The sequence below is a fragment of the Gopherus evgoodei genome, chromosome 1, assembly GCF_007399415.2.
Source record: "Gopherus evgoodei ecotype Sinaloan lineage chromosome 1, rGopEvg1_v1.p, whole genome shotgun sequence".
Lineage (NCBI taxonomy): Eukaryota > Metazoa > Chordata > Testudines > Testudinidae > Gopherus > Gopherus evgoodei.
This window is the reverse complement of record NC_044322.1, coordinates 248,966,359-249,210,151: the sequence shown is the minus strand read 5'-3', so window position 1 is coordinate 249,210,151 and position 243,793 is coordinate 248,966,359. Positions and strand designations below refer to the sequence as shown.

The following is a 243,793-nucleotide window of genomic DNA, read 5'->3' as shown; positions in this document are numbered from 1 at the left end:
AGCCTTCTTTTCACTGATTACCTGAACTGTCAGTCCTGAGTATTTTACTTCCTTCTCTCACAGTTACATCACCAGAGGTGTATAAAATCTGACCAGGTGGTGAGTAGAATAAAGCAGTGTTTGAAGTACTGAGAAAGGTTAGTGGCTTGGTCATTGAAGAAGGGGGATTTGTTGGTGAGGTTTTTTTAGTTTTTTTTTTTTTTTTATTGTTTATACAATTCCTTGGTCAGGGCTTTGTACTTCTGTGACTAAGAAATGTTTGGATGTGTAAATCTTTGTATTAAGACCCTGTGGGTAGGACAGGGGATGGCGAGTTGGGTCTGGGGAGCTTAATACTTCCTGGCTTTAAGCCTTTTAGCTGGTGAGACAAGATCCCATTCTTACTCCTCCTCCTCCTCCTCTCCCTTGTAGTTAGAGCTATTAAATGGCCTTTAGTAGTAGTGATACCTACTGCCTTTAATAGAATCTCATGGCACAGAGTGGTTGAAAAATCTTCCATTCCTTTTGAGAAGGAATCCTTCTGCTTGCTTTCTCCTTAGCTGTAGCAGAACTAAAATATTTCTTCCTTTTAAAAAAGCAGTGATAATGTATTTAGCTTTCTATTACTCTAAATATTCCTTGTTAATCTGATGAGGGCCCTGCCATTCCTTTTAGTCCCTCTTTGGAGTAGAACATTACTCTTGTCTTTAGGGTGCTGTAACTTTTCCTTAAGAAATATAACGTGTAACTTCATACCTACCTTCTTGCCCTTTTCAGGTATATCTGATTATACCATGGCTTCTAATGGAAAAGACACAACTATGGCATCCCTAGAGCATGGGGAGGAAGAGCAACAGGTAGGTGCTCCCTCTTGAGCATTGCTGTTTCAACATGTGTATATGAAAGATGGCTGGCTGCTATCTGGTAGCAGGCTTCACATATGCACATCCTGGTGTCTAGAGATTTGTGCAGTTGCTCTTCCAGATGCTGCAAAATAGCCTGGTTTATAATGATATTTAAAAATTCTTCTTGCCTTAGTTAACCTTGTGATCCAGTTTCAGTACTAACTTCAAAAGCAGCTGTTGGGCCTCTTCAGATTTTTGACCATTCAAGAATCCTTTGATTGGGGCTAACACATCAAGGGTACAACCACTTGAAAAAGAAAAGGTTCAGCCCCAGTGTGGAACATTGCCTCCCTGACTCTCTGTTCTGTCCCTTGCCTCACTAGAATGTCTTGAGGAGGGTGGCCAGTCTACCTTTAGTCAACTCTGCCTGTGATCTGGCTGCCACTGCCTATGCTTCCACCAAGGAGAGCCATCCCTATGTGAGGTCCATCTGTGACATGGCAGAGAAGGGAGTGACCTCCATAACCAGTGCTGCAGTTAGCAGTGCACAGCCAGTTGTAACTAAACTTGAACCTGAGGGTGAGTAAAGCATATATGCAGACCTTTCTGTTTGTATGGTGCAACTTCTCCAAGTAGGCTCTTCACACCCTGTTGGGAAGCTTCCATCTCTAGAACTCAGGTACTGGAGGAGAAGCTGGCAGTGGGGTTGGTGTGACTATAGAGGAATAATACATGCATGGGCTACTGTAAGCTAACATCTGCTAGAGGCTAACACAGGGCTTTGCTTACACTAATTACTATTGCTGAACCTGCCCTCACTGTAGCCAGGAGGCAGGATGAGTGCTAAGCTCTTTCCCTTTAAGGAGTAGCACCCTTTGAAAGGTACCTAACTGCAAAATGACATCTCCTCATTCTGCAACCAGAGAGGCTCAGAATCTAGGCTGGTCCAACAAAATATTACCTCACTCACCTTGTCTGATATCTCTGGATCAACATGGCTACAACAACACTGTAGACAGACTAAAACAACTAAACTTTTTTCTTAACTAGCTGCTTATCAGGCAATAGCTCAACAGCAATGGCTGCTCCCTGACTTGCTTCCTTCATGAGAACAGTTAGTTGGACTTATTGCAGCCAAGGCATTGCAAAAAGCTTCTTGGTGCCTTCCAGAGGGATGTTTAATCAAAAAGCTTCAGAGCTGTAAGACTATGGGGTGAGATCATTGCACTTTATTTAGAACATAAAAACCTTTCAAATTGGAAAGCAAGCCTGGAAAGTGATGCCTAGACTGCTTGGTAACAGACAATTCTGCAGTAAGTATAGATGGGAGGAGAGAGTGTTCAGATGCTAGTCATACCTATCTTAATTCAATTGCCCAATTAGGATGCATGGGAGGAAACATGGTTCTATGAACTATTGAAGGGGACACTATTTTTCTTGGAAAATATTTTCCAAAAGCGTTCATAACTTGGAGAGGGAGGGAACCACTTTAGATGAGGAAGGAAGTGGAGACATGTGCAGCACCTACAACCCAGAACAACTGCTGCCTGAACATATTGGAGAACTGAAGCTCTCAGTACAAATGTAAACCAGCTTCTGTAAATATTACAATAGTGCTATTGACCAATTAAGAAACTGAACTCTGGTTTTTCTATAGGGACAACAGAGGAGGAGTGTGTTTCTGAAGTACTTGACCAAGTGGAGGAGAATCTACCAGTCCTTCAACAGCCTGCTGATGAGGTAACTTTCACCACCCTCTCACTAGATAAAACATCATGCCTTTATGAAAGGGATGCCAATAATGGGATGCTTCCTCCAGCAGAGGAACACTCCATACTAAAAGTGGTCAAGAGGCAGGAGCTAGTGTCTAAATAGAACTCTGGTCTGATGCTTAACAGCAAGATGCAGTTCTTCCCCTGAAGATTTGACCTATGGGGCAGAGCAGGTGGTAATCCCCTCCCCCAACCACCATTTCTAGGTAAATGTGGTGGTATCACCCTGAATTACTGTACAAGATCTTGCTTGATCACTCTTCTCTTCTCTAGGCTACATCTGAGACACAGGAGTTGGCCTCTGTCAGTCTGGAAGAGGTCAAGGAGACGATCAGAGTGGTAGATATGACCGAAGAGGCTGTGCAGGACAGTATGAAGACCACCAAATCAGTGGTAACTGACAGCATGAGCACAGTTGTGGAATCAAGAATGGGCCAATTGGCCATAAGTGGAATGGAAGCAGTGCTGGAGAAATCTGAAGAGCTCTTGGATCACTATCTTCCCATGACAGATGATGAACTAGGTCAGAACACACACATGAGTGACAGGACTATTATCTTAAAGTTTAGGGTAATCCTCCCTTTGGGCCAAATGTCTCTCTAGGCTTCTCAATCTTCTCTGGCACCAAATGCAGGCTCATTCTACAGTCTGTTCTTAGCTGAGAGTGAAGGTTAAGACTCTAGTTGTTGCTCAAATCACTTTACATGATTACATGCCCACCAGGTGGGGACAGGGTGGTACTAAAGGAATGATGGGCATGACTATTCATTAGTCATTCACAAAGGATGTGAAATCTTAGTAATGCTATGTGGCATGTGGGTTTTCATTTTAAGTCTGAGGCTACCTCTGTGGTACTTGATAGGTGCTAAGACACATACTTGTTACAAGGGAGCTTAAGATTTAGCAGATCAACATGGCTTGTACTCCTTTCACCATCTCTTAACCTGAGGAGGGTGAACAACCTGAACTCTCTTCCCTCTAGCTGAACTTGCTGAATCTGTGGAAGGGGCTGAAGTGTCTTCAGCACAACCACAAGAGCATCGGAGTTACTTCGTGCGTTTAGGTTCCCTGTCAACCAAACTTCGCCAACGTGCCTACCGCTATTCCCTAAACAAGATGAGACACACCAGTCAAAGCATCAGAGAGGCTCTTTCCCAGCTTCATGAAACCATGGGACTGGTAGGAACTCCACTATCTCTTACAACTGATGCCCTCCAGGGCACAGAACACTCTGACCACACATGTATAGAATGTGGTACAATGAGGTTTAAGCCTCATTCATAGCTGTGCTATGTAACTAGACCCTTCTACTCTCGATGTATTGAGCATACCACACTGGGGTGAAGGCACGTCAAACAGTAGAACTAGAATAACTGATGTGCAAATGTCTCATCTCTGGATATGCTTAATCCACTTCTAGATTGAATACCTTAAGCGAGGTGTTTCTCTCCAAGAAGTCCAGGAGAAGTTCCATCACATATGGCTGAGCTGGAATAGAGAGCAGCCAAAAAGCAGTGAAATCAAGGATTTGGCAAAACCAGAGGTATGTACGCTTGGGTGTGTGAATGGGGGGGGCAGTGGTCAGCTCTGGTCTGAGAAGTTAGCCACCCTGCAAGGCCCAGAATATCTGCATCTCTGGATAAGTAGCTCAAACTCAGGTGATTTTAGGTTCATTACAAAGTTGTTCCCTTTTGAGCATGAGTGGCTTCCTTCCTTAGACATCTCTAAGGTGATGTCACACCAGCAAGGTCTGTGCCCAAGAAGCATAGTCTCTTTAGATCCATGCTTACTACTTTTTTAAACCTCTGCACAGCCTGAAAACTGACTGTAGATCATGGGTTTGCAACCAGTGAAACTCCTGTTAACTTGGCTTAGCTCTCTTCTGACCTACCTTACATGGCTTATTGCCTCTGTTAGCCTCCCTTGTCACAAGTGGCTTCTCTTAAGGAAGGCACAACTTGGCCTCTTATGTATCCTGAAAGAGCATGGCACACCCATTGCAGACCTCCTTGACTGCCAGTAGTACCTTACAGCACAACTTGCTGCCTTACAACATCACCCGTGGCAGTGGCAAGTTTGATCCTTATTGTGTTCCAAACACTAGAATTAAACTTCTATTTCTCCAACAGATGGAGTCTGAGACCCTGGCTATGTCCCGCAGCATTATCCAGCAGCTGCAGGACACCTGCCAGATGCTAGTATCCAGCATTCAAGGTCTCCCCACCAACTTTCAGGATAAGGTGAAACAGATGTATCGCAACATGGAAGAGCTTCATGCATCCTTCTCCACTGCCCATTCCTTCCAGGATCTCTCCAGCAGCCTCCTAACCCAGAGCCAGGAGATGGTGACCAAGGCCCAGGAATATGTGGATGAGCTGATGGCATACATGATGGAGACTACTCCTCTGTCTTGGGTTGTGGGACCCTTCATCCCATCGGCTAAGGTGTCTGCAGACACCATTGAACCACACAACCAAAAAAATGAGGCTGAGGAAGCCTCCAAGTCTAAGGAGGCCCTGTGACCTAGAAACCTGAAACTTCTACTTCTAAGGAAGAAGGCAAATTCGTTCAGTCTTCCTTCTGACTTCACATGTACTAGCAATGTCAAGAGAGACACCAGTGGCTATTACTCATATGCACTGTACCTAAATCTCTCTACTAATTTCTGGAGGTGATGTTGTTGTGTGACTGCTATAATGTAGATCACTTCTCAGCTCAGATACTACTTGTTTGTGTTACCACTGTCTTCAAAATAAAATGTCACTTCATTTGAATGAAGGTCTAATCTGCTCTTTCTAAGAAGTCTGTCCAGTTCTGTAGTCAACATCTGTGCCTGCAGTTAGTCATGCTACATGTAGCCTTGTTTGCTAGTAGCAGCAACCACTGGCATTAGTGTGCAGACACTTAAAAGCCTGGGAAGCTTACCCCATCTACCACAAAACCAAATCTAGAGCCTTAATTTCTAAGTAGTTCTAGATCACTACTCATACCTGTAAACATGCTCTAGTTTCTGGTGAAACTGAGAACAGAAATAAGTGTTGCTCTCATGGCTGTGGTAGAATTGCACTTTGCTTTTCAGAAGTTGCTAACAGTACAGTTGGTTAAAATTCCTACCAGTGTCTAGCCCAGGTTGGCTAGACACTACATGGGTTGCTCAGTCCTGGCTTCTGCCTCAGGCCAAGAAATCCCAGGCCTGTTCTCTCCTATCTCAAAATAGGGCCCCTAGAGAGACAGCCCTAGGGCATAAATGTCACACCCCATAAAATACCCACCTGAGTAACCAGTATGTATAATTTTAACCACCTATAAAATCCCTGAGTCTATATCAAGGCTGCATATTTCCACACTTCACAGCTGGAACTGTGAAAGGCTGTAGATGCAATCTTCCCCCTTAGGAAAGCAGACCTTTTAAAATTCACATCATAGGGTGACAGGTATCAAGGATAGCAGTGTTTGGTTTTCTGTGGGTACAGACTGTCTGGTAGTACCTTAAAGGCAACACTTATTTGGGCATGACCTTTTGTGGGTAAAGGACCATTTCAGATGCAGCCTCAACCCTTTTTGTCATCAAAGGGTGAGTAATTCAGCCTTTCTCAGAGCTGCCTCTCAAATAAGAGGCATTAATCACTTATGGACAATACAAAGCAAATCATGCACCCTAAAATAAGAGCTCTTGAATTTCAAAAGAATATGATAGTGTCCGTAATATAGAGGATATGGGTTCTGTTTAGGGCACTACATACCCTAGCAAAGCAAAAATATTAGCACCCTTGTGCTTAAAGGTGCTTAGGCATTGCTCCACTCAACATAGCAGGACCTCCCTGAGACAACTTTTATTTACAAGTGCTGATATCACAAGTCTCATTGTCAATGAGCGACATTGCTGTCACATGGGTCTTGCAGAGCAGTGTTTAATAACTTTTAAAAATAAAACTGGGCTGCTCTTAACTAAAGTGCTTTAATCTAAAACACAGGCCAAGCTTGAGTGTTATGATAGCTTATTACTACCTATGTCCTAGGTTATTCCCAGCCCTGCTATTCCCTTAGGTCATTTCTATGCTTTGTGCATCTCTAAGAGGGCTGCTTGTAGAATGAGGATAGATTCTCTGTAATCATGCAGTATTTTGAAATGTTTATTTTCAGTAACTAGCAAAAGAGGGCCCAGTTGAGGCCTCTATGTGCTACCCTGCTGCAACTACAACTATTACAGCTGTGAACATCCTAATGTACACAAATGCTAAAATTTGCTCAATGTAGCTGTACCCAAAGTCAATGGGGGAGAATTTTTTCTAAGCCACTCTTTCTACAGAGGGAAAATTGATCTAGTGGTTCTGGAATACCTACATTCTATAAAAGCCACTGTGAATGCCTTGCTTACACTAGAAAGGGAATCATTTGACTTCAGCAAATGAAATAAGTAAGGTTGTCAATTGCAGTTAACTCACACAATTAACTCAACTCAATCACAACAGTGCAATTAAGCACATTTTTTAAACACCAATTAAATATTTTTGAATGTCCTACATTTTCAAATAGATTTCTTACACTACAATCTGTACAGTGCTCACTTTATATATAATTTTTCTTACCAATAGTGAACTGTAAAAAGAAAGTATCTTTCAATTCACCTACAAGTACTGTACTACAGTCTCTATCAGGAAAGTGCAACTTACAGATGTAGACTTTTTGAGGGGGGGGGGTTACATAACTGTTCTCAAAAACAAACTTTAGAACCTACACATACACTGAGTCCTACTTATTCTGCCAATTGATAAGACAGACAAGTTTGTTTACATTTATAGGAGATGCTGCTGCCTGCTGCTTATTTACAATGTCACCTGAAAGTGAGACCAGGTGTTCACATAGCACTTTTGTAGCTGGTGTTGCAAGGTATTTATGTTCCAGATATACTAAACATTCATATGCCCCTTCATGCTTTGGCCACCATTCCACATTTCATGCTGATAATGCTGGTTAAAAAATAATGCATTAGTTAAATTTGTGACTGAACTCCTTGGAGGAGGATTGTATATCTTCAGCTCTGTTTTACCCACATTCTGCCATATATTTCATGATGTTAGCAGTCTTAGATGATGACCCAGCTTTTTTTATTAAGAACACTTTCACTGCAGATTTGACAAAATACAGAGAGTACTAATGTGATATTTCTAAAAATAGCTACAGGACCTAACCCAAGGTTTAAGAATCAGAAATGCCTTCCAAAATCTGAGAGGGACGAGGTGGGGTGCATGCTTTCAGAAATCTTAAAAGAGCAACACTCAGATGCGGAAACTACAGAACCCAAACCACCAAAAAGGAAAATCAACCTTCTGTTGGTGGCATCTGACTCGGATGATGAAAATGAACATACATCCGTCCACTCTGCTTTGGATAGTTATTGAGCAGAGCCCGTCATCAGCATGGATGCATGTCCTATGGAAGATGAAGGGACATATGAATTTTTAGTGCATCTGGGACATAAATAGCTTGCAATGTCAGCTACAATAGTGCTATGCAAATGCCCACTCTCACTTTTAGGTGACAAACAAGAAGCAGCCAGCATTATCTCCCGCAAATTGTATCCAAGTTTGTTTGTCTGAGCGATTGGCTGAAGTAGGACTGAGCGGACTTGTAGGACAAAGTTTTACATTGTTTTATTTTCAATGCGGTTATTTTTTGTACATAATTCTACATCTGTCAATTCAACTGTCATGATAGAGAGATTGCACTATAGTACTTGTATGAGGTGAATTGAAAAATACTATTTTTGTTCTTCACAGTGCAAATATTTGTAATAAAACTATAAAGTGAGTACTATACACTTTGTATTCTCTGTTGTAATTGAAATCAATATATTTGAAAATGTAGAAAACATCCAAAAATATTTAAGTAAATTGTATTCCATTATTGTTTAACACAATTGCAATAATTTTTTTTAATCACACAATTAATTGTGATTCATTTTTTTAATCACTTGACAGCCCTAGAAGTAAGCTATATTTGCATAGGGCTTTCTTCCCCAGTATATCTGCATCTGTAGGAATGGCAATATACAATATACAAAAACCTGTAGGAGAACATTTCAACCTCCCTGGCCACACTATAGCAGACCTTAAGGTGGCCATCCTGCAGCAAAAAAACTTCAGGACCAGACTTCAAAGAGAAACTGCTGAGCTTCAGCTCATCTGCGAATTTGACACCATCAGCTCAGGACTAAACAAAGACTGTGAATGGCTTGCCAACTACAAAACCAGTTTCTCCTCCTTTGGTTTTCACACCTCAACTGCTAGAACAGGGCCTCATCCTCCCTGATTGAACTAACCTCATTATCTCTAGCTTGCCTGCATATATATACCTGCCCCTGGAAATTTCCACTACATGCATCTGACGAGGTGGGTATTCATCCACGAAAGCTCATGCTCCAAAACATCTGTTAGTCTATAATGTGCCACAGGATTCTTTGCTGCTTTTACAGATCCAGACTAACACGGCTACCCCCTGATACTTAAAACTTGTGAGAGACTTTAAATGATCTATACCAAATCAGCTGGGAAACCACACACCAGTCCTCTGTAAATCACAGACTGTTGCATAAAAAGGTCATTCAACAGACAGCGTAGCAGAGGCTCTGCTTTGTTATTACCCAGAAAAGTTAGTAAGTGGAAATAAATACAGGCACATCTCCAAAGAATAAGGCAATCACATATGATGTATACAGTGTAGTTACAAATAAACTGATTGTCATTGGATCTGAAATGAAGGCTAAATTTTGGCCCTTTTTACATTTCTAGTTGGATATTTTGATTTTGTAACTGGTGATTCCTCTCACTCTTACTTCAATAATGCTGTGTTTGTGCACAATGTGTTTATTGATGCCATTGATTATAATCCTGGCTTTTAAAAATACAGATTTAAATCTATCTGTCATAAAGATTAAGGCTGAATTACTTATCAGCATCATCTAGGGAATGTCAGACAACCAAATCACTTTCAAGTGCAGGATATCTCCACTGTACGATAGATGTTACATTTTTGTAATATCATGTGGAATTTTTTTTTTAAAAAACCACATTGTTTTTGGAAAAAAAAAATTACATTTAAAAGTAACAAAAGGATGTTGATGCCTTGTGGTTGAAACCTCTGCTCTGTGTTTGTCCTTTGCTAGGGATCGGGAAGTCTCAGGGGAACAAGATTTCCAAGATTTCCTAGTTTCAGCAGGGCCAGAAATACCATAAGATCTGCCTTTTATAATAATGTATATTGGTACTAAAGATCGACCTCAGATCTGGGGGTTTGGTTGTGACCCATCTCCCACTGATATTTTTGCTTCTAGTCAAAGGGTACGTCTACACTAAAGAGACTATAGTAGCATAGCTACTTCACCACAGCTATAATGACACAAACCTATAGTGTAGATGCAACCTACAGCAACAGAAGGGGGTTTTCCATCAGATTAGGGACACCACCTCCCCAAACGACGGCAGGTAGGTCGACAGAAGCAGTCTTTCATTGACAGAGCTGTGTCTACACTGGAGATTAGGTTGACATAGCTACATCAATCAGTGATGTGGATTTTTCACATCCCAGGACCGACGTAGCAATATGGAACTAACTTTTAAGTGTAGATCAGTCCAAAATGATGACGTGCAGGGGTAAAACCTCCCCATAGTTTCGGGTTCAGCTGCAGTTTCACACAAAAATTTATTTCTGTCTTTACCTTATCTGAACCTGTTCACCCAGACCTAGTTTCAGGGTCAAGATGGATTAAGTGAATCTATGGCTTTATACAGAGTAAAAAATTAGGGTCCACTCTCTTAATAGGCGCAACCCATACTGGCCTCATCCATTATGGCCCTGCCTTCATCCACTCCTTGTACAGGGCTGGGAGGCAAAGCAGCCCCACATGGCCATTTGCTCTAGAAGATATGGGTCTCAGCAGCTCCAGAGGATATAGGGGACACAGCAGCTTGCCAGGACCCTTGTCCCCAAGATAAGCAGATATACTTTTGTATGTGAGGTATTAGATGTACAGGGCTCAATTTAGCCCTCCTGGAACCAGGTGCAAAACCCACTGAACTTAATGGGAGTTATGTCCACTTTATTATGTATTACTGTTAACTAGAAGTGCCAAGCTCACAATACAGCAGATGGCTATGCCACCCAGATAGGGGAGCACAAGGAAATGCGATCCTGGGACACTGCAAAACCCACAGAGGGAGCTTGATTTTCATCACAGAAGAGTTTTAGAACTCCCTTCCAGTGTCTCCCACTTAGTCTCCCACTGTCTTCGTTAGGATCAGGATGTCACTCTGGTCTCCTCACTACTATTAACCTGATGTCCTTTAGAGTTTCTGCCACATTCCCCAGCTGCCTGTTAGTAGGGTGACCATATTTCCCAAAGAGAAAATAGGACACCCCCAGCCGCTCACCTGATATGTACTCCCCACCCTCCATGAGGCTGTTGTCTGTGGCTGGAGTCCTGCCAGGGGCCTCTCAGGAGGCTGTTGGTGGGTTTCTGAAATCTTGCCACCCCCCATACTGGAATGCTGCCAGTGCCTCCCTTCCCCAGATCTGTGTCTCCTGTTGCAGGGGGCTGGCATCTCTGCTCACGCTTCCCTCCTCCCACATTGCTTCACACCCACCTTTTTGACAAAAGTGGGGATTTGTCCCTTTTGCTCTTGCTAACTGATCAAGCCGCCCAGAGCAAATGAGACAAATGCCTCCTTTTGAAAAAAAAACCAGTTGGGATGGCAGGGACAGGGCTTAAAAAAGGGACTGTCCCGGCCAAAATGGGACATATGATCACCCTACTTAGGCCTGAAGTTTCTCACCCAAAACCTTTTCCTGCTCTGAGGAAGAAGTCTTTCTCCAGCTCCTCCCAGCAAGTTAGGCAGGCTCAATGGAAACTGTGCAAGAACACTTTTTAGCCATAGTAGATTACCCAGCAAGACTGGGCAGCTGACTTCATCCTGGAGATGTTGCTGGGGATGACAACAGCCATGGTGTCTGTCAGGGGAACAGAGTGGAAAAATTATCTCTCATTCACTCAGCAATGGGCCTTTCCCCTACTGAAACTTGCTAGAATGAGATGAGCACAAATGCTCTGAGCCCTGGGTCTCTTATGGATTTCTTCTGCTTCCTCCAAAATCACTCATTCGACTCTTCCCCAGTGTACCAGCTTCCCCAGTGTGATTCACCAGGGGCCACTGCTATGGGTACCTAGTCTTACCCAAAATGGTCACCACCAGGAGCAGCCCTCAATTAGGGGTACCATGTCATCTCAGTACTGTCACTGCTGTATGTTATGGCTGATGTACCGTGGGATGCAATCCCACCTGTTGCTCATTGTTTTTTAAAAACAGGTCTAAAGGAGCGGGGCAGGGGTCCTCTGAGACTGATGGCAGTGGGTATTAGGTAGGGAGAGAAAGAAGTCTGAGCCTGGAGGGATGGGTAATGGTTACTCTGCATCTGGGAGTGTTGAGTGGGAGAGATTTCAGAGTTGAAGGGGTGTTTTTGAGCTGTGGAGTGGTTAAGTTGAAGGAGAGGATAGATGGGGGGTGGGCTGTGAGGTATTCTCAAGTAGCTGGGGATTGAGTTGTGGGGAGCTGAGGGACCTGGGGATTTTCTGAGTTTGGAGGACTGTTTGGACAAGGTTGAGTGCAGGAAGGAATGGAGTCAATTGGCAAGTGAGGGCATATGAGCCCTTAAACTATGTCTGAAAGAGGCGGGTCCCGTGAGTTTTGTTATGTATCATTGAACTGTGCTGCTTTTCTTTGAGGTGCAAGGAGGAGCTGGTAAACAGGCTTTTAGTTAGCTTTCCTACGCAATGAAATTACACACTAGCTTCCAGCCTGCAGTTTAATGTTTGGCAGCTGGGCTTTTAAAAGTTTTCAGAGCTGCTAGAATAGAGTATCAGGGCTTATTTGCAACGTACATTGGAGGATTTGTAAGGTACTGGTTTAAATTATGAGTGTAGGGCCAGCTTTTGAGGCCTCGCTTGGCCTCTTTCCTTAGAGTCTGGAGTTGTGAGCTGTTGTTCTAGGATCCTGTAATTCATAGCAAATGTTTGCAGAGTGCTCAATGTTGTTGCTAAGGTGCTCCTTCAGGCTGAGCTGTGTGGGGAATGGCACGAAGCTAATTTAGACCCATTTTTAAAATGTTTTCCTAAGCTACAAATATGGGTTGTTTGTATCCAGTGCAGTACACTCTGATTTCTTGAATTGACAGGAGGGATAAATACATTCCATCCGTATTATTCAACATGAGCAGGAGCTATGCTCCTACCCTTTGAAAGTGTTTTTCAGTCAATAAACCAAAAGATAGGAGACAGGATTCCATGCTAGCACTTTCAATGGCATGTTAAGTGACTTACATGATTTAGGGGGAGGGATAGCTCAGTGGTGTGAACATTAGCCTGCTAAACCCATGGTTGTAAGTTCAATCTTTGAGGGGGCCATATGGGAATTAGTCCTGCTTTAAGCAGGGGGTTGGACTAGATGATTTCCTGAGGTCCCTTCCAACCCTAATGATCTATGATTCTATTACCAACAGCCTCAGATGCCTTAGTTTACTTCCTATTAAAATGGGAATAGCAGCTATATATGTATTTCTTTTGACTTGATTATCAAAAGGTTCCTGATTTGACAGGTAACTATGGATTAAGGATCACTACAGAACAAGGTAAATGAATATAGCATTATATTCATGGGTACTTTCATAAGATATATGAAGCTATAACAGAGATTGCCAGATACTTCTGAAACTATACAATCATGGAGTTCCCCCAAAAACTGCAATAAAATTAAAGGCTGAGAAAAAACTATTCACTTCTGAGCCAATGGGGAAGCAGGGATTTGCATATAACAGCTGATTGGCGGAAAGGTGAGAGCCACCACCGAACTCAGCTGTAGACAATCATAATGTAGTCATTTGCATACATGATTTGATTGGGTAACATTGTTTCTTATGCCAGTATTTACATCTGTGAAGGTAAACAATAGAAATGCCATGTTTTGTCACATGACTTTCTTTAGCCAATGATGAGGTGGAATTTTCTTGTCTATTACAAGGTGTAATTATCTTGTAGGGTTTTGAGGGTCAGTTTTTGAAATAGTCAGGTAACAGGTTCTTGACTGGAGTTAAAGTATCCCTTGAATGGTGTTAAAGTATCCTTTGAATGAGAATGGTGTAAAATGAACAAAATGTTATCTTACGTGAGTTCAGAGGGTGAAGAATAAGACTAATGGAATAATTTGTACACCTGTAGACCATCCAGCCAATGATGAAAACAAACACGGTATCACCGACTGGCAGGTAATCAGAGCTGCTGCTGCTTCAGTGAAGCTGGGAAGCGGTTGTTATTGGAGGAAGCATTGAGTTATGCTTGGGGCACTGGAATGGGACTCAGGAGACAGGCATTCATTTTCTACCACAGTTCTACCACAGATATCTGAGATCACGCTGGGCAAGCCACTTTATCTTTTTGTGCCTCATTTGCTAGTTTTCTGCTTGAATGTTCTGTCCTTTTCTCCATCTCTCTCTGTCTGATCTAATTAGAATGTTAGGGAGTGTCTCTCACTAGGTGTTTGTGGAACACCTGGCACAATGAGGCCATGCTGTTGATTGGGGGCTGCTGGGGTACAAAGGATGGTGTAGTGCATAGGGCACTATACTGGGACTCAAGAGACTCTGGCTTAATTTCAAGCTCAGCTACCGGCTTTCTGTGAGACTATGGGCAGGTCATATATGCTACCTTGTGCCTCAGTTTCCCATCTGTAAAATGGGGGTAGTATTTCCTTATCTCATCGGGGTATTATTAAGTTAAAATCCATGAAAGATTATGAGGTGATCAGCATATCTGCATTTCTAGATAGATAAGGGTTGTAATACAAATAATCATAAAAATGAGGAGTATTTTAACTTCTTTGAATAGTTTTGAATAACAGACGTTTTGGAGCATGAGCTTTCGTGGGTGCATACCCACTTCCTCAGATCACATGCATCTGAGGAAGTGGGTATTCAGTTAGTCTATAAGGTGCCACAGGATTCTTTGCTGCTTTTACAGATCCAGACTAACACGGCTACCCCTCTGATACTTGAATAGTTTTGTATCCCACATGGACTGATTATTGAATTAAACTTGCTGAGTGAGAAGACTAGAGACCACTACAAGGGGGTGGCCTTCTGTATCCAGTGTGACTCCCAAGCTGTCAATCACCTGGTTGTGGCATGAACCATCGCATCAGTTGGCTTCAAGTTGAAAAATTGCCCTGCGTGATGATCATTCACTTAATTAGGAGTTAGTTAGGTGAATGGTCCTTGGCTAGTGGGGGTCATAATTTTTCATCCACTTAGGCCTTGGATGATGTGCACCAGGACATGCAAGGCTGCTGTGCTCCATGTTGAATAGGAGCAGAGAGTACAGGAGGGTCTAAGTCTGAAATTCCTGCTACCTTCCTCTTGATTGCAGGGAGAAAAAGGGATAAGAAATAGGGTGTGAGAGAAGAAACAGGCTTACCAGAGACTACTCACATGTAAATGAAACATTATATACTCTCCTCTTTGAATTACTCCTACTTAGGAAGAGGAGAATGTCAGTGGCTATGCAGCAGTGCTTTCATTAAGGCAGGATCAGATTCCCTTGCATTCCCTGTCCTTCTCATCATCTTTTAGCTTGTGCTCACATGCATAACATTCCTCCACATATGCTAGTCAGGATCAAGCACTTAATAGGTTATTACAGTGCGTTAAGGGATTGGACCAAGAACTATCACGGAATTTTCTGCTCACTCAGTTAAATTGCATCCTCAGAAAACCAAGCAAAAGTAAAAGTCTGTGTGCAACACAATTTCACTAGGCAAGAAAGAGAGCATGGGTGCCATGCTGGAGGCTGTTCCATGCTTACAAACTGGGCTTCTATTTCAAATTGTTTTACAAACAACCTGAAGTGTTGAACCTAACTATAGAAAACCCCAGTTGCACAGATCCCTCAGACTGATTCTTGGTACCAAGGCCCTCCCCTTGCCCTCCTCAGTGGAATTACATCAGACTTAAATTAGGATGTGAAATGGGAGGATGTCACACATTCCATCAGAGCAACTTACAGAGTAAAACTCTCTTTCATGTGTATGAGAGACAAAGACACACACACACAGAGAACATGGGGCATTAACTTTAATGGAGTTACTCCAGATTCTCAGTGTGGATTTGGCCCCATACATAGGTTTTTAGGCTTTGATCAGTCTGTGAGATTCTCTATCCTTGTGTGTTATCTGACGTTTCCATTAAAACCCTAACTTAACACTGTCATGTCTTTCCGTTGACTTTCAGTTATAACTGACTGCACCATGTCCTCTAAGACGACCAAACTAGATGTCGTTTCCTCAGAGAACTGGGAACAGAAGAAGCAGGTGGGTACATCCTGTAGGAATATGAGGTTCAGCAGGTAGGATACTGGTTTGCATTATTAAGCACCAACAACGGGTAATTCAGGCCACCCTACACAGAATTGTCAAGAAATGTGCCTAGTAACTGTTGAAATGAGTCCAGAACTAAATGAATGTGAATAATAAATTCTCCATTCTGTGCCAAGAAAGACAGTGGACCAGGTCCTAAGCTAGTGTAAATTGGCTTGTCTATCATTGGAGGAGTGCTGATTTATACCAGTTGAGGGTCTCATATTAGGTTTATAAGTAGCATCAGGACTGGTACTTTTCAGCCCTTCTCATCCATGTTGGTGTCATATGGCAAGGCCAAGACTGACACAGCAAAATTATCTGTATCTAACAATTGTTCAGCAATTCAAAGGTGATTTCTGGAAGTCCAGGTGACATAAGTCTATTCTAAATAGCCATTCCACTGTTCAGTGATTTCTTCTGTTCCATTTTTCCATACACAAAGACCAAAGCAATGTTTGTTTTTAGTCTGTCTGACTTTGATTTTTGATTAAGGAAAACAACAAGGAACATGTATAAAAGGCCTGATTCTCCACACTTGTACACAAGTTTTATGTTACTGGTGTGAAGTAATATTGGCATAAAACTGCATCCTAACTGAAAAACAAAATAGCAGCTGTCTCATAAGGGCCCCCAAAGTGAGCAAGAAGGGGTGGATTTTGAAGGTGCAGTGCACAGCAAATAGAATGACATCTCCTGTTAGTTACTAAATTAGTCACGCTAGATTAGATTAGAAATGGTCTAGACTAAGACTAGAAACAGTGATAACTAAAAACAACGAGGAGTCCTTGTGGCACTTTAGAGACTAACACATTTATTTAGGCATAAGCTTTCATGGGCCAAAACCCACTTTATCGGATGCATGCAGTGGAAAATACAGGAGCAGGTATAAATACATGAAAGGATGGGAGTTGCCTTTCCAAGTCTTGTTAGACTGACCTTACACTTGGGAAGGCAACTCCCATTCTTCCATGTATTTATATCTGCTCCTGTATTTTCCACTCCATGCAGCTGAGGAAGTGGGTTCTAGCCCACAAAAGCTTATGCCCAAATAAATTTGTTAGTCTCTAAGGTGTCACAAGGATGCCTTGTTGTTTTTGCTGCTACAGACTAACACAGCTGCTACTCTGAAACCTGTCATAACTAAGTATTCCACCTCCTCCTTAAAGGGCAAGGGGTAAAATAATCTTTTGATTTTGGTTCATCCTAATTTTCTGTTTAAAGAGTTCAAAGACAGAACTAGTAGAAGTTGTACCTGGACTCAAATTGCTGTAAACCTTTCTCCTCCATCTCCAAACCCCAATGACTTCTCAGTGTCTGCACTTACACGACTTACTGCTCAGAAATGTGAAATAGGACTAGATGTTTGATTTTATTAGACTTTTCAAATTATCTAGTTTAAAAAGACGTATTGATGCAGACCATGAATTCTGATTTTCTTTGAGGAGATGATAGGATTTCATTTCTTCTACAACTCCAGATCCACAACCACTATACATGGTGTAGCTCCATTGACTTCAGTGAAGTTCTGCCATTTAAACTAGCTCTGGAGCTGGTCCTAAACCTTTGGAAAGCCAGATAGATCAATCAGGGTTTTGAGTTTGCTTCTTAACCTGCCAGTGAATCTTTGCTGATTTGACTTTTCCTGTTTTGCCTCAGTGTAATGTCTTGAAGAAACCGAGTGGCCTACCCTTCGTTAGCACTTTCTGTGACTTGGTTTCCACTAAATATACTTCCATCAAAAAGAGACATTTGTACAACAAATCTTTGTGTACTGGAGAAGAGAAAGGAGTGAAGACCATTAATGAAGTTGCGGTCAGCAGTGTACAGCCAGTTCTGAATACCCTGGAACCTCAACGTAAGTAAGCCAGGATAGAGAAGCTTTTCTCAATAGGAAGGGAAAATGTAACTCAAAATAAAATTCTGTGGGAAATTCCTCAGTCCTGACTGTCATACATAGGTGGTGTGCAATTTCACAGCAACTTCTGTGCCTAAAACCAGCTGGAAAATTGGCCTCCTGTCTCCACTTCTGATATGGCTGATCTGAGAACTATGACATGTAAACAAAAGCCAGTCTATTCTGACTCACACTGAAAGAGAGTTAAGAAACTAATTCATTTTACCTCTCTATAGCTGCAACAGTAAACTGCAAGGGTCTAGAGTCAGTGGAGGAGAAGCTGCCGATACTTTGTCAGACCACTGATCAGGTAATTATCTTTTATTCAACTAGAGACTCCTTAAAGGTGAAGGCTATGATCTGATCTATTAGCAAGAGTGACTAGAGCTGTGGTGGCAGCTGAATGCCTTGCTGGAGAGGTGTGGATAGGAGTAGCCTATTTTGCAAGAATGTATCTGATCAAAAATGGGTAATTGTGGATTTCACTAGACAATAACAGGCAGTCTGTGCAGTTTCAATTCAAACACTGGAGGGAATTTTGGGGCAGTGAACAAACACACATTTTCTGATGACTGCAAACTAGGAAAGGGGAGATAAAATTGGAAGACACAAACCCCATTTCATAGGTGTTCCAGGACAACATTATGTTGAAATGTCTCCTTTATGGAAGTTTAAGCTCACAAAAGCGAAAGGTGATAATTACCCTATTTTGAGATGAGATCTTAGGTCAAAGCATTAAAAACTGGAGCTGCTGTTGTTCAGCAGCTTTGAAAATTACTCCCACCTTATTAGATACCCTCATTATGAATTTAGCAGCCTGTCTTTCGGCACCCGAGTCTGAAAACTTTGTCCAATATCTTTTTTTTTTTTTAGTATAAAACCAACTTTCCTCTATTTTATCTTCAGCTTGTTTCAGATGTAAAGGACTTCATGAGGTTTCCCAAAGTGAAGGGGGAAAATGATGCAGTGACCAACACAAACATAGGAGTGGTCGGCCTGACCAAAGAAGCCATCCAGACCAGTATGGAGACCCCCAAATCAGCAGTGATTAATGGTATGAGTACAGTCATGGGATGAAAAGTATGTGGGGTGGCTGGGAAACAAGAATTCTGATTTACAACAGAATTGGAGGATTTGAAATTAGTTTTTGTTCCACAGTGGAATGAAAATGAGACCTTTCAAAAATTTTCATTAAAAAACATGAGTAAGTCCCATCCTAAAATAGCCTGGTAATTAGGGTACTAGTTGGGCATATGGGAGACCTAAGTTCAAGTCCCTGCTCTGCCTGATTTGGAGCAGGGAGCTACTGGCTGTTCTTGGTGGGGTTCTGTCAATTCCATCCTGGAGCTGAGAAACCTTCATGATGAAAGTTTCATCCAAATCACTACACTTCTGTGAATAGTTTTGGTTTTGATGAATCTGTGTTTTCCCATATAAAAACATTCTGCTGAAAAATTCTTGACCAGCTTCAGTCATATGGCCAAGAATGAAGTTTAAGCTGTGCTGGAGACAGCTGAAGAGCTAGCACATCCCTACCTCCCCATGGCTGGTAAGTGGGTAAGAACTTATGTGGGTCACACCCAGGTTGGGAATTTCAAAGGAGCCTAAGGGAGTTCAGTGTTCAGTTTCTACTGATTTCCAGTAAAAGTTGAGTACCTACATCTCATAGGTTCTTTTGAAAATTCCAGTCCTGATGTCAATATTTTTGCCATAGCTCCAAAATAAAATGAGGGCATCCTGATGTTCCACTCTTCTTGTTACCTTGGACTTTCCTTCTGTTTGGAGTTGGCTGATATAATAACAAGACAGTAAATGGATAAAGGGCCCCTTGCATTGATAAGACCAAATAATTAACAGGACTCCCACTTGAACTAGCTTTAAGCCATGAGCAACGCCTTCATTCTAGTCCTTGCTTTCATCCATTTACACACTGTAAAGGTGTAAAAGGAAGACAAATATCAGACTGACAGAGGAGAGTGAGTTTAACATATGTCCCCAGGCATCCTGTGAAGTGAGACTTGGCCACAGCTGCGATGATATATGTTAAGCTGTTATGTAACATTTGTTTTAGTGAAGATTGCTCAGTAAAATGCACACATCTGGGAGAGCAAGATCCCAAGCCATAAAACTATGACTGGTGCTGAGTGTGTTTACATCCTGGAGCACATGCTGTCCCTTGCGGGGTGTTAATGCTTCATGGATAGGGGAAATGTAAGTGTGTGGCCAATGGTTATGTTCCTTACCAAAGCGTAAATGCTATTAAATAGGGAGGAGATACTTAAGGAACCACTGACCTTTCTAGAAAAGCTCCGGCTAATTTCAGAGGAAAAGCGGTTACACACGCTGGATCTGGGTTTAATTCCCAGCTCTCCCACAAATTCCTGTAGGACCTCAGACTAGTCATATCAGTTCTTTGTGTTTCCGTTCTCCATTTGTAAAATAGGGATAATCTTTTCTTCCACCCATTGTCTGTTTAGCTTATAAATTCTTAGGGAAAGAGACCGTCTTCTGCTTCTGCCTAGCACAACAAGACCTGAGTCAGTTGGGGACTTCAGGCACTGCCATAATACAAATAACAGCAATAGTAGTTTACCCAATTTCTCCTTAAAACAATTCCATCACTAGATTGGTAGCAAACAATGGTAATAGTAGTGCTGTTGCCAAAGGGCCAGCCTTTTAAAGGTATTGAGGCGCCTAAAGATGCAGATAGGGATCTAGTGAGATGTTCAAAATGCAAGGTGCCTATCTCTATCAATGGGAATTATGTGCCTAGGAACTTTTTGAAAATCCCACCAGGTGCCTATTTACCTTTCTGTGTTCCTAAATACTTTTGAAAATCTGACCCTTAGTATCTAAGGTGCAGGTAGAACATGTTCTGCGAAGGTTTTCTAAAAGCTCTGCTCTAGGAATTATTGTGGGGACAGGGCCGGCTCTGCCATTTTTACCATTTTTGCTGCCTCAAGCAAAAAAAAAAAAGCTGCTTGGATTGCCGCTCAAGAATGGATGGAATGCCGCTGCCCATAAACATTTGCCGCCCCAGGAATGTGCTTACTCTGCTGGTGCCTGGAGCCAGCCCTGTATGGGGAAGTTATATAAACTATGTTATACAGGAGGTCAGACTAGATGACCACAGTGGCCTTTCTGGGTTTATAATCTATGAATCTTTGAGTCAGGCTTTCAAATGAAGATTTGGGGAAGCTGTGGTCCATTCTGACATTTTCACCTTTCATTTGGCAGAATAACCTTATTCTCTTGTTTCTGTCAGTTAAACCTACAGTTTTTGCAGAAAGGCATGGCATGGCTCAGCAGCAGCAAGATTATGACAGTTACTGGGAGTGTTTGGGCTCCATGATGACCAAATTCCAGCAATGTGCTTACCAGCATTTCCAGAGCAAGGTCAGGGATGCCGGCCAAAGCATCTGGGAGGCTCTTCAAACTAGTTCCCTGGTAGGAACAAAGTTCTTCTTTCCCCTTCATCCTCATCCCAGAGATGTTCTGGGCAGGACCACAATATAACTAATCTTCTTCTTTGAGTGGCCTCTGCATATTCCCACTCTTGAGATATACCCAGTGCTTAATTTGTAATGAAAGTGGTGCTGGGGCTCAAGCAATTAAGTGCTGGTGATCAAGTATTTTTTACTTTCATAACTGATACGCAAGCCCAGAAGTGCCAGGGTTATGAATGGCCAAGCCTAAAGGTGCCGGGGCTCAGTCCTGGCAAGCCCTGACACAAATTAAGCACTGAATGTACCTGTGGCACAGCCAGGATCAATGGAAGCTTTTAATGCCATTGGAACACTACCTTACACCCTTCTCTTGTGATTCCAAATGTTTGCATAGCAGAGCAATAAAAGTGGTGTGGAGCACCAACTGTCACAGTTCCTTTCAGCCATGGTGGCAGATGGAACGGGAATCTCATCTGGTCCATGGACCCAGTTTTGTCAGAATGTATCATCCAATGCCTTCTTCATTAGGATTAGTGTTAGTTAGCTTCTTCAGTTAGACAGTTTTTACTTATCTTTTTCAGTTTTGGCAGCTTCATTGCTGTTCTTTGTCCCTGTAACTTTTTTTTCCCTTTAGCAATCCAGTCTTTACAGACTTAAAGATTACAAGATTTCTTATTTATCTAGGCCCATTCCAGACCGTCTATAGCAGTGATACTCAGACTGGGGCTCACAAGCCGCAAGTGTCTCTTTAATGTGTCTCTTGTGGCTCTTTGCAGCACGGGATATTAAAACACTGTGATTTAATTATTAAACAATCTAAGTTATATACCATTCAGGATGCTTTTCCTATGTTATTAACCAATTAAGTTATCAACTTGCACTAAGTTATTAACTGATTTACTGTGTGAGTAAAATATATATATATATATATATAAAACTAAATGTAATATAGTACTATAGTAAATGAAACAATGAATTCACACTACTGGGTAATGTCGATCTCTAATATGGCTCCTGGACCACTGAATGCTGAGTATCACTGGTATATAGCTTCAACAGAAGCTTCACAGTGATCAGGGGGAACCATACCAAACAGGGCTGGATTGGCATGGAAAATATCAAAGGGAGCAGGAACAATGGCTCTGTATTGGGGAACAGTTTTATAATCAAACAATAGTGTAGTTGTAAACGTCTCCCATTTCAAGAGAGATTTCTAAAAATTGTACCTTCACACTATTAATTTGCTTCTTGCAGTTGCAGAAATATTGTATCATTGCCTTGATTCGTATAATCACCCAACCCCTGAAGACCATCTACCAGATCCTACTGGTTATTATTGAACACTTTCCCATCAACTTTCAGGATATGACGCAACAAGTTTCCCATACCACAGAAGTACTCCATGCTTCAGTCTCCACTCTTGATTCCTTCCAAGATCTGTCTAGACAAATCCTCTCCCAAATATGGGAGAAAGTGACCAAGGAGGAGGAAGATATGAATGAGCTGCTGGAGTATGTGGTGCACAGTACACCTCTCTGTTGGTTTGTGGGACCCTTCAATGCTTTAAGAGGTAGAACATAAGCAGACTCCACAGAAACTGTAGAATATGGATAAGAAGGCACACATAACAAGTGACACTGCAGAAGTTTGGAAACTGTTACAGGACAGGACTTCTCGGTGGAGCTAATTTATTTGTAGAATTGTCAGGTTTGTCGAACGAAAGTTTTGATCTTTGTGAACTCAGCTCTGAGATTAGAGTTGAGTCTCAGAATAGCCTGGAAGTAAGTAAATAAATCGGGTTCTTTGAAAGTCCCTTTGGAATCATTTAAATACAGGTTGCGGGAGGGGAAAGGGAACTATAAAAAGTCTGACCTTGAACAAGATTTTTTGGTTACATGTGTGGCAAACAGAATCAGTTTAAAACAGGGAGGTTAACAGAAGATTAGGAATTTTAGCAGATAGCAAAAAGAACGTGCCATTGCATAGTCCTTTACATAAGAACATAGGAACGGCCATACTGGGTCAGACCAAAGCTCCATCTAGCCCAGTATCCTGTCTACCAACAGTGACCAATGCTAGGAGCTCCAAAGGGAACGAACACAACAGGTAATCACCAAGTGATCCATTCCTTGTTGCCCATTCCCAACTTCTGGCAAACACAGGCTAGGGACACTGTCCCTGTCCATCCTGGCTAATAGTCATTGATGGACCTATCCTCCATGAATTTATCTAGTTCTTTTTTGAACCCTGTTGTAGTTTCAATTCTGTTAGAGTTCCAGTTGTCTTCACTTGTGACTAGAAAGCTCTGTAAGGGCAACATTGAGATTTGCCCTACATAGCCTGGTAGTACTGGCTGAGTAGGGAATCACTGTTCTGTGGCTGATGGGATATCAGGCTCTGTGGGGTTGCTACTGCCTTCCCTAGTGCAGGTGCGAAGAGAGTGGGAAGACCAGACAGAAGAATTAATATATTGGCCTTCACTATAAGTCCTGGGACACTTGCACAATACAGGCCTGCTTCTCCACTGCTTTGCACCTTGTGTAGTCATTTGCCCCGTGCAAAGTGGGTGTGAAATGCTGCCACATCAGAATGGTCGTCTAACCCAGCCTAACACAGTGGGGTGTTTTGTCCCCCACTCCACCCCAGTAGCCAGGCCACCTAGAGATGTGTATGAGTTTGCTAAGGAACCTGGATTCTTCAGCACAGGTAAGAGAGGCTCAATTTGACACAGGATGAAGAATCCTCACTAGAGCTGGGTAAAATATTTTTTAATCATAAATTTGCCAAAAAATGCCTTTTTCAGAACACAGAAGTTATTTGCAAATTCAAGTAAAAAATGGGGGAAAGAAATTGAAAAAGTCAAAAGTTTGTTTGGGTCATTTCAAAATGAAATGTTTTGACTTTTCATTTCAAATAGTTTCATTTTGAACATTTGGAAATGAAACCCTTTATTTTTTTTTCATTTTGAAATGTTGTTTCTTTTCAAAATGTAGCTAGATTTAAAAATAAAGGAGGGGGTAAAAAGCACCCAAAACCTACATGAAATGAAAAACTGAAAAAAACTCATTTAGGGTCAAGTGAACTGTTTTGTTTGGCTTGAAACACATTTGCTCATTTATTCCATTTCGATGAGGAAAAACTGAAAAATAAAATGAGTTTTGATTTGAACTGATTGTTTTAAATTTTATTTTTTGTTCAGCCCCTGAAATGAAAAATTCATTATTTGCTCAGTCCTGGTCCGCACGCAAATATTTGAATGTTGCATGACAATGTTCAGTGGAAAAGATGACAGCATCTCAGAATCTCAATCTTGTTGCCCATTTGGGATAAACATTTAGAAGGGAAGGGGATAGTGTAATGCTGACAAACCCCAGTCGGCAGGATTGAACTGGGGATCTCTGGAGCTTAGTGTATAAGCCTCTACTGCATGAGCTAAAAGCCAACTGGCTATTAGCTGAAAGAGTAGAGCAGACCCCTTAATTGCTCTCTCTGGAAGTGGTCTCAGTGCCACTCACTGAAACAGACTGGGATCCAGGCATGTGGCTATTGTGCCTCCATCTTAATCTGGTCAAATCCAGTGGTGTAGTTGAACCTTACAGAGAGCCCAAAGGGGAACCCAGCAGAGCATGTGTGCTCATGGTTTTTACACCTGCACAATCTGCTACAAGTACCATCTCATATAGGCAGAGCTTGGATTGTGGGCAGGACTTGGCACAGTACCACCACCTTTTTCCAGTTCAATCCAATTCCAATTCAAACTCTGAGGGAGAACAACGAAGGGATGACAAAAGGATAAACACTCTTTTCTCTCACCCTTCCCTGAAACAGAAAGTGCACATGTTCCCTTTTTTCTGAAAGGGGGATGAAGATGGAGAAGGGCAAGTTCTTCCAGTTACCCTACCTAATTCTTGTTCCCCTACAAAATACTTCACTATCTATCTAAGGTATTTATATAGGCCTGATTGCCAGAGTATCTGAGCACCTCAAAGAACTTCTATGGAGCATCGAAGCCATATTATCTCCACTATACAGAGGGGAAACTGAGCCAATGAGCAGCTAAGTGACTTGCACAAGGTCAGGAAGTCTGTGGCAGAGCATGAAATGGAACCCAGCTCAAAGCCTAGGCTTGTATCCTAACCACTGGAAAAAACTACCTGTCTCCAATATGCCACTCCTTGTTCCAGTGTGCCAGTATTTACTTTGAAACTATGGCCAACATGCAGGTGAAGCAGGCACATTGCTATCTGCAACCTTACCACCAGAGATGGTCTATATTTGGCTGATTTTTTATTTGTTCAGGTTTTTTATGTTTTTTTTTTAAAATTTTTCATAAAATGAAAAGTTCCATTTCAATTTTTTACCCTTTCCTCTACCCTTTTAAAAAAACTTTTCTCTCCCTTTTTCCATTGGAAAGGGCAATGAAAGTCAATGACTTTTAAAGTCACACAGGTGTTTTTGAAAATGTTACCCATCCTAACTAGCAACTCTTTCTAGGCAGGCTGTGGACTCAAAGTGAGTTCAACTGGATGACAGCAAAGACCCAGTGCAATTAATTGGAATCACCTTTGGGGAATAACTCACTCCCAATCTTTGCAGCCTCAAAGGATTTCCACTTTCCTATTGATTAGCAAAGCCTTCTTTTCACTGATTACCTGAACTGTCAGTCCTGAGTATTTCACTCCCTTCCCTCACAGTTACATCACCAGAGGTGTATAAAATCTGACCAGGTGGTGAGTAGAGTAAAGCAGTGTCTGAAGTACTAAGAAAGGGTAGTGGGTTGGCCCTTGAAGGAGGGGCACTTGTTGGTGAGACTTCAGTTTCTTTTTTATTGTTTATATAGTTTTGTGGTCAGGGCTTTGTACTTCTGTGATTAATAAATGTTTGGATGTGTAAATGTTTGTATTAAGAAGCTGTGGGTAGGAAGTTGGGTCTGAGGAACATAATACTACTTGGCCTTAAGCCTTTTAGCTGATGCCTTTAATAGAATCTCATTGCACAGAGTAGTTGATAAATCTTCCATTATTTGAGATGGAATCCTCCTGCTTGCTTTCTCCTTAGCTGTAGCAGAACTGAAATATTTCTTGCTCTTCAAAAAAAGTAGTGACAATGTATCTAGCTCACTATTCCTCTAAATATTCATTGTTAATCTGATGAGGGTCCTGCTATTCCTTCTACTCCTACTTTGGAGTAGAACATCACTCTTGTCTTTAGGGTGCTGTAACTTTTCCTTAACTTGTAACTTCAGGCCTTTCCTCTTGCCCTTTCCAGGTATATCTGATCATACCATGGCTTCTAATGGAAAAGACACAACTATGGCATCCCCAGAGCAGGGGGAGGAAGAGCAACAGGTAGGTGCTCCTGTTTAACCATTACTGGTTCAACATGTGAATATGAAAGATGGCTGGCTGTTATCTGGTAGCAGGCTTCACATATGCACAGCCTGGTGTCTAGAGACTTGTGCAGTTGCTCTTCTACATACTGCAAAATAGCCTGGTTTATAATGATATTTAAAAATTCTTCTTGCCTTAGTTAACCTAGTGATCCAGTTTCAGTACTAACTTCAAAAGCAGCTGTTGGGCCTCTTCAGATTTTTGACCATTCAAGAATCCTTTGATTGGGTATAACCACTTGAAAAAGAAAAGGTTCAGCCCCAATGTGGAACATTGCTTCCCTGACTCACTGTTCTGTTCCTTGCCTCACTAGAATGTCTTGAGGAGGGTTGCCAGTCTACCTTTAGTCAACTCTGCCTGTGATCTGGCTGCAACTGCCTATGCTTCCACCAAGGAGAGCCATCCCTATGTGAGGTCCATCTGTGACATGGCAGAGAAGGGAGTGACCTCCATTACCAAAGCTGCAGTTAGCAGTGCACAGCCAGTTGTAACTAGACTTGAACCTGAGGGTGAGTAAAGCATATATACAGACCTTTCTGTTTGTGTGGTGCAATTTCTCAACAGTAGGATCTTTACACCCTGTTCGGAAGCTTGCATCTCTAAAACTCAGGTACTGGAGGAGAAGCTGGCAGTGGGGATGGTGTGACTATAGAGGAATAATACAGCAGCCTATGCATGTAAGGTAACATCTGCTAGAGGCTAACAAAGGGCTTTGCTTACACTAATTTACTATTGCTGAACCTGCCCTCACCTTCACTGTAGCTAGGAGGTAAGATTAGCACTAAAGCTCTTTGCTTTTAAGGCGCAACACCCTTTGAAAGGTACCTAGTTGCAAAATGAGATCTCCTCATTCTGCCTCCAGCGAGGCTCAGAATCTAGGCTGATCCAACAAAATATTACCTTACTCACCCTGTCTAATATCTCTGGATCAACATGGCTACAACAACACTGTAGACAGACTAAAACAACTAAACTTTTTTTTCTTAACTAGCTGCTTATCAGGCAATAGCACAACAGCAATGGCTGCTCCCTGACTTGCTTCCTTCATGAGAACAGTTAGTTGGACTTATTGCAGCCAAGGCATTGCAAAAAGCTTCTTGGTGCCTTCCAGAGGGATGTTTGATGAAAAAGCTTCAGAGCTGTTAGATGATGGGGTGACATCATTGCACTTTATTCAGAACATAAAAACCTTTCACTTGGAGAGGGAGCCTGGAAAGTGATGCCTGGAATACTTGGGTAAGAGACAATTCTGCAGTAAGTATAGATGGGAGGAGAGAGTGTTCAGATGCTAGTCATACCTATCTTAATTCAGTTGCCCAATTAGGATGCATGGGAGGAAATATGGAACTATGAACTATTGAACGGGACACTATTTTTCATAGACAATGTTTACAAAAGTTGATAACTTGGAGAGGGAGGGAACCACTTTAGATGGGGAAGGAAGGGGGGACATGTGCAGCACCGACAACCCGAACAATTGCTGCCTGAACATATTGGAGAACTGAAGCTCTCAGTACAAATGTAAACCAGGTTCTGTAAATATTACAACAGCGCTATTGACCAATTAAGAAACTGAACTCTGGTTTTGCTATAGGGACAACAGCAGAGGAGTGTGTTTCTGAAGTACCTGACAAAGTGGAGGAGAATCTACCAGTCCTTCAACAGCCTGCTAATGAGGTAACTTTCACCACCCTCTCACTAGACAAAACATCATGCCTTTATGAAAGGCATGCCAATAATGGGATGCTTCCTCCAGCAGAGGAACACTCCATACTAAAAGTGGTCAAGAGGCAGGAGCTAGTGTCTAAATAGAACTCTGGTCTGATGCTTAACAGCAAGATGCAGTTCTTCCCCTGAAGATTTGACCTATGGGGCAGAGCAGGTGGTAATCCTCTTCCCCCAACCTCAATCTCTGGGTAAATATGGTGGTATCACCCTGAATTACTATACAAATCTTGCTTGATCACTCTTTTCTTCTCTAGGCTATATCTGAAGCACAGGAGCTGGCCTCTTCCAGACTGACAGATGTCAAGGAGACCATGATCAGAGCGGTAGATATGACCAAAGAGGCTGTTCAGGACAGTATGAAGACCACCAAATCAGTGGTAACTGACAGCATGAGCACAGTTGTGGAATCAAGAATGGGCCAATTGGCCATAAGTGGAATGGAAGCAGTGCTGGAGAAATCTGAAGAGCTCTTGGATCACTATCTTCCCATGACAGATGATGAACTAGGTCAGAACACACACATGAGTGACAGGTCTATTATCTTAAAGTTTAGGGTAATCCTCCCTTTGGGCCAAATATCTCTCTACGCAATCCTATCTGGCACCAAATCCTGGCTCATTCTACAGCCTTTTCCTAGCTGAGACTGAAGGTTAAGACTCTAGTTGTTGCTCAAATCATTTTACATGATTACATGCCCACTAAGTGGGGACAGGGTGGTACTAGAAGGAATGATGGGCATGACTAATCATTAGTCATTCGCAAAGGATGTGAAATCTTAGTAATGATGTGTGGAATATGGGTTTTTGTTTTAAGGCTGAAGCTACCTACCTCTGTGGTACTTGATAGGTGCTAAGACACGTACTTGTTATAAGGGAGCTTAAGATTTAGCAGATCAATATGGCTTGTCCTCCTTTCACCATCTCTTAACCTGAGAGGGTGAACAACCTGAACTCTCTTCCCTCTAGCTGAACTTGCAGAATCTGTGGAAGGGGCTGAAGTGTCTTCAGCACAACCACAAGAGCATCGGAGTTACTTCGTGCGTTTAGGTTCCCTGTCAACCAAACTCCGCCAACGTGCCTACCGCTACTCCCTAAACAAGATGAGACACACCAGTCAAAGCATCAGAGAGGCTCTTTCCCAGCTTCATGAAACCATGGGACTGGTAGGAACTCCACTATCTCTTACAACTGATGCCCTCCAGGGCCGGGAACACACTAACGACACGTGTATAGAATGTGGTACAATGAGGCTTAGGCCTCATTCATAGCTGTGCTATGTAACTAGACCCTTCTACTCTTGATGCATTGAGCATACCACACTGTGGGGTGAAGGCATGTCAAACAGTGGAACTAGAATAACTGATGTGCAAATGTCTCATCTCTGGATATGCTTAATCCACTTCTAGATTGAATACCTTAAGCGAGGTGTTTCTCTCCAAGAAGTCCAGGAGAAGTTCCATCACCTGTGGCTGAGCTGGAATAGAGAGCAGCCAGAAAGCAGTGAAACCAAGGATTTGGCAAAACCAGAGGTATGTACATTTGGGTGTGTGAATGTGGGGGGGTGGTCAGCTCTGGTCTGAGAAGTTAGTCACCCTGGAAGGCCCAGAATAATTGCCTCTCTGGATAAGTAGCTCAAACTCAGGTGACTTTAGGTTCATTACAAAGTTGCTCCCTTTTGAGCGAGTGGTTTCCTTCCTTAGACATCCCTAAGATGTCACACCAGCAAGGTCTGTGCCCAAGAAGCATAGTCTCTTCAGATCCATGCTTACTACTTTTTTAAACCTCTGCACAGCCTGAAAACTGACTGTAGATCATGGGCTTGCAACCAGTGAAACCCCTGTTAACTTGGCTTATCTCTCTTCTGACCTACCTTACATGGCTTATTGCCTCTGTTAGCCTCCATTGTCACAAGTGGCTTCTCTTAGGGAGGCACAACTTGGCCTCTTTATGTATCCTGAAAGAGCATGGCACACCCATTGCAGACCTCCTTGACTGCCAGTAGTACCTTGCAGCATAATTTGCTGCCTTACAACATCACCTGAGGCAGTGGCAAGTGTGATCCTAATTGTGATTTGAACACTAGAATTAAACTTCTATTTCTCCAGCAGATGGAGTCTGAGACCCTGGCTATGTCCTGCAGCATTATCCAGCAGCTGCAGGATGCCTGCCAGATGCTAGTATCCAGCATTCAAGGTCTCCCTACCAACTTTGAGGACAAGGTGAAACAGATGTATCACAACATGGAAGAGCTTCATGCATCCTTCTCCACTGCCCATTCCTTCCAGGATCTCTCCAGCAGCCTCCTAACCCAGAGTCGGGAGATGGTGACCAAGGCCCAGGAATACGTGGATGAGCTGATGGCATACGTGATGGAGACTACTCCTCTGTCTTGGGTTGTGGGACCCTTCATCCCATTGGCTAAGGTGTCTGCAGATGCCATTGAACCACAGAACCAAGAAAATGGGGCTGAGGAAGCCTCCAAGTCTAAGGAAGTCCTGTGACCTAGAAACCTGAAACTTCTACTTCTAAGGAAGAAGGCAAATTCGTTCAGTCTTCCTTCTGACTTCATGTGTACTAGCATATGTCAAGGAAGACACAGTGCATACAAGTACTAGCCACTGGTGCCTTAGTCTCTCTCCTAATTTCTGGAGGTGTTGTGTGACTGCTGTAATGTAGATCACTTCTCAGCTCAGATACTACTTGTTTGTGTTACCACTGTCTTCAAAATAAAATGTCACTTCATTTGAATGAAGGTCTAATCTGCTCTCTCTAAGAAGTCTGTCCAGTTCTATAGTAGACATCTGTGCCTGCCATTATTTATGCTATATGTAGCCTTGTTTGCCAGTAGCAGCGACCACTGGCATTAGTGTGCAGACACTTAAAAGCCTGGGAAGCTTACCCCATGTACCATAGAACCAAATCTAGAACTATTTAGAAATTAAGGCTCTAGATCACTACTCACACCTGTAAACATGCTCTAGTTCCTGGTGAAACTGAGAACAGAAATAAGTGTTGCTCTCATGGCTGTGGTAGAATTGCACTTTTCTTGTCAGAAGTTGCTAACAGTGCAGTTGGTTAAAATTCCTACCAGTGTCTAGTCCAGGTTGGCTAGACACTGCCTGGGTTGCTCAGTCCTGGCTTCTGCCCCAGGAGAGAACAGGCCTGGGATTTCTTGGCCTATCTTAAAATAGGGCCCCTCTAGGGACAGCTCTAGGGCATAAATGTCACACCCCATAAAATACTGGTTACTCAGGTAGGTATGTATAATTTTAACCACCTATAAAATCCCTGAGTCTGTATCAAGGCTGCACAGCTGGAACTGTGAAAGGCTGTATATGCCATTTTCCCCCTTAAGAAAGCAGGCCCTTCAAATCCACATCATAGGGTGACAAGTATCAAGGGTAGCAGTGTTTGGTTTTCTGTGGGTACAGACTGCCTGGTGGTACCTTTAAATAAATGTTGCCTTTGGACATGACCTTTTGTGGGTAAAGGACCATTTCAGGTGCCTCCTCAACCCTTTTTGTCATGAAAGGGTGAGTAATTCAGCTTTCTTACAGCCTCAGACCTACCTGTCAAATGAGAGGCATCAATCCATTGTATGGAAAATACAAAGCAAATAGCACACATTAAAATAAGAGCTTTTGAATTTCAAAAGCTGGTACAGTACCCATAAGAAAGAGGCTATGGGTTCTGTTTAGGGCACCACATACCTTGGAAAGCAAAAACATTAGGCCCCTTGTGCTTAACGGTATTTAGGCATTGCTCCACTCAACATTGCAGGACCTCACTGAGACAAGTTTCATTTACAAATGATAGCAACACTACAGTGCGGATATCACAAGTCTCATTGTCATTGAGTGACATTGCTGTCACATGGGTCTTGCTGAGCAGTGTTTAAAAACTTTTAAAATACAACTGGGCTGTTCTGAACTAAAGTGCTTTAATCTAAAACCCAGGCCAAGCTTGTGTGTGTTACGATAGCATATTACCACCTATGTCCTAGTTTCTTCCAGCCCTGCTATTCCCTTAAGTCATTTCTATGCTTTGTGCCTCTCTAAAAGGGCCACTTGTAGAATAGGGATAGGTTCTCTGTAATCATGCAGTATTTTGAAATGTTTATATGCAGTAACTAGCACAGGGGGGCCCAGTTGCAGCAGGGTAGCACACAGAGGCCTCAGCTGCAACTATTACAGCTGTGAACATTCTAAGGTGCACAAGTGCTAAAGTTGGCACCATGTAGCTGTATCCAAAGTGAATCGGAGAGAAGCTGTTCCAGATGCATTTTTCTAAGCTACTCTTTCTACAGAGGGAAAACTGATCTAGTGGTTCTGGAATACCTACATTATATAAAAGCCATGCTACCTTGCCTACACTAGAAAGAGATGCACCTTATTCCAGCAAAAGTTTGTTGCCAGTATCATTTGACTTCAGCAAATGAAATAAGTACACTGCAATTGACAGCTTAACTCACACAATTAACTCAACTAAATCATCATTAATAATGTAATTAAGCACTTTTTAAACAATAGAATACAATCAAATATTTTTGGATGTCCTACATTTTCAAATAGATTTCAATTACAATACAATCTGTACAGTGTTCACTTATTTTTTTCTTCCAAATAGTGGACTGTAAAAAGATAAGAAATAGTATTTTTCAATTCAGCTACAAGTACTGTACTAAAATCTCTATCAGGAAAGTGCAACTTACAAATGTAAACTTTTTTTGGGGGGGTTACATAACTTCTCAAAAACAAAATGTAAAACTTCAGAGCTTACATGTCCACTCAGTCCTACTTCTTATTCTCCCAATTGATAAGACAGACAAGTTTGTTTACATTTACAGGAGATGCTGCTGCTTATTTACAATGTCACCTGAAAGTGAGAACAGGTGTTCATATGGCACTTTTGTAGCTGGTGTTGCAAGGTATTTATGTTTCAGATATACTAAACATTCATATGCCCCTTGATGCTTCGGCCACCATTCCACAGGATATGCTTTCATGCTGATGATGGTGGTTAAAAAATAATGCATTAGTTAAATTTGTGACTGAACTCCTTGGGGGAGGACTGTATATCTTCAGCTCTGTTTTACCCACATTCTGCCATATATTTCATGATGTTAGCAGTCTTAGATGATGACCTAGCATGTTTGTTTTAAGAACACTTTCATTGCAGATTTGACAAAATGCAAAGAGGGTACCAATGTGAGATTTCTAAAAATAGCTACAGGACTTAACCCAAGGTTTAAGAATCAGAAATGCCTTCCAAAATCTGAGAAGGACAAGGTGGGGTGCGTGCTTTCAGAAATCTTAAAAGAACAACACTCAGATGCGGAAACTACAGAACCCAAACCACCAAAAAGGAAAATCAACCTTCTGCTTGTGGTATCTGACTCGGATGATGAAAATGAACATGCATCCGTCCGCTCTGCTTTGGATAGTTATTGAGCAGAACCCATCATCAGCATGGATGCATTATAGAAGATGAAGGGACATATGAATTTTTAATGCATCTGGGACATATATAGCTTGCAATGTTAGCTACAATAGTGCTATGCAAATGCCCACTCTCACTTTTAGGTGACAAACAAGAAGCAGCCAGCATTATCTCATGCAAATTGTATCCAAGTTTCTTTGTCTGTGCAATGGGCTGAAGTAGGACTGAGCGGACTTGTAGGACAAAGTTTTACATTGTTTTATTTTCAATGTGGTTATTTTTTGTACATAATTCTACATTTGTAAATTCAACTGTCATGATAAAGAGATTGCACTATAGTACTTGTATGAAGTGAATTGAAAAATACTGTTTTTGTTCTTTACAGTGCAAATATTTGTAATAAAACTATAAAGTGAGTACTATACACTTTGTATTCTCTGTTGTACTTGAAATCAATATATTTGAAAATGTAGAAAACATCCAAAAATATTTAAGTAAATTGTATTCCATTATTGTTTAACACAATTGCAATACATTTTTTAAATCACACGATTAATCGTGATTCATTTTTTTAATCGCTTGACAGCCTTAGAAGTAAGCTATCTTTGCAAAGGGGTTTCCTCCTCAGTATATCTGCATCTATACAGGGTGCTTTTGAGGGCATAGCATTCCTAATTGACAGTTATGCCAGCAAAAGGCAGACTAGACAAGATATTTATTAACCTTGCAGAATTCCTTATGTATGCATAAATGACCTTTAATAACTCCTTAACTATTATCCCAAGATACCTACCTCTCTCTTTCCTGAAAAGTTACCAGTTCTTCCCCCAACCTTCTGTGGGAGAAGAGAGGAGAAAAAAATAACTAGAAAAAGTTTGAGTTTAGGTTGGACCCACGTAATCTAATGCGTATTAGTTAAGTGATTTAAACTCAGCTATTTTCCTAGTGCAGACCCGGGACAACATCTTTAACATATTAGCTGGTCAATTTCTAGCCTAGGCTCCTGTATCTATATTAAGAAAAAAAGGTTGACTTTAGCTACCATGGTGTAGCTGAATCTGAAGTAAATTCAAAACTTTCCCTAGTTAAGGCAAACCCTACAGAGTGTTTCACAGTTTCAGCCAAGATGTTTGGGAGTTATGATAAACCAGATCAAAAAGATAAATTTTCAAGAAGTGAAAACATCAATTGTTATATGCAGAGCTCCCAAATGCCATCTCCAGTTTGCCTCAAACTTTTGAGACAAATTCAGCCCTGGCAGAAGGAAAAATGTCATAGAGCTTGTTTTATTTCTGGTAAATTTAGGGTTAAGATTTTATGCAACAGAGAACAAATATTCGCAGGACATGGGTATAAGGCAGAAAGGTGCAAAACAGGCTGATTATGGAAGGCCAGCATCTCTAGCTATTAAACTGCATTAACACTCTACTACAAATAATTAGTATAATTACAATATAGTATTCTAAAACTTGTGAGAGACTTTAAATGATCCGTAGCAAATCAGCTGGGAAACCACACACCACTCCTCCTTTAGTGTCTAGTCTGTGTTAGCATGGAAAAAACAGCTTCTCCTAATCAGCAATAGTTGCTAGTCAGGGTGTGGTATCCTAGAAGAGTCCAGTTGAATGAAAGAATAGTGCCAGTCAAAGAAATAGATAGGCTACTTCATACATTATTTTAATTATCTATCTTTCTCTTTCAGGTCTCCAAGATTTTGGAGTAACTTTTTGTGGTGAGATTGTCTTTGGGGGTTGGTAAGTATGTTTCTCTTTTCCCTTTCTCTCCCCACACTCGCCCCATCCCTGTGTTAGCTTTCTTTAGAGATAGTATTTTATATCAAATATTTTGATCTCCTCCTAATCTAAGTACAGTACTCACTGTTTCTTTTAGGCAATACAGTTTCAGATTTCTCATATTTCTATATTCCATAATTAAAGGGGTTCTGATGTTTGAGTTTTCATAACAAGCAATTGTTGCATTTCTTCCATTTTAGTGTATATCTGTGTTCTGAGGTGCTCCTTATATTATTGTACTTGGAGGGATCGGTTGTAAGTTAACTTTCTCTCTGAATGTTGTATGAAATCTTTGTCTTGCTACAGGTCTGAAGTGAAATGGAAAGATCTAAAACTAGCTCAGATTACAGCTATTGCTACTATCAAAAGATACAGGAGAAAAATGGTTATTGCCATGTGTTGCTTTGCTATTTTTATGTCTACTGTAATTGTATTTGGACTGCCTGGGTGTGGCCTCTAACTACGTGGCTTGAAGAGGGAGTTGAAATGAAGGTGAATTTTATTGGTTTGTCCGTCTGTCCACTAAGCCCAATCCTGGACTCTGTCAAGCCTGCCTTACAAGCTTTAAGAACTGGTTGTTGTTGTTTCTTGTGTATTTAAAAAACACAGTTGGATATGATGCATCTCCCCTTTTTATTCTTTTGTCTGTTTTAAATCCTAGTTGTAGTAGCTTCTTGTAAGAAGGGTACAGTTGGGACTTACTTTCTATCACTGCGTTTCATAGAAAGTATGTAATGTTCTTGTGCTGCAGTGTTTTGTTTGTATGGTGCTGGGTTATGGCTTACTCTGCCATTTGGACCTACAATAATTTTTCTTGCTTTTCAGTTTCATCTGACTAGAACACATCTTCAAAAGCCAAATAAGAACTCAAAGCAGGTAGGTGCCTTCAGTAGATATTTAGGCTTCTGCAAGTAAATTACTGATCTTAACTCTTGGGTGTTAGCCACCCGTTGATTGTTCTACTCAGTATCATCACTCTCTAGAAACCAGTCACATTATACAGTCCTTGTTATTGCTGTAGTGGCTTCAGAAAAATCTAGAGCAGGTCAGAGAATGACAGTTCAGTCTCACGAAAACTTTTGAGGTTTCAGTATTTGTTTTTGTCCTACATTAGAATGAAAACAAAACTTTGGAATGCATTTGCAAAATAGACTTGTGTTAAAAATGTGTCTTACAATCAGAAAGCTCAGGTTTTTTATCTCTCTCTCTCTCTCTCTCTCTGGTCAGAAGTGACCAGGGAGCCCTGGATATGAGGCCTTCCCATCAGAAACTTTGTTGACACCGCTAAGTTTCTGTGGAATGTTCTGGCTTTGACTAAATAGCATACTGAGGTGAAATTACATTTAGTTGAAAATGTTCCCATCAGCTCTAGAAAAAACATGAAAGGCTGTGTGACAGATCCAAACCAGGGCGGTACAGGAGTCTGGTAGAGGGCAAATATACTGGTCACTGGATGAGTAGTTTTCTGTTCCCTGAGTGAGCAGAGGAGGGGCTGCCCTAGAGTAATCAGGAACCTGCTAGAACCAATTAAGGCAGACAGGCTGATTAGAACACCTGCAGCCAATCAAGGCAGGCTAATCAGGGCACCTGGGTTTAAAAAGGAGATCACTCCAGTCAGGTGAGGGGGAGCCAGAGGAGAGGAAGTGCATGTGAGGAGCTGGGAGCAGGAGTTGCAAGGAGGTGAAAGTGAGAGGGTGTGCTGCTGGAGGACTAAGGAGTACAAGCATTATCAAACACCAGGAGGAAGGTCCTGTAGTGAGGATAAAGAAAGTGTTAGGAAGAGGCCATGGGGAAGTAGCCCAGGGAGGTGTAGCTGTCATGCAGCTGCTACAGGAGGCACTATAGACAGCTGCAATCCACAGGGCCCTGGGCTGGAACTTGGAGTAGAGGGCAGGCCCGAGTTCCTCTCAAACCTCCCAGCTCCTGATCAGACACAGGAGAAGTTGACTCAGACTGTGGGGAAGATCACTGAGGTGAGCAAATCTGCCAATAAGTGCAGGACCCACCAAGGTAGAGGAGGAACTTTGTCACAACTGGTGTCAGGGGTGGGATTTGGCATGCACAGCGCAGCAGAAGAAGGAGGGTGATTAAAAATAAAAAGGTAGAGGTTTTTGGTTTTTTTTTTACACCACAATGGATGACTTAGTACGGGCATTGATACAAGCTACAGCAGCCCGGCAGGAGGCTACCTGTGTCCAGGCAGCTGCCCAACAGGAGGCAGTGCGGCTGCAGCAAGAGACTAATTGCCTGCTGATGGACCAGGCTTCTCAAAACCGAGCTATGTTGTGGGGACTGGTAAACCAGGTAAAGACCCTTACAGAGCTGCACCGCAGCCATGATGGGATGCAGATCATACGGGCCAGCCATTGGCTGCAGAAAATGACACGGGAGGCTAATGTAGAGGCATACCTCCTGGCTTTTGAGAGGACAGCCCTATGGGATGTCTGGACTCAAGATCAGTGGTCTGGCTTCCTTGCCCCATTCCTGTGTGGAGAGGCCCAGAAGGCTTACTATGATCTGCCTGAAGAGGCTACAACAGACTACCCCCAGCTGAAAGCAGAGATTCTGGCCAGTTCTGGGGTAATGACGGCAGTGCAGTCCCAGTGCGGACCCAGCGGTATCACGAGTGAAGGTACCAGGAATACAAAACCCTGCTGTTCCAACTGTATGACCTCATCCATCTCACACGAAAGTGGTTGCGAATGGAGTCCCGGAGTCTGGAAGAGATACTAGAGGTTCTGGTCATCGACAGATACATGAGGGGACTTCCGCCAGACCTTTGTGCCTGGGTAAGCCAGAACGAACCCTCCACCTATGATGAAGTTGTTGCACTGGTAGGCAAAGGACAGCGAGGGAGCTGACCCCCACCCTAATGTTTCTGAACCAGTACAGGCAACAGAGACTGGGCCCCTAGCTTTTGGGCAGATTAGCCCCAGGAGAGGAAATTTTGGACAAGACCAGGCTGAAGACCCAAGGTATGACAACATTAGGAAGGAGGTGACTGAAATAGATGGGGTCCCCGTGGAAGGGAAAACCCAGGGACCAGTATCCTACTTCATAATGAAGAAGAATCTCTTATACTGAGTTGCACCAGTACAGGGGCAGAAGGTACAGCAGATCATAGTACCTCAAAAACACCAGGGCGCTGTATTAAGTCTTGCTCATAGTCATCTTTTTGGGGGCATTTGGGGGTAGAGAAGACCCTGGCACGAATCCTACAATGTTTCTTCTGGCCCAGAGTACATGAAGTGCGGAGATACTGCACGTCCTGCCCAGAGTGTCAGCTGCACAGTCTCCGTCCCCACCTGAGGGCACCTTTAGTACCCCTTCCCATCACAGAAGTCCCCTTTGAGCAAATAGCCATGGACCTAGTGGGACCTCTGGAGAAGACGTCTTGGGGCCACCAATAGATACTTGTTGTTTTGGACTATGCTACTTGCTACACAGAAGCCGTCCCCCTGAGGAATGCAGCCTCTAAAACTATAGCCAAAGAGCTGGTGGGGATCTTTGCCCGAGTGGGGCTACCAAAGGAGATATTAACAGACCAAGGAACCCCATTTATGTCAAAATTAATGAAGGACCTCTGTACACTGCTTCATATACATACCCTGAGAACATCAGTCTACCATCCGCAGACGGATGGGTTGGTAGAAAGGTTTAACCAAACCCTCAAGGCAAGGATATGGAAGGTGGTAAGTCGAGACGGGAAGGATTGGGACACCCTACTACCCTATCTTATGTTCGCTATCCGGGAGGTACCTCAGGCCTCAACTGGGTTTTCCCCCTTTGAGTTATTATACAGGCATCAACCCTGTTGCATACTAGATATCACCAAAGAGATCTGAGAAGAGGAACCCAATGAGGGGAGAAATATAATAGAACATGTAATACAGATGCGAGACCGGATAGCCTGTATCATCCCTATTGTACAGGATCATTTGGAAAAGGCACAAGAGGCCCAGAGAACCCATTACAATCGCCAGGCAAAAGTCCGACAGTTCCAACCGGGGGATCGGATGATGGTGTTTGTACCCACGGCAGAAAGCAAGCTTCTGGCCCAATGGAAGGGGCCCTATGAGGTGGATGAAACCGTGGGGGAAGTAACCTACAAGGTACGGCAGCCAGGACGCTGAAAACAAGAACAGACTTATCACATCAACCTTCTGAAACCCTGGCATGCACAAGAGGCATGCATAACTGTCCGAAAAGACCTAACCCAGGAAAACAAGCCTTCCAGACAGGTGAGAGTGTCTCCCGATTTAACACCAGACCAGAAGAATGAGGTGTCTGAGATGATCTTCCGGAACCAAGATGTGTTCTCGACAAAACCGGGTCGAACAACCAAGGCATATCACCACATCATCGTGAACCCTGGGGCCAGAATAACAACGAGGCCCTATCAGGTACCAGTGGCCAAAGGGGAGGAAATAAAAGCAGAAGTAAAAAAAAAAATGCTGGAGATGATCATGATCATCGAAGAATCCCACAGTCAGTGGTCCAGCCCAATTGTGCTAGTGCCCAAACCTGATGGCACCACAAGGTTTTGCAACAACTTCCGGCGACTAAACGAAGTATCCCAATTCGACGCATACCCCATACCTTGCATAGATTAGCTAGTGGACAGTCTGGGTCATTCATACCCCAGACTGGGAAACCCACCTAGAGAAGGTGGAGGCAGTCCTTGATAGCTTCAGGCGAGCTGGCCTTATAGCAAACCCTGCCAAGTGTGCTGTGGGGTTTACGGAGGCCAAATATCTTGGCTACATTGTGGGAAAAGGTCTGGTAAAACCCCAAGTGAACAAATTGGAAGCCATCCGAAATTGGCCCCAACTACATTGCAAGAAACAAGTCCGGGAATTCCTAGGTGTAGTGGGGTATTACCGATGATTTATCCCCCACTTTGCCACAAGGGCAAGCCCCCTGACAGACCTGGTAAAAGCCTGTGGACCTAATCTGGTAAGATGGTCTGACACAGCAGAGAAAGCATTCACAGACCTAAGGACTGCCCTCTGCAGTAACCCTGTACTGATAGTCCCTGATTTCACCAAGGAATTTATCCTGTAGACAGATGCATCGAAAGTAGGGTTGGGAGCCGTTCTATCACAGATGATCGGGGAGGAGGAACACCTGATTCTCTACCTCAGTAGGAAACTCCTTCCGAGGGAACAAAAATATGCAGTGGTGGAGAGAGAGTGCCTCGCTGTAAAATGGGCCCTGGAAGCATTGTGCTACTACTTGCTCGGGTGCAGATTTGTCCTCGTGAGCGACCATGCCCCTCTTCAATGGATGCAGCAAAACAAGGAGAAGAACACAAGGGTGACCAGGTGGTTCTTATCCCTCCAACCTTTCCAGTTCCGTGTGCAACAAAGAGCAGGGAGCCGTCATGGCAATGCTGATGGCTTGTCACGTGTGCACTGTCTGGCATCCCAAGCTGCTCAACCCTTTGGCGTTGAGCAGGGGGGAGGGATATGTGACAGATCCAAACCAATGGGGTACAGGAGTCTGGTAGAGGGCAAATATACTGGTCACTGGATGCATGGTTTTCTGTTCCCTGAGTGACCAAAGCAGGGGCTGCACTAGAGTAATCAGGAACCTGCTAGAACCATTAAGGCAGACAGGCTTAATTAATCAGACACAGGAGAGGTTGACCCAGACTGTGGGGAAGATCACTGAGGTGAGCAAATCTGCCAATAAGCGCAGGACCCACCAAGGTAGAGGAGGAACTTTGTCACAGCTGATAATTGTAGATGATGTTGAACCACAATGCTACTCCCAGATGTTATTACAACTCAATCAACCACATTTTATTAATAATAGTCATTTCTGATGACGGGCAGTTAATGGAAGAGCTACGTGTCCAATCTGAGCTGAATGACCCTCTAGCTTTCAAAGTGGAAGACCCTAACTATTAAGGGAACCTGGAAAGAGAACTGGGGAGAGGGAATGATCTTATGCCCCTGTCTTTTTTTCTGTTTTATAATACATGGAAACAACATGAAAGGTTTTTATTTTTTTGACCTCTCCAAAAGCATAATCTTGGTTGGCGATCTTTTGACATTTTAACCCTTCTCTTATTGAGATTCTAATTTTCACACAGAGACAGTAAACTGGACAGCTGAGGGAAAGAGATGTTTAGTCATACTGTTAACTTGTTTCTTAACACCTTTCTGAGTCTGACACATCATACAACTTGTGGGAAAAGATAGTTATTTTAAAAGATTTAATTCTCCCAATTCAAGGAAGATGTGGAAGTGCACAAGGCCCATTTTCTAAGCACCCTTCTCCTCCTAGGTACTCCAGAAAACCTAGGGAAAGTTAGTGTAATATTTCTAAGATTAAAAATATGCAGAAGTACTCTTCTGCCTCCTCCCCTGCAGTGATACTGTGGAGATACTGGCAAGAAGAATAACAAAGCTGTTTAAGCCTTCTTTGGAAACGTGATAAGGAAGCAAAAAGGCACACCCAATTTTTAATAAATGCCTCTTGCAAGTTGCATGAAATTAGCAAGATAAGGACTCTTACCTTGGCTACTAGACCTCATAGTTAAATAGATCCCTGCAGTGGATACCTAGACTCCTGAAGTAGCTTGATTTAATTTGAGTCTTCAGCCTATAGAGACTTCTATTGTCAATATGCACAACAGCTCCAGAGGGACTGATTTCCTGGAAACATAGGCGATTCAGTCTCCACAGTGACCGTCCTTCCTCCAAGTCAATGACATGATGCTTCTTTTTGAAGGATGTATTCAGCAAGGTCCTCAGTCAGCTCTTAGTCCATGCTGACCATGGCCTGGGTTCCATGCTTCTACCTCTGAAACGGAACACCACGGAAGCATCACATTTGCCCGTGATCCTGCCATCAGTGATATACCCCCAGTTATGACTACACTTGAACCTCAAGGTGAGTAAATCATGGGATGAAGTTGGATTTCTGTACTTACCTCAGAGGTGACATGCAGCTAGGATGTACTGCTTTCTATGTGGAAAACTGACTATTGTGTGACCTTAGGCAAATTACTTCACATCTCTGCCTTGCTTCCCTCCCCACCCTCCCATAAAATGGAGGCAATGCTATGTGAATTCCTTTGTAAAGTAGTTGGAGATATACAGATGAATAGCACTGTGAGCTTACCTTTACCTTCCCTCACACTCTAGTCAGAACAGAGCTTTAAAGTCGCAGTTCTAACTCTGAGATCACAGCAGGATTTGCAAGTGTGGGATGGAAGAGAAAGTGGATTGAGCATTATCTAGAGTTTCATGAACTGGATATTGTAATATTTGGCGCAGATGGGAAGGGGGCTGGAAGTACATTTTAGAAGAAGGATAAACGTGTTGCTTGCAACACGACTTCATGGAAATGTCTGCAGAGCAAAAGTGTCAACATGTTGCTCTTCCTCACTTTGTCTGCTGCAATTGTAATATGGCCTTGAGAAGAGCCTACCAGAAATTATGGTAAGGCTGATATTGTAGGGTCCTGTGACTCAAACATCTCAATAATTTGTTTATGGTGGGTTTTTGTGTCTGTGTTTGGTTTCAAGTCCAACTGAAACACAGTTTAAGGAACTCAAATTCACAGGAATAGTGGGTTTTTTTCCTGAAAGATTAAAAATGAGGCAGTAATAAATTCACAATGCAGAAAAGAGACACACAGAGAGAGAAAGTGTAGGTGGAAAACTGTAACCAGCTGATTATTTGTGAATCTTTGACCACCATCCCTCCTTTCTGCTCAATATTTCACCTAGTCTTCTGGGACTTATTTGAACATTGCAAACTTAGGGGTAGTTGATGGGTTTTCAAACAAGAAAAGGAAAAAAGAAAAATTGCTTGCCTCTAAGACATTTCCTCTTTCTCTAACTTCCAAAAATGTGGAGCTTCTGTCTCCCAAAATTACTCTGTCTGAGGCCATATTCACCTTGCTATGTTCATCCTTAAAGTCAGCTTTCTCAGCCCTCTAGAATGAGAATTTTAGAGAATTTAAAAGAGGTGATTCCCAACTGTTATTAGGGAAGGCACTTTGCTTCTAGCCCTGGAAAGTTTTGATGACAGAAGTGCCTCTCCAGATCCTCTACACCTTCAATGTAGAGAGTTATTTGAAGTCACTTTTTGGACTTGTGGAGACAGAGACATTGTGTGTGGCAAGCCAGGTGTAAATCTCGAACACGCTAAGTGGCTGTGTGGATCCTGCTTCGGCGTAGTAAATTTTACCTAGTATGCAATGACATACTACTCTTTGAAAGAGGAGCAGATCATTGTGCACTGGGAAACATTTAGTACACGGCACCAAGGTCCATATGGCCATTTAGTGTGCAGCACTCTAATGTGCTGTAGATTTATATCCTGGTTTGCCATGCATTCCTTCTCTCTCTTTCAAGGCAAATCCTTTTATAGTTCCTTCAAGGCCCTGGATCATAAAACTGTATTCCCAGCCCATCCTCACACTTCCCCTTGATTACAGCTGGAGCTGTGGGTGCCCAGCATTCATGAAAAATCAGGCACATGGTAATGAAGGCACCTACCGTTAGAGAGAGAGAGTGGCCACTGTAATTCTTTTTAAAACATTTACATTCCCTCACACACTTTCTGTAACTCAGGGTAATGTTCCCACCTCCTGGGGAGACCCTTCACACCACATGATGTAGTATGTGTAGGGTCTGACTCCTTTTTTTTTATATAGTGATTTTTTATTACATCTTAATTTTCAAAAAGACCATATACCAACTGTCACGGTTCCTGAGGTAATTGCACCTCTGATCCCTTCATGATCTCCTTGAAGGCACCCTCTATAGGTTTCAGACCTCCAGCCATTGTCTTTCTTGAGGAGGAGTCCCATGACACTTTTTCTCTCCAGACTGGGGATTTAAGCTGCAATTCTTTCTGCCCTTTGGTTTGGTTTTATGTCCAATTGAAATACAGTTTAAAGAAATTGAACTCATGGGAATAGCAAGCCTCACTTCAGTTCAGTTGTTTGCCAGGCTTCTTCAACCAGGTTATACCATCCAACTAAGTAGTTTCCCCCAAGAAGGGTGAGGCTTACCGGCTTGGTCATTTTGTATTAATTATCTCTTAATTCCTGCAGGAAAGTCCAGTAACTATTCCCTAGCTAAGACTGATACAAATATGACTTTTTAAATTCATACGGTGCTCTCGGAATATTCCATGATTCTATTGCTCATTTCATAGGTTGACAGCTCCTGATAGTTCATTCACATTTATGTGGTGACTTCCCCCGGCACTGCATTGCTTGTCCTGTTCAAGAAAGAAATTAACTCCTTTGCAACCAGAGAGTAACAGAACAAATTGAGAAGGGACCGAGTAGGGACCGAGTCATATTTTTAATGACAAAACCAAGTATCCCACTTCCGTACACCCATCTCATGCTCTTAGTATATTGTATACATTAAAGATACATATCTGTTAGACTTTCTCTTTACACTTTCAGCTAGTACCTGTACTTCCACTAGACCCGGGTGAAATGGAATGTCTTAATATGGCTTCTGAAGGGATATTGCTGTGGTGTATTCTTGGTTCAGAGCGAGAAGCATGGTTAGGTCTTGGCATCGGCCAGCATCTTGGAATGCTGTTTTAGAAGAATAATCATTCATGTGTGTTAGGTCAGAGCCCTGAAAGTGACAGGGAGAAGGCTGGACCATCACAGACTAGCACCAATGCACATGCTAGTAAACCTGGGCTTTTGGTGGCAGCTCATGATTTGTCCAGCCATCCTGAGAGTGGGAGCAACAAAGTGAATATTAAACATGGCAGCCAGGATGATGAAATCTCAAACCTGGATTTCTCTGGCCTTAAAGGGGAGCATGAAGGAAGTGTAATTCCTGTATTTGGCCTGGAGGACAGAGAGAAATCAGAAGATACTGCTTGTAACAGGTTTGCTGCAGGACCAAGTCATTGTGATATACTTACTGGGAAGAGCAACCTCAAAGAAGGAGATGACCCCCCAGCAGCAGCACCAGGGGGGCAGACTTCTCCAAGCCATCAAGCTCAGGAGGAGACAACAAAACTTCAGTTTACAGAAAGTGAGAGAGTCATGTCTGCAACAAGTAAGAGAGTACTGGAGTTCTTAGAAACCAGCAATCGGGAAGACTCTGAGGCCATACAGAGCATGGAAACCCAACTGAGGGGCATGGGGATAGCGTCAGTTATCATCCATAAACAGCTGGAAGCAATAGTTAATCTCCTCAGCCAGCCTCCAAGGGCTGTCCCTGCCCAGCCAGATAGCTCCTTCTCTGCCACACCCTGTGTAGAAAAGGTAGATGCTTCTACATACACTGGTGACAACTTTATGTGATCCAGAGAGTGATTTGCTCTTTGGAATCATAAGAGATGGCTCCTGCCTGGTGTAGCTCTCACTTGCAGAGAGTGGCAATGGAACAAGCCTTGTTATCAGTCAGCATGGCTAGGGAGGGAGGAAGAGAGCATGTGGGGCTTAATCTACATATGGTATCTTATATCTCTTATAATGCTCTAAATGTTTTATTGGTCAAGATTTTAAAGAATAACAATCCTATGGGGTAGTACTAAATAACACATGAGGGAAAGCAGCAGATGAGGCATTGTTTGACTAGGATTTTTGAATCTCCACCTGTTGTTGTCTCTCTTTTTGATACAAAATGTGTGTGTGTGTGGTATTCTTTTTTTTTCCTGGAGATTTTTGAAAATGTCTCCTAAGAATTAAACTTTGCTATTGATATGAGGGTGTGCATGTGGCTGGTTCAGTTATCCTTAAGTTCTCTTTGGATAAGTCTGTGCCAGGTTGATTTGTCATCTTGGTCTGAGGACTATAGATCACTTTTCCTCTTGGGTGTATGGTTTCACTGTGATTTGTCAGCAAGAGAGGATGATCCACCATTTGCAGTAACTGTACACGATATGTCAATGGTACCTTTCTCCTGATTGCCTTTTAGGTGCCTGAATCTCCATTTTCATACAGGGAAATGCACTTTCTGAATCTTGCTTGACCACAGAAGGTACTCTGCCACTGTTAGCGGAAACCATTAGCCCTTCCTTTCTCAAAAGGAGTTGCGGTGTGTGTGTGTGTGTGTGTGTGTGTGTGTGTGTGTGTGTAAACAATATATTCAGACCCTACTATTTGAGGCCATCAGGTGGTCTGTAGAGGAAGACTTTGGGGAGGGATCTAGGAAGAGGAAGTGTTGAGTGGGAAAGGATTGTGTGTGAGGATAGAGGACTACATGTCTTGGGCGGAGGGGGTCCTCCGTAGGTTTCAAGAACCTTCATGAGCATCCTTCCTTTGTCACTGCATTTATGGTGCAGCTAATTTACAGCAAGCTTGGCTGTGTTTAGGCAGTGGCTTACATACTGATTGACCTGCTAGCATTCTGGAAAAAGCCTTCAATATTTGGCATTCACTGCCCTAAGTGGCATTGTGTATGCCTTGGTATGTGGCTGCACCTGAAATAAAACTTGCCAGCCAAAGAGAAACCAACTTCCTGCATTCAGCATTATATTGTTACACAGCTCCATTTCAGAAGAAATACTTCAAATATTTTTTTAAATCCAGGAACCAACTGACATACCCATGGGAGCCAAAGGATTTGAAAACCAACAGCTTTCTGTAAAGCTATATTACAATTTTACCATATTAGCCCAGTAGGTTATTAAAGAAAAATCTTTAACTGAGCCAATATGATCTTTCCTCATAATTACCAGTCTCTAAAATTTAAGGGCCTAATTGAGTTTTGACTGAAGTCAGGCTTCTGCCCTTGACTTCAGTAAGAGAAAGGGAAGATATGAGATTAAATAGTATGGCAACCAAATCTGATCAAAATTTAGAATTTCCAGTTTGTCAGGAAATTGAAACTACAAATCTTGTTCCCCTGATTCATAATGAAAACACTTTGAAAAACTCCCACAATGAAAATTTAAAAAGAGAACTTAAAAAAAATACACCAAAATTTTCTAGATTTTTTTTCCAGTTTAAAGTAAAATTTTTGAAACAATGACTTTGAATTTTTAAAATCTTTCTCAAGATTCTCTTTTTTCTGAATACTCTCTAGTTCTTCAACATCCTTCCTGAATTGTGGACAGGAGAACTGAACAAGGAATTCTAGTGCCATTTCTGCCAATGCTAAACAGAGGTAATAACCTCTCTTCTACTTAAGATTCACCTGTTGATACATCTAAGGATTGCATTAGCCCTTTTCGCTACAGTGGCTCACTGGTTTATAATGTTCATCTGATTATCCATTATGCTTTTCTGGTCATTTTCACAACTGGTGCTTACCAGAATAGTCCCCTATCTTGGAAGTATGATGTACATTCTTTGTTCTTAAATGATAACTATTTCCCTATAACAATTGATCATGTCAAAATGGTAAGTTAGGGGCAAGCAAATAGTATCCAAGCAATCAAGATCACTCCGCATCAGTAACCCTCTTCATTATTTATGCTCCTCCAGTCTTTAGAATCTGCAAACTCTTGCAGGAATGACTTGGGGCTTCATTCAAAGGAATTTAGGGCATTGGAATGCTGAGCATTTGCAATGTTCAACTTTTAGGGGCCTACACAATCACAGGAACGCCACTGCAATCCACTAAGAGGGGTGCCAGGAGGACGTGGCCCCTCACTTTTTACCAATCGTAGGGGCAAGCAGTGGGTGAGGGGTCAGAGAGGAGTGAGTGAGTGGGTGGATGGGGTCTTGGGGGGAAGGGATGGAATGTGGAAGGTGGCTCAGGGGGAAGGGGCGGCATGGGGGGTGGGACTACAGTTCAGGTGCCAAGAGCCCCCCCACACTTTTAGGCTTTGTGGACAGGAGTAGCAGAAGCTTCCCAAGTTAAGCATCTAGGCTCCCTATGCAATAAAGGGGGAGAGCTAAGCACCTTAGAATTCAGTTCATAGGAGCTAGTGTATTAGGTGGGAAGCCACCTAAGTTAGTCAAATAGGAGATGCTGATAACAGCGGTATGTGTTGTAAGTCACATCCCTCTAATAGAGAGAAATTCCTATCTCTGCTAGCGGTCCATGACTGAGTGCTCCTGTCCTGGAATCAGATGGCTTAGATAGCTGAGTTGTGTCTAGTGATTGGAGCTGGGAGACTGGACCCTGAATGCTTTACCCCCAGCTCTGCCAGCTGGATGCCCTACTTGCCAGGCTCCAGAGTCGTTCTCTCTCTCCTCTCTCTACCCGACAGCTTCAGATAGTCACACCTGATACATCAATGGCACGGCCAAGGACTAATTATTTGTCCTAATTTGCTGAAATTTCCCAGCCTCTCCTTATTTTTTTCCCTTCCCACTGTATAGTCAGTAAAATACCTACTGCTCATTCTCCCACAGGTACTCTACACGCGATATGACAGGAGTGCCTGTCTGACTCATGTCTGTAGAGAAACATTAATAAAGACTTCATAGGGCTGTGTCTCATAAAACAAGTGTTTCCAAGTCCACCATTGGAGGAGCTCTCTCCTACAGATGATCATGTAACATGTGAAATGTTACAATATAGGAGTATGTATTATCAAAAAATGTGTAACTACTTATGCTAAACAATATGTTCCACCTTGTATTTAGCTGTGACACTGAGTACGTTTCCCAGAGCTGAAGCAGAGCTTCCTGTAGCTTGAAACTTTGTTTCTCCCACCACCAAAAGCTGGTCCAATAAAAGAGAGTACCTCACCCACCTTGTCTCACAGTGGCATTTAGCCCCACAGTTCCACACTATAGTACTCTTGAACACCTTGTAAATCACTGGGATGCTCTAGCCAGGTTGCATGCTTCAGCACTTTAGCACAGGAAATGCCAAAATAGAGGCTGCCCGTTCAATTCTAACCCTTGTGCCTAGCAGGCATTTGAAAACTATCACTTTGTATTGCATATTAAGTAACATAGCTCTTCCACAACCTCTGGTCTAGCTGTCAACATTCTTCCTATCCCTCATGTGTACGAAACATACACAGTAACCATTATTGTGTAACATTACACCAAAGAAATGTAACAGAACTCTTTGACTTGCAAATGCAGTTAGCATATAGCTCTTTTCATAGTTTGCTTCCTTATACTCCTCAATTGTACTGCAGAAGCAGCCATCAGATTTATAAATGGAAGCAGGGCTGCCCGGAGGCGGGGGTGCCAAGTGGGGCAATTTGTCCTGGGCTCCACAGGGAGCCCCATGAGAATATAGTATTCTATAGTATTGCAACTTTTTTTAATGGAAGGGGCCCCCAAAATTGCTTTGCCCCAGGCCCCCTGAATCCTCTGGGTGACCCTAAGTGGAAGAAATAGGTTGTATGATATATGGGTAATGATTAAAGACACAGGTAAGAAATCTAAAGATAAACTGGACATTTCTGTGAAAATAGTTAAACATAAATATACGTGACCAGAAAAAGTTGTAACTCTGTCAAGTTTAGAGAGAGGAGCGATAAATGCTATGTGATCATGTGTGTAAGGCTGTACCATACTACAACCATGTAAAGAAGATGCAGTTAAATCTGAAATGTGAGCTTAATTTTGTCATGGCCTGATTCTCAAGTGAACTTTTCACATTCTTATTGTGACTTTGCAAATATAGCCTATATTCTGTGCATTAATACACTGCCAACTCTAAGAAACCAAGCCTTCCAAAGAAAGCTGCACTTCAAGCTGAAAGCCAAGACAAAACTCAGAGGGACACCTGGAAGAGTTGAACAGGGTGAAGGAGTGTCATCCCAGGGATAAGATAGGACACTGCACTATAATTCAGAGATCTGAATTGCTATTCTTAGGCCTGGCCCTAACTCATTGTGTGACTCAGGGCAAGTTATTTCAATGCTCTATGCCTCCATTTCCCATCTGTATAACGGGAATGATGACACTTATGAAGTAATTTGAGAGCTCTAGCTGTGCTTATACTCAGTAACTAACACAATGGGGCTCAGTCTCAGGTGGGCCTCTAGGTGCTACCGGGCTGCAATTGTGAACTTCCCAGCAGGGGCACAATCACTACAGGAGTTTGTGCAATGTAACTCTGCTCCATAAAAATCCCATGTGCCGAAAGCTGTGGCAGATGCAGCTCGTATACTTGGAGGAAATGATCTAGCTGTTCTTAAATTCCTAGTTTCTGTAATAATCCACATGAAAATGTAGGAACCCCAGAGAATTTCTCATGTATGCATAAATTGCCTTAAACTCCTCTGGCCATAAGAAAAAATAATCAGAGTTACCAGTGATCGCCTCCACAACACATAGACCACCTTACAAAAGAAGAGAGGAGAATAAATGTCATGACTAGGTAAAGAGATTGAGTTGAGGGTTGGACCTACTTGACCTGAAACATACTGACCTAATCTTAATTTCAGCTGGATGAATTCTAGCAAGGCTGCATCTATACTAAGAATAAAGATTGCCTTGTATTAGGCAAGCCTAAACTAAATATATCTGCTTTCCCTAGCCAAGGCAAATCCCATGGAGTGTTTCGGCCAAGATGTTTTGGAATTGGAGCCATGTCAAAAAGATACATTTTTAAGAAGTAAAACCATCTCCTCTTGGTATATGCGGAGCTCCCTAATACCTTCCCCAATTTGTCTCAAATGTCTGAAAGAAACTCAACCCTGTCATAAGAGAAATGTCACACAACTTGGTTTATTTCTGGTAAATTTAGTTCAAAGACTTGTGCACATGCTTAACTATTCAAAAGAGAGGACTTTAATGAAGGACTAGTATTTGCAGGACAGGGCCTTAGGCAATGGGGTTCAAAACAGACTGATTGTGGAAGGCTAGCTTTAACCTTAACTAGGGTGAGACTAAGGTCTCTTGCTAATGAATTGTATTAACACTCTCCTACAAATAATTAATATGAGTGTGTTTACATCCTGGAGTACATGCTGTCCCTTGGGGGGTGGTAATGCTTCATGGATAGGGGAAATGTAAATGTGTGGCCAATGGTTATGTTCCTTAACAAAGGTAAATGCTATTAAATGAGGAGGAGATACTTTACGAACCACCGACCTTTCTAGAAAAGCACTGGCTAATTTCAGAGGAAAAGAGATTACACACACTGGATCTGGATTTAATTCCCAGCTCTGCCACAAATTCCTGTAGGACCTCAGACTAGTCATTTCAGTTCTTTGTGCTTCCGTTCTCCATTTGTACAATAGGGATAATCTTTTCTTCCACCCATTGTCTGCTTAGATTATAAATTCTTAGGGAAAGAGACCGTCTTCTGCTTCTGCCTAGCACAACAAGACCTGAGTCAGTTGGGGACTTCAGGCACTGCCATAATACAAATAACAGCAATAGTAGTTTACCCAATTTCTCCTTAAAACAATTCCACCACTAGATTGGTGGCAAACAATGGTAATAGTAGTGCTGTTGCCAAAGGGCCAGCCTTTTAAAGGTATTGAGGCACCTAAAGATGCAGATAGGGATCTAGTGAGATGTTCAAAATGCAAGGTGCTGATCTCTATCAATGGGAATTATGTGCCTAGGAATTTTTTGAAAATCCCACCAGGTGCCTATTTACCTGTCTGTGTTCCTAAATACTTTTGAAAAGCTGACCCTTGGTATCTAAGATGCAGGTAGAACATGTTCTCCGAAGGTTTTCTAAAAGCTCTGTTCTAGGAATTATTGTGGGGACAGGGCCAGGTCTACCATTTTTACCATTTTTGCTGCCCCAAGCAAAAAAAAAAAAGCCGCTTGGATTGCAGCCCCAAGAATGGACAGAATGCCAATGCCCATAAACATTTGCTGCCTGAGGAGCGTACTTCCTCTGTTGGTGCCTGTGTGGGGAAGTTCTATAGCCTGTGTTATACAGGAGGTCAGACTAGAGGACCACAGTGGCCCTTTCTCCATGATGACCAAATTCCAGCAATGTGCTTATCAGCATTCCAGAACAAGGTGAGGGATGCCAGCCAAAGCATCTGGGAGGCTCTTCAAACTAGTTCCCTGGTAGGAACAAAGTTCTTCTTTCCTCTTCATCCTTATCCCAGAGATTTTCTGGGCAAAACACCAATATAACTAATCTTCTTTGAGTGGCCTCTGCATATTCCCACTCTTGAGATGTACCCAGTGCTTACTTTGTAATGAAAGTGGTGCTGGAACTCAAGCAATTAAGTGCTGGTAATCAAGAATTTTTTTACTTTCATAACTGATACGGCAAGCCCAGAAGTGCCGGGGTTATGAATGGCCAAGCCTAAAGGTGTCGGGGCTCAGTCCTGGCAAGCCCTGACACAAATTAAGCACTGAATGTACCTGTGGCACAGCCAGGATCAATGGAACTTTTTATTGCCATTGGAACACTACCTTACACCCTTCGCTTGTGATTCCAGATGTTTGCGGGGGCCGAGCAGTAAAAGTGGTGTGGAGCACCAACTGTCACAGTTCCTTCCAGCCATGGTGGCAGACAGAACGGGATCCTCACCTGGTCCATGGACTCAGTATTGTCAGAATGTATCATCCAGTGCCGCCTTCATCAGGATTAGTGTTACTTAGCTTCTTCAGTTAGACAGTTTTTACTCATCTTTTTCAGGTTTGGCAGCTTCATTGCTGTTCTTTGTCCCAGTAGCTTTTTTTTTCTTTAGCAATCCAGTCTTTACGAGAGTCAAAGATTACAAAACTTCTTATTTATCTAAGCCATTCCAGACTGTCTGTAGCAGTGATACTCAGACTAGGGCGCGCAAGTCGCAAGTGTCTTTTTAATGTGTCTCTTGTGGCTCTTTGCAGCATGGGATATTAAAAAACTGATTTAATTATTAACCACTCAAAGTTATTTACCAATCAGGATGCTTTTCCTATGTTATTAACCAATTAGGTTATCATATAACTAAATATAATATAGTACTGTAGTAAATGAAACAATGAATCCACACGACTGGGTAATGTTGATCTCTAATATGGCTCCTGGACCACTGAACGCTGAGTATCACTGGTATATAGCTTCAATAGAAGCTCGTCATTGATCAGAGGGAACCATACCAAACAGGGCTGGATTGGCATGGAAAACATCAAAGCGAGTGGGAATCAAACAATACTGTAGTTGTAAATGTCTCCCATTTCAAGAGAGATTTCTAAAAATTGTACCTTCACACTATTAATTTGCTTCTTGCAGTTCCTGAAATATTACATCATTGTCTTGATTCGTATAATCACCCAACCCCTGAAGACCATGTACCAGATCCTACTGGTTATTATTGAACACTTTCTCGTCAACTTTCAGGACAAGATGCAACAAGTTTCCCATACCACAGAAGTACTCCATGCTTCAGTCTCCACTCTTGATTCCTTCCAAGATCTGTCTAGACAAATCCTTTCCCAAATATGGGAGAAAGTGACCAAGGAGGAGGAACATATGAATGAGCTGCTGGAGTATGTGATGTACAGTAAACCTCTCTGTTGGTTTGTGGGACCCTTCAATGCTTTAAGAGGTAGAACATAAGCAGACTCCACAGAAGCTGCAGAATATGGATAAGAAGGCGCACATAACAAGTGACACTGCAAAAGTTTGGAAACTGTTACAGGACAGGACTTCTCAGTGGAGCTAATTTATTTGTAGAATTGTCAAGTTTGTCAAATGAAAGCTTTGATCTTTGTGAACTCAGCTCTGAGATTAGAGTTGAGTCTCAGAATAGCCTGGAAGTAAGTAAGTAAATCGGGTTCTTTGAAAGTCCCTTTGGAACCATTTAAATACAGGTTGTGGGAGGGGAAAGGGAACTATAAAAAGTTTGACCTTGAGCAAGATTTTTTGGTTACATGTTTGGTAAACAGAATCAGCTTAAAACAGGGAGGTTAACAGAAGATTAGGAATTTTAGCAGATAGCAAACAGAATCTGCCATTGCATAGTCCTTTACATAAGAACATAGGAACGGCCATACTGGGTCAGACCAAAGGTCCATCTAGCCCAGTGTCCTGTCTTCCGACAGTGGCCAATGTCCGGTGCCCCAGAGGGAACAAACAAAACAGGTAATCATCAAGTGATCCATCCCCTGTTGCCCATTCCCAGCTTCTGGCAAACAGAGGCTAGGGGCACCATCCCTGTCCTTCTTGGTTAATAGTCAATGATGGACCTATCCTCCATGAACTTATCTTGTTCTTTTTTGAACCCTGTTGTAGTTTCAATTCTGGTTGAGTTCCAGTTGTCTTCTCTTGTGACTAGAAAGCTCTGTAAGGGCAACATTGAAATTTGCCCTACATAGCCTGGTAGTACTGGGTGAGTAGGGTATCACTGTTCTGTGGCTGATGGGGTATCAGGCTCCGTGGGGCTGCTACTGCCTTCCCCAGTGCAGGTGCAAAGAGAGTGGGCAGACCAGACAGAAGAATAAATATATCGGCCTTCACTGTATGTCCTGGGACACTTCCACAATACAGGCCTGCTTCTCCACTGCTTTGCACCTTGTGTAGTCATTTGTCCTGTGCACAGTGGGTGTGAAATGCTTCCACATCAGAATGGTCGTGTAATCCAGCCTAACACAGTGGGGTGTTTTGTCCCCCACCCCACCCCAGTAGCCAGGCCACCTAAAGAGGTGTATGAGTTTGCTAAGGAACCTGGATTTTTCAGCACAAGTAAGAGAGGCTCAATTTGACGCAGGATGAAGAATCCTCACTAGAGCTGGGTAAAATATTTTTTAATCATAAATTTGCCAAAAAATGCATTTTTCAGAACACGGAAGTTATTTGCAAATTCAAGTAAAAAATGGGGGAGAGAAATTGAAAAAGTCAAAAGTATGTTTTGGTCATTTCACAATGAAATGTTTTGACTTTTCTTTTAAATTGTTTCATTTTGAACATTTGGAAATGAAACGCTTTATTTTTTTTTCATTTTGAAATTGTGTTTCTTTTCCAAATGTAGCTAGATTTAAAAAAAGGGAGGGAGTAAAAAGCACCCAAAACCTACATGAAATGAAAAACTGAAAAAAACTCATTTAGGTTCAAGTGAATTGTTTTGTTTGGCTTGAAACACATTTGTTCATTTATTCCATTTCAATGAGGAAAAACTGAAAAATAAAATGAGTTTTGATTTGAACTGTTTTTAATTTTATTTTTTGTTCTTCCCCTGAAATGAAAAATTCATTATTTGCTCAGTCCTGGTCCGCACGCAAATATTTGAATGTTGCATGACAATGTTCAGTGGAAAAGATGACAGCATCTCAGAATCTCAATCTAGTTGCCCATTTGGAATAAACATTTAGAAGGGAAGTGGATAGTGTAACGCTGACAAACCCCAGTCGGCAGGATTGAACTGGGGATCTCTGGAGCTTAGTGTATAAGCCTCTACTGCATGAGCTAAATAACAGCTGGCTAGTAGCTGAGGCTGTAGAGCAGACTCCTTAATTACTCTCTCTGGAAGTGGTTGTGGTGCCACTCGCTGAGCCAGAACACCACATCCAGAAGATATGTGGGTTACAATAGTATTAACATAAAAAGACTACAAGGGTGGGAATTAAGATGGATTCAGCACTGGTTAGGGTATCAAAATTAAACTAAAGAATCTCAGTTGCTTCTGGTTTATCCATGACTCTTTGCTGCCCTAACTAACTGCACCAGAACGTCACACCTCTCCAAAAATATCACAAGTCATGCCATAAAGTGGTTTGTCCCACAAGGCTGTACTGTACAGTGAGCAAGAAGGAATCCAATGGGAAATTGTATTTTTATGCAATCATGCTCATTTTACAAATGTTTACAATTTCCTTGATATTTATCTGTATTGAAGGCATAGAAACTGTCAATGGAGAGGAGAGGCCTTTTCCTTAAGCATTACAAAATGCAGCCAGAAAGAACATTTGAGAAATGCAGCTTCATATGTTTAGAATGAGCAGTAAAATACTTCCAAATTCAGTTACTTGGAGAACTTTTTGCCTCGCGAGTAATATGATAAAGTGGCCTCATTCTGGGAGAACCCCAAAACAGTCAGGGTACATCAGAGGTCCTGTCGAGACTTATATTTCTGTGTCTCTTGCATTATCTGGAGCGGCTGGTCTTCAAGTGCTAATGGAGCTAAGCTCTATCAATATAATGTGACAACAGATTATGGAAAAAACCTTGAAAACATGAAAATACAAAAACGGATGCACAGGCAACTGCCTACCACTGCACAGAGCCTGACACAGGATCTCAGAGAGGTGTGAACTGCCCCATTGATCAGAGTGGGGTAACTCCGATGCCAAGTGATGGTGATATACATGTCTAGATTTTCAACTATTTCACTGCTGATCAAAGAAAGCAAGAAAAAAGAGGGAAGATTAGAGATCTGCCCAGGGTGGCATCTCATTTTCATGGTGAGAGTGGATGTCATTAAGGAACTATTCACACTCCCATGGCCAATATCTGACTCTTGGGGCCAAAAGACCAGATGCCACCAATCCCAAAGAGCCCAGCTAGGCATTTATCTTTTGAAATCCTGGAAATGTGGGTGGGCGCACACCAAGAACAGGAAAGGCGAAGTGGGGGTAAAGAGTTACCTCCCTTGGTATGCATGCTGCTTCTCCCTCTGCTGGGGGAAGACATAGGCAGATATCACTGTCTCAGTTCTATTCAGTTGATAATCTCAGGCTTTTCTTTGCAGCCATGTGGGATAGAAACATTTATTTTTAAATGATAGCTGAGATTGAGATAATCACATGATTGGATCCAGGCATGTGGCTATTGTGCCTCCATCTTAATCTGGTCATATGCAGTAGTGTAGCTGAACCTTACAGAGAGCCCAAAGAGGAACCCAGCAGAGCATGTGTGCTCATGTTTTTTACACCTGCACAATCTGCTGTAAGTAGCATTTCATATAGGCAGAGCTTGGCTTATGGGCAGGACTTGGGGCAGTACTGCCACCTTTTTTCCAGTTCAATCTAATTACAATTCAAACTCTGAGGGAGAACAATGAAGGGGTGACAAAAGGATAAACACTCTTTTCTCTCACCCGTCCCTGAAACAGAAAGTGGCACACGTTCCTTTTTTTTTTCTGAAACGGAGATGAAGGTGGAGAAGGGCAAGTTCTTCCAGTTACCCTACCTAACTCTTGTTCCCCAACAAAATGCTTCACTTTCTATCTAAGGTATTTATATAGCCCTGATTGCCAGAGTATCTGAGCACCTCACAAAACTTCTATGAAGCATCGAAGCCATATTATCCCCACTATACAGAGGGAAAACTGAGGCATCAAGAGACAAAGTGACTTGCACAAGGTCACACAGGAAGTCTGAGGTACAGCATAAAATTGAACCCAGCTCAAATCTTAGGCTAATATTCTAACCACTGGAAAAATCTACCTGTCTATAATATGCCACTCTTTGTTCCTGTATGCCAGTTGTTTACTTTGAAACTATGGCCAATATGCAGGTGAAGCAGACACACTGCTATCTACAACCTTACCACCAGGGGTGGTCTATATTTGGCTGATTTTTTATTTGTTTGGGGCTTTTTCTGTTTTGTTTTTTTTAGATTTTTCATAAAATGAAAACTTCCATTTCCATTTTTTACCCTTTTCTCTACCTTTTTAAAAAAAAACCAACACTTTTTTCTCCCTTTTCCAATTGGAAAGGGCAATGAAAATCAATGACTTTTTAAGTCACACAGGTGTTTTTGAAAATGTTACCCATCCTAACTAGCAACTCTTTCTAGCCAGGGTGTGGACTCAAAGTGAGGTCAGCTGGATGACAGCAAAGACCCAGTGCAGTTAATTGGAATCATATTTGGGGAATAACTCACTCCCAGTCTTTGCAGTCCCCAAAGGATTTGCATTCTCCTATTGGTTAGGAAAGCCTTCTTTTCACTGATTACCTGAACTGTCAGTCCTGAGTATTTCACTCCCTTCCCTCACAGTTACATCACCAGGGGTGTATAAAATCTGACCAGGTTGTGAGTGGAGTAAAGCACTGTCTGGAGAACTGAGAAAGGTCAGTGGGCTAATCCTTGAAGGAGTGGGATTTGGTGGTGAGGTTTTTTTCCATTTGTTTATACAGTTCCTTGGTCAGGGCTTTGCACTTATGTGACTAAGAAATGTCTATATGTGTAAATCTTTGTATTAAGAAGCTGTGGGTAGGACAGGGGTTGGGAAGCTGGGTCTGGGAAACTTCATGCTCCGTGGCCTTAAGCTTTTTAGCTGATGAGATGGGATCCTATTCTCTCTTCCTTCCCCTGGCTCCCCCCCCACCCCGTAGTTAGAGTTATTAAGTGGGTTTTAGTAGTAGTGACACCTACTGCCTTTAACAGACTCTCCAGAAAAACAGAAACCACTCTGCCATGAGAAGGAATTCTCCTGCTTGCTTTCTCCTTAGCTGTAGCAGAACTGAAATATTTCCTGCTTTTAAAAAAGCCGTGACAATGTATTCAGTTCACTATTCCTCTAAATATTCATTGTTAATCTGATGAGGGCCCTGCCATTCCTTCTAGTCATCCTTTGGAGTAGAACATCACTCTTGCCGTAAGGAAATGTTACAGTACCCTAAACTTGTAACTTCAGACCTTTCTTCTTGCTCTTTTCAGGTATATCTGATTATACCATGGCTTCTAATGGAAAAGACACAACTATGGCATCCCCAGAGCATGGGGAGGAAGAGCAACAGGTAGGTGCTCCCTCATAAGCATTGCTGGTTCAACATGTGAATATGAAAGATGGCTGGCTGTTATCTGGCAGTGGGCTTCACATATGCATATTTTGGTGTCTAGAGATTGGTGCAGTTGCTCTTCCAGAGGCTGCAAAATAGCCTGGTTTATAATGATATTTAAAAATTCCTCTTGCCTTAGTTAACCTAGTGATCCAGTTTCAGTACTAACTTTTTATAAGCAGCTGTTGGGCCTCTTCAGATTTTTGACCATTCAAGAATCCTTTGATTGGGGCTAACACATCAAGGGTATAACCACTTGAAAAAGTAAAGGTTCAGCCCCAGTATAGAACATTGCCTCCCTTACTCATTGTTCTGTCCCTTGCCTCACTAGAATGTCTTGAGGAGGGTGGCCAGTCAACCTTTAGTCAACTCTGCCTGTGATCTGGCTGCCACTGCCTATGTTTCCACCAGGGAGAGCCATCCCTATGTGACGTCCATCTGTGACATGGCAGAGAAGGGAGTGACCTCCATAACCAGTGCTGCAGTTAGCAGTGCACAGCCAGTTGTAACTAAACTTGAACCTGAGGGTGAGTAAAGCATATATGCAGACCTTTCTGTTTGTGTGTTACAATTTCTCAACAGTAGGCTCTACACACCTTGTCAGGAAGCTTCCATCTCTAAAACTCAGGTGCATGAAGATCAGTACTGGAGGAGAAGCTGGCAGTGGGATTAGTGTGACTATAGAGGAATAATAGTGTAGCCCATGCATGTAAGCTAACATCTGCCAGAGGCTAACAAAGGGCTTTGCTTACACTAATTACTATTGTTGAACCTTAATTGTAGCCAGGAGGTAAGATTAGTGCTAATCTCTTGGCTTTTAAGGAGCAACACTCTCTCTTTGACAGGTACCTAATTGCAAAATGAGATCTCCTCATTCTGCAACCAGAGAGGTTCAATCTAGGCTGTCACCAACAGAAGTTGGTCCAACAAAATATTACCTCACTCACCTTGTCTAATATCTGTGGACCAACATGGCTACAAGAACACTGCACATAGATTACAACTGCTAAACTTTTTTTTCTTAGCTAGATGCTTATCAGGCAATAGCTCAACAGCAATGGCTGCTCCCTGACTTGTTTCCTTCATGAGAACAGTTAGTTGGACTTTTTGCAGCCAAGGCACTGCAAAAACTTCTTGGTGCCTTCCAGAGGGACGTTTGATCAAAAAGTTTCAGAGCTGTAAGACTATGGCGTGAGATCATTGCATTTTATTCAGAACATAAAAACCTTTCACTTGGAGAGGGAGCCTGGAACGTGATGCCTAGGATAAGAGACAATTCTGCAGTAAGTATAGATGGGAGGAGAGAGTGTTCAGCTGCTAGTCAAAACCATCTTAATTCAGTTGCCCAATTAGGATGCATGGGAGGAAATATGGAACTATTAACTATTGAAGGGGACACCATTTTTCATAAAAAGTTTTACAAAAGAGTTCATAACTTGGAGAGGGAGGAAACCACCTTAGATGGGGAAGGAAGGGGGAAATGTGGAGCACCTACAACCCAGAACAATTGCTGCCTGAACATATTGGAGAACTGAAGGTCTCATTACAGATGTGAGCCAGGTTCTGTAAATATTAGAATAGCAAAATGGACCCATTAAGAAACTGAACTGTTTTTTTTCTATAGGGACAACAGAGGAGGAGTGTGTTTCTGAAGTACCTGACAAAGTGGAGGGGAATCTACCAGTCCTTCAACAGACTGCTGATGAGGTAACTTTCACCACCCTCTCACTAGACAAAACATCATGCCTTTATGAAAGGCATGCCAATAATGGGATGCTTCCTCCAGCAGAGAAACACTCCATACTAAAAGTGGTCAAGAGACAGGAGCTAGTGTCTCAATAGAACTCTGGTCTGATGCTTAACAGCAAGATGCAGTTCTTCCCCTGAAGATTTGACCTATGGGGCAGAGCAGGTGGTAATCCCCTCCCCCAACCGCCATTTCTGGGTAAATGTGGTGGTATCACCCTGAATTACTGTACAAGATCTTGCTTGATCACTGTGTTCTCTTCTCTAGGCTACATCTGAGACACAGGAGTTGGCCTCTTCCAGACTGACAGATGTCAAGGAGGCCATGATCAGAGTGGTAGATATGACCAAAGAGGCTGTGCAGGACAGTATGAAGACCACCAAATCAGTGGTAACTGACAGCATGAGCACAGTTGTGGAATCAAGAATGGGCCAATTGGCCATAAGTGGAATGGAAGCAGTGCTGGAGAAATCTGAAGAGCTCTTGGATCACTATCTTCCCATGACAGATGATGAACTAGGTCAGAACACACACATGAGTGACAGGTCTATTATCTAAAAGTTTAGGGTAATCCTCCCTTTGGGCCAAATGTCTCTCTAGGCTTCTCAATCTTCTCTGGCACCAAATGCAGGCTCATTCTACAGCCTTTCCATAGCTGAGACTGAGGGTTAAGACTTTAGTTGGTGGGCATGTAATCATGTAAAATGACTTGAGCAACAAGTGGGGCAGGGTGGTACTAGAAGGAATGATGGGCATGACTTGATTAGAAGTCAGTCATTAGCAAAGTATGCAAAATCTTAGTAGTGGTATATGGGTTTTTGTTCTATGGCTGCAGCTACCTTTGTGGTACTTGATAGGTGCTAAGACCAATGCTTGTTACAAGGGAGCTTAAGATTTAGCAGATCAGTATGGCTTCTACTCCTTTCACTATCTCTTAACCTGAGGAGGGTGAACAACTTGAACTCTCTTCCCTCTAGCTGAACTTGCTGAATCTGTGGAAGGGGCTGAAATCTCTTCAGCACAACCGCAAGAGCATCGGAGTTACTTCGTGCGTTTAGGTTCCCTGTCAACCAAACTTCGCCAACGTGCTTACCGCTACTCCCTAAACAAGATGAGACACACCAGTCAATGCATCAGAGAGGCTCTTTCCCAGCTTCATTTAACCATGGGACTGGTAGGAACTCCACTATCTCTTACAACTGATGCCCTCCAGGGCAGGGAACACTCTAACCACATGTGTCTAGAATGTGGTACAATGAGGCTTAAGCCTCATTCATAGTTGTGCTGTGTAACGAGACCCTTCTACTCTTGATGCTTTGAGCATACCACACTGTGGGGTGAAGGCATGTCAAACAGTGGAACTAGAATAACTGATGTGCAAATGTCTCATCTCTGGATATGCTTCATCCACTTCTAGATTGAATACCTTAAGCGAGGTGTTTCTCTCCAAGAAGTCCAGGAGAAGTTCCATCGCATATGGCTGAGCTGGAATAGAGAGCAGCCAGAAAGCAGTGAAATCAAGGATTTGGGAAAACCAGAGGTATGTACGCTTGGGTGTGTGCATTTTGGGGGGCAGTCAGTCAGCTCTGGGCTGAGAAGGTAGCAATTATTCTGGGCCTTGCAGGGTGTTGTTAAGTAGCTCAAACTCAGGTGATCTTAGGTTCATTACAAAAAGTTGTTCCCTTTTTTTGAGCCTGAGTGGTTTCCTTGCTTAGACATCCCTAAAGTGATGTCACACCAGCAAGGTCTCTGCCCAAGAAGCACAGGTGCTTTAGATCCATGCTTACTATTTTTAAACCTCTGCACAGCCTGAAAACTGACTGTAGATCATGGGCTTGCAACCAGTGAAACCCCTGTTAACTTGGCTTAGCTCTCTTCTGATCGACCTTACACGGCTTATTGCCTGTTAGCCTCCATTGCCACAAGTCCCTTCTCTTAGGGAAGGTGCACCTTGGCCTCTTCATGTATCCTGAAAGAGCACTGCACGTCCATTGCATTCCTTGTTGGTGCCAATGGTCTTTCCATCAGACCTCCTTGACTGCCAGTAGTACCTTGCAGCATAACTTGCTGCCTTACAACATCACCTGAGGCAATGGCAGTGGCAAGTTTGATCCTTATTGTGTTCTAAACATAGAAGTTTCTCCAACAGATGGAGTCTGAGACCCTGGCTATGTCCCGCAGCATTATCCAGCAGCTGCAGGATGCCTGCCAGATGCTAGTATCCAGCATTCAAGGTCTCCCCACCAACTTTCAGGATAAGGTGAAACAGATGTATCACAACATGGAAGAGCTTCATGCATCCTTCTCCACTGCCCATTCCTTCCAGGATCTCTCCAGCAGCCTCCTAACCCAGAGCCAGGAGATGGTGACCAAGGCCCAGGAATATGTAGATGAGCTGATGGCATACGTGATGGAGACTACTCCTCTGTCTTGGGTTGTGGGACCCTTCATCCCATTAGGTAAGGGGTCTGCAGACGCCATTGAACCACACAACCAAGAAAATGAGGCTGAGGAAGCCTCCAAGTCTAAGGAGGCCCCGTGACCTAGAAACCTGAAACTTCTAAGGACAAAGGCAAACTCATTCAGTCTTCCTTCTGACTTCATGTGTACTGGCATATGTGAAAGAAGACACCAGTGGCTAGTACTCATATGCACTGTGCCTAATTCTCTCATAATTTCTGGAGGTGGTGTTGTGTGACTGCTGTAATGTAGATAGCTTCTCAGCTCAGATACTACTTGTTTGTGTTGTCACTGTCTTCAAAATAAAATGTCACTTCATTTGAATGAAGGTCTAATCTGCTCTTTCTAAGAAGTGATTTCCTGGCCTCCAGTAGACATCTGTGCCTGCCATTAGTCATGCTATCTGTAGCCTTATTTGCCAGTAGCAGCAACCACTGGCATTAGTGTGTAGATGACACTTAAAAGCCTGGGAAGCTTACCCCATATACCATAGAACCAAATCCAGAGCCTTAATTTCTAAGTAGTTCTAGATCACTACTCAGACCTGTAAACATGCTCTAGTTTCTGGTGAAACTGGGAACAGAAATAAGTGTTGCTCTCATGGCTGTGGTAGAATTGCACTTAGGATTTCAGGTTGCTTTTCAGACGTTGCTAACAGTGCAGTTGGTGAAAATTCCTAGCACTATCTAGCCAACCTGGGCTAGATACTACCTGGGTTGCTCTGTCCTGGCTCCTGCCCCAGGAGAGAACAGGCCTGGGATTCCTTTGCCTTATCTCAAAAAAGGGCTGTCCCTAGAGGGGCTCTAGGGCATAAATGTCATGCCTATTAAAATATTGGTTAATCTGGTGGGCGATTTGCTAGTATGTAATCTCAAGCACCTATAAAATCACTTGGAATCTGTATCAAGGCTGCATATCTACAAACTTCACAGCTGGATTTGTGAAAGGTTGCATGTGTATAGCCTTTCCCTGAGGAAAGCAGGCCCTTTAAATCCACATCATGGGTGACAAGTATCAGAGGTAGCAGTGTTTTGTTTTTTTGTGGGCACAAATGGAGTCTGGTGGTACCTTAAAGGTACCAACAGATTTATTTGGGCATAAGCTTTTGTGAGTAAAAGACCATTTCAGATATCCTTTACCCACAAAAGCTTATGCCCAAATCCATTGCCTCTAAGGTACCACCAGACTTCTCAACCCTTGTGATCAAAAGGGTGAGTACTTCAGCTTTTCCCACAGCCTCAGGCCAACTGTCAAATACGAAAGGCCTCAATCACTGCTAAGAAATACAAAGGAAACTATACAGATTAAAATAAGAGCTTTTGAATATCAAATGAAGGTGATACAGTGCCCATAATACAGAGGATATGGGTTCTGTTTAGTGCACCACATACCCTAGAAAGCAAAAACATTGATTGCCCTTGTGCTTAAAGGTAATTAGGCATTGCTCCACTCAGCATTGCAGGACCTGCTGAGACAACTTTCACTTACAAGTGACTTCACCACTTAGTGCTTATATCACTCTTTGAAAATGAGACTGACAGTGCTGTCACAGGGGTCTTGCAGAGCAGTGTTCTAAAACCTCTATAGATCAGAGCAGCCCACTTTAAAAATAAAAGTGCTTTAACCTAAAACCCAGGCCAAACTTGAGGGTGCTATGATAGCTTGGTTACCACCTAGATCCTAGGCTCTTTCCAGCCCTGCTACTCCCTTGAGACATTTCTATGCTTTGTGCCTCTCTAAAGGGCCTCATGATACCACTTTGTTATCCCCATTTTACCTTTCTGTAATCATACTGAATACTAGTAGATTTCAGTATACTGCAACTAGCATAAGGGGGTCCAGCTGCAGCAGGGTAGCACACACAAGCCTCAACTGCAACTATTACAGCTGTGAATTTACTAATGTGCACAAGAGCTGAAGTTTGCTTAATGTAGTTGTACCCTGCAGTTTTGGCAAAATGCCAGAAAGGTACTAATGTGAGATTTCTAAATATAGCTACAGCACTTGACCCAAGGTTTAAGAATCAGAAGTGCCTTCCAAAATCTGAGAGGGACTAGGTAGGGTGCATGCTTTCAGACATCTTAAAAGAGCAACACTCAGATGCGAAAACACAGAACCCAAACCACCAAAAAGGAAGATCAACCTTCTACTGGTGATGTATGACTCAGATGATGAAAATGAACATGCATCCGTCCACTCTGCTTTGGATAGTTATTGAGCAGAACCCATCAGCAGGATGGATGCATGTCCTATAGAAGATGAAGGGACATAAGAATTTTTAGTGCATCTGAGACATAAATAGGTTGCAATGTCAGCTACAATAGTGCCATGCAAATGCCCACTCTCACTATTAGGTGACAAACAAGAAGCAACCAGCATTATCTCCCGCAAATTGTATCCAAGTTTGTTTGTCTGAGAGATTGGCTGAAGTAGGACTGAGGGGACTTGTAGGACAAAGTTTTACATTGATTTATTTTCAGTGCGGTTATTTTTTTGTACATAATTCTACATCTGTAAATTGAACTGTCATGATAAAGAGATTGCACTACAGTACTTGTATGAGGTGAATTGAAAAATACTGTTTTTGTTCTTTACAGTGCAAATATTTGTAATAAAACTATAAAGTGAGTACTATACACTTTGTATTCTCTGTTGTAATTGAAATCAATATAATTGAAAATGTAGAAAACATCCAAAAATATTTAAATAAATTGTATTCCATTATTGTTTAACACAATTGCAATAAATTTTTTTAATCACACGATTTATCGTGATTCATTTTTTTAATTGCTTGACAGCCCTAGAAATAAGCTATATTTGCAAATATATATCTGCATCTATACAGGGTGCTTTTGAGGGCATAGCATTCCTAATTGACAGTTATGCCAGCAAAAGGCAGACACGACAAGATATTTATTAACATTACAAAATTCCTTATGTATGGATAAATGACCTTTAATAACTCCTTAACTATTATCCCAAGATACCTACCTCTCTCTTTCCTGAAATTTACCAGTTCTCCCCCCAACCTTCTGTGAGAAAAGAAAGGAGAAAAAAATAACTAGAAAAAGTTTGAGTTTAGGTTGGACCCATGTAACCTAATGCATGTTAGTTAAGTGATGTAAACTCAGCTATTTTCCCTAGTGCAGACCTGGGACAACATCTTTAACATATTAGCTGGTCAATTTCTAACCTAGGCTCCTGTATCTATATTAATAAAAAAAAGATTGGCTTTAGCTACCATGGTGTAGCTGAATCTGAAGTAAATTCAAAACTTTCCCTAGTTAAGGCAAACCCTAGAGTGTTTCACAGTTTCAGTCAAGATGTTTGGGAATTATGATAAACCAAATCAAAAAGGTAAATTTTCAAGAAGTGAAAAGATCTCTTGTTATATGCAGAGCTCCCAAATACCATCTCCAGTTTGCCTCAAACTTTTGAGACAAATTCAGCCCTGGCAGATGAAAAATGTCATAGAGCTTGCTTTATTTCTGGTAAATTTAGGGTTAAGACTTTGTGCAACAGAGAACAAATATTTGCAGGACGTGGGCAAAAAGGTGCAAAACAGGCTGATTATGGAAGGTCAGCATCTCTAGCTATTAAACTGCATTAACACTCTACTACAAATAATTAGTATAATTACAATATAGTATTCTTAGAACTTGTGAGAGACTTTAAATGATCCATACCAAATCAGCTGGGAAACCACACACCACTCCTCCTTTAGTGTCTAGTCTGTGTTAGCAAGGAAAAAACAGCTTCTCCTAATTAGCAACAGTTGCTAGTCAGGATGTGGCATCCTAGAAGAGTCCAGCTGAATGAAAGAATAGGGCCAGTCAAAGAAATAGATAGGCTACCTCTTACATTATTTTAATTAACTATCTTTCTCTTTCAGGTCTCCAAGTGGCAGCTCATGCTTTGTCCAGCCATCCTGAGAGTGGGAGCAACAAAGTGAATATTAAACATGGCAGCCAGGATGATGAAATCTCAAACCTGGATTTCTTTGACCTTACAGGGGAGCATGAAGGAAGTATAATTCCTGTATTTGGCCTGGAGGACAGAGAGAAATCAGAAGATGCTGCTTGTAACAGGTTTGCTGCAGGACCAAGTCATTGTGATGTACCTACTGGGAAGAGCAACCTCAAAGAAGGAGATGACCCCCCCCCCAGCAGTGGCACCGGGGGGGGGGGGAGCAGGCTTCTCCAAGCCATCAAGCTCAGGAGGAGACGACAAAATTTCAGTTTACAGAAAGTGAGAGGGTCACGTCTGCAACAAGTAAGAGAGTACTGGAGTTCTTAGAAACCAGCCATCGGGAAGACTCTGAGGCCATACAGAGCATGGAAACCCAACTGAGGGGCATGGGGGTAGCCTCAGTTATCATCCATAAACAGCTGGAAGCAATAGTTAATCTCCTCAGCCAGCCTCCAAGGCCTGTCCCTGTACAGCCAGATAGCTCCTTCTCTGCCACACCCTGTGTAGAAAAGGTAGATGTGATCCAGAGAGTGATTTGCTCTTTGGAGTCATAAGAGATGGCTCCTGCCTGGTGTAGCTCTCGCTTGCACAGAGTGGCAATGGAACAAGCCTTGTTATCAGTCATCATGGCTACGGAGGGAAGAAGAGAGCATGTGGGGCTTAATCTAAATATGGTATCTTGTATCTCTTATAATGCTCTAAATGTTTTATTGGTCAAGATTTTAAAGAATAACAATCCTATGGGGTAGTACTAAATAACACATGAGGTAAAGCAGCAGATGAGGCATTGTTTGACTAGGATTTTTGAATCTCCACCTGTTGTTGTCTCTCTATTTGATACAAAATGTCTGTGTGTGGTTTTCTTTTTCTGGAGATATTTGAAAATTTCTCCTAACAATTAAACTTTGCTATTGATATGAGGGTGTGCATGTGGCTGGTTCAGTTATCCTTAAGTTCACTTTGGATAAGTCTGTGCCAGGTTGATTTTGTCATCTTGGTCTGATGACTATAGGTCACTTTTCCTCTTGGGTGTATGTTTTCACTGTGATTTGTCAGCAAGAGAGGATGATCCACCATTTGCAGTAACTGTACACGATATGTCAATGGTACCTTTCTCCTGATTGCCTTTTAGGTGCCTGAATCTCCATTTTGATAGAGGGAAATGCGCTTTCTGAATCTTGTTTGACCACAGAAGGTACTCTGCCACTGTTAACGGAAACCATTAGCCCTTCCTTTCTCGAAAGGAGTTGCGGGGTGTGTGTGTATAATCAATATATTCATACCCTACTATTTGAGGCCATCAGGTGGTCTGTAGAGGAAGACTTTGGGGAGGGATCGAGGAAGAGGAAGTGTTGACTGAGTGGGAAAGGATTGTGTGAGGACAGAGGACTACATGTCTTGGGCGGAGGGGGTCCTCTGTAGGTTTCAAGAACCTTCATGAGCATCCTTCCTTTATCACTGCATTTATGGTGCAGCTAATTTACAGAATGCTTGGCTGTGTTTAGGCAGTGGCTTGCATACTGATTGACCTGCCAGCATTCTGGAAAAAGCCATCAATATTTGGCATTCACTGCCCTAAGTGGCATTGTGTATGCCATGGTATGTGGCTGCAGCTGAAATAAAACTTGCCGGCCAAAAAGAAGCCAACTTCCTGCATTCAGCATTGTATTGTTACACAGCTCCATTGCAGAAGAAATACTTCAAATACTTTTTTTAAATCCAGGAACCAATTGACATAGGAGGCAAAGGATTTGAAAACCAATAGCTTTCTGTAAAGCTATTTTACAATTTCACCATATTAGCCCAGTAGGTTATTAAAGAAAAATCTTTAACTAAGCCAATTTAATCTTTCCTCCAACTACCGGTCTCTAAAATTTAAGGGCCTAATTGAGTTTTGACTGAAGTCAGGCTTCTGTCATTGACTTCAGTAAGAGAAAGGGAAGATATGAGAATTAAATAGTATGGCAACCAAATCTGATCAGAATTTAGAATTTCCAGTTTGTCGGAAAATTGACACTGCAAATCTTGTTCCCCTCATTCGTAATGAAAACACTTTGAAAAACTCCCACAATGAAAATTTAGAAAGAGAATTTAAAAAAAACAAGTACACCACAATTTTCTAGATTTTTTTTCGAGTTTAAAGTAAAATTTTTGAAATGATTATTTGGAATTTTTAAAATCTTTCTTAAGATTCTCTTTTTTCTAAATACTCTCCAATTTTTCATCTTCCTTCTGAACTGTGGACAGGAGACCTGAACAAGGAATTTTAGTGCCAGTTCTGCCAATGCTAAACAGAGGTAATAACCTCTCTTCTACTTAAGATTCACCTGCTTATACATCCAAGGATTGCATTAGCCCTTTTGGCCACAGTGGCTCACTGGGTTATAATGTTCATCTGATTATCCATTATGCTCTTCTGGTCATTTTCACAACTGGTGCTTACCAGAATAGTCCCCTATCTTGGAAATATGATGTACATTCTTTGTTCTTAAATGATAACTATTTCCCTATAACAATTGATCATGTCAAAATGGTAAGCTGGGTGCAAGCAAATAGTATCCAAGCAATCAAGATCACTCCGCATCAGTAACCCTCTTCATTATTTATGCTCCTCCAGTCCTTAGAATCTGCAAACTCTTGCAGGAATGACTTGGGGCTTCATTCAAAGGGATTTAAGGCATTGGAATGCTTAGCAAGTAGGGCATCCAGCTGGCAGAGTTGGGGGTAAAGCATTCAGGGTCCAGTATCCGAGCTCCAATCTCTAGAAACAACTCAGCTATCTAATCCATCTGATTCCAGGACAGGAGCACTCAGTCGTGGACCACTAGCAGAGAGAGGAATTTCTCTCTATTAGAGGGATGTGGCTTACAACACATACCCCTGTTACCAGCATCTCCTATTTGACTAGCTTAGGAGCTAGTGTATTAGGTGGGAAGCCACCTATGAACTGAATTCTAAGGTGCTTAGCTCTCCCCCTTCATTGCATAGGGAGCCTAGATGCTTAATTTAGGAAGCTTCTGCTACTCCTGTCCACAAAGCCTAAAAGTGTGGGGGGCTTTTGGCACTTGAACTGTAGTCCCGCCCCCCATGTTGCCCCTGAGCCCCCACCCTCATTCCATGACTTCCCCCCAAGACTCCATCCACCCACTGACTCCTTTCTGATCCCTCACCCATTGCCTGCCCCCACGGCTGGGAAAAAATGATGGGGCCACATCCTCCTGGGACCCCTCTTTGTGGATTGCAGTGGCGTTCCTGTGATTGTGTAACATTACAGCAAAGATATATAACAGAACTCTTTGACTTGCAAATGCAGTTGGCATATAGCTCTTTTCATAGTTTGCTTCCTTATACTCCTCAATTGTACTGCAGAAGCAGCCGTGAGAGTTTAAAGTGGAAGCAGGGCTGCCTGGAGGCGGGGCTGCCAAGTGGGACAATTTGCCCTGGGCCTCGCAGGGAGCCCCACGAGAATATAGTATTCTACAGTATTGCAACTTATTTTAATGGAAGGGGCCCCTAAAATTGCTTTGCCCCAGGCCCCCTGAATCCTCTGGGTGACCCTGAGTGGAAGAAATAGGTTGTATGATATATGGGTAATGATTAAATACACAGGTAAGAAATCTAGAGATAAACTGGACATTTCTGTGAAAATTGTTAAACATAAATATACATGACCAGAAAAAGTTGCAACTCTGTCATGTTTAGAAAGTGGAGCGATAAATGCAATGTGATCATGTGTGTAAGGCTGTACCATACTACATCCATGTAAAGAAGATGCAGTTAAATCTGAAATGTGAGCTTAATTTTGTCATGGCCTGATTCTCAAGTGAACTCTTCACATTCTTATTGTGACTTTGCAAATATAGCCTATATTCTGTGCATTAATACACTGCCAACTCCAAGAAACCAAGCCTTCCAAAGAAAGCTGCACTTCAAGCTGAAAGCCAGGACAAAACTCAGAGGGACACCTGGAAGAGTTGAGCAGGGTGAAGGAGTGTCATCCCAGGGATAAGATAGGACACTGCACTATAATTCAGAGATCTGAATTGCTATTCCTAGGCCTGTCACTAACTCATTATGTGACTCAGGGCAAGTTATTTCAATGCTCTGTGCCTCCATTTCCCATCTGTATAACGGGAATGATGACACTTATGAAGTACTTTGAGAGCTCTCGCTGTGCTTATACTCAGTAATTAACACAATGGGGCTCAGTCTCAGGTGGGCCTCTAGGTGCTACTGGGCTGCAATTGTGAACTTCCCAGCAGGGGCACAATCACTACAGGAGTTTGTGCAAAGTAACTGTGCTCCATAATAATCCCACGTGCTGAAAGCTGTGCCAGATGCAACTCCAATACTTGGAGGAAATGATCTAGCTGTTCTTAAATTCCTAGTTTCTGTAATAATCCACAAGAATATGTAGGAACCCCACAGAATTTCTCATGTATGCCTAAATTGCCTCTAACTCCCCTGGCCATGAGAAAAAATAATCAGTTACCAATGATCCCCTCCACAACACATACACCACTTTGCAAAAGAAGAGAGGAGAAAAAACGTCCTGACTAGGTAATGAGATTGAGTTTAGAGTTGGACCTACCTGACCTGACACATACAGACCTAATCTTAATTTCAGATGGATGAGTTCTAGCCTAGTCTCCTGGAAGGCTGCATCTATACTAAGAATAAAGATTGCCTTGTATTAGGCAAGCCTAAACTAAATACAACCGCTTTCCCTAGCTAAGGCAAATCCCATAATGTGTTTCGGCCAAGATGTTTTGGAATTTGAGCCATGTCAAAAAATACATTTTTAAGAAGTAAAATCATCTCCTCTTGGTATATGCGGAGCTCCCAAATACCTTCCCTAATTTGTCTCAAATATCTGAAAGAAACTCTACCCTGTCATAAGAGAAATGTCATACAACTTGGTTTATTTCTGGTAAATTTAGTTCAAAGACTTGTGCACATGCTTAGCTATTCACAAGGGAGGACCTTAATGAAGGACTAGTATTTGCAGGACCAGGGCCTTAGGCAATGGGGTTCAAAACAGACTGATTGTGGAAGGCTAGCTTTAACCTTAACTAGGGTGAGACTAGGGTCTTTTGCTAATGAATTTGCATTAACACTCTCCTACAAATAATTAGTATGCGTGTGTTTACATCCTGGAGCATGTGCTGTTCCTTGGGGGTGGTAATGCTTCATGGATAGGGGAAATGTAAATGTGTGGCCAATGGTTATGTTCCTTACCAAAGGTAAATGCTATTAAATGAGGAGGAGATACTTTACGAACCACTGACCTTTCCGGAAAATTAGCACTGGCTAATTTCAGAGGAAAAGTGGTTACACACACTGGATCTGGATTTAATTCCCAGCTCTGCCACAACTTCCTGTAGGACCTCAGACTAGTCATTTCAGTTCTTTGTGCTTCCGTTATCCATTTGTAAAATAGGGATAATCTTTTCTTCCACCCATTGTCTGCTTAGATTATAAATTCTTAGGGAAAGAGACTGTCTTCTGCTTCTGCCTAGCACAACAAGACCTGAGTCAGCTGGGGACTTCAGGCACTGCCATAATACAAATAACAGCAATAGTAGTTTACCCAATTTCTCCTTAAAACAATTCCATCACTAGATTGGTGGCAAACAATGGTAATAAATAGTAGTGTTGTTGCCAAAGGGCCAGCCTTTTAAAGGGATTGAGGCACCTAAAGATGCAGATAGGGATCTAGTGAGATGTTCAAGAATTTTTTTACTTTCATAACTGATATGGCAAGCCCAGAAGTGCCGGGGTTATGAATGGCCAAGCCTAAAGGTGCCGTGGCTCAGTCCTGGCAAGCCCTGACACAAATTAAGCACTGTACCTGTGGCACAGCCAAGATCAATGGAACTTTTTATTGCCATTGGAACACTACCTTACACCCTTCTCTTGTGATTCCAAATGTTTGCGGGGGCCGAGCAGTAAAAGTGGTGTGGAGCACCAACTGTCACAGTTCCTTCCAGCCATGGTGGCAGACAGAACGGGATCCTCACCTGGTCCATGGACCCAGTATTATCAGAATGTATCATCTAGTGCCTTCTTCATCAGGATTAGTGTTAGTTAGCTGCTTCAGTTAGACAGTTTTTACTTATCTTTTTCAGGTTTGGCAGCTTCATTGCTGTTCTTTGTCCCAGCAGCTTTTTATTTTCTTTAGCAATCAAGTCTTTACGAGAGTCCAAGATTACAAGACTTCTTATTTATCTAGGCCCATTCCAGACCATCTATAGCAGTGATACTCAGACCGAGGCTCACATGTCGCAAGTGTCTCTTTAATGTGTCTCTTGTGGCTCTTTGCAGAATGAGATATTAAAACACTGATTTAATTATTAACTAGTCTAAGCTATTTACCAACGAGGATGCTTTTCCTATGTTATTAACCAATTAAGTTATCAACTTGCACTAAGTTATTAACTGATTTACTTTGTGAGTAATATATATATATACATCACTAAATTAGGTATAGTACTATAGTAAATGAAACAATGAATCCACACGACTGGGTAATGTTGATCTCTAATATGGCTCCTGGACCACTGAACGCTGAGTATCACTGGTATATAGCTTCAACAGAAGCTCCATAATGATCAGGGGGAACCATACCAAACAGGGCTGGATTGGCATGGAAAACATCAAAGGGGGTAGGAACAATGGTTCTGTATTGGGGAACAGTTTTAGGATCAAACAATAGTGTAGTTGTAGATGTCTCCCATTTCAAGAGAGATTTCTAAAAATTGTACCTTCACACTATTAATTTCCTTCTTGCAGTTGCTGAAATATTGCATCATTGCCTTGATTCGTATAATCACCCAACCCCTGAAGACCATCTACCAGATCCTACTGGTTATTATTGAACACTTTCCCATCAACTTTCAGGATATGATGCAACAAGTTTCCCATACCACAGAAGTACTCCATGCTTCAGTCTCCACTCTTGATTCCTTCCAAGATCTGTCTAGACAAATCCTCTCCCAAATATGGGAGAAAGTGACCAAGGAGGAGGAACATATGAATGAGCTGCTGGAGTATGTGGTGTACAGTACACCTCTCTGTTGGTTTGTGGGACCCTTCAATGCTTTAAGAGGTAGAACATAAGCAGACTCCACAGAAACTGTAGAATATGGATAAGAAGGCGCACATAACAAGTGACACTGCAGAAGTTTGGAAACTGTTACAGGACAGGAACTTCTCCGTGGAGCTAATTTATTTGTAGAATTGTCAAGTTTGTCAAACGAAAGCTTTGATCTTTGTGAACTCAGCTCTGAGATTAGAGTTGAGTCTCAGAATAGCCTTGAAGTAAGTAAGTAAATCAGGTTCTTTGAAAGTCCCTTTGGAATCATTTCAATACAGATTGTGGGAGGGGAAAAGGGAACTATAAAAAGTTTGACCTTGAGCAAGATTTTTTGGTTACATGTGTGGCAAACATAATCAATTTAAAACAGGGAGGTTAATAGAAGATTAGGAATTTTAGCAGATAGCAAACAGAACGTGCCATTGCATAGTCCTTATAAGACATAGGAACGGCCATACCGGGTCAGAACAAAGGTCTATCTGTCCCAGTATCCTGTCTACCAACAGTGACCAATCTAGGAGCTCCGAAGAGAATGAACAGAATAGATAATCACCAACTGATCCAATCCCTGTTGCCCATTCCCAGCTTCTGGCAAACAGAGGCTAGGGACAGCATCCCTGCCCATTGATGGACCTATCCTTCATGAATTTATCTAGTTCTTTTTGAACCCTGTTGTAGTTTCAATTCTGTTAGAGTTCCAGTTGTCTTCTCTTGTGACTAGAAAGCTCTATAAAGGCAACATTGAGATTTGCCCTACATAGCCTGGTAGTACTGGCTGAGTAGGTAATCACTGTTCTGTGGCTGATGGGGTATCAGGCTCCGTGGGGCTGCTACTGCCTTCCCCAGTGCAGGTGCAAAGAAAGTGGGCAGACCAGACAGAAGAATAAATATATTGGCCTTCACTATATGTCCTGGGACACTTGCACAATACAGGCCTGCTTCTCCACTGCTTTGCACCTTGTGTAGTCTTTTGCCCCTGTGCACAGTGGGTGTGTAATGCTGCCACATCAGAATGGTCATGTAACCCAGCCTAACACAGTGGGGTGTATTGTTCCCCACCCCACCCCATCCCAGTAGCCAGGCCACCTAAAGAGGTGTATGAATTTGCTAAGGAACCTGGATTCTTCAGCACAGGTAACAGAGGCTCAATTTGATGCAGGATGAAGAATCCTCACTAGAGCTGGGTAAAATATTTTTAAATCATAAATTTGCCCAAAAATGCATTTTTCAGAACACAGAAGTTATTTGCAAATTCAAGTAAAAAATGGGGGAGAGAAATTGAAAAAGTCAAAAGTTTGTTTTGGTCATTTCAAATGAAATGTTTTGACTTTTCATTTCAAATACTTTCATTTTGAACATTTGGAAATGAAACCCTTTTTTTTTTTCATTTTGAAATGGTGTTTCTTTTCCAAATGTAGCTAGATTTAAAAAAAGGGAGGGAGTAAAAAGCACCCAAAACCTACATGAAATGAAAAACTGAAAAAAACTCATTTAGGGTCAAGTGAATTGTTTTGTTTGGCTTGAAACACATTTGTTCATTTATTCCATTTCAATGAGGAAAAACTGAAAATAAAATGAGTTTTGATTTGAACTGATTGTTTTAATTTTATTTCTTGTTCATCCCCTGAAATGAAAAATTCATTATTTGCTCAGACCTGGTCCGCACGCAAAAATTTGAATGTTGCATGACAATGTTCAGTGGAAAAGATGACAGCATCTCAGAATCTCAATCTAGTTGCCCATTTGGAATAAATATTTAGAAGGGAAGGGGATAGTGTAACACTGACAAAACCCCAGTCGGCAGGATTGAACTGGAGATCTCTGGAGCTTAGTGTATAATCCTCTACTGCATGAGCTAAAAGCCAACTGGCTATTAGCTGAGACAGTAGAGCAGATTCCTTAATTTCTCCCTCTGGAAGTGGTCTGGGTGCCACTTGCTGAGCCAGAACACCACACCCTGAAAATGTGTGGGTTACAATAGCATTAACCTAAAAAGACTACAAGGGTGGGAATTAAGATGGATTCAGCACTGGTTAGGGTATCAAAATTAAACTAAAGAGTCTCAGTTGCTTCTGGTTTTTCCATGACTCTTTTGCTGCCCCAACTAACTGCACCGAACTTCGCACCTCTCCAAAAATATCACAAGTAATGCCATGAAGTGGTTTGTGCCACAAGGCTGTACTGTACAGTGAGCAAGAAGGAATCCAATGGGAAATTGTATTTTTATGCAATCATGCTCATTTTACAAATGTTTACAATTTCCTTGATATTTATCTGTATTGAAGGCATAGAAACTGTCAATGGAGAGGAGAGGACTTTTCCTTAAGCATTACAAAATGCAGCTAGAAAGAACATTTGAGAAATGCAGCTTCATATGTTTAGAATGAGCAGTAAAATACTTCCAAATTCAGTTACTTGGAAAACTTTGTGCCTTGCGAGTTCTATGATAAAGTGGCAAAAGCGCAAAACAGTCAGGGTGCATCAGAGGTCCCGCAGAGACTTACATTTCTGTGTCTCTTGCATTATCTGGAGTGGCTGGTCTTCAAGTGCTAATGGAGCTAAGCTCTATCAATATAATGTGACAACAGAATATGGAAAAAACCTTGAAACCATGATAAGAACAAAAATGGATGCACAGGCATCTGCCTGCCTCTGCAGAGAGCCTGACACAGGAGCTCAGAGAGGTGTGAACTGCCCCGTTCATCAAAGTGGGGTAACTCTGATGCCAAGTGATGGTGATATACATGTCTAGCTTTTCAACTATTTCACTGTTGATCAAAGTAAGCAAGAAAAGAGAGAGAGGATTGCAGATCTGCATAATCTACCCCGGGGTGTCATCTCAATTTCATGGTGAGAGTGGATGTCATTAAGGAACTATTCACACTCCCATGGCCAGTATCTGACCCTTGGGGCTAAAAGACCAGATGCCACCAATCCCACAGAGCCCAGCTAGGCATTTACCTGTTGAAATCCTGGGAAGGTTGGTGGGCGCACACCAAGAACAGGTAGGGCGAAGTGGGGGTAAAGAGTTACCTCCCTTGGTATGCATGCTGCTTCTCCCTCTGCTGGGGGCAGACACAGGCAGATATCACTGTCTCAGGTCTATTCAGTGGATAATCTCAAGCTTTTCTTTGCAGCCATGAGGGATAGAAACATTTATTTTTAAATGACAGCTGAAATTGACATAATCACGACTGGGATCCAGGCATGTGGCTACTGTGCCTCCATCTTAATCTGGTCATATGCAGTGGTGTAGCTGAACCTTACAGAGAGCCCAAGGGGAACCCAGCAGAGCATGTGTGCTCATGTTTTTTACACCTGCACAATCTGCTATAAGTAGCATCTCATATAGGCAGAGCTTGGATTGTGGGCAGGATTTGGGGCAGTACCACCACCTTTTTTCCAGTTCAATCCAATTCCAATTCAAACTCTGAGGGAGAACAATGAAGGGGTGACAAAAGGATAAACACTCTTTTCTCTCACACTTCCCTGAAACAGAAAGTGGCACATGTTCCCTTTTTTCTGAAAGGGAGATGAAGGTGGAGAGGGCAAGTTCTTCCAGTTACCCTACCCAACTCTTGTTCCCCAACAAAATGCTTCACTTTCTATCTAAGGTATTTATATAGCCCTGATTGCCAGAGTATCTGAGTACCTCACAAAACTTCTGTGGAGCATGGAAGCCATATTATCCCCACTATACAGAGGGGAAACTGAGCCAATGAGCAGCTAAGTGACTTGCACAAGGTCACATAGGAAGTCTGTGGCAGAGCATAAAATTGAACCCAGCTCAAATCCTAGACTAGTATTCTAATCGGTGGAAAAAACTACCTGTCTCCGATATGCCTCTCCTTGTTCCTGTGTGCCAGTTTTTACTTTGAAACTATGGCCAACATGCAGGTGAATCAGGCACATTACTATCTGCAACCTTACCACCAGAGATGGTCTATATTGTTCAGGATTTTTATGTTTTTTTTTAGATTTCTCATAAAATGAAAAGTTCCATTTCAATTTTTTATCCTTTTCTCTACCCTTTAAAAAAAAATCTTTTCTCTCCCTTTTCCCATTGGAAAGGACAATGAAAGTCAATGACTTTTAAAGTCACACAGGTGTTTTTGAAAATGTTACCCATCCTAACTAGCAATTCTTTCTAGGCAGGCTGTGGACTCAAAGTGAGTTCAGCTGGATGACAGCAAAGACCCAGTGCAATTAATTGGAATCACCTTTGGGGAATAACTCACTCCCAATCTTTGCAGCCTCAAAGGATTTCCACTCTCCTACTGGTTAGCAAAGCCTTCTTTTCACTGATTATCTTAACTGTCAGTCCTGAGTATTTCACTCCCTTCCCTCACAATTACATCACCAGAGGTGTATAAAATCTGACCAGGAGGTGAGTAGAGTAAGGCAGTGTCTGAAGTACTAAGAAAGGTTAGTAGGTTGGCCCTTAAAGGAGGGGAACTTGTTGGTGAGGCTTTTGAGTTTTCCTTTTTGTTTATACAATTCCTTGGTCAGGGCTTTGTACTTCTGTGACTAATAGATGTTTGGATGTGTAAATGTATATATTAAGAAGCTGTGGGTAGGACAGGTGGTAGAAAGTTGGGTCTGAGGAACTTAATACTCCTTGGCCTTAAGCCCCTTAGCTGATGCCTTTAATAGAATCTCATGGCTGCAGAGTGGCTGCAAAATCTTCCATTATCTGAGAAGGAATCCTCCTGCTTGCTTTCTCCTTAGCTGTAGCAGAACTGAAATATTTCTTGCTCTTCAAAAAAGCAGTGACAATGTAATTAGCTCACTATTCCTCTAGATATTTCCTGTTAATCTGATGAGGGCCCTGCCATTCCTTCTAGTCCTACTTTAGAGTAGAACACCACTCTTGTCGTAAGGAAAAGTTACGGCACCCTAAACTTGTAACTTCAGACCTTTCTTCTTGCTCTTTTCAGGTATATCTGATTATACCATGGCTTCTAATGGAAAAGACACAACTATGGCATCCCCAGAGCATGGAGAGGAAGAGCAACAGGTAGGTGCTCCCTCTTAAGCATTGCTGGTTCAACATGTGAATATGAAAGATGGCTGGCTGTTATCTGGTAGCAGGCTTCACATATGCACATCCTGGTGTCTAGAGATTTGTGCAGTTGCTCTTCCAGATGCTGCAAAATAGCCTGGCTTATAATCATATTTAAAAATTTCTTCTTGCCTTAGTTAACCTAGTGATCCAGTTTCAGTATTAACTTCAAAAGTAGCTGTTAGGCTTCTTCAGATTTTTGACCATTCAAGAATCTTTGATTGGGGCTATTGCATCAAGGGTATAACCACTTGGAAAAGTAAAGCTTCAGCCCCAGTATAGAACATTGCCTCTCTGACTCACTGTTCTGTCCCTTGCCTCACTAGAATGTCTTGAGGAGGGTGGCCAGTCTACCTTTAGTCAACTCTGCCTGTGATCTGGCTGCCACTGCCTATGCTTCCACCAAGAAGAGCCATCCCTATGTGAGGTCCATCTGTGACATGGCAGAGAAGGGAGTGACCTCCATAACCAGTGCTGCAGTTAGCAGTGCACAGCCAGTTGTAACTAAACTTGAACCTGAGGGTGAGTAAAGCATATATGCAGACCTTTCTGTTTGTGTGGTGCAATTTCTCAACAGTAGGTGCTTCACACCCTGTTTGGAAGCTTCCATCTCTAAAATTCAGGTGCATGAAGATCAGTACTGGAGGAGAAGCTGGCAGTGGGGGTGGTGTGACCATAGAGGAATAGTACTGTAGCCCATGCATGTAAGCTAACCTCTCCCAGAGGCTAACACAGGACTTTGCTTACACTAGCTACTATTGCTGAACCTGCCCTCACTGTAGCCAGGAGGTAAGATATTAGTGCTCATCTCTTGGGTTTTAAGGAGCAACACTCTCTCTTTAACAGGTACCTAATTCCAAAATGAGATCTCCTCATTCTGCAGCCAGAGAGGCTCAGAATCTAGGCTGGTCCAAGAGAATATTACTTCACTCACCTTGTCTGATATCTCTAGACCAACATGTCTGCAGTGTTGTAATCTGGCTGCTACAACTACAAAATTTTTTTTCTTAACTAGCTGCTTAGAGGCAATAGCTCAACAGCAATGGCTGCTCCCTGACTTGAGTCCTTCATGAGAGCAGTTAGTTGGACTTATTGCAGCCAAGGCATTGCAAAAACTTCTTGGTGCCTTCCAGAGGGATGTTTGATCAAAAAGCTTCAGAGCTGTAAGACTATGGGGTGAGATCGTTGCACTTTATTCAGAACATAAAAACCTTTCACTTGGAGAGGGAGCCTGGAAAGTGATGCCTAGAATGCTTGGGTAAGAGACAATTCTGCAGTAAGTATAGATGGGAGAAGAGAGTGTTCAGATGCTAGGCAGGAGAGAGTGTTCAGATGCTAGTCAAAACCATCTTAATTTAGTTGCCCAATTAGGATGCATGAGAGGAAACATGGAACTATTGAACGGGACACCATTTTTCATAAAAATGTTTACAGAAGAGTTCATAACTTGGAGAGGGAGGCAACCACCTTGGATGGGGAAGGAAGGGGGAAATGTGGAGCACCTACAACCCAGAACAATTGCTGCCTGAACATATTGGAGAACTGAAGCTCTCATTATAGATGTGAGCCAGGTTCTGTAAATATTACAATAGCAAAATGGAGCTAATAAGAAACTGAACTCCTGGTTTTTCTATAGGGACAACAGAGGAGGAGTGTGTTTCTGAGATACCTGACAAAGTGGAGGGGAATCTACCAGTCCTTCAACAGACTGCTGATGAGGTAACTTTCACCACCCTCTCACTAGACAAAACATCATGACCTTATGAAAGGGATGCCAATAATGGGATGCTTCCTCCAGCAGAGGAACACTCTGCACTAAAAGTGGTCAAGAGGCAGGAGCTAGTGTCTCAATAGAACTGTGGTCTGATGCTTAACAGCAAGATGCAGTACTTCCCCTGAAGATTTGACCTATGGGGCAGAGCAGGTGGTAATCCCCTCCCCCAACCTCCATTTCTGGGTAAATGTGGTGTTATCACCCTGAATTACTGTACAAGATCTTGCTTGATCACTGTTCTCTAGGCTACATCTGAGACACTGGAGTTGGCCTCTGTCAGTCTGGAAGAGGTCAAGGAAACCATGATCAAAGTGGTAGATTGGACCAAAGAGGCTGTGCAGGACAGTATGAAGACCACCAAATCAGTGGTAACTGACAGCATGAGCACAGTTGTGGAATCAAGAATGGGCCAACTGGCCATAAGTGGAATGGAAGCAGTGCTGGAGAAATCTGAAGAGCTCTTGGATCACTATCTTCCCATGACAGATGCTGAACTAGGTCAGAACACACACATGAGTGACAGGTCTATTATTTTAAAGTTTAGGTAATCCTCCCTTTGGGCCAAATGTCTCTCTAGGCTTCTCAATCTTCTCTGGCACCAAATGCAGGCTCATTCTACAGCCTTTCCATAGCTGAGACTGAGGGTTAAGACTTCAGTTGGTGAGCATGTAATCATGTAAAATGACTTGAGCAACAAGTGGGGACAGGGTGGTACTAGAAGAAATGATGGGCATGACTATTCATTAGTCAGTCATTACTAGGATTTTGCGTACTTTGATAATGCTGTGTGGTATGTGGGTTTTTGCCTTAAGGCTGAAGCTACCTCTGTGGTTCTTGATAGGTGCAAGACCAATGCTTGTTACAAGGGAGCTTAAGATTTAGCAGATCAGTATGGCTTGTACTCCTTTCACCATCTCTTAACCTGAGAGGGTGAACAACCTGAACTCTCTTCCCTCTAGCTGAACTTGCTGAATCTGTGGAAGGGGCTGAAGTGTCTTCAGCACAACCACAAGAGCATCGGAGTTACTTCGTGCGTTTAGGTTCCCTGTCAACCAAACTTCGCCAACGTGCTTACCGCTACTCCCTAAACAAGATGAGACACACCAGTCAAAGCATCAGAGAGGCTCTTTCCCAGCTTCATGAAAACATAGGACTGGTAGGAACTCCACTATCTCTTACAACTGATGCCCTCCAGGGCAGGGAACACACTAACCACACATGTATAGAATGTGGTACAATGAGGCTTAGGCCTCATTCATAGTTGTGCTGTGTAACTAGATCCTTCTGCTCTTGATGCATTGAGCATACCACTCTGTGGGGTGAAGGCATGTCAAACAGTAGAACTAGAATAACTGATGTGCAAATGTCTCATCTCTGGATATGCTTCATCCACTTCTAGATTGAATACCTTAAGCAAGGTGTTTCTCCCCAAGAAGTCCAGGAGAAGTTCCATCACATATGGCTGAGCTGGAATAGAGAGCAGCCAGAAAGCAGTGAAATGAAGGATTTGGCGAAACCAGAGGTGTGTGCATGGAGGGGTTGAGGTGGGGTCAGCTCTGGTCTGAAGAAATTAGCCACCCTGTAAGGCCTAAAATAATTACATCTCTGGATAAGTAGCTCAAACTCAGGTGATTTTATGTTCTTTACCAAGTTGCTCCCTTTTTTGAGCCGAATGAGTGGCTTCCTTGCTTAGACATTCCTAAAGTGATGTCACACCAGCAAGGTCTGTGCCCAAGAAGCATAGTCTCTTTAGATTCATGCTTACTACTTTAAACCTCTGCACAGCCTGAAAACTGACTGTAGATCATGGGTTAGCAACCAGTGAAACCCCAGCTAACTTGGCTTAGCTCTCTTCTGATTGACCTTACACGGCTTATTGCCTGTTAGCCTCCATTGCCACAAGTCCCTTCTCTTAGGGAAGGTGCACCTTGGCCTCTTCATGTATCCTGAAAGAGCACTGCACATCCATTGCAGACCTTGTTGGTGCCAATGGTCTTTCCATCAGACCTCCTTGACTGCCAGTAGTACCTTGCAGCATAACTTGCTGCCTTACAACATCACCCGAGGCAGTAGCAAGTTTGATCCTTATTGTGTTCTAAACACTAGAATTAAACTCCTATTTCTCCAACAGATGGAGTCTGACACCCTGGCTATTTCCCGCAGCATTATCCAGCAGCTGCAGGATGCCTGCCAGATGCTAGTAGCCAGCATTCAAGGTCTCCCCACCAACTTTCAGGATAAGGTGAAACAGATGTATCACAACATGGAAGAGCTTCATGCATCCTTCTCCACTGCCCATTCCTTCCAGGATCTCTCCAGCAGCCTCCTAACCCAGAGCCAGGAGATGGTGACCAAGGCCCAGGAATATGTAGATGAGCTGATGGCATACGTGATGGAGACTGCTCCTCTGTCTTGGGTTGTGGGACCCTTCATCCCATTGGGTAAGGTGTCTGCAGATGCCATTGAACCACACAACCAAGAAAATGAGGCTGAGGAGGCCTCCAAGTCTAAGGAGGTCCTGTGACCTAGAAACCTGAAACTTCTACTTCTAAGGAAGAAAGCACATTCATTCAGTCTTCCTTCTGACTTGATGTGTACTAGCATATATCAAAGACACCAGTGGCTAGTACTCGTATGCACTGTGCCTAAATCTCTCCAATGTCTGGCGGTGTTGTGTGACTGCTCTAATGTAGATCACTTCTCAGCTCAGATACTACTTGTTTGTGTTACCACTGTCTTCAAAATAAAATGTCACTTCATTTGAATGAAGGTCTAATCTGCTCTTTCTAAGAAGTCTGTCCAGTTCTATAGTCAACATCTGTGCCTGCAGTTAGTCATGCTATCTGTAGCCTTGTTTGCCAGTAGCAGCAACCACTGGCATTAGTGTGTAGATGACAGTTAAAAGCCTGGGAAGCTTACCCCCTGTACCATAGAAACAAATCTAGAGCCTTAATTTCTGAGTAGTTCTAGATCACTACTCACACCTGTAAACACGTTCTCAGTTTCACCAGAAACTAGAGCAGAAATAAGTGTTGCTCTCATAGCTGTGGTAGAACTGCACTGGGGACTTCAGGTTGCTTTTCAGAAGTTGCTAACAGTGCAGTTGCTTAAAATTCCTACCAGTGGCTAGCCCAGGTTGGCTAGACACTACCTGGGTTGCTCAGTCCTGGCTTCTGCCCCAGGAGAGAACAGGCCTGGGATTTCTTTGCTTAGCTCAAAATAGAGCCCCTCTCGGGATAGCCCTAGGGCATAAATGTCACAGCCCATAAAATACTGGTTATGTGGGTGGGTGTAATGTCAACCGCCTATAAAATCCCTGAGTCTGTATCAAGGCTGCATATTTCCACACTTCACAGCTGGAACTGTGAAAGGCTGTAGATGCAATCTTCCCCCTTAGGAAAGCAGGCCCTTTAAATCCACATCATAGGGTGACAAGTATCAAGGGTAGCAGTGTTTGGTTTTCTGTGGGTACAGACTGCCTGGTAGTACCTTAAACGCAACATTTATTTGGGCATAAGCTATGGTGGGTAAAGGACCATTTCAGATGCCTCCTCAACCCTTTTTGTCATGAAAGAGTGAGTAATTCAGCTTTTTCTCACAGCCTTAGACCTACCTGTCATAAGAAAGGCATCAATCCATTGTATGGAAAATACAAAGCAAATCACTCATTAAAATAAGCACTTTAGAAGTGCCAAAGAAGATGGTACAGTGCCCATAATAGAGAGGCTATGGGTTCTGTTTAGGGCACCACATACCTTTGGAAAGCAAAAACATTAGGGCCCTTGTGCTTAAAGGTATTTAGGCATTGCTCCACTCAACATTGCAGGACCTCACTGAGACAACTTTCATTTACAAATGATATGAACACTACAGTGCTGATAAGAAAAGTCTCATTGTCAATGATTGACATTGCTGTCACATGGGTCTTGGTGAGCAGGGTCTAAAAACTTTTAAAATACAACTGGGCTGCTCTGAACTAGAGTGCTTTAATCTAAAACCCACACCAAGCTTGAGTTTATGATAGCATATTACCTCCTAGGTTCTTTCCAGCCCTTCTACTCCTTTAAGTCATTTCTATACTTTGTCCCTCTCTAAAAGGGCCACTTGTAGAATAGGGATAGATTCTCTGTAATCATGCAGTATTTTGAAATGTTTATATGCAGTAACTAGCACAAGGGGGCCCAGTTGCAGCAGGGTAGCACACAGAGGCCTCAGCTGCAACTATTACAGCTGTGAACATTCTAATGTGCACAAGTGCTAAAGTTGGCACCATGTAGCTGTATCCAAAGTGAATGGGAGAGACGCTGTTCCAGATGCATTTTTCTAAGCCACTCTTTCTACAGAGGGAAAACTGATCTAGTGGTTCTGCACTACCTACATTCTACAAAAGCCACGCTACATTGCCTACGCTAGAAAGAGAGATGCAGCTTATTCCAGCAAAAGTTGGTTGCCAGTATCATTTGACTTCAGTTTACTTATTTCATTTGCTGCAATTGACAGCCTAACTCTCACAATTAACTCAACTAAATCATGATTAACAATTTAATTAAGCACTTTGCAAAAAATAGAATACCAATTAAATATTTTTGGATGTCCTACATTTTCATATAGATTTCTATTACAACACAATACAATCTGTACAGTGTTCACTTTATATTTCTTACAAATTGTGGACTGTAAAAAAATATTTTTCAATTCTACAATACTCTACTACAATGTCTATCAGAAAACGCAACATACAAATGTAGACTTTTCGGGGAGGGGGGGCGGTTACATAACTGTTCTCAAAAACAAAATCTAAAACTGTACAGCCTACATGTCCACTCAGTTCTACTTCTTATTCTGCCAATTGATAAGACAGACAAGTTTGTTTATATTTATAGGAGATGCTGCTGCCTGCTGCTTATTTACAATGTCACCTGAAAGTGAGAACAGGTGTTCACATGGCACTTTTGTAGCTGGTGTTGCAAGGTATTTATGTTCCAGATATACTAAACATTCATATGCCCCTTCATGCTTCGGCCACCATTCCACAGGATATGCTTTCATGCTGATGGTGGTGGTTAAAAAATAATGCATTAGTTAAATTTATGACTGAACTCCTTGGGGGAGGACTGTATATCTTCAGCTCTGTTTTACCCACATTCTGCCATATATTTCATGATGTTAGCAGTCTTAGATGATGACCCAGCATGTTTGTTTTAAGAACACTTTCACTGCAGATTTGACAAAATGCAAAGAGGGTACCAATGTGAGATTTCTAAAAACAGCTACAGCACTTAACCCAAGGTTAAAGAATCAGAAGTGCCTTCCAAAATCTGAGAGGGACGAGGTGGGGTGCGTGCTTTCAGAAATCTTAAAAGAGCAACGCTCAGATGCGGAAACTACAGAACCCAAACCACCAAAAAGGAAGATCAACTTTCTACTGGTAGCATCTGGTTAGGATGATGAAAATGAACATGCATCCGTCCACTCTGCTTTGGATAGTTATTGAGCAGAACCCGTCATCAGCATGGATGCATGTCCTATGGAAGATGAAGGGACATATGAATTTTTAGTGCATCTGGGACATAAATAGCTTGCAATGTCAGCTACAATAGTGCTATGCAAATGCCCACTCTCACTATTAGGTGACAAACAAGAAGCAGCCAGCATTATCTCCTGCAAATTGTATCCAAGTCTGTTTGTCTGAGCGATTGGCTGCAGTAGGACTGAGCGGACTTGTAGGACAAAGTATTACATTGTTTTATTTTCAATGCGGTTATTTTTTGTACATAATTCTACATTTGTAAATTCAACTGTCATGATAAAGAGATTGCACTACAGTACTTGTATGAGGTGAATTGAAAAATACTATTTTTGTTCTTTACAGTGCAAATATTTGTAATAAAACTATAAAGTGAGTACTATACACTTTGTATTCTCTGTTGTACTTGAAATCAATATATTTGAAAATGTAGATAACATCCAAAAATATTTAAATAAATTGTATTCCATTATTGTTTAACACAATTACAATACATTTTTTTAATCACACGATTAATCGTGATTCATTTTTTAATCGTTTGACAGCCCTAGAAGTAAGCTATATTTGCATAGGGCTTTCTTTCCCAGTATATCTGCATCTATACAGGGTGCTTTTGAGGGCATAGCATTTCTAATTGACAGTTATGCCAGCAAAAGGCAGACTAGACAAGATATTTATTAATCTTGCAGAATTCCTTATGTATGCATAAATGACCTTTAATAACTCCTTAACTATTATCCCAAGATACCTATCTCTCTCTTTCCTGAAATGTTACCAGTTTTCCCCCCAACCTTGTGAGGGAGAAGAAGGGAGAAAAAAACAACTAGAAAAAGTTTGACTTAAGGTTGGACCCATGTAACTTAATGCATATTAGTTAAGTGATTTAAACTCAGCTATTTTCCTAGTGCAGACCCGGGACAACATCTTTAACGTATTAGCTGGTCAATTTCTAGCCTAGGCTCCTGTATCTATATAAAGAAAAAAAGGTTGACTTCAGCTACCATGGTGTAGCTGAATTTGAAGTAAATTCAAAATTTTCCCTAGTTAAGGCAAACCCTACAGAGTGTTTCACAGTTTCAGTCAAGATGTTTGGGAATTATGATAAACCAAATCAAAAAGGTAAATTTTCAAGAAGTGAAAAGATCTCTTGTTATATGCAGAGCTCCCAAATACCATCTCCAGTTTGCCTCAAACTTTTGAGACAAATTCAACCGTGGCAGAAGAAAAATGTCATTGGTTTATTTCTGGTAAATTTAGGGTTAAGACTTTGTGCAACAGAGAACAAATATTTGCAGGACATATGTATAAGGCAAAAAGGTGCAAAACAGGCTGATTATGGAAGGCCAGCATCTCTAGCTATTAAACTGCATTAACACTCTACTACAAATAATTAGCATAATTACAACATAGTATTCTAAAACTTGTGAGAGACTTTAAATGATCCATAGCAAATCAGCTGGGAAACCACACACCACTCCTCCTTTAGTGTCTTGTCTGTGTTAGCAAGGAAAAAACAGCTTCTCCTAATCAGCAATAGTTGCTAGTCAGGGTGTGGTATCCTAGAAGAGTCCAACTGAATGAAAGAATCGTGCCAGTCAAAGAAATAGATAGGCTACTTCATACATTATTTTAATTAACTATCTTTCTCTTTCAGGTCTCCAAGATTTTGGAGTAACTTTTTGTAGTGAGACTGACTTTGGGGGTTGATAAGTTTTTTTCTGTTTTCCCTTTCTCTGCCCACACCCACCCCATCCCTGTGTTAGCTTCCTTTAGAGACAGTATTTTATATCAAATATTTTGATCTCCTCCTAATCTAAAGTACAGTACTCACTGTTTCTTTTAGGCAACACAGTTTCAGATTTCTCATACTTCTATATTCCATAATTAAAGGGGTTCTGATGTTTGAATTTTCATAACAAGAAATTGTTGACTTTCTTCCATTTTAGTGTATATCTGTGTTCTGGGGTGCTACTTATCTTATTGTTCTTGGAGGGATCGGTTGTAAGTTAACTTTCTCTCTGAATGTTGTGTGAAATCTTTGTCTTGCTACAGGTCTGAAGTGAAATGGGAAGATCTAAAACTAGCTCAGATTACAGCTATTGCTACTATCAAAAGATACAGTAGAAAAATGGTTATTGCCATGTGTTGCTTTGCTATTTTTATGTCTACTGTAATTGTATTCGGACTGCCTAGATGTGGCCTCTAACTACGTGGCTTGAAGAGGGAGTTGAAATGAAGGTGGATTTCATTGGTTTGTCTGTCTGTCCACTAATCCCAATCCTGGACTCTGTCAAGCCTGCCTTACAGCCTTTAAGAGCTGGTTGTTGTTGTTTTTGTGTATTTAAAAAACACATTTGGATATGATGCATCTCCCCTTTTTATTCTTTTGTCTGCTTTAGATCCTAGTTGTAGTAGCTTCTTGTGAGAAGGGTACAGTTGGGACTTGCTTTCTATGAAATGCAGGGATAGAAAGGATGTAATGTTCTTGTGCTGCAGTGTTTTGTTTCTATGGTGCTGGGTTATGGCTTACTCTGCCATTTGGACTTACAATAATTTTTCTTGCTTTTCAGTTTCATCTGACTAGAACACGTCTTCAAAAGCCAAATAAGAACTCAAAGCAGGTAGGTGCCTTCAGTAGACATTTAGGCTCCTGCAAGTAAATTACTGATCTTAACTCTTGGGTGTTAGCCACCCTTTGAATGTTCTACTCAGTATCATTACTCTCTAGAAACCAATCACATTATACAGTCCTTGTTATTGCTGTTGTGGCTTCAGGAAAATCTAGAGCAGGTCAGAGAATGACAGTTCAGTCTCACGAACACTTTTGAGGTTTCAGTATTTGTTTTTGTCCTAGATTAGAATGAAAACACAACTTTGGAATTCGTTTGCAAAATAGACTTGTGTTAAAAATGTGTCTTACAATCAGAAAGCTCAGTTTTTTTATCTCTCTCTCTCTCTCTCTCTCTCTGGTCACAAGTGACCAGAGAGCCCTGGATATGAGGCCTTCCCATCAGAAACTTTGTTGAAACCGCTAAGTTTCTGTGGAATGTTCTGGTTTTGACTATATAGCATACTGAGGTGAAATTACATTTAGTTGAAAATGTTCCCATCAGCTCTAGAAAAAACATGAAAGGCTGTGTGACAGATCCAAACCAGTGTGGTACAGGAGTCTGGTAGAGGGCAAATATACTGGTCACTGGATGAGTAGTTTTCTGTTCCCTGAGTGACCAGAAGAGAGGCTGCACTAGAGTAATCAGGAACCTGCTAGAACCATTAAGGCAGACAGGCTTAATTGATCAGACACAGGAAAAGTTGTCCCAGACTGTGGGGAAGATCATTGAGGTGAGCAAATCTGCCAATAAGCGCAGGACCCACCAAGGTAGAGGAGGAACTTTGTCACAGCTGATAATTGTAGATGATGTTGAAGCACAATGTTACTCCCAGATGTTGTTATGACTCAATCAACCACATTTTATTAATAATAGTCATTTCTGATGATGGGCGGTTCCTGGAAGAGCTACGTGTCCAATCTGAGCTGAATGACCCTCTAGCTTTCAAAGTGGAAGACCCTAACTATTAAGGGAACCTGGAAAGAGAACTGGGGAGAGGGAATGATCTTATGCCCCTCTCTTTTTTTCTGCTTTGTAATACATGGAAACAACATGATGCTTTTGGAGAGGTCAAAAAAGTAAAATCCTTTTATCTTGGTTGGCGATCTTTTTACATTTTAACCCTTCTCTCACTGAGATTCTAATTTTCACACAGAGACAGTAAACTGGACAGCTGAGGGAAAGAGATGTTTAGTCATACTGTTAACTTGTTTCTTAGCACCCTTCTGAGTCTGACACATCATACTTGTAGGAAAAGATAGTTATTTTAAAAGATTTAATTCTCCCAATTCAAGGAAGATGTGGAAGTGCACAAGGCCCATTTTCTAAGCACCCTTCTCCTCCTAGGTACTCCAGAAAACCTAGGGAAAGTTAGTGTAATATTTCTAAGATTAAAAACATGCAGAATTACTCTTCTGCCTCCTCCCCTGCAGTGATACTGTGGAGATACTGGCAAGAAGAATAACAAAGCTGTTTAAGCCTTCTTTGGAAACGTGATAAGGAAGCAAAAAGGCACACCCAATTTTTAATAAATGCCTCTTGCAAGTTGCATGAAATTAGCAAGATAAGTACTCTTACCTTGGCTACTAGACCTCATAGTTAAATAGATCCCTGCAGTGGATACCTAGACTCCTGAAGTAGCTTGATTTAATTTGAGTCTTCAGCCCATAGAGACTTCTATTGTTAATATGCACAACAGCTCCGGAGGGACTGATTTCCTGGAAACATAGGCGATTCAATCTCCACAGTGAACGTCCTTCCTCCAAGTCAATGACATGATGCTTCTTTTTGTAGGATGTATTCAGCAAGGTCCTCAGTCAGCTCTTAGTCCATGCTGACCATGGCCTGGGTTCCATGCTTCTACCTCTGAAATGGAACACCACGGAAACATCACATTTGCCCGTGATCCTGCCATCAGTGATATACCCCCAGTTATGACTACACTTGAACCTCAAGGTGAGTAAATCATGGGATGAAGTTGGATTTCTGTACTTATCTCAGAGGTGACATGCAGCTAGAATGTACTGCTTTCTATGTGGAAAACTGACTGTTGTGTGACCTTAGGCAAATTACTTCACATCTCTGCCTTGCTTCCCTCCCCACCCTCCTATAAAATGGAGGCAATGCTATGTGAATTCCTTTGTAAATTAGTTGGAGATTTACAGATGAATAGCACTGTGAGCTTACCGTTACCTCACACTCTAGTCAGAACAGAGTTTTAAAGTCGCAGTTCTAACTCTGAGATGACAGCAGGATTTCCAAGTGTGGGATGGAAGAGAAAGTGGATTGAGTGTCCTCTAGAGTTTCATGAATTGGATATTGTAATATTTGGCGCAGATGGGAAGGGGGCTGGAGGTACATTTTAGAAGACGGGATAGAAATGTGTTGCTTGCAACATGACTTCATGGAAATGTCTGCAGAGCAAAAGTGTCAACATGTTGCTCTTGCTCACTTTGTCTGCTGCAATTGTAATATGGCCTTGAGAAGAGCCTACCAGAAATTATTGTAAGGCTGATATTGTAGAGTCCTGTGACTCAAACATCTCAATAATTTGTTTATGGTGGGTTTTTGTGTCTGTGTTTGGTTTCAAGTCCGATGGAAACACAGTTTAAGGAACTCAAATTCACAGGAATAGTGGTTTTTTTTCCCTGAAAGATGAAAAATGAGGCAGAAATAAAGGCACAATGCAGAGAAGAGACACACAGAGAGAAAGTGTAGGTGGAAAACTGTAACCAGCTAATTACTTGTGAATCTTTGACCACCATCCCTCCTCTCTGCTCACTATTTCACCTAGTCTTCTGGGATTTATTTGAACATTCCAAACTTAGGGGTAGTTGATGAGTTTTCAAACAAGAAAAGGAAAAAAGAAAAATTGCTTGCCTCTAAGACATTTCCTCTTTCTCGAACTTCCAAAAATGTGGAGCTTCTGTCTCCCAAAATTACTCTGTCTGAGGCCATATTCACCTTGCTATGTCCATCCTTAAAGTCAGCTTTCTCAGCCCTCTAGGATGAGAATTTTAGAGAATTTAAAAAAGGTGCTTCCCAACTGTTATTAGGGAAGGCACTTTGCTTCTAGCCCTGGAAAGTTTTGATGACTGAAGGTGTAGAGGATCTGGAGAGGCACTTCTGTGTAGAGAGTTATTTGAAGTCACTTTTTGGACTTGTGGAGACAGAGACTTTGTGTGTGGCAAGTCAGGTGTAAATCTCGAACACACTAACTGGCTGTGTGGACCCTGCTTCGGTGCAGTAAATTTTACCTAGTATGCAATGACATACTGCTCTTTGAAAGAGGAGCAGATCATTGTGCACTGGGAAACATTTAGTACATGGCAACAAGGTCCATATGACCAGTTAGTGTGCAGCACTGTAATGTGCTGTAGATTTACATCCTGGTTTGCCATGCGTTCCTTCTCTCTCTTTCAAGCCAAATCCTTTACAGTTCCTTCAGAGCCCTGGATCATAAAACTGTATTCCCAGCCCATCCTCACACTTCCCCTTGATTACAGCTGGAGTTGTGGGTGCCCAGCATTTATGAAAAATCAGGCACATGGTAATGAAGGCACCTACCGTTACAGAGAGAGAGTGGCCCCTGTAATTAGTTTAAAAACATTTACATTCCCTCATACACTTTCTGTAACTCAGGGTAATGTTCCCACCTCCTGGGGAGACCCTTCACACCACACCATGTAGTATGTGTAGGGACTGACTCCTTTTTTTTTATATAGTGATTTTTTATTACATCTTAATTTTCAAAAACACCATGTACCAACTGTCACGGTTCCTGAGGTAATTGCAACTCTGATCCCTTCATGATCGCCTTGAAGGCATCCTCTATAGGTTTCAGACCTCCAGCCATTGTCTTTCTTGAGGAGGAGTCCCATGACACTTTCCCTCTAGCCTGGGGATTTAAGCTGCAATTCTTCCTGCCCTTTGGTTTGGTTTTATGTCCAACTGAAATACAATTTAAAGAAATTGAACTCATGGGAATAGCAAGCCTCACTTCACTTCAATACCTGCAGCATTGTTCTCTCATGGGCCATGACAGGGTTAACCAGTGAGCATCCAGCCTTCACAAAGCAAGGTATTTGTTCAGAATAAAAGCATCACAGAGAAGACTTCTTAAACAGTGAACAGTTTACACGTCAGGCTTGGCTTATCAGGCAGCCATCCATTTTCCACATGGATCAGAACAAAGTACTTCAGATCCTTTCCATAGGGTCTATCCCTCTTGTGGTTGCCATGTGAGTTCATGGGTAAATCAGAGTGACCCACTCTTCCTAAATCAGAGTGGTTGCTTTGTACAGATTTTTGATTCCTTGTTTGCCAGGCTTCTTCAACCAGTTCATACCATAGAACTAAGCAGTTTCCCCCAAGAGGGGTGAGGTGTACCGGCTTGGTCATTTGTATTAATTATCTCTTAGTGACTTTAATTCCTGCAGGAAAGTCCAGTAACTACTCCCTAGCTCAGACCGATACAAATATGACTTTTTAAATTCATACGGTGCTCTCGGAATATTCCATGATTCTATTGCTCAGTTCATAGGTTGACAGCTCCTGATAGTTCATTCACATTTATGTGGTGACTTCCCCCGGCACTGCATTGCTTGTCCTGTTCAAGAAAGAAATTAACTCCTTTGCAACCAGAGAGTAATAGAACAAATTGAGAAGGGACCGAGTCATATTTTTAATGACAAAACCAAGTATCCCAGACCGTACACCCACCTCATGCTCTTAGTATATTGTATGCATTAAAGATACATATCTGTTAGAACTTCTCTTTACACATTCAGCTAGTACCTGTACTTCCACTAGACCCGGGTGAAATGGAATGTCTTAATATGGCTTCTGAAGGGATATTGCTGTAGTGTATTCTTGGTTCAGAGCGAGAAGCATGGTTAGGTCTTGGCACTGGCCAGAATCTTGGAATGCTGTTTTAGAAGAATAATCATTCTTGTGTGTTTAGGTCAGAGCCCTGAAAGTGACAGGGAGAAGGCTGGACCATCACAGACCAGCAGCAATGCACATGCTAGTAAACCTGGGCTTTTGGTGGCAGCTCATGCTTTGTCCAGCCATCCTGAGAGTGGGAGCAACAAAGTGAATATTAAATATGGCAGCCAGGATGATGAAATCTCAAACCTGGATTTCTCTGGCCTTAAAAGGGAGCATGAATGAAGTATAATTCCTGTATTTGGCCTGGAGGACAGAGAGAAATCCAGAAGATACTGCTTGTAACAGATTTGCTGCAGGACCAAGCCATTGTGATGTACTTACTGGGAAGAGCAACCTCAAAGAAGGAGATGACCCCCCAGCAGAGGCACCAGGGGGGCAGGCTTCTCCAAGCCATCAAGCTCAGGAGGAGACAACAAAACTTCAGTTTACAGAAAGTGAGAGGGTCACGTCTGCAACAAGTAAGAGAGTACTGGAGTTCTTAGAAACCAGCCATCGGGAAGACTCTGAGGACATACAGAGCATGGAAACCCAACTGAGGGGCATGGGGTTAGCCTCAGCTATCATCCATAAACAGCTGGAAGCAATAGTTAATCTCCTCAGCCAGCCTCCAAGGGCTGTCCCTGCACAGCCAGATAGCTCCTTCTCTGCCACACCCTGTGTAGAAAAGGTAGATGTTGTCACCAGTGTATGTAGAAGCTTTATGTGATCCAGAGAGTGAGTTGCTCTTTGCAGTCATAAGAGATGGCTACTGCCTGGTGTAGCTCTCGCTTGCAGAGTGGCAATGGAACAAGCCTTGTTATCAGTCACCATGGCTAGGGAGGGAAGAAAAGAGCACGTGAGGCTTAATCTACATATGGTATCTTGTATCTCTTATAATGCTGTAAATGTTTTATTGGTCAAGATTTTAAAGAATAACAATCCTATGGGGTAGTACTAAATAACGCATGAGGGAAAGCAGCAGATGAGGCATTGTTTGACTAGGATTTTTGAATCTCCACCTGTTGTTGTCTCTCTATTTGATACAAAATGTGTGTGTGTTTTTTGTTTTTTTTTTTTCCTGGAGATTTTTGAAAATGTCTCCTAAGAATTAAACTTTGCTATTGATATGAGGCTGTGCATGTGGCTGGTTCAGTTATCCTTAAGTTCTCTTTGGATAAGTCTGTGCCAGGTTGATTTGTCATCTTGGTCTGATAACTATAGGTCACTTTTTTCCTCTTGGGTGTATGGTTTCACTGTGATTTGTCAGCAAGAGAGGATGATCCACCATTTGCAGTAACTGTACATGATATGTCAATGGTACCTTTCTCCTGATTGCCTTTTAGGTGCCTGAATCTCCATTTTGATAGAGGGAAATGCACTTTCTGAATCTTGCTTGACCACAGAAGGTACTCTGCCACTGTTAGCGGAAACCATTAGCCCTTCCTTTCTCAAAAGGAGTAGCGGGGTGTGTGTGTGTGTGTAAACAATATATTCATACCCTACCATTTGAGGCCATCAGGTGGTCTGTAGAGGAAGACTTTGGGGAGGGATCGAGGAAGAGGAAGTGCTGAGTGAGTGGGAAAGGATTGTGTGAGGACAGAGGACTACATGTCTTGGGTGGAGGGGGTCCTCTGTAGGTTTCAAGAACCTTCATGAGCATCCTTCCTTTATCACTACATTTACGGTGCAGCTAATTTACAGCATGCTTGGCTGCGTTTAGGCAGTGGCTTGCATACTGATTGATCTACCAGCATTCTGAAAAAAGCCATCAATATTTGGCATTCACTGCCCTAAGTGGCATTGTCTATGCCTTGGTATGTGGCTGCAGCTGAAATAAAACTTGCCGGTGAAAAAGAAGCCAACTTCCTGCATTCAGCATTATATTGTTACACAGCTCCATTGCAGAAGAAATACTTCATTTATTTTTTTAAATCCAGGAACCAACTGACATACTCATGGGAGGCAAAGGATTTGAAAACCAATAGCTTTCTGTAAAGCTATTTTACAATTTCACCATATTAGCCCAGTAGGCTGTCAAAGAAAAAATCTTTAACTGAGCCAATTTGATCTTTCCTCATAACTACCAGTCTCTAAAATTTAAGGGCCTAATTGAGTTTTGACTGAAGTCAGGCTTCTGCCATTGACTTCAGTAAGAGAAAGGGAAGATATGAGAATTTAAATAGTATGGCAACCAAATCTGATCAGAATTTAGAATTTTCAGTTTGTCAGAAAATTGACACTACAACTCTTGTTCCCCTGATTCGTAATGAAAACACTTTGAAAAACTCCCACAATGAAAATTTAAAAAGAGAACTTAAAAAAAAAAGTACACCAACATTTTCTAGATTTTTTTCTAGTTTTAAACTAAAATTTTTGAAACAATGATTTTGAATTTTTAAAATCTCTCAAGATTCTCTTTTTTCTGAATACTCTCCAATTTTTCAGCATCTTTCCTGAATTGTGGACAGAAGAACTGAACAAGGAATTCTAGTGCCAGTTCTGCAAATGCTAAACAGAGGAAATAACCTCTCTTCTAATTAAGATTCACCTGTTTATACATCCAAGGATTGCATTAGCCCTTTTGGCCACAGTGGCTCACTGGGATATAATGTTCATCTGATTATCCATTATGCTCTTCTAGTCATTTTCACAACTGGTGCTTACCAGAATAGTCCCCTATCTTGGAAATATGATATACATTCTTTGTTCTTAAATGATAACTATTTCCCTAACACAATTGATCATGTCAAAATGGTAAGCTGGGTGCAAGCAAATAGTATGCAAGCAATCAAGATCACTCCGCATCAGTAACCCTCGTCATTATTTATGCTCCTCCAGTCTTTAGAATCTGCAAACTCTTGCAGTAATGACTTGGGGCTTCATTCAAAGGAATTTAGGGCATTGGAATGCTTAGCATTTGCAATGTTCAACTTTTAGAGGCCTACACAATCACAGGAACGCCACTGCAATCCACTAAGAGGAGTGCCAGGAGGACATGGCCCCTCACTTTTTACCAGTCGTAGGGGCGAGCAATGGGTGAGGGGTCAGAGAGGAGTGAGTGAGTGGGTGGATGGGGTTTTTGGGGGAAGGGATGGAATGAGGGTGGGGTTTCAGGGGGAAGGGGCGGCATGGGGGGTAGGACTACAGTTCAGGTGCCAAGTGCCCCCCCACACTTTTCGGCTTCATGGGCAGGAGTAGCAGAAGCTTCCTAAGTTAAGCATCTAGGCTCCCTATGCAATGAAGGGGGAGAGCTAAGCACCTTAGAATTCAGTTCATAGGAGCTAGAGTATTAGGTGGGAAGCCACCTAAGTTAGTCAAATAGGAGATGCTGGTAACAGGGGTATGTGTTGTAAGCCACATCCCTCTAATAGAGAGAAATTCCTATCTTTGCTAGCGGTCCATGACTGTGTGCCCCTGTCCTGGAATCAGGTGGCTTAGAGAGCTGAGTTGTTTCTAGTGATTGGATCTGGGAGACTGGACCCTGAATGCTTTACCCCCAACTGTGCCAGCTGGATGCCCTACTTGCCAGGCTCCAGAGTCATTCTCTCTATCTCTCTCCTCTCTCTGCCCCACAGCTTCAGATAGTCACACCTGATACATCAATGGCATGGCCAAGGACTAATTATTTGTCCTAATTTGCTGAAATTTCCCGTCTTCTCCTTATTTTTTTTCCTTCCCACTGTACAGTCAGTAAAATTCCTACCACTCTTTCTACCACAGTTACGCTACACACGATCTGACAGGAAGTGCCTGTCTGACTCATGGCTGTAGAGAAACATTAATAAAGACTTCATAGGGCTATGTCTCATAAAATAAATGTTTCCAAGGCCAGCATTGGAGGAGCTCCCACCTATAGATGATCATGTGAAATGTTACTCCTATATTGTATGTATTATCAAAAAATGTGTAACTACTTATGCTATACAATATGTTCCACCTTGTATTTAGCTGTGACACTGAGTACGTTTCCCAGAGCTGAAGCAGAGCTCTCTTTAGCTTGAAACTTTGTTTCTCCCACCACCAAAAGCTGGTCCAATAAAAGAGAGTACCTCACCCACCTTGTCTCATAGTGGCATTTAGCCCCACAGTTCCACACTATAGTACTCTTGAACACCTTGGAAATCACGTGGATGCTCTAGCCAGGTTGCATGCTTCAGCACTTAAGCACAGGAAATGCCAAAGTAGAGGCTGCCCGTTCAATTGTAACCCTTGTGCCTACCAGGCATTTGAAAACTATCACTTTGTACTGCATACTAACTAATATAGCTGTTCCACAACCTCTGGTCTAGCTGTCAAACACTCTTCCTATCTCTCACGTGTACGAAACATACACAGTAACCATTATTGTGTAACTTTACACCAAACATATGTAACAGAACTCTTTGACTTGCAAATGCAGTTGGCATTTAGCTCTTTTCATAGTTTTCTTCCTTATACTCCTCAATTGTACTGCAGAAGCAGCTGTCAGATTGTAAAGCGGAAGCAGGGCTGCCTGGGGGGTGGGGCAAGTGGGGCAATTTGCCCTGGGCCCTGCACGGACCCGCACAAGAATATAGTATTCTATAGTATTGCAACTTTTTTTTAATGGAAGCGGCCCCCAAAATTGCTTTGCCCCAGGCCCCCTGAATCCTCTGGGTGACCCTGAGCGGAAGAAAGAGGAGGGATAAATGCTATGTGAACATGTGTGTAAGGCTGTATCATACTGCATCCATGTAAAGAAGATGCAGTTAAATCTGTAAATGTGAGCTTAATTTTGTCATGGCCTGATTCTCAAGTGCACTCTTCACGTTCTTATTGTGACTTTGCAAATATAGCCCATATTCTGTGCATTAATACACTGCCAACTCCAAGAAACCAAGCCTTCCAAAGAAAGCTGCACTTCAAGCTGAAAGCCAAGACAAAACTCAGAGGGACACCTGGAAGAGTTGAGCAGGGTGAAGGAGTGTCATCCCAGGGATAAGATAGGACACTGCACTATAATTCAGAGATCTGAACTGCTATTCCTATGCCTGGCACTAACTCATTGTGTGACTCAGGGCAAGTTATTTCAATGCTCTGTGCCTCCATTTCCCATCTGTATAATGGGAAGATGACACTTATGAAGTACTTTGAGAGCTCTCGCTGTGCTTATACTCAGTAACTAACACAATAGGGCTCAGTCTCAAGTGGGCCTCTAGGTGCTACTGGGCTGCAATTGTGAATTTCCCAGCAGGGGCACAATCACTACAGGAGTTTGTGCAATGTAACTCTGCTCCATAAAAATCCCATGTGCCCAAAGTTGTGGCAGATGCAATTCCTATACTTGGAGGAAATGATCTAGCTGTTCTTAAATTCCTAGTTTCTGTAATAATCCACAAGAAAATGTAGGAACCCCAGAGAATTTCTCATGTATGCATAAATTGCCTTTAACTCCCCTGGCCATAAGAAAAAATAATCAGGGGTACCAGTGATCCCCTCCACAACACACACACCACCTTGCAAAAGAAGAGAGGAGAATAAATGTCATGACTAGGTAAAGAGATTGAGTTGAGGGTTGGACCTACCTGACCTGACACATACTGACCTAATCTTAATTTCAGATGGATGAGTTCTAGCCTAGTCTCTTGCAAGGCTATATCTATACTAAGAATAAAGATTGCCTTGTATTAGGCAAGCCTAAACTAAATACAACCGCTTTCCCTAGCCAAGGCAAATCCCATGGAGTGTCAAAAAGATACATTTTTAAGAAGTAAAACCATCTCCTCGTGGTATATGCGGAGCTCCCAAATACCTTCCCCAATTTGTCTCAAATGTCTGAAAGAAACTCTACCCTGTCATAAGAGAAATGTCACACAACTTGGTTTATTTCTGGTAAATTTAGTTCAAAGACTTGTGCACATGCTTAACTATTCAAAAGGGAGGACTTGAATGAAGGACTAGTATTTGCAGGACAGGGCCTTAGGCAATGGGGTTCAAAACAGACTGATTGTGGAAGGCTAGCTTTAACCTTAACTAGGGTGAGACTAAGGTCTCTTGCTAATGAATTGCATTAACACTCTCCTACAAATAATTAGTATGAGTGTGGTTACATCCTGGAGCACATGCTGTCCCTTGGAGGGTGGTAATGCTTCATGGATAGGGGAAATGTAAGTGTGTGGCCAATGGTTATGTTCCTTACCAAAGATAAATGCTATTAAATGAGGAGGAGATACTTTACAAACCACTGACCTTCCTAGAAAAGCCCCAGCTAATTTCAGAGGAAAAGTGGTTACACATGCTGGATCTGGATTTAATTCCCAGCTCTGCCACAAATTCCTGTAGGACCTCAGACTAGTCATTTCAGTTCTTTGTGCTTCCGTTCTCCATTTGTAAAATAGGGATAATCTTTTCTTCCAGCCATTGTCTGTTTAGATTATAAATTCTTAGGGAAAGAGACCGTCTTCTGCTTCTGCCTAGCACAACAAGACCTGAGTCAGTTGGGGACTTCAGGCACTGCCATAATACAAACCACAGCAATAGTAGTTTACCCAATTTCTCCTTAAAACAATTCCATCACTAAATTGGTGGCAAACAATGGTAATAAATAGTAGTGCTGTTGCCAAAGGGCCAGCCTTTTAAAGGTATTGAGGGACCTAAAGATGCAGATAGGGATCTAGTGAGATGTTCAGATTGCAAGGTGCTTATCTCTATCAATGGGAATTATGTGCCTAGGAACTTTTTGAAAATCCCACCAGGTGCCTATTTACCTTTCTGTGTTCCTAAATACTTTTGAAAAGCTGACCCTTAGTATCTAAGATGCAGGTAGAACATGTAGTGTGAAGGTTTTCTAAAAGCTCTGTTCTAGGAATTCTTGTGGGGACAGGGCCAGCTCTACCATTTTTACCATTTTTGCTGCCCCCAAGCAAAAAAAAAAAAAGCCGCTTGGATTGCATCCCCAAGAATGGACAGAATGCCATTGCCCATAAACATTTGCTGCCTGAGGAACGTACTTCCTCTGTTGGTGCCTCTGTGCGGAAGTTCTATAGCCTGCATTATACAGGAGGTCAGACTAGAGGACCACAGTGGCCCTTTCTGGCCTTATAATTTATGAATCTATGAGTCAGGCTTTTAAATGAAGATTTGGAGAAGCTGTGGTCCATTCTGACCTTATCACCTTTCATTTGGCAGAATAACCTTATTCTCTTGTTTCTTTAAGTTAAACCTACAGCTTTTGCAGAAGGGCATGGAATGGCTCGGGGAAGCAAGATTATCACAGTTACTGGGTATGTTTGGGCTCCATGATGACCAAATTCCAGCAATGTGCTTACCAGCATTCCCAGAGTAAGGTCAGGGATGCCAGCCAAAGCATCTGGGAGGCTCTTCAAACTAGTTCCCTGGTAGGAACAAAGTTCTTTCCTCTTCATCCTTATCCCAGGGATGTTCTGGGCAGGACCACAATATAACTAATCTTCTTCTTTGAGTGGCCTCTGCATATTCCCACTCTTGAGATGTACCCAGTGCTTAATTTGTAATGAAAGTGGTGCTGGAACTCAAGCAATTAAGGGCTGGTGATCAAGAATTTTTTTACTTTCATAACTGATACGGCAAGCCCAGAAGTGCTGGGGTTATGAATGGCCAAGCCTAAAGGTGCCAGGGCTCAGTCCTGGCAAGCCCTGACACAAATTAAGCACTGAATGTACCTGTGGCACAGCCAGGATCCATGGAACTTTTTATTGCCATTGGAACACTATCTTACACCCTTCTCTTGTGATTCCAAATGTTTGCGGGGCAGAGCAATAAAAGTGGTGTGGAGCACCAACTGTCACAGTTCCTTTCAACCGTGGTGGCAGACGGAATGGGATCCTCACCTGGTCCATGGACTCGGTATTGTCAGAATGTATCATCCAGTGCCACCTTCATCAGGATTAGTGTTAGTTAGCTTCTTCAGTTAGACAGTTTTTACTTATCTTTTTCAGGTTTGGCAGCTTCATTGCTGTTCTTTGTCCCACTACTGGGTAATGTTGATCTCTAATATGGCTCCTGGACCACTGAACGCTGAGTATCACTGGTATATAGCTTCAATAGAAGCTCCTCAATGATCAGAGGGAACCATACCAAACAGGGCTCAATTGGCATGGAAAACCTCAAAGGGGGCGGGAATCAAACAATAGTGTAGTTGTAGACGTCTCCCATTTCAAGAGAGATTTCTAAAAATTGTACCTTCACACTATTAATTTCCTTCTTGCAGTTGCTGAAATATTGCATCATTGCCTTGATTCAGATAATCACCCAACCCCTGAAGACCATCTACCAGATCCTACTGATTATTATTGAACACTTTCTCGTCAACTTTCAGGACAAGATGCAACAAGTTTCCCATACCACAGAAGTACTCCATGCTTCAGTCTCCACTCTTGATTCCTTCCAAGATCTGTCTAGACAAATCCTCTTCCAAATATGGGAGAAAGTGACCAAGGAGGAGGAACGTATGAATGAGCTGCTGGAGTATGTGGTGTACAGTACACCTCTCTGTTGGTTTGTGGGACCCTTCAATGCTTTAAGAGGTAGAACATAAGCAGACTCCACAGAAGCTGCAGAATATGGATAAGAAGGCGCACATAACAAGTGACACTGCAAAAGTTTGGAAACTGTTACAGGACAGGACTTCTCGGTGGAGCTAATTTATTTGTAGAATTGTCAAGTTTGTCAAACGATAGCTTTGATCTTTGTGAACTCAGCTCTGAGATTAGAGTTGAGTCTCAGAATAGCCTGGAAGTAAGTAAGTAAATCGGATTCTTTGAAAGTCCCTTTGGAATCATTTAAATACAGGTCGCGGGAGGGGAAAGGGAAGTATAAAAAGTTTGACCTTGAGCAAGATTTTTTGGTTACATGTGTGGCAAACAGAATCAGCTTAAAACAGGGAGGTTAACAGAAGATTAGGAATTTTAGCAGATAGCAAAGAGAATCTGCCATTGCATAGTCCTTTACATAAGAACATAGGAACGGCCATACTGGGTCAGACCAAAGGTCCATCTCGCCCAGTGTATTGTCTTCCGACAGTGGCCAATGTCCGGTGCCCCAGAGGGAACAAACAGAACAGGTAATCATCAAGTGATCCATCCCCTATTGCCCATTCCCAGCTTCTGGCAAACAGAGGCTAGGGACACCATCCCTGTCCTTCTTGGCTAATAGTCAATGATGGACCTATCCTCCATGAACTTCTCTTGTTCTTTTTTGAACCCTGTTGTAGTTTCAGTTCTGGTAGAGTTCCAGTTGTCTTCTCTTGTGACTAGAAAGCTCTGTAAGGGCAACATTGAAATTTGCCCTACATAGCCTGGTAGTACTGGCTGACTAGGGTATCACTGTTCTGTGGCTGATGGGATATCAGGCTCTGTGGGGCTGCTACTGCCTTCCCCAGTGCACGTACGAAGAGAGTGGGCAGACCAGACAGAAGAATAAATATATTGCCCTTCACTATATGTCCTGGGACACTTGCACAATACAGGCCTGCTTCTCCACTGCTTTGCACCTTGTGTAGTCATTTGTCCTGTGCACAGTGGGTGTGAAATGCTGCCACATCAGAATGGTCGTGTAACCCAGCCTAACACAGTGGGGTGTTTTGTCCTCCACCCCACCCCAGTAGCCAGGCCACCTAAAGAGGTGTATGTGTTTGCTAAGGAACCTGTATTTTTCAGCACAAGTAAGAGAGGCTCAATTTGACGCAGGATGTAGAATCCTCACTAGAGCTGGGTAAAATATTTTTTAATCATAAATTTGCCAAAAAATGCATTTTTCAGAACACGGAAGTTATTTGCAAATTCTAGTAAAAAATGAGGGAGAGAAATTGAAAAAGTCAAAAGTTTGTTTTGGTCATTTCAAATGAAATGTTTTGACTTTTCATTTCAAATAGTTTCATTCTGAACATTTGGAAATGAAACCCTTTATTTTTTTTTCATTTTGAAATGGTGTTTCTTTTCCAAATGTAGCTAGACTTAAAAAAAGGGAGGGGGTAAAAAGCACCCAAAACCTACATGAAATGAAAAACTGAAAAAAACTCATTTAGGGTCAAGTGAATTGTTTTGTTTGGCTTGAAACACATTTGCTCATTTATTCCATTTTGATGAGGAAAAACTGAAAAATAAAATGAGTTTTGATTTGAACTGATTGTTTTAAATTTTATTTTTTGTTCAGCCCCTGAAATGAAAAATTCATTATTTGCTCAGACCTGGTCCGCACGCAAATATTTGAATGTTGCATGACAATGTTCAGTGGAAAAGATGACAGCATCTCAGAATCTCAATCTAGTTGCCCATTTGGAATAAACATTTAGAAGGGAAGGGGATAGTGTAACGCTGACAAACCCCAGTCGGCAGGATTGAACTGGGGATCTCTGGAGCTTAGTGTATAAGCCTCTACTGCATGAGTTAAAATCCAAGTGACTATTAGCTGAGGCTGTAGAGCAGACTCCTTAATTGCTCTCTCTGGAAGTGGTCTTGGTGCCACTCGCTGAGCCAGAACAGCACACCCAGAAGATGTGTGGGTTACAATAGCATTAACATAAAAAGACTACAAGGGTGGGAATTAAGATGGATTCAGCACTGGTTAGGGTATCAAAATTACACTAAAGAATCTCAGTTGCTTCTGGTTTATCCATGACTCTTTTGCTGCCCTAACTAACTGCACCAGAATCTCACACCTTTCCAAAAATATCACAAGTAATGCCACGAAGTTGTTTGTCCCACAAGGCTGTACTGTACAGTGAGCAAGAAGGAATCCGATGGGAAATTGTATTTTTATGCAATCATGCTCATTTTACAAATGTTTACAATTTCCTTGATATTTATCTGTATTGAAGGCATAGAAACTGTCAATGGAGAGGAGAGGCCTTTTCCTTAAGCATTACAAAATGCAGCCAGAAAGAACATTTGAGAAATGCAGCTTCATATGTTTAGAATGAGCAGTAAAATACTTCCAAATTCAGTTACTTGGAAAGCTTTGTGCCTTGCGAGTTATATGATAAGGCAGCCTCATTCTGGGGGAACCAGAAAACAGTCAGGGTGCATCAGAGGTCCCGTCCAGACTTACATTTCTCTGTTTCTTGCATTATCTGGAGCGGCTGGTCTTCAAGTGCTAATGGAGCTAAACTCTATCAATATAATGTGACAACAGATTATGGAAAAAACCTTGAAAACATGAAAAGTACAAAAACGGATGCACAGGCATCTGCCTGCCTCTGCAGAGAGCCTGACACAGGAGCTCAGAGAGGTGTGAACTGCCCCATTCATCAAAGTGGGGTAACTCCAATGCCAAGTGATGGTGATATACATGTCTAGATTTTCAACTATTTCACTGCTGATCAAAGAAAGCAAGAAAAAAGAGGGAAGATTAGAGATCTGCCCAGGGTGGCATCTCATTTTCATGGTGAGAATGTATGTCATTAGGGAACTATTCACACTCCCATGGCCAATATCTGACCCTGGGGGCCAAAAGACCAGATACCACCAATCCCACAGAGCCCAGCTAGGCTTTTATCTTTTGAAATCCTGGGAAGGTGGGTGGGCGCACACCGAGAACAGGAAAGGCAAAGTGGGGGTAAAGAGTTACCTCCCTTGGTATGCATGCTGCTTCTCCCTCTGCTGGGGGAAGACACAGGCAGATATCACTGTCTCAGTTCTATTCAGTTGATAATCTCAGGCTTTTCTTTGCAGCCATGTAGGATAGAAACATTTATTTTTAAATGACAGCTGAGATTGACATAATCACATGATTGGATCCAAGCATCTGGCTATTGTGCCTCCATCTTAATCTGGTCATATCCAGTGGTGTAGCTGAACCTTACAGAGAGCCCAAAAGGGAACCCAGCAGAGCATGTGTGCTCATGTTTTTTACACCTGCACAATCTGCTATAAGTAGCATCTCATATAGGCAGAGCTTGGCTTATGGGCAGGACTTGGGGCAGTACCACCACCTTTTTTCCAGTTCAATCCAATTCCAATTCAAACTCTGTGGGAGAACAATGAAGGGGTGACAAAAGGATAAACACTCTTTTCTCTCACCCGTCCCTGAAACAGAAAGTGGCACACGTTCCTTTTTTTTTTTCTGAAAGGGAGATGAAGGTGGAGAAGGGCAAGTTCTTCCAGTTACCCTACCTAACTCTTGTTCCCCAACAAAATGCTTCACTTTCTATCTAAGGTATTTATATAGCCCTGATTGCCAGAGTATCTGAGCACCTCACAAAACTTCTATGAAGCATCGAAGCCATATTATCCCCACTAAACAGAGGGAAAACTGAGGCATCAAGAGACAAAGTGACTTGCACAAGGTCACACAGGAAGTCTGAGGTACAGCATAAAATTGAACCCAGCTCAAATCATAGGCTAATATTCTAACCACTTAAAAAAACTACCTGTCTCCAATATGCCACAATATTGTTTCTGTGTGCCAGTTGTTTACTTTGAAACAATGGCCAATATGCAGGTGAAGCAGACACATTGCTATCTGCAAGCTTACCACCAGGGGTGGTCTATATTTGGCTGATTTTTCATTTGTTTGGGGTTTTTTATGTTTTGGTTTTTTTAGATTTTTCATAAAATGAAAAGTTCCATTTCAATTTTTTACCCTTTTCTCTACCTTTTTAAAAAAAACCAACACTTTTTTCTCCCTTTTCCCACTGGAAAGGGCAATGAAAATCAATGACTTTTTAAGTCACACAGGTGTTTTTGAAAATGTTACCCATCCTAACTAGCAACTCTTTCTAGACAGGGTGTGGACTCAAAGTGAGGTCAGCTGGATGACAGCAAAGACCCAGTGCAGTTAATTGGAATCATATTTGGGGAATAACTCACTCCCAATCTTTGCAGTCCCGAAAGTATTTGCATTCTCCTATTGATTAGCAAAGCCTTCTTTTCACTGATTACCTGAACTGTCAGTCCTGAGTATTTCACTCCCTTCCCTCACAATTACATCACCAGGGGTGTATAAAATCTGACCAGGTTGTGAGTGGAGTAAGGTATTGTCTGGAGACCTGAGAAAGGTCAGTGGGCCAATTCCTGAAGAAGTAGGATTTGGTGGTGAGGTTTTTTTCAATTGTTTATACAGTTCCTTGGTCAGGACTTTGCACTTATGTGACTAAGAAATTTCTATATGTGTAAATCTTTGTATTAAGAAGCTGTGGGTAGGACAGGGGTTGGGAAGCTGGGTCTGTGAAACTTCATGCTCCCTGGCCTTAAGCTTCTTAGCTGGTGAGATGGGATCCTATTCTCTCTTCCTTCTCCTGCGCCCCTCCCCCCTGTAGTTAGAGCTATTAAATGGGTTTTAATAGTAGTGACACCTACTGCCTTTAACAGACTCTCCAGAAAAACAGAAACCACTCTGCCATGAGAAGGAATTCTCCTGCTTGCTTTCTCCTTAGCTGTAGCAGAACTGAAATATTTCCTGCTTTAAAAATGCAGTGACAATGTTTTCAGCTCACTATTCCTCTAAATAATCATTGTTAATCTGATGAGGGCCCTGCCATTCCTTCTAGTCCTACTTTGGAGTAGAACATCACTCTTGTTGTAAAGAAAAGATACAGTACCCTAAACTTGTAACTTCAGACCTTTCTTCTTGCTCTTTTCAGGTATATCTGATTATATCATGGCTTCTAATGGAAAAGACACAACTAGGGCATCCCCAGAGCATGAGGAGGAAGAGCAACAGGTAGGTGCTCCCTCGTAAGCACTGCTGGTTCAACATATGAATATGAAAGATGGCTGGCTGTTATCTGGTAGTGGGCTTCATATATGCATATTTTGGTGTCTAGAGATTGGTGCAGTTGCTCTTCCAGATGCTGCAAAATAGCCTGGTTTATAATGATATTTAAAAATTCTTCTTGCCTCAGTTAACCTAGTGATCCAGTTTCAGTACTAACTTTATAAGCAGCTGTTGGGCCTCTTCAGATTTTTGACCATTCAAGAATCCTTTGATTGGGGCTAACACATCAAGGTATAACCACTTGAAAAAGTAAAGGTTCAGCCCCAGTATAGATCATTGCCTCTCTGACTCATTGTTCTGTCCCTTGCCTCACTAGAATGTCTTGAGGAGGGTGGCCAGTCTACCTTTAGTCAACTCTGCCTGTGATCTGGCTGCCACTGCCTATGTTTCCACCAAGGAGAGCCATCCCTATGTGAGGTCCATCTGTGACATGGCAGAGAAGGGAGTGACCTCCATAACCAGTGCTGCAGTTAGCAGTGCACAGTCCATTGTAACTAAACTTGAACCTGAGGGTGAGTAAAGCATATATGCAGACCCTTCTGTTTGTGTGGTACAATTTCTCAACAGTAGGCTCTACACACCTTGTCAGGAAGCTTCCATCTCTAAAACTCAGGTGCATGAAGATCAGTACTGGAGCAGAAGCTGGCAGTGGGAGTAGTGTGACTATAGAGGAATAAGACTGTAGCCCATGCATGTAAGCTAACATCTGCCAGAGGCTAACACAGGACTTTGCTTACACTAATTACTATTGTTGACCCTTCACTGTAGCCAGGAGGTAGGGTTAGTGCTAATCTCTTGGTTTATAAGGAGCAACACTCTCTCTTTGACAGGTACCTAATTGCAAAATGAGAACTCCTCATTCTGCAACCAGAGAGGCTCAATCTAGGCTGTCACCAGCAGAAGTTGGTCCAACAAAATATTACCTCACTCACCTTGTCTAATATCTCTGGACCAACATGGCTACAACAACACTGCACACAGATCACAACTGCTAAACTTTTTTTTTCTTAGCTAGATGCTTATGAGGCAATAGCTCAACAGCAATGGCTGCTCCCTCAATTGTTTCCTTCATGAGAACAGTTAGTTGGACTTATTGCAGCCAAGGCATTGCAAAAACTTCTTGGTGCCTTCCAGAGGGATGTTTGATTAAAAAGCTTCAGAGCTGTAAGACTATGGGGTGATATCATTGCACTTTATTCAGAACATAAAAACCTTTCACTTGGAGAGGGAGCCTGGAAAGTGATGCCTAGAATGCTTGGGTAAGAGACAATTCTGCAGTAAGTATAGATGGGAGAAGAGAGTGTTCAGATGCTAGGCAGGAGAGAGTGTTCAGATGCTAGTCAAAACCATCTTAATTTAGTTGCCCAATTTAGGATGCATGAGAGGAAACATGGAACTATTGAACGGGACACCATTTTTCATAAAAATTTTTACAAAAGAGTTCATAACTTGGAGAGGGAGGCAACCACCTTGGATGGGGAAGGAAGGGGGAAATGTGGAGCACCTACAACCCAGAACAATTGCTGCCTGAACATATTGGAGAACTGAAGCTCTCATTATAGATGTGAGCCAGGTTCTGTAAATATTACAATAGCAAAATGGAGCTAATAAACTGAACTTCTGGTTTTTCTATAGGGACAACAGAGGAGGAGTGTGTTTCTGAAATACCTGACAAAGTGGAGGGGAATCTACCAGTCCTTCAACAGACTGCTGATGAGGTAACTTTCACCACCCTCTCACTAGACAAAACATCATGACCTTATGAAAGGGATGCCAATAATGGGATGCTTCATCCAGCAGAGGAACACTCCATACTAAAAGTGGTCAAGAGGCAGGAGCTAGTGTCTCAATAGAACTGTGGTCTGATGCTTAACAGCAAGATGCAGTTCTTCCCCTGAAGATTTGACCTATGGGGCAGAGCAGGTGGTAATCCCCTCCCCCAACCTCCATTTCTGGGTAAATGTGGTGTTATCACCCTGAATTACTGTACAAGATCTTGCTTGATCACTGTTCTCTAGGCTACATCTGAGACACTGGAGTTGGCCTCTGTCAGTCTGGAAGAGGTCAAGGAGACCATGATCAGAGTGGTAGATCGGACCAAAGAGGCTGTGCAGGACAGTATGAAGACCACCAAATCAGTGGTAACTGACAGCATGAGCACAGTTGTGGAATCAAGAATGGGCCAATTGGCCATAAGTGGAATGGAAGCAGTGCTGGAGAAATCTGAAGAGCTCTTGGATCACTATCTTCCCATGACAGATGCTGAACTAGGTCAGAACACACACATGAGTGACAGGTCTATTATCTTAAAGTTTAGGATAATCCTCCCTTTGGGCCAAATGTCTCTCTAGGCTTAATCTTCTCTGGCACCAAATGCTGGCTCATTTTACAGCCTTTTCATAGCTGAGACTGAGGGTTAAGACTTTAGTTGGTGGGCATGTAATCATGTAAAATGACTTGAGCAACAAGTGGGGACAGGGTGATACTAGAAGGAATGATGGGCATGACTTCATTAGAAGTCAGTCATTAGCAAAGTATGCAAAATTGTAGTAATGCTGTGTGGCATGTAGGTTTTTGTTTTAAGGCTGAAGCTACCTCTGTGATACTTGATAGGTGCTAAGACACATACTACTTTCACCATTTCTTAACCTGAGAGGGGGTGAACAACCTGAACTCTCTTCCCTCTAGCTGAACTTGCTGAATCTGTGGAAGGGGCTGAAGTGTCTTCAGCACAACCACAAGAGCATCGGAGTTACTTTGTGCGTTTAGGCTCCCTGTCAACCAAACTTCGCCAACGTGCTTACCGCTACTCCCTAAACAAGATGAGACACACCAGTCAAAGCATCAGAGAGGCTCTTTCCCAGCTTCATGAAACCATGGGACTGGTAGGAACTCCACTATATCTTACAACTGATGCCCTCCAGGGCAGGGAACACTCTAACCACATGTGTCTAGAATGTGGTACAATGAGGCTTAAGCCTCATTCATAGTTGTGCTGTGTAACGAGACCCTTCTACTCTTGATGCTTTGAGCATACCACACTGTGGGGTGAAGGCATGTCAAACAGTGGAACTAGAATAACTGATGTGCAAATGTCTCATCTCTGGATATGCTTCATCCACTTCTAGATTGAATACCTTAAGCGAGGTGTTTCTCTCCAAGAAGTCCAGGAGAAGTTCCATCACATATGGCTGAGCTGGAATAGAGAGCAGCCAGAAAGCAGTGAAATCAAGGATTTGGGAAAACCAGAGGTATGTATGCTTGGGTGTGTGCATTTTGGGGGGCAGTCAGTCAGCTCTGGGCTGAGAAGGTAGCAATTATTCTGGGCCTTGCAGGGTGTTGTCTTTGGATAAGTAGCTCAAACTCAGGTGATCTTAGGTTCATTACAAAAAGTTGTTCCCTTTTTTTTGAGCCTAATGAGTGGCTTCTTTGCTTAGACGTCCCTAAAGTGATGTCACACCAGCAAGGTCTCTGCCCAAGAAGCATAGTTGCTTTAGATCCATGTTTACTATTTTTAAACCTCTGCACAGTCTGAAAACTGACTGTAGATCATGGGCTTGCAACCAGTGAAACCCCTGTTACTTGGCTTAACTCTCTTCTGATCAACCTTACACGGCTTATTGCCTGTTATTCTCCATTGCCACAAGTCCCTTCTCTTAGGGAAGGTGCACCTTGTCCTCTTCATGTATCCTGAAAGAGCACTGCACATCCATTGCAGACCTTGTTGGTGCGAATGGCCTTTCCATCAGACCTCCTTGACTGCCAGTAGTACCTTGCAGCATAACTTGCTGCCTTACAACACCCGAGGCAATAGCCGTGGCAAGTTTGATCCTTATTGTGTTCTAAACATTAGAATTAAACTTATATTTCTCCAACAGATGGAGTCTGAGACCCTGGCTATGTCCCGCAGCACTATCCAGCAGCTGCAGGATGCCTGCCACATGCTAGTATCCAGCATTCAAGGTCTCCCCACCAACTTTCAGGATAAGGTGAAACAGATGTATCGCAACATGGAAGAGCTTCATGCATCCTTCTCCACTGCCCATTCCTTCCAGGATCTCTCCAGCAGCCTCCTAACCCAGAGCCAGGAGATGGTGACCAAGGCCCAGGAATATGTAGATGAGCTGATGGCATACGTGATGGAGACTGCTCCTCTGTCTTGGGTTGTGGGACCCTTCATCCCATTGGGTAAGGGGTCTGCAGATGCCATTGAACCACACAACCAAGAAAATGAAGCTGAGGAAGCCTCCAAGTCCAAGGAGGCCCCGTGACCTAGAAACCTGAAACTTCTAAGAACGAAGGCAAATTTGTTCAGTCTTCCTTCTGACTTCATGTGTACTGGCATATGTCAAGGAAGACACCAGTGGCTAGTACTCATATGCACTGTGCCTAATTCTCTTGTAATTTCTGGAGGTGGTGTTGTGTGACTGCTATAATGTAGATCACTTCTCAGCTCAGATACTACTTTGTTTGTGTTATCACGGTCTTCAAAATAAAATGTCACTTCATTTGAATGAAGGTCTAATCTGCTCTTTCTAAGAAGTGATTTCCCGGCCTCCAGTAGACATCTGTGCCTGCCATTAGTCATGCTATATGTAGCCTTATTTGCCAGTAGCAGCAACCACTGGCATTAGTGTGTAGATGACACTTAAAAGCCTGGGAAGCTTACCCCATATACTATAGAACCAAATCTAGAGCCTTAATTTCTAAGTAGTTCTAGATCACCACTACTCAGACCTGTAAACATGCTCCAGTTTCTGGTGAAACGGGTAACAGAAATAAGTGTTGCTCTCATGGCTGTGGTAGAATTGCACTTAAGATTTCAGGTTGCTTTTCAGAAGTTGCTAACAGTGCAGTTGGTTAAAATTCCTACCACTATCTAGCCAACCTGGGCTAGATACTACCTGGGTTGCTCTGTCCTGGCCCCTGCCCCAGGAGAGAACAGGCCTGGGATTCCTTTGCCTTATCTTAAAAAAGGGCTGTCCCTAGAGGGGCTCTAGGGCATAAATGTCATGCCTATTAAAATATTGGTTATTCAGGTGGGGGATGTGCTAGTGTGTAATCTCAAGCATCTATAAAATCACTTGGAATCTGTAGCAAGGCTGCATATTTCCAAACCTCACAGCTGGAAATGTGAAAGGTTGCATGTGTATAGCCTTTCCCTGAGGAAAGCAGGCCCTTTAAATCCACATCATAGGGTGACAGGTATCAGGAGTAGCAGTGTTTGGTTTTCTGTGGGTACAGATGGAGTCTGGTGGTACCAACAGATTTATTTGGGCATAAGCTTTTGTGAGTAAAAGACCATTTCAGATATCCTTTACCCACAAAAGCTTATGCCCAAATCCATTGCCTCTAAGGTACCACCAGACTTCTCAACCCTTGTGATCAAAAGGGTGAGTACTTCAGCTTTTCCCACAGCCTCAGGCCAACTGTCAAATATGAAAGGCCTCAATCACTGCTATGAAATACAAAGGAAACTATACAGATTAAAATAAGAGCCTTTGAATATCAAATGAAGGTGATACAGTGCCCATTAAACAGAACCCATATCCTCTGTATTGTGCACCACATACCCTAGAAAGCAAAAACATTGATTGCCCTTGTGCTTAAAGGTACTTAGGCATTGCTCCACTCAGCATTGCAGGACCTGCTGAGACAACTTTCACTTACAAGTGACTTCACCACTTAGTGCTTATATCACTCTTTGAAAATGAGACTGACAGTGCTGTCACAGGGGTCTTGCAGAGCAGTGTTCTAAAACCTCTATAGATCAGAGCAGCCCACTTTTATTTTGAAAGTGCTTTAACCTAAAACCCAGGCCAAACTTGAGGGTGCTATGATAGCTTGGTTACCACCTAGATCCTAGGCTCTTTCCAGCCCTGCTACTCCCTTGAGACATTTCTATGCTTTGTGCCTCTCTAAAGGGCCACATGTTACCACTTTGTTATCCCCATTTTACCTTTCTGTAATCATACTGAATACTAGTAGATTTCAGTATACTGCAACTAGCATAAGGGGGTCCAGCTGCAGCAGGGTAGCACACACAAGCCTCAACTGCAACTATTACAGCTGTGAATTTACTAATGTGCACAAGAGCTGAAGTTTGCTCAATGTAGCTGTACCCAAAGTCAATGGGAGAGAAGCTGTTCCAGATGCATTTTTCTAAGCCACTCTTCCTACAGAGGGGAAAATTGATCTAGTGGTTCTGGAATACTTACATTCTAAAAAGCCACTGTGAATGCCTTGCCTACACTAAAAGGAAGATGCAGCTTATTCGAGCAAAAGTTCGTTGCCAGTATCATTTATGACTTCAGCAAATGAAATAAGTAGGGCTGGCAATTAATTGCAGTTAACTCACACAATTAACTCAACTAAATCATGATTAACAGTGCAATTAAGCACATTTTTTTTAAACAGTGGAATACCAATTAAATATTTTTGGATATCCTACATTTTCAAATATATTGATTTCTAATAAGCATAATACAATCTGTACAGTGCTCACTTTATATATTTTTTATAAATGTTTAGACTAAACATTTTTTTTCAATTCACCTACAAGTACTGTAGTACAATCTCTGTATCAGGAAAGTGCAATGTACAAATGTAGACTTTTTTTTTTGGGGTGGGGGTTACATAACGGTTCTCAAAAACAAAATGTAAAACTTTAAAACCTACAAGTCCACTCAGTCCTACTTCTTATTCTGCCAATTGGTAAGGCAGAAAAGTTTGTTTACAGTTACAGGATAGCCTGCTGCTTATTTACAATGTCACCTGAGAGTGAGAACAGGTGTTCATATGGCACTTTTGTAGCCGGTGTTGCAAGGTATTTATGTTCCAGATATGCTAAACATTCATATGCCCCTTCATGCTTTGGCCACCATTCAACAGGATATGCTTTCATGCTGATGGTGGTGGTTAAAAAATAATGCATCAGTTAAATTTGTGACTGAACTCCTTGGGGGAAGACTGTATATCTTCAGCTCTGTTTTACCCACATTCTGCCATATATTTCCTGTTGTTAGCAATCTCAGATGATGACCCTGCACATTTTGTTTTAAGAACACTTTCTCTGCAGTTTTGGCAAAATGCCAGGAAGGTACTAATGTGAGATTTCTAAATATAGCTACAGCATTTGACCCAAGGTTTAAGAATCAGAAGTGCCTTCCAAAATCTGAGAGGGACTAGGTAGGGTGCATGCTTTCAGAAATCTTAAAAGAGCAACACTCAGATGCAAAAACTACAGAACCCAAACCACCGAAAAGGAAGATCAACCTTCTACTGGTGACGTATGACTTGGATGATGAAAATGAACATGCATTCTTCCACTCTGCTTTGGATAGTTATTGAGCAGAACCCATCATCAGCATGGATGCATGTCCTATGGAAGTTGAAGGGACATAAGAATTTTTAGTGCATCTGAGACATAAATAGGTTGCAATGTCAGCTACAATAGTGCTGTGCAAATGCCCACTCTCACTATTAGGTGACAAACAAGAAGCAGACAGCATTATCTCCTGCAAATTGTATCCAAGTCTGTTTGTCTGAGCGATTGGCTGCAGTAGGACTGAGCGGACTTGTAGGACAAAGTTTTACATTGTTTTATTTTCAATGTGGTTATTTTTTGTACATAATTCTACATTTGTAAATTCAACTGTCATGATAAAGAGATTGCACTATAGTACTTGTATGAGGTGAATTGAAAAATACTGTTTTTGTTCTTTACAGTGCAAATATTTGTAATAAAACTATAAAGTGAGTACTATACACTTTGTATTCTCTGTTGTAATTGAAATCAATATATGTGAAAATGTAGAAAACATCCAAAAATATTTAAACAAATTGTATTCCATTATTGTTTAACAAAATTGCAATAAATTTTTTTAATCACACGATTAATCGTGATTCATTTTTTTAATCGCTTGACAGCCCTAGAAATAAGCTATATTTGCAAAGAGGTTTCCTCCCCAGTATATCTGCATCTATACAGGGTGCTTTTGAGGGCATAGCATTCCTAATTGACAGTTATGCCAGCAAAAGGCAGACAAGACAAGATATTTATTAACCTTGCAGAATTCCTTATGTATGCATAAATGACCTTTAATAACTCCTTAACTATTATCCCAAGATACCTACCTCTCTCTTTCCTGAAATTTACCAGTTCTCCCCCCAACCTTCTGTGAGAGAAGAAAGGAGAAAAAAATAACTAGAAAAAGTTTGAGTTTAGGTTGGACTCATGTAACCTAATGCATGTTAGTTAAGTGATCTAAACTCAGCTATTTTCCAAGTGCAGACCCGGGACAACATCTTTAACATATTAGCTGGTCAATTTCTAACCTAGGCTCCTGTATCTATATTAATAAAAAAAAAGATTGGCTTTAGCTACCATGGTGTAGCTGAATCTGAAGTAAATTCAAAACTTTCCCTAGTTAAGGCAAACCCTAGAGTGTTTCACAGTTTCAGTCAAGATGTTTGGAAATTATGATAAACCAAATCAAAAAGGTAAATTTTCCAGAAGTGAAAAGATCTCTTGTTATATGCAGAGCTCCCAAATACCATCTCCAGTTTGCCTCAAACTTTTGAGACAAATTCAGCCCTGGCAGATGAAAAATGTCTTAGAACTTGCTTTATTTCTGGTAAATTTAGGGTTAAGATTTTGTGCAACAGAGAACAAATATTTGCAGGACATGGGTCTTAGGCAAAAAGGTGCAAAACAGGCTGATCATGGAAGGTCAGCATCCCTAGCTATTAAACTGCATTAACACTCTACTACAAATAATTAGTATAATTACAATATAGTATTCTTAGAACTTGTGAGAGACTTTAAATGATCCATACCAATCAGCTGGGAAACCACACACCACTCCTCCTTTAGTGTCTAGTGTGTGTTAGCAAGGAAAAAACAGCTTCTCCTAATTAGCAACAGTTGCTAGTCAGGGTGTGGCATCCTAGAAGAGTCCAGTTGAATGAAAGAATAGTGCCAGTCAAAGAAATAGATAGGCTACCTCTTACATTATTTTAATTAACTATCTTTCTCTTTCAGGTCTCCAAGATTTTGGAGTAACTTTTTGTGGTGAGACTGACTTTGAGGGTTAGTAAGTATGTTTCTCTTTTCCCTTTCTCTCCCCACACCCACCCCATCCCTGTGTTAGCTTCCTTGAGAGAGAGTATTTTATATCAAATATTTTGATCTCCTCCTGATCTAAAGTACAGTACTCACTGTTTCTTTTAGGCAACACAGTTTCAGATTTCTCATATTTCTATATTCCATAATTAAAGGGGTTCTGATGTTTGAGTTTTCATAACAAGAAATTGTTGACTTTCTTCCATTCTAGTGTATATCTGTGTTCTGGGGTGCTCCTTATATTATTGTTCTTGAAGGGGTCAGTTGTAAGTTAATTTTCTCTCTGAAGGTTCTGTGAAATCTTTGTCTTGCTACAGGTCTGAAGTGAAATGGGAAGATCTAAAACTAGCTCAGATTACAGTTATTGCTACTATCAAAAGATACAGTAGAAAAATGGTTATTGCCATGTGTTGCTTGGCTGTTCTTATGTCTACTGTACTTGTATTTGGACTGCCTGGCTGTGATGCTTAACTCTGTGTCTTGAAGAGGGAGTTGAAATGAAGGTGGATTTTATTGGTTTGTCCGTCTGTCCACTAATCCCAATCCTGGATTTTGTCAAACCTGCTTCACAACCTTTAAGAACTGGTTGTTGTTGTTTTTTGTGTACTTAAAAAACACATTTGGATATGATGCATCTCCCCTTTTTATTCTTTTGTCTGCTTTAGATGCTAGTTGTAGTAGTTTCTTGTAAGAAGGGTACAGTTGGGACTTCCTTTCTATGAAATGCAGTGATAGAAAGGATGTAATGTTCTTGTGCTGCAGTGTTCTGTTTGTATGGTGTTGGGTTACTGTTTACTCTGCCATTTGGACCTACAATAATTTTTCTTGCTTTTCAGTTTCATCTGATTAGAACACATCTTCAAAAACCAAATAAGAACTCAAAGCAGGTAGGTGCCTTCAGTAGACATTTAGGCTTTTGCAAGTAAATTACTGATCTTAACTTTTGGGTGTTAGCCACCCGTTGACTGTTCTACTCAGTATCATTACTCTCTAGAAACCAGTCACATTATACAGTCCTTGTTATTGCTGTAGTGGCTTCAGAAAAATCTAGAGCTGGTCAGAAGAATGACAGTTCAGTCTCACGAAAACATCTGAGGTTTCACTATTTGTTTTTGTCTTACATTAGAATGAAAACACAACTTTGGAATGCTTTTGCAAAATAGAATTGTGTTAAAAATGTGTCTTACAATCAGAAAGGCCAGGTTTTTTGATCTCTCTCTCTCTCTCTTCCCCCTCCCCCCCCCCTCTGGTCAGAAGTGACCAGGGAGCCCAGGATATGAGGCCTTCCCCTCAGAAACTTTGTTGAAACCGCTTAGTGTCTGTGGAATGTTCTGGCTCTGACTAAATAGCATATTGAGGTGAAATTACATTTAGTTGAAAATATGCCAATCAGTTCTAGAAAAAACATGAAAGGCTATTAATTGTAGATGATGTTGAAGCACAATGCTACTCCCCGATGTTATTACGACTCAATTAACCACATTTTATTAATGATAATAGTCATTTTTGATGAGGGGCAATTCCTGAAAGAGCTACATGTCCAATCTGACCTGAATGATCCTGTAGCTTTCAAAATGGAAGACCCTAACTATTAAGGGAACCTGAAAAGAGAACTGAGGAGAGGGAATGAGCTTATGCCCTCCTCTTTTTTCTTTTTTTCTGCTTCATAATACATGAAAGCAATATGAAAGGACTTTTTTTTTTTTTGACCTCTCCAAAAGTGTCATCTTGATTGGTGATCATTTGACATTTTAACCCTTCTCTCATTGAGATTCTAATTTTCACACAGAGACAGTAAACTGGACAGCTGAGGGAAAGAGATGTTTAGCCATACTGTTAACTTCTTTCTTAACACCTTTCTGAGTCCCACAAGTTGTATGATGTGTTAGAAAAGATAGTTATTTTAAAAGATTTAATTCTCCCAATTCAAAGAAGATGTGGAAGTGCACAAGGCCCATTTTCTAAGCACTCCTCTCCTCCTAGGTACTCCAGAAAACCTAGGGAAATTTAGTCTAATATTTCTAAGATTAAAAACATGCAGAGTTACTCTTCTGCCTCCTTCCCTGCAATGATACTGTGAAGATACTGGCAAGAAGAATAACAAAGCTGTTGAAGCCTTCTTTGGAAACATGATAAAGAAGCGAAAAGGCACACCCAATTTTTAATAAATGCCTCTTGCAAGTTGCAAGAAACTAGCAAGATAAGTACTCTTACCTTGGCTACTAGACCTCATAGTTAAATAGATCCCTGCAGTGGATACACAGACTCTTGAAGTAGCATGATTTAATTTGAGTCTTCAGCTCTTAGAGACTTCTATTGTCAATATCCACAACAGCTCCAAAGGGACTGATTTCCTGGAAACATAGGTTATGGAGGAAGGACTAAGTCAATGACATGATGCTTCTTTTTGTAGGATGTATTCAGCAAGGTCCTCAGTCAGCTCTTAGTCCATGCTGACCATGGCCTGGGTTCCATGCTTCCACCTCTGAAAAGGAGCACTACTGAAACATCACATTTCCTCGTGATCCTTCCATCAGTGATAATATCCCCAGTTATGACTACACTTGAACCTCAAGGTGAGTAAATCATGGGATGAAGTTGGATTTCTGTACTTATCTCAGAGGTGACATGCAACTAAAATGTACTGCTTTCTATGTGTGACCTTAGGCAAATTACTTCACATCTCTGCCTTGCTTCCCTCCCCACCCTCCTATAAAATGGAGGCAATGCTATGTGAATTCCTTTGTAAATTAGTTGGAGGTTTACAGATGAATAGCACTGTGAGCTTACAGTTACCTTCCCTCACACTCTAGTCAGAACAGAGCTTTAAAGTCGCAGTTCTAACTCTGAGATCACAGCAGGATTTGCAAGTGTGGGATGGACGAGAAAGTGGACTGAGTGTCCTCTAGATTTTCATGAACTGGATATTGTAATATTTGGCGCAGATGGGAAGGGGGCTGGAGGTACATTTTAGAAGACGGGATAGAAATGTGTTGCTTGCAACATGACTTCATGGAATTGTTTGCAGAGCAAAAGTGTAGCTCTTCCTCACTTTGTCTGCTGCAATTGTAATATGGTTTTGAAAAGAGCCTACCAGAAACTATGGTAAGGCTGATATTGTAGGGTCCTGTGACTCAAACATCTCAATAATTTGTTTATGGTGGGTTTTTGTGTCTGTGTTTGGTTTCAAGTCCAATTGGAAGCACAGCTGAAGGAAATCAAATTCACAGGAATAGTGTGTTGTCTTTTTTTCTGAAAAATGAGGCAGAAATAAAGGCACAATGCAGGGAAGAGACACAGAGAGAGAAAGTGTAGGTGGAAAACTATAACCAGCTAATTATTTGTGAATCTTTGACCACCATCCCTCCTCTCTGCTCACTATTTCACCTAGTCTTCTGTGACTTATTGAACATCCCAAATTTAGGAATGGTTGATGGGTTTTCAAACAAGAAAAGGAAAAAAGAAAAATGGCTTGCCACTAAAACTTTTCCTCTTTCTCCAACTTCCAAAAATGTGGAGCTACTGTCTCCCAAAATTAGTCTGAGACCATATTCACCTTGCTATGTCCGTCCTTAAAGTCAGATCTCTTAGCCCTCTAGGATGAGAATTTTAGAGAATTTAAAAGAGGTGATTCCCAGCTGTTATTAGGGAAGACACTATGCTTCTAGCCCTGGAAAGTTTTGATGACTGAAGGTGTAGAGGATCTGGAGAGGCACTCCTATGCAGAGAGTTATTTGAAGTCACTTTTTGGACTTGTGGAGACAGAGACTTTGTGTGTGGCAAGCCAGGTGTAAATCTCGAACACACTAAGTGGCTGTGTGGACCCTGCTTCAGTGCAGCAAAATTTACCTAGTATGCAATGACATACTACTCTTGGAAAGAGGAGCAGATCATTGTGCACTGGGAAACATTTAGTACACGGCAGCAAGGTCCATATGACCAGTTAGTGTGCAGCACTGTAATGTGCTGTAGATTTACATCCTGGTTTGCCATGCGTTCCTTCTCTCTCTTTCAAGGCAAATCCTTTTATAGTTCCTTCAGAGCCTTGGATCATAAAACTGTATTCCAAGCCCATCCTCACACTTCCCCTTGATTACAGCTAGAGTTGTGGGTGCCTAGCATTTATGAAAAACCAGGCACATGGTAATGAAGACACCAACCCTTACAGAGAGAGTGGCCACTGTAATTCTTTTTAAAACATTTAGATTCCCTCACACACTTTCTGTAACTCAGGGTAATGTTCCCACCTCCTGGGGAAACCCTTCACACCACACCATGTAGTATGTGTAGAGACTGACTTATTTATTTATTTTTATTTTATATATAGTGATTTTTTATTACATCTTAATTTTCAAAAACACCATGTACCAACTGTCACGGTTCCTGAGGTAATTGCACCTCTGATGCTCTCATGATCTCCTTGAAGGCACCCTCTATAGGTTTCAGACCTCCAGCCATTCTCTGTCTTGAGGAGGAGTCCCATGACACTCTCCCTCTAGACTGGGCATTTAAGCTGCAATTCTTCCTGCCCTTTGGTTTGGTTTTATGTCCAATTGAAATACAGTTTAAAGAAATTGAACTCATGGGAATAGCAAGCCTCACTTAATATGGCTTCTGAAGGGATATTGCTGTGATGTATTCTTGATTCAGAGCGAGAAGCATGGTTAGGTCTTGGCACCGGCCAGCATCTTGGAAAGCTGTTTTAGAAGAATAATCATTCTTGTGTGTTAGGTCAGAGCCATGAAATAACGGGGAGAAGGCTGGACCATCACAGACCAGCAGCAAAGCACATGCTAGTGAATACGGGTTTTTAGTGGCAGCTCATGCTTTGTCCAGCCATCCTGAGAGTGGGAGCAACAAAGTGAATATTAAACATGGCAGCCAGGATGATGAAATCTCAAACCTGGATTTCTTTGACCTTACAGGGGAGCATGAAGGAAATATAATTCCTGTATTTGGCCTGGAGGACAGAGAGAAATCAGAAGATGCTGCTTGTAACAGGTTTGCTGCAGGACCAAGTCATTGTGATGTACCTACTGGGAAGAGCAACCTCAAAGAAGGAGATGACCCCCCAGCGGCGGCACCAGGGGGGCAAGCTTCTCCAAGCCATCAAGCTCAGGAGGAGACAACAAAACTTCAGTTTACAGAAAGTGAGAGAGTCATGTCTGCAACAAGTAAGAGAGTACTGGAGTTCTTAGAAACCAGCCATCGGGAAGACTCTGAGGCCATACAGAGCATGGAAACCCAACTGAGGGGCATGGGGGTAGCCTCAGTTATCATCCATAAACAGCTGGAAGCAATAGTTAATCTCCTCAGCCAGCCTCCAAGGCTTGTCCCTGCACAGCCAGATAGCTCCTTCTCTGCCACACCCTGTGTAGAAAAGGTAGATGTGATCCAGAGAGTGAGTTGCTCTTTGGAATCATAAGAGATGGCTCCTGCCTGGTGTAGCTCTCGCTTGCAGAGAGTGGCAATGGAACAAGCCTTGTTATCAGTCATCATGGCTAGGGAGGGAAGAAGAGAGCATGTGGGGCTTAATCTAAATATGGTATCTTGTATCTCTTATAATGCTGTAAATGTTTTATTGGTCAAGATTTTAAAGAATAACAATCCTATGGGGTAGTACTAAATAACACATGAGGGAAAGCAGCAGATGAGGCATTGTTTGACTAGGATTTTTGAATCTCCACCTGTTGTTGTCTCTCTATTTGATACAAAATGTGTGTGTGTGTGGTTTTCTTTTTCTGGAGATATTTGAAAATGTCTCCTAACAATTAAACTTTGCTATTGATATGAGGCTGTGCATGTGGCTGGTTCAGTTATCCTTAAGTTCTCTTTGGATAAGTCTGTGCCAGGTTGATTTGTCATCTTGGTCTGATGACTATAGGTCACTTTTCCTCTTGGGTGTATGGTTTCACTGTGATTTGTCAGCAAGAGAGGATGATCCACCATTTGCAGTAACTGTACACGATATGTCAATGGTACCTTTCTCCTGATTGCCTTTTAGGTGCCTGAATCTCCATTTTGATAGAGGGAAATACGCTTTCTGAATCTTGCTTGACCACAGAAGGTACTCTGCCACTGTTAGCGGAAACCATTAGCCCTTCCTTTCTCAAAAGGAGTTGCGGGGTGTGTGTGTAAACAATATATTCATACCTTACTATTTGAGGCCATCAGGTGGTCTGTAGAGGAAGACTTTGGGGAGGGATCGAGGAAGAGGAAGTGTTGCGTGAGTGGGAAAGGACTGTGTGAGGACAGAGGACTACATGTCTTGGGCGGAGGGGGTCCTCTGTAGGTTTCAAGAACCTTCATGAGCATCCTTCCTTTATCACTGCATTTATGGTGCAGCTAATTTACAGCATGCTTGGCTGTGTTTAGGCAGTGGCTTGCATACTGATTGACCTGCCAGCATTCTGGAAAAAGCCATCAATATTTGGCATTCACTGCCCTAAGTGGCATTGTGTATGCCTTGGTATGTGGCTGCAGCTGAAATAAAACTTGCCTGCCAAAAAGAAGCCAACTTCCTGCATTCAGCATTGTATTGTTACACAGCTCCATTGCAGAAGAAATACTTCAAATACTTTTTTTAAATCCAGGATCCAACTGACATAGGAGGTAAAGGATTTGAAAACCAATAGCTTTCTGTAAAGCTATTTTACAATTTCACCATATTAGCCCAGTAGGTTATTAAAGAAAAATCTTTAACTGACCCAATTTAATCTTTCCTCAAACTACCGGTCTCTAAAATTTAAGGGCCTAATTGAGTTTTGACTGAAGTCAGGCTTCTGCCATTGACTTCAGTAAGAGAAAGGGAAGATATGAGAATTTAAATAGTATGGCAACCAAATCTGATCAGAATTTAGAATTTCCAGTTTGTCGGAAAATTGACACTACAAATCTTGTTCTCCTGATTCGTAATGAAAACACTTTGAAAAACTCCCACAATGAAAATTTAGAAAGAGAATTTAAAAAAAAAAAGGACATCACAATTTTCTAGATTTTTTTTCGAGTTTAAAGTAAAATTTTTGAAATGATTATTTGGAATTTTTAAAATCTTTCTTAAGATTCTCTTTTTTCTGAATACTCTCCAATTTTTCAACTTCCTTCTGAACTGTGGACAGGAGACCTGAACAAGGAATTCTAGTGCCAGTTCTGCCAATGCTAAACAGAGGTAATAACCTCTCTTCTACTTAAGATTCACCTGCTTATACATCCAAGGATTGCATTAGCCCTTTTGGCCATAGTGGTTATAATGTTCATCTGATTATCCATTATGCTCTTCTGGTCATTTTCACAACTGATGCTTACCAGAATAGTCCCCTATCTTGGAAATATGATGTACATTCTTTGTTCTTAAATGATAACTATTTCCCTATAACAATTGATCATGTCAAAATGGTAAGCTGGGTGCAAGCAAATAGTATCCAAGCAATCAAGATCACTCCGCATCAGTAACCCTCTTCATTATTTATGCTCCTCCAGTCCTTAGAATCTGCAAACTCTTGCAGTAATGACTTGGGGCTTCATTCAAAGGGATTTAAGGCATTGGAATGCTGAGCATTTGCAATGTTCAACTTTTAGGGGCCTACACAATCACAGGAACGCCACTGCAATCCACAAAGAGGGGTGCCAGGAGGACGTGGCCCCATCACTTTTTCCCAGCTGTGGGGGCAGGCAATGGGTTAGGGATCAGAAAGGAGTCAGTGGGTGGATGGAGTCTTGGGGGGAAGGCATGGAATGAGGGTGGGGGCTCAGGGGCAACATGGGGGGGCGGGACTACAGTTCAAGTGCCAAAAGCCCACCACACTTTTAGGCTTTGTGGACAGGAGTAGCAGAAGCTTCCTAAATTAAGTATCTAGGCTCCCTATGCAATGAAGGGGGAGAGCTAAGCACCTTAGAATTCAGTTCATAGGTGGCTTCCCACCTAATACACTAGCTCCTAAGTTAATCAAATAGGAGATGCTGGTAACAGGGGTATGTGTTGTAAGCCACATCCCTCTAATAGAGAGAAATTCCTCTCTCTGCTAGCAGTCCATGACTGAGTGCCCCTGTCCTGGAATCAGATGGCTTAGATAGCTGAGTTGTTTCTAGAGATTGGAGCTGGGATACTGGACCCTGAATGCTTTACCCCCAACTCTGACAGCTGGATGCCCTACTTGCCAGGCTCCAGAGTCATTCTTTCTCTCTCTTTCCTCTCTCTGCCCCATACCTTCAGATAGTCACACCTGATACATTGATGGCAAGGCCAAGGACTAATTATTTGTCCTAATTTGCTGAAATTTCCCAGCCTCTCCTTTATTTTTTTTCCTTCCCACTGTACAGTCAGTAAAATTCCTACCGCTCTTTGGACCACAGGTACGCTACACACGATGTGACAGGAGTGCCTGTGTGACTCATGTCTGTAGAGAAACATTAATAAAGACTTCATAGGGCTGTGTCTCATAAAACAAGTGTTTCCAAGTCCACCATTGGAGGAGCTCTCTCCTACAGATGATCATGTAACATGTGAAATGTTACAATATAGGAGTATGTATTATCAAAAAATGTGTAACTACTTATGCTAAACAATATGTTCCACCTTGTATTTAGCTGTGACAGTACGTTTCCCAGAGCTGAAGCAGAGCTCGCTGTAGCTTAAAACTTTGTTTCTCCCACCACCAAAACCTGGTCCAATAAAAGATAGTACCTCACCCACCTTGTGTCTCAGTGGCATTCAAAAACTATCACTTTGTATTGCATACTAAGTAATATAGCTCTTCCACAACCTCTGGTCTAGCAGTCAAAAACTCTGCCTATCTCTCACCTGTATGAAACATACACAGTAACCATTATTGTGTAACATTACACCAAAGATATATAACAGAACTCTTTGACTTGCAAATGCAGTTGGCATATAGCTCTTTTCATAGTTTGCTTCCTTATACTCCTCAATTGTACTGCAGAAGCAGCCGTCAGATTTTAAAGTGGAAGCAGGGCTGCCCGGAGGCGGGGCTGCCAAGTGGGACAATTTCCCCTGGGCCCCGCAGGGAGCCCCACGAGTATATAGTATTCTATAGTATTGCAACTTATTTTAATGGAAGGGGCGCCTAAAATTGCTTTGCCCCAGGCCCCCTGAATCCTCTGGGTGACCCTGAGTGGAAGAAATAGGTTGTATGATATATGGGTAATGATTAAATACACAGGTAAGAAATATAGAGATTAACTGGACATTTCTGTGAAAATAGTTAAACATAAATATACATGACCAGAAATAGTTGCAACTCTGTCAGGTTTAGAAAGTGGAGCGATAAATGCAATGTGATCATGTGTGTAAGGCTGTACCATACTACATCCATGTAAAGAAGATGCAGTTAAATCTGTAAATGTGAGCTTAATTTTGTCATGGCCTGATTCTCAAGTGAACTCTTCACATTCTTATTGTGACTTTGCAAATATAGCCCATATTCTGTGCATTAATACACTGCCAACTCCAAGAAACCAAGCCTTCCAAAGAAAGCTGCACTTCAAGCTGAAAGCCAAGACAAAACTCAGAGGGACACCTGGAAGAGTTGAACAGGGTGAAGGAGTGTCATCCCAGGGATAAGATAGGACACTGCACTATAATTCAGAGATCTGAATTGCTATTCTTAGGCCTGGCACTAACTCATTATGTGACTCAGGGCAAGTTATTTCAATGCTCTGTGCCTCCATTTCCCATCTGTATAACGGGAATGATGACACTTATGAAGTACTTTGAGAGCTCTCGCTGTGCTTATACTCAGTAATTAACACAATGGGGCTCAGTCTCAGGTGGGCCTCTAGGTGCTACTGGGCTGCAATTGTGAACTTCCCAGCAGGGGCACAATCACTACAGGAGTTTGTGCAATGTAACTCTGCTCCATAAAAATTCCACGTGCCGAAAGCTGTGGCAGATGCAACTCCTATACTTGGAGGAAATGATCTAGCTGTTCTTAAATTCCTAGTTTCTGTAATAATCCACAAGAAAATGTAGGAACCCCACAGAATTTCTCATGTATGCATAAATTGCCTCTAACTCCCCTGGCCATGAGAAAAAATAATCAGTTACCAATGATCCCCTCCACAACACATACACCACTTTGCAAAAGAAGAGATATATCAATATAAAGGGCTCTTTAAACCAATTTCTGTACGCCTCCCCGACGAGAGGAGTAGCGCTGAAATCGGTATTACCATGTCGGATTAGGGTTAATGTGGCCGAAAATCGACAGTATTGGCCTCCGGGCGGTATCCCACAGTGCATCACTGTGACTGCTCTGGACAGCAATCTGAACTTGGAGGCACTGGCCAGATAGGAAAAGCCCCGCAAACTTTTGAATTTCATTTCCTGTTCGGCCAGCATGGAGAGCTCACGAGCACAGGTGACTATGCACAGCTCATCAGCACAGATAACAATGCAGTCTCCTGAGACTCAAAAAAGAGCTCCAGCATGGACCGCATGGGAGGTACTGGATCTGATTGCTATATGGGGAGAGGATTCTGTGCTAACAGAACTCCGTTCCAAAAGACGAAATGAAAAAAACATTTGAAAAAATTTCCAAGGACATGATGGAGAAAGGCCACACCAGGGACTCAGTGCAGTGCAAAGTGAAAGTTAAGGAACTCAGACAAGCCTACCAGAAAACCAAAGAAGCAAACGGAAGGTCCGGGGAAGGGCCAAAAACATGCCGCTTCTACGCTGAGCTGCATGCAATTCTAGGCGGGTCCGCCACCATTACCCCATCCCTGTCCGTGGATTCCGAGATGGGGGTGGTAATCTCAGCCATGGCTGAGGATTCTGCGGATAGGGAAGATGAGGAGGAGGAGGAGGAAGAGGAGGACGAGCTTGCAGAGAGCACACAGCACTCCATTCTCCCCAACAGCCAGGAGCTTTTTCTCACCCGGACAGAATTGCCCTCCCAAGCCAGTAGCCCAGACAATGAAGCCATGGAAGTGACCTCTGGTGAGTGTACCTTTGTAAATATAAAACATGGTTTAAAAGCAAGCTTTTTTTAATGATTGATTTGCCCTGAGGACTTGGGATGCATTCGCTGCCAGTACAGTTATTGGAAAAGCTTGTTAACATGTCTGGGGATGGAGTGGAAATCCTCCAGGGACATCTCCATGAAGCGCTCCTGGAGGTACTCCAAAAGCCTTTGCAGAAGGTTTCTGGGCAAGGCAGCCTTATTCCGTCCACCATGGTAGGACACTTGACCACGCCATGCATGTAGCAAGTAATCTGGTATCATTGCATGACAAAGCCTAGCTGCTTATGGTCCCGGTGATTGCTGGCATTTAAGCAACATCCGTTCTGTATCTCGCTGTGTTATCCTCAGGAGAGTGATATCGTTCACGGTAACCTGGTTGAAATTCAGGAATTTAATTAAGGGGACAGAGATGGCCATTCCTACTGGGCTGTTTGCCTGTTGCTTAAAAGAAATCCTTCCTTGCAGGTAGCCAAGTGGGGGGAGGGGAGGCGGGGTAATGGCGTTGAGCTTTTTCGTGTTTGGCTAGCAGAGATCTTCCCTGCTACCAGCCACGCGGTGTGGGGGGAAGGGGGTGATTAGCAGTGATCTTCCATGATACCAGCCACGTTAAGGGGTAAAGCAGTCATCCCAGAGAATTGGATAGGGGGGTGGTTTCTGCTGCTGCATGTTAACAGGAAAGAAGCAGTACTGAACAGGATTTGCTTGGTATTTAGGAAAGGAGGGCACTGTGTATATGAAGGCTGCAGAAGCCGAAAGACAATGGCTTACCATGGCCGCATGCAAGCTGAATTCTGCTGCCCGGACCTGTGTCTGTGAGATCTCTAACACCAGAGCCGCAGGCACTCAATATTAAGATGCAAAATGCGACCTTGTAGTGAAATCACATGTGCTATGTAAGGTGAATAGTATTGTTCACTGTGAAAAAGTATAACCATTGTTCTGTAAAATGTATCTTTTTAAATACTTCTCTCCCTTTTTTACCCTCCTCATGCAGCTGCAAATTTTTCAAGCCTCCCTACTCCATCCCGAAGGTTATCTCAGATAAGGCGGAGGAAAAAAAAAGATGCGAGACTAAATGTTCTCGGAAATCATGGAAGTAACCCACAATGAAAGAGCTCATCTGAATGAGTGGAAGGACGTGGTATCAAATTACAGGAAAGATGCCAGTGAATGTGAGGACAGGAGGGACCAACGTGAGGAGAGGAGAGACGCTCGAGATGAGAGGTGGTGGCAGGAAGATTAGAGGTGTAGGCAGGAAGATCAGCAGTGGTGGGATGCAACGCTGGGGCTGTTAGTGATCAAACTGACATCCTCCGACGTCCGGTGGAGCTTCAGGAACAGCAGCAGGTTACAGAGTGCCGCTGCAGCCCCTGTGTAGCCACCCTCACCACTCACCATGTTCCATATCTTCCTCACCCAGATGTGCAAGAACGCGTTGGGGAAGGCTTCGTGCACCCGCCCACTCCACCCCCGTGGACAGCCCAACCAAAAGGCTGTCATTACTTTGAAATATTTTTAGTGGTCTTTTCCTTCCCTCCTATCCTCCTCCCAAACCACATCTGGTCAGTTCTGTCCCATTTTTATGATGACTTTTTAATAAAGAATACATGATTTTTAAACGATAGTGACTTTATTTCCTTAAGCAAGCTGTAATCAAAGGGGGAGGGTGGGTTGCTTACAGGGAATGAGTCAATCAAGGTGGTGGGGTTCATTGAGGGGAAACAAACACAACAGTCACACCGTACCCTGGCCTGTGATGAAACTCCTTTTCAAAGCTTCTCTGATGCGCACCGCTTCGTGGTGTGCTCTTCTATTGGCCCTGGTGTCTGGCTACGTGTAATCAGCGGCCAGGTGATTTGCCTCAGCCTCCCACACCGCCATAAAGGTCTCCCCCTTACTTTCACAGAGATTGTGGAGCACACAGCAAGCAGCAATAACAATGGGGACATTGGATTGGCTGAGGTCAGAGCGAGTCAGTAATGTGTGCCAGCATGCCTTTAAACGGCCAAATGTACATTCTACCACCATTCTGCACTTGCTCAGCCTGTAGTTGAACAGCTTCTGACTACTGTCCAGGCTGCCTGTGTATGGCTTCTCCGGGCATCAAGGGGTAGGCTGTGTCACCCAGGATAACTACAGGCACTTCAACATCCCTAACTGTTATTTTTTGGTCTGGGAAGTAATTCCCTTGCTGCAGCCGTTTAAACAGAGTAGTGTTCCTGAAGATGCGAGCGTCATGAACCCTTCCTGGCCATCCCACGTGGATGTTGGTGAAACGTCCCTTGTGATCCACCAGTGCTTGCAGCACCATTGAAAAATACCCCTTGTGGTTTACATACTGGGTGCCCTGGTGCTCTGGTGCCAAGATAGGGATATGGGTTCCATCTATCGCCCCCCCCCCCAGAGTTAGGGAATCCCATTGCAACAAAGCCATCCACTATGACCTGCACGTTTCCCAGAGTCACAACCTTTCATAGCAGCAGCTTAATGATTGCTTTGGCTACTTGCATCACAGCAGCCTCCACAGTAGATTTTCCCACTCCAAATTGATTCCCGACTGACCAATAGCTGTCTGGCGTTGCAAGCTTCCAGAGGGCTATTGCCACTCGCTTCTCCACTGTGAGGGCTGCTCTCATCTTGGTATTACGGCATTTCAAGGCAGGGGAAAGCAAGTCACAAAGTTCCATGAAAGTGCCCTTACGTATGTGAAAGTTTCGCAGCTACTGCGAATCGTCCCAAACATGCAAAACTATGTGGTTCCACCAGTCTGTGCTTGTTTCCCAGGCCCAAAATTGACGTTCAATGGCTAGAACCTGCCCCATTACCAGCAGGACCTCCAAAGTGCAGGGGCCCATGGTTTGAGAGAATTCTGTGTCCTTGTCCTCATCAATCTCCTCGCTGCTCTGCCGTAGAGGCCTCTTCCTCGCCTGGCTATGCAGGTCCTGGTTCAGCATAGACTGCACGAGAATGCGCGAGATGTTTAAAATGTCCACGATTGTGGTCTTGATCTGAGCAGAGTCCATGCTTGCTGTGCTATGGTGTTTGCACAGTTCACCCAGGAAAAAAAGCGCGAAACGGCTGTCTGTTGCTCTCATGGAGGGACGGGTGAGGCTGTACCCAGAACCACCTGTGACAATGTTTTTTGCCCCATCAGGCACTGGGATCTCAACCCAGAATTCCAAAGGGTGGAGGAGACTGCAGGAACTATGGGATAGCTATGGAATAGCTACCCACAGTGTAACGCTCTGGAAATAGACGCTAGCCTCGGTATATGGACGCATACTGCCTAACTAATGTGCTTAGTGTGGCTGCATGCACTCGACTTTATACAATCTGTTTTACAAAACCGGTTTATGTAAAATCGGAATAATCCCGTAGTGTAGACATACCCTCAGACTAGTCATTTCAGTTCTTTGTGCTCCGTTCTCCATTTGTAAAAGAGGGAAAATCTTTTCTTCCACCCATTGTCTGTTTAGATTATAAATTCTTAGGGAAAGAGAGCGTCTTCTGCTTCTGCCTAGCACAACAAGACCTGAGTCAGTTGGGGACTTCAGGCACTGCCGTAATAGAAATAATAGCAATAGTAGTTTACTCACTTTCTCATTAAAACAATTCCATCACTAGATTGGTGGCAAACAATGGTAATAGTAGTGCTGTTGCCAAAAGGCCAGCCTTTTAAAGGTATTGAGGCACCTAAAGATGCAGATAGGGATCTAGTGAGATGTTCAAAATGCAAGGTGCCTATCTCTATCAATGGGAATTATGTGCCTAGGAACTTTTTGAAAATCCCACCAGGTGCCTATTTACCTTTCTGTGTTCCTAAATACTTTTGAAAATCTGATGCTTAGTATCTAAGATGCAGGTAGAACATGTGCTGCGAAGGTTTTCTAAAAGCTCTGTTCTAGGAATTATTGTGGGGACAGGGCCAGCTCTACCATTTTTGCCATTTTTACCATTTTTGCTGCCTCAAGCAAAAAAAAAAGCTGCTTGGATTGCTGCCCCAAGAATGGACAGAATGCCGCTGCCCGTAAACATTTGCCACCCCAGGAACGTGCTTCCTCTGTTGGTGCCTGTGTGGGGAAGCTCTATAGCCTGCGTTATACAGGAGGTCAGACTAGCTGACCACAGTGGGCCTTTCTGGCCTTATAATCTATGAATCTATGAGTCAGGCTTTCAAATGAAGATTTGGGGTAGCTGTGGTCCATTCTGACATTATTGCCTTTCATTTGGCAGAATAATCTTATTCTCTTGTTTCTTTCAGTTAAACCTACAGTTTTTGCAGAAAGGCATGGCATGGCTTCTGGTCAGCGGCAGCAAGATTATGACAGTTACTGGATGTGTTTAGGCTCCATGATGACCAAATTCCAGCAGTGTGCTTACCATCATTCCCAGAGCAAGGTCAGGGATGCAGGCCAAAGCATCTGGGAGGCTCTTCAAACTAGTTCCCTGGTAGGAGCAAAGTTCTTCTTTCTCCTTCATCCTCATCCCAGAGATGTTCTGGGCAGGACCACTATATAACTAATCTTCTTCTTTGAGTGGCCTCTGCATATTCCCACTCTTGAGATGTACCCAGTGCTTAATTTGTAATGAAAGTGGTGCTGGAACTCAAGCAATTAAGTGCTGGTGATCAAGAATTTTTTTACTTTTATAACTGATACGGCAAGCCCAGAAGTGCCGGGGTTATGAATGGCCAAGCCTAAAGGTGCCGGGGCTCAGCCCTGGCAAGTCCTGACACAAATTAAGCACTGAATGTACCTGTGGAACAGCCAGGATCAATGGAACTTTTTATTGCCATTGGAACACTACCTTACACCCTTCTCTTGTGATTCCAGATGTTTGCAAGGCAGAGCAATAAAAGTGGTGTGGAGTACCAACTGTCAGAGTTCCTTTCAACCGTGGTGGCAGACGGAACGGGAACCTCACCTGGTCCATGGACCCAGTTTTGTCAGAATGTATCATCCACTACCGCCTTCATCAGGATTAGTGTTAATTAGCTTCTTCAGTTAGACAATTTTTACTTATCTTTTGCAGGTTTGGCAGCTTCATCATTGTTCTTTGTCTCAGTAGCTTTTTTTATCGTTAGCAATCCAGTCTTTACGAGAGTCAAAGATTACAAGACTTCTTATTTATCTAGGCTCATTCCAGACCGTCTATAGCAGTGATACTCAGACTGAGGCTCGCAAGCAGCAAGTGTCTCTTTAATGTGTCTCTTGTGGCTCTTTGCAGCACGGGATATTAAAACACTGTGATTTAATTATTAACCAATCTAAGTTATTTACCATTCAGAATGCTTTTCCTATGTTATTAACCAATTAAGTTATTAACTGACTTACTGTGTGAGTAATATATAAAACTAAATATAATATAGTACTATAGTAAATGAAATGAATTCACATGACTGGGTAATGTTGATCTCTAATATGGCTCCTGGACCACTGAACGCTGAGTATCACTGGTATATAGCTTCAACAGAAGCTCCACAATGATCAGGGGGAACCATACCAAACAGGGCTGGATTGGCATAGAAAACATCAAAGGGGGCAGGAATAATGGTTCTGTATTGGGGAACAGTTTTAGGATCAAACAATAGTGTAGTTGTAAACGTCTCCCATTTCAAGAGAGATTTCTAAAAATTGTACTTTCACACTATTAATTTGCTTCTTGCAGTTGCAGAAATATTGCATCATTGCCTTGATTCCTGCAGTCACCCAACCCCTGAAGACCATCTACCAGATCCTACTGGTTATTATTGAACACTTTCTTCTCAACTTTCAGGACAAGATGCAACAAGTTTCCCATACCACAGAAGTACTCCATGCTTCAGTCTCCACTCTTGATTCCTTCCAAGATCTGTCTAGACAAATCCTCTCCCAAATATGGGAGAAAGTGACCAAGGAGGAGGAACATATATGTGAATGAGCTGCTGGAGTATGTGGTGTACAGTACACCTCTCTGTTGGTTTGTGGGACCCTTCAATGCTTTAAGAGGTAGAACATAAACAGACTCCACAGAAACTGCAGAATATGGATAAGAAGGCACACATAACAAGTGACACTGCAGAAGTTTGGAAACTGTTACAGGACAGGGTGGTCTTGGTGGAACTAATTTATTTGTAGAACTGTCAAGTTTGTCAAATGAAAGCTTTGATCTTTGTGAACTCAGCTCTGAGATTGAGCTGAGTCTAAGAACAGCTTGGAAGTAAGTAAATAAATCGGGTTCTTTGAAAGTCCCTTTGGAATCATTTAAATACAGGTTGCGGGAGGGGAAAGGAAACTATAAAAAGTCTGACCTTGAGCAAGATTTTTTGGTTACATGTGTGGCAAACAGAATCAATTTAAAACAGGGAGGTTAACAGAAGATTAGGAATTTTAGCAGATAGCAAACAGAATGTGCCATAGCATAGTCCTTTACATAAGAACATAGGAACGGCCATACTGGGTCAGACCAAAGGTCCATCTAGCCCAGTGTCCTGTCTTCCGACAGTGGCCAATGTCAGGTGACCCAGAGGGAACAAACAGAACAGGTAATCATCAAGTGATCCATCCCCTGTTGCCCATTCCCAGCTTCTGGCAAACAGAGGCTAGGGACACCATCCCTGTCCTTCCTGGCTAATAGTGAATGATGGACCTATCCTCCATGAACTTATCTTGTTCTTTTTTGAACCCTGTTATAGTTTCAATTCTGTTATAGTTCCAGTTGTCTTCTCTTGTGACTAGAAAGCTCTGTAAGGGCAACGTTGAGATTTGCCCTACATAGTCTGGTAGTACTGGCTGGGTAGGGAATCACTGTTCTGTAGCTGATGGGATATCAGGCTCCGTGGGGCTGCTACTGCCTTCCCCAGTGCAAGTGCGAAGAGAGTGAGCAGACCAGACAGAAGAATTAATATATTGGCCTTCACTATATGTCCTGGGACACTTGCACAATACAGGCCTGCTTCTCCACTGCTTTGCACCTTGTGTAGTCATTTGCCCCGTGCACAGTGGGTGTGAAATGCTGCCACATCAGAATGGTCATGTAACCCAGCCTAACATAGTGGGGTGTTTTGTCCCCCACCCCACCCCACCCCACCCCACCCCACCCCGGTAGCCAGGCCACCTAAAGAGGTGTATGAGTTTGCTAAGGAACCTAGATTCTTCAGCACAGGTAAGAGGGGCTCAATTTGACGCAGGATGAAGAATCCTCACCAGAGCTGGGTAAAATATTTTTTCATCATAAATTTGCCAAAAAATGCGTTTTTCAGAACACAGAAGTTATTTTCAAATTCAAGTAAATAATGGGGGAAAGAAATAGAAAAAGTCAAAACAGTTTGTTTTGGTCATATCAAAATGAAATGTTTTGACTTTTCATTTCCAATAGTTTCATTTTTGACATCTTTAAATGAAACTCTTTATTTTTTTTTCATTTTGAAATGGTGTTTCTTTTCCAAATGTAGCTAGATTTAAAAAAAGGGAGGGGGTAAAAAGCACCCCAAAGGTACATGAAATGAAAAACTGAAAAAAACTCATTTAGGGTCAAGTGAATTGTTTTGTTTGACTTGAAACACATTTGCTCAATTATTCCATTTCGATGAGGAAAAACTGAAAAATAAAATGAGTTTTGATTTGAACTGATTGTTTTAAATTTTATTTTTTGTTCAGCCCCTGAAATGAAAAATTCATTATTTGCTCAGTCCTGGTCCGCACGCAAATATTTGAACGTTGCATGACAATGTTCAGTGGAAAAGGTGGCAGCATCTCAGAATCTCAATCTAGTTGCCCATTTGGGATAAAAACATTTAGAAGGGAAGGGGATAGTGTAACGCTGACAAACCCCAGTCGGCAGGACTGAACTGGGGATCTCTGGAGCTTAGTGTATGAGCCTCTACTGCATGAGCTAAAATCCAACTGGCTATTAGCTGAGGCTGTAGAGCAGACTCCTTAATTGCTCTCTCTGGAAGTGGTCTTGGTGCCACTCGCTGAGCCAGAACACCACACCCAGAAGATGTGTGGGTTACAATAGCACTAACATAAAAAGACTACAAGGGTGGGAATTAAGATGGATTCAGCACTGGTTAGGGTATCAAAATTACACTAAAGAATCTCAGTTGCATCTGATTTATCCATGACTCTTTGCTGCCCTAACTAACTGCACCAGAACCTCAAACCTCTCCAAAAATATCACAACTAATGCCGCAACGTGGTTTGTGCCAGAAGGCTCTACTGTACAGTGAGCAAGAAGGAATCCAATGGGAAATTGTATTTTCATGTAATCATGCTCATTTTACAAATGTTTACAATTTTCTTGATATTTATCTGTATTGAAGGCATAGAAGCTGTCAATGGAGAGGAGAGGAGAGGCCTTTTCCTTAAGCATTACAAAATGCAGCCAGAAAGAACATTTGAGAAATGCAGCTTCATACGTTTAGAATGAGCAGTAAAATACTTCCAAATTTAGTTACTTGGAAAACTTTGTGCCTTGTGAGTTATATGATAAAGTGGCAAAAGCCCAAAACAGTCATGGTGCATCAGAAGTCCCCTTGAGACTTACATTACATTATCTGGAGTGGCTGGTCTTCAAGTGCTCATGGAGCTAAGCTCTATCAATAGAATGTGACAACAAATTATGGAAGAAACCTTGAAAACATGAAAAGAAGAAAAATGGATGCACAGGCATCTGCCTGCCTTTGCAGAGAGCCTAACACAGGAGCTCAGAGAGGTGTGAACTGCCCCATTCATCAAAGTGGGGTAAGTCCGATGCCAAGTGATGGTGATATACATGTCTAGCTTTTCAACTATTTCACTGCTGATCAAAGTAAGCAAGAAAAGAGAGGGAGGATTGCAGATCTGCATAATCTACCCAAGTTGTCATCTCAATTTCATGATGAGAATGTATGTCATTAGGGAACTATTCACACTTCCATGGCCAATCTCTGACCCTTGGGGCTAAAAGACCAGATGCCACCAATCCCACAGAGCCCAGCTAGGCATTTATCTGTTGAAATCCTGGGAAGGTGGGTGGGCGCACACCAAGAACAGCAAGGGCCAAGTGGGGATAAAGAGTTACCTCCCTTGGTATGCATGCTGCTTCTCCCTCTGCTGGGGGAAAAAACAGGCAGATATCACTGTATCAGTTCTATTCAGTGGATAATCTCAAGCTTTTCTTTGCAGCCATGTGGGATAGAAACATTTATTTTTAAATAACAGCTGAGATTGACATAATCACATGGCTGGGGTCCAGGCATGTGGCTATTGTTCCTCCATCTTAATCTGGTCATATCCAGTGGTGTAGCTGAACCTTACAGAGAGCCCAAAGGGGATCCCAGCAGAGCATGTGTGCTCATGTTTTTTACAGCTGCAGAATCTGCTAAAAATAGCATCTCATATAGGCAGAGCTTGGATTTGGGCAGGACTTGGGACAGTAACACCACCTTTTTTCCAGTTCAATCCAATTCCAATTCAAACTCTGAGGGAGAACAATGAAGGGGTGACAAAAGGATAAACACTCTTTTCTCTCACCCTTCCCTGAAACTGAAAGTGGCACACGTTCCCTTTTTTCTGAAAGGGGGATGAAGGTGGAGAAAGTCAAGTTCTTCCAGTTACCGTAACTAACTCTTGTTCCCCCAAAAAATGTTTCACTATCTATCTGAGGTATTTATATAGCCCTGATGGTCAGAGTATCTGAGCACCTCCCAAAACTTCTATGAAGCATGGAAGCCATATTATCCCCACTGTACAGAGGGGAAACTGAGCCAATGAGCAGCTAAGTGACTTGCACAAGGTCACACAGGAAGTCTGTGGCAGAGCATAAAATTGAACCCAGTTCAAATCCTAGGCTAGTATCTTAACCACTGGAAAAAACTACCTGTCTCCAATATGCCACTCCTTGTTCCAGTGTGCCAGTTTTTACTTTGAACTTATGGCCAACTTGCAGGTGAAGCAAGCACATTGCTATCTGCAACCTTACCACCAGAGATGGTCTATGTTTGGCTGATTTTTTATTTGTTCAGGTTTTTCATGTATTTTTTTTTAAATTTTCTTAAAATGAAAAGTTCTATTTCAATTTTTTACCCTTTTCTCTAGCCTTTTTAAAAAAACACTTTTCTCTCCCTTTTCCCATTGGAAAGGGTAATGAAAGTCAATGACACACAGGTGTTTTTGAAAATGTTACCCATCCTAACTAGCAACTCTTTCCAGGCAGGCTGTGGACTCAAAGTGAGTTCAGCTGGATGCAATTAATTGGAATCAGCTTTGGGGAATAACTCACTCCCAATCTTTGCAGTCCCCAAAGGATTTCCACTCACCTATTCGTTAGCAAAGCCTTCTTTTCACTGATTACCTGAACTGTCAGTCTTGAGTATTTCACTCCCTTCCCTCACAATTACATCACCAGAGGTGTATAAAATCTGACCAGGTGGTGAGTGGAGTAAAGCAGTGTCTGAAGTACTGAGAAAGGTTAGTGGGTTGGTTCTTGAAGGATTAGAACTTGTTGGAGAAGCTTTTTAGTTTTTCTTATTGTTTATACAGTTCCTTGGTCAGGGCTTTGTACTTCTGTGACTAAGAAATGTTTGGATGTGTAAATCTTTGTATTAAGAAGCTGTGGGTTGGACAGGGGGTGGGAAGTTTAGGTCTTAGGAAGTTCGGCCTTAAGTGTCTTAGCTGATATCTTTAATAGGATGTCATGGTACAGAGTGGTTGTAAAATCTTTCATTTTTTGAGATGGAATCGTCCTGCTTGCTTTCTCCTTAGCTGTAGCAGAACTGAAATATTTCTTTCTCCTTAAAAAAAGCAGTGACAATGTATTCAGCTCACTATTCCTCTAAATATTCATTGTTAATCTGATGAGGGTCCTGCCATTCCTTCTAGTCCCACTTTGGAGTAGAACACCACTCTTGTCTTTAGGCTGCTGTAATTTTTCCCTAAGAAACTTAACCTGTAACTTCAGGCCTTTCTTCTTTCCCTTTTCAGGTATATCTGATTATACCATGGCTTCTAATGGAAAAGACACAACTATGGCATCTCCAGAGCATGGGGAGGAAGAGCAACAGGTAGGTGCTCTTGTTTAACTATTGCTGGTTCAACATGTGAATATGAAAGATGGCTGGCTGTTATCTGGTAGCGAGCTTCACATATGCACATCCTGGTGTCTAGAGATTTGTGCAATTGCTCTTCCAGATGCTGCAAAATAGCCTGGTTTATAATGATATTTAAAAATTCTTCTTGCCTTAGTTAACCTAGTGATCCAGTTTCATACTAACTTCAAAAGCAGCTGTTGAACCTCTTCAGATTTTCGACCATTCAAGAATCCTTTGATTGGGGCTAACACATCAAGGGTATAACCACTTGAAAAAGAAAAGGTTCAGCCCCAGTATAGAACATTGCCTCCCTGACTCACTGTTCTGTCCCTTGCCTCACTAGAATGTCTTGAGGAGGGTGGCCAGTCTACCTTTAGTCAACTCTGCCTGTGATCTGGCTGCCACTGCCTATGCTTCCACCAAGGAGAGCCATCCCTATGTGAGGTCCATCTGTGACATGGCAGAGAAAGGAGTGACCTCCATTACCAATGCTGCAGTTAGCAGTGCACAGCCAGTTGTAACTAAACTTGAACCTGAGGGTGAGTAAAGCATATATGCAGACCTTTCTGTTTGTGTGGTACAACTTCTCAATAGTAGGCGCTTCACACCCTGTCAGGAAGCTTCCATCTCTAAAACTCAGGTGCATGAAGATCAGTACTAGAGGAGAAGCTGGCAGTGAGGTGGTGTGACTATAGAGGAATAATACAGTAGCCCATGCATGTAAGCTAAAATCTGCCAGAGGCTAACACAGGGCTTTGCTTACACTAATTACTATTTGCTGAACCTGCTGTCACCTTCACTGTAGCCAGGAGGTAAGATTAGTGCTAAGCTCTTTGCTTTTAAGGAGCAAAACCCTTTGAAAGGTACCTAACTGAAAAATGAGATCTCCTCAATCTGCATCCAGAGAGCCTCAAAATCTAGGCTGTCACCAACAGAAGTTGGTCCAACAAAATATTACTTCACTCACCTTGTCAAATATCTCTGGACCAACATGGCTATAACAACACTGCAGACACATTACAACAGCTAAACTTCTCTTAACTAGCTGCTTATGAGGCAATAGCTCAAGAGCAATGGCTGCTCCCTAACTTGCTTCCTTTATGAGAACAGTTAGTGGGACTTATTGCAGCCAAAGCATTGCAAAAACTTCTTGGTGCCTTCCAGAGGGATGTTAAATGCAGGGCTGGCTCCAGGCCCAAGTGCGTGCTTGGGGCAGCATGCTGCGGGTGGCGCTCTGCCGGTTGCAAGGAGGGCAGCAGGTGGCTCTGGTGGACCTCCTTCAGGCATGACTCCGCAGGGGCCACTGGTCCCACGGCTCCCTTGGGGCTTCTCCCGCAGGCGTGCCTGCAGGTCCACCGAAGCTGTGGGACCGGCAAGCGACAGAGCGCCAACTGCGGTGTGCCACCATGTTTGGGGTGGCAAAATGGCTAGAGCCGGCCCTGGTTAAATGTCTTTGATCAAAAACCTTCAGAGCTGCAAGACTATGGGGTGAGATCATTGCACTTTATTCAGAACATAAAAACCTTCCCCTTGGAGAGGGAGCCTGGAAAGTGATGCCTAGAATGCTTGGGTAAGAGACAATTCTGCAGTAAGTATAGATGGGAGAAGAGAGTGTTCAGATGCTAGTCATACCTATCTTAATTCAGTTGCCCCATTAGGATGCATGGGAGGAAACATGGAACTATGAACTATTGAAGGGGACACTATTTTTCATGGAAAATATTTTACAAAAGAGTACACAACTTGAGGGGAGGGAGGGGGAAATGTGCAGCACCTGCAACCCAGAACAATTGCTGCCTGAACATATTGGAGAACTGAAGCTCTCATTACAGATGTGAGCCAGGTTCTGTAAATATTACAGTAGCAAAATGGACCCATTAAGAAACTGAATTCTGTTTTTTCTATAGGGACAACAGAGGAGGAGTGTGTTTCTGAAGTACCTGACAAAGTGGAGGAGAATCTACCAGTCCTTCAACAGACTGCTGATGAGGTAACTTTCACCACCCTCTCTAGACAAAACATCATGCCTTTATGAAAGGGATGCCAATAATGGGATGCTTCCTCCAGCAGAGGAACATTCCATACTAAAAGTGGTCAAGAGACAGGAGCTAGTGTCTCAATAGAACTCTGATCTGATGCTTAACAGCAAGATGCAGTTCTTCCCCTGAAGATTTGACCTATGGGGCAGAGCAGGTGGTAATCCTCTTCCCCCCCCACTTCAGTCTCTGGGTAAATGTGGTGGTATCACCTTGAATTACTGTACAAGATCTTGCTTGATCACTCTTCTCTAGGCTACATCTGAGACACAGGAGTTGACGTCTGTCAGTCTGGAAGAGGTCAAGGAGACCATGATCAGAGTGGTAGATATGACCGAAGAGGCTGTGCAGGACAGTATGAAGACCACCAAATCAGTGGTAACTGACAGCATGAGCACAGTTGTGGAATCAAGAATGGGCCAATTGGCCATAAGTGGAATGGAAGCAGTGCTGGAGAAATCTGAAGAGCTCTTGGATCACTATCTTCCCATGACAGATGATGAACTAGGTCAGAACACACACATGAGTGACAGGTCTATTATCTTAAAGTTTAGGATAATCCTCCCTTTGGGCCAAATATCTCTCTAGGCTTCTCAATATTCTCTGGCACCAAATGCAGGCTCATTCCATAGCCTTTCCATAGCTGAGACTGAGGGTTAAGACTTCAGTTGGTGAGCATGTAATCATGTAAAATGACTTGAGCAACAAGAGGGGACAGGGTGGTACTAGAAGGAATGATGGGCATGACTTCATTAGAAGTCAGTCATTAGCAAAGTATGCAAAATTGTAGTAATGCTGTGTGGCATGTGGGTTTGCTTTAAGGCTGAAGCTGCCTCTGTGGTACTTCATAGGTGCTAAGACCAATGCTTGTTACAAGGGAGGTTAAGATTTAGCAGATCAATATGGCTTGTACTCCTTTCACCATCTCTTAACCTGAGAGGGTGAACAACCTGAACTCTCTTCCCTCTAGCTGAACTTGCTGAATCTGTGGAAGGGGCTGAAGTGTCTTCAGCACAACTGCAAGAGCATCGGAGTTACTTTGTGCGTTTAGGCTCCCTGTCAAACAAACTCCGCCAACGTGCCTACCGCTACTCCCTAAACAAGATGAGACACACCAGTCAAAGCATCAGAGAGGCTCTTTCCCAGCTTCATGAAACCATGGGACTGGTAGGAACTCCACTATCTCTTACAACTGATGCCCTCCAGGGCAGGGAACACACTAACCACACATGTATAGAATGTGGTACAATGAGGCTTAGGCCTCATTCATAGCTGTGCTATGTAACTAGACCCTTCTACTCTCGATGTATTGAGCATACCACTCTGTGGGGTGAAGGCATGTCAAACAGTAGAACTAGAATAACTGATGTGCAAATGTCTCATCTCTGGATATGCTTAATCCACTTCTAGATTGAATACCTTAAGCAAGGTGTTTCTCTTCAAGAAGTCCAGGAGAAGTTCCATCACATATGGCTGAGCTGGAATAGAGAGCAGCCAAAAAGCAGTGAAATCAAGGATTTGGCAAAACCAGAGGTATGCACATTTTGGGGAGTGGTGGTCACCTCTGGTCTGAAGTTAGCCACACTGCAAGGCTCAGAATAATTGCATCTTTGGATAAGTAGCTCAAACTTGGGTGATCTTCTTCTTCTTCTTTTCATTAAAGTTGCTCCCTTTTTGAACCTAATGAGTGGCTTCCTTGCCTAGGTATTCCTAAAGTGATGTCTCACCAGCGAGGTCTGTGCCCAAGAAGCATAGTTTCTTTAGATGCATGCTTTTTAAACCTCTGCACAGCCTGAAAACTGACTGTAGATCATGGGCTTGCAACCAGTGAAACCCCTGTTAACTTGGCTTAGCTCTCTTCTGACCTACCTTACATGGCTTATTGCCTCTGTTAGCCTCCATTGTCACAAGTGGCTTCTCTTAGGGAGGCACAACTTGGCCTCTTTATGTATCCTGAAAGAGCATGGTACACCCGTTGCAGACCTCCTTGACTGTCAGTAGTACCTGGCAGCATAACTTGCTGCCTTACAACATCACCCGAGGCAGTAGCAAGTTTGATCCTTATTGTGTTTTGAACATTAGAATTAAACTTCTATTTCTCCAACAGATGGAGTCTGAGACCCTGGCTATGTCCCGCAGCGTTATCCAGCAGCTGCAGGATGCCTGCCAGATGCTAGTATCCAGCATTCAAGGTCTCCCCACCAACTTTCAGGATAAGGTGAAACAGATGTATCACAACATGGAAGAGCTTCATGCATCCTTCTCCACTGCCCATTCCTTCCAAGATCTCTCCAGCAGCCTCCTAACCCAGAGCCAGGAGATGGTGACCAAGGCCCAGGAATATGTAGATGAGCTGATGGCATACGTGATGGAGACTACTCCTCTGTCTTGGGTTGTGGGACCCTTCATCCCATCTGATAAGATGTCTGCAGATGCCATGGAACCACAAAATCAAGAAAATGAGGCTGAGGAAGCCTCCAAGTCTAAGGAGGCCCTGTGACCTAGAAACCTGAAATTTCTAAGGAAGAAGGCAAACTCATTCAGTCTTCCTTCTGACTTCATGTGTACTAGCATACTTCAGGAAAGACACCAGTGGCTAGTGCTTGTATGCACTGTGCCTAAATCTCTCTACTAATTTCTGGAGGTGTTGTGTGACTGCTATAATGTAGATCACTTCTCAGCTCAGATACTACTTGTTTGTGTTATCACTGTCTTCAAAATAAAATGTCACTTCATTTGAATAAAGGTCCAATCTGATCTTTCTAAGAGGTGATTTCCAGGTGTATAGTAGACCTCTGTGCCTGCAATTACTCATGCTATATGTAGCCTTTTTTGCCAGTAGCAGCAACCACTGGCATTAGTGTGTAGACACTTAAAAGCCTAGGAAGCTTACCCCCTATGCCATAGAACCAAATCTAGAGCCTTAATTTCTAAGTAGTTCTAGATCACTACTCAGACCTGTAAACATGCTCTAGTTTCTGTTCCCAGTTTCACCAGAAACAAGTGTTGATCTCATGCCTGTAGAAGAATTGCACTTGGGATTTCAGGTAGCAACTTCTGAAAAGCAAACAGTACAGTTGGTTAAAATTCCTACCACTATCTAGCCAACCTGGGCTAGATACTACCTGGGTTGCTCAGTCCTGGCCCCTGCCCCATGTGAAAACAGGCCTGGGATTCCTTTGCCTTATCTCAAAATAGGGCTGTCCTTAGAGGGGTTCTAGTGTGTAAATGTCACGCCTATTAAAATAATGGTTATTCAGGTGGGGGTGTGTGCATGTGATCTCAGCCACCTATAAATCACTTGAGTCTGTATTGAGGCTGCATATTTCCATACTTCATAGCTGGAAATGTGAAAGATTGCATATATAACCTTTTGTCCTTAGGAAAGCAGGCCCTTTAAATCCACATCCTAGGGTGACAAGTATCAGAAGTAGCAGTGTTTGGTTTTCTGTGGGTACAGATGGAGTCTGGTGGTACCAACAGATTTATTTGGGCATAAGCTTTTGTGAGTAAAAGACCATTTCAGATGTCCTTTACCCACAAAAGCTTATGCCCAAATCCATTGCCTCTAAGGTACCACCAGACTTCTCAACCCTTGTGATCAAAAGGGTGAGTACTTCAGCTTTTCCCACAGCCTCAGACCAACTGTCAAATAGGAAAGGCCTCAATCACTGCTATGAAATACCAAGCAAACCATACAGATTAAAATAAGAGCTTTTGGATTTCAGGTGAAAGTGGTACAGTGCCCATAATACAGAGGATATGGGTTCTGTTTAGTGCACCACATACCCTAGAAAGCAAAAACATTGATTGCCCTTGTGCTTAAAGGTATTTAGGCATTGCTCCACTCAGCATTGCAGGACCTGCTGAGACAACTTTCACTTACAAATGACTTCACCACTTAGTGCTTATCACTCTTTGAAAATGAGACTGACAGTGCTGTCACAGGGGTCTTGCAGAGCAGTGTTCTAAAACCTCTATAGATCAGAGCAGCCCACTTTTATTTTGAAAGTGCTTTAACCTAAAACCCAGGCCAAACTTGAGGGTGCTATGATAGCTTGGTTACCACCTAGGTCTTAGGCTCTTCCCAGCCCTGCTACTCCCTTGAGACATTTCTATGCTTTGTTCCTCTCTAAAAGGCCACATGGTACCACTTTGTTATCCCCATTTTACCTTTCTGTAATCATACTGAATAGTAGTAGATTTCAGTATACTGCAACTAGCACAAGGGGCTCCAGCTGCAGCAGGGTAGCATACACAAGCCTCAACTGCAACTATTACAGCTGTGAATTTACTAATGTGCCCAAGAGCTGAAGTTTGCTCAATGTAGTTGTACTTAAAGTCAATGGGAGAGAAGCTGTTCCAGATGCATTTTTCTAAGCCACTCTTCCTACAGAGGGGAAAATTGATCTAGTGGTTCTGGAATAAGTACATTCAATAAAAGCCACTGTGAATGCCTTGCCTACCCTAAAAGGAAGATGCGGCTTATTCCAGCAAAAGTTTGTTGCCAGTATCATTATGACTTCAGCAAATGAAATAAGTAGGGCAAGCAATTGCAGTTAACTCACATAATTAACTCAACTAAATCATGATTAACAGTGCAATTAAGCACAATTCTTTCTAAACAATAAAATACCAATTAAATATTTTTGGATGTCCTACATTTTCAAATATATTGATTTCTATTAAACACAATACAATCTGTACAGGGCTCACTTTATATTTTTTTATAAATTTGGACTGTAAAAAAAAAATTTTCAATTCACCTACAAGTACTGTACTACAATCTCATCAGGAACGTGCAATGTACAAATGTAGACTTTTGGGGGGGGCGCGTTACATAACTGTTTTCAAAAACAGAATCTAAACTTTAGAGCCTACATGTCCACTCAGTCCAACTTCTTATTCTGCCAGTTGGTAAGGCAGACACATTTGTTTACATTTATCGGAGATGCTGCTGCCTGCTGCTTATTTACAATGTCACCTGAAAGTGAGAATGAGTGTTCACATGGCACTTTTGTAGCTGGTGTTGCAAGGTATTTATGTTCCAGATATACTAAACATTCATATGTCCCTTCATGCTTCGGCCACCATTCCACAGGATATGCTTTCATGCTGATGGTGGTGGTAAAAAATAATGCATCAGTTAAATTTGTGACTGAACTCCTTGGGGGAAGGACTGTATATCTTCAGCTCCGTTTTATCCACATTCTGCCATATATTTCATGATGTTAGTAGTCTTAGATGATGACCCAGCACATTTGTTTTAAGAACACTTTCACTGCAGTTTTGACAAAATGCAAAGAGGGTACCAATGTGAGATTTCTAAAAATAGCCACAGCACTTAACCCAAGGTTTAAGAATCAGAAATGCCTTTCAAAATCTGAGAGGGATGAGGTGGGGTGCATGCTTTCAGAAATCTTAAAAGAGCAACACTCAGATGTGGAAACTACAGAACTTAAACCACCAAAAAGGAAAATCAACCTTTTGCTCGTGGCATCTGATTAGGATGATGAAAATGAACATGCATCCGTCCACTCTGCTTTGGATAGTTATTGAGCAGAACCCGTCATCAGCATGGATGCATGTCCTATAGAAGATGAAGGGACATATGAATTTTTAGTGCATCTGGGACATAAATAGCTTGCAATGTTAGCTACAATAGTGCTATGCAAATGCCCACTCTCACTATTAGGTGACAAACAAGAAGCAGCCAGCATTATCTCCCACAAATTGTATCCAAGTCTATTTTGTCTGAGCGATTGCCTGCAGTAGGACTGAGCGGACTTGTAGGACAAAGTTTTACATTGTTTTATTTTCAGTGCGGTTATTTTTTGTACATAATTCTACATTTGTAAATTCAACTGTCATGATAAAGAGATTGCACTACAGTACTTGTATGAGGTGAATTGAAAAATACTGTTTTTGTTCTTTACAGTGCAAATATTTGTAATAAAACTATAGTGAGTACTATACACTTTGTATTCTCTGTTGTAATTGAAATCAATATATTTGAAAATATAGAAAACACAAAAATATTTAAATAAATTGTATTCCATTATTGTTTAACACAATTGCAATACATTTTTTTAATCACACGATTAATCGTGATTCATTTTTTTAATCGCTTGACAGCGCTAGAAATAAGCTATCTTTGCAAAGAGTTTTCCTCCCCAGTATACCTGCATCTATACAGGGTTCTTTTGAGGGCATAGCATTCCTAATTGACAGTTATGCCAGCAAAAGGCAGACTAGACAAGATATTTATTAACCTTGCAGAATTCCTTATGTATGCATAAATGACCTTTAACTCCTTAACTATTATCCCAAGATACCTACCTCTCTCTTTCCTGAAAAGTTACCCAGTTCTTCCCCCAATCTTCTGTGGGAGAAGAAAGGAGAAAAAAAAAACTAGAAAAAGTCTGAGTTTAGGTTGGGCCCATGTAACCTAATGCATATTAGTTAAGTGATCTAAACTCAGCTATTTTCCTAATGCAGACCCGGGACAACATCTTTAACATATTAGCTGGTCAATTTCTAACCTAGGCTCCTGTATCTATATTAAGAAAAAAAGGTTGGCTTTAGCTACCATGGTGTAGTTAAGTCTGAAGTAAATTCAAAACTTTCCCTAGTTAAGGCAAACCCTACAGAGTGTTTCACAGATTCAGCCAAGACATTTGGGAATTATGATAAACCAAATCAACAAGGTAAATTTTCAAGAAGTGAAACCATCTCTTGTTATATGCAGAGCTCCCAAATACCATCTCCAGTTTGCCTCAAACTTTTGAGACAAATTCAGCCCTGGCAGAAGAAAAATGTCATAAAGCTTGCTTTATTTCTGGTAAATTTAGGGTTAAGACTTTGTGCAACAGAGAACAAATATTTGCAGGACATGGGTATAAGGCAAAAAGGTGCAAAACAGGCTGATTATGGAAGGCCAGCATTTCTAGCTATTAAACTGCATTAACACTCTACTACAAATAATTAGTATAATTACAATATAGTATTCTAAAACTTGTGAGAGACTTTAAATGATCCATAGCAATCAGCTGGGAAACCACACACCACTCCTCCTTTAGTGTCTAGTCTGTGTTAGCAAGGAAAAAATAGCTTCTCCTAATTAGCAATAGTTGCTAATCAGGGTGTGGCATCCTAGAAGAGTTTAGTTGAATGAAAGTTGCTAATATCAAAACATACAGGAGAAAAATGGTTATTGCCATGTGTTGCTTTGCTATTTTTATGTCTACTGTAATTGTATTTGGATTGCCTGGCCGTGACGCTTAACTCTGTGTCTTGAAGAGGGAGTTGAAATGAAGGTGGATTTTATTGGTTTGTCCGTCTGTCCACTAATCCCAATCCTGGACTCTGTCAAGCCTGCCTCACAACCTTTAACAGCTGGTTGTTGTTGTTTCTTGTGTATTTAAAAAACACAATTGGATATGATGCATCTCCCCTTTTTATTCTTTTGTCTGCTTTAGATCCTAGTTGTAGTAGCTTCTGGTAAGAAGGGTACAATTGGGACTTCTATGAAATGGTGTGACAAAAAGTTTGTAATGTTCTTGTGGTGCAGTGTTTTTGTTTGTATGGTGTTGAGTTACTGTTTACTCTGCCATTTGGACCTACAATAATTTTTCTTGCTTTTCAGTTTCATCTGACTAGAACACATCTTCAAAAGCCAAATAAGAAATCAAAGGAGGTAGGTGCCTTCAGTAGAAATTTAGGCTTCTGCAAGTAAATTACTGATCTTAACTCTTGGGTGTTAGCCACCCGTTGACTGTTCTACTCAGTATCATTACTCTCTAGAAACCAGTCACATTATACAGTCCTTGTTATTGCTGTAGTGGCTTGAGAAAAATCTAGAGCAGGTCAGAGAATGACAGTTCAGTCTCACGAAAACTTTTGAGGTTTCAGTATTTGTTTTTGTCTTACATTAGAATGAAAACACAACTTTGGAATGCATTTGCAAAATAGACTTGTGTTAAAAATGTGTCTTACAATCAGAAAGCTCAGTTTTTTTCTCTCTCTCTCTCTCTCTCTCTCTGGTCAGAAGTGACCAGGGAGCCCTGGATATGAGGTCTTCCCCTCAGAAACTTTGTTGAAACCGCTAAGTTTCTGTGGAATGTTCTGGCTTTGACTAAATAGCATATTGAGGTGAAATTACATTTAGTTGAAAATGTTCCCATCAGCTCTAGAAAAAACATGAAAGGCTGTGTGACAGACCCAGGCCAGTGGGGTACAGGAGTCTGGTCCTATTGGCATCCAGCGGATGTGGGCGGGCAAAGCCCGCCCACTTCTAAAGGACCTCCCCCCAGCCTAAGGGGAGGACCCACAGGTCTGGGACTCCAAGTAATTACGGGGAACAACTAATGAAAAAACACGATCGGGAGTGAGGTCATAGGGCTAAACGATGGGAACCTGATGAGGACACCGAGCAGAGAACCCCAGACAACGCCCACTGCTCCTCGAAGGCGTCAAGGGAGCCAGTGGACGCCGCCCAGAGGATCTCTGCCCGGATGCATGAACAGACGGAAGAACGGAAATAGGCCCTACAGTCACAGGAAATCCCGTCGGCCGACCTCCTCTGCCTGGTGTTGTAGATGGCCAGTTTGGCCAGGGCCAAGAGGAGGTTGAGAAGGAGATCCCGCGACTTTGTGGGGCCACAGATGGGGACCGTGTAGATAAAAAGGTGAGGGGAAAAGTGCAACCAAAAACGCAAGAAAATACTCAAGAGGAGCCGGAACAGGGGCTGCAACCTGGCGCACTCCAAATAAATGTGCGCCAAGATCTCCTTCTCACCACAGAAAGCGCAGGTGCTAGGGACAGGGGTGAACCGCGCCAAGTACACGCCCATGCTCACGGCCCCGTGAAGAAGCCGCCAACCGATATCCCTGGCGGGCCTCAGGACCAGGGCAGAGTACAAGCTGGCCCACCGGGGCTTCTTGCCCTTGAGAGGTGGCAGGAGGTCCCGCCATTTGGTATCGGGGTGGGACGTGAGGGTGAGGAAGTGAAGGGTGTGGAGCACGAGCGTGTACAGATGTTTCCGTGGTGCGGTCTGGAACAGAACCGGCTGCAGATCATGCAGCCGGCTGGCAGTGAAAGGTGAGGGGGCCGATTGGGTCCATGGGACAGGGGTCCTATAAAAATCTCCACGGGGCTCAGGGTGGAGGATGGGCGGGGCGTGCCCTCTCACAGGACCAGGTCGAGGTAAGCCCGAGCAGCAGGCAGTAAAACGGCCTTCACCTCCTGAAGTACGTGCCGGGGAGTACGAGGTCTGGAGAGCCTCATGCGCTGAGCGAGCGTCAGGGGATCCAGCCAGTCTCCCCAGTCGTAGTCCAGGAGGTCTCCAACCCTGGTGACTCCCGCCAAGAGCAGCCTTTGGAGCACCGTGGGGGACTCTGCCACCTGCACACGAAGCTGGGGATTGTGTAGCAGGGGCTCCGCGAGGAGGTCAGCCCCCATGGTGGCCGCCACGGACCTGGTTGTTGAAAAGAGCTTCCAGGTCCGGAGGAGGTCTTGGTAGAAGACCGGCAGTCCGGAGAGGTCTCGCGGAAGACCTCTCGGATGGAGGTAAAAGAGCTGCCGGTCGTATCGGAGCCCTCGGAAGTGGTGAAGGCGTGTGCCAATATGCTCCACACCGGACTACCCGCACCAAACAGAAGCCTCTGCAGGGCCTGGAGGCAGAAGACATGGACCAGTTGATTAAGCACCAGTGCCCTCCCCCGAAGGGAGAGGCTCCGGAGTAGTCCTGTCCATTTCCGGAGCCGCTCCGTCACCCTGCCCTGCAAATCTTGCCAGTTCTCCGGCGGAGACGGATGTGTGGCAGAAAGGTATACGCTGAGATAGAGCAGCGGACCCGCGCTCCACCGGATGGCCTGAAGCGTGGGTGGGAGGGAGCTCACCTGCCACCCGTCCCCAACCACCAGGCAAGAGCTCTTGACTCAGTTGACCCGGGCGGAGGAGGCCGCCGAGTACACAGCCTGGCAAGCCTCCACCAGCGCCAAGTCACCCGGGTCCTGGACCACGAGGAGCACATCGTCAGCGTACGATGACAGGACCAGCCGCAGCTCCAGCTCCCAAAGCACCAACCCTGGCAACCTCTTGTGGAGGAGACAGAGGAAGGGCTCGATCACCAGATCGTACAGCTGGCCCGAGAGGGGGCACCCCTGCCGCACTCCCCGCCCGAAGCTGACCAGCTCAGTCAGGGTCCAGTTGAGCCTGACCAGACACTCCGCAGAAGTGTTCAGCACCTGGAGAAAACCCACAAACAGGGGTCCGAAGCCGAACGCTCGCAGAGTGCCCAGGAGATACCCGTGATCCATCCTGTCAAACGCCTTCTCCTGATCCAGGGACAAGAGGGCGAACGACAGACCATCCCTACACCGTGAGGGGGGTGCCGTCCTCCGCCAGGAGGCAGCTGACGTGCTTCTTGGCCCCCCTCCTTTTCTCCAGGGTGTAGAAGAAGCGGGAGCCGCGATCCATCTCCCGAAGGAGCTGGATGCGGGATTGAACAAAAGCACCCCGGGCCCGATGGTCTTCGAGGGCCCGGAGCTCCTCCCGCTTCTCCCGGCACGCTCCGCAGAGGGATGGATCCTTGGGGTTGGCAGCCAGATGCCTCTCCAGCTCCAAGACCTCCCGCTCCAACTGCCCTATCGCCGCATCCCTCCGTCGGCTGGCACCCCGAGTGTAGTCACGGCAGAAGAGCCGGGCACGCACCTTCACCAGATCCCACCACCGCCACGCCGAGGAAAAGGCACCCCTCTGCCCTCTCCAGGCCAGCCAGAACTCCCAGAAGGACACCACGAAGCCCGCATCCTCCAGCAAACTATTATTAAAGTGCCAATAGGCCGGCCCCAGCCTCTCCACGCAGAGAGAGGCTGTCACGGTGGCAAGGTGGTTATCCGAAAAGGGGGCCGGCCGAACGCTGGAGGAGTGGGCCCGTGAAAGGTGGAAATGTGACAGGTAAATACGGTCCAGCCGGGAGTGGCACGACCGCTGGGCCTCCACCAGGACGAAGGTGAACTTTGAGATGTCGTCCGGGTGGTGGTCGCACCAGACATCCACCATTGAATGGCGTTCGACGATCTCTCGAAGGACGTCCACGGCGGCCAGGCACTGCTCGGTCCCCGAACGGTCCCGTTCCTCGAGGGTGGTGTTAAAGTCCCCTCCCAGGACCAGGCACTCACGAGGATCCAGGGAGCCGAGGAAGGCGGACACCTGCTGATAAAAATGCAGCCTCTCCGTGCCCGACGTCGGGGCGTAAACATTGACGAGATTAGCCACAAGCCCCTCCATGCAAACCCGGAGGTGCAGCAGGTGACCCAGCACAGCCTCGGCGACCCCCAGCACCTCGGGCCATAGGTCGGGGGAGAACAGGGTCACCACTCCAGCAGTGCAGACCGAGAAGTGGCTAAAGTAGGCCCCGTCCCCCCACTCCAGCAGCCAGCTAGCTTCAGCGGCCGGATCTTTATGGGTCTCCTGCAGGAAAACCACAGAGTACCCCCACTCCTGGAGGAAGGAGAGCACCTGGCTCCTGCGGAGATCCATCCTACAGCCTCGGGAGTTTAAGGTGGCAAGGACGATCGGCGCCATGAGGAAGGCTGGGGGGGATCCTCGCCAGCAGACACGCCCACGGCCTCCGGCAGGCCACGCAGCAATCCGTGACCTACCCCGAAGGTGAGTAAAGAGTCACGGAAGACACGGACCTGCCGGTAGGCTGCGACAGCCTGCCTCCCGGTCCTCTTACCCTCCCCCATGAGGGCCCTCGCGGCCTGAGGACCTGATGGAAATCCCCCCACCGCTGGAGCGCAAGATGGACTTTGTTCCGGGAACCACGGACTTCCTCAAGGAACTCCCGTAGCTCCTCCCTCAGCGCATGGGGGGCGGGGTCACTGATCGATGACTGTCCCCCAGTGGGGCCCTCGTCACAGCCCTGTGGCCCACCGAGGCGGGTAGGCAGGGGGCAGATCCCCAACGTGGCAGCAGATGGGCTGACGCCACGTGACCCACCCCACTACCAGATTCAAGGAGGGGTGGCAGAAGGAGAACAGCAGCCCCTGAGGGGTCAGGACAGGATAAAACTAGTGAAGCCACTCCCTGGGGGGTAGTCTCAGGGACGGCACTGGCATCACAGAAGGTGGGAGGACAAGGACAGGGCTAACGGGAGTAGGGCGAGGTCGGGGAGAGAAGTCGGGAAGGAGGTAGAGGCACGATCTGGAGCCTCCATATTTGAGCCGCCGGACGGTGGCTCCTCCTGGCCAGGCTCAGGGATCTGGAAAGTGGGAAGGGGACCCCTAACGATGCCAGGCTCAGCCACTGTGGCACGTGCAGCAGCCTTGGCATCCACAGATAGATGTTGGTCAATGGAGTCCCTGCTGAGGAAGGAGGGTGGGTCCTCCATACCCAAGAGGGACACACACTGGGAAGTGGGTCTTGGCAGTGGGGCATTGGCCGTCACCCCAAGGGGCTCGGTGGCCGTCAACAGAGTGCCACCCGCAGCCAGGTCGATGGAAGATGCCAAGGGACCCTCAGAGGTGGGAGCAGAAGCAGTGGTTAGGGGAAGGGAACTCAGGGACAGGGGGGCCGTGGTGATGTCGCCTAGATCGAGGCCCGCCGGCAGAGGGTTGTCCTCCCCCTGTGTGACCGGGGTCAAACCCAGGGCCTCGATCTCCTCGTAGATGGGAGGGAGATCACCGTCCACCACCCCAGGGCCCTCCTCGCCAGCACCCGAGGCGATACCCACCATGGTGCTCGCAGAGGCATCGAGTGGGAAGGAGGCGAGAGAGGCTCCCTCGGGGGCTTCCACGGGAAGGGACCCCGGAGGAGGGGCAGTGTCACCCTCCGGTGCTGCCACAGTGTCCCCAGCCTGCACCACAAAACGGGAGTCATCAGGGGGCAAGGCGGAAGACTCGTCATCGGTGCCCCCCTTCCTGCTCTTCCGGGGGGCCTCCGAATCCGAAGGAAGTAAGGAAACTCGAGCCTTCCGCTTGCCCCGCTTCCCCTGCACTAAGGACCAGCCCTCCATGGCATCATCCGGGGGCTGGCTAACAGGGGTCGGCTCGGGGGGCAAGGGCAATGGCTCAGGGACTCGGGGAGGCAGTGGTGGGACAGCAGAAACGAGGGAGGATTCCCCGTGGGATGAGCCCTCTCCCACGGCCGGCGGTATCTCCGCCACACCCTCCTCCACAGAGGTGGACCGAGAAGGAGGAGGAGGGGCATCTTCAGGCACCGGGCAGCCAGGGGTACCGGCGATGACAGAGCTGGTGCCTTGCTGGGGCTCGGGGGGTCCCAGACGCTCCTCCGTGCTGAGCCTAGGGGCAGTCCCTCCAGATGTGCTCCATCGCCTGGCAGAGGTAGCACCGGGCCTCCCCCGTTGAGTAATGCACCCGGTAGTGGGCTCCCTGGTAGGGGACCAGAAAGGACCCCTCAAGCGCCTCTCCACCACGCGCCACTGGCAGCAGTTGAAGCTGCACTTGCCGGCAGAACGAGAGAACATGACGGAGGGCGGGGTCCTTGCAGCCCAAGGGGAGAGGGCTGATGACGGATATGGGGCGTCCCAGGGAGAAAGGGAGGGCAGCAGGGCAGCATTGGGCAGGAAGGGAGGGACAGAGGTCAAGATTAAGCGGACCCCCAGGTCTTCCAATGGCTCCAGGGGGATGAACACACCCCCCACTGCCAGGCCTGTCTCTACCGCCTCCTGGGCGGCGGCCTCCGATGGCAGGAAGAAGACCACCTTCCCATACATTTTGGAGGCCGCCACGATGGCCGTGGGCCTCACCACCCTCGCCAATGCCCGCACGTAGGTCTCCACGTGGGGCGAGGCGGGCACCAGGAGGCAATGGATGCTGTGCTTCTTAGTCAAAGTGGGAAAGGGGCCCCAGCCACTGTAGATGTTGGCAGAAGCGGCGGTCGGAGGAGCAGCGGCAGGCGGGGGGGCTGCCGTCACCTGGGCGTACACCCTGGGGGCCGGGGGAGGGACACCTGCAGAGCTGGTGGAAGGAACAGCAGGGAGGGATGCCACGGCCGATAGCGGGGCCGTAGCAGCAGGGGCAGTCTCCGCCATGGAGGGCCTGGCCTTTTTAGCAGGGCCCTTACCCTTCTTCCCACCCCGACCCTTCCCACCATCTGTGGGTGGCTCCCCCCGAATCAGAAGGGGCGAGGAACGAGGCAGCAGCGGAGGTCTCCCCAGTACTTGCCGCCGCCAGTGCCCCAGCAGGGGCAGTGGTAGGTGGATCGGCAGCGGTGGTCGAGGTAAAGGCTTGGGCAGTGGACACGGGGGCAGGTGGAGGAGGGGCAGTGGGAGCATCGCGAGGGGTCTCCCCCGCCGCATCCCCTGCCATAACGAGAGTGGGAAGGGGGACAAACAGTGAGGGGAGGGGCAGGAAAGGAGGCAACCGCCCCTCCCCGCTAGGCTGCAGGCAGGGGAGGAGGCGCCAGAAAGGGAAGGCTAAAAGGGCATGAGGAGCAACCAAGAACCCAGGGGCAAGAGAGTTTCAGGGCACCAATGCAGAGGGGAGTTCCGGCTCCTCTAGTTGCACTAAGGGATCGGGGTGACAATGGCAGGGGGGGTTGCAGTGAACAAGGGGAAACCAATTGGGGAAGGGCACAAGCGCATGGGAGGGGGCATGGGCGCACAAGGGGAGGGACCGATCAGGGCTGGGGGAGCACAGGGTTGGGGGGGAAAGGGCGAGCCAGGAATCCGGTAGAGGGACCACGGGGACAGCTGCAGGGCTAGTGCAGGACTATCAGGGCAGCAGAGTGAAATGGGTGGGGCAGACAAATGTGGCAAAGGGGAGGGAGTCAGCCCAGGGGGCGGGGGAGGTGCGCTCACAGGCACTTGTGCCAAAAAGTCAATGCTATCCTGCTGCTGCTGCAGGCCCAAATGATGGATGTGGGCGTGGTGAGCCAGGCGAGCAGCTCAGTCCCAGAGGCAGGAGTCCACAGCAGAAGGAAAATAGCCAGCAGAGGTGGTGGAGGGGGAAACGATGGTGGTGGGGGTGAAGGGGGACACGGATGGACCGGGGGTAGGCTCCACGCCACACCCCCGGTGCCCCAGCAGACACAGTCCAAACCCCCACCACAAGAGCACAGTTCGAATCAGACTCAGTCCAGAAAAGCCCCCTCCACAGTGGTCTTCACGTGGTGTCCCAGCAGCAGGTGGTCCTCTTCTTCTCCTCCTTCACCTCGGGGCACCAAGAGCTCCCCAGCAGCAGCCATAGTAGCCCCAGCAGCTCCAGGTGGTGGTGGTCAGGTGGCCAGGCAGGAGGGACCCCGCTCAGACGATGTCCTCAGCAACAAGAGCCGGGGTCCCTCACTCCCCTCCTCTCTGGGAAGTAGGCCAGCAGCCCCCCCCCCCGGGCTGTAGGTGGAGTAACAGCAGTAACTGAGGTGAGGGGGAACCACCAGCCAGCCAGCAAACAGACAGCAGCGAAAGGGGTGGGAGGTGGTGTCTAGCCCAGCCAAGGGAGCTGCAGGAGCAAGAACAGCAGCAGAAACAGCAGCAGCAGCAGCGAGGGCCCAGTGCCCAGTGGGAACAGCAGCAGCAGCCCTCTCCCTTCTTCCTCTACAGGAGAGCAGTCGAATGGAGAGCCCCTACTGGCCCCAGGAGAAGCAGGCTTCTGCTCCCTGAGAGACCAGAGCAGGAACCTGCTAGGACCAATTAAGGCAGACAGGCTGATTAGAACACCTGCAGCCAATCAAGGCAGGCTAACCAGGGCACCTGGGTTTAAAAAAGGAGCTCACTCCAGTCAGGAGAGGGGAGCCAGAGGAGAGGAGGGGAAGTGCATGTGAGGAGCTGAAAGTGAGAGGGTGTGCTGCTGGAGGACTAAGGAGTACAAGCATTATCAGACACCAGGAGGAAGGTCCTGTGGTGAGGATAAAGAAGGTGTTTGGAAAAGGTCATGGGGAAGTAGCCCAGGAAGATGTAGCTGTCATGCAGCTGTTACAGGAGGCACTATAGACAGCTGCAATCCACAAGGCCCTGGGCTGGAACCCAGAGTAGAGGGCGGGCCTGGGTTCCCACCAAACCTCCCAACTCTTGATCAGACACAGGAGAAGTTGACCCAGACTGTGGGGAAGATCACTGAGGTGAGCAAATCTGCCAATAAGTGCAGGACCCACCAAGGCAGAGGAGGAACTTTGTCACAGCTGATAATTGTAGATGATGTTGAAGCACAGTGCTACTCCCAGATTATTATGACATCAATCACATTTTATTAATGATAATAGCCATTTTTGATGAGGGGCAGTTCCTGGAAGAGCTATGTATCCAATCTGAGCTGAATAACCCTCTAGCTTTCAAAGTGGAAGACCCTAAATATTAAGGGAACCTGGAAAGAGAACTGGGGAGAGGGAATGATCTTATGCTCTTCTCTTATTTTCTGCTTTATAATACATGGAAACAACATGTCGGTCTCATCTGTGAACCATTGGTCCCCTGAACCTATAAACCAAGCCGCATCCAGAACCTTTCTGTTTAAAGCAGAGCAGAGCGGACAGGTAACTGCAGACGAGAATTTGAGAGAGTTTGACAGAGGGAGACTTACGATGGTTAGGAGGACCCACAACACCTGTGGCAACACTGCTTCTGTCTCCTCCACCTGCGCCTGTAGCCAGACAGAGCACCAAAGCATGGATGCTTTTACCCAGATTCTGGTGTGGGTTTGCAAAGACTGTAACTTGCAATTTCCACTTACTGATATCCAGGCTGGGGGTGGCATCCAATATGAAAGGTGCCTACTGGTGGAATCTCTCAGGCAGCAGGTGGGAGAGCTACAGGAGGAGGTGGCTAGGCTGAGGAACATCCGTATCCATGAGCAATTCCTGGACAGTATCTATGTGGAGACAGCTGACGTAGCTGTCCCAGTTCACAGGACTACTGACACACCAGTGGAGGAGGAGATGGCTCAGGGTGGACACTGGCAGCTGGTTACTTCTGGTAGCAGGCAGTGCTCCACCCCTGCTGCGAACCCTCCTGCTGTGGTAATAGATAACCATTATGCTCTTCTTCATACAGGAGAGAAGGAATCACCGCCAACAGTTAAGGAGGGGAAGCCTCGTGCCCCTAAGGCTGGGAGGTCTGCTGCCACCACTGATAATAAGAAACGTAGGGTAGTGGTGGTTGGAGACTCTCTGCTGAGGGGGACGGAGACACCCATTTGTCGCCCTGACCGTTCATCCCGGGAGGTATGCTGCCTGCCAGGGGCTCATATCCGAGATGTTACAGAGGCATTGTCAAGGATTATCCAGTCTTCTGACTACTATCCCTTGCTACTCATCCATGTGGGCACAAATGATACTGTGAGGTGTGACACTGAGCAGATCAAGAGTGACTACAGGGCTCTGGGAGTACGGGTTAAGGAGTTTGGAGCGCAGGTGATATTCTCGTCGATTCTTCCTGTTGAAGGTAGGGGCCCGGGCAGAGACAGATGCATCGTGGAGGTGAATGCCTGGCTGCGAAGATGGTGTCGCCAGGAGGGCTTTGGCTTCCTCGACCACGGGATGCTATTCGAGGAAGGACTGCTAGGCAGAGATGGACTTCACCTTTCGAGGAGGGGAAAGGCCTTATTTGCGCACAGACTGGCTAACCTAGTAAGGAGGGCTTTAAACTAGGTTCGACTGGGACAGGTGAGCAAACCCCACAGGCAAGTGGGGAACAAGACCTGGGAGATGGGTCGGAAACAGGAGGGAGCATGGGCTATAATGGCAGAGAGAAAGGAGGGGCAGGGCAAAGCTGGGAGGCAAGATCAAACCAGTGTCTTAGATGCCTATATACAAATGCAAGAAGTATGGGTAATAAGCAAGAAGAACTAGAAGAGCTAATAAATAAATACAACTATGACATTGTTGGCATTACTGAAACTTGGTGGGATAATACACACGACTGGAATGTCGGTGTGGATGGGTATAGTTTGCTCAGGAAGGATAGACAGGGGAAAAAGGGAGGAGGTGTTGCCTTATATATTAAAAATGTACACACTTGGACTGAGGTGGAGATGGACATAGGAGATGGAAGTGTTGAGAGTCTCTGGGTTAGGCTAAAAGGGGTAAAAACACGGGTGATGTCGTGCTGGGAGTCTACTACAGGCCACCTAATCAGGTGGAAGAGGTGGATGAGGCTTTTTTCAAACAACTAACAAAATCATCCAAAGCCCAAGATTTGGTGGTGATGGGGGACTTCAACTATCCAGATATATGTTGGGAAAATAACACCGCGGGGCACAGACTATCCAATAAGTTCCTGGACTGCATTGCAGAGAACTTTTTATTTCAGAAAGTTGAAAAAGCTACTGGGGGAAAGCTGTTCTAGACTTGATTTTAACAAATATAGGGAGGAACTCGTTGAGAATTTGGAAGTAGAAGGAAGCTGGGGTGAAAGTGACCATGAAATCATAGAGTTTGCAATTCTAAGGAAGAGTAGAAGGGAGTAAGGCAAAATAGAGACAATGGATTTCAGGAAGGCGGATTTTGGTAAGCTCAGAGAGCTGATAGGTAAGGTCCCATGGGAATCAAGACTGAGGGGAAAAACGACTGAGGAGAGTTGGCAGTTTTTCAAAGGGACGCTATTAAGGGCCCAAAAGCAAGCTATTCCGATGGTTAGGAAAGATAGAAAATGTGGCAAAAGACCACCTTGGGTTAACCACGAGATCTTGCGTGACCTACAAAATAAAAAGGCGTCATATAAAAAATGGAAACTAGGTCAGATTACAAAGGATGAATATAGGCAAATAACACAGGAATGCAGAGGCAAGATTAGAAAGGCAAAGGCACAAAATGAGCTCAAACTAGCTATGGGAATAAAGGGAAACAAGAAGACTTTTTATCAGTACATTAGAAGCAAGAGGAAGACCAAGGACAGGGTAGGCCCACTGCTCAGTGAGGAGGGGGAAACAGTAACTGGAGACTTGGAAATGGCAGAGATACTTAATGAATTCTTTGTTTCGGTCTTCACTGAGAAGTCTGAAGGAATGTCCAATATAGTGAATGCTTACGGGAAGAGGGTAGGTTTAGAAGATAAAATAAAAAAAGAGCAAGTAAAAAAATCACTTAGAAAAGTTAGATGCCTGCAAGTCACCAGGGCCTGATGAAATGCATCCTAGAATACTCAAGGAGTTAATAGAGGAGGTATCTGAGCCTCTAGCTATTATCTTTGGGAAATCATGTGAGACAGGGGAGATTCCAGAAGACTGGAAAAGGGCAAATATAGTGCCCATCTATAAAAAGGGAAATAAAAACAACTCAGGAAACTACAGACCAGTTAGTTTAACTTCTGTGCCAGGGAAGATAATGGAGCAAGTAATTAAAGAAATCATCTGCAAACACTTGGAAGGTGGTAAGGTGATAGGGAATAGCCAGCATGGATTTGTAAAGAACAAATCGTGTCAAACTAATCTGATAGCATTCTTTGATAGGATAACGAGCCTTGTGGATAAGGGAGAAGCGATGGATGTGATATACCTAGACTTTAGTAAGGCATTTGATACGGTCTCGCATGATATTCTTATAGATAAACTAGGAAAGTACAATTTAGATGGGGCTACTATAAGGTGGGTGCATAGCTGGCTGGATAACCGTACTCAGAGAGTAGTTATTAATGGCTCCCAATCCTGCTGGAAAGGTATAACAAGTGGGGTTCCACAGGGGTCTGTTTTGGGACCGGCTCTGTTCAATATCTTCATCAACGATTTAGATGTTGGCACAGAAAGTATGCTTATTAAGCTTGCGGACGATACCAAACTGGGAGGGATTGCAACTGCTTTGGAGGACAGGGTCAAAATTCAAAATGATCTGAACAAATTGGAGAAATGGTCTGAGGTAAACAGGATGAAGTTCAATAAAGATAAATGCGAAGTGCTCCACTTAGGAAGGAACAATCAGTTTCACACATACAGAATGGGAAGTGACTGTCTAGGAAGGAGTATGGCAGAAAGAGATCTAGGGGTCACAGTGGACCACAAGCTTAATATGAGTTAACAGTGTGATACTGTTGCAAAAAAAGCAAACGTGATTCTGGAATGCATTAACAGGTGTGTTGTAAACAAGACACGAGAAGTCATTCTTCCGCTTTACTCTGCGCTGGTTAGGCCTCAACTGGAGTATTGTGTCCAGTTCTGGGCTCCGCATTTCAAGAAAGATGTGGAGAAATTGGAGAGGGTCCAGAGAAGAGAAACAAGAATGATTAAAGGTCTTGAGAACATGACCTATGAAGGAAGGCTGAAGGAATTGGGTTTGTTTAGTTTGGAAAAGAGAAGACTGAGAGGGGACATGCTAGCAGTTTTCAGGTATCTAAAAGGGTGTCATCAGGAGGAGGGAGAAAACTTGTTCACCTTAGCCTCCAATGATAGAACAAGAAGCAATGGGCTTAAACTGCAGCAAGGGAGATTTAGGTTGGACATTAGGAAAAAGTTCCTAACTGTCAGGGTAGTTAAACACTGGAATAGATTGCCTAGGGAAGTTGTGGAATCTCCATCTCTGGAGATATTTAAGAGTAGGTTAGATAAATGTCTATTAGGGATGGTCTAGACAGTATTTGGTCCTGCCATGAGGGCAGGGGACTGGACTCGATGACCTCTCGAGGTCCCTTCCAGTCCTAGAGTCTATGAAAGGACTATTTTAGAATTTCACCATATTAGCCCAGTAGGTTGTCAAAGAAAAATCTTTAGCTGAGCCAATTTGATCTTTCCTCATAACTACCAGTCTCTAAAATTTAAGAGCCTAATTGAGTTTTGACTGAAGTCAGGCTTCTGCCATTGACTTCAGTAAGAGAAAGGGAAGATATGAGAATTTAAACAGTATGGCAACCAAAACTGTTCAAAATTCAGAATTTCCAGTTTGTAGGAAAATTTGACACTACAAATCTTGTTCTCCTGATTCGTAATGAAAACACTTTGAAAAACTCTCACAATGAAAATTTAAAAAGAGAATTTGAAAAAATAAATACACCAAAATTTTCTAGATTTTTTTTTTCGGTTTAAAGTAAAATTTTTGAAACAATGATTTGGAATTTTTAAAATCTTTCTCAAGACTCTCTCTTTTTTCTGAATACTCTCCAGTTCTTGAACATCCTTCCTGAATTGTGGACAGGAGAACTGAACAAGGAATTCTAGTGCCAGTTCTGCCAATGCTAAACAGAGGTAATAACCTCTCTTCTACTTAAGATTCACCTGTTTACACATTCAAGGATTGCATTAGCCCTTTTGGCCACAGTGGCTCACTGGGATATAATGTTCATCTGATTATCCATTATGCTCTTCTGGTCATTTTCACAACTGGTGCTTACCAGAATGGTCCCCTATCTTGGAAATATGATGTACATTCTTTGTTCTTAAATGATAACTATTTCCCTATAACAATTGGTCATGTCAAAATGGTAAGCTGGGTGCAAGCAAATAGTATGCAAGCAATCAAGATCACTCCGCATCAGTATTTATGCTCCTCCAGTCCTTAGAATCTGCAAACTCTTGCAGTAATGGCTTGGGGCTTCGTTCAAAGGAATTTAGGGCATTGGAATGCTGAGCATTTGCAATGTTCAACTTTTAGGGGCCTACACAATCACAGGAACACCATTGCAATCCACAAAGAGGGGTGCCAGGAGGGCATGACCCCGTCACTTCTTCCCAGGCATAGGGGCAAGCAACGGGTGAGGGGTCAGAGAGGAGTGAATGAGTGGATGGATGGGATCTTGGGGGGAAGGGATGGAATGAGGGTGGGGGCTAAGGGGGAAGGGGCAACATGGGGGGTGGGACTACAGTTCAGGTGCCAAGAGCCCCCACCCACTTGTAGGCTTTGTGGACAGGAGTAGCAGAAGCTTCCTAAGTTAAGCATCTAGGCTCCCTATGCGATGAAGGGGGAGAGTTAAGCACCTTAGAATTCAGTTCATAGGAGCCAGCACATTAGGTGGGGAGCCACCTAAGTTAGTTAAATAGGAGATGCTGGTAACAGAGGTATGTGTTGTAAGCCACATCCCTCTAATAGAGAGAAATTCCTCTCTCTGCTAGTGGTCCATGACTGAGTGCCCCTGTCCTGGAATCAGGTGGCTTAGATAGCTGAGTTGTTTCTAGTGATTGGAGCTGGGAGACTGGACCCTGTATGCTTTACCCCCAACTCTGCCAGCTGGATGCCCTACTTGCCAGGCTCCAGAGTCATTTTCTCTCTCTCTCTCTCTGCCCCACTGACTCTAAGTATTTATCCACAGTAGAACAGCTTCAGATAGTCACACCTGATACATCAATGGCACAGCCAAGGACTATTTGACCTAATTTGCTGAAATTTCCCAGCCTCTCCTTATTTATTTCCCTTCCCACTGTACAGTCAGTAAAATTCCTACCACTCTTTCTAGCACAGGTACACTACACACAATATGACAGGAGTGCCTGTCTGACTCATGTCTGTAGAGAAACATTAATAAAGACTTCATAGGGCTGTGTTTCATAAAACAAATGTTTTCAAGGCCAGCACTGGAGGAGCTCTCTCCTACAGATGATCATGTAACATGTGAAATTTTACTCCTATATTGTATGTATTATCAAAAAATGTGTAACTACTTATGCTAAACAATATGTTCCACCTTGTATTTAGCTGTTTCCCAGAGTTGAAGCAGAGCTCTCTGTAGCTTGAAACTTTTTCTCCCACCACCAAAAGCTGGTCCAATAAAAGATAGTACCTACATGGCTGCGGATGGTCCGCTGGTCCCGCGGCTCCGGTGGACCTCCCACAGGCGTGCCTGTGGCTGCTCCACCGGAGCCGTGGGACCATTGGACCCTCCACAGGCACGCCTGCGGGAGATCCACCGGAGCCGCCTGCCACCCATATTCTGTGCATTAATACACTGTCAACTCCAAGAAACCAGACCTTCCAAAGAAAGCTGCACTTCAAGCTGAAAGCCAAGACAAAACTCAGAGGGACACCTGGAAGAGTTGAGCAGGGTGAAGGAGTGTCATCCCAGGGATAAGATAGGACACACCACTATAATTCAGAGATCTGAATTGCTATTCCTAGGCCTGGCACTAACTCATTATATGACTCAGGGCAAGTTCTTTCAATGCTCTGTGCCTCCATTTCCCATCTGTATAACGGGAATGATGACACTTATGAAGTACTTTGAGAGCTCTCGCTGTGCTTATACTCAGTAACTAACACAATGGGGCTCAGTCTCAGGTGGGCCTCTAGGTGCTACTGGGCTGCAATTGTGAACTTCCCAGCAGGGGCACAATCATTACAGGAGTTTGTGCAATGTAACTCTGCTCCATAAAAATCCCATGTGCCGAAAGCTGTGCCAGATGCAACTCCTATACTTGGAGGAAATGATCTAGCTGTTCTTAAATTCCTAGTTTCTGTAATAATCCACAAGAAAATGTAGGAACCCCACAGAATTTCTCATGCATGCATAAATGCCTCTAACTCCCCTGGCCATAAGAAAAAATAATCAAAGTTACCAATGATCCCCTCCACAACACAGACACCATCTTGTAAAAGAAGAGATATATTGATATAAAGGGCTCTTTAAACCGGTTTCTGTACTCCTCCCCGAAGAGAGAGGTAGCACTGAAATCAGTATTACCATGTCGGATTAGGGTTAGTGTGGCCGCAAATCGACGGTATTGGCCTCTGGATGGTATCCCACAGTGCAGCACTTTGACCGCTCTGGACAGCAATCTGAACTCGGATGCACTGGCCAGGTAGAAAAAGCCCCGCAAACTTTTGAATTTCATTTCCTGTTTGGCCAGCGTGGAGAGCTCACCAGCGCAGGTGACCACGCAGAGCTCATCAACACAGGTAACAATGCAGTCTCCTGAGAATCAAAAAAGAGCTCCAGCATGGACCGCACGGGAGGTACTTGATCTGATCGTTATATGGGGAGAAGATTCTGTGCTAACAGAACTCCGTTCCAAAAGACAAAATGAAAAAACATTTGAAAAAATTTCAAAGACTATGATGGAGAAAGGCCACACCAGGGACTCAGTGCAGTCCAAAGTGAAAGTTAAGGAACTCATACAAGCCTACCAGAAAACCAAAGAAGCAAACGGAGGGTCCGGGGAAGGGCCGAAAACATGCCGCTTCTATGCTGAGCTGCATGCAATTCTAGGGGTGTCCGCCACCACTACCCCACCCCTGTCCGTGGATTCCGAGGTGAACGTGAGGACAGGAGGGACCAACGTGAGGAGAGGAGAGATGATCGGTGGTGGCAGGAAGATCAGCGGTGGCGGGATGCAACACTGGGGCTGTTAGTGATCAAACTGACATCCTCCGACATCCGGTGGAGCTTCAGGAACAGCAGCAAGTTACAGAGTGCCGCTGCAGCCCCTGTGTAGCCACCCTCACCACTCACCATGTTCCATATCTTCCTCACCCAGACGTGCAAGAACACGTGGGGGAAGGCTTCGTGCACCCGCCCACTCCTCCCCCATGGACAACCCAACCAAAAGGCTGTCATTACTTTGAAATATTTTTAGTGGCCTTTTCCTTCCCTCCTATCCTCCTCCCAAACTACGCCCAGTATACCTTGTCCGTTCTCTGCCTTTTTTTATAATGACTTTCTAATAAAGAATACATGATTTTTAAATGATAGTGACTTTATTTCCTTAAGCAAGCTGTAATCAAAGAAGAAGGGCGGGTTGCTTACAAGGAATGAGTCAATCAAGGGCGGGGGGTTCATCAAGGGGAAACAAACACAGCGGTCAAACCGTACCCTGGCCTGTGATGAAACTCGTTTTCAAAGCTTCTCTGATGCGCACCGCTTCATGGTGTGCTCTTCTATTGGCCCTGGTGTCTGGCTGTGCATAATCAGCAGCCAGGTGATTTGCCTCAGCCTCCCACCCCGACATAACGGTCTCCTCCTTATTTTCACAGAGATTGTTGAGCACACAGCAAGCAGCAATAACAATGGGGACATTGGTTTGGCTGAGGTCAGAGCGAGTCAGTAATGTGCACCAGTGAGCCTGTAAACGGCCAAATGCACATTCTACCACCATTCTGCACTTGCTCAGCCTGTAGTTGAACAGCTCCTGACTACTGTCCAGGCTGCCAGTGTATGGCTTCATGAGCCATGGCATCAAGGGGTAGGCTGTGTCACCCAGGATAACTACAGGCACTTCAGCATCCCTAACTGTTATTTTTTGGTCTGGGAAGTAATTCCCTTGTTGCAGCCGTTTAAACAGAGTAGTGTTCCTGAAGACGCGAGCGTCATGAACCCTTCCTGGCCATCCCACGTGGATGTTGGTGAAACGTCCCTTGTGATCCACCAGTGCTTGCAGCACTTGGAAAAGTACCCCTTGCGGTTTACGTACTCGGTGCCTGGTGCTCCGGTGCCAAGATAGGGATATGGGTTCCATCTATTGTCCCCTCCACCGTTAGGGAATCCCATTGCAGCAAAGCCATCCACTATGACCTGCACGTTTCCCAGAGTCACAACCTTTCGTAGCAGCAGCTTAATGATTGCTTTGGCTACTTGCATCACAGCAGCCGCCACAGTAGGTTTTCCCACTCCAAATTGATTCCCAACTGACCGGTAGCTGTCTGGCTTTGCAAGCTTCCAGAGGGCTATTGCAACTCGCTTCTCAACTGTGAGGGCTGCTCTAATCTTGGTATTATGGCATTTCAGGGCAGGGGAAAGCAAGTCAAAAAGTTCCATGAAAGTGCCCTTACGCATGTGAAAGTTTTGCAGCCACTGCGAATTGTCTCAAACCTGCAAAACTATGTGGTCCCACCAGTCTGTGCTTGTTTCCCGGGCCCAAAATCGGCGTTCAATGGCTAGAACCTTCCCCATTACCAGCAGGATCTCCAAAGTGCAGGGGCCCGCTGTTTCAGAGAATTCAGTGTCCATGTCCTCATCACTCTCCTCGCCGCTCTGCCTCGCCTCTTCCTCGCCTGGCTATGCAGATCCTGGTTCAGCATAGACTGCACGAGAATGTGCCAGATGTTTACAATGTCCACGATTGCGGTCTTGATCTGAGCAGGGTCTATGCTTGCTGTGCTATGGTGTTTGCACATTACACCCAGGAAAAAAGAAGCAAAACGGTTGTCTGCTGCTTTCATAGAGGGAGGGATGAGGCTGTACCCAGAACCACCTGCGACAATGTTTTTTGCCCCATCAGGCACTGGGTTCTCAACCCAGAATTCCAAAGGGTGGAGGAGACCGCGAGAACTATGGGATAGCTACGGAATAGCTACCCACAGTGTAACGCTCCGGAAATCGACACTAGCCTCGGTACATGGACGCACACCGCCGAATTAATGTGCTTAGTGTAGCTACGTGCACTCGACTTTATACAATCTGTTTTACAAAACTGGTTTATGTAAAATCGGAATAATCCCATAGTGTAGACCTACCCTCAGACTAGTCATTTCAGTTCTTTGTGCTTCCGTTCTCCATTTGTAAAATAGAGATAATCTTTTTTTCCACCCATTGTCTGTTTAGATTATAAATTCTTAGGGAAAGAGACCATCTTCTGCTTCTGCGTAGCACAACAAGACTTGAGTTAGTTGGGGACTTCAGGCACTGCCATAATACAAATAATAGCAATAGTAGTTTACTCAATTTCTCATTAAAACAATTCCATCACTAGATTGGTGGCAAACAATGGTAATAGTAGTGCTGTTGCCAAAAGGCCAGCCTTTTAAAGGTATTGAGGCACCTAAAGATGCAGATAGGGATCTAGTGAGATGTTCAAAATGCAAGGTGCCTATCTCTATCAATGGGAATTATGTGCCTAGGAACTTTTTGAAAATCCCACCAGGTGCCTATTTACCTTTCTGTGTTCCTAAATACTTTTGAAAATCTGATGCTTAGTATCTAAGATGCAGGTAGAACATGTGCTGCGAAGGTTTTCTAAAAGCTCTATTCTAGGAATTATTATGGGGACAGGGCCGGCTCTACCATTTTTGCCATTTTTACCATTTTTGCTGCCCCAAGCAAAAAAAAAAGCTGCTTGGATTGCCGCCCAAGAATGGACAGAATGCCGCTGCCCATAACTATTTGCCGCCCAGGAACATGCTTCCTCTGTTGGTGCGTGTGTGGGGAAGTTCTATAGCCTGTGTTATACAGAAGGTCAGACTAGCTGACCACAGTGGGCCTTTCTGGCCTTATAATCTACGAATCTATGAGTCAGGCTTTCAAATGAAGATTTGGGGAAGCTGTGGTCCATTCTGACATTATCGCCTTTCATTTCGCAGAATAATCTTATTTTCTTGTTTCTTTCAGTTAAACCTACAGTTTTTGCAGAAAGGCATGGCATGGCTTCTGGTCAGCGGCAGCAAGATTATGACAGTTACTGGGTGTGTTTAGGCTCCATGATGACCAAATTACAGCAGTGTGCTTACCAGCATTCCCAGAGCAAGGTGAGGGATGCCGGCCAAAGCATCTGGGAGGCTCTTCAAACTAGTTCCCTGGTAGGAACAAAGTTCTTCTTTCCTTTTCATCCTTATCCCAGAGATGTTCTGGGCAGGACCACAGTATAACTAATCTTCTTCTTTGAATGGCCCCTGCATATTCCCACTCTTGAGATATACCCAGTGCTTAATTTGTAATGAAAGTGGTGCTGGGGCGCAAGCAATTAAGTGCTGGTGATCAAGAATTTTTTTACTTTCATAACTGATACGCAAGCCCAGAAGTGCCGGGGTTATGAATGGCCAAGCCTAAAGGTTCCGGGGCTCAGCCCTGGCAAGCCCTGACACAAATTAAGCACTGAATGTACCTGTGGCACAGCCAGGATCCATGGAACTTTTTATTGCCATTGGAACACTACCTTACACCCTTCTCTTGTGATTCCAGATGTTTGCAAGGCAGAGCAATAAAAGTGGTGTGGAGTACCAACTGTCACAGTTCCTTTCAACCGTGGTGGCAGACGGAACAGGAACCTCACCTGGTCCATGGACCCAGTTTTGTCAGAATGTATCATCCAGTACCGCCTTCATCAGGATTAGTGTTAGTTAGCTTCTTCAGTTAGACAGTTTTTACTTATCTTTTTCAGGTTTGGCAGCTTCATCGTTGTTCTTTGTCCCAGTAGCTTTTATTTTCTTTAGCAAACCAATCTTTACGTGAGTCAAAGATAACAAGATTTCTTATTTATCTAGGCTCATTCCAGACTGTCTATAGCAGTGATACTCAGACTGAGGATCGCAAGCCGCAAGTGTCTCTTTAATGTGTCTCTTATGGCTCTTTGCAGCACCGGATATTAAAACACTGTGATTTAATTATTAACCAATCTAAGTTATTTGCCATTCAGAATGCTTTTCCTATGTTATTAACCATATATATATATATATATATATATATATATATAATATAGTACTATAATAAATGAAATGAATTCACATGACTGGGTAATGTTGATCTCTAATATGGCTCCTGGACCACTGAACGCTGAGTATCACTGGTATATAGCTTCAACAGAAGCTCCACAATGATCGGAGGAACCATACCAAACAGGGCTGGATTGGCATGGAAAACATCAAAGGGGGCGGGAACAATGGTTCTGTATTGGGGAACAGTTTTAGAACCGAACAATAGTGTAGTTGTAAATGTCTCCCATTTCAAGAGAGATTTCAAAAAATTGTACCTTCACACTATTAATTTGCTTCTTGCAGTTGCAGAAATATTGCATCATTGCTTGATTCCTGCAATCACCCAACCCCTGAAGACCATCTACCAGATCCTACTGGTTATTATTGAACACTTTCCCGTCAACTTTCAGGACAAGATGCAACAAGTTTTCCATACCACAGAAGTGCGCCATGCTCTTGGGAGGGGAAAGGAAACTATAAAAAGTCTGACCTTGAGCAAGATTTCATGTTTTCATGTTTGGCAAACAGAATCAATTTAAAACAGGGAGGTTAACAGAAGATTAGGAATTTTAGCAGATAGCAAACAGAACGTGCCATTGCATAGTCCTTTACATAAGAACATAGGAACGGCCATACTGGGTCAGACCAAAGGTCCATCTAGCCCATTGTCCTGTCTTCCGACAGTGGCCAATGTCAGGTGCCCCAGAGGGAACAAACAGAACACGTAATCATCAAGTGATCCATCCTCTGTTGCCCATTCCCAGCTTCTGGCAAACAGAGGCTAGGGACACCGTCCCTGTCCTTCTTGGCTAATAGTCAATGATGGACCTATCCTCCATGAACTTATCTTGTTCTTTTTTGAATCCTGTTGTAGTTTCAATTCTCTTAGAGTTCCAGTTGTCTTCTCTTGTGACTAGAAAGCTCTGTAAGGGCAACATTGAGGTTTACCCTACATACATAGTCTGGTAGTACTGGCTGAGTAGGGAATCACTGTTCTGTGGCTGATGGGATATCAGGCTCTGTGGGGCTGCTACTGCCTTCCCCAGTGCAGGTGTGAAGAGAGTGGGCAGACCAGACAGAAGAATAAATATATAGGACTTCACTATATGTCCTGGGACACTTGCACAATACAGGCCTGCTTCTCCACTGCTTTGCACTTTGTGTAGTCTTTTGCCCCTGTGCACAGTGGGTGTGAAATGCTGCCACATCAGAATGGTCGTGTAACCCAGCCTAACACAGTGGGGTGTTTTGTCCCCCACCCCACCCCAGTAGCCAGGCCACCTAAAGAGATGTATGAGTTTGCTAAGGAACCTGGATTTTTCAGCACAGGTAAGAGAGGCTCAATTTGACACAGGATGAAGAATCCTCACTAGAGCTGGGTAAAATATTTTTTCATTATAAATTTGCCAAAAAATGCATTTTTCAGAATACAGAAGTTATTTGCAAATTCAAGTAAAAAATGGGGGAAAGAAATAGGAAAAGTCAAAACAGTTTGTTTTGGTCATTTCAAAATGAAATGTTTAGACTTTTCATTTCCAATAGTTTCATTTTTGACATTTTTAAATGAAACCCTTTATTTTTTTTTCATTTTGAAATGGTGTTTCTTTTCCAAATGTAGCTAGATTTAAAAAAAGGGAGGGAGTAAAAAGCACCCCAAACGTACATGAAATAAAAAACTGAAAAAAAACTCATTTAGGGTCAAGTGTATTGTTTTGTTTGGCTTGAAACACATTTGCTCATTTATTCCATTTCGATGAGGAAAAACTGAAAAATAAAATGAGTTTTGATTTGAACTGATTGTTTTAAATTTTATTTTTTGTTCAGCCTCTGAAATGAAAAATTCATTATTTGCTCAGTCCTGGTCCGCATGCAAATATTTGAATGTTGCATGACAATGTTTAGTGGAAAAGGTGGCAGCATCTCAGAATCTCAATCTAGCTGCGCATTTGGGATAAACATTTAGACAGGAAGGGGATAGTGTAACGCTGACAAACCCCAGTCGGCAGGATTGAACTGGGGATCTCTGGAGCTTAGTGTATAAGCCTCTACTGCATGAGTTAAAATCCAAGTGACTATTAGCTGAGGCTGTAGAGCAGACTCCTTAATTGCTCTCTCTGGAAGTGGTCTCGGTGCCACTCGCTGAGCCAGAACAGCACACCCAGAAGATGTGTGGGTTACAATAGCATTAACATAAAAAGACTACAAGGGTGGGAATTAAGATGGATTCAGCACTGGTTAGGGTATCAAAATTACACTAAAGAATCTCAGTTGCTTCTGGTTTATCCATGACTCTTTTGCTGCCCTAACTAACTGCACCAGAATCTCACAACTTTCCAAAAATATCACAAGTAATGCCATGAAGTGGTTTGTCCCACAAGGCTGTACTGTACAGTGAGCAAGAAGGAATCCGATGGGAAATTGTATTTTTATGCAATCATGCTCATTTTACAAATGTTTACAATTTCCTTGATATTTGTCTGTATTGAAGGCATAGAAACTGTCAATGGAGAGGAGAGGCCTTTTCCTTAAGCATTACAAAATGCAGCCAGAAAGAACATTTGAGAAATGCAGCTTCATATGTTTAGAATGAGCAGTAAAATACTTCCAAATTCAGTTACTTGGAAAACTTTGTGCCTTGCGAGTTCTATGATAAAGTGGCAAAAGCCCAAAACAGTCAGGGTGCATCAGAGGTCCCGTAGAGACTTACATTTCTGTGTCTCTTGCATTATCTGGAGTGGCTGGTCTTCAAGTGCTAATGGAGCTAAGCTCTATCAATATAATGTGACAACAGATTATGGAAAAAACCATGAAAACATGAAAAGAACAAAAATGGATGCACAGGCAACTGCCTGCCACTGCAGAGAGCCTGACACAGGAGCTCAGAGACGCATGAACTGCCCCATTCATCAGAGTGGGGTAACTCCGATGCCAAGTGATGGTGATATACATGTCTAGATTTTTAACTATTTCACTGCTGATCAAAGTAAGCAAGAAAAGAGAGGGAGGACTGGAGATCTGCCCGGGGTAGCATCTCATTTTCATGGTGAGAGTGGATGTTATTAGGGAACTATTCACACTCCCATGGCCAATATCTGACCCTTGGGGCCAAAAGATCAGATGCCACCAACCCCACAGAGCCCAGCTAGGCATTTATCTGTTAAAATCCTGGGAAGGTGGGTGGGCGCACACCAAGAATAGCAAGGGCCAAGTGGAGGGTAAAGAGTTACCTCCCTTGGTATGGATGCCGCTTCTCCATCTGACGGAGGCTGGGGGCAGACACAGGCAGACATCACTGTCTCAGTTCTATTTAGTGGATAATCTCAAGCTTTTCTTTGCAACCATGTGGGATAGAAACATTTATTTTTAAATGACAGCTGAGATTGACATAATCACATGATTGGATCCAGGCATGTGGCTATTGTGCCTCCATCTTAATCTGGTCATATCCAGTCATGTAGCTGAACCTTACAGAGAGCCCAAAGGGGAACCCAGCAGAGCATGTGTGCTCATGTTTTTTACACCTGCACAATCTGCTATAAATAGCATCTCATACATGCAGAGCTTGGATTGTGAGCAGGACTTGGGACAGTACCACCACCTTTTTTCCAGTTCAATCCAATTCCAATTCAAACTCTGAGGGAGAACAATGAAGGGGTGACAAATGGATAAACACTCTTTTCTCTCACCCTTCCCTGAAACAGAAAGTGGCACATGTTCCCTTTTTTCTGAAAGGGGGTTGAAGGTGGAGAAGGGCAAGTTCTTCCAGTTACCCTACCTAACTCTTGTTCACTATCTATCTAAGGTATTTATATACTCCTGATTGCCAGAGTATCTGAGCACCTCACAAAACTTCTATGAAGCGTGGAAGCCATATTATCCCCACTGTACAGAGGGGAAACAGAGGTATCAAGAGGCTAAGTGACTTGCACAAGGTCACACACAAAGTCTGTGGTAGAGCATAAAATTGAACCCAGCTCAAATCCTAGGCTAATATTCTAACCACTGGAAAAAAACTACCTGTCTCCAATATGCCACTCCTTGTTCCAGTGTGCCAGTTTTTTACTTTGAAACTATGGCCAACATGCAGATGAAGCAGACACATTGCTATCTGCAACCTTACCTGAAGAGATGGTCTATATTTGGCTGATTTCTTATTTGTTTGGGGGGTTTTATTTTTTTTTTTAATTTTTCATAAAATGAAAAGTTCCATTTCATTTTTTTACCCTTTTCTCTACCTTTTTATTAAAAAAAACACTTTTTTCTCCCTTTTTGCATTGGAAATGGCAATGAAAGTCAATGGCTTTTTAAGTCACACAGGTGTTTTTGAAAATGTTACCCATCCTAACTAGCAACTCTTTCTAGGCAGGCTGTGGACTCAAAGTGAGTTCAGCTGGATGACAGCAAAGACTCAGTGCTGTTAATTGGAATCAGCTTTGGGGAATAACTCACTCCCAATCTTTGCAGTCCCCAAAGAATTTCCACTCTCCTATTGGTTAGCAAAGCCTTCTTTTCACTGATTACCTGAACTGTCAGTCCTGAGTATTTTACTCCCTCACAACTACATCACTAGAGGTGTATAAAATCTGACCAGGAGGTGAATAGAGTAAAGCAGTGTCTGGAGTACTGAGAAAGGTTAGTTCTTGAAGGAGTAGGATTTGTTGGTTAGGGGTTTTTTTGTTTTTTGGGTTTTTTTTATTGTTTATACAGTTCCTTGGTCAGGGCTTTGCATTTATGGGACTAAGAAATGTCTGTATTAAGAAGCTGTTTATAGGATGGGTTGGGAACTAGGTCTGGGAAACATAATGCTCCCTGGCCTTATGCCTCTTAGCTGGTGAGACAGGTCCCATTCTCTCTCCCTTCTTGTCTTTTTTGCCCCCCCACCCCCCCCCCCCCCAGTTAGAGCTATTAAATGGTCTTTAGTAGTAGTGACACCTACTGCCTTTAATAGACTCTCCAAAGAAACTGAAGGCTTTCAACTACTCTGTACCATGAGAAAGCAAGCAGGATTCTTAGTTGTGGGAGAACTGAAATATTTCTTGCGTTTAAAAAAGCAGTGACTATGTATTTAGCTCACTATTCCTCTAAATAATCATTGTTAATCTGATGAGGGCCATACCATTCCTTCTAGTCCTACTTTGGAGTAGAACATCACTCTTGTCTTTAAGGTGCTGTAACTTTTCCTTAACTTGTAACTTCAAGCCTTTCTTCTTGCCCTTTTCAGGTATATCTGATTATACTATGGCTTCTAATGGAAAAGACACAACTATGGCATCCCCAGAGCATGGGGAGGAAGAGCAACAGGTAGATGCTCCCATGTAACCATTGCTGGTTCAACATGTGAATATGAAAGATGGCTGGCTGTTATCTGGTAGCAGGCTTCACATATGCACATCTTGGTGTCTAGAGGTTTGTGCAGTTGCTCTCCCAGATGCTGCAATATAGCCTGGTTTATAATATTTAAAAATTCTTCTTGCCTTAGTTAACCTAGTGATCCAGTTTCAGTACTAACTTCAAATGCAGCTGTTGAGCCTCTTCAGATTTTTGGCCATTCAAGAATCCTTTGATTGGGTATAACCACTTGAAAAAGTAAAGGTTCATCCCCAGTGTGGAACATTGCCTCCCTGACTCATTGTTCTGTCCCTTGCCTCACTAGAATGTCTTGAGGAGGGTGGCCAGTCTACCTTTAGTCAACTCTGCCTGTGATCTGGCTGCGACTGCCTATGTTTCCACCAAGGAGAGCCATCCCTATGTGAGGTCCATCTGTGACATGGCAGAGAAGGGAGTGACCTCCATTACCAATGCTGTAGTTAGCAGTGCACAGCCAGTTGTAACTAAACTTGAACCTGAAGGTAAGTAAAGCGTATATGCAGACCTTTCTGTTTGTATGGTGCAATTTCTCAACAGTAGGCTCTTCACACCCTGTCAGGAAGCTTCCATCTCTAAAACTCAGGTGCACGAAGATCAGTACTGGAGCAGAAGCTGGCAGTGGGGGTGGTGTGACCATAGAGGAATAATACAGTTGCCCATGCATATAAGCTAACATCTGCCAGAGGCTAACACAGGGCTTTGCTTTACACTAATTACTATTGCTGAACCTGCTCTCACCTTCACTGTAGCCAGGAGGTAAGATTAGTGCTAAGCTCTTTCCCTTTAAGGAGCAACGCCCTTTGAAAGGTACCTAACTGCAAAATGAGATCTCCTCATTCTGCAACCAGAGAGCCTCAAAATCTAGGCTGTCACCAACAGAAGTTGGTCCAGCAAAATATTACCTCACTCACCTTGTCTAATATCTCTGGACCAATATGGCTACAACAACACTGCACATAGATTACAACTGCTAAATTTTTCTTAACTAGCTGCTTATCAGGCCATAGCTCAATGGTAATGGCTGCTCCCTGACTTGCTTCCTTCATGAGAACAGTTAGTTGGACTTATTGCAGCCAAGGCATTGCAAAAACTTCTTGGTGCCTTCCAGAGGGATGTTAAACATTTGATTGATTGAAAAGCTTCAGAGCTGTAAGACTATAGGGTGAGATCATTGCACTTTATTCAGAACGTAAAAGCCTTTCTCTTGGAGAGGGAGCCTGGAAAGTGATGCCTAGAATGCTTCGGTAAGAAACAATTCTGCAGTAAGTATAGATGGGAGGAGAGACTGTTCAGATGCTAGTCATACCTATCTTAATTCAGTTGCCCCATTAGGATGCATGGGAGGAAACATGGAACTATGAACTATTGAAGGGGACACTATTTTTCATGGAAAATATTTTACAAAAAGTACACAACTTGAGGGGAGGGAGGGGGAAATGTGCAGCACCTACAACCCAGAACAATTGCTGCCTGAACATATTGGAGAACTGAAGCTCTCATTACAGATGTGAGCCAGGTTCTGTAAATATTACAATAGCAAAATGGACCCATTACGAAAATGAACTCTGTTTTTTCTATAGGGACAACAGCAGAGGAGTGTGTTTCTGAAGTACCTGACAAAGTGGAGGAGAATCTACCAGTCCTTCAACAGACTGCTGATGAGGTAACTTTCACCACCCTCTCACTAGACAAAACATCATGCCTTTATGAAAGGCATGCCAATAATGGGATGCTTCCTCCAGCAGAGGAACACTCTGCACTAAAAGTGGTCAAGAGGCAGGAGCTAGTGTCTCAATAGAACTGTGGTCTGATGCTTAACAGCAAGATGCAGTTCTTCCCCTGAAGATTTGACCTATGGGGCAGAGCAGGTGGTAATCCCCTCCCCCAATCTCAATCTCTGGGTAAATGGGGTGGTATCACCCTGAATTACTGTACAAGATCTTGCTTGATCACTCTTCTCTAGGCTACATCTGAGACACAGGAGTTGGCCTCTTCCAGACTGACAGATGTCAAGGAGACCATGATCAGAGTGGTAGATATGACCAAAGAGGCTGTGCAGGACAATATGAAGACCACCAAATCAGTGGTAACTGACAGCATGAGCACAGTTGTGGAATCAAGAATGGGCCAATTGGCCATAAGTGGAATGGAAGCAGTGCTGGAGAAATCTGAAGAGCTCTTGGATCACTATCTTCCCATGACAGATGATGAACTAGGTCAGAACACATGAGTGACAAGTCTATTATCTTAAAGTTTAGGGTAATCCTCCCTTTGGGCCAAATGTCTCTCTAGGCTTCTCAATCTTATCTGGCACCAAACACAAGCTCATTCTACAGCCTTTTCATAGCTGAGACTGAGGGTTAAGACTTCAGTTGTTGGGCATGTTGCTCAAGTCACTTTGCATGATTACAAGTGGGGACAGGGTGGTACTAGAAGAAATAATGTGCATGACTTCATTAGAAGTCGTCATTAGCAAAGTATGCAAAATTCTTAGCAATGCTGTGTGTGGCATGTGGGTTTTTGTTCTAAGGCTGAAGCTACCTCTGTGGTACTGGATAGGTGCTAAGACACATACTTGTTACAAGGGAGCTTAAGATTTAGCAGATCAGTATGGCTTGTACTCCTTTCACCATCTCTTAACCTGAGAGGGTGAACAACCTGAACTCTCTTCCCTCTAGCTGAACTTGCTGAATCTGTGGAAGAGGCTGAAGTGTCTTCAGCACAACCACAAGAGCATCGGAGTTACTTCGTGCGTTTAGGTTCCCTGTCAACCAAACTTCGCCAACGTGCCTACCGCTACTCTCTAAACAAGATTAGACACACCAGTCAAAGCATCAGAGAGGCTCTTTCCCAGCTTCATGAAACCATGGGACTGGTAGGAACTCCACTATCTCTTACAACTGATGCCCTCCAGGGCAGGGAACACTCTGACCACACATGTATAGAATGTGGTACAATGAGGCTTAAGCCTCATTCATAGCTGTGCTAACTAGACCCTTCTACTCTTGATGCATTGAGCATATCACTCTGGGGTGAAGGCATGTCAAACAGTAGAACTAGAATAACTGATGTGTAAATGTCTCATCTCTGGATATGCTTAATCCACTTCTAGATTGAATACCTTAAGCAAGGTGTTTCTCTTCAAGAAGTCCAGGAGAAGTTCCATCATATATGGTTGAGCTGGAGTAGAGAGCAGCCAGAAAGCAGTGAAATCAAGGATTTCGCAAAACCAGAGGCATGTACATTTGGGTGTGTGCATGTGGGGTGGGGATGGGGGTCAGCAATTATTCTGGGCCTTGCAGGGTGTCATTGTTAGATAAGTAGCTCAAACTCAGGTGATCTTAGGTTCATTACAAAAAGTTGTTCCCTTTTTTGAGCCTAATGAGTGGCTTCCTTGCTTAGACATTCCTAAAGTGATGTCACACCAGCAAGGTCTGTGCCCAAGAAGCATAGTCGCTTTAGATGCATGCTTCTTAAACCTCTGCACAGCCTGAAAACTGACTAGATCATGGGTTTGCAACCAGTGAAACCCCTGTTAACTTGGCTTAGCTCTCTTCTGACCTACCTTACATGGCTTATTGCCTCTGTGTTAGCCTCCATTGTCACAAGTGGCTTCTCTTAGGGAAGGCACAACTTGGCCTCTTTATGTATGCTGAAAAAGCATGGCACACCCATTGCAGACCTCATTGGTGCCAATGGTCTTTCCATCAGACCACCTTGACTGCCAGTAGTACCTAGCAGCATAACTTGCTGCCTTACATCACCTGTGGCAGTGGCAAGTTTGATCCTTATTGTGTTTTGAACATTAGAATTAAACTTCTATTTCTCCAACAGATGGAGTCTGAGACCCTGGCTATGTCCCGCAGCGTTATCCAGCAGCTGCAGGATGCCTGCCAGATGCTAGTATCCAGCATTCAAGGTCTCCCCACCAACTTTCAGGATAAGGTGAAACAGATGTATCACAATATGGAAGAGCTTCATTCATCCTTCTCCACTGCCCATTCCTTCCAGGATCTCTCCAGCAGCCTCCTAACCCAGAGCCAGGAGATGGTGACCAAGGCCCAGGAATATGTAGATGAGCTGATGGCATACCTGATGGAAAATACTCCTCTGCCTTGGGTTGTGGGACCCTTCATCCCATCGGGTAAGGGGTCTGCAGACACGATTGAACCACACAACCAAGAAAATGAGGCTGAGGAAGCCTCCAAGTCTAAGGAGGCCCTGTGACCTAGAAACCTTAAACTTCTAAGGAAGAAGGCAAACTCATTCAGTCTTCCTTCTGACTTGATGTGTACTAGCATATGTCAAGAAAGACACCAGTGGCTAGTAGTCATATGCACTGTGCCTAAATCTCTCCTAATTTCTGGCAGTGTTGTGACTGCTATAATGTAGATCACTTCTCAGATACTACTTGTTTGTGTTATCACTGTCTTCAAAATAAAATGTCACTTCATTTGAATGAAGGTCTAATCTGATCTTTCTAAGAGGTGATTTCCAGTTCTACAGTAGACACTGTGCCTGCCATATGTAGCCTTGTTTGCCAGTAGCAGCAACCACTGACTTTAGTGTGTGGGCATTTAAAAGCCTGGGACGCTTACCCCATATACCATAGAACCAAATCTAGACCCTTAATTTCTAAGTAGTTCTAGATCAACCGCTCACACCTGTAAACATGCTTTAGGCTCTGGTTAAACTGAACAGAAAAGTTGCTTTCATGGCTGTGGTAGAATTGCACTTCAGTCTTCAGAAGTTGCTACCTGGAAACCCAACAGTGCAGTAGGTTAAAATTCCTACTAGCCAACCTGGGCTAGACACTACCTGGGTAGCTCAGTCCTGGCCCGTGCCCCAAGAGAGAACAAGCCGGGATTCCTTTGCCTAGCTCAAAATAGGGCTGTCCCTAGCGGGGCTCTAGGGCATATGTTACAGCCTATAAAATATTGATGATTTGGGTGGGTGTGTCATTTTAACCACCTATAAAATCAGAATCTGTAGCAAGGCTGCATATTTCCACACTTCACAGCTGAAAATGTGAAAGGTTGTAGATGCAGTCTTCATCCTTAGAAAAGCAGGCCCTTTAAATCCACATCATAGGGTGACAAGTATCAAGGGTAGCAGTGTTTGGTTTTCTGGGGGTACAGACTGCCTAGTGGTACCTTAAAGGCAACATTTATTTGGGCATAAACTTTTGTGGGTAAAGAACCATTTCAGATACATCCTCAACCCTTTTTTTTTTTTTTTTGTCACCAATGGGTGAGTAATTCAGCTTTTTCCCACAGCCTCAGACCTACCTGTCAAATAACAAAGGCATCAATCACTTGTATGGAAAATACTTTAATGTGTGATTTGCTTTGTAAGAGCTTTTGGATTTCAAAGAGGATGGTACAGTGCCAGTAATACTGAGGATATGGGTTCTGGTTAGGACACTGCATATCCTAGGAAAGCAAAAACACTAGGGCCCTTGTGCTTAAAGGTATTTAGGCATTGCTCCACTCAACATTGCAGGACCTCATTGAGACAACTTTCATTTAAAAGTGATATCAGCACTGCTGATATCACAAGTCTCATTTTCAATGAGTGACATTGCTGTCACATGGGCTTTGCAGAGCAGTGTTTAAAAACTTTTAAAATAAAACTGGGCTGCTCTGAACTAAGTGGGTTAATCTAAAACCCAGGCCAAGCTTCAGAGTGTTATGATAGGTGGTAATAAGGTATGTCCTAGGTTATTCCCAGCCCTGCTACTCCCTAAGTCATTTCTATGGTTTGTGCCTCTGTAAAAGGGCCACTTAGAGAATCTATCCCCATTCTACGTAATCCATGCAGTGTTTTGCCATGTTTATATTCAGTAACTAGCAACAAGGGGGCCCAGTTGCAGCAGGGTAGCACACAGCAACTATTACAGCTGTGAACATCATAATGTGCACAAGTGCTAAAGTTTTCACAATGTAGTTGTATCCAAAGTCAATGGAAGAGAAGCTGTTCCAGATGCGGTTTTTCTAAGCCACTGTTTCTACAGAGGAAAAACGGATCTAGTGGTTCTGGAATATCTACATTCTATAAAAGCCACTGTGAATGCTTTGCCTATACAAGAAATGGAGATGTAGCTTGTTCCAACAAAAATTTGTTGCTAGTATCATTTGACTTCAGCAAATGAAATAAGTAAGGCTGTCAATTGCAGTTAACTTAACTAAATCATGATTAACAAGGCAATTAAGGACACTTTTTAAACAGAATACCAATTAAATATTTTTGGATATCCTACATTTTCAAATAGATTGATTTCTATTAAACACAATCTGCACAGTGCTCACTTTATATATTCTTACAAATATTTTGGACTGTAAAGAAATAGTACAGTACTTGTAGGTGAATTGAAAAATACTATCTCTATCAGGAAAGTGCAACTTACAAATGTAGACTTTTTTGCGGGGGTTACATAACTGTTCTCAAACTGTAAAACTTTAGAGCCTACATGTCCACTGAGTCCTACTTCTTATTCTGCCAATTGGTAAGAGACAGGTTTGTTTACATTTACAGGAGATCCTGCTGCTTATTTACAATCTCACCTGACAGTGAGAACAGGTGTTCACATGGCACTTTTGTAGCTGGTGTTGCAAGGTATTTATGTTCCAGATATGCTAAACATTCATATGCCCCTTCATGCTTCGGCCACCATTCCACAGGATATGCTTTCATGCTGATGGTGGTTGTTAAAAAATAATGCATCAGTTAAATTTGTGACTGAACTCCTTGGGAGAGGACTGCATATTTCCAGCTCTATTTTACCCACATTCTTCCATATATTTCATGATGTTAGCAGTCTTAGATGATGAGCCAGCATGTTTGTTTTAAGAACACTTTCACTGCAGATTTGACAAAATGCAAAGAGGGTACCAATGTGAGATTTCTAAAAATAGCTACAGCACTTAACCCAAGGTTAAAGAATCAGAAGTGCCTTCCAAAATCTGAGAGGGACGAGGTGGGGTGCATGCTTTCAGAAATCTTAAAAGAGCAACGCTCAGATGCGGAAACTACAGAACCCAAACCATCAAAAAGGAAAATCAACCTGCTGTTGGTGGCATCTGACTCAGATGATGATGAACATGCATCCGTCCACTCTGCTTTGGATAGTTATTGAGCGGAGCCCGTCATCAGCATGGATGCATGTCCTATAGAAGATGAAGGGACATATGAATTTTTAGTGCATCCGGGACATAAATAGCTTGCAATGTTAGCTACAATAGTGCCATGCAAATGCCCCCTCTCACTATTAGGTGACAAACAAGAAGCAGCCAGCATTATCTCCCGCAAATTGTATCCAAGTCTGTTTGTCTGAGCGATTGGCTGAAGTAGGACTGAGCGGACTTGTAGGACAAAGTTTTACATTGTTTTATTTTCAGTGTGGTTATTCTTTGTACATAATTCTACATATGTAAATTCAACTGTCATAATAAAGAGATTGCACTACAGTACTTGTATGAGATGAATTGAAAAATACTGTTTTTGTTCTTTACAGTGCAACTATTTGTAATAAAACTATAGTGAGTACTATACACTTTGTATTCTGTTGTAATTGAAATCAATATATGTGAAAATGTAGAAAACATCCAAAAATATTTAAATAAATTGTATTCCATTATTGTTTAACACAATTGCAATGATTTTTTTAATCACACAATTTATTGTTTTTCATTTTTTTAATCACTTGACAGCCCTAGAAGTAAGCTATCTTTGCAAAGGGCTTTCTTCCCCAATATATCTGCATCTATACAGGGTGCTTTTGAGGGCATGGCATTCCTAATTGATGGTTATGCCAGCAAAAGGCAGACAAGACATTTTTTAACCTTGCAGAATTCCTTATGTATGCATAAATGACCTTTAATAACTCCTTAACTATTATCCCAAGATACCTACCTCTCTCTTTCCTGAAAAGTTACCCAGTTCTTCCCCCAACCTTTTGTGAGAGAAGAAAGGAGAAAAAAATAACTAGGAAAAAGTCTGAGTTTAGGTTGGGCCCATGTAACCTTATGCATATTAGTTAAGTGATCTAAACTCAGCTATTTTCCTAGTGCAGACCCGGGACAACATCTTTAACATATTAGCTGGTCAATTTCTAACCTAGGCTCCTGTATCTATATTAAGAAAAAAAGGTTGGGTTTCGCTACCATGGTGTAGCTAAGTCTGAAGTAAATTCAAAACTTTCCCTAGTTAAGGTAAACCCTACAGAGTGTTCCACAGTTTCAGCCAAGATGTTTGGGAATTATGATAAACCAAATCAACAAGGTAAATTTTCAAGAAGTGAAAACATCTCTTCTTATATACAGAGCTCCCAAATACCATCTCCAGTTTGCCTCAAACTTTTGAGACAAATTCAGCCCTGGCAGAAGCAAAATGTCATAGAGCTTGCTTTATTTCTGGTAAATTTAGGGTTAAGACTTTGTGCAACAGAGAACAAATATTTGCAGGACATGGGTATAAGGCAAAAAGGTGCAAAACAGGCTGATTATGGAAGGCCAGCATTTCTAGCTATTAAACTGTATTAACACTCTACTACAAATAATTTGTATAATTACAATATAGTATTCTAAAACTTGTGAGAGACTTTAAATGATCCATACCAAATCAGCTGGGAAACCACACACCACTCCTCCTTTAGTGTCTAGTCTGTGTTAGCAAGGAAAAACAGCTTCTCCTAATTAGCAATAGTTGCTAGTCAGGGTGTGGCATCCTAGAAGAGTCCAGTTGAATGAAAGAATAGTGCCAGTCAAAGAAATAGATAGGCTTCAAGATTTTGGAATAACTTTTTGTAGTGAGACTGACTTTGAGGGTTGGTAAGTACGTTTCTCTTTTCCCTTTCTGTCCCCACACCCACCTCATCCCTGTGTTAGCTTCCTTGAGAGATAGTATTTTATATCAAATATTGTGATGTCCTCCTAATCTAAAGTACAGTACTCACTGTTTCTTTCAGGCAACACAGTTTCAGATTTCTCACATTTCTATATTTCATAATTAAAGGGGTTATGATGTTTGAGTTTTCATAACAAGCAATTGTTGAATTTCTTCTATTTTATCTGTGTTCTGGGGTGCTCCTTATATTATTCTTGGGAGGGGTAGGTTGTAAGTTAACTTTCTCTCTGAATGTTGTGTGAAATCTTTGTCTTGCTACAGGTCTGAAGTGAAATGGCAAGATCTAAAGCTAGCTCAGATTACAGCTATCGCTAATATCTAAAGATACAGGAGAAAAATGGTTATTGCCATGTGTTGCTTTGCTATTTTTATGTCTACTGTAATTGTATTTGGATTACCTGGGTGTGACCTCTAACTCTGTGTTGATAGGGAAACCCCCCCGACCCCACCTTACCCAAGACCCCAGGCTTTTTTCTGAGAATAAAGTAAGAGTAGGCCCTTAGCTAGAAGCAAGAGTTTTAACTCCTGCTAAACTTGTTTTTCTGTACAAAGGGCACGCTGAGGCAAAAAGATGTGGTCAGGGCCCCAAAAAAAGGAACTAGAATTGGATAAAGGGGAACCAGAAAATCTGTTAAGTTATAACAGCTTTTAGTTTATTAAGTTGCTTGTGTGGGCGTAAAATATAACTCATGATCATTTGACCAAAGGTACACCAATAGGTATTTTTGGACCCAAGTTCCTCAAAAAGGCCTGAGCTACATGCAATAGCGTAACTGCAAGTAGGAGAAAAACACCAGGTGTCAATGACCTAACACTTACAAAACTTTCTGTAGGGAAGTAAAAAGAGAGCAGACTTGCAATTAGCTCATAAATGATATATTAATAGCAATTGTTTTTAGCAGATGTTTAAAAGATGTCATTGTATTAACCAAATAAGGTATCATCGGATGTATGAGTTCATATGATAATTTGCGATTTACAGCTTTATAAGCACAGGTATCACTGCTGTAAGGCAGAGCGACTTACCCCTTGCTAGGGGACCTGTCGTCTCTCCGTGCATATGCATGTATCTCTGATTAATCAATAAAGAGGAGCCTCAGGCTGTCTGATCAACTCAACACGGTGGTGGTCATTTTCCACAACAGTGTCTTGAAGAGGGAGTTGAAATGAAGGTGGATTTTATTGGTTTGTCCGTCTGTCCACTAATCCTAATACTGGACTCTGTCAAGTTTGTCTCGCAACCTTTAAGAGCTTGTTGTTGTTGTTTGTTGTTTCTTGTGTATTTAAAAAACACATTTGGATATGATGCATCTCCCCTTTTTATTCTTTTGTCTGCTTTAGATCCTAGTTGTAGTAGCTTCTTGTGAGAAGGGTACAGTTGGGACTTGCTTTCTATGAAATGCAGTGATAGAAAGTATGTAATGTTCTTGGGCTGCAGTGTTTTATTTGTATGGTGCTGGGTTACGGCTTATCTGCCATTTGGACCTACAATAATTTTTTTTGCCTTTCAGTTTCATCTGACTAGAACACATCTTCCCAGCCAAATAAGAACTCAAAGCAGGTAGGTGCCTTCAGTAGAACTTTAGGCTTCTGCAAGTAAATTATTGATCTTAACTCTTGGGTGTTAGCCACCCGTTGATTATTGTACTCAGTATCATTACTCTCTAGAAACCAGTCACATTATACAGTCCTTGTTATTGCTGTAGTGGCTTCAGAAAAATCTAGAGCAGGTCAGAGAATGACAGTTCAGTCTCACGAAAACACCTGAGGTTTCAGTATTTGTTTTTGTCTTACATTAGAATGAAAACACAACTTTGGAATGCTTTTGCAAAATAGAATTGTGTTAAAAATGTGTCTTACAATCAGAAAGGCCAGGTTTTTGATCTCTCTCTCTCCCCCTCTCTGGTCAGAAGTGACCAGGGAGCCTAGGATATGAGGCCTTCCCCTCAGAAACTTTGTTGAAACCGCTCAGTGTCTGTGGAATGTTCTGGCTTTGACTAAATAGCAGATTGAGGTGAAATTACATTTAGTTGAAAATATTCTGATCAGCTCTAGAAAAAACATTAAAGGCTGGTAATTGTAGATGATGTTGAAGCACAATGCTACTCCCAGATGTTGTTATTACGACTCAGTCAACCACATTTTATTAATAATAATAAGTCATTTTTGATGAGGGGCAGTTCCTGAAAGAGCTACATGTCCAATCTGAGCTGAATGACCCTCTAGCTTTCAAAATGGAAGACTGTAACTATTAAGGGAACCTGGAAAGAGAACTGGGGAGAGGGAATGAGTTTATGCCCCCTGCTTTATAATACATGGAAAGAACATGAAAGGCCATTTTTTTGACTTCTCCAAAAGCGTCATCTTGGTTGGCGATCTTTTGAAATTGCAACCCTTCTCTCACTGAGATTTTAATTTTCCCACAGAGATAGTAAACTGGACAACTGAGGGAAAGAGATGTTTAGTCATACTGTTAACTTGTTTCTTAACACCTTTCTGAGTTTAACACATAATAAAACTTGTGGGAAAAGATAATTAATTATTTTAAAAGATTTAATTCTCCCAATTCAAGGAAGATGTGGAAGTGCACAAGGCCCATTTTCTAAGCACCCCTCTCCTCATAGGTACTCCAGAAAACCTAGGGAAATTTAGTGTAATAATTCTAAGATTTAAAAACATGCAGAGTTACTCTTCTGCCTCCTCCCCTGCAGTGATACTGTGAAGATATTGGCAAGAAGAATAACAAAGCTGTTGAAGCCTTCTTTGGAAACATGATAAAGAAGCAAAAAGGCACACCCAATTTTTAATAAATGCCTCTTGCAAGTCGCATGAAACTAGCAAGATAAGTACTCTTACCTTGGCTACTAGACCTCACGGTTAAATAGATTCCTGCAGTGGATACCCAGGCTCTTGAAGTAGCTTGATTTAATTTGAGTCTTCAGCTCACAGAGACTTATATTGTCAATATCCACAGCAGCTCCAGAGGGACTGATTTCCTGGAAACATAGGTGATGGAGGAAGGATTAAGTCAATGACTTGATGCTTCTTTTTGTAGGATGTATTCAGCAAGGTCCTCAGTCAGCTCTTAGTCCTTGCTGACCATGGCCTGGGTTCCATGCTTCCACCTCTGAAAAGGAGCACCACGGAAACATCACATTTGCCCGTGATCCTGCCATCAGTGATATACCCCCAGTTATGACTACACGTGAACCTCAAGGTGAGTAAATCATGGGATGAAGTTGGACTGGAGGCAATGCTATATGAATTCCTTTGTAAATTAGTTTGGGATTTACAGATGAATAGCACTGTGAGCTTACCGTTACCTTCCCTCACACTCTAGTCAGAACAGAGCTTTAAAGTCGCAGTTCTAACTCTGAGATCACAGCAGGATTTGCAAGTGTGGGATGGAAGAGAAAGTGGATTGAGTGTATCTAGAGTTTCATGAACTGGATATTGTAATATTTGGCGCAGATGGGAAGGGGGCTGGAGGTACATTTTAGAAGAAGGATAAACGTGTTGCTTGCAACATGACTTCACGGAAATGTCTGCAGAGCAAAAGTGTCAACATGTTGCTCTTCCTCACTTTGTCTGATGCAATTGTAATACGGCCTTGAGAAGAGCCTACCAGAAATTATGGTAAGGCTGATATTGTAGGGTTCTGTGACTCAAACATCTCAATAATTTGTTTATGGTGGGTTTTTGTATCTGTGTTTGGTTTCAAGTCCAACTGAAACACAGTTTAAGGAAATCAAATTCACAGGAATAGTGGTTGTTTTTTTTCCTGAAAGATTAAAAATGAGGCAGAAATAAAGGCACAATGCAGGGAAGAGGCACACAGAGAAACTGTAGGTGGAAAACTGTAACCAGCTAATTATTTGTGAATCTTTGACCACCATCCCTCCTCTCTGCTCACTATTTCATCTAGTCTTCTGGGACTTATTTGAATATCCCAAACTTAGGGGTGGTTGATGGGTTTTCAAACAAGAAAAGGAAAAAAGAAAAATTGCTTGCCACTAAAACATTTCCTCTTTCTCTAACTTCCAAAAATGTGGAGCTTCTGTCTCCCAAAATTACTCTGTCTGAGGCCATATTCACCTTGCTATGTCCATCCTTAAAGTCAGATCTCTCAGCCCTCTAGGATGAGAATTTTAGAGAATTTAAAAGAGGTGATTCCCAGCTGTTATTAGGGAAAGCACTTTGCTTCTAGCCCTGGAAAGTTTTGATGACTGAAGGTGTAGAGGATCTGGAGAGTCACTTCTATGTAGAGAGTTATTTGAAGTCACTTTTTGGACTTGTGGAGACAGAGACTTTGTGTGTGGCAAGCTAAGTGTAAATCTTGAACACACTAAGTGGCTGTGTGGACCCTGCTTCGGTGCAGTAAAATTTACCTAGTATGCAATGACGTACTACTCTTTGAAAGAGGAGCAGATCATTTTGCACTGGGAAACATTTAATACACGGCAGCAAAGTCCATATGGCCAGTAAGTGTGCAGCACTGTAATGTGCTGTAGATTTACATCCTGGTTTGCCATGCTTTCCTTCTCTCTCTTTCAAGGCAAATCCTTTATAGTTCCTTCAGAGCCCTGGATCATAAAACTGTATTCCCAGCCCATCCTCACACTTCCCCTTGATTACAGCTGAAGTTGTGGGTGCCCAGCATTTATGAAAAATCAGGCACATGGTAATGAAGGCACCTACTGTTAGAGAGAGAGTGGCCTCTGTAATTCTTTTAAAAACATTTACATTCCCTCATACACTTTCTGTAATTCAGGGTAATGTGCCCACCTTCTGGGGAGACACTTCACACCACACCATGTAGTATGTGTAGGGACTGACTCCTTTTTTTTTTTTTTTTTTTTTTTTATATAGTGATTTTTTTGTTACGTCTTAATTTTCAAAAACACCAGGTACCAACTGTCACGGTTCCTGAGGTAATTGCACCTCTGATCTCCTCATGATCTCCTTGAAGGCACCCTCTATAGGTTTCAGACCTCCAGACATTGTCTTTCTTGAGGAGGAGTCTCATGACACTTTCCCTCTATACTGGGGATTTAAGCTGCAATTCTTCCTGCCCTTTGGTTTTGGTTTTATGTCCAATTGAAAAACAGTTTAAAGAAATTGAATTCATGGGAATAGCAAGCCTCACTTCAGTTCAACACCTGCAGCCTTGTTCTCTCATGGGCCATGACAGGGTTAACCAGTGAGCATCCAGCCTTCACAAAGCAAGGTATTTGTTCAGAATAAAAGCATTACAGAGAAGACTTCTTAAACAGTGAACAGTTTACATGTCGGGCTTGGCTTATCAGGCAGCCATCCATCTTCCTCATGGATTAGAACAAAGTAATTCAGATCCTTTCCATAGGGTCTATCCCTCTTGTGGTTGCCATGTGAGTTCATGGGTAAATTGGAGTGACCCACTCTTCCTAAATCAGGGTGGTTGCTTTGTACAGATTTTTGATTCCTTGTTTGCCAGGCTTCTTCAACCAGGTTATACCATCCAACTAAGTAGTTTCCCCCAAGAGGGGTGAGGCTTACAGGCTTGGTCATTTGTATTAATTATCTCTTAGTGACTTTAATTCCTGCAGGAAAGTCCAGTAACTACTCCTTAGCTCAGACCGATACAAACATCACTTTTTAAATTGATACAGTGCTCTCAGAACATTCCATGATTCTATTGCTCAGTTCATAGGTTGACACCTCCTGATAGTTCATTCACGTTTATGTGGTGACTTCGCCCGGCACTGCATTGCTTGTCCCGTTCAAGAAAGAAATTAACTCCTTTGCAACCAGAGAGTAACAGAGCAAATTGAGAAGGGACCGAGTCACATTTTTAATGACAAAACCAAGTATCCCAGTTCTGTACACCCACCTCATGATCTTAGTATATAGTATGCATTAAAGATACATATGTTAGAACTTCTCTTTACACTTTCAGCTAGTACCTGTACTTCCACTAGACCCGGGTGAAATGGAATGTCTTAATATGGCTTCTGAAGGGATATTGCTGTGGTGTATTCTTGGTTCAGCGCACGAAGCATGGTTAGGTCTTCGCACCGGCCAGCATCTTGGAGTGCTGTTTTAGAAGAATAATCATTCTTGTGTGTTAGGTCAGAGCCATGAAACAATGAGGAGAAGGCTGGACCATCACAGACCAGCAGCAATGCACATGCTAGTAAATCTGGGCTTTTAGTGGCAGCTTATGCTTTGTCCAGCCGTCCTGAGAGTGGGAGCAACAAAGTGAATATTAAATATGGCAGCCAGAATGATGAAATTTCAAACCTGGATTTCTCTGACCTTAAAGGGGTGCCTGAAAAAAATATAATTCCTGTATTTGGCCTGGAGGACAGAGAGAAATCAGAAGATACTGCTTGTAACGGGTTTGCTGCAGGACCAAGTCATTGTGATGTACCTACTGGGAAGAGCAACCTCAAAGAAGGAGATGACCCCCCGCAGCAGCACCAGGGGGGCAGGATTCTCCAAGCCATCAAGCTCAGGAGGAGACAACAAAACTTCAGTTTACGGAAAGTGAGAGAGTCACGTCTGCAACAAGTAAGAGAGTACTGGAGTTCTTAGAAACCAGCCATCGGGAAGACTCTGAGGCCATACAGAGCATGGAAACCCAACTGAGGGGCATGGGGGGTACCATCCATAAACAGCTGGAAGCAATAGTTAATCTCCTCAGCCAGCCTCCAAGGCCTGTCCCTGCACAGCCAGATAGCTCCTTCTCTGCCACATCCTGTGTAGAAAAGGTAAATGCTTCTACATACACTAGTGACAACTGTTTGTGATTCAGAGAGTGAGTTGCTCTTTGGAGCCATAAGAGATGGCTGCTGCCTGGTGTAGCTCTCACTTGCAGAGAGTGGCAATGGAACAAGCCTTGTTATCAGTCACCATGGCTAGAGAGGGAAGAAGAGAGCATGTGGGGCTTAATCTTATAATGCTGGAAATGTGTTATTGGTCAAGATTTTAAAGAATAACAATCCTGTGGGGTAGTACTAAATAACATATGAGGGAAAGCAGCAGATGAGGCATTGTTTGACTAGGATTTTTGAATCTCCACCTGTTGTTGTCTCTCTATTTGATACAAAATGTGTTTTCGGTGTTTTTTTTGTTTTGTTTTGTTTTCCCCTGGAGATTTTTGAAAATGTATCCTAACACTTAAACTTTACTATTTATATAAGGATGTGCATGTGGCTGGTTCAGTTATCCTTAAGTTCTCTTTGGATAAGTCTGTGCCAGGTTGATTTGTCATCTTAGTCTGATGACTATAGGTCACTTTTCCTCTTGGATTTATGGTTTCACTGTGATTTGTCAGCAAGAGAGGATGATCCACTGTTTGCAGTAACTGTACACGATATGTCAATGGTACCTTTCTCCTGATTCCCTTTTAGGTGCCTGAATCTCCATTTTTCATAGAGGGAAATGCACGTTCTGAATCTTGCTTGACCACAGAAGGTACTCTGCCACTGTTAGCGGAAACCATTAGCCCTTCCTTTCTCAAAAGGAGTTGCGGGGTGTGTGTGTGTGTGTGTGTGTGTGTGTGTGTGTGAGAACAATATATTCATACCCAACTATTTGAGGCCATCAGGTGGTCTGTAGAGGAAGACTTTGGGGAGAGATTGAGGAAGTGTTGAGTGGGAAAGGATTGTGTGTGTGAGGACAGAGGACTACATGTCTTGGGCGGAGAGGGTCCTCCGTAGGTTTCAAGAACCTTCATTAGCATCCTTCCTTTATCACTGCATTTATGGTGCAGCTAATTTACAGCATGCTTGGCTGTGTTTAGGCAGTGGCTTACATACTGATTGACCTGCCAGCATTCTGGAAAAAGCCATCAATATTTGGCATTCACTGCCCTAAGTGGCATAGTGTATGCCTTGGTATGTGGCTGCACTTGAAATAAAACTTGCCAGCCAGAAAGAAACCAACTTCCTGCATTCAGCATTATATTGTTACACAGCTCCATTGCAGAAGAAATACTTCAAATACATTTTTTAAATCCAGGAACCAACTGACATACCCATGGGAGCCAAAGTATTTGAAAACCAATAGCTTTCGGTAAAGCTATATTACAATTTCACCATATTAGCCCAGTAGGTTGTCAAAGAAAAATCTTTAGCTGAGCCAATTTGATCTTTCCTCATAACTACCAGTCTCTAAAATTTAAGGGCCTAATTGAGTTTTAATTGAAGTCAGGCTTCTGCCATTGACTTCAGTAAGAGAAAGGGAAGATATGAGAGTTTAAACAGTATGACAACCAAATCTGGTCAAAATTCAGAATTTCCAGTTTGTGGGAAAATTTGACACTACAAATCTTGTTCCCCTGAAAACACTTTGAAAAACTCCCACAATGAAAATTTAAAAAGAGAACTTAAAAAAAAAAGTAAACCAAAATTTTCTTAATTTTTTTTTCAGTTTAAAGTAAAATTTTTGAAACAATGATTTGGAATTTTTAAAATCTTTCTTAAGACTCTCTTTTTTCTGAATACTCTCCAGTTCTTCAACATCCTTCCTCAGTTGTGAACAGGAGAACTGAACAAGGAATGGTAGTGCCAGTTCTGCCAATGCTAAACAGAGGTAATAACCTCTCTTCTACTTAAGATTCACCTGTTTATACATTCAAGGATTGCATTAGCCCTTTTGGCCACAGTGGCTCACTGGGATATAATGTTCATCTGATTATCCATTATGCTCTTCTAGTCATTTTCACAATTGGTGCTTACCAGAATAATCCCCTATCTTGGAAATATGATGTACATTCTTTGTTCTTAAATGATAACTATTTCCCTATAACAATTGGTCATGTCAAAATGGTAAGCCGGGGGCAAGCAAATAGTATCCAGACAATCAAGATCACTCGCCATTAGTAACCCTCTTCATTATTTATGCTCCTCCAGTCTTTAGAATCTGCAAACTCTTGCAGTAATGACTTGGGGCCTCATTCAAAGTAATTTAGGGCATTGGAATGCTGAGCATTTGCAATGTTCAACTTTTAGGGGCCTACACAATCACAGGAACACCACTGCAATCCACAAAGAGGGGTGCCAGGAGCGCATGACCCCATCATTTTTTACCAGCTGTAGTATCGAGCAATGGGTGAAGGGTCAGAGAGGAGTGAGTGGGTGGATGGGGTCTCGGGGGTGGGGGAAGGGATGGAATGAGGGTGGTGGCTCAGGAGGAAGGGACGGCATGTGGGGCGGGACTACAGTTCAGATGCCAAGAGCCCCCACACATTTTTAAGCTTTGTGGACAGGAGTAGCAGAAGCTTCCTAAGTTAAGCATCTAGGCTCCCTATGCAATGAAGGGGGAGAGCTAAGCACCTTAGAATTCAGTTCATAGGAGCCAGGGCATTAGGTGGGGAGCCACCTAAGTTAGTCAAATAGGAGATGCTGGTAACAGGGGTATGTGTTGTAAGCCACATCCCTCTAATAGAAAGAAATTCCTCTCTCTGCTAGTGGTCCACAACCGAGTGCCCCGTCCTGGAATCAGGTAGCTTAGATAGCTGAGTTGTTTCTAGTGATTGAAGCTGCGAGACTGTACCCTGTATGCTTTACCCCCAACTCTGCCACCTGGATGCCCTACTTGCCAGGCTCCAGAGTCATTTTCTCTCTCTCTCTCTCTCTGCCCCACTGACTCTAAGTATTTATCTACAGTAGAACAGTTTCAGATAGTCACACCTGATACATCAATGGCATGGCCAAGGGCTAATTATTTGACCTAATTTGCTGAAATTTCCCAGCCTCTCAATATCTTTTTCCCTTCCCACGGTACAGTCAGTAAAATTCCTACCACTCGTTCTAGCACAGGTATGCTACACACGATGTGACAGGAGTGCCTGTCTGACTCATGGCTGTAGAGAAACGTTAATGAAGACTTCATAGGGCTGTGTCTCATAAAACAAATATTTCCAAGGCCAGCATTGGAGGAGCTCTCTCCTACAGATGATCATGTAACGTGAAATGTTACTCCTATATTGTATGTATTATCAAAAAATGTGTAACTGCTTATGCTAAACAACATGTTCCACCTTGTATTTAGCTGTGACAGTGAGTACGTTTCCCAGAGCTGAAGCAGAGCTCCCTGTAGCTTGAAACTTTATTTCTCCCACCACCAAAAGCTGGTCCAATAAAAGATAGTACCTCACCCACCTTGTCTCTCAGTGGCATTTAGCCTCACAGTTCCACACTATAGTACTCTTGAACACCTTGTAAATCACTTGGATGCTCTAGCCAGGTTGCATGCTTCAGCACTCAAGCACAGGAAATGCCAAAGTAGATGCTGCCCATTCAATTCTAACCCTTGTGCCTAGCAGGCATTCAAAAACTATCACTTTGTATTGCATACTAAGTAATATAGCTCTTCCACAACCTCTGGTCTAGCTGTCAAACACTCTTTCTGTCACTCACCTGTATGAAACGTACACAGTAACCATTATTGTGTAACATTACACCAAAGAAATGTAACAGAACTCTTTGACTTGCAAATGCAGTTGGCATATAGCTCTTTTCATAGTTTGCTTCCTTATATTCCTCAATTGTACTGCAGAAGCAGCAGTCAGATTTTAAAGCAGAAGCAGGGCTGCCCCACGGGGTGGGGCATGTGGGGCAATTTGCTCTGGGCCCTGCAAGAACCCCCAAGAGAATATAGTATCCTGTAGTGTTGCAACTTTTTTTAATGGAAGGGGCACCCAAAATTGCTTTGCCCCAGGCCCCCTGAATCCTCTGGGTGACCCTGAGCAAAAGAAATAAGTTGCATGATAGATGGGTAATGATTAAATACACAGGTAAGAAATCTAAAGATAAACTGGACATTTCTGTGAAAATAGTTAAACATAAATATACATGACCGGAAAAAGTTGCAACTCTGTCAGGTTTAGAGAGAGGAGGGATAAATGCTATGTGATCATGTGCGTAAGGCTGTACCATACTGCATCCAGTAAAGAAGATGCAGTTAAATCTGTAAATGTGACCTTAATTTTGTCATGGCCTGATTCTCAAGTGAACTCTTCACATTCTTATTGTGACATTGCAAATATAGCCCATATTCTGTGCATTAATACACTACCAACTCCAAGAAACCAAGCCTTCCAAAGAAAGCTGCACTTCAAGCTGAAAGCCAAGACAAAACTCAGAGGGACACCTGGAAGAGTTGGGCAGGATGAAGGAGTGTCATCCCAGGGATAAGATAGGACACTGCACTATAATTCAGAGATCTGAATTGCTATTCCTAGGCCTGGCACTAACTCATTATGTGATTCAGGGCAAGTTCTTTCAATGCTCTGTGCCTCCATTTCCCATCTGTATAACGGGAATGATGACACTTATGAAGTAATTTGAGAGCTCTCGCTGTGCTTATACTCAGTAACTAACACAATGGGGCTCAGTCTCAGGTGGGCCTCTAGGTGCTACTGGGCTGCAACTGTGAACTTCCCAGCAGGGGCACAATCATTACAGGAGTTTGTGCAATGTAACTCTGCTCCATAAAAATCCCACGTGCCGAAAGCTTTGCCAGATGCAACTCCTATACTTGGAGGAAATGATCTAGCTGTTCTTAAATTCCTAGTTTCTGTAATAATCCACAAGAAAATGTAGGAACCCCAGAGAATTTCTCATGTATGCATAAATTGCTTTTAACTCCCCTGGCCGTAAGAAAAAATAATCAGAGTTACCAATGATCCCCTCCACAACACACACACCACCTTGCAAAAGAAGAGAGGAGAATAAACGTCATGACTAGGTAAAGAGATTGAGTTGAGGGTTGGACCTACCTGACCTGACACATACTGACCTAATCTTAATTTCAGATGGATGAGTTCTAGCCTAGTCTCCTGCAAGGCTGTATCTATACTAAGAATAAAGATTGCCTTGTATTAGGCAAGCCTAAACTAAATACATCTGCTTTCCCTAGCCAAGGCAAATCCCATGGAGTGTTTCGGCCAAGATGTTTTGGAATTTGAGCCATATCAAAAAGATACATTTTTAAGAAGTAAAATCATCTTCTCTTGGCATATGCAGAGCTCCCAAATACCTTCCCTAATTTGTCTCAAATGTCTGAAAAAACTCTACCCTGTCATAAGAGAAATGTCATACAACTTGGTTTATTTCTGGTAAATTTAGTTCAAAGACTTGTGCACGTGCTTAACTATTCACAAGGAAGGACCTTAATGAAGAACAAGTATTTGCAGGACCAGGGCCTTAGGCAATGGGGTTCAAAACAGACTGATTATGGAAGGCTAGCTTTAACCCTAACTAGGGTGAGACTAAGGTCTTTCTAATGAATTGTATTAACACCCTCCTACAAATAATTAATATGATTAAAACATATTCTCTTTAGAACTTGTGAGAGACTAATGCCCCTTTTAAATAACCCAAAGCAAATCAGCTGGGAAAGTACGCAGTGCTGCTCCTTCAATGTCTATTCCTTGTTAGCAAGAAAAACAACTTCTCCTAATTAGCCATGGTCGCTAGGCAGAGAGTGGCAGCCAGGGAGATTCGAAATGAATGGGAGGCTGCTGCTAATCCCAGAAAAAGATAGTTAATTAAATAACATGTGATGAGTTAGCCTCTTCTTTCTCAGTTTGCTAAGCTACCCATTCTCCATTCAACCTAGCAGAGTGCTGCTTTCTTTTGTTTCACTGGTAGCATGCTAGTATTATCATGTGTTTGTATGGACTGGGGGTATGTCTACACTACGAAATTAGGTCGATTTTATAGAGGTCGGTTTTTTAGAAAACAGTTTTGTACAGTTGATTGTGTGTGTCCTCACTAAGTGCATTAAGTCGGCAGTGTGTGTCCACAGTACTGAGGCTAGCATTGCCTTTCGGAGCGTTGCACTGTGGGTAGCTATCCCACAGTTCCCACAATCTCTGCCGCCCATTGGAATTCTGCGTTGAGCTCCCAATGTCTGATGGGGCAAAAACGTTGTCGTGGGTGGTTTGGGGTACATGTCACCCCTCCCCCCCGTGAAAGCGATGGCAAACAATAGTTTCTCATCTTTTTTCCTGGCTTACTTGTGCAGATGACGTACCATGGCAAGCATGGAGCCCACTCAGCTCACTGTCACCATACGTCTCCTGGGTGCTGCTGGCAGATGCGGTACTGCTGTGCTTCACGGCAGCAGATGGTGCAGTACAACTGCTAGCTGTTGTCATCGTCTCCTGGGTGCTCCTGGCTGACCTCGATGAGGTCAGGGATGCCTGGACATAATCGGTCAGGGATGCCTGGACATAAATGGGAGTGACTCCAGGTCATTCTCTTCTTTTAATTTCGTCTATTGGAGATTCAGTCCTGCCTGGAATATCATGCGAGCTGGAGGCTTCTGCCTCAGGCTGCTATCCCAGCCGGGAGTACCGTGTGGTCGCACCTACCCCTTGCTCCCATGGCTCTTGAAGCCTGGACCATAGTAAGGAGCAGTACAACTATAGGCTGAGCAAGTGCAGAATGGCAGTAGAATGTGCCTTTGGACGTTTAAAAGCTCGCTGGCACTGTTTGCAGACTAGGCTGTTTGCGATTAGAAAAGCACAGCAAAGTGCGCTGCACATCACAGAGGCTTTGAAAACCGGTTTCATGACTGGTCAGTGTGGCAGTTGTGTGTGTTTCTCCTTGATGCAAACCCACCCCCTTTGTTGATTTTAATTCACTATAAACCAACCCTGCAAGCCATGTTGCCAGTCACCCCTCCCTCCTTGAGCGCAATGGCAGTTATGAGCACTGTAAACACCACACCCATGATCCTGCAGTATATGCAGCACCAGAAACTTCAAAAGCAGGCGAAGAGGCAACAGCAGCTCGGTGACAAAAGTGATGAGGACATGGATACAGACTTCTCTCAAATCATGGGCCTTGGCAATTTGGACATCATGGTGTTAATGGGGCAGGTTCATGCTATGGAACGCCGATTCTGGGCCCAGGAAACAAGCACAATCTGGTGGGACCACATAGTGTGGCAGGTCTGGGATAATTCCCAGTGGCTGTGAAACTTTCACATGCAGAAGGGCACTTTCATGGAATTTTGTGACTTGCTTTCCCCTGCCCTGAAGCACAAGAATACCAAGATGAGAGAAGCCCTCACAGTTGAGAAGTGAGTGGCGATAGCCCTCTGGAAGCTTGCAACACCAGACAGCTACCAGTCAGGGCTGGTCTACACTACGGGGGAAAATCGATCTCAGATACACAACTTCAGCTACGTGAATAACGTAGCTGAAGTCGAAGTATCTAAGATCGAATTACTCACCATCCTCACGGCGCGGGATTGATGTCCGCAGCTCCCTGTGTCGACTCTGCAACTTCATTCAGGTTGGTGGAGTTCCGGAATCAATATAAGCGCGTTCGGGGATCAATATATCGCGTCTAGATGAGACGCAATATATCGATCCCCGAGCAATCGATTGCTACCCACCGATATGGCGGGTAGTGAAGATGTAGCCTCAGTCAAGAATCAACTTGGAGTGGCTAAATCTGCCATGTGGGCTGCTGTGATTCAAGTAGCCAACGCAATCACTGAGCTGTTGCTATCAAGGATAGTGACTCTGGGAAATGTGCAGGTCACAATGAATGGCTTTGCTGCAATGGGATTCCCTAACTGTGGTGGGGCAATAGACGGAACACATATCCCTATCTTGGGACCATAGCACCAAGGCAGCCAGTACATAAACCGCAAGGGTACTTTTCAATGTTGCTGCAAGCACTGGTGGATCACAAGGGACATTTCACCAACATCAATGTGGGATGGGCAGGAAAGGTACATGATGCTCACATCTTTAGAAACTCTGGTCTGTGTGAACGGCTGCAGCAAGGGACTTACTTTCCAGACCAGAAGATAACTGTTGGGGATGTTGAAATGCCTATAGTTATTCTTGAGGACTCAGCCTACCCCTTAATGCTGTGGCTCATGAAGCCATACACAGGCACTGTGGACAGTAGTCAGGAGCTGTTCAACTATAGGCTGAGCAAGTGCAGAATGGTGGTAGAATGTGCATTTGGATGTTTAAAAGCTCGCTAGCGCAGTTTACTGCCTCGGTTAGATCTCAGCTAAACCAATATTCCCATTGTTATTACTGCTTGCTGTGTGCTCCACAATATCTGTGAGAGTAAGGGGGAGACGTTTATAGAGGGGTGAGTGGTTGAGGCAAATCGCCTGGCCACTGATTACGCGCAGCCAGACACCAGGGCAGTTAGAAGAGCACAGCAGGGCGTACCGCGCATCAGAGAAGCTTTGAAAACCAGTTTCATGACTGGCCAGGCTACAGTGTGAAAATTCTGTTTGTTTCTCCTTGAGGAAAACCAGCCCCCTTGGTTCACTCTGATTCCCTTCCCCCTTTTGATCACAGCTTGCAGAGGCAATAAAGTTGTTGTTGTTTCAAATTCACACATTCTTTATTAATTCATCACACAAATGGGGGGGCTAACTGCCAAGGTAGCACGGGGGGGTAGGGGAGGAGGGAAGGACAAGGCCACACTGCACTTCAAAACTTATTTAATACCAGCTTTCTGTTGCTTGGTCAGTCCTCTGGTGTGGAGCGGTTGGGTGCCTGGAGGCCCCCACCACCACATTCTTGGGCATCTGGGTGAGGAGGCTATGGAACTTAGGTAGGAGAGCAATTGGTTACACAGGGACTGCAGCGGTGGTCTGTGCTCCTGCTGCCTTTCCTGCACCTCAGTCATAAGCCAGAGCATATCAGTTTGATCCTCCAGTAGCCTCAGCATTGCTTCCTGCCTCCTCTCATCATGCTGATGCCACCTATCATCTTGATCTCACCACCTCTCCTCTTGCTCCTGACACCTGTCCTCTCGCACGTCCCTCCTGTCCTTGAGTTCATTTTGTGCTTTCTTGCACTCTGACATTGTCTGCCTTCACACATTCAGCTGGGCTCTTTCAGCGTGGGAGGACTGCATGAGCTCAGAGAACATTCCATCGTGGATGCGTTTTTTTCACCTTCTAATCTTCGCTAGCCCCTGGGATGGAGATGATAGGGGGAGCTTTGAAACATTTGCAGCTGCGGGAGGAAAAAAAGGGAGAGTGGTATTTAAAAAGACACATTTTAGAGAACAATTGATAGACTCTTTCACAGTGAACCAAGCTGTTAATATTCCATAGCATGTGTGCTTTCTTTACAAGGTCGCATTTTGCCTCTTATATTGAGGGCCTGCTGGTTTGCTGTGAGAGATCACACAAGCAGGGCCGGTGAACAACAGAATTTGGCTTGCAGGCAGACATGGTAAGCCACAGTCTTTTGGCTTCTTTAACCTTCATAACATGTGGAAATGGTTTCAAACAGCAGCACCCTCATTTCCCATACCAAGCACCCATTGGGTTGGCCATTTAAAAGGCCAGTCTGCGGTTTTTGAGTAAATGTGCAGCACAACCCAATTAAACACCTCCCCCCCACACACAGACACAATTCTCTGGGAAGATTGCTTCACCCCACCCACAACCGCATGGCTAACAGCGGGGATGATTTCTGTTCAGCCACAGGCAAACAGCCCGGCAGGAATGGCCACCTCTGAATGTCCCTTTAATAAAACTCCTGTATTTCAACCAGGTGACCATGAAAGATATCACCCTCCTGAGGATAACAGAGAGAGATAAAGAACAGATGTTGCTTGAATGCCAACAAACACTGGAACCATACGCTGCCATGCTTTGTTATGCAATGATTCCAGACTACGTGTTACTGGCCTGGTGTAATAAAGTGTCCTACCATGGAGGACAGAATAAGGCTGGGCCCCCCAGAAACCTTTTGCAAAGGCTTTGGGAGAGATCTCTGGTGGATTTCCCATAGACATAAACAGACTTTTCCAGTAGCTGTACTGGCTGTGAATGCATCCCAAGTCTTCAGGGCAAATTAATCATTAAACACACTTGCTTTTAAACCATGTATTATATTTACAAAGGTACACTCACCAGAGGTCCTTTCTCCACCTTCAAGGTCCGGGAGCCCACCCTGGGTGAGTTGGGACAGTACTGGCTCCAGGCTGATAAACAGTTCCTGGCTATCATGTAAAGCTTGCTTGCTGTGCACTATCTTCAACCTCCTCCTCATCATCATCCCAAAATCCACATCCCTGTTGTGTGAGAATCCATTAACGGAGTCCACGCACAGGGTGAGGTAGTTGTAGGGGCACGCCCTAGAATGGCATGCAGCTCATCATAGAAGTGACCTGTCTGGGGCTCTGACCCGGAGCGGCTGTTTGCCACTCTGGTTCTTTGGTAGGCTTGCCTGAGCTCCTTAAGTTTCACATGGCACTGCTGTGGGTCCCTGTTATTGCCTCTGTCCTGGATATTTTTTCAAATAATTGGGCATTTCATCTTTTGGAATGGAGTTCTGATGTCATGGATTCCTCTCCCCATACAGTGATCAGATCCACTACCTCCTGTTCGGTCCATCCTGGAGCTCTTTTGCAATTCTGGGACTCCATGGTCACCTCTGCTGATGAGATCTGCATGATCACCTCTGAGCTCGCCACGCTGGCCAAACAGGAAATGAAATTCAAAAGTTCGCAAGGCTTTTCCTGTTTACTTGGCCAGTGTATCTGAGCTGAGAGTGCTGTCCAGAGCGGTCACAATGGAGCACTCTGGGCTAGCTCCCTGAGGCCAGTACCATTGAATTGCATCCACACTACCCCAAATTGAACCAGCACTAATTCCGTCCTCAGGAAAGAGTACAGAAATCGATTTTAAGAGCCCATTAAGTCGACAAAAATGGCTTTGTCGTGTGGACGGGTGCACGGTTAAATCAATCTAAGGCTGCTAAATTCGACCTAAACTCGTAGTGTAGACCAGAGCTAAGAGGGGGAGTCACTTTTATAGTACAGATTTGGTGTGCTTAAACAGGCAGCTTTGTGGTAAAAGGATTGGTGGTAGATAGATTCTCCTTTAGCATCATCCCACTCTTACCTTCCTTTTCATAAGATATTCACTTATTCTCCTAATCTTCCATTGGCTCCTAACCATCTCTTTTAGGTAACTTATTTTCAGATCTCTTGCATTGCTGCATTCTGTAATTAAAGGGGTTGTGATAGTCTAGTTGTCATAACACGCATATATTGAATAGTTTCCGTGTGTGTGCATGTGTCATATATATGAGAATCTTCTATTGTGCTTCTTATATTATGTTTTCTTTTCAGAGGAGTGAAGTGTCTGAAGTGAAATGTCTGAAGTGAAATGGGAAGATCTAAAACTAGCTCAGATCATGGCTATAGATAATGCCAAAAGCTAGAGGGGATACGTGGTTATTGGGATTACTTTGCTATTTTTATGTCTACTGTAGTTGTAGTCAAAATGCTAGCTGAACCTACATCTATTTGTCTTGTTTTTCAGTTTCATCTCATTTCAGTATGTCTTCCCAGCCAAAGGAAAAAAACAACAAAGCAGGTAGGTGCCTTCAGTAAGAGTTTAGGCTTCTGTAAGAGGCATACTGATGTCTTAGGTATCTGCTAACAGGTGTATTGTTGTACTTAGTATCATTTGTCAAATAAGAATGATTTCTAGACACTTGTTGTCATTACTGTAGTCTGAGTAAATGTTGAGGAGCTGGTAGTTGTAGATGTGAATGAAGAACAATGATTGAGTCCTAATAAAATCTAGGACTGGCAGTCACACTTATAAATAGCAATATTCAATTCTTAGGAGGGGTAGCTCCTGGAAGACCTAAAATTGCTCTTTGATCTGAATGACTCTGTGCTGGTTGTAGGACCTAACTCTTGGAGAAACCTGCAAGAAGTGAAGCATGAGTACTGCTGTCCATGTGGGAAAATTCTTGAGGTCCAATGTACAGTCTTAAAGGTCTGAGATGTGGCTATTACCGTCACTAATGGAGAGGAGAGAGTATTGTTGTTTGTGTCTTGCTGGGGTATGACATAGCTTAATTGGTTCCTGTGGGTGCAAGCGTGTCATCTAGGCTACCCAGGGAATAATACCCAGGATGAAGTAGGAAACAGAGCCTTGGAATTTACTTTCCTGTTGAGGTTTTATTAAGTAAAAGATCTCGGAACTCAAAGTAACCCGACTTTTGTCATAATGGTCCTCAGACAAGATCTGTTTCTTTTTTTGTTTGTTTTTAATGGATTTAGCTTCATGTTTATCCTTGGTGCCAGCTGAAGTTGCAGAAGCTGAGTTACTATTGATCCATCGCTGTCCATCTGGTCTCTTTATGAACCAAGTAACTTTGGAACAGCTAGTGAGTCTTATGAAACTTGCTGGAATTCTCCAGACACAGAGAGGCTGAGTTGTTGCGTAGGGTGCATCAGCCAAAAGCCCTACAAAAAGTCTTGTCAAGATGCAAAGCTGTAGAGTAAACAAGAATAATCATGGGAGAGGCTTTGGATTGGAACTTGGGAGACGGGGGTTCTATTCTTAGTCCTGAGTGCTGAAGTGATTTACCCAAGGTTACTCCCCTCTTTGCGTCTCTTCCCTCCCACTCTTTTTGTAAAATGTGATACTTGCCTGCCTCTGCAAACTGTTTTGAGATCTGCAGATGAAAAGTACTCAGAGCTCAATGTTATCTTCCTTTTATGTTTAGTCAGAACAGAGCTTTAAAATCTATTTTATAACCGTGAGGTCACAGCAGGATTGTGGATCAAAACTTTGTAAATGTGGAGGTAGCATAAGTATTTTCGCTTCATTAAAGGAATATTGCAATATTTGGCTCAGATTGGAAGAGATGAGATGGTGTTGCCTGCAGTGCTATTTCCTGGAAGTGTCTTCAGAGCGGAAGTGTCAACATGCTGTTGGTCTTAGTTTTGTCAGCTTATTCTTAATATGGCCTTGAACAGATCCTAGCAGGAATTTGTCATAAGGCTGATATTGTTGGATCTTGTGAACTAGAACATCTGCAATAGTTTCTCTTTTATGGTGGGTGGTGTGTGTGTGTGTGTGTGTGTGTGTGTGTGTGTGTGTGTTCTCTCTACACAACAGTAAGAATGAGGTAAGAACATGGGCACAGTTGGGTTCTAAATAACTCTTTACAAACTATATACAAACATACAATGCCTAACTAAATATATACAGTAACTCTTTGCTTAACGTGGACTTTAAGCAAAATGATGTTAAGCAAATCCAATTTCCCCATAAGAATTAATGTAAATGGGGGGAGAGGGGGTTAGGTTCCAGGGAAATTTTTTTCACCAGACAAAAAGCTAGATATTATATAGAGTTACACACCGTACACATTTTAAACAAACAATTTAATACTGTTCACAGCTATGATGATTGTGAAGCTTGGTTGAGTGGTGAAGTTAGAGGGTGGAAGAGGGAGGGATATTTCCCAGGGAATGCCTTGCTGCTAAAAGATGAACTAGCGTTCGGCTGAGCCTTCAACGGTTAATACGTTGTTAATGTAGCCTCTCACACAAGGCAGCACAAACACGAGGGAGGAGAGACAGCATAGCAGACAGAGACAGACACACACTTTGTGTGTGAGGGAGAGAGAGAGATGCACACTGCCGCTTTAAGTAAGCTGATCCACTCTTAAGTGCACTGTCTTTTTAAGCGGATCAGGAAGTTGAGACAGCAGCTGCTTGCCCAAGCTCTCTCTATCTCTCTCTGTCCGTGTCCCTTCCCTGCTCTATATGGAGAAGGGGTAAGCAGGGTGCAGGAGCAGGGGGGAGGGGGACACTGACATTATCCCCCCCTGCACAGCAAGTAGGAGTCTCTAGGAGCAGCTCCAAGGCAGAGGGCAGGAGCAGCACATGGCAGTCGGGGAGGGACAGCTGAACTGTCAGCAATTGCTAGCCTGCTGGGCGGCTGCCGCACAGGGAGCTTAGGGGAGCAGGGAGCTGATGGGGGGCTGCAGGTCCACCCTGGTTCCAAGCCCCCCATCAGCTAGCTCCAAGGGGCTGCTCTTCCTGCAAGCAGTGGACAAAGCAGGCGGCTGCCAAATGATGTTAGAAGGGAGCATTGCACAACTTTAAATGAGCATGTTCCCTAATTGATCAGCAATGTAACAATGAAACAACGTTAACCGGGACGACTTTAAGTGAGGAGTTACTGTACACATTTGCTGTTTGGATCTAGTAGTTCTGAAATACAAGTAGGCTTGGGAGAATTCAATTTTTTGTAAAATCTTTGATGGTTATATCTGTCTTTATGCATTTTTAAAAACTTGTTATCTGTTTAAACTCTAAGCTATGCAGACTCATGGGATTTAACCACTTTATATGATTTTACTTAAATTTTCACACTTGCGGGAAATTATGGTGGGGTCAGACAAGGGGGGGTGTCAGACAGTTATGTAATGGCAGATGTTGAGATTCAAAGGTAAAGCTTTATACCATTAAAACACAAATTGTCAGCAAGACATGTCAAAGGATACAAAGTAAATATCCTCAAAACAAGCTTCAATAAGTTTTCAAGCAGCTTTTTTCTATCTGTAAATTTTGATGATCAGTGAAAATAGTTTTGTTGGTATGTGTGTAAGTGTGTGGGTGTGTGTTGAAATTGATAGTTACTGACACTTGCTAATAAAAATCTAATCCTTCCAAGCCTGAATGAGACAGGGAGGCCCACTGCAGGCTCCCAAAGTATTTAAAGGGATACTGCCCAATTCCTGTGCATTCTACTGTGGGCTTATTATGTGTCTGCAGGCTACTGTGGTTTTAGATCTTTCATCTGATTGAAATACAGGATCTAGATTTTTTTTTTTTTTTGAAAGAGTATTTTTAAACTGGGTATTCTGCCTTCTGTATGATGAGAAGATCACTTGAAAAAGGATATTCACAGCTTCTCAATAGAGAATGCACCCTTCTTCCAGCCCTAGAAAGCCTTCAAGACTACTTATAAAACTATAGAGGCTTTTTATTTGGGTGTGTTTGTAGCAATTCTATCTTAGGTCACTTGTTTCTTGTGATGTGACCTACCCATTCAGACCTCCAAAAATGTTTTCCCAATCCACCCATCAGATTTGCTACCCCATCTCATACAGACAACCTTTTAAAAGTGATAATTGTATCTTTATATGTAGTGCATTTTTTATTACACCTAAAATGTACTAAAACACTTGGCAGCCATCTCATTTTTGTAGTATGTATTGGAATAAATGTACAGGGAAACTACATGTGTTAGAAGTTCTCTTTACACCTTCAGCTAGTATCTTACTTCCAATATACTCAGGTGTCACATTCCATGGTGCAATCCAGACCAGTGAGGGGTTGTTACCACCTGTTGTTGTTCCTACTGGGCCACTCACAGTCTATCAACATGCAGGTCACACCCTGAGTTTCTATGTATAGCTGCAGCTCTGACCCCAGCAGCCTGTCAGCCAGGGCCTGCTCCAGGCCCCAGCGCGCCAAGCACGTGCTTGGGGTGGCATGCCACAGGGGGCGCTCTGCTGGTTGCCAGGAGGGCGGCAGGCGGCTCTGGTGGACCTCCCGCAGGTATGCCTGCGGAGGGTCCGCTGGTCCCGCGGCTCTGGTGGAGCATCCTCAGGCATGCCTACGGGATGTCCACCAGAGCACCGCGGAGCACCGGAGCCTGCGGGATGTCCACCTGAGCCGTGGGACCGGCAAGCGGCGGATCCTCCCCCCCGCAGCGTGACGCTGTGCTTGGGGCGATGAAATGGCTAGAGCCGGCCCTGCTGTCAGCAACACTCCAGGCACACTCTGTCTTGGTTACTACTTGCAGGGTGGCCTCAATACATTGCTAGTCCCAATTTCCACCAAATGTGTGTTCTGCACTGCGCAGCACTCTCCTGGACATTTGCCCCTGTAATGGGTCAATATTCAACAATTTGCTACTTTAATTGGAGTTACCAAATAGTTCAGTTCAAACACAACACTGGCTTCATTTTAATTAAAAAATAAAATAACTTTATTTAGCTACAAAGAGATTTTAAGTGAGTGCAAGCATTAAAGTCAGAAATGGTTGCAAGAGAAATAAATATAAAACACTTTCTAGTATCTAAAACTTCGCAAACTAGACTTAGTTCAAGGTAAAATTCTCACTGCAGTTTGTCAGCAATGTTGACCAGATTCCCAGGTCAAGATGTCTTTTGCCCCAAAGTCAAAGGACTGGTTCCTTTGTCCTTTTAGGTGAGAGGAAGGGTCAGGCGGGGCAGAGAGTCTCAAGAACCTTGTTTACTACTTACTTGTGAATTGAGGAAAACACACATTCCTTTGTTTAGAATAGATCTATTTAATAGCTCTTGCCTAGTCAGGGCTGTGTGGGTTTGGACATGTGCTCACATCATCATTTGGGAATTCATAACTTTACATATAATGTTACTGTTAAATAAAAACTAGACTAAAGGCTTTCCTAAGGCTTAAAGTAGGAGGAGGATAGGCCCGATGATATCCTAGAGGGAACAGCAGCATTGACACAATAAACATAAGCCCTGTGGAATATGGGGAAGTGCAGCCTACCCTGCAGTCAGCCCTCTCAATCAGCCAGCATCCAGATGTGGAACTCAGTGTGTGATAAAGAGCCAAAATTGTGGGGAGGGGGGTCATGCAAAACTTATGTGGGAAATTTAAAATGATTTGGGCTTCCTTCCTTTATTCTGAACTCTTTCCATGAGCTTCAGCTTAGTGATTTGTTGTCTCTGTTGTAAATTCATTAGTGAGGATGATGCCAAGTTAGGGTGGAACACGAATAACTTGTGGAGAGATATGTGGTAGCTTAGCATCATCCAAGAGGATGACTGAAAGGGGTGTTTGTGCTCTTGGGGAAGGGGGCAGATGTGCACAGTTTTCTTAAATTCCAATTTTGAAAGTACAGAGGATTGAAAAATGAATAAGAAACAGAAAAAATAAGAAGAGGCCGAGGGTGTCGGATAATACACTACCCAGGTTGCTATTTGTGTCTTCACAACCTTGGACCTGGATGGGTTGTCTGAGTGTGCTGTACCCTTGTGTAAAGGTACAGTTAGCTGGAGAGAGAGTGCCAAGTTTCTTTGGTTTCTAGGAATTCAGTCTGTCCACGTGTTCTGTGAAGGAGATCCAGTTGTTCCTATTTAATATATTGGTTTTCCATAACTAGCAAATTCCCTCATTCTCAGTATGATACCTAGTGATACTGTCCCTCTCTCACCCTTCGCCCTGCAGTCTGTGGGTTTGTATAATAAATGAGCACTTAGCAGCAGCTGGAAAATAAATTCTTTCCTCTTCATGTTATGCTGTAAAATTAACATCTGGTAAAACTAAAGAGAGATTGTGGGATCACAGTCAGGTGATGGCTGAAACAAGGGAAGAGTCAAATCTTCTAAAATCCCCAGTTTGAGGGAATCCCCATCAAATGTGAATGAATGAGCTGGTTTCACTACATTCTCAAGCTCACTCAGAAATAGTCCCACAAATACTCCGGCCTTTTTAATGGTGTAAGGATAAATTACTACTGGCTATTCCTACAGAAGTCGACTAAAGCTGAGGAAGGAAGACAAAAGGAGAAGGGCCCGGGACATCTTCTTTTCTCCCACAGGGACATGGCCAAGAGTAAGGGCTTGTCTATACTAGCAAGTTTCTGCTCAGTAAAGCAGTTTTTTGTACTCAAATTGCAAACGTGTACACACTGCCAAGCCACTTTGTGCGCAGAAACTCCTCAGCTGCATCACTGCAAAAAACCCACCTTGATGAGAGTCGTAAGGCTATTTGTGCAGCCGTTCCAGGGCTCTATTGCCAGTGTAGACACTTGATTGCTTTCTGCACTGTAATTGGCCTCCAGAGCTGTCCCATAATGCCTCAAGTCACCACTCTGCTTATTGTTTTGAACTTGGCTGCCCTGGAGACATATACCCCTTCCCTTTCAAAGCACCATTTCTGACAGCCATTGTGTCCTGTGCTGATCTGCTCCGGGACACAAAGCAAACCATTAATGTGGAATGGTGCTGTTGAACACAGAGGTAAGTGTGTGTGTGTGAGAGAGAGAGAAAAAGAGAGGGTGATTGCTGTGCAGAGAGCCCAGGGAGGGAGGTGGGGATTGATGGGATGCTTCATGAATTTGCGTGTCATCCTTGCGCAGGGGCCATGCTACTCTTCTCTGTATCATTCCAGTTTTAGTATATGTGCTGCTGTCTGAACTTACAAGAAGCATGCTGACACACACTGTCCCCCAAAACACACAGTCTCCCCTCCTCCATAACACACACACACACTCTCCTTGTCACACACTTCCCTCCCTCCCCCTTCAGTTGAAAAGCAGTTGGCAATGTAGTAGGATGTCCATGGAACAATGGGATTGGGAAACCTGCATCATGTGATGCTGTGCCTGCCCCATGAGGCATTGCAAACCCTTCCCAAAGCACCCTGTGGCTCGTTGCACTGTGGGATAGCTACTACACTGCACTGCTGTCTTTGCCATTGCAAGAGCTGCTAATGTGGATGCACTCCAGCATCACAAGAACCACAGTGTGGACACGCAACAGCAGTTTAATTCCAGCATTTGAATAAAAAGATATAACTTGTGGTACAGAAAACTGATAGTGTAGACATACCCTAAGTTATTCCTTTTCCATTCAAAGGTAGGGGAGGCAGAATGATCTGGAGGTGGTTTGTCCTGCTTTCGGGTTAGCCAAGGATCACTGTGGCCAAATGACATATGACCCCAGGGCGAGGTTACTTGAACAGATTGAGGTGGTTCTTAGCCAATTAGAAAGAGGTAGGAGTCTTTCCTGACTTAAGTTGTTGTTGCTGCTGTGGATAACAGCATGTTTCTGATAGATCCTAGCATTTTTCTTCTAGGAATCAGTGAGGTATTTACTCTGTTCCAATTTTTAATCTGTGTTACTCTGGAAATGGGATTTTTGCCCAAGGTTAACACTTTATTGTTCTTTATCCGTATTAGATGGAGCCTTCCAAATTACTAAGCATTTTTAAAATCTGCAGTGAAACCCTTAGATCCATTTTATGTGCACTATAAAACTGCCACCCAACACATTGTTAGATAGGACAACAGTTAGTTAATATTGGTACATGAGGAGCACCATTCCTCAATGTATAACTTTAACAGTGGATATTTTCTATGTGTTTAAGTTTTGTTTTAGTGGCACTTTTTGTAGTAACATCTGGCTGATAACATTTTTCCTACCAAGCAAGTCAAATGCTTTCCTTCCCTTTCCCTCAGCCAGGTGCTGAAGCAAGTGCCAACCCTTAAACACATGAGCAGTCCCATCAAAGTCAATGGGATGACTCATGCTTACAATTAAACTCTTTGCTGAATTGGGGCTACTAACAGGATGTGGTTTCCCAAACTGTCTTGTCATATCTGGGTATTTCTCTTAGTGCAAATTCCTTGGGGCAGGGTCTGTCTAGTTCTTGTACAGTGCTAAGCACATTATTGGTGCTTAACAACAGCAGTTGCTTTTCCTGCTGCACCACTCTCTACCAGCCTTTCTCAGTGTAAATCAAATCAATTAAGACTCCATTAAACCCACTTACTGACCTGTATTTCTACACACTGTGACATGCCCTGCGGTGCAATCTGGCCTGTGAAACTCATGTACCTCCTTTAACTCTCCTGCCCAGGCTGTCGCCTACACTGCTCTGCTAGTGAACAGCAAACCCACCAGGCTCTGTTCCCTCAGCCTTCTGTGTGCAGAGGCAGACCCAGCTAAATTGGACGAATACTCTCCCAAGCCACACATCAACTCCTATGTATAGAGAAACCCCAGCAAATTCCCCCAGCCACAGCCTTGCACCCCCGAAATGTGCGTCTTGCACTGTTCAAGACCTTCTTGATCAATGCAAGGTCATTAATGAATTTACCACTCCTTCAAAGGGTACTGGACGTGCCCCAGCCTTTGTCATCTGAGCAGATTCCCCCAAGCACTTTTGACAAACTCACTGGTTTAGATTGAACATCAAAATAAGTTTATTACTGGCGAAAGATAATCACTTAAAATCTAAGTGGTATTGGCATAGAAGGTTAGAATTGGTTACAAAAGAAAACAAAATAGCAAAACTACAATCTAAACCCTAACTTTTACCAGGCTAATAATTCTAAAAGCAAGAGGATTTCTTTCACACAACGGCAGTTCATGCTAACTGGAAAGCCTTCCAGTTAGGCCCAGCCCCTCCCAAAGTCCTAATGGAGATCTTTGTTTTCCAGGCCATCTTCCTTCCTTGTGCAAAGGTGGGGCGTAGAGGGGTGAGGCAGGCCCTATGGTGATGTCACTGTCCCTCATTTAAACTTTTCTCCAGGTGCTGGAAAAATTCATGCTGTGATGGGATTAGGCATCCTCCATGGTATAAGTGAGCTGCTGACTGTCCTTTATTATGAATTGCAAATTTTTGCTTGCACCTTTTTTCTATGTGAAGTTTGGCATGTAAGGCCTCTGTGTGTACAGATCCTTTGTCCTCTCTGAGGGGCTCATCTGTGGGTATTTCCTAGACTCACAATATGTTTCAGTGACAAACGTATGAAGTTATGAGATTTTGCTATATACTTTCATATACACAGTTCAACAAGATAATGAGGTTCACCAAATCAAGACTCTTCAAACGATACCTCACAAGACATGTTTTGTACAAAACATATAATATAGCAGTGGTGAATATGTGGCTACAAGGGGTAACATTAGGTACAGTATGTCAAACCCACCATACACACTGACACTCAGTATGACCTCATGCTTGTAAAATGCCATGTAAATGTACAGTATTCTGTTAATTAATAAAAAACAATGTATATAAGGTTAAAGAAGTCAGTGTAGCTGCTTTAACTGTAGAAAAATGTTTGACTTGTAATAATCTGGCCATTAATGCCAGACAAATCATGAATCAAAGTTGCCAAATAAGCCTCTTGATAGCCAGTCAATATACCTTTTGAGCTGCTAATTATAATTTAATGGATGGGAAGCTTTAATTAAGTCTTGTCAGTCTTCAAAGTCTAGGCAGATTAATGTGCAAACTAATTCACTCATACTCTTAGCAAAACTGGGGAAGAGATTGAATTTTTGTTAACATAGGCAGTACATACTATTCAGCCCATCTTCAAATCCTCTTGAATAGGAATGCACAGTGATATACAAAATTACTGGCAGATGTAGCACGCTTTGTTATATGTATCATTGTCTTAGCTCATTTCATGAGCGAACTTTCTCATTCTAAATGTCCATCAACTCAAAATGAGTCTTCCTATTCGGAGTGCTTTTGTTAAAATGTACAAACAGCATAGCTAAATGAAAACATGCAGGTGTTTATGTTTAACTGGATGGAAACATTTATTGATTTGTTAGCTGAATTAATCTAACAGGTTTTCCTCACTGTCATAATGGACCGTCTACTCCCACATGTTTCTTGGGGCTTGTCACAATTCTAGAGTTAACTGTACTTCTGCCCAGTCCATATTCTGCTCATAGGTGCCCCACTAGCTCCTAGGCCTCCAGCTGTCACTTCTGTATGAGTGGGGACATCTGGCCCTCTCCCCTGAGACCATGGATTCCGGCTTGCAGTCCCCCTGCAACTCTCTGTGCCTATCTGAGCAAGTCTAACCTTAGAGCAGCACCTGCTGTTTTGCTGTCTCCTGGGGGCTATGAACATGGTTATTGTTACCCCAAGGTTTAGACCTCAGTCATTCCAATAATGGTTTGCTTAAGACTATGCAATTTGTTTTATCAAAAGGGGTAATAAGGTAGTGGTCCGCCCTAGAGGAATTGCCAGAGTATTACCAGGGGGCTTGTCTCTGATCCACAGAGGGCTCTCCAGAGCAAGGCCCCTTGAAAGGACACGTATACAGCCTTCTGCTCAAAGGATTGACTATATTTATTTATAAATTTATTTGTTTAAAGAAGAATAATCAGTTTACATTGAAATCAGTAGAATGAAAAAGAATACATTACAATACATAAGAAATACTATTAACTCCAACTCATCATACATTAAGCTAATGCATTAGAATAAAAGACACAGACTACGTGGAATATTTCTATATCAATATGGAGACTATAACAGTTAAAATGTAATTCTAGTGAGAGACAGAGAACCTGAACACATATGTGTAAAAGCCCTTAATGCAGTGCTGCTACATGTTATTGTACCTATTATAGTCAACAAAACTTCTATACATAGCAGGATCATACATTTAAAGGATGTTGCAATTTAATATTACCATTTTGCAAGTGGGGGCCAACCAGTCACAGAATGGGGTGGGGTAGATCTCACTCAGAAACAGGCATAGAATATTAGGGTTGGAAGAGACCTCAGGAGGTCATCTAGTCCAACTCCCTGCTCAAAGCAGAACCAACCCCACCTAAATCATCCCAGCCAGGGCTATGTCAAGCTGGGCCTTAAAAACCTCTAAGGATGGAGATTCCACCACCTCCCTGGGTAACCCATTCCAGTGCTTCACCACCCTCCTAGTGAAATAGCGTTTCCTAATATCCAACCTAGACCTCCCCCACTGCAACCTGAGACCACTGTTCCTTATTCTGTCATCTGCCACCACTGAGAACAGACTCGCTCCACACTCTTTGGAGCCCCCCTTCAGGTAATTGAAGGCTGCTATCAAATTCCTCCTCACTCTTCTCTTCTACAGACTAAATAACCCCAGTTCCCTCACCTTCTCCTTGTATGTCATGTGCCCCAGCTCCCTAATCATTTTTGTTGCTCTCTGCTGGACTCTTTCCAATTTGTCAACATTCCTTCTATAGGGAGGAGACCAAAACTGGATGCAGTACTCCAGGTGTGGTCTCACCAGTGCCGAATAGAGAAGAATAATCACTTCCTTTGACCTGCTGGCAGTGCTCCTATTAATATAGCCCAATATGCCATTGGCCCTCTTGGCAACAAGGGCACACTGCTGACTCATATCCAGCTTCTCATCCACTGTAATTCCCAGGTCCTTTTCTGCAGAACTGCTGCTTAGCCAGTTGGTCCCCAGCCTGAAGCGGTGCATGGGATTCTTCCTTCCTAAGTGCAGGACTCTGTACTTGTCCTTGTTGAACCTCATCAGATTTCTTTTGGCCCAGTCCTCCAATTTTTCTAGGTCATTCTGGACCCTATCCCTACCCTCCAGCATATCTACCTCTCCGGGCCAGCTTAGTGTCATCTGCGAACTTGCTGAGGGTGCAATTAATCCCATCATCCAGATCATTAATGAAGATGTTGAACAAAACTGGCCCCAGGACTGACCCTTAGGGAACTCCGCTTGATACCGGCTGCCTAGACATTAAGCCGTTGATAACTACCCGTTGACCCCGATGATCTAGCTAGCTTTCTGTTAACCTTATAGTCCTTTCATCCAGCCTATACTACTTTAACTTGCTGGCAAGAATACTGTGGGAAACTGTATCAAAAGCTTTATTGACAAACACACCCGGGCATTCCTTAACAAGAGAGAGTAAAATCAGACTTACACTCACACCCAGAATCTCTCTGACTCATCAGAGGGTCTTTCTGCTCTGTCAGTATCAGAGAGGATGGTGTCAGCGCCTGGAGACGATGGGGCTGTTAGTCCAAAATAATTCAAAGGGAAATTGCAAACACACTATTTTAAAAAATAATAATAATGCAATGAGGATGAGTAAGTCTTATGCTTGGGATCTGAGCTAATCACCACTGGGTCCAGAATGAAACCCCACTCCACACCACCAAATACAGCATTGCACAGTTAGCTAGCTACGTGCAACAGTGTGCACCAGCTGGAGCCCCTTGTTTAGTGGGTAAACTTCAGATCTGCTTCCTCCTTCCTTTGCTTGGAAGGAAGAGATGGAAAAATGGCAGCTTTAGATTCAGATTGGGAGGAGAAGAATTCAAGCCCCAGTGTGTTGGGTAGGTCAGGCCCCAACTTCAGGGTTACAGAACTGGGTTGAATCTCAAGCTGGGAAATTATTCCGTTTAGCTTTAACCAAGATTTTTAAAAACAGAAGCCTACGGTTAGGTTTGTAAATCCATATTTAGGCACCAGAATAAGTGACAACATATTCAAAAGTTCTGAGAATCCAACAGCTCCCATGGGCTTCAACCAACAGAAGCTATCAAGCTGGCCTTAGAGGTGGCTTAGAGCATTAGAGTATTAATCATTCATCTGACAACTAGGAGTACACACAGTAACTCACTAATTTTAAGAGCTCAAATAAAGGGATAAATGTTGCACTGTCGCCTGAAGTATTGTAGCACGCCTTGAAGCTTGCTGCTGGAAAACATGTGTTGATGTGCCTAGTTTAATATCAAAGAGATAAAAGCAAATTCTGTTGCCAAATAACAATGGGAAGGTAGGAATCTTGTGATGAGCTTCCAAAAGTGGGATTTCTAGCCATCTGATTCCACTTAACTCAGGGAATGTATACTGGTTCAAGGTTAAATAAAGTAGCTTGTACTGGTTTAACATGGACTTATTCACCTGGTTATTGTCCTACCTTCTTAGGGAGTTTACTTAGCAACTGGACCCAATCCTGAGAGGTCTCAACTCCCGCTGAAATGGATGCACGTAATAATAAATGAGAATGTCCTTAAATATGTGGCGCAGTCCTGTCCTTGAAGTCAATGGATGTTGTAATTGGATAATTCATGGCAGAACTGGGCCCAAGAACTTTACTTGTCCAAGGCCACCAGAAATCTAGCTGACAGTGACTATTTTTTTTAAACTAATATATTTTTCCCGTATGTGTTTGTAATTCCCTGTTTTGAGCTATGATGCTTTCATAAAACAGTGATTACATTTCCTGACAATTGTTTAGGAAAAATATGAATGCACGTAACAACCCTAACATATTTCATCGGATTCTTGAACTGCTTCAGCGCTTCTCTAAAAGCTCTTCACAGTACAAAATCCATAACATTTGTATGAAATAATAATAGGTTCTATAGGCAAGTTATCTTCCAAAAGGATCCCATAGCACTTCTCAAGCTTTTGGCCTTATGCAAAGCTCATTGAAGTCAGTGGAAAGACTCCCATTGGATAAGCCTCTTAATGGCAACAAAAAGAAAATGCGCTATTAAATGTAGAACTTATATAACCTCAGTCAAGGAGTTACTTTAATGCGAACTTCTTTAAAATTGACCTTGACTATCTAACCTCTTGACTACTTATATTTTTCACCTCATTTGTGTTGTACGTGCTTTCTCAAACTATTTTATTTTTTTCAGTCCTACCAGAACACAAGAGCAATCATAGACAAGCAAGCCCTGAGTTACAATGTAGAGTATGAAAAAAGGCCTAATAATAAACACAACCAGCAATACGGCTGAGTAGCACATGTGGTACAATTTATCAGTTGCCATGGGAAAGGAAAAATAGGGAGGAAAGAGGCACTTCTAATGTTTATTTTTCTGTATGTTGCTTGGTAACTTGTTTTGCTAATAATAAACATCTTCATGAAAATTACAAAAGGGCACAAGTCAAAATTCAAATTCAAATCCATAGGATCCCATAGTTTATGGCTGTTTAGCTTTGGAGTTTCAGGTTGGCACTGGCTAGGAATAAGGATCAGCTACAAGCTTCAAATCCAGTCTGAATCCACTGAAATTCCAGGGTGGAGGTTTTCAGAATTCTAGGTCCAGCCTGTAGAAGAATCACTATATTCAGATTCACATCTGAACTTTCCCAAAGTTTGAGGGTGTCCTAATCCAGGCTTATTATAGGCACTGTGGCTCAGGCCTATATTCAGGGGTGCTGGAACAATTTGTATAGTGGGGGTGCTGAGAGCCATTGAACCAAACTGTAAACCCTCTATAAGGTGGAAACCCCTTCAAGTCAGCACCCACCGCACCCTTAGTTCCAGCACCTATGCCTATATGCAGATCTGGATTGGAACTTGCTATGTGGGTTGGCTATGGGGTTTCAGTTAAAGCCAATCTTTAATTAAAACTACTTTTAAAAGTAATTAAATTCATGTACAGATTAAACATGGTTTGTTCTTACTTCTTTGTTTCAATGGTAGAATCTGGGCTGAAGCACAGCTTCTGTTTAATATCACACAGAAACACGAAACAAGAGTTTCTATAATAATCACAGTTGCGTGTGAAATGGTTTTACTGTCCCGTGAAAAACATTGGGATTTTGAAATTTCCCACAGTGGGAAAAAACTGAGACCTTGTAGTAATCATTCAACAAGAGAAATCTATCCCAGAGTAGCCAATAGTCTGGTGATTATGGCACTCTCCTAAGGTGCAGGAGATGCAGGTGTAAGTCCCTGGACTGAATCAGGCAAAGAAGGGACTTGTAACCAGGCCTCCAACATTCCAAGTGAGTGCCCTAACCAGGGAACTACTGGCTATTGTGGCATCTTTCTCTGAGCAGCCATTTCATCCTGGACCTGATAAACCTTTCTGGATGAAAACCTGTTCCATCAGAAATTTCTTGATCAACTCTTCTTGTCCTACTACTTTAATTATTTAGTGTCTTTCATCTAAACATCTACCATTCCTTTTGAGACAGAAAAACCACATAGTATCTCCATTTCACTGATCGAAAAGGTGAAAGGCATTGAGAGGTTATATAACACAGTTAGTCAGTGGCAGAATTCACATCCAGAATTCCTGGCTTCCAATCCTCTGCTCTAACCACAAGGTCACATTTTGTATGAATGGAGGCTATGTAGAACCTAAGCTTGCTCCTTTTGAAGTAAATGGCAAAACTCATGTTGACTTCAGTAGGCGCAGGATCCGCCCATTCTGAGAAACACCATGATTTTCTGTTTAAACTGCAAAATGAGGGATGAGACTTACCTTTTTTTTTCAAAATGTATATGGACATCTGCTGTCATTACTGCCATTTCTTCATCTCTCTTGTGAAATGTGAGATGTTTATTGAGCTCCCTACTTTCCACGGCATGGGTGCATGATGCGAGGTTTGTGATAAAGATCAGCAACTCAGATTTCTTCACATAAGTGTGCATCACCTGATGGAGACAAACTGCTGCACATTGTGCATACAGTTAAAAATGAAAACCCCCGTGAATAGGTGGCAATAAAAGCTTCTGTCAATTTAAACATCCAAGTTTAATTCTAGTAGAAAAGTAACTCTGTAGTGAAAATGACACTGTGGAATTCCCCACTGTGTCATCGTCTTTCAAGAGCTTCAGTATCAAATAGGCTCAGTTTATAAGTTAAAGGACTTCATTGTTCATCATTTAACTGCCAGCCCTGCACACCTGGGGTTTACAATGCCAGAAGTGTTCTTTCTGCTTCTTATATCACTCATCAGAAACGAAGATCTCAGAGTCAGACTTTAGCTCACAGTCTTACTGATGATTCGTAAGGCCAGCCAGCAGTTACAGCCCTCAGTGCAAACAAAAATAAATGTGTAAGGTAAAATAAGCAGCTCTGGGTCAGAGTCTCAACACAGAGCAAATATATTGAGAAAAGAGAATATTTTTACAAGGTGATTTTTCTGACTATAACCACGGTTTAAGATATATGTGCCCAACTCAATGAATAGGGCAATTCTACAAGAAAATCAATAACCATTCAACTGGTACCATAATATTCAGAAAAGTCTCCATTCATGCAGAAAATGAATTATAAGGGCACATTTTAAAATTGTGTTTTGGCTTCTAAAGAACTTATTTCTTTTCTTTCCCTCATAATGCTTTACATTATGAATTACAGAGACAAAGAAAAGTAGGAGGAGAGAGAAATGCAGAGATACAGGAAACGGACAAAAGAAAATTTTCTGTTAAGATTTAAAAAGGGGTGGGAAGTTAGTGCAGTAGAAAGATGCAGGAAGGCTGTTCCAGACAGCAGAAGCTGCAGAAGGAAATCTCTTCTACAAACAAGGCCAAGGTTGTGTGAGGAAAAAGAGGGAAGCCCATTGCTACATGATCATAGAGAAGGGAATAGTGAGACACACGGTCCATCCAAATCCCTGTCTTATGAGCAAAGGGCCCAATTCTGCCCTCATCTATAAGGGTGCAACTCCCATTGACATCACTGTATGTGTCAGCAAAAATAGATGGTTGGGATGAATGACCTTGTTAAAAAATAATTGGCATTGTCAACTCCATCTCTGCAGAAATCCTCACCCAGATTTTCACTTTCTCTCTGGCCTACTGTGATGGGGTCCTTGGACTGCAGCCTGGACTGTGGGACTGCTGAGCCCCCTGGAACCCAACACCCTGGGCTGCCTCTCTCACTGTGATGCTGATGTAAAGCTACAAACCTCTGATAGGCACTGTACATCCACAGACATCCACAGGCAGGGACACACCCAACTGAGTTACATGGATGATCTCCCAGTCATTCATGAACCATCAAAATAGAGACTCCAGTCAATTCCCTCAGCTCCAGTCCTACACCCCAGGACTGTACCATCTTACACTGCTCAAGGCTACATGGGAATCAATTTGATTAGACATAGATTTGCGCGTTTTGTTTTATTTTGCTTGGTAACTTACTTTGTTCTGTCTATTACTACTTGGAACTACTTAAATCCATATTTGGGGTCGGGAAGGAATTTTCCTCCAGGGCAGATTGACAGAGGCCTTGGAGGTTTTTCGCCATCCTCTGCAGCATGGGGCATGGGTCACTTGCTGGAGGATTCTCTGCAGCTTGAGGTCTTCAAACCACAATCTGAGGACTTCAGTAACTCAGACATAGGTTAGGGGCTTGTTATTGAAGTAGATGGGTAAGATTCTGTGGCCTGCATTGTCAGGAGGTAAGACTAGATGATCATAATGGTCCCTTCTGACCTTAAAGTCTATGAGTGTAAGTGCAAGTTCATTAATTAATTCACTACTCCCTCAGAGGGGAGTGAACACACGCTAGTCTTTGGAAACTGGGCTGAGATTTCCCAAACACTTCAACCAAAGTGCACTGTTTTAAGTAACACATAAAACAGATTTATTAACTACAGAAAATGTTTAAGTGATTATAAGTGGTAGGTATAAAGGCCAGAGTGAGTTTACTTTCCATTTTCTTAAGGTAACACGCATTCTAAATCCTAAACTTTTACTCTATACCAGGGTTGAACCAAACAATGTTTCACCATGATAGATGGTACAAGCAGGTTACAGTTCCTCAGTACACAGGCTGGAACTGCTTTTGAGCCTGAGATCACCTTTCCCGAGTTCAAAGTCTTTATCCTCCAGACATTCATCTGGCTGTTGAGTTGGGGGGGGGGGTAGGGTTAGGGTTGAGTTGGGGGGGGAGGGGTGAAAAGAGGCCAAGTGTTGTCACTTCCCCTCTTTTATATTTTCTTCCAGCGTCCTGGAAATATCCTTGCTGTGATGTGGGTTAGTTCACCTCCATGGTGTACTTGCCTCCTCCAGGAACTCTCTAGGATAGTGGATTGTGTGTTGATGAGCCAGTAACACCATCTGGTTTTTCATGGCTACTCCTTTTTTTTAACTGAAAGGCTATTTGTGGATGTTCCCAACCACACAACATATTTCAGTAACACGTATAGTAATACTTTATAACTTCACATACAGTTATAGTACATACAAACCAACAGGATATTATTGTTCAACAGATGAAGACTTACAAAATGATACCTCACAAGGCATACTTTATAAAAAATCTATCAGAATATCACAGTGGTTCCGTGGCGCTACTTTGAGGTACAGAGTGACACAGCTGCTCAAGGCCCAGCTGTTCAGAATCCAGGACTCAGAATGCTGCTGATATCCTCAAACAAAAACCAAAACAAAACAGCCACCAATTCCTATTCATTTCAGGAGCCTGTTAAAAATGGCCCACTTTGGAGCCAATTTTTGACTTGCCTGCAAGGGTACTTATAACAATTACATTACAATTACAATTACAGTCAGAATCCATTGCCTGAGAGTTGAGTATTTAGGACCATCTTCTCATTGATTTCAATTGGCTTTTGATCAGATGGTAGCTTTATGTAGAGAGAGAGAATTTGGGGTAGTGCGGGTTGGTGGTGATATGGACGTTCCCAAAGTAGAATACTTTTCTGTATTAGGCAGATAAATCTATTAAAAAACCTGACAAGATTGTTGTATTTCTCTACATTTGATGAATCAGCTACATGGGGACTGTGCAGTGTTCAGACAAATTCTACCAACATCTTGAGTATTTTAGTTAGTTCTGGATGTCCTGAACCTCTGATTTTTATTTTTTCCATTACAAGAAAATTAATGTCATTAAATTCAACATGGGAGGCAAGTGTTTTGGTTGGCCATCTGGTAGTGGTTTTGAAATTTTGCGTCCAAAGAACATATCAGACCTTACTATTGGCAATGTCATCCTTTGGCAGAATTATTCAATCATTAAAATAGATTTCATGACCTGAAATCCTTAATTTACTGAAATTGGCCTGTAATTTGGAAAATTTTACTTTTTAAGGATGCAACAGCTTGGTGGGTTTATTTCAGCCCAGTAGTCTGTGTATTAGCACCTCTCTTCTGTGACAACTTTTCCTCTGATTTTCCCAAGTTCTGTGAAATTTCCTGACGCTTATTTATTTTCCCCTCCCTCCAGTCATCAAGACATGTTGCAAAGTGGATAAAAGACTAAATGCTTCTCCTGCTCTCACTGACTCATTTGGTGTATTGAGGACTCTGTTGGAATTGCAAGCTATCACTTTAAGAACAAGGTGGTTTTTTAGTCCTGCTTGCAGGCTAGGGTCATCTATAGAAAAGTGTGCAAACTATCTGTCCATTTGAAAAGAGCCAGCTTAAAGCCAGAGGGTGAAGTGTCTTTGTCTTAGGGAGCAGTCTGTATTCTTCCTTTGCGTTTCTGGGCTCTTGTGTGTTATTGCTCTGAATTCTAAGAAATAAAGTATGTTATGTTTTAACCTTCCAGCAAGAGAATTTAATGTTTTTTAAAATCTAATTTATCTCTGTACATCATGAAGATTACAACGTGGAAGTGGAACTGCCATGTTTCAGTTGAATTGAGGGAGAGAGGGACAAATAGAAGTGGTGCGGGATGACTCTGCACCCTCGTGTGTCTTTCTGTAACAGTGAATGCATATGGAGGCCAGATGGGGCAGAGCAGAAGGTCATTTTGAGGCAGGCATATCCTTCTTGAAGATATCTTAAGTAAGATGGGAGGTCCCCAGGGCCATGGGGAAAAGGTTATTTGGAGAGTTGTTGGAAGGTTGTTGCTGAAGGTAGGGTGCTTTTGGGGAAGGCAAAAGTTAGGAGACTAGGCTAATAAATCTGTCATTAACTCCTCTGTGGAAAGGGCGGGAGGAAGGCCCAACCAAGACTAGAGTTTGTTGGACTTAGACTTCACACAGCCTAACCTTCCTCCTGTTTTCCTCCACACAGGTACAGCCCCCACATTACTCTCTGGTACTGAAACCTCCTCCCTTAGCTTAAATATCTGCAAAGTGAATCTCATTGTGCAGCTCCTTCCTACAGTGTGCTGGGGTTTGGGTACCCTTTTCCCCAGAGTCTTCCCTCTGTTAAGCAGGGTCTTTGGGGGCAGGAGGCTGCCAAGTCTGACCAACAGCTCCCCCAGATCCTAAAGTCTCTTAGGGAAGCAAGATGCACCTGCTCCTCCTATGCTGGCATGGGAGAGGGGAAAAACCTATGTTCCCGTTGACGCTTACCACTCTACCAAGTCAGTTATGGATAACACCTAGTAGAAAGCAAATTTTTAATAAAAGGTATTAAAACAAAATTGTACTGGAAACCCTAAGTGTACTTTTAGGTGGCTGCTTTAGACAGGGGGATGCCTATTGGAAATGGGCTTTAGAAAACATTAGGTTTCATTGCTGCAAACTTTAGGATTAATTTTTGAGGAAGTGTCCTGCAGCCTTGTGAATAGAAGAACGGCCATACTGGGTGAGTAGTGTCCTGCAGCCTTGTGAATAGAAAAACGGCCATACTGGGTCCACCTAGCCCAGTATCCTGTATTCCAGCAGTGGCCCATGCCAGGTACCTCAGGGGGAACCCTGACCATTATGGCAACCAGGAATATTTCTAATGCTATGTTAAGCCCTGGTGCATTTTATTAATTCTATATAGTAGTGAGTAAAATATTCAGTCGTCATCAGGGATTGGCTTAGGGAGAGGAAGGATGGACTTATGGTACAGGACTGGGAGTGAGGACATCTGGACTCTATTCTCTTTTTATCTGGGGAGATGCTGTCCTGATCCCAGTGAAGCCAAGGAGACTTTAACACAGCCTTTCTGTGGCAGTTGGCTCTATGCATGCCTTAAGCAAATGTTTTGGGTCACTGAAGCAACATAAATGTGAATCTTCTGGCTGCTATCATGGCCTGTCCCAAGGCAGATGAGCTCTTCAAAGCTGACAAGACGGCCAACTCAGAGCTCCCAAGCATATCTAGTTCCATAGAATGTTGGACATTTGAGCTGAATCAGGCTACCTGTTCTGCTGCTCTGTCAAGACAAGCGGTGTTCTACAAACACAGGAGAAAGTGACAGAGCCTTCTCATCCAAGCTCCTTTGTCTTAAGAAGTGGGATCGTGAGCCACAAGCCAAGAAATCATGAGTTCTCGTCTCACCTCTATTGATTGTTGGTTACATTTCTGTGTACTTGGTACTGATTTCTGTGTACTTATTCATAGCCTAATCCTAATGGCAGTCAAGTGCAATCCTGTGACGCTTCCTGGGGAGACCCAGGGTTGTAATGCTCCTCGCTACCACCTGCCCTTAGTGTGAAGTAGCTTCATATGTGCCTGCCAGGGTCAGCTCCTTCACTCCCCCAGACTAACTTTCACCACACTCTAACCCCTAAATCTTCTGAGCATCCCACTGCAGTGTCTATCCCCTTACCCACTGGCCAGTCACAGACTTACCAGGCCCACTGTTCCCAAAGGAACTGTATACCACAGCTTACCTTAGAACACAACTTCATATGATACCAAACAGAAATATTGGAAATAAAGGGTTATGTATGAAACAAAATCATAGCATGCTTTCTAGAGCCTAAATTTAACTAACAAGAGTTTCTCACCTAAAGCTATGTCCAGTGTTTTCTTTTATGATCAAGCCCACTTGTTAGTTTACTTCCTTGGGGAAGGATCTATTGGCATCCCAGTTATAGTTCCAGAAATTCGTTATCTTTACTTCTAAACAGGATAACCCCTGCTGTTTTTGGTTTCTAGCTGTAGCATCCGCAATCCATTGATACGCATTTTGCTCACACTGTTAAGGGGCATCCATTGTGAACTATACAATACTCAATTTGCACATGACCAGCGAGAGAGAGAGAAGCATCTCTTCTCCCCTGCCTGCGTTAGCTCACAGACCTAGAGAACATGCTTTTTTAATATATATACATATTTTCTGTACATACATTTTGACAGGGGATGGATCACTTGATACTTCTCCTGTTCTGTTAATTCTTTCTGAAACACCTGGCATTGGCCACTGTCAGAAGACAGGATACTGGGCTAGATGGACCTTTAGTCTGACCCTGTATGGCCATTCTTATGCATGTACTGCGCCTAGTGCAATGTGGGTCCCCATCCTGATTAAAACTTCTAGACACTACTTGTCTAGTAATTCCCAGTGAATGGCGCTCTTGAAAAGTGGAGGACTAGAGTTCTTTCCTCAGCTCCAGGAAGTGGAGATATGCTTTATCTCATTGAGAAGCTCTGGGCTCAATGCAACAATTAGTGGATGAAATTCTTTGGTCTGTGTCATACAGGAAGTTAGACTAGGTGATCATCACAGTCCCTTCTGGCCTTAATATCTATGAATGTGGATGTAAGACAATTGCAATGGGAAAAAAAGGTTCTGACTCTGATCTCCCTTACACTGTTGTAACTCCATTGACTTGTGTAGAATTATTCCTAACTTATTACAGTGTGAGGAGAGAATCAGGCCCAAGATGTTGAATCATTCTGCCCTCTTTGAATATGCTACTGATTAGGCCTGTTGTGTTAGGCTGTAGTATTGGTGCAACCAAACACCAGTGGACTCAAACCTGGAGGGAACCAACAAGAGGAGGTAGAAGAGGACGTGATCTAAAAACAGATACATAAACAAAACACTTATTAAAAAATTGCTTTGTGAAGTATTTCAAAATTTTTAGTTTTCACTCTGAGTCAGAATGAAACCAAATCTCAAAATCCTTCGTGAAACATACTTGTGTTCTTGATTAGCTCTAGCTAGGAGGCTCTTTCTTTTTTCAAAGCACCACAATATCTTTTTTTCCTCATTTTCTGGTATCTCTGTTTTCTGATTGGGGTCATCTCCTCCTGTGCTATTTTTGATGCCACTGTTGCTAGGTTGCACCAGTACTAAAGCACCCAGTGTTGTCACTACAACTAATCCACTATTTCTCTTCCCATCTCTCTGGTATTCATACTTGCAAATTTTCAAACCCTGTCGCCAAACCTAGGAATGCTTAAAAGCACAGCATGAAATAGGACATAACCTCAAATCGCTGACTGAGTTCAAAATTCTCAAAACAAGCACTTCACATGCTTAAAAGGACATTACCAAGAGATCTGGCCCCAAATTAAAGGAAAATAAAACTCTCTGTGAAGGGCTCTTTATGTAGAGTCATGGGCAACGATTTTCACAGCTGGCAAAACTATGGTAAACATAATTTTTACCAGACTTACAAAAACAGCTGATCTTTGTTCGGCTATGATTTTGATTCCTTCTTTTCTTCTACCATTTGTTTTGAACCAATGGCCTAGCATTCTACTAGGGAGCACTGTGTTACTGGAAGGATTGCCTTTCAGCTGAGCTTTCCAATTAAATTTGGAAGTTATATACTGTCTACCTAAAATTTCCTTGGCAGTTCCTACTGGATGCAATGGGTGACATCCTCAGCTGGTTTAAATCTGCATAATTCCACTGAAGTTAGGAAAGAGTCACTGATTTAGAAAAGCTGAGAGTCTTGGACCAAAAAACTTCCCTTTGTGTTCCAAAATGATATGCTCACAACTTTTGCTTGGAGTTTAAATCAGAGCAGGAATTTTCTTAACATATGTAAAGCTTTAAAAACCCGTTAAAATGTGCAACATAGAGTCTTAAAAGTAAAATGGTCTCTTAATGAATGACTTTCAAAATTAAACCAATAAGCCATTTGCTATAATGGGCTATTCACTCTGGTAAAGATGAGGGGAGTTATATAAATGTTCATAGCATAGGAAGAGCCAGAAATAATCAGGAGACTGTTGAGTTTCCTTAAAGTGAGATCTTAAGTAAAAGGAAACAACATGAGTAAAGGCTGTAGCAGAAGTGCCAGCAGTATTCGAGGTTGGTGGGATTCTAGCCAGAAGCTAGATGATATGCTGCACTAAAACAAGGGTTTTTCACATTCAAGAAAAAAATGAATAAAACTAGAACATGTTCACAGAACATGTTCACTGCCTCACCAGTAACGTCATGTACTACTTTTGATGTTGTTGTAGTGACTTGTGATTGGCATTTGAGCATCTTTATAAATAAATACATATCCTACTGCTTGATCAGAGGGATGTTGTAAGCCATGGCCCCTACAAAACTCATTTTAGGAAGTGACAAGATTGTATAACAAATATCATGGCAAGATCCCTTCCAGGTTTATTATTTGATTAACATTGTGTTAAGTGGGAACTTTGCTGCAGAGATCACCAGGATTATTGTTTGTTTGTTTGTTTATTAGAGGAGAATCTTCATGTAATTATAGATGTTGGAGTGGGCCAATTTTTATAGTATAGCCAACTGAACTCCATTGCTGCAAGGGAGTTGCACCTGCCTAGTGGAGTTGCTTATACCAGGACTACATTTGACCCTTATTTAGGTCTAATCCATTTTTAATTATCCAAATAATGAGGTTTCCACTAACCCACTAATGAAAGCTTGGGGCTTGTCTCAATGGCCCCACAGAGTGGACTATGGCGTGTGAACTACCTAACTTCTTTGTGCAGACCCTGCTTGTTCAAGCTAAAAGGTACCTGGTTTGTCTCAACACAATCCTGTCTGAAATTGAACTATAGAGGTGTGCACCAGCAAGATCCTGACATGGCATTTGCTGTCGTCTTCCATTTTTTGTCATGAACCAAACCCAACCCCCCTAGATGCAAAACTTGTTTGTGCTGAAATCTGTATCTGAATGTTGGGACTCTGCATTCATCTCTGGCATAAATAGGGGTCTATAGAATCCCTCAAGCACTATTGGGACAGATCCTCAGTTTATAAATCAAAATATTTCCACTATCTTCAGTGGAGCTATGCCAATTTTCATCTACTGAGGATCTGAGACATGAATCTCTGACTTGCTCTGAATACCTATTCATACATTGTTTCATATTAATTCTTTTTGGCCATCATAGCCTAAGTGTATCCTAAAGGATTCATGAGTTTTATGGTTCTCTTTTGCAATATCTCCCATTCCAGGTGTAGATTTTGACTGTATCTTTGACCCATTGGTGACTGTACACAAAGGCTTATGTTACTTTAAACTCTTTAAATAGAATTTCCTATATCAAAAACTGCAGAAGACAATAATGCTCCTTTGAATAAGTATATATTGTTCCTTGTGGGGGAGAGATTTCTTGACTTTTTGCACCTTTTCTTAATTTATCTGTCCTTTCTGAAGACCAATGTTTGAATTGTTCACATTTGGTGAGATACGAGGGCAACTGAATAGCCACTATGTGAGAGAGAGAGAGAGAGAGAGATTCTGTCTTGGTGTGCCAAAGATTTTTATTTTAATTGGCACCTTTTTGAAATAACGAACTGCTACTAACTATACTATGATTGTTCACAAAACGTCTGTACTTTAACAGGACGGAACCACAAACTATCACCATCTGCTAAGACGTCATTTCAAAACCACACCACCTGTACTCACATCACAGTGTGACTACTGAGAACAACAGCATGTAGTCCACAAAGTACCCCCATTTATGCCCTGTTAGGATACATGCACGCAGGGTAACTGTCATGTCAGATGGTTTAGCAGTGTTATGTTTTCCCTTTCTCATTTTCAAAATGACCTCCTGCCACCAGTGGACAGAGTAAAGATAAATTGGGAATAAACTGTCAATCACTTAGGGCCAGATTCTGATACATTTACTCACAGTGTGTAGCACCTTACACTACATGTAAGCACACTGAAATCATGGGGGCTACTTGAGGAATAAGATACAATTCAGTGTAACTATGTAACTTTCTGTATTGTAGAGGAATCAGCAAGTATCCATTTAAATTGTTTGTGAGCCGTCTAGTAGCATTCACTGTGTTCTGTGTTTTAGAAGCCTCTAGAGATTAATCAGAACAGCAGTATATTATATAGCCCAGGCCTGGCAAGCTGGTCTGTAATTAGTAAACATGGTTATTTGGGACCTAGCTGTGCCTATGTGATTTCTTCATGTTGCTTTTTTGTATAAAAATTAAAAGTGCCGCTTTCCTACTGAGTTCAGTGGGAGCTAAATGCTATGTTGTAATAAGCTTCACACTGATGTGCAATTAGACTCAACTATGGCTACATGATAGGTACACATTCCATTTTTTTCAATGGGGTTTGAGCACTAGATGTCCCAGCCAGTGTTCATAAAGATGTATCTTCTGCTACAGATATGAAGAGTTGCTTGGACATCGGTGACCCCATATCAAAATGGTATTAAATGCTCAATTGCTGTGACATATGCACATGAGTAAACAGATGGTGAGGGGTTAAGAAAATGAAGAATATTCTCCTGGGGTTGTTGGAAGAGGTATTGAGTCAGGAGGATTACAAGAGAATAAGAGCAGGGGATAACTTGTAGAATTCCAACTGGAGAGGCTGGACATTGGTGAATCTCAGCCTCCCCATCTTTTAGGTAGCCAAAATTTTTTCAGAACCACAAGCCTAAAGTTATGCTCCTAAATCCATATTTGGGCATCTAAATGTAAGTGACTTGATCTTCAGAACTGCTAAGCACTTATAAATCCCATTGAATTTGGTGGGAGTTGCAAATGCTCTGGACCTTTGAAAATCAAATCCCTTCACAACAGGCTCCTAACTCCATATTTAGGCACCTAAACTTTTGGCATCCACACTTGACAATTTTGGCTTGTTTCTACCTTGAGTAAATATTTCTTCTTTCATATCACATTTCAGTTCTTGCTTCCTTGTTCAGGAATAACTTCGCTTTGTTGAACTTCCACCATCAAATGTGTGACACTAGAGGAAGGATATGGATGAGCATTTGTTTCACCAATACCACCACCTACAAGGTCAACTCTGTCAGGTTGTTTTAACTGGAAAATGGCTTAAATACTCTCCCCTAGCCCCCATCCCGAATATCAATTTAGTACGCATCACATGCCAACTGTGAAACTGAAGTCAGTTCACTGCGTGTGAACATCCAGTAATAGATTGAGAAAATGTGGAATGGTCTGGCAATAGATTCTAGTTTATGGAGTAAAAAGCTTGAGTGATTACTAACAGCAATGCATATGAATGCAAGAAATGTCACGTCCAGATTGCTGCATGAAGTTGATGTAACTAAAAAATGTTGCAATGTAGATCTACACCAGGGGTCTCAAAGTCCCGGCTTGCGGGCCATCTGCGGCCTGAGAACCTGCAGCCCGTGGGGGAGAGATGCATGCAGACACTCTTCCGGCAATGTCTGCTGCAGGTGCCATCCCCCCGCAGCTCCCATTGGCTGGGGGGAGAGGAACAGAGATACCATCACTAGTAGCTGGGCAGAGTCAGCTGTGTAGACAGCATCATTAGTTGCCGAGCAGAGTCAGCCATGGAGGCAGCATCACTTTTTTCCACAATGAATATAAACAAGTCAAAATATTGAACACAATTATCTAATGCACACCTTGCTGCAATCCTGAAGGTTTCAACTGCTCAGTCACTGAGGCCAACCATCAACAAACTGATAGAACTGGAGTGTGTCTGGCAAACACTAAAAACTCTCTGGCAGGTGAAGAATTGTTGTATGACAGTTTTATTTTTTCTAAGAAATTTGAAATAAAAAATACAATATAAATGTTTTCTGTTCTGAACACCATCTTCAATGACATTGCTGGCCTGCTAGGAGGATTTGAGGACTGGCACTGGCCCTAGGGTAAATTGAGTTTGAGACCCCTGATCTACACTCTTATCATCAGATTTTAAGTAATGAGAGAATATCTTGCAGCATAAACATTTCTGATGTACATCTGTTTCTGATGGTGACTTTGTGAACATTGTAAATATTTTCTATATGTGTTTATTTAGAGGCTAATTGCCAGATGTTTTACATAAATATTTTAGGAATTTAAACAACTTTTTGTAACTTATTAAAGCGCTAATACTGTCCTCCGCACTATACAAGACATGGTACCTGCTCTGCTGAACTTGCAGTCTATGGCCCTGATCCTGACAACATGTATGTGAGCAGTCCTATGGGTCGATGGGATCATTCAAGTGCATAAAATTACTCATGCATAGATGTTTGTGAGATCAGGGCCAAGGTAAAGAACTCACTGAGAGGCATAGAGGCTTGCCATAACTTAGAATGGCCTATCTTAAAATAGAACTAGTGATTGGCATTATATAAGTTTCTCTTTCAGAAGAGATTAAAGGTGGGTGGGATCTTGTTATATTATTAATGGAATATTTCTTAACGATATAACAGCAGTATGATTTAAATACATATCTTATTTGAAAATTCCCCAATACTGTGGATATTGGTAAAACTTCCCATCCACGGCTTTTAAGAAGGTCTGAAAAACAAACATCAACTAATCAGCAACCACCACCCATAAGGTACTAACATTGTGAAGTGTAGTCTCTTGCAGAGCTCCCAAAAGAACGCAGATCTCCAGACTTCTTGTCTTGAACTTTAACCTCAAGATTGTCCTTTCCTCACCACATGAGTTCCATGTTGTGTTTTCCCCCTTTCGCTTACAAGACCTATATTAAGGGGCCTGTGATTCCCTTGCTACAATTCATTATGGGCCTGTTTCAAAGCCCATTGAAAGAAATGGAAGAACTTCCATTCAGTGTTTTCAGGGGCCTCCAGGTGAGACCCTGCATCATCAATGAATGAAGCAATGTAAACTGCCTGCTCCACTTGTGTGAGGTTATCAACTCGTGCAGGGGAGGCACAATGTTGAGCTTGGTTGGCAACGTTGTAGTGGCGGTATGGCAAACCATACCCACTATTCTATTACCAAGTCCTCCAACTTCATGCTAAACATTCAGTATTGATGCCAATCTACAATTACCTCCTGGGTTTGAGACTCCCGGACTGCCTCAGAGAGAGCTGCAGCCCAGCGCTAACCCTGTAGGGGCGCACAGGATGAGACTTGGATTGATAATCTGTTTATCTAGAAATATATATGGCCCTCCTCACCACACACATTGAGCATTTTGCAAACATACATTAATTTTATCCTTGCATGCCTCCTGTGCGGTAGGAAAGTAGTAATAGTATCATTTTACACATGGGGGAGTGAGGCTAAGCGGAGAAGCAACTTCCCCAAGGTAACACAGGAAGTTCATGGCAGAAACAAGAACTGAACTCAGGTCTCCAAGTATAGTTCCTTAGCCATAAAGCACTGAAATGTGAGAGGATACTCAAAGACATCACAGAAATGCCTAAAAAAAAGTATCTGCATTTTTTAACGGTCAGAAGCAAACAAAAACCTTGGGTGAGGCTAATATGCAAAGGAGGAGTTGGTAATGTTTCAAAATAAATATTCATTGCAGGTTTTACACAAGGCTGTCTAGCAGATTGAAAGTACTTGGAACTGGTCCAAAATGGTATTTTTCCCGTGGAATTTAGTTTTTAGGGAAATTGTTTTTATTAAAATTTTTAGGTGGGGAACTTTTGATTCTCATCAGAAATTTCAAAACAAAACCAACTACTTTTTCATTTCACACTAAAAGTTGCCTCATGTTCATTAATGTAGTCCAATTTCAACACCCTCCTTCAGCCCTTCCATCCCCAAAAAGCTTGGCAGTTACCATGAGAAATATTGCTGCCCATGAAATTTAAAATTATATAGAATGATAAATATGGCACATACCTGGAAAGAGCAGCACAACACAATGGGTATGAGTGCACATTATTTTGTAGGTACAGCAGATGTGACAAACTAGTATTGTAATATTCATTGAGCTTCACTTTTAGACAAATCAGTATTGATTAGAATGAGGCAAGAGGAGAAGTTTGGGAAGCTTGGGCTCTGTGATTACTTGTAAACTAGTTTTAAAAAAATCAAGCCAGTTTTGAGGCACGTGAAGGAAAGCTTCTCAAATAAGAACATGGGAAATATTAATAAAAAGGGCTAGTTCTTTTCCAGTGAAAAAATTGCCATGATATCTTCTCAGTAACTCTGGAATAAAAGGTGTGTAGTGTTCTAGAATTGGAGGTTTTCTCTTCAGCAGAGAGAGAGGCAAATAGCTATGAGTATGCGGGGAGGACCGACAGACAAATGACTTGTCTTCCTTGTGACTTTTGGAAGAGGACTTTATGGGACACAAAGAGGGATAAGGATATACAGTTGCTCACTTCTTATGAGCAGCAAAGATCAGTTCCATATTTCAACTTCCCTGAAATGCTGGGGTGTCACAGGCTCATCTGTGATAGCGGACTGTGCGTTGGGCTCTCAAGTCAATGGAAGGCTTTCAACTTATTTCAATGGGGGAATGGGTCAGAACCATACAGAGTAGCCTAAACAAAGTTCTGAGATGGCGAGAGCTGCAGGGAACCTTTGCACAAGCTGTCCTCGATAAGCAGGCTGGCTTAATATTCAGATATATGCTCTTTCTTCAGAATTATGGTATTATGTACCCATTCTGGTGCAAATCCAGAAATGAATGTAGTTACTGGGTCTATGCCGGTTATGCGATATGTATGTATCTTTTCATCCTTGCAAATGATATCTGTAACCACCCATAACCCAAGCCTGACTCCAGATGTACAGTACCTTCCCTCTCAACCTGTGTATATTTCATTTCAAACATTTACTTTAATAAAAATTTTAAATCTGGATTCACACCAGAGTGCTTCTTGTGTAAATCCAGAAATATTTTTCTCTGAAATAATGGCACCAGAACTTGGCCCATTCTCTACATTTGTATCTGTTCTTGCTCCTTTGGAGCCTTGAGAACAGTCCTGATCATAACAAATCCCAACATAAGCAGCAGATGAACCTAGACCCTGTAATAAAACAGACCCTCTTCTGATGGAATAATATTAAGTGCTGCAAATAAATCAAAGCTGAAAATACAATACAGGCTGCTGGAAAAGAAAACATCTGACCATAAAATCAATATGAAAGAGAGAGGAAGCTGTAAGCAGAAGCCAAACCCACGGGCTTCCACTGATGAAAAACACACTGCCAAACCCATTCAAAGCAATAAGGATTTGCCAGGGACAGAGGAAGGCTTTGGCACACAAGAATCCCAAATTCCTTCCAGATTTTCCCCACTTTCTTTAGTTAGTCAAGAGGGTAAAAAAATGACTTTAGTATACTTTTGAGTCACCTACAAAAGATACTGTGCAAAATATACTGGATATTGATTAACTTTTCCAGCTTGAAATAGTCTGATGCATTGTAGAGCAACAGGGGATGTTTGAGAAATTACTAGCAGCCTAGTAATGGTCCTGCCATAAAAACCTGCACCTGCCAATTTATGCAATGATGACGTGCTGCCATGGTTGTGTTCAAGAAGGGGCCTGGGGCTGGAGCTCCATTAGTATAAAAGACAGTCATCCTTCCTTAAGGCTCGTGAGCCTTGGAAACTCACTTCTTCATCCAACGAAGTGGGTATTCACCCACAAAAGCTTATGCTCCAAAACTTCTGTTAGTCTATAAGGTGCCACAGGACTCTTTGCGGCCTTAACAGATCCAGACTAACACGGCTACCCCTCTGATACTTCACTTCTTCATTGGTTCTCAAGAGTCCAAATTTGTTAGTCTTCAAGATTCCTCCTTTCTCCCTCACCTGTAAGGAGATGGACAATGGGTAAAGCTTGGCAGTGGTGGTCTGGGTCTCTGGTGGGAATTGTGTGGGAAGCTGTGACACTCTGTACCTCAAAATAGAACCCTGGAACTCCCATATTCACCACTGTTCTATAATTGTGATCTGTTTTGTACAAAGTATGCCTTGTGAGGTGTCATTTTAAAAATCTTGGTCTGTTGAACATTAATAAACTGGTGGATTCTATGTGCTATCATTACATGTGAGTTCTGAAGCATTGCTATATGTGTCACTGAAATATGTTGTGAGGTTGGAAGCCAACTTTCCAATTGCAACAAAGGACCAGCCAGACATGAGATGATGGTTTATTAAAAGGAATCCACCCAACGACCATCCCAGAGACTTCTCAGAGAGATCATGTATGCAATGAAGACTGCTCAACCAATGCAGTCTGCCTGATCCCCATGTCACAGCAAAGATCTTTTCAATAAGCTGGAAGAAAATATAAAAGAGGAGAAGTGACATCACTTGACCTCTTCTCCTGCCCCCCGCCCTGCCTCTGATTCAACACCTGGAGGACCGTCTGGAGAACAAAGACTTTGAACTAGGGAAGAGTGGTCTCAAGCTGGAAGGTGGATCCCAGCCTCTGTATTGAGGAACTGAAACCTGCTTATACCATTTGTCAAGGTGAGGCACTGCTTGAGTCAAATCCTGCTTAGTTTGTAGAACTTAGGCTGCAAATTTATTTTATTTCTTAAATAACCAACTTTGATCTCTGTTTGCTACTTATAATCACTTGCAGTCTATATTTCTATGGTTAATACATCTGTTTTATGTTTTACCCAAAACAGTGCATTTTGGTTGAAGTGCTTGGGAAATCTCAGCTCAGTTTACAAAGGCTAGTTTACAAATGCTAATGGAATGAATTTGCACTGCACAAGGGAGCCTTGAACAGTGTAAGGCCTGGTCTACACTAGTCTGTTATTTTGGAATTATACAAGTTAATTTGAAAAAAAATGATTCCGTCCACATGACCAAACCGACTTTTTCAATTTAAAGGGCTCTTTAAATCAATTTCTGTACTCCACCTCAGCAAATGGAGTAGCGCTTAAATCGTGTTCGCTATCCCGGGTTAAAGGTATTGTGGACGCAATTTGACGTTATTGGCCTCTGGGAGCTATCCCAGAATGCTCCCTTGTGACCACTCTGGACAACACTCTCAACTCCGATGCACTAGCCAGGTGGGCAGGAAAATTCCCGGGAACCTTTGAATTTCATTTCCTGTTTGGTCACCATCAGCACAGGTGCCAGTCAGCACAGTCCATCATCACAGGCGACCATGCAGAGTCCACCATCACAAGAGATCATGCAGTCCCAGATTCACACCCAGCATGGTCCAAATGGGAGGTACTGGATCTCATCGCATGTTGGGGAAACGAGTCTGTTATGGAAGGACTACATTCCAAAAAAACTAACGCAAATACGTACACTAAAGTCTCCAGGGCCATGACGGAAAGAGGCTATTCCAGGGACACAGACCAGTGTCGTACAAAAATCAAGGAGCTCAGGCAAGCACACCAAAAAGCCAAGGAGGCAAATGGACACTCTGGGTCTCAGCCCCATTCCACTTCTACCGTGAGCTCCATGCAATTATGGAGGGTGATGCCACCGCTACCCCACCACTGTCGTGGACACCTACAAAGGGGGAGTTGCACAGAGCGAGGAAGAAGAGTCATTGGAGGACAAAGAGGAGGAGGAGGCGGAGGAGGACAGTGCATAGATGGCAAGTGGGGAATCCGTTTCCCCCCATAGCCAGGAACTATGCTTAATGCTGGAACCAATAGCCTCCCCCAACTCCCAGTGCAGGTTCCCAGACCATGACCCTGCAGAAGGTACTTCTGGTGAGTGAGAGCCTGATTGGAGCCATGCGATGGGGGGCCTGGGGGAAACCCAGCCGCACTGGGCTGTTTGCGTATAGTTTAAAGGGCTCATCCCTGCTCAGAGCCTCGTTGGAGCCACGTGGTGAGTGTGGAGGTAGGTGTGTATTGGGTGTTGTCATGGTATAATTCCCCACTCTGAACCTTAGCGTCCAAAAGATGGGGTACCAGCATGAATTCCTCTAAGCTTGATTACCAGCTTAGAACCTGTAGCGCTGCCACCAACCAGGAATTCCAGTGCCTGGTACACTCTGGTCCCCCCAAAACCTTGCCCAGGGACCCCCAAGACCCAGGCCCTCTGAATCTTAACACAAGGAAAGTAAACCCTTTCCCTCACCATTGCCTCTCCCAGGCTTCCCCTCCTGGGTTACCCTGGAAGATCACTGTGATTCAAACTCCTTGAATTTTAAAGCAGAGAGGAAAATGCGCCTTCTCCCCTCCTTCTCTCTTCCCCTCCCAGATTCTCCCTGAGAGAGACAGTAATCCTAACACAGAGAGAAAATAACCTCTCTCTCCCCCTTCCCTCCTTTCTCCCCACCAATTCCCTGGTGAATCCAGACCCAGTCCCCTGGGGTCTCACACCAGAATAAAAAAAATCAGGTTCTTAAACAAGAAACTTTTAATTAAAGAGAGAAAAACAACAGTAAAAATTATCTTTGTAAATTTAAAATGGAATAGGTACAGGGTCTTTCAGCTATAGACACTGGGAATACCCTTCCAGCCTAAGTATTAAAGTACAAATTAAAATCCTTTCAGCAAAATATAAATTTGAACTCCTTCCAGCCAAATACACATTTGAACTCCTTCCAACCAAATACACATTTGCAAATAAAGAAAACAAACATAAGCCTAACTCGCTTTATCTACCTAGTACTCACTATTCTGAACTTATAAGAGCCTGTATTGGAGAGATTGGAGAGAAACCTGGTTGCACGTCTGGTCCCTTTGAGCCCCCGGAGTGAACAACAACCAAAAACTTAACAGCACACACACAAACTTCCCTCCCTCAAGATTTGAAAGTATCCTGTCCCCTGATTGGTCCTCTGGTCAGGTGACAACCAGGCTCACAGATCTTGTTAACCCTTTACAGGCAAAAGAGATATGAAGTACTTCTGTTCTATTAACTCTTACTTATCTGTTTATGACAGGTGTTGGGTGAAGTGATCATCCCGCAGGCCCTCCTTTATGGCAAACCCACCAGGCATTGCATGCTATGGGAAAGGGGTCCCTGCAGTTTGAAAACATTGAAATGAATGTAGAAGACGCAGAACCCTGCGTGCCCCTAGGTTCCCTGCAAACTGAATTCTGTTGCTCGGCTCTGTATGATGGCTTACTCATACCAAAGTGTCCCCTTTGTTCTCTGAAATGTGTATTTTAAAATACTACCCTCCTTTTTTCTCCTCCCACAGGTGCAAATGTTTCAACACGGCCTCTATCTACTCCATCCCAGAAGCTGGTCTAGATTAGAAGGCGGAAAAAATGAACTTGGGAAGACATGTTCACCAAGTTCATGCAGTCCTCCCACACTGATAGAGCCCAGCTGAATGTGTGGAGGCAAACAATTGCAGAGTCCCAGAAAGCATAACAGGAACAAGAAGAAAGGAGGGACACGCGTGATGAGAGCAGGCAGGACACTATGGTCAAGCTCATGGGGGAGCAAACTGACATGCTCCACTGTATGGTGAATCTAATGTGGGAAAGGCAGGAGGACCGCAGACTGCTGCTGCAGCCCCTGTATAACTGCTGTCCCTCCTCCCCAAGTTCCATAGCCTCTTCACCCAAATGCCCAAGAACACGACGGGGGAGGCTACAGGGACCCACACACTCAACCCCAGAGGATCGCCCAAGCAGCAGAACGCTGGCATATGCGAACTTTTGATTTGGTTTCTCAACTTGTCCTTCCCTCCTCCTCCAGCCCGCTAACCCAGCCCCCCTCTTCCTCAGTCTGCCTTCTGATTTCTCTCAATGTGTTGTGCAACAAATAATAAAGAACAGTTTTTAAACAATTTAGACTTTATTTCCTTTCTTATATATATAAGGGGCAGGTAACTTCAAGAGAAACAAACACAACTGTCACACTGTACCCTGGCCAGTCATGAAACTGGCTTTCAAAGCTTCTCTGATGCACAGCGTGCCTGCTGCGCTCTTCTAATTGCCCTGTTGTCTGGCTGTGTGAAATTGGAAGCCAGGCGAGTTGCCTCAACCTCCCACTCTGCCATAAACGTTTCCCCCGTTAGTCTCACAGAGATTGTGGAGCACACAACAAGCAGCAATTACAACTGGAATATTGGTTGTGCAGAGATCTAACCGAGTCAGTAAACTGCGCCAGCACACTTTCAAATGTCCAAAAGCACATTCTATCACTATTCTGCACTTGCTCAGCTGATAGTTGAACTGCTCCTTACTACTGTCCAGAGTGCCTGTGTACGGCTTCATGAGACATGGCAATAAGGGGTAGACTGGGTCCCCGAAGATAACTATAAGCTTTTCATAACTATAATCTTTTCAACATCCCAAACAATAATTTTCTGATCTGGGAAGCAAGTCCCTTCCTGCAGCTGTTCAAACAGACTAGAATTCCTGACAATGCGAGTGTCATGCACATTTCCCGGCCATCCTACGTTGATGTTGGTGAAATGTCCCTTTTGTTCCACCAGTGCTTGCAGCACCATGGAAAAGTACCCCTTATGGTTTATGTACTGGCCGCCCTGATGTGCCAGGGCCAAGATAGGGATATGCGTTCCATCTATTGCCCCACCACAGTTAGGGAACCCCATTGCATTAAAGCCATCCACAATGGTCTGCACATTTCCCAAAGTCACTACCCTTGATACCAGCTGGTCAATGATTTTGTTGGCTACTTGCAGCACTGCAGCCCCTACAGTAGATTTGCCCACTCCAAACTGATTCTCGACTGACCGGTAACTGTCGGGCGTTGCAAGCTTCCACAGTGCTATGGTCACTCGCTTCTCAACTGCTAGGGCTGCTTTCATTTTGGTGTCTTTGCACTTCAGGGTAGGGGACAGCAAGTCACAACGTTCCATGAAAGTGGCCCTACTCATACGAAAGTTTTGCAGCCACTGGGAATCATCCCAGACCTGCATCACTATGCCGTCCCACCAGTCTGTGCTTGTTTCCCGGTCCCAGAATTGGCATTCCACTGCATGAACCAGGCCCAGTGCCACCATAATCTCCCAATCGCTACATGCCGTGCTTCTAGGAATGTCTGTGTCCATGTTCTCATCATTGTAGTAATTGCTTTGTCGTCACTTCCTTGCCCGGTTTTGAGAATACTGCACACACTGCTGGATAATGTGTGAGGTATTTACAGTGATCAAAACTGCAGTAGAGGTCTGAGCGGGCTCCATGCTTCCTGCACTGTGGCGTCTGCACGGGTAATCCTGGAAAAAGGGTGCAAAATGAGCTGTTCAGTTCAAAATGGCCGATAAAAGGTGGTAAATGGTTGTCTTCTGTAGCTTTCACTGAGTTAGGAAGCTCGTTAGAGCTGCAAGAGTGGGAGAGCAGAGTTTGCGGCAGAAATGTGAGCAGAGTTTGTGGCGGAAGCTGTGTGGCTCCATTCACAATGGCCGAAAAACGACGGGGAATTATTGCCTTCTGTAGCTTCTATGGGAACCCAAGACTGACAACATGGAAAAAGCAGAAGAAGCTGTGAGGCCCTTTTCATGATGGCCGAAAAATGGCAGGGAATTGTTGCCTTCTGTAGCTTCCATGGGAGCCCAGAACAGACAACATGGAAAAAAGTGGCAGAAGCTGTGTGGCTCTGTTCATGGTAGCTGAAAAAAGGTGGGAAATGGTTAGATGAAAGAGTAGATAGAAAGACGAGAGGATATGTGAGGTGGATTCATAGTACCAGGAGATAGGCAGTATACTGTGCTGCACCATCTGCTCGTAGTGTGGCATCTGCCATAGCTTTCACGGAGGGAAGAACGAGTGACGGCACACACCTAGAAACACCCGCAAGAATGTTTTTGCCCCACCATGCACTGGGAGCTTAACCTACAATTCCAATGGGCAGCAGAGACTGCAGGAACTGTGGAATAGCTTCCCAAAGTGCATCGCTCCGACATTCGACGCTAGACTCAGTACTGTGGATGAACTCCGCCGAATTCATGCACTTTAGTGGGGACACACAACACCAAATATATAAAATCACTTCCTAAAATTTGAATAAAATAAGTTTGAATTAATTTGGTACTGTAGACGTACCCTAAGATGGTACAGTTCTGGGGTGTAAGACAGGAGCTGGGGGAATTGGCTGGAGCCTCTCTATGGTTCCTGAATGACTAGGCGATCATCCATGTAACTTAGTTGGGTGTGCCCCTGCATGTGGATGTCTGTGTACATGCAGTGCCTGTCAGAGGTTTGTAGCTTGACATCAGCATCGCAGTGTGAGGGCCAGCCCACGTTGGTGGGACAGAGGACTCAGTGGTCCCACAGTCCAGGTTGTGCCCCAGGGACCCAGTCACAGGAGCTTAATCAGTTTTCTTATTATTTGATTTGAATTTGGAGTAATTTGTGGGTCAGTTTATTGGATGTGTAATTTTAAGATTGTGAAACTTTGCCAGTGTGTGGGATAGCTGCTCTTTCATTGTAGAGTAGTAAAAATTCATGTAAATACATTTTCATTAGCTTTGCCTTCCAACTGAAATGATAAGGAAAGAGCAATCAGAAACCATATTTTGGAGCTCAGCAGGATGCACTTCGCTCCCTTGAGTAGTCCTGTTTTACTGGAACATGGGAATGGAAGCATTGCACATCACTGTATACAGCCATTCTGTGATGTGACTACCAAACTCTCACGATCTTTGGTTTAAGATGCCAGAAATGCCAGGTCCTGTACAGACAGTCATAAATCTGGGGACAGCATAATATAATTTTATATTCAAAATAACTAAATATATCATTGGCATCCCAGACCTTGTGAAGCTTACCCTTCTACCTGCTTCAAACTAAATACTAATGCAGGCGCAAACTGAACTATTTAGATGTATTGTTGTTGGGAAGTTTCTCTTACCTAACAGTTATACACCTGTACCATTGGTAACGTTCGTTCTTTGGTTCCTCCACAATTTATGGAATCAAGGAAGATGTTCTTTCAGAGAGGTTCAGGTAATGTTACCAAACTGCATCTGCCTTTGTAATCTCTGTCAGGAGCTACACACATCAGAGGATAACTAGGACAAAGGGCTTGCATGGCCTTGGTAAGCAGGGTGAATAATACATTAGCATTTTGAACTCTCGCTTCACCAATTATATAGAGTTGGAGAGGTGACTAGGGAGGCAATATTGAGCGCAGTACCATGAAAAACCAACCTTCCCAAATCAAAGTCTGTCCTTCTGGAGGAACTATTCATTTTGATTCTTGCTATGCTTGAGCCCCAGTGGATAATTTGATACTTGTTTGTCTAAATAAATCAGAAATGTAGTTCATGTTGATTAAGTCTCAGTGGGTGTCCTTGCTGTGCTGTTATACCCACAGCAGAACTGTCTCTTTGACATGCTACAGCACTTTTCCTGCAATTTTATTTTGAGTGTGTTGCATTCAGTCTTTGAACGTTCTCCCACATTAAAAAAACACAGATGGTTGGTTACATTTATGCAACTAATTGCCGAGGAGGAGGAGACAGATGATCTTTCTTTCCGGGAACTGAAGCTACTGGATTATTTTCATCAATAATGGTTTTATTTACTGTAACAAACAACGAATATGGTAACAAAGAGATGAATGTTTTATTCCCTGCTCTCCCAGTGTGCGCATTAATATTTACCTCACTCTTGTAGATTGATTTGGCAAATGAGAATCTATAAGGAGCAAATCCATAATCATTTTCATTCAGCTTACTTTCAAGTGCAAAGTAAAAGGTTTATCTTGTGAGCTTTCTTCCAAAGAGCATTCCTAGTAGTGCGTAACTCTGACTTTAAACCATCAATAATAATAGCACGTGCATTTAAACAGCATCTTCCATCAGAGGGGCTCGAAGCATTATTACCTATAGTGCAAACATTGACTTGCGTTACATCCATGTGAAGTGGACAAGTATTATTAGCCCTATTTTATAAATAAAGGACTAAATAGCTTGCCCAAGCTCACACAGCAAGTTAATAGCAAAGGCAGAAATAGGGCCTACAGCAGGGTTTCTCAAACAGGGGTTGCCACTTGTGCAGGGAAAGACCCTGGCGGGCTAGGACAGTTTGTTTACCTGCCCTGTTTGCAGGTCTGGCCGCTCACAGCTCCCACTGGCCACTGATAGCTGCTCCGGGCCAATGGGAGCTGCTGGAAGCAGAGGCTAGTATGTCCCTCGGCCAGCACCGCTTCCAGCAGCTCCCATTGGCCCGGAGCAGCTATCCGCAGCCAGTGGGTGCCGTGATTGGCCAGACCTGCAGACGAGGCAGATAAACAAACTGGCCCAGCCCGCCAGGGGCTTTCCCTACACAAGCGGCCACCCCTGTTTGAGAAACCCTGGCCTACAGGGTCAGATTCAGGCTGATGGTCTTCTGCTCTAACCACTAGACCATTCTTTATTATTTTACATTGGTCGAAAGAGAGGGAGGTTGTAATGATTTCGGACCTGACTCAGCAAAGCTCATAAAAAGTCTTAGCTTTAAGCACCTGCCTAAGTCTATACCTATTGCCTTTATCAATTATCATTATAATAGGGTTACTGTGAAGGTAAAGCTTGACTCTCAATGTTGCACCTCTCAGTATCACAAGATGGCACTGCAGAGTAGTTTTCCTCTGGCCTAGTGAAAATAAAATATAACCTTCAGTAACACTTTAAGGCCAGAATTTTCCAAAAATGGCTAGTGATTCTAGGTACCTTGATTTTGGGGATTCCAAACTTGAGATACCTTAAAGAGGCCTGATTTTCAGAGGGTGGGTCCTCGTCAAGAAATCACTAGTTATTCTTGAAAATGTAGGCCTACTGGTAAAGCAGACACATCGAAAATATATGCTGTGGTAATAATATTCAGCTCTTGTATAGTGTTTGTTATCAGTAAATCTTAAAGCAAAGGAGGCCAGTATCATTATCCCCATTTTACAAATGGGGAAACTGTTGCACGGACTCATAGACTCATAGGTCAGAAGGGACCAATCTGATCATCTAGTCTGACCTCCTGCACAAGGTCACCAAGTAGGCCAGTGGCAGAGCTGGGAGTAGAACTCTGATCTCCTGAGTCCCAGCCCAGTGCTCTGTCCTTGTTAAATGGCTTGATTTCTTTTATGTTGATCTCAAAAACTTTATGTAATTTAAGTATTAAACAATTAGAGAGTATGTTATAGGTCGTTTGAAGGTTGGAAACACAGCAGATACTCAGCAAGAAGATTAGAAAGAACTGATTGTCCAAATGATCACTTGGATACTATGGTGAAGGGGGCCATATAAGTGTCTAGATAGAAATGTGAATGTATTTGCAGTGAGAACCAGCAACTGAGTGCCTCTTTTTATCTGCAGGCAGGGTCAATCAGAAGTGTTGGGGATGCTGCTGCACCCCTTGGCTTGAAGTGGTTTCCATTATATACAGGGTTTACAGTTTGGTTCAATGCTCTCAGAATCCCCACTATACAAATTGTTCCAGCACGTCTGAGGTCAATAAACCATCGATGATTTGGTGCCAAAAACAAAATGGAAGATTTCTGGAACTGGAGGATCCAATGCAGACCAAGATTGAGAGGTACAAAGGGAAGAGAGGAAATTTTAAGAAACTGTGTTGTCACTGACTTTGACTTTATGAAATGGAGAGCCGATCCCTTTCAGAAACGGACAAACTAGTACTGCTGGAGCTGGATATGTATCGGATGAGGAGTTTTTATTTGTGCAATCCCTGGTGTATCCTGGTGTAAAGGGTTACAGATGTTTTAAGGAAAACTCCAACCTGTGTTGTGCTGGGGGAGCAAAGGGAATGGAAAAGTGCAGGGAATCTCTTCTTCCCTCCTATCCACCCCACTCAACATACTCTGAGAACAGCAAGATGGATGAGCACTAAGTCAAAGCCCATTGAGATTAAAGTCATTGAAGGCCACTGGATCATGCCCTAAGTGACAGTCCTGGCTTATACAAATGCAAACTTTCCATTGCTTCATGGTGGCAAGTTCTGTCAACTTAGCCATGTGTTCAGGCTCTTAACTTCCCTCCACATGTGCTTCAACTTGCAGCACCAATTGGCCGCATTGAACATGGGCGAAGGCTGTGTACATTATCATTTTAGAAACTGAACTAAGGCCACTTCTAGCTTCCCCTCCATCACGGTCTGCATTGGCAGGATGGCCTTGACCT

At 43.1% G+C, this 243,793-nt stretch overlaps 7 protein-coding genes and 1 non-coding gene across 32 annotated transcripts; 7 read left to right on the top strand and 1 right to left on the bottom strand.

Annotated features, from left to right (window-relative positions):
* Nucleotides 1-767: 767 nt before the first annotated feature.
* On the top strand, nucleotides 768-5,024 carry LOC115639568 (perilipin-3-like). The gene is made up of 8 exons (XM_030542518.1): nucleotides 768-836; nucleotides 1,208-1,403; nucleotides 2,482-2,564; nucleotides 2,870-3,119; nucleotides 3,579-3,775; nucleotides 4,017-4,139; nucleotides 4,726-4,810; nucleotides 4,903-5,024. Exons 1-8 carry the CDS (start codon nucleotides 774-776, stop codon nucleotides 4,968-4,970), a joined length of 1,065 nt encoding a protein of 354 aa, XP_030398378.1. The 5' UTR covers nucleotides 768-773; the 3' UTR covers nucleotides 4,971-5,024.
* Nucleotides 5,025-21,182: 16,158 nt separating this feature from the next.
* LOC115639582 (perilipin-3-like) lies at nucleotides 21,183-64,529 on the top strand. The gene is made up of 8 exons (XM_030542546.1): nucleotides 21,183-21,343; nucleotides 59,162-59,241; nucleotides 59,615-59,810; nucleotides 60,908-60,990; nucleotides 61,298-61,550; nucleotides 62,008-62,204; nucleotides 62,448-62,570; nucleotides 63,180-64,529. The coding sequence occupies exons 1-8, from the start codon at nucleotides 21,316-21,318 to the stop codon at nucleotides 63,570-63,572; spliced, it is 1,353 nt and encodes a 450-aa protein (XP_030398406.1). The 5' UTR covers nucleotides 21,183-21,315; the 3' UTR covers nucleotides 63,573-64,529.
* Nucleotides 64,530-69,724: 5,195 nt separating this feature from the next.
* LOC115639502 (perilipin-3-like) lies at nucleotides 69,725-192,617 on the top strand. Of its 23 annotated transcripts, none has more exons than XR_003997699.1 (18): nucleotides 69,725-69,756; nucleotides 79,493-79,572; nucleotides 79,944-80,139; nucleotides 109,802-109,884; nucleotides 110,185-110,437; nucleotides 110,855-111,051; nucleotides 111,295-111,417; nucleotides 112,045-112,354; nucleotides 117,210-117,261; nucleotides 117,502-117,556; nucleotides 118,127-118,177; nucleotides 119,704-119,866; nucleotides 122,216-122,464; nucleotides 123,295-123,357; nucleotides 125,643-125,813; nucleotides 132,534-132,721; nucleotides 133,105-133,303; nucleotides 133,940-134,498. XR_003997699.1 is itself a non-coding variant. In XM_030542403.1 (15 exons), exons 1-14 carry the CDS (start codon nucleotides 69,744-69,746, stop codon nucleotides 123,313-123,315), a joined length of 2,055 nt encoding a protein of 684 aa, XP_030398263.1. In that variant the 5' UTR covers nucleotides 69,725-69,743; the 3' UTR covers nucleotides 123,316-123,357; nucleotides 192,398-192,617. The 23 variants fall into 23 exon arrangements, 5 of the variants coding, with proteins under 5 accessions (XP_030398263.1, XP_030398253.1, XP_030398244.1 ...); XR_003997693.1 differs by having other exon boundaries at nucleotides 122,216-122,673; XR_003997688.1 differs by having other exon boundaries at nucleotides 122,216-122,835.
* LOC115639575 (perilipin-3-like) lies at nucleotides 73,389-74,660 on the top strand. Its single transcript, XM_030542534.1, has 2 exons — nucleotides 73,389-73,541; nucleotides 74,252-74,660. Exons 1-2 carry the CDS (start codon nucleotides 73,452-73,454, stop codon nucleotides 74,576-74,578), a joined length of 417 nt encoding a protein of 138 aa, XP_030398394.1. The 5' UTR covers nucleotides 73,389-73,451; the 3' UTR covers nucleotides 74,579-74,660.
* On the top strand, nucleotides 81,311-84,172 carry LOC115639560 (perilipin-3-like). Its single transcript, XM_030542507.1, has 4 exons — nucleotides 81,311-81,336; nucleotides 82,351-82,547; nucleotides 82,791-82,913; nucleotides 83,523-84,172. Exons 2-4 carry the CDS (start codon nucleotides 82,485-82,487, stop codon nucleotides 83,913-83,915), a joined length of 579 nt encoding a protein of 192 aa, XP_030398367.1. The 5' UTR covers nucleotides 81,311-81,336; nucleotides 82,351-82,484; the 3' UTR covers nucleotides 83,916-84,172.
* On the top strand, nucleotides 124,431-144,097 carry LOC115639549 (perilipin-3-like). Of its 3 annotated transcripts, none has more exons than XM_030542477.1 (8): nucleotides 124,431-124,458; nucleotides 139,216-139,295; nucleotides 139,666-139,861; nucleotides 141,230-141,312; nucleotides 141,614-141,866; nucleotides 142,329-142,525; nucleotides 142,769-142,891; nucleotides 143,466-144,097. In XM_030542477.1, exons 1-8 carry the CDS (start codon nucleotides 124,446-124,448, stop codon nucleotides 143,856-143,858), a joined length of 1,338 nt encoding a protein of 445 aa, XP_030398337.1. In that variant the 5' UTR covers nucleotides 124,431-124,445; the 3' UTR covers nucleotides 143,859-144,097. The 3 variants fall into 3 exon arrangements, with proteins under 3 accessions (XP_030398337.1, XP_030398357.1, XP_030398348.1); XM_030542497.1 differs by lacking the exon at nucleotides 124,431-124,458 and adding an exon at nucleotides 134,786-134,795; XM_030542488.1 differs by lacking the exon at nucleotides 124,431-124,458 and adding an exon at nucleotides 136,910-136,995.
* LOC115644596 (perilipin-3-like) lies at nucleotides 176,559-179,410 on the top strand. Its single transcript, XM_030549227.1, has 5 exons — nucleotides 176,559-176,663; nucleotides 176,964-177,216; nucleotides 177,679-177,875; nucleotides 178,113-178,235; nucleotides 178,835-179,410. The coding sequence occupies exons 1-5, from the start codon at nucleotides 176,559-176,561 to the stop codon at nucleotides 179,225-179,227; spliced, it is 1,071 nt and encodes a 356-aa protein (XP_030405087.1). The 3' UTR covers nucleotides 179,228-179,410.
* Nucleotides 192,618-208,804: 16,187 nt separating the features above from the next.
* On the bottom strand, nucleotides 208,805-208,908 carry LOC115644675. The gene has a single exon (XR_003998589.1). It is a non-coding gene; the product is annotated as a U6 spliceosomal RNA (small nuclear RNA).
* Between the last annotated feature and the right edge of the window lie 34,885 nt (nucleotides 208,909-243,793).

Coding starts and splice junctions, on each gene's coding strand:
- LOC115639575 (XM_030542534.1), top strand. CDS start 73,452: ATGGTGGCAGACAGAACGGGATCCTCACCTGGTCCATGGACCCAGTAT. Junction 73,542..74,251: donor CCTTCTTCATCAGGATTAGT/GTTAGTTAGCTG, acceptor TCCTTCTTGCAG/TTGCTGAAATATTGCATCAT.
- LOC115639560 (XM_030542507.1), top strand. CDS start 82,485: ATGAGACACACCAGTCAAAGCATCAGAGAGGCTCTTTCCCAGCTTCAT. Junction 82,548..82,790: donor TTCATGAAAACATAGGACTG/GTAGGAACTCCA, acceptor ATCCACTTCTAG/ATTGAATACCTTAAGCAAGG. Junction 82,914..83,522: donor AGGATTTGGCGAAACCAGAG/GTGTGTGCATGG, acceptor TTTCTCCAACAG/ATGGAGTCTGACACCCTGGC.
- LOC115644596 (XM_030549227.1), top strand. CDS start 176,559: ATGAACTCTGTTTTTTCTATAGGGACAACAGCAGAGGAGTGTGTTTCT. Junction 177,217..177,678: donor CATGACAGATGATGAACTAG/GTCAGAACACAT, acceptor TCTTCCCTCTAG/CTGAACTTGCTGAATCTGTG. Junction 178,236..178,834: donor AGGATTTCGCAAAACCAGAG/GCATGTACATTT, acceptor TTTCTCCAACAG/ATGGAGTCTGAGACCCTGGC.
- LOC115639502 (XM_030542403.1), top strand. Junction 110,438..110,854: donor CATGACAGATGCTGAACTAG/GTCAGAACACAC, acceptor TCTTCCCTCTAG/CTGAACTTGCTGAATCTGTG. Junction 117,557..118,126: donor TGTTCTTGAAGGGGTCAGTT/GTAAGTTAATTT, acceptor CTTGCTTTTCAG/TTTCATCTGATTAGAACACA.
- LOC115639568 (XM_030542518.1), top strand. CDS start 774: ATGGCTTCTAATGGAAAAGACACAACTATGGCATCCCTAGAGCATGGG. Junction 4,140..4,725: donor AGGATTTGGCAAAACCAGAG/GTATGTACGCTT, acceptor TTTCTCCAACAG/ATGGAGTCTGAGACCCTGGC. Junction 4,811..4,902: donor GCTAGTATCCAGCATTCAAG/GTCTCCCCACCA, acceptor CATTCCTTCCAG/GATCTCTCCAGCAGCCTCCT.
- LOC115639549 (XM_030542477.1), top strand. Junction 141,867..142,328: donor CATGACAGATGATGAACTAG/GTCAGAACACAC, acceptor TCTTCCCTCTAG/CTGAACTTGCTGAATCTGTG. Junction 142,526..142,768: donor TTCATGAAACCATGGGACTG/GTAGGAACTCCA, acceptor ATCCACTTCTAG/ATTGAATACCTTAAGCAAGG.
- LOC115639582 (XM_030542546.1), top strand. CDS start 21,316: ATGTGCTTACCAGCATTTCCAGAGCAAG. Junction 59,811..60,907: donor AACTAAACTTGAACCTGAGG/GTGAGTAAAGCA, acceptor TTTTTTCTATAG/GGACAACAGAGGAGGAGTGT. Junction 62,571..63,179: donor AGGATTTGGGAAAACCAGAG/GTATGTACGCTT, acceptor TTTCTCCAACAG/ATGGAGTCTGAGACCCTGGC.